The sequence below is a fragment of the Macrotis lagotis genome, chromosome 6 (genome assembly GCF_037893015.1).
Source record: "Macrotis lagotis isolate mMagLag1 chromosome 6, bilby.v1.9.chrom.fasta, whole genome shotgun sequence".
In the NCBI taxonomy this organism is placed as follows: Eukaryota; Metazoa; Chordata; class Mammalia; order Peramelemorphia; family Peramelidae; genus Macrotis; species Macrotis lagotis.
Window position 1 is genome coordinate 233,302,302 of NC_133663.1, and position 263,848 is coordinate 233,566,149.

The 263,848-nt window shown below is 35.8% G+C and overlaps 3 protein-coding genes and 1 non-coding gene across 11 annotated transcripts in view; all 4 read right to left on the reverse strand.

The window, feature by feature from the left end:
* Positions 1 to 17,063: 17,063 nt before the first annotated feature.
* Positions 17,064 to 17,365, reverse strand: LOC141492068 (short coiled-coil protein). The gene has a single exon (XM_074192708.1). It carries the CDS (start codon positions 17,307 to 17,309, stop codon positions 17,064 to 17,066), a length of 246 nt encoding a protein of 81 aa, XP_074048809.1. The 5' UTR covers positions 17,310 to 17,365.
* A 94,293-nt stretch (positions 17,366 to 111,658) lies between these two features.
* Positions 111,659 to 111,767, reverse strand: LOC141492459 (U6 spliceosomal RNA). Its single transcript, XR_012469925.1, has one exon. It is a non-coding gene; the product is annotated as a U6 spliceosomal RNA (small nuclear RNA).
* Positions 111,768 to 127,551: 15,784 nt separating this feature from the next.
* On the reverse strand, positions 127,552 to 243,194 carry CLCN4 (chloride voltage-gated channel 4). 5 transcript variants are annotated; one of them, XM_074192475.1, is made up of 14 exons: positions 240,057 to 240,128; positions 238,991 to 239,052; positions 236,666 to 236,725; positions 208,987 to 209,141; positions 207,235 to 207,334; positions 202,254 to 202,441; positions 198,665 to 198,787; positions 181,372 to 181,578; positions 181,194 to 181,274; positions 179,495 to 180,040; positions 171,642 to 171,828; positions 166,382 to 166,780; positions 155,326 to 155,542; positions 127,552 to 139,613 (listed from the first exon to the last, which is right to left on the reverse strand). In XM_074192475.1, the coding sequence occupies exons 1-14, from the start codon at positions 240,068 to 240,070 to the stop codon at positions 139,523 to 139,525; spliced, it is 2,430 nt and encodes an 809-aa protein (XP_074048576.1). In that variant the 5' UTR covers positions 240,071 to 240,128; the 3' UTR covers positions 127,552 to 139,522. The 5 variants fall into 5 exon arrangements, with proteins under 5 accessions (XP_074048576.1, XP_074048577.1, XP_074048579.1 ...); XM_074192476.1 differs by lacking the exon at positions 238,991 to 239,052 and having other exon boundaries at positions 240,057 to 240,156; XM_074192478.1 differs by lacking the exons at positions 236,666 to 236,725; positions 238,991 to 239,052; positions 240,057 to 240,128 and adding an exon at positions 243,057 to 243,194.
* Positions 243,195 to 257,740: 14,546 nt separating this feature from the next.
* WWC3 (WWC family member 3) overlaps positions 257,741 to 263,848 on the reverse strand; it is a 232,391-nt gene continuing 226,283 nt past the window's right edge. For 2 of the 4 annotated variants that reach the window (XM_074192479.1, XM_074192482.1), the window contains exons 21-23: positions 263,329 to 263,556; positions 262,585 to 262,712; positions 257,742 to 261,335 (exon numbers count right to left, since the gene is read on the reverse strand). In XM_074192479.1, the coding sequence (XP_074048580.1) occupies positions 261,269 to 261,335; positions 262,585 to 262,712; positions 263,329 to 263,556 (423 nt within the window). In that variant the 3' untranslated portion in view covers positions 257,742 to 261,268. Of the gene's footprint in view, positions 261,336 to 262,584; positions 262,713 to 263,328; positions 263,557 to 263,848 lie in introns of all 4 variants that reach the window. The other 2 variants (XM_074192481.1, XM_074192480.1) reach the window with 2 other exon arrangements.

A 263,848-nucleotide genomic window follows, 5' to 3' on the forward strand; every position in this document is an offset into this window, starting at 1 on the left:
AATCTGGTGGGAGTAGAAGAGCAGGAGGGATGATAATGATTTCCCTTCTCAGGTAAAGATATCAAGAGAAACTCAGCAAGAAAAACTATCCTCAGAATGTCTTTTTTGTTTGTTGAAAGTGAAAAACTAGTAATGGGTACAAAGGAAGTGCCCAAGTCTTAATATACTAAGTAATATACTCCAGAGATGGTTTGTATTCTTTAGACAGTTTGAAATCATTTTTGAGTGCTGATTTAAAAGTCAAAGAATTCCGGTTCAAATATCAACTCTGCCACTTACTGATCTTTGTGACTTGGGAAATCACAGATCTGAGCCTCAGTTTCCTCATCTGTAAAAACAATGGAAATGGACAAAACAATCTCTAGGGATCCTTGAAATTCTATGAACCTTTGTATTTTGTTTGTGTTACATTTAGTCTAGGAGGGAGAGAAAACCTAATTAGGTGTGGAAAGTTAGATTTAGGCAAGATAGGTTCAAATTCTACTTTAGACTTTTATTAATTTGTAACTCTGGACACTAAATCTCTTTTCTTCATCTGGAAAAAAGGATTAATTATAGTATCCATTTCAAAAGATTTGCTGTGGGCTATATCACACTCTGTGTGTGTATGTACACATATACACATCCATTTATAAAAATAGATAGATAGATAGATGATAGATAGATAGATAGATAGATAGATAGATAAATTCTGCCACACTCTCCACTGTCAGCATTCTCTCTCTCTCTCTCTCTCTCTCTCTCTCTCTCTCTCTCTCTCTCTCTCTCTCTCTCTCTCTCTCCCTCCCTCCCTCCCTCCCTCCCTCTCCCTCTCCTAGATAAACACACACATATGTATTGTTTTCTACTAACCCTCCAATATTTTGAAATCAGATAAGGAGTTTGGATCCCAGATTGTCTGGATTCGAGTGCTGCTTCTGACATATTATGTGACCTTGGGCAAGTCATTAACCTCTCAGTGTTCTAGACAATTCTCTAAGACTATTATAAGTTGCAGCAAAGGTACTGAACTGCCTTGGTAGAGGGAGTTTCCTCATCTGAGAGTTCATTCCAATAGTTAAATGTATAAGGCAACTAAATGATGAAATGGATAGATTACTAGACTTGTTTATAGTCAGGAAGACCTGAGTTCAAATCCTTCCTCAGATACTTACTAGCTATGTGATCTTGGGCATTTAACCTCTCTTTACTTCTGTTTCCCCATCTGTAAAATGAGGATAATAACAGCACCTACTTCAAAATATTGTCAGAAGATGAACATATGTGCTGTTAAAGGACTAAGTAAAAAGTAGTTAATATGATGATGGTGAAGATAAAAACACAGTTTTATGATAAATTTATCCTTGTCTCCAAGGCAGGAATGAGATATGGAGATTTATGTGTGGTCATTATAGAAGATACACCAAAAATTGAGAAAGTTGAATAAAATACCTAGTTCAATTCAATAAGCATTTATTAATCACTTGTTTTCTATTGCTTGTATAAAAGTCTTGGAGTACAAGTTATATATTGTGCTAAGTAAGCCCTGAGAATGAAAATCAGGACATGATCCAATCTATCAGACCCACAACTGTTTCAGTTTTTTTGTTGTTTTTTTAATGTAATTACAGGTCATAGGCAATTATGTTGAAGGTCATACAAAAAAAAAAGCTATTGAACAACCAGCAAGGATAGCCTGGAAAGGAATTTCAATGGAACACTGAAGCACAAACACACAAGTCTGTTTATGATAACCTTGGAATGCTTGATAATAAACAGAAGATGTTTTTGCCTTGAGCAAGTGTCCTTGGCCTCCTCACCCAACTCCCCAGCCAACTCCTCACAGTCTCATGCTCCTGCTGTTTCTCTCTACTTCTCTCTCTCTCTCTCTCTCTCTCTCTCTCTCTCTCTCTCTCTCTCTCTCTCTCTCTCTCTCTCTCTCTCTCTCTCTGCCTCTGTCCCCCTCCCTCTTTCCACCACCACCACCACCCTCCCTCATTTCCCAATGGTACAAACAGCTTTTGTGAATAGAAACCAACCACGTCTCTTAATATAATACTCTGAGAGAGTGACCCTAGTACTATTTAAGTTCCTGGGGATTTGAGAGACATTATCACATGCCTCTATCCTTTTGGGGTCTTTTCTTTTTTCATTGCTTCTGAACCACTGTTATCATCATTATTACTATTAATCATCATCATTATTAAACTATCTTTAGGATTAGGACTGAATAAAATCCAAGACCACCAGCTCTGCCACTAACCATAAGATTCACTAGTCATCTACTATCATCCAAGTAGTGTGACCTTTGGAATTTATTCACCTCAAATCAATCATGTTAATAAGAGTTGGTTGCACTGTATTCAGGAAAGGAACTCTTTAATGGGCTGAAAAGTACAAACATTCATCCCCACCATGTGGGGCAGTGACCACTACCTAGAAGAGATGAATGGGAATGGGAAAAAGCAGCCGATTGTAAGGGTACTACACAGAAGTAATGACCATTAAACCATCTAGGCTACATTTCAAAAAGGCTTTTCATCCACACGAGAACTGAGCAGACTCAAAAAAAAAGAAGGGTTGGGGTAGGGGGTGAAGGAAAAGAGAGAAAAGAAGATACAAAAAAATGAAAGACCTTTGAAGTTTTAAAAAATTATGCCATTCTTCCTTCACTTCTCATATTTTTGAAAACCAAATGCATTAAAATCAGATCTTGCACAGTCTTCTGGAAAAATGGGAAAACCAGAAGTCTCCTAACAAATGTAGCTGTCAGCCAAATAAAAGAACTGAGAAATCTTGTAGATTTTCCCCTTGCTACTTTCCCATTACAAAATGAATGACTTTAGAAAGAAGAAAAAACAGAATGTGGTTATCAGACATCACCCTGGTGCCCTTGGAGATACAATTGTTTAGGGAAATAGGATATAAATATTTTCTGACTATTTCTAGGGGAAAAAAAGATAAAATATCCAAGGTAAATTAATGGTAAATAAAGGATGTGTTTATTTCATCATTGCATATATTTCATAGCATAAGTCCTGCATATGAGAACATTAGAAAAAAATAAGATAATTTTGGTGAACCCTGGAAAGCAACTGAATGAAAGAGGAGGAATAACAGATTGAAAAAATATACAACAGGAACAGAATTGTCACTGCTGAGATTTTTCTAGAGCACACTTTTGCAGCATTCACAGGAATTCAATTCTGACCAGTCCTTCAAGGGCCAACTCCATTGTTATTCGATTGTTTTCAGTTGTGTCTGACTCTTCATTGACTCCATTTACTATTGACCCCAGGTCAATAGTAAAGAATCATAACAAAATTAACAAAGCCAAAAAAAAGTTTTGTTCACTCAAAACTCCAAAAAATAATAAATTTTACTTCATTTGCTTATGTTAATTTTTACCAGTACTTTAAAAATATAGATTTAATACCCAAAGCAGAAAATGCTTATGTAGTCAGTTCTTTTTTTTGTTAACTGGAAATCTCCACAAGTCAAAATTGTCATATCTTAACAATGCTATGATGATGGTGAAAGTTCATTAACCCTGGGAGACACTATAAAATCCTGAAATATCTTCAATATCACCAAAGATAAAATTCTAAAATACTGTATTTCCAGGTGCCCAGTTTCTAAGCCTTGGAGTGATCCTCCACTCTTTACTCTCTTCTACGCCCAACCCATATCCAATCAATTGCAAAAGTCTATCAATTTTACCTTCATCATTTCTCTCATCTATGTTTCTTTTTTCCTCTGACATTGCTATCATCGTGATGCAGATCGTCAAAAACTTACCCCTAAGCTATTGCAACAGCCAGTTAGTTGATCTCCCTAGCACAAAGTCTCTTCACTATCTAGTCCATCCTTCTCTCAACTGTCAAATTCTTAAAGCCAGAATCTGGGGAAAATTGGAAAGCAAATTGCCAGAAACTTATGCAAAGACCAACATCTTACACCATATACTAACCTAAAGTCTAAACAGAGAAATGATGTCTACAAAAAGGATAATATCATAAGGAAATTAGGGGAATATGGGAAAATGTACCTGGCAAGTATATAGATATGGTAAGCATTGATAATTAAATGAGGAAGTAAAATGGATAACTTTGTTGAAATTAAAAAGCTTTTGCCCAAACAAAACTAATGCAGCAAAACATTAAAAGGAAAATAGAAAAGTGGGGGTGGTAAATTTAATAGCAACTTTCTCTGATAAAGACTTCATTTCTCTAAGGATCTGAATAGACAGTTTTCAAAAGAAGATATCAAAACTGTCAAGCTACATGAAAAATAGTCTAAATGATTAATGATTAGAGAAATGCAAATTGAAATAATTCTGAGATTCAACCTTATGACCAACAGATTGCCTAACAAGACAGAAACGGAAAATGACAAATACTGGAAGGATTAGAGAAAAAATGGACACTGATGCACTGTTACTGGAGTTGTAAACTAGTCCAACATTCTGGAGAAAAATTTGAAACTATACCCAAAGAGCCTCCAAGCTGTGCATACTCTTTGATCCAGCTACTAATCCAACTGCTAATTCTGTAGTGCAAAGAAATCAAAGAAAAGGGAAAAGGACCTAATTATTACAAAAATAATATTTGAAACTCTTTTTTTTTATAGAGCCAAAGAATTAGAAATAAAGAGTACTCATCACCAGGGGAAAACCTGAAAAAGTGACTGTAAAGGTATACTATTGTGCTACAAAAAGTGACAAATAGTGAGCAAATCAGTGACACAGAAAAGATTTAGAATCCAGGACTGTGTTAATACCCATACAGTCATCTTACCATGTGCCTGATGGCAAACCTTTTCTTTATATATGGAATACTTTTGTACTTAATGACACAGTCTGTGGAATAAAATATGTTGCTTGATACTGGTCTATGCCTTGAATAGAAGTGCCTTCTAGATTGTAGAAGACCCAAAGTCCTACCAGAAAAAAAGAGAAAAAAGAAAAAAGAAATGTAGAGCAGGATGGTTTTAGAAAAACCTGGGAGGACATATAAATTGCTGCAAAATGAAGTGAGCAGAACCAGGAGAACATTGTTCACAGTAATAACAATGTAACTATGATCAACTATGAAAGACTTAGCTACTCTGATCAAGACAACCATTCAAGGCAATACCACAGGACCCATAATGAAAAATGCTATTCACTTCCAAAGAGAGAATGAGTGAACTCTGAATGCAGATTGAAGCATCCTTTTTCAAAATGTTTCTTTATTTTTCTCCCTTTTTTTGTCTATGTTTTCTTTTACAATATGACTAATATGCATACATGCTTTCCATAACTTCACTTGTAAAATCAGTTTCAAAATATTTGCCTTCTAAAGGAGATGTAAGGACAGAAGAGAAGGATATAACTTGGAACTCAATTTTTTTTTAAAAAAAGAGCTTTAAAAATTTATATGTAACAGGAAATATTTAACAAAAGAAATAAAAATAAATTTTTCAAAAGCCCAAATCTGATTGTGTCACCTTCCTACTAAATAATTTCTTTCTTTTTTTTTTTAGTTTTTGCAAGGCAATGGGGTTAAGTGGCTTGCCCAAGGCCACACAGCCACACAGTTATGATTATTAAGTGTCTGAGACCGCATTTGAACTCAGGTACTCCTGACTCCAAGGTCAGTAATCTATCCACTGCGCAACCTAGCCGTCCCTACCTATTGAATAATTTCTAAGGGTTCTCTGTCATCTCTAGGCTCAAATATAAAATCCCTTGACATTCAAAGCTCTTCATAATCTGGTCCAACTTTGCAATCTTTATACATCTTACACACACACACACACACACACACACACACACACACACACACACACACACAAACAACAAATCTCATATTGTACTTAATCCAGTTACTCTGGTCTCCCTGCTATTCTTCAAACAATACGTTTATCTGCCAGCTCCATACTTTTCAATATGTCTGGAATGTTTTCCCTCCTCATCTCCACTTCCTGACTTCCCTGGTTTCATTCAAGATGAAGCTAAAACTCCACCCACTATGGGAAACTTTTCCCAATCTCTCTTAATTCTAGTACTGTCTCTTGGTTGTTTCCAATATAGCATGTATATAGCTTGTACATAGTTATTTGCATCTTGCTTCTCCCTTTAGATTATGACTTATTTGAAGGCAAAGATATGCATACATAGTACAGTACTTGATATATAGTAAGTGGTAGGTACTTCAAAACATGTTTATTGACTCACTATTTGAAAAGAAAATAGGAAAAGAATGGAGCATTCAAAATTTCTTCTTTGAAACAAGTATGATCTTGATACCTAAACCAAAAGAAGAGAGACAGAGACAAAAGAGAGAGAGAGAGAGAGAGAGAGAGAATAAATGAATATATATGTTAAATTATGAAATAAAATGTTAGCAAAGAGGTTATAGAAATATATTAAAAAAGAATCATACATTAAGACCAAGCTGAAAGATAAAAAAAAAAGACCAAGCTGGCTTCATACTAAGTATTCAGGATGGTGATAATGATGTTTGTCCTTTGTTCTCAAAGAAGACCAAGACATCAGGGGAGGTGATGCCATGATAAGCACATGAATTGAATGTGAATGAGGAGTTGCTGCACTAAGTCACCAGTTTCAAATTTTTTGCCTAGCAGTATTTTTATTGCTATTTTATTTTTCCAAAAGACGTTATAAAAATTTTTCAACATTCATTCATGTATGTTTTTAAGTTACAAAATTTCCTTCCCCCCCCCCCTTTCCCACCTCACCTCCCCTCAGCAGCAAACACTCAGGTTAATATTGTACATCCACATTTATGTTAAATACATTTACAGATTAGTCATTTTCAGTATGGGGAATTAGAATTAAGGGAAAGAAATACATAAGATATATTTTTTTTTAAAAAGTGAATATGGTGTCCATCAGATTCTGAAGGATTTTGGGGGGGGGGTTGTTTTGTTTTGATTTTCTTCCTTTGGATGAGGAGAGCTTTATCCATAGCCAGTCTAATATGGTTATCCTAGCTCTCCAAAGTTCTGAGAGCAGCTGCATTCATCAGGATTGATCATCTCACAATGTTGTTATTAATGCATACATTGTTCTCTTGGCTCTACTCCCTTCGTTCAGCATCAGATCCTGAAATTCACTCCATGCTTCTCTAGAGTCTTGCCATTCATGGTTTTTTATAGAACAATAATATTCCATAATATTCATGTGCCATAACTTGTTTAAGCATTCCCCAGTTGATGGGCATCCCCCTCAATTTCCATTGTTTTGCTACTAAGAAAAGAGGAATTATGAATATTTTGGAACATGAGGGACTTTTCCCAATTTTCTGATTTCTTCTAGATATAGGCCTAGAATTGGAATTGCTGGTCAAAGGGTATGATCAGTTTTATTGCTCTGTGGGCACAGTTCCATATTGCTCTCAAGAACGGTTGGATCTGTTCACAACTCTACCAGCAGTGCATCAATGTCCCAACCTCCCACAACCTCTCCAATATTGATCATTTTTCCTTTAAGTCATCTTAGCCAATCTGATGAGTGTGAAGTAATATTTCAGAATTGTTTTAATTTGCATTTCTCTAATCAATAATTATTTGGAGTATTATTTCATGTGATTATATATAGCTTTCATTTCTTCATTGGAAAACTGTCTATTCATATCCTTTGACCATTTTTCAATTGAGGAATAAATTCCAAATCTCATAAATTTGATGCAGTTCTCTATATATTTTAGAAATGGTAACTTTATCAAAGCTCCTAGTGCTGAAGATTGTTTCCCAGCCTTCTGTTTTCCTGGTAATTTTGGCAGCATTGATTTCATTTTGATTGGTATGTCACTGAATAAATAATTTAATTTGGGTAGAATTGTCATTTTTATTATATTAGCTTGACCTAACCATGAGCAATTGACATTTTCCCAATTATTTAGATCTAACTTTATTTGGGTGAGAAGTACTTTATGTGTTCATATAATTCCTGAATATGTCTTGACAGATAGACTCTCAAGTATTTAATGTTGTCTACAGTTATTTTAAATGGAATTTCTCTTTCTTTCTCTTGCTCTTGGGCTTTGTTGTCCATATATAGAAATACTGATAATTTATATGGGTCTATTTTATATACTGCTACTTTTGCTGAATTTGTTAATTGTTTCAAGGAGTTTTTTAGATGACTTTCTCAGGTTCTCAAATTATACAGTCATATCATCTACAAAGAGTGAAAGCTTTGCTTTCATTGCCAATGCTGATTCCTTCAATTTCTTTTTCTTCTCTTATTGCTAAAGTTAGCACTTATAATACAATATTGAATAATAATGGTGATAATGGGCATTCTAGTTTTACCCCTGATATTATTGGAAATACTTTGAGTTTATCCGCATTACACATAATATTTGTGGATGGTTTTAGATAGATACTAATTATTTTAAGGAAAATTCCATTTATTCCTAAACTTTCTAGTGTTTTTGAAAGGAATAGATGTTGTATTCTATCAAATGCTTTTTCAGCATCTATTAAGATAATCATATGATTTCTGTTTGTTTTATTATTGATATGTTCAATTATGTTGAGTGTTTTCCTAAAATCGAACCATTCTTGCCTAAACTAATATAAATCCTACCTGATCATGGTGTATTATCATAGTAATAACTTGCTGTAATCTCATTACTAAAATTTTATTTAAAATTTATGCATCAATGTCCATTAGGGATATTGGTCTATAATTTTGTCGGTTTTGGTTCTTCCTGGTTTAGATATCAGTACCATGTTGGTATCATAAAGGGAATTTGGCAGAACTCCAATTTTTTTTTTAAAATGTGTTTACGTACAATAGGAATTAATTGTTCTTGACATGTTTAGTAGAATTCACTTGTAATCAACTGGACCTGAAGACTTTTTGGGGCGAGTTTATTGGTGGTTTCTTCAATTTCTTTTTCTGAAATCAGGTTATTTAAGTATGTTATTTCCTCTTTTAATCTGGAAAATTTGTATATTTGTAAATATTCATCCATTTAATTCAAGTTATCAAATTTCTAGGCATACAGTTCAGCAAAGTAGCTCTGAATTATCTCTTTAATTTCCTCCTCATTGGTGGTTAGTTCATCCTTTTCATTTTTGATACTGGTTTAATCAAATTAACTAAAGTTATCGATTTTATTGACCTTTTCCATAAAACCAACTCTTGGTTTTATTTATTTATTAGATCAATGGTTTTCTTACTTTAAATTTTATTAATTTCTTCCTTAATTTTCAGAATTTCTAATTTGATATTTAATGAGGGGTTTTTAATTTGTTCTTTTTTTAGTTACATACCCAGTTCATTGATCTCCTCTTTCTCTATTTTATTCATATAAGCATTTAGAGATATAAAGTTTCCCCTCAAAACTACCTTGGCTGCATCCCATAAGTTCTGATATAATGTCTCATTATTATCATTTTCTTGGATATAATTATTGATCATTTCTATGATTTGCTGTTTGATGCACTCATTATTTAAAATTAAGGACTTCTGGCCAAGATGATGGAGAGAAGACAGGCACAGTTCTAAAGTCTCCTGATCTTTCCCCAGCTATCATATTGAACAAACCTCTTAACAGAAATCTGACCCACAAAACCCAGAAAGAAAAGCCAGGAGAAAGAACAACTACCTCAGGATTTATCTCCCACAGCAGCTTTGGGTGAATCCAGGCAGGTGAGTCTGGGTGCAAAGGGCAGATCAGCCCCAAATCAACCAGATTAGTGACTAAATTGGAGCCAGGGAGTCTGAGGGCCCGAGAGATGGACCTGCTGGATCCAATGTGGGGCTAATCCATGGGGGCTTCAGTCAACTAGGGAGCAGAGGCACTGGTGTTGGCACTGACCCTCTGGAGCTTGCCTACAGGGCTGTGGGGAGAGTTCCAGTGCAGGAGAGCTGCAGACACCATCCCTGGGCTCTAGTCTGAGGAACTCTGAGTACATGCCCATGCCTCTAAGGCCCCTTCCCTGAACAAACAATAGCCAACTACTTATGCCTCAGGCACAGGTGTGTGAGCAGAAGAACCAGCCCAGCTGACAATAGGAAGAGGAATGACCTCAACCCAGGGTAAAGTCCACCACTGATTGAAGAGAAAAGGATTCAATAACTTCAATAGCTCCCTTCAAGCTAAGGAAGAAGGCCTCAATCAAAGTCACAGACACTCCAGAGAAAGTTACCAGCACCTCCTACGGGCCAGCCAGAGAAATTGCACTCAGTGGGTAAAGTGTCTAGTGCTCCCAAACCTCTGTGAACTAACCCCTCCCCAACTCAAGGTCTTAGCAAAATGAAGAAAAATCAGCAGAAAGGTGGATCCATAGAAAATTCTTGGAAGGAAAAAACCCTAACTCAGAGAGACCTAGAACCTCTGAGGAAAATATGATCTGGTCTTCAGGACAGAAAGACTTCCTTGAAGAAATAAGGAAGGAGTTTAAAAATCAACTGGAAAATTTGGGAGAGACAATTTAATACCTTGCAACAAGAAAACAAATCCTTAGAAAATACAATTGGACAAATACAAAATGAGAATAAATCTCTCACATCATCAATTGGACAAATACAAAATGAGAAAATTCAGATCCTCAATTGGGTAAATGCAAAAAGAAAATAATTCTCTCAAAACCTCAATTAATCAAATGGAAAGCTCTTTCAAAATTAGAATTGACCAATTGGAAAAGGAGTTGCAAAAGGTTAATGAAGAAAACTCCTCCCTAAAAAAAAGAATAGAGTCTGCAGAAACTAATGACTTCATGAGACAGCAAGAGCCATTTAAACAAAATCAAAAAATAGAAGAAATAGAAGAAAATGTAAAATACCTCATCAGCAAAACCACTGACCTTGAGAATACATTGAGGAGGGGCAACCTGAGAATTACTGGACTTCCTGAAAAACACTAAAGAGAAAAAAAGCCCTGACAATATTTTTTTTTAGGTTTTTGCAAGGCAAACAGGATTCAGTGGCTTGCCCAAGGCCACACAGCTAGGTAATTATTAAGTGTCTGTGACCAGACTTGAACCCAGGTACTCCTGACTCCAAGGCCGGTGCTTTATCCACTACGCCACCTAGCAACACCGTCCGGACTTAATATAACAAGATCTAGTGATGCAAAATTGCCCTGATATCAGGGAACCAGAAGGCAAAGCGATCATTGAAAGAATACATCGATCCCCTCCAGAAAAAGATCCCAAAATGAAAACACCAAGAAATGTTGTGGCCAAATTCCAGAACCATCACATAAAAGAGAAAATCCTGCAAGCAACCAGAAAGAAACAATTTAAATATCAAGGAGCCACAGTAAGGATTACGCAGGACCTGGCTGCATCAACATTAAGGGATCGAAGGGCCTGGAACGAGATATTTTGAAGAGCAAGGGAGCTTGGAATGCAGCCAAGAATCCACTATCCTACAAAGCTGAGCCTTCTCTTCCAGGGAAAAAGATGGACATTTAACGAAAGGGAAGAATTACAAAAATTCCTGATGAAAAGACCAGAGCTAAATAGAAAATTTGAACATCAAACAGGAGATCCAAGAGACACATGAAAAGGTTAAAAGGGGGGGGGGGCAGTACAAGGGGGGAAAAAGCTGCTATCAAATAAGTTGAAACTGGCTATATCCCAGCATGGGGAAAATGATTCTCATAAATCTTGAGAATTGTAACTCTAACAGAGAGAATATACCTAGCCAGAAGTGATGGACATTCATGACCTATCCATGAAACTGCTATCCAATGGGATAAAACTGGCTTTAACCCCACTTGGGAGAAAGACTCTAATAATTCTCAAGAATTTTAACTCTATTAGATAGAATGTACTTAGCTAGAAGTGACAGATCCTCAGAATATTCGATGAATCAGATAGAATGATCTAAAAAACACTACCTCCTTAAAAAGGGGGATAGGAAGGAGACAGGAGGAGGGAGGGGATTGAATGGGGTAAATCTCATTGTACTAACAGGTAGAAAATATCTATGGTAATATTGGAGAAGAAGGGAGGAAATGAGAAACACCTAAATCTTCTTCTGATCAGACTTGGCTTAAAGTCAACTTACACATACTTAGTTAACTTAAAAAACATCTAACCTTTCAAGTATTAAAAGAGGAAAAGGGGAGGGGGAGTGAGGGAAAAAGGGGGAACTAACAAAAGTAAGGGAAGGGAAAAGGGAAAAAGGGAAAGGGGAAAGAAAGAGGAGGGGTGATATAGGAGGGTAAACACACTGAAGTGGGTGATATTCAGAAACAAAATACTAGGGAATATGGATAAAAGGGGGGAAAGGGGGAAAATACAAACAGAGGGAAGATAGCATGGAGGGCAAAAAAGAATTAGTAATCATAACTTTCAATGTGAATGGGATGAATTCTCCCTTAAAACATAAGCGATTAGCAGAGTAGACTAAAAACCAGAATCCTACAATATGCTGCTTACAAAAAACTCATTTGAAGCAGAGAGATACACATAGAGTAAAGGTAAAAGGTTAGAGCAAAATATATTTTGCTTCAGCTGAAGTGAAAAAAGCAGGGGTAGCAATCCTTATCTCAGACAAAGCAGCTGCAAAAATAGATAGCATTGAAAGAGATAAGGAAGGAAACTTTATCCTCCTAAAAGGTACCATAGACAATAAAGTTATTTCAATACTGAATATATATGCACCCAATAGGATAGCATCCAAATTCTTAGAGAAGGAGCTAAAAGAACTACAGGAAGACATAGACAGAAAAACTCTACTAGTGAGAGGCCACAATCTCCTGATCTCAGATCTAGATAAATCAAATCATAAAATAAGCAAGAAAGAAGTTAAGGAGGTAAATAGATTTTTTGAAAAACTAGATATGGTAGACCTATGGAGGAAATTGAATGGGTATAGAAAGGAATATACCTTTTTATCTGCAGTGCACGGAACTTGTACAAAAATGGACCATGTACTAGGACATAAAAATCTAACGATCAACTGCAAAAAGGCAGAAATAGTGAATACATCTTTCTCAGATCACAATGCAATAAAAGTCATATTCAATACTGGGCCAAGGAGATATAGACCCAGAACCAATTGGAAACTGAATAACCTCATTTTAAAGAATGAGTGGACCAAAAAACGAATTATAGAAAGAATTAACCATTTTATCCTAGATAGTGACAATAATGAAACAACATACCAAAACCTATGGGAATCACTCAAAGCTACTCTCAGGGGATATATTATAGCTTTAAATGCTTACATAAATAAATTAGAGAAAGAGGAACTCAATGAACTAAACATGCAACTAAAAAAATTAGAGAAAGAACAAATTAAAAGTCCCCAATTAAATACCAAATTAGAAATTCTAAAAATTAAAGGAGAAATTAATAAAATAAAAAAAATTATGGAATAAATAAAACCAAATGTTCGTATTATGAAAAAAACCAACAAATTGATAAACTTCTGGTCAATTTATTTAAAAAAGAAAGAAGAAAACTAAATTGCTAGTATCATAAAGGAAAAAGGTGAACTCACCACCAATGAGGAGGAAAATAAAGTAATAATTCAAAATTATTTTGTCCAACCCTATGCCAATAAATTTGATAATCTAAGTGAAATGGATGAATATTTACAAAAATATAAGTTGCCCAGGTTAAATGAAGAGGACATTAAATACCTAAACAACCTTTCTCAGAAAAAGAAATTCAACAAGCCATCATTGAACTTCCTAAGAAAAAAATCTCCAGGGCCTGATGGATTCACAAGTGAATTCTGCCAAACATTTAAGGAACAATTGATTCCAATTCTATATAAACTCTTTGGAAAAATAGGGAAAGATGGAACTCTGCCTAATGCTTTCTATAAAATCAATATGGTGCTGATACCAAAACCAGGGAGAGTTAAAACAGAGAAAGCATATTATAGACCTAACTCCCTAATTAATATACATGCAAAAATCTTAAATAAAATCTTAGCAAAATGATTAGAACAAGTTATCACTGGGATAATACATTATGATCAAGTAGGATTTATCCCAAGAATACAGGGTTGGTTCAATATTAGGAAAAATGTTAGTATACTCAATTATATCAACAACAAACCTTTCAGAAATTATATGATCATATCAATAGATGCTGAAAAGGCTTTGGACAAAATACAGCATCCATTCCTACTAAAAACACTAGAGAATGTAGGAATAAATGGACTGTTCCTTAGAATAATTAGCAGTATCTATTTGAAACCATCAACAAGCATTATATTCAATGGGGAGAGGCTAGAGGCATTCCCAATAAGATCAGTGGTGAAACAAGGGTGCCCATTATCACCACTACTATTCAATATTGAATTAGGAAATGTTAGCTTCAGCAATTAGGGAATAAAAAAAAATTGAAAGAATTAGAATTGGGAAGGAAGAGACAAAACTCTCACTCTTTGCAGATGACATGTTGGTCTACCTAGAGAATCCCAAGAAACCATCCAAAAAACTACTGGATTGAATGAAGTGCAAGGACTATTCCCTTTAATTTAGAAAAATAGATACCTTATTGTCTGATCTTGTTACCTCTTAGACCTCTCTTCTCTTCTTTAAGGATATGATTTCTCTCTCATCACACCCAATTTGGATCAAGGTACAACATGGAAACAAAGTAAAGACTGACAGAGTGCTTTCCCTTGGTCGGGGGGGAGCAAGATTGGGGGGAAAATTGTAAAACTCAAATAATATCTTTAATAAAAATAAATTTAAAAAAAAAACAAAAAACTACTGGAAAAATTAGCAATTTTAACAAAAGTTGCAGGTTATAAAATAAACCCTCATGAATCCTCAACTTTTCTATATATGGCTAGCAAGATAAAGCAGGAAGACCTAGAAATAGAAATCCCATTCAAAGTAACCTCAGACAATATAAAATACCTGGGAGTCTATTTGCCAAGACAGACTCAGAAACTTTTTGAAAATAATTATAAAACACTTCTCACACAAATAAAAACAGATTTAAATAACTGGGCAAATATCAACTACTCATGGATAGGTAGAGCTAATATAATAAAAATGACAATTCTACCAAAACTAAAACTACCTGTTTAGTGCCCTACCAATCAAACTTCCAAAAAATTACTTTAATGAGTTAGAAAAATTGTAAGTAAATTCATATGAAGAAATAAAAAGTCAAGAATTTCCAGGAATTTAATGCAAAAAGTACAAAAGAAGGGGGCTTATCCTCACCTTATCTAAAATTATATTATAAAGCATCAGTCATCAAAACTGTTTGGTATTGGCTAAGAAATAGAGTGGTGGACCAGTGGAATAGACTAGGTGCAAAAGCAAAAGACGATTATAGTAATCTGCTGTTTGATAAACCCAAAGAGTCCAGCTATTGGGATAAAAACTCTCTCTTTGATAAAAAAAAAAAACTACTGGGAAAATTGGAAGTTAGTATAGAAAAAACTTAGATTAGACCAACTCCTAATACCCTTTACCAAGATAAGATCCAAATGGTTACAGGATTTAGACATAAAAAACAATAATATAAGTAAATTAGAAGATCAAGGACTAGTTTACCTGTCAGATCTATGGAAACGGGAGCAGTTTATAACTAAGGAAGAGATGGAGAACATCACCAAAACAAACTAGATTATTTCTATTACATTAAATTAAAAAGCCTTTTGCACAGATAAAACCACTAACCAAAATCAAAAGAAATGTAGTAAATTGGGAAACAATCTTTACAACTAATGATTCTGACAAAGGACTCATTTCTAAAATATACAGAGAACTGAGTTATATTTTTTAAAAAGTTGTTATATAACAGAAATTCAGAATTGGCAATACAGTTTAAAGTGTTCATAAATTAGATTAAAAGTTTATAAATGGCATATAAAATATTTACTTTGATGTATATATATATATATATATATCTTTGTATATATACACACACACACACGCACACACTACACACACAGCTAAAATCACTAATTTTTTATCCTTACAAAAAAAACACTCCTAGATTAAAAGTGGCTCTATCTAATCTAATAAAGCCAATATTAAACTGGCAATCATAAGTTCTCCTTCCCTTTGCCATCACTAAAATATCTTTACACTGAATTCTCAGCAGATACTCAGATCCCCTTGCTAAAGTGGAATCTGTACTAGAATTAATATTTTTTAACCAAAACATGCCTGAAACCAAAATGGTTGGGTTTGAAAATAGTTTGAAGTTCAAAATATTAAGCAAAACTTTGCCATTTTAAGCATGTAATACCGATAAATTCTAAAAATTTTTTGCAAATGTGACTTCCTGGATATTGGAATGGACAGTTAGACTTAAACAACTTACTATATACTCCTACTATACTTCCTCTGAAATGACACCTCAACCTGAATCAAAGAGACTAGACTTAGGCAAGGACTGGGATAGATTTGGAGTTAATTTGTTTATAGTTTGCTCATATATTTACTTTTGAGATGTAATCTGGAATTATTTTTGTGAAATGTGTTACTATTATGATTATGAGTAACAAATTTCTCATATCAAATAAAGGTTCTTAATATCATTTGTCTATTTTCTTTAGTCTATTAGAGGCAAGCCAAGAGACCTAACTCATCAAATTTTATATGTCCCAGTTGAAAAAAGTTTTTATTTAGTTCTTCTATCTAAATAGGTATATAGATTAAGTGACTACATGTTAGGGTAAGTGGTGATGAGAAGATGATAATGAAAAGAGGTGATAAGAAGATAATAATGAAAAGATGGTTGGCAAGTTTGATAAAGCTATACATTTTAGAATATGATTTTGGTCACATTTCCACAAAACAGAAGTTATTTTATTAACTTCTAGCTTTAAGTGATTCTGTTATACAAGTTAGCCATTTGTTTAACCCTATAAATTAAATCCAATATTGACAAACATTTATCTTCATATTTTCTTAACAAATATATGCAATTCTAATATTGTCTACAATATATTTACACATTTTGAAGTCTAACATATACATAAACTCACTGGTACCTCCAATTATGTTAGTGGTCTCAACTTGCCTATGCCACAAACTAGTGTTTTTTATTCTGTAGAGAACCTATGCAGATTGAAAAGGAGAAAAGCAAGCCCAGCAGCAATACCAAAAAGTAAACCAGGGACTAACTCTTTACTTCCTTTTGCTTTTTGTGTCAGTTGTCTGGAAAAGACTAGATGCGGTCATAAGGTTTTCTATATATTGTCCAAGAACTTGGTTTTCTGATTTCAGTTTCAGATTCTCTTCCTTGACTGCATCTACTCGTGCAGAAAGATCTTCAAGTGTGTGCTGCAGTTCCAACACCTGATTTGTAAGTCGTGTTTTCTCTTCCAATTCCACCTGATTCTCAGCCTCAACAGCATCCATGACAGCATTCATCCTCTGAGAATGTACACCTTTTCTTGAATATAGGATCTTTGATGAATATTCTGCCGCCGGAGGTGCTAGGGGGAGGTATCAGATGGAGCTGAGGTCCGGAGCTGAGGTCCGGAGCCTGAGCCCGAAGCCCAACCACCAGCGCCACTGGGCCCTATGTTTTTTTTTTTAAAAAAGCCATTCCCCAATTGACAAATGGTCAAAGGATATGCAAAGGCAATTTATGGATGAGGAAATCAAAGCAATCCATAGCCATATGAAAAATTGCTCTAAATCATTAATTATTAGAGAAACACAAATCAAAGCTTCTCTGAGGTACCACCTCACACCTCTCAGACTGGCCAATATGACCAGAAAGGATAATGATCATTGGTGGAAGGGTTGTGGGAAATCTGGGACACTATTACGCTGTTGGTGGTGCTGTGAATTCATTCAACCTTTCTGGAGAGAAATTTGGAACTACGCCCAAAGGGCAACAAAAATGAGCATACCCTTTAATCCAGCAATACCACTACTGGGTCTATACCCTGAAGAGATGACAAAAAAAGGGTAAAAACACCAATTGTACAAAAATATTTATAGAAGCCCTGTTTGTGGTGGCAAAGAATTGGAAATCAAGTTATTGTCCTTCAATTGGGGAATGGCTTAGTAAACTGGTATATGTATGTCATGGAACACTATTGTTCTATTAGAAACCAGGAGGGATGGGAATTCAGGGAAGCCTGGAGGGATTTGCATGAACTGATGCTGAGTGAGATGAGCAGAACCAGAAAAACACTGTACACCCTAACAGAAACATGGGGGTGATGTTCAACCTTGATGGACTTGCTCATTCCATAAATGCAACAACCAGTAACAATTTTGGGCTGTCTGCAATTGAGAATACAATCTGTATCCAGATAAAGAGCCTTGGAGTTTGAACAAATTTCAAGGACTATTCCCTTTAATTTAGAAAAAAACAGATATCTTATTGTCTGATCTTTTTATCTCATACTTTTTGTTTCTTCCTTATTTCTTTCCCATCATGCTCAATTTGGATCATTGTACAACATGAAAATGGAATAAAGACTGACAGATTGCTTTCCATGGTGGGAGGGAGGGTATTGGGAGAAAAATTGTAAAACTCAAAACACAAATAAAATCTTTAAAAAATAAATTAATAAATAAATAAAATTATTTAATTTCCAATTAGTTTTTGATTTATCTTCCCATGATATTTTATTACATGTAATTTTTACTCCATCATGGTCTGAGAAGTATGCATTTATTTTCTCTATTTTATTATAAGGTTTTTATGGCCTAGTATATGGTCAATTTTGATCTAGATTCCATGTACTGCCGAGAAAAAGTACCTTCTTTTCTATCCCCATTAAATTTTCCCCAGAGGTCTATCATATCTAAGTTTCTAAGATTACATTCACTTTCTTAACTTCCTTCTTATTTATTTTGTGTTTAGATTTATCTAAATCTGAGAGAAGGCTGAGTCCCCCATTATTAAAATTTTGCTATCTATGTTTCCTTGTAATTCACTCAGCTTTTCCTCTAGGAATTTGGATGCTATACCACTAGGTGAACACATGTTTAATAATGACATAGTGTCATTACCTATGGTACCTTTTAAGAAGACATAGTTTCCTTCCTTATCCCTTTTAATGAGATCTATTTTTGCTTTTGCTTTATCTGAGATCAGAATCACTACTCCTGATTTTCTTTTCAGCTGAAGCATAATATATTTTGATCCATCCTTTTACCTTTACCCTGAGTGTATCTCTCTGCTTCACATGTATTTCTTGTTAACACCATATTGTAGGATTCTGGTTCTTAATCCATTCTGCTATACACTTCCATTTTATAGGACAATTCATCCCATTCAAATTGACAGTTATGATTGCTAATTCTGTATTTGCCTCTAAGCTATCTTTCCCCATTTATGTTTTTCTCTTTCCTTTCCTCTTATTCCTCCTCACCAAACGTTTACTCCCTTTTCCCTTAAACTTTTCTTTTAAAATTTAACTTTCAGGTTATTTTCACTTATACCTTCACTTTCCCTTTTCTCAGTCCCTTCTTTCCTTATATTTCTCTTCCCCTCCTTCCCTGTGTAGTAGTATAGATTTTTTAAACCAGGTAGGAATGTAACTTATTCCCTCTCCAGGACAAATCTATTCAATAGAATTTACTCAGTGTTCTCACTCTCCCGTGTTTCCCTCTAAAATTATGAATCTTTGTGCCTTTTCACCTGGTGTTATTTATCTCTCAAGTACTATTAATCAGGTATCATCAATCACAGCTTGATTAATTGATTGCTTGATAAACTCAAAAAGTTATCAAAGTACCATCACATATTGATTGATTGTTGGATAAGCTGCATTGTCTCAAAGTCACTTAGTACCATCTCCTCTTCTGTCCCATTAGAAGTAAACTATTTATGAGTCTTGAATTACATCAAATTATAATCATTTTTACCTCATCCCTTTTTAAGTACCCTTTAAGGACATTCAACCCTCATGAGCCAAAGAATCATCCAAAACCAAATCAATATATGAACTATTTGTACTCCTCCCCTCAGCATATTTTCTCCCATACTTGCCCCCCTCTCCCTACCCAGGGTACTTAAACCTTTGTTAAGTAAAGTATGGATAAGTATAGGAATGCCAAAAGGCTCTAAGTACTGGGTTGCTCTTAATATCTCCCTTAAAAATTTTACAACTGATTGTAAGTTATGGGAGACACTTACTTAGGACCACCCAGTTTCTGATGCCCTCATCAGAGAAAGTGTTAAGCTTTGTGATTGCAACAGAATTTGAGTAGGTCAAAGGAAACTGAGACACTTAAATTTAGAGTAAACACCCCTTCTTCTCATCAGGGATTTTTGTCTCAAACATAATGATATCATCTTGAACCTCTTCAATGGAGAGACAAGATCCAACCATACCCATATCTTTAAGTCCAATCTCTTCAACTATATTCAACCCTTTAATTATCCTAAGAGAAGCACAATTATCAAGGGTTATAAGTGTTATATCTTCCCTTTTAGGGTTGTATACAATTTGATGGTCTTCACTAACATTTTTGTTTTGTTTTGCTTTGTCTTTCCCCTTTTCATTTACCTTTTTATGGATCTCTTGATTTGTGTATTTGGCAATTGGATTCTCTATTCAGTTCTGGTCATTTTGTCAGGAAATTTTGGGACCTCTTTATAATTGAACATCCATCTTTCCCCTGAGAGTATATGCTGAATTTTGCAGAGCAGTAAATTCTTGGTTGTAATCCCAGGTCCTTTGCCCTCCAATATATGGTATTCCAGTTCCTCTAGTCCTCTAATGTTTAGGCTGATAGGTCCTGTGTGAGTCTGATTGTGGGGTTTTTTTGGCATTTAAATTGCTTCCCTTTTGCTACTTGCAGAATTTTCTCCTTTATTTGAGAGTTCTGGAATTTGGTTATAACAGCCCTTGGAGTTTTTGTTCTGAAGTCTCTTCTATTCTTTCAATGTCTATGTTGTCTTCTTTTGGACAGTTTTCCCTGATAATTTCCTTAATGATATTTTCCAGGTTATTTTTTAGATCTAGGCTTTCTGGTAGCCTGATGAGTCATATATTATCTCTTCTGGATCTATAGATCATTTGCTTTTCCTAAAAAAGTACTTGATATTTTTCTTCAATTTTTTTCATACTTCTTATTTTGTTTGATGAAATCTTGTAGTCACATAGATCCATTGGTTTCTATTTGTTCAATTCTAATTTTTAGGGTTTTATTTCAATTAGCTTATTTGTTTGCTTTTCCAGTTGGGTATTTTTACTTTTAATGGAGTTGATTTCTCTGGTCAGTTTTTTATAATTTTCCATTTTTCTTCTTCCTCTCTTCTTTGGTTTTTAAATTCTTTTTTTAAGCTCTTCTATGAACTTTTCAATTTGAGTCCAATTTATGGATGCTTTTGAGATTTATCCTGTGACAATTTTTCACTGATTTCTTCAGGCATGACATTGTTATTATCTTTATCTGCAAAGTAGTTTTCTATAGAGAGTGCTCTTTTAGCGTTTTTGTTCATCTTTGTTATTTTAGCTCTGCTGTTGGGGTTTGTGAGTATAGATCCAAGGATTTTATGCTGGAGTGGGATTCTGATTCCTGGCTTGTTGTTGGTTGAGATGTTGCTATGCTGTCTAAGCCTTGCCTTTGCAGACATTTATTTCCTCCTTTATGCTCAGGTTCTGCCTATGCAGTGGTTTGTTCCCAAACCTTTTGTTTTTTGCTCTGGTATTTCCAGGATTCAGAATTTCTTTGGGGTTTGGCACCCTCCCTCCTAGCTTGCTACCTAGTTGCCTTGTCCCATGCTATTGTCAAGCTGAGGGGACCTGGACTGCACAGTGGCTTACTGCTTCATGCTGGCTTTCCCCCTCTCCAGCCTCACTTGGCTTTACTTCCCCTTTTCCCCCAAAGAGACATGCTTTCACTGAAGAATCTCCACGATGTCTACTACTGAAAACTTCTTTAGATCTTCTCTTTTTCTTGATGGGATCTGTAGCTTTAATGTCAGTGCAGAGACTTCATTTATCTTTGATAGGGAAAAGCTCCAGGACCATGCCACCATCTTGGTTCTGCCTCCCCCCACCTCACTTTCTCTTCCACAGTCACCTGGCTCCAGTGGTCAGATATGAATCAAGACAACTGGAGATGACCCTGGATGCCAGGCAATCAGAGTTAAATGATTTGCCCAACATTACACAGCTAACTAAGTGTCAAGTACAGAGCAGCACAGTGAATAGAGCACTGTTCTTGGAGTCAGGAGGACAGGAGTTCAAATCCAGCTGACTGGATTTGAATCAAATCCAAATGACTGCCTCATATCCAGGGTCATCTCCAGTAATTGATTCATATCTGGCCACTGAACTCAGATGGCTCTGAAGGAGAAAGTGGGGCTAGTGACTTAGCACAGCATCCCCTCACTCAAATTCAATTCATGTTCTTGTCATGGCATCCCCCCGCCCCGGTATCATGGTTTTCTTCAAAAATGAAGGACAAGCATTAAGTGTCAAGTGTCTGAGGCTGAATTTGAACTCCAGCCTCCTGACTCCAAAGCTAGTGATTTATCCCCTGAGTCACCTAGCTGCTCTGTATCCACTGCACCACCTAGTTTCCCATTCAGGATGATACAATATTAGGAAAATTAGAAATATAATAGTCTATATTAATCATAAACAATAAAATTATATGATTATATTGATTCAGAAAAGGCTTTTGATTTTAAAATTACTTATGTATGTTTAAAACTTTTTAAAAGATAAATAAATGCAAATCTTCTTAATACAGCCATAGTTATCTAAAATCAAGAATCTCTGTGCTAGAAGTATTCCCAATAAGCCCAGTGATGCAAAAAGAGCATCTATTATTATACCATTACTTAGTAGAGCTCTAGGTATGCTACCTCTAGCAGCTAAGAAAAAGAAATTAGGGAAATAAACATGAGCAAGAAGAAACAAAATATCACCTTTGACAGATGTTATAATGGTTTATTTAAATAATCTCTAAGGTTGAATTAAAGTTAATTGAAATAATAACTTTAACAAAGTAGCAGGATATAAAATAAACTATACCAATCATCAGACATTTAGGAGGATGAAATGCAGAAATTATGTCCAAAATAACTGAAGAATATATAAAATATTTGGGATTCCATCTGCCAAAGACACACACACACACACACACACACACACACAGAAGAACTACATGAATAAAACTATAAAACATTCTTAAAGAGAAAAAAATAATTTGAAACATTATTTTTATGGTTAGAGCATACTAACCAACAAAAATCACAATATTCACTCTAATCTACAAATACAGTATCAATCAATAAATCAAAAGTCTACTTTATAGAACTAAAAAATAATTAAACAGCCTTATACACACACACACATACACACATATGTATGCATATATATGCATATGAACAAGAGGTAAAAAAATCTCCAAGGAAATAAAGGAGGGGTTGCAATATTAGATTTCAAATGATACCACAAAACAGCAATTCATTTCTCTTATTTAAAAAAATTAAAAAGTTTCTCAATAGAACAGATTAGGTACAGATTGAGAAATAAATATATGTATTGCAACATAATGTTTAATAAACCCAAAGACCATAACAAGTTGGGTAAGGACTTTTTATTTGACAAAAACTGCAAGGAAAGCAGCCTGGAAGTAATCATCTCACACCTATAACCCAGTAAGTTCCAAATTTATATGTAACTTAGATATAACATAAACAAATTAGAGAATCATGGAATGAGATGCCTTTCACAACTGAGAATGATGGCAGAAAAAATGACTAAATAAGGAATAAAGAGAATCTATAAGAGATAAAAATTTAAAAGGTTTTGTACAAACAAAATCAATGCTTTTAAAAAACATGAAACAGCTGGGGAAATCTTTACACTGTAAAGCTTCTCTGTTAAAAATCTGATATCAAAGCTATAGGTATATAATTCAAATATATTAAAAGAAGATTAAGTGACCAAAAGATTTGAAAAGGCAGTTATTGAAAGAAGAAAGTCAAGTTGTCAACAACTGTATAAAACATATTCCAAATCATTAATGAGAGTTAAAATATCTCTTACAGTCAGCAGACTGGCAAATAGAATATTTTTTAAAAGGAAAATGATAATTTAGTAGAAGAAATCTGGAAAAATACAGTTACAGTGATGCAATATTGAATTGGTCTAGCCATAAAAGCAATTTGGAACTATATCCAAAATATCTTTCAGTGAGATAAAAGATACCTAAGAATAGAAGTCTAGAGAAAAAAAAGAAAAGAGCATCAATGAGACAACAGAAGGAAGATCAGAGAGATATATACAGAAAAAGCAGGACAGATTTGGGACTAACACGCGATAGTCATTTTTTAAAATTTAAGCTAAACATAATACACACATGGTTTCATATGAAATTCTTTTTTCTTTGTATACAGAAATGTTCATATTTATTATCGTTAAATTCATAATAACATATAATTAAAATCATAATGGGGAGGAAATGAGACTGTTCTCTTCCTTTTCAAGAGCTTATAATATAGTGGGTAGTAAAAATGTGTGTGGTGTGTATATCTATCTATCTATCTGTATATGTACATATATATCTTAAAATTTAGAGTGTATTAATCATAAGAGAAGTGCAAAATATGGTATCAAATATAGGAGAGATACCTTCCAGGAAGAACTTCACAGAAGAGATTTTTAATTAGAGCTATGATTACATGCAGAAATGTTGGCAGAATCTTAAAATAATGTATCCTGCCCCCAATTTTAAAAGATAGTTTGGTTTATTCATGGGTGGTTTGTGGATTTTATCAATAGCTGATGGTTGCTGTTTTTTCTTCAAAAGCATACAGACCTGAGGTATGGTACAAACCACAATTTAACAAAACAAAAACCTGTGGGACAAGTCTCATCCCAAATATCCCAAACCATCCCAAATGGTCCAAATCATATTACTACAAATGATAGTACACAGAATCCTGATTTTCCACATGATTCCTCCTGATCATGGTGGAAGCAAGAAACAGGAAAAAAGAAAGAAGGAAACTTGGCAACACTGATACTGATTATACCATCACAGAATGGTGAATCAGCAAGAGAACTCAGTGAGCATCTAATCCAAATGTTTCCTGAAAAGAAATCCCTTTAAAATGTCTACACACACTATTGGTGAAGTTGTGAACTCATCTAGACATTCTGGAGAAGAATTTGGAACCACATCCAAAGGACTATAAAACTGTACATACCCCTGCTAGATTTATATCCCAAAGACATCCAGAAAAGAAAGGGAGATGACCTATTTGTGCAAAAATATTTATGGTGGTTTTTTTGAAGTGGTTAAGAATTGGAAATGGGGGGTGTGCCCATCAATTGAGGAATAGATAAATAAGCTACAGTATATAATTGTAATAGAATAAAATGGCAAGCCAGATGATTTCAGAAAAACCTGGAAAGACTTGTATCAACTAATCCATAGAGAAATGGATAGAACCAGGAGAATGTTGTACATAGTAATAGAAATACTGTTTGATGAAGAATTGTGAATAACTTAGCTATTCTCAGCAATACAGCAATACAATGATCCAAGACGATCTCAAAGGACTGATAAAACATATTATCTAATTTCATGGAAAGAGTTGATATTTCTTGAATACAAAGTAAAGCATGCTATTTTTCACTTTTCATTTTATTCTTTTATTCAAATTTTCTGGTACAAAATAACTAATTTGGAAAATTTTGCATTACAGAATTGTACATGTATAATATATCTGATTATTTAACGTCACAGGGAAGGATGAGAGGAGGAAGGAAGTGGTATAATTTGGAACTTAAAACTTCAAATAAAAAATGTTAAAACAATTTTAAATATCTTCAAGAAGAAGTTATTGGGTTTTGGTCTTGAAGACCTCCATCAAAAAAGAAACTCACAAGGAAACCCACTACTAGTTCTAATAGTTAGAAAGTTTATCCTTTCACCAAGCATAAATTTCTATAATTTCTATTCTTTTCCTGCTAGTCTCCTAGAATCAAGTAGAAAAGTTTGTTCTCTCTTCCATGTGACATATGTTTAATATTTGAAGATAAGTATTATTATCTCCAGTCAAACTTTTTTTCTTCAGGCTAAACAATGCTAGCTCCTTCAACAGTTTCTGATTTGGCATGATTTCAAGTGACTTAAAATCTTGATTTCTCTAAAAGGGACCATTTCCAGCTTATTAATAAATTTCTTAAGTGACTTAAAGACTTGGATATCATACTTATATATGTAGTCTGATGAAGGAACATTATCATGGAACTAACTTACCTGTACACTATGGCTCTTAATGGAACAGCTAGGTGGTGCAGTGAAATACAGTACAATGCTTAGAGTCAGGAAACTCATTTCTCTGAAGCTCAAATCTGGTTTCAGATATTTACTAGCTATATTACCATGGACAGATCACTTAACCCTGCCATGTATGTAAAAGGATCTGGAGAAGGAATGGCAAACCACTTCAGTATCCTTACCAAGAAAACCCTAAACAGGGTCACAGAGTTGGACATGACTGAAACAACTAAACAAAAATTAGTCAGTAGAATCTAAAAGAGTATTAGTGTTTTGATTTTTTGTGAGACTTTTTTAAAAAAAAACTATGAGCTGTTAACTCATAATGAACTTACCTTACTTGAAATTCCCCAAGGAAGCAAAGTGAAAGAATGATGTCCAGAGAAGTAGGAGCTAAAAACCAAGTTGGAATTGAACATATAAGCCATGGACACTCCCTCCAAGGGAGGTTCTGAGGAGTGACTTAAAAAAGAAGCCCCCAAGGATGGAGGTGGAAGAGTACAGAGAGTCAACATTTGAGCTGCTTCTTTTACAAATTATAATCTAGACCAATGAATGAAGAACCCAGAAATATTTCCAACATTTCTTTTGTAATTCAACTGGGATAACTCTGAGGCAGATGCCTAATCTTGAACAATCAATAAGCATTTAGTTCTACACATGCGAAATATAAAGAAAATACAAAGTAAATAATAATAATAAATAATAATAATAATCACTAATATTCCTATAATTGTACTTTTAAAAACTCTTAAATTAAAAGACATTAAATGATTAGACAAAGAATTCAAAGAGATTTTCTCCACTTGAAGTATTAGTATAGAATATCAGTAGCTGGACAAGAATATGCCCCATGGAATCCCTTTCCCACAAAACATAAGACTTAGTACTTTGGTATAATACAGGACAGTCCCTTGGTCCATCACCCCCAAAATGATGGAAATCAAAAGGAGGCTATATCAAAGAGAAGAGGTCACTACATCAGAAGTGATTCCATTCAATGAATCTTAAAATGGAGTGATCTCGTTGTCTCTTCCCTCCTGCCTCTGAAATATGAGTGGCAGGCAACTCTCTCCTGGTTAAAAAGATGGGGAAATTAAGAAGTGGCAACTCTTCCACCCCACTAGGAATGGTGAACTACTTTCACAAGCCTGCTGGCATATATGCCAATCAATTTAAGTTTAACATTGGATACAAAATCCTAGTTATTTTTTCTGCTTTGTTTTGTAATAACTGAACAGTAGTCCCAAAATAATAATATTTTATCCTTTATTTTCTTTTTTACTATTTTTTAAAGAAAGATTTTATTTATTTTGAGTTTTAAAATTTTTCCCCCATTCTTGCTTCCCTTCCCCCCACCCCCCACAGAAGGCATTCTGTTAGTCTTTACATTGGTTCCATTGATCTCAGTTGAATATGATGACAGAGAAATCATATCCTTAAGGAAGAAGAATAGAGTATGGGATAGTAAAATTACATAATAATATAACGGGTTTTTTCCTAATTTGACAGTCTTTGGTCTTTGTTCAAAGTCCATAATTCTTTCTCTGGATACAGATGGTATTCTCCATTGCAGATAGCCCAAAATTGTCCCTGGTTGTTGCACTGAAGGGATGAGCAAGTCCATCAAGGTTGATCATCACACCCATGTTGCTGTTAGGCTGTACAATGTTTTTCTGATTCTGCTCATCTCATTCAGAATCAATTCATGCAAATCCTTCCAGGCTTCCCTGAATTCCCATCCCACCTGATTTCTAATAGAACAAGAGTGTTCCATAACAAACTTATCCTGCATTTTCAAAGAAGACCATGACATCAGGGAGCTAATATCATGTCAAGCAAATGAATTGAATTTGAGTGAGAGAGTGCTGTGCTAAGTCACCAGTCTCGATTTCTCTTCCAGAGCCATCTGCGTCCAGTGGCCAGATATGAATCAGGACGACTGGAGATGGTGAGGCAATCAAGATTAAATGACTTGCCCAAGGTCACACAGCTAGAGAGTACCAAGTATCTGAGTCTGGATTATCTCCAGTCTTGGAGGCAACTCTGTGTTCAAGAGGTTACAAGTGCTTTGGTGAAATGTCATTGCTGACTAAATTTTGGAAAGAGCCCCAGACTTCTGAGATGAGTACCAAGAAGAGGATGGATCCCAATCCCTCCCTAGGCTGATAGAAAATATGAATCTAGAGTTTTCTGTCTTTTATTTCTTTCTTTTATTTAGACAGTGGAGAGCTAATTGCTTTGACTTGGATATTTAAAATATCAATTTCTTGAGAATATAACAGATGTTATAAATTATAACTGGTACATTTTTAAATCTCTTATTTGGTAAACATTTATTTTATGTGAAGAGAATAAATATCTATCCCATATCTGATTTACATTGTACAAAGAGTACTTTTTTAGACATTAGTAAAACTTAAGCTTTAAATGATTCTCCCAGGGTCCAGGGTTTGATGGGAAAAGAGTTAAGAGAGTGTGGGAAGAAACCTAATCAAGGAACTACAGTCAGTGCATGTATAGGTCAAAGCGGAGGGTGCCTCAGTGGAAAGGGAGAATAAACACTTCAGCATCCCTGCAATCAGCTATGGGTTAATATTGTTACCACAGAATCATAAATTTATGATCTTGTCTCCTCCTGGAAGGGTTTGGAGATCATCTAGACCAACTCACTCATATTTTTAAACTGAGAAGAATAATTCCCAGTGAGCTTAAATGTCTTACCCAAAGTCACATATGTAATAAGTAGCATGCATATCCAAGATTCAGATTCAGTTTACAGAATCATGGATTTTTAAAGCAGGAATGGACTTTAGAAGTCATCTAATACAATTCTTTATTGTTATATATTATCACAAAGGGATGCTATGATTATAAACCAGGTTGCTTGTTTCCCCTCAGAATTATGATGGTAACTGGTCATCTGTCATCCACCATTGACTCTTCTCCTTGAGTTACCTTATATCACATTCTAGTAATATATAATTTAGATATAGTTTAATAAACAGAATTTAGATCAACTATATCTGCTTTTTCCCCCATAGTACCCCTAATAGCCACTTTTCCCTCTAGTAGTCAGTTCCATTACCAATGATTATAAATGCTTATTAACTGACTCCCTTCTTCCCTTTACAGATGCAAATCAAATGCATTTATACTCAGGGCATTATTTTAGTAAATAATTAAATTGTACTTAACTAAAAAGGTAATAAAATGTCAAAATATTACCCATATGTAACATAGACTTTATTTAAAAAAAAACCCTGGAGCTGAATACCGATAATTAATTCATAGTTCATTCACTGTTAATGTTGTTATTAAGAGAGCACTGTGAATACTTTCAGTGATTCCTATAATCATGGATTATAAATTACTGTGATTCAGTGACCCTAAGATCCCTAACTTCTCTAATTAACTTGATTTCCTCCTCCCATATAATCTGAATAGTCCCAGTTTTCCTGACCCAGCTTCCTGACTTGGGTTCCAATCTCTCAATCACTGCCACTTAGACTTGGCAATTGCCTAATTGCCATGTGAGTAGTCATTCCCAGATGAAGACAAAGAAGGCTGCATCCTAAGAAGTAAACTGTATCCTTACTGGATACCCTTATTCTGTTTAAACAAATAAACCCCCCTGGCTCAATGACTATTGAGTGCCTCCTTTCATCTAAAATTGAACCTGCACTAAGGAGAGTATTGATTTCTAAAACCTTACCTATAATCCAAGTTCATGAACACAAAGGATAACAGGATGACAGAAGCAGGATCTCATGATCTCTGAGAAAGTTTCAATTACTGGTTAGATGACAGGAATTTTCTCACCCCCATGATGACCACTGCTGCAAATACTCACTTGTTTCTACTGCTGCTAAAATAGGAAGTGTATATGCTGAAGATTTTAGGACAAGACTGGAGAGAGAGCTGCCCTAAGGCTGCTTCAGCTCGCCTTACTTTTATCATGAAGCTACCTTTATCACAGTTCCCATCAGTCTCTAAATTTAGAGACCATTTTGGCAGCATCATCAGCTTTTTTTGTCCCTCAGCATCACTGTCCAGTTGAGAAGTATAGTCATACAACCTCTATATCCTGCATCCTCCTATAAAGAATATGCAATACCTACAAAGGGAGTCACTGAGATATCTGTAAACATATATTCTAAACATACATAAATTAACAAATAGCATGATTGCATATAACTATCCCAGCTCACAGGACAGAGTGTGTATTCATATCAAAACTGTAGGTAACAAGCATGAGCATAAGCAACAACACAAAGCATAGCATATTGTAAATATATATAATGTATATGTACACACATATACATAGATAATATAAAAGGAAACATTACATACTTTTGACTAAGAACCCAAGTAGAATGTAAAATATTACAGAGTTATATGTAGAAACCAAACACACAGACCTTATACAAAATAGATGCTCTACTGATATTTTTTACAAGTAATCTCAATTAAATACTTCCCCAAGATCACACAGCTGATGTCAAGTATCTGAGACTGAAATTGAATACAGGTCCTGACTCCTGGGCTGGTGCCGTATTCACTGTGCCAACCGGCTTCTCATCCCCCATTTTTTTGATTATTTCAAATTTATCTTGCTTGAAATATAGTTTACCTGTTGTCTCCCCCATTAAACTGTGAACTCCTTGAGAGCAAGAGTTGTCTTTTACTCTTCTTTGTATCTCCAGAGATTAAGGTTAGATTAGAAATGAAGCAAAGAATGGCCTCTTTTACTTGGTCAAAAAAAAAAATCAACCCAGGATGGCAAGGGTTTCTGCCCAAAATAGAAACAATTACTATTTGCATCAGTTCTGAGAATTTGGCTCTTGAGGAGAAAGTGAGGCTGGTAACTTTGCACAGCCCTCCCTCACTTAAATGCAATTCAATTATATTTCATGGTATCACCTCCCTGATGTCATGGTCCTCTTTGAAAATGAAGGACAAACAGCATTGACAGCAGTTAGCATTAGTGGGTATGTAATAAATGGTTATTGACCTGAAGCAATAATATAACCATAGCCAAGAAGTATAACATGCATGAAAATAATATTGCATGGGCAACAAATATTTCATAAACCACACATAATATTGTGTATTATGGTTATGTAAAAAACAACATTACCTGCACTCCATCAATGAACATCATCTGGCTTTATCAGTCCCACTGTTCCAGTTGCCCTTGCTAAGAAATTGATTTGCTTAGTGTCACATAGCTATTAAGTGATAGCTCCTCTCCTTTTTCCTTTGACCAAGTCTAACACTTCTTCCATTGCCCAAATTCCAAATAGTTCAGAACATGAAACCACCTATTCAGTAGCTTCTATCTATTCTGTCTCTGACCAATCCCCTATTTTACTCTTTATTTTGAATTTAATTTGCAAAGACTGTCTTTGGAGCCTATTAAGAGTCTAAAGGAAATCCTGCTCAGTGCTTTGAATAGCACTTAGTCTATTTATTTTTGGTAAACATGAGACTAAGAAAAAATTTCCCCAGATTTTCCTGGGAGGTTTCATGAAACCATTTCTGACATAAAGTAAATTTATGGATTCCAGGCACTTCTGTAGTATCTTTGATCAAGGATTACTCCAGAAACTGCATTTCAATGCATTATGCATGTTCTGACTTTCTTTCACCTGGTCCATTTCCTTAAATTCTACATGCATACACATTCTCTCTAACCTGACATTAACTCTCTGATTAACCTTCTTCAGCTTTGCTTTTAATCAGATTCTTTGAAGCTATTTTTTAACCTCTTTTAAGTGGCAGAGATTTGTTAGTACTACTATAATAGTCTGTAAGTCATTTTTCCAGGGGCACATAAAAGGTCATAAGTGTTGGTAGTTTTTCAAAACCCCCTAGAGAATTTTTAACAGACTCCATATTCTGTATTAGCCATTACTGGGTTAATGGCATAGTGTATTAAGAATGAAAACAGATATGGCTGTAGGATATTAACATTCCCATTAACATCACAGATTAGCCTATAGGTAAGATATCACTAAATCTTGTCAGAGAAAATAAATTATTAATTATCAAGTCATCATAGTTCTGGAATGTCATCTTGAAATAAACTTTTAGCAAGATCATCATAAAAGCAGATTATGCAGAAAAAGTCAACAGTCAATTGACCAGATTCTCATAAAGTAAAGGAAATTTAAGTAGATATTAAAATATGTAATTTCAGAAATATCAACCAAATTGTGAATTTTATGTTGCTAGAACTATGAGTATTGCATATTCAATTTTAGAGTTAGGAATTAAGGGAGCATTGATTTCATTGGTGTGAAGGACTCCCAGGATTGAAATTCCCTCCACCAATGCAGATGAACAACTCATATGAAACATGTAGTCAAAGAGAGTTGCCCAAGATGCTGAGAACTTGGGACTTATCCATGGTCTCAGGCAGTATATGTCAAAGATAAGACTTAAAAGTGGGAAATTTTGACTATTTCTCTGTGTGGTCTCTCACAAGGGTATATGTTTATATGAAAATTCCTATGAAGAATGAAGATTTATCTTAGATATCAAACCCCATTGATATATCTAGGTTTAATGGAATGATAAGGCCTAAACTGAGATAATTCAATGGATCTATGGTCTTATGGATGCAAATATTCCCTCAAGTGTTACAGACCAGTGTGGTATCAAACTCAAATAGAAATTGGTACATTATCTATATTGTAATGCATTTTTTTATTTTATTAAATATTGCCTTATTACTTTTTTAATTTGGTTATCCTAAATTTGGCACCCCTTTTGTAGATCAATCAATCCCCCACTCTTCATCTTGTCTGATTATTTTTATAAATTTAAAAAAATATTTTTTATCCTGTCTGATTCTCATCCTTGCTGTCCAATAAATCCTCCAGGGACATACTGGATACAATGGACACAACACACTAGAGACCTAGAGTTCTTCCTCTAGATCTCTAAATAATGTGTGGGCAACACTATAAGTTATTCCTTACTCCCAGCATATGACTACTCCCTCTTTTCTGAGCAAGAATTTCTTTAATGATGTCCCTAATATTCTCATGTGCAAGTTGGTTAATATGTTGTAGTCTACTTATACCTTGTCCCTTTCCCATAGTTCTTTCCCTTGCCTTTTAGTTCTCCCAAATTTAATTCTTTATATATATACATACATATGTGTGTGTGTGTGTGTGTGTGTGTGTATCTTGGTCTAATTCATGTTGCATCACAAAAGCATGAAAAGATGAACTTTTATAGCAAAGAACAATTTGGAATTATTGAAAAAACAGTTCAATTTCCCAAATATAATTGAACCTGTGTTCCTAATCCTGTTCAATTTTGGGCCTACCTCATTGAATTGTTGTCCAAAATATGTGCACTGGTGATTGAAACAATTGATTGACTTTACAAATATTCAATTTGACAAATTTTTATTAAATACCTACATCATGCTAGTGATAAAGATGCAAAGACAGAAAACGAAACAGTTCCTGCCCTTAACATGCTACTGAAGGGAAACAATATACACATAAATAAATAGATAGACAGACAGACAGACAGATAGATAGACAGATGAAGAGATAGAACAGGATTCTTTTTAAAAACACACAGAGATAAGTTAAGGAACCATCTTTAGGCAAATGAATTTATGGCAAGGAGTGGTCAGGTGAAAGAAGCATTTAACAAGTTTGAAAATGTATAGGTAGACTACTGGGTCTATACCCTGAAGAGATGATGAAAAAGGGTAAAAACATCACTTTTACAAAAATATGCATAGCAGCCCTGTTTGTGGTGGCAAAGAATTGGAAATCAAGTAATTGTCCTTCAGTTGGGGAATGGCTTAGCAAACTGTGGTATATGTATGTCATGGAACACTATTGTTCTATTAGAAACCACGAGGGATGGGAATTCAGGGAAGCCTAGAGGGATTTGCATGAACTAGTGCTGATTGAGATGAGCAGAACCAGAAAAACACTGTACACCCTAACAGCAACATGGGGGTGATGATCAAACTTAATGGACTTGCTCATTCCATCAGTGAACAATAAGCGACAATTTTGGTCTGTCTGCAATGGAAAATACCATCTGTATCCAGATAAAGAACCGTGGAGTTTGAACAAAGTTCAAGGACTATTGCCTTTAATGTAGAAAAAACTGATATCTTATTGTCGGATCTTGTTATCAATTATATTTTATGTTTCTTCTTTAAGGATATGATTTCTCCTCATCACATTCAATTTGGATCAATGTACAACACAGAAACAATGTAAAGACTGACAAATTGCTTTCTGTAGGGGGTGGGGGGAGGGAAGTGAGATTAGGGGGAAAACTGTAAAACTCAAAATAAATAAAATCTTTAATTAAAATTTTTTTAAATATATAGGTAGAAGTTATTTTCAGCAGTGATCCAACAATGATCCAAGACAATCCCAGAGGACTAATGATGAAGCAAATTATTCATCTCCAGAGAAAAAACTGATAGTGTCTGAATACAGACTGAAGCATGATGTCTTTTCACTTTCTTTCATTCTTTTTCTTTTAGTCGAGTCTTCTTGTACCAAAAATGACAAACAGAAATGTTTTACAGGATTGCAGATGTATAACCTATATCTGATTACTTACTGTCTCAGGAAGCAGCAAGGGGAGGGGTGGAACGAAGAGTAGAATTTGAAATTCAAAATGTTAAAAATTGTTTAAACATGAAATTAGGGTAAAATTATATATATATATATATATATATATGCACACATATATATAATAAGCTGCTTTAAAAAAAGAAAGTATATAAGTAGAAATTAACACATAATCAAAAATAGAACAATGAAGGCTCTATCTCTACCAGAAACTGAGGTTAAATTGATGCTTTAAACGAAATTGGATGACCCAAGTATTTGCAAGGAAAGCATAAATATTAAAAACTATGAATTTATTTTTGTTTGTTTTTATCTTTATTTATTTTCCAATTATATGCAAAGATAATTTTCAACATTCATCCTTTTGCAGGCTTTTGATTTTCACATTTTCCCCACACCCCCTCCTACCTCTCCCCATGGCAACAAACAATCTGATACAAGTTGTACATGTAAAATCTCATTAGTCAAGCTGTGAAAGAACAACTAGAACTAAGGAGACAAAAGGAAAATCTAAAGAAATAATAAAATATAAATTTAAAGCAACAAAAGTTCAGAAAGAAAAGCATAGATTTATTTAGTTTACATTTTGTAATTTAAACAAGCTGTAATTGTATTGATTATCTCAATGAAATGATTTCTGAAAAAGATGAAATGTTATTCCTTCCCACAATAATTTTTTTAAATGTAAGATCATCACTACTGCAAATACTTGTGTTCAATCAGATATAAGATTATGGAAATTTTATTACATGTGGGTGTGGGAAAATAACCCCTCACTTGTTGGGTAAAGTCCTCAGTTTGACATAATGCAAGTACTTAAAAAATGCTTGTTGATTTTATTAATGGATATTTAAAATATTGTTGAAAAGTTGACAGTGGATTCTAGAAAGTCCTATTCTCTTAGCAGGGAAAAGAGGAAATCATCTGAGAGCTGTCACTAAAAGATAACAAGGGGAAAAAATGGAACTGATAGCTGAACAATTCTTTTTGCTCAAGACCTATCCATCATCTCAGCCATCACTGAATTGAGAAAAAGATATCCAATCAATAATTGCCCCTTTTCAAGTACCACCCATTGCTCTACCTATGTCTCTGGAATTGAACAGACCAAATCTAATCACTCATCTGAAAGACACTCTTCAAATGCTGGGGAAGAACTATCATTTCCATCCACCCTCCTAGCTAAATACACCCAATGTCCCTTATTTTAGTTATCTAGTTAGTTAAATGTATTATAACTTTGTTTCATATATATATATATATATATATATATATATATATATATATATGAAGGAAATAAATAAATAAATATTTAGTTAGTTAAATGTATGATAACTTTATTATATATTTGAGGGGAATAGCAAGTTGTACATAATGAATTTGGAATTTCATGTGCAATCTTTTTTGTAGTGTTATTGGAATGCTTGTTTTATTCCACAAATAAAAAAAGTTAAAATTAAATTTTAAAAATTATCAATGTCCTTTGATATCAAGGTATGCAGAACTGAACACAGTACTCCAGATGAGGACCTAAAAGGGCAGAGGACAGTGGGCCCATCACTTTCCTATTTCTGAAAGCTATATACCTCTTTTTTTGTTTTTTTTTCTTTTTTTTTGGTTTATTTTATTTTATTACAATAATCTTGTTATGAGAGTAAACATAAACCCCCTCCCCCCACCAAGAAAATGGGAAACCTCAAAAATAGTGAGAGAGAAAAAAATGTACTTCAGTCTGTGTTCAGATTCCAATGGCTCTGTCTCTGGGATGAGTTGCCTTCTTTATCATAAGGCCACCAAAGCAATTGCTTCAATATTTTTCTCATAGTTGCTATCACTAGCTGTATTTCCCTCCACTGTATTCCTTCCCATTCTCATTTATTCTATTCTCTCTCTCTCTCTCTCTCTCTCTCTCTCTCTCTCTCTCTCTCTCTCTCTCTCTCTCCTTTCACCCTGTCCCTGGTTCAAAATTCTGTTGTATCTGAGTACCCTCTCCCACAATCTTCCCTCTCTTCTATCACTTATTCCCCCCTTCCCTCCCACCATTCCCCTTTATCCCATCCCTTTCCTCTCATTTTTCTTAAGGGTAAGATAGATTTCTATATCCTATTAAATGTGTATGTTATTTTCTCTCTGAGCCATTTCTGATGAGAATGTATAGGCATTATTATTATGTATATTCCCCCCCTTCCCTCCCATTCATTCCCCCTTGCCTTCCCCTGTTCACTCCATTGAAAAAGTTTTTCCTTGACTCTTTTTTTAGGGTTTTTTTGCAAGGCAATGGGGTTAAGTGACTTGCCCAAGGCCACAAAGCTAGGTGATTTTTAAGTGTCTGAGGCCAGATTTGAACTCAGTTACTCCTGACTCCAGGGCTGGTGCTCTATCCACTGTGTCAACTAGCCACCCCTTTCTTGACTCTTACGTGAAATATCTTAGCCCCTTCTTTCTCACCTTTCTCTTCCTCCCAGTACTTTCCTTTATCACACATTGAATCCATCTTTTTACTATATTATACCATTATATTCAGCCCCTTCTTGTGCCTTGTCTATATATGCTCTTCCTACCTGCTCTTATAAATGAGAACATTCATATGAGTTATCAGTATCTTTGTCCCATTCAGGAATACAAACAGTTCAACATCATTAAGTTCCTCATAATTAGTGCTTCTTGTTCACCCCATCTATGGTTCACCTGAGTCCTGTACTTGGAGATCAAATTTTCTGTTCAGTTCTGGTTGTTTCAATAGGAAAGTTGGAAAGTCCCCTGTTTCATTAAAAGTCCATCTTTTCCCCTGAAAGAGGATGCTCAGTTTTGCTGGGTAGTTGATTCTCAGTTGTAAACCAAGATCTTTTGCCTTCCAGAATAACATATTCCAATCCCTACAAACCCTTAATGTAGATGATGCCAGATTCTGTGTAATCCTGACTATGGAGCCTTGGTAGTTGAATTGTTTGCTTCCAGCAGCTTTTAGTATTTTCTCTTTGACTTGGGAGTTTTGGAATTTGGCTATAATATTCCTGGAAGTTTTTCTTTTGGGATCTCTTTCAGGAGGTGACTGATGAATTCCCTCAATTTCTATTTTGCCCTCTGCTTCTAGGATCTCAGGGCAATTTTGCTGTATTATTTCTTGAAAAATGAAGTCTAGGCTCTTTTCTTGGTCATGACTTTCAAGTAGCCCAGTAATTATTTTAAATTATCTCTCCTGAATCTGCTTTTGAGGTCAGTTGTTTTTCCAATGAAATAGTTCACATTTTCTTCTAATTTTTGTGTTTTTTGAAATAGTTTTATTTCTTCCTGATTTCTTGAAAAGTTATCAGCTTCCTTTAGTTCCATTCTGCATTTGAAGGAGTTATTTGCTTCAAGGAGCTTTTATTCTCTCCTTTTGCAGGTGACCAATTCTGCTTTTTAAGGCATTCTTCTCATTTGTCTTTTGTGTTGCTTTTTTCCATTTGGCCTAAACTGGTTTTTAACATTATTTTCTTCAGTTTTTTATATTTCTTTCACTAAGTTACTGATTTGGTTTTCATGATTTATCTGCATCATTCTCATTTTCCTCTACCTCCCTTAATTGCTTTTCAAAGTCTTTTTTAAGCTCATTCATAGCCTAAGCCAATTTTCTATTTCTCTTGGGGGTTTTGGATACAGAAGCTTCAATTCTGTCATCTTCTGAATCTTCCATAAGACCAAAGTAATTTTCTATGGTCAAATTCTTCTTTTTCTTTTGTTTGCTCATTTCCTCAATCTATGACTGATTTACCACACTTCTAAGACTTTGGGGAGATTTGGGGACAACCCACAGGGACCTTCATTCCTCCAAGGTCTTATGAGAGGTTCTGATTGCTCCCTTGCCTGTGCCTTGATATGTGGATGACCATAGTGCTCCCCTTTGCCCTAGAACTTTGAGGAAAGGCCCTGCTCAGCTATGGTAGTATGGAAGCTCAAACTGCAACCTGTATCTGAGTGTGGGAAAACAGCAAGAGTCCTGCCCCAGGGAGAGCTGAGAGATCTCTGCAGTCTCGCCTGACCCTGTTACTGTCTGTGGGCTGAGAGCTCTGGAAGTTCTGGGTGACTCTGCCAACTCCCTCTCACCACAGGGCTGCTCTAAGGCCAGTACTCACTCCTTACTCACTCTTGTGCAGCAGAGTTCTCTCACCACTCCTTCAAGCTGTTCCCAGTAATCCCTGGGCTGAGACTGTGGCTTTTTCCAACCCTGGGTCCTGGTGAAACAGACCGTTCAGGTGGATCTTCTAAGTTGTCTTGGACTAGGAAATTGCATCACTCAGTCTTTCTGTGGGTTCTGCCCCCTCTAAATTTTCATTAGAGGTATAATTTACTGGCTTTTGGAGTTTTGAGTTTTGGGGGGAACAAATTTCTGGAAATTCCTGCCTTCACACTGCCATCTTGGTTCTGTCCTGCTATTCCCCTCTTAATGTAGCCCAAGATTGAATTAGCTTTTTGGGGTAACATGTTGTACTACAGATTAATATTAATTTTGGAGTCCACTAAAATGCCCAGATCTTTTTGAGAATAACTTCTTTTTACCACATCCCCCAATGTTATATTTATGAAGTTGATTTCTACAAGAAGAGCTTCTTTTGAGGAGGGATTTGTTTCATTTGCTGTATTTGTATCCCCAGTACCTACCACATGGACTGACACATAATAGATATTTTTAAAATGCTTACCCACTATAAAATTCATCCCAATGCTCCATGCTACAGACAACAAAAATCCTTTTTTTTGCATACTTGCTCCATCTTTCAATGTGTTGGCTATCCTTCCTGTCATTGTGCCATCTATACATTTCATGAGTTCATTGTCTATATCTTGCTCTAAGTCATTTTTTAAAATGTCATTTTTAAAAATATTAGCAGAGGTAATCTACTGGAGACTCCATGGATGTGTTTCCATCACTAGTACATCCTAGATTTTCATGATTGATAGCTAGAATAATAAAGAACAAAAACATGCCTTAGTAAATAGAGAAGAAAATGGAAATACAGGAAGACCTAGATTCAAGTCTTATACCTGAAAGACAATGACTGTATGATCCTGGCCAAGTCATTTAACTCCCCCTGCCCCTAGGTTAAAACTCTAAGACAATAAATGGCTAAGTCAGTACTAATCTACACTGGTAGAAGTTTTCTCATCACCAGTAAAATTACAAATCCAGTCCACTTCCTCCCATAATAAAGAATCTAGAGAAAAAAATGGCAGGGATGCTCCAAATGAAAACAATCAGAAAATTATGTTTTATAACCATGTCAGAAGGAGCTAGGTTATACACAAAACTCACCATCTTACATAAACATCTCTGCATTCTCATTCTAGACAGCTAGGTAATACAGTAGATAGAGTAGTAGGCTTAGCATCAAGCAAGCTAAGTTCAAATTCAGTCTCAGACATTTGCTGTCTATATGACCCTGGGCAAATTCTTCTCTGTCACAGTTTCTTCATCTGCAAAATGGGGACAATGGTGGCTTGTATTACTCACCTAGAATTGTTGAGAGAATCAAATGAGATGATATTTGTAAATTATTTAACACAGAATTGGCACACAGAAGGTATTTTAATAAATATTTCTTTCCTTCTTTCTTTCTCTTTTCATTTCCAAAAGCAGATGTGATCTTCTCATGGGGGGGGGGGGGGGAAGAGCTATTCTTTTTGTTTTTACAACTGACAAATAGAGGTCACATCCAGGAATGTAAAAGTCTCATTTTAAATACAGTATTTTGAATATAGACTGAATAATAATGAATTTGTGTAAACCCTTTTGAGGCTAAAAAAATTATTGAAAGGGAAAAATCCTTTTTGATGATATTAAGAGCACTCCACTGCTATGTCAATGGGCAATCATGATAAACATAACAAAATCAGCAGCCTACATTGTTGCTTAGCATAAGAATTCTTTTTCCAGGCTTTTATCACATTCTCTATCTTTTTTTTCTTTCTGGTTCAGTCAAGGAATCTTTAGTAAATTCTTCTCTTGTCCCTCTTTCAGCCTAAAAATAATGCCACACAATTATTAACCACATGAGAGAGGTAAAGAATGTTGCAGATTTGCCTGTTGCACACATTTGTTCAGGAGCAAGATTTTGTAATGCATGAAATTCTGGATACTTATACATTTCCTCAAGAATAAACAGCATGCAGAATTCCACCCCTCCTCTACTAGAGATTCAATGGGGGAATTGTCAACAAGGTCTCTGTTCCTATTGCCTATTCTGCCTCAATTTAAAAAGCTAGACTAACCCTGTCCATTCTGGGACTAAGTGTAAGAGGTATGAATCTTAGTAGAGCCTCTCCTGAAAACCTTTTAAAAAAAAAACAAGGATCTTCAAATATACTCGAATAGATTGTGCTCTTCAGGTGATTATTCCTTCTAATAATGCTGATCATAAACCTTACCGATCTATCCACCATTTTGTGACTTTCTTGGCTATGCCTTCCTGTAAATTTGCCATATGATGTCTGCCAAAAATTCTGGGGGCTTTCTCACTTTCTTTTGATATCAATAAAATTCAAACAGAACACATTAGTTGCCCATCTGTCATCTCTTGCTAACCACTTAACCAGACCAAATTATTGCCCCTGAACCCATAATATCCTTCCATATGCACTACCCACCAATCTGGACCCTCCATGATTCCATGAGGGTCCCAGCTGACCCTAGTATCCATCAATATGTCAGAGGACTAAGAATAAATAGCCAGTCCTCCTTCTTCTGGATACATCACATTCACTTGTCCACAACACTTCACCTTATAATAGTTGTTAAATCTTTCCCTGCTTCATGAGAAGATGTGGTCATCGTGCTCATTTTCCATTACCAGTTCATCCTCTGGTCTCTTCCCCTGATACTTTGGTACCCAAGGGACTGCATACATATACAGCTCAGAGGCTCCTAACACCAATATCAGAAGGTTCTCATTGTGTGGTTCCTGAGGGAACAGGAGGCATTGTAGGTACTGATAGAGGCCTAGCAGTTGCTTCTGTTCCTCCTCACTTGCATATGGATCTTCAATCACTAGGCTAGTGAAGAGCTTCTTTTTTTCTTTTTTTTTCCCAAGCAATATTCTTCACCTTATAATAGCTGTTAAATCTCTCCTTGCTTCATGAGAAGATGTGGTCATGCTGCTCATTTTCCACTACCAGTTTATTCTCTGGTCATTTCCCCTTCCACATCTCTAAATTTCATCAACTCACTCACCTCCTTATTGATAACATCTTTTGGCTCTCTTTTTCCTACATTAAGTGAAAGATAGCTAGGTGGTACAGGAAACTACAAAATAAAAATAATATTAACACCTACCTTAGAGTGACTTAGTTATTCTAATTAAGACAATGATCCAATGTTGGAAGGGATGTGGGAAATCTGGGACACTAATGAATTGTTGGTGGAGCTGTGAATTCATCCAACCTTTCTGGAGAGCATTTTGGAATTATGCCCAAAGGGCAATGAAAATGTGCATACCCTTTGATCTAGCAATACCATTACTGGGTCTATACCCTTAAGAGATCATTTAAAAAGGGTAAAAACATCACTTGTACAAAAATATTCATAGCAGCCCTGTTTGTGATGGCAAAGAATTGGAAATTGAGTGAATGTCCATCAACTCGGGAATGGCTGAACAAATTTTGGTATATGTATGTTATGGAACACTGTTGTTCTATTAGAAACCAGGAGATTTGGGAAGTCAGAGAAACCTGGAAGGATTTGCATGAACTGATGCTGAGTGAGATGAGCAGAACCAGAAGAACACTGTACACCCTAACAACATGGGGGTAATGATCAACCCTGATGGACTTGCTCATTTCATCAGTGCAATAATCAGGAAAAATGTTAGGGTTCCTGTGATGGAGAATACCATCTATTTCCAAAGAAAGAATTGTGGAGTTTAAACAAAGACCAGAGACTTATTACCTTTATTTTTTTTAAAAAAGGGTATCTTATTATGTACTTTTGCTATCTCTTATATTTTTTTCCTTAAGGATATGATTTCTCTCTCAATACATTCAATTTTGATTAATGTATAGCACGGAAACAATGTAAAGACTATCATGGGAGGTTGGGGAGGGAAGCGAGATTGGGAAAAAAATTGTAAAATTCAAAAAACAATTTAAAAAAAGACAATGATCCAAGAAATTTTAAAGTACACATGATTAAACATGCCCTCCATATCCAGAGGGAAATAACTCTTGAATATAGATTAAAGCACACTTTTTTAACTTATATATTTCTTGATTTGTGTGTGTTTTCTTCTGCAACATTATTAATTTTGAAAATACATTTTGCATGACTTCACATTTATAATTGATATATTAGTTGACTTCTCAATGGATGTGGGAAGTTAGGAGGGAGGGGGAAATTTGGAACTCAAAGAATTTTTAAAATAAATGTTCAATATAAATAAAAAAATTAAAAAATAATTAAACATATTTCCATTTTTACCTTATTCATTCACACAGAACCATCATCACTTGATATAGTGAATGCCAAGACTCAAAACATCAGAACCAAAAATTTCATTCTTTGATCCAAATAAATAGACAATCTGTTCATACAATGTTGTAAGCCCCTTAAATTTTGACTGCCAAAATTTATTTACTAGTGTATAGTTTGTGGTTTCATTGATCTTATATTTATGGCAACAGGATTGCTCCTTTGCATTATAAACATTGTCTGTTCTCTGACAAATGAATTGATATTGTCCTCTACAAATGTATACATATACATATACATATACATATACATATACATATACATATACATATACATATACATATACATATACATATACATATACATATACATATATATATATAAAACCATGCGTGCATGCATGTACATATTAATATACATTTTCAGGGATTTTTAATCTTTTCTTTATCATGAATTCTTTTAGAAGACTGGTAAAACCTATGGATCCTTTCTCAAGATGATGTTCTTAAATGTATATATATATATATATGGATTCATGGACCATAGAATAAAAACTTCTGATTTATAGCTATTTTTAATCTTTTTGTTTATTTGATATTTTATTTTCCCCCCAGATACAAGTAAAACAATTTTAGCATTTATTTCTTGAAACTTTGCTTTGATTCTCAAATTCTTACCCTCCATCCCTCCCCTAGTCCCCTCATTGAGAAGGCAAGCAATTTGACATATATTATATGTATTCAATCATGCAAAACTTATTTCAATAAAAGTAATGTTGTGAAAGAATTCCCCCCACCCCCAGAACATAAAGATCCATAACCATCCATAGCCCAAAGAAGCATAACAACCATACCCCAGGAAGGGTTCTGTTGGGGAGGTAATGGAGAAAGGACCCTTCCCCTTCAAATGATGAGATAACCTAGTACAGGTTCTTGGTATCCAATTGTCCAGAAGTGATAGACCCTCTGGAATGAATCTCCTAAGTGGGATGAAGAAGTATATTCATTCCTTTGAACCTAAAGGCATAATTTGATAGAAACAGAAGGAAAATGATAAGTAGAAACCACAAGAAAGATCTTCCCCAACTGCTTTTCTGGATAATATAAAAACTAAATTGGCAACAAATAGCTCAATTCCAAGAAGAGATAAAAAAGAACAAGAGGAGTTGGTCTCTTAGGATGAAAAAATATTCTCAAAAATTGATGAAATAAGAACTAGTTAAGTAAGAATCTGCAGGTAGGCAAGTTCTTGGGAAGGATAGTTGGTTTCTGGGGGGGGGGGGTTGGCAGAAATTCTTGGAAATTCTCTATTCCATTATAGGTTAATTTTTTCAGCTGTAGGATTATATACTTAGTTTTGCTGGATAGGTTATCCTTGGTTGTAATACCCTGTCTTTTACCTTTTAAAGTATCATATTCCAGGCACTCCTCTTTTTTAAAATTGTAGCTTCTAATCATTTGATTTTTATTTTTTCTGATCATGATATTCAGTTAGTCTAATAATTCTTAGATTCTCTCTCCTTGGCCTATTTTCTAGGTTGTTTTTTACATTATATTTCTTAAAGTTTCTTCTTTTTTTTTTAATCTTTTGTTATTTTTTAAAATAAAAATTTATGAATATTTTCTCTCTTACACCACCATGGTCATTCTAATTATCTCTACAGAAGGAGTCAGTCCATATGAAAAATGGTAATTTTTAGAAAGGAAAAAGAAATCAGGACAACTAATTGATATATTAAAATAGTGTGAAAACATAAATGTGTATGTGAACCTCTCACCTCCAGATAAGCTTAAATTAAGGATATCTTTTCATATTGCTTCATTCAAGTCCTATTTGATCTTTATAATTTTGTTACAGGTTTTTTTTTTATTTTTTGGTGTACCATCGAATTTTTTTCATTTACATTACTGTTGCTACTGTTTATATTGTTTCCTTGGTTTTGCTTACATCATTTTGCATTAATTCATACAGATTTTTCCTTCTTCTCTATTTGCATCATACCTATCTTTTCTTACAGCATATTAATATTCCATTACATTCACATACCACAATTTGTTTAATCTTTTCCCACTTGAGGGGCATTTATTTTGTGTTAACTTCTTAGCTATCAATATAAATATTGAAATTTATCAAATTGGTATTTATCAATAAATAAACTGTAAATATTTTAGAGTACATGGATACTTTTTTTCTTCTCAATGGCTTTCTAGGGGCATAAATTCAATGACCGAACATCTGATTCAAAATAAATAAATAATCAATCTCTTTATTTGAAAAATTCCAAACTGTTCTCCAAAATGGTTGTGACATTTCATAACTCTACCAATAACATATTAGTGTGTCTAGGGCAACTAAGTGGTGCAGTGAATAGAGCACTGGCCTTGAAGTCAGGAGCATGAGAGTTCAAATCCCACCTCAGATATTTGACACTTAATAGCTTGTGACCTTGGACAAGTTACTTAACCCTGTTTACCTCACATGCAGGGTCATCTATGGTCATCCTGATTTATATCTGGCTACTAGTCCCAGATGGCTCTGGGGGAAAAAGTGAGGCTGGTGACTTAGCACAGCACCCTCTCACTCAAATCCAAACCATGTGCTTGTCATGGATTCATTTGTTGTCATTGTCTTCTTCAAGATTGAAGGACAAACACCTTCATCAGTAATTAGTGTGTCTACTCTTCCACAGCCCTTAAACATTAAATGTTGTCAATTTTGGTCATTTTTGCCAGGTTCAGGCTGTGAGATGAAACCTCAGGATTGTTTTGATTTGATTCTATTATTGGTTATTTGGAGCATTTTATAGTATGCTTTTTAATATTAAGGTCATATATATATATATATATATATATATATATATATATATATGCATTTATAATATATTGCTTCTGTTTACTGTTTACTATTGATTTTTTACTCATTTTTTTTATCTGGCCCATTCCAGTTTTCTAGGTTTTTCATACCACATGTTCTAAGGTGTCAATTTTCCTTGCTAGTCTTTCCTTTCTAACTTTTCCATTTTGTATCTCTTCTTTTATTTCTTTCAAGTATTCCTGGAGTTCCTGTGGCTAGGAAATATTTTTGTTTGAGGTTTTATCAGAATTTTCAGTGTGATGGTTAGTAATTCCTTCAGGGTTTATCTCCTGAGCATTTGTCAAACCAAGAAATTGTCTCATGGTGTGGATTGCCTTGAATTGCTCCTGTCTTTGAACTTAGTATCTGGATTGAAAGGGTTTATTTTGGGTTAAGTCCTGCAACTGAGAGATATGGGCAGCATCTGCCTATTTCTGAATAGAGTGGGACAGACCAGATCCCCCTTCCAAAGGACTCTAGAATTATTCAAATGGGCTCTGTCTTTCTCCTTCTCTTGTTGCTCAGTCAATTCTGCATTCCCACCGTAGGCTTCAGAGACTGCCAAGATAGGAATTTTCCTGTGGTCTTTCTCCCACAGCTGGAAGCAGGTCACTCATGTCCATATGTTCCCCACCTGCTATCTCTAGACAGGCTCAGGCTGGTCTCCTGCTCTTTTATTCTCTATTCAAAAGTGCTATTATATATATCCCAAAGGTTCAAAAGCTACTTTCTCAGCCTGGACTCCTACAAATTTTGGTAAAGATTTGACTGAGTTCCAGTCATGTGGGAACTACACTGTTGGCAGACAAGAATGTCTTGCTGGAACAACCCAGAGTACTTTGAATTGGCTTTCTAGTTTTAGATATCTGCAGTTGGAGACCTTAGTAAGGGCTCTGGTTGAGATCTAATACTATAGACTCTATGTAGTGGGGATAATGGAGGTAATGATTTGTTGAGTATTAGCTCCATTAGAGGCCTAGGGTGAGAGTAGGAGGATGGAGGTGGAGGAAGGACACCTGCATTCCCTCTGTGCTCTACATTTGTAGAGTATATCTATCCCAGAATCTCCACCAGATTCCAAGGAGTCCTTCTATGAATTTCTGAGTTGAGTGGGAATAGTACAGAGAGAGAATCTAGACAGAGTCTATCTCCTAGTGAAGTAGCATTTTTTTTTGTTTTTGCAAGGTGATGGGGTTAAATGACTTGTCCAAGGTCACACAGTTAATTATTAAGTGTCTGAGGTGGGATTTAAACTCAGATCTTCCTGACTCCAGGGCTGGTACTCTATTCACTATGCCACCTAACTGTCCCAAAATGGAACTTCTTTAAAAAATGATCAAGGGGATCTAAGCAGGATCTGGGACTATTAAAATACACTCCAATCAGTTTCCCTTAATAAAGAGTGTCCCAAGCTATAACCAAAGGCTTTATTCTTTTCCTTCTACATATAAAGTAACAAAAATCATCAAAAATATTGAATAACAAATAAACCCATTTATCCAAGCTAATAGCAAATAGAAATTAAAGAAGATAAACAGATTAGAATAGGTTTGTCCTTTGTTCTCAGAGAACACTATATCATCAGGGAGGTGATGCCAAGACATGCAGTTGAATTGATTTGAGTGAAAGATGCTGTACTAAGATGCTGTACTAACTCACCAGCCTCACTTTCTCCTCCAAAGCCATCTGGGTCCAGTGGGCAGATATGAATCAAGATGACTGGAGATGGTACTGATTATGAGACAACTGCCCAAGGTTTCACAGCTAGTGAGTGTCTGGGATCATATTTGAAACTCAGATCCTCCTGATTTAGAGGCCAGAGGTCTACCCACAGCTGAGATTGAGATACCTCAAACAAAAGAGTTGCTGATCTCATTCAATGAGTAATTCCCCAAATTCTCTAGAGCAGCAAGTTGGAAATAGGGGTAAGCTTGAGATTCTTTATATATTCCCATTGTCTTTCCTTCTAAGGTTCTTTCTGTCTCTGAAGAGACCCTGGAACTAAATATGACAGTAGAGATGGACAATGAGGTGGTCCTGAATTGAAGAGGAGGAAGGCAGAATGGATTGCCTTTAGAAAATCACACAATTCCTTTAATGACTTCAATTTCCATAAATGAAAAGGTTCTTTTTAAAACAAAAAATATTAACATTCTAAAAACGTTCTAATTCTAATACAACTAAGTCAAGTTGAAAAATACTGGACTGGGCAGCTAGGTGGCACAGTGGATAAAGCACCGGCTCTGGAGTCAGGAGTACCTGGGTTCAAATCCGGTCTCAGACACTTATATAATTACCTAGCTGTGTGGCCTTGGGCAAGCCACTTAACCCCATTTGCCTTGCAAAAACCTAAAAAAAACTGTACTTTGAATCAAATCCAGCCTTTGTCATAAAACTGTCTGTGCCCCCAAGTCACTTGTCTTCTGCCTGCCTCAGTTCCCTCAACTATTAAAAGAGGATAATAAAAGCACTTACCTCACAGGGTTGCTATGAGGATCAAATGAGATGTTTTGTAAAGCACTTAGATCAGAAACTGGCACATAGTAGATGATTAATAAATAAATGCTTGTTTCTTCCTCCTTCCCTCCTTCCCATATGACTTCAGAGAAAGCAATCTTTGAAGAATTAAAAATGAATATCACATGGAGAGCAATGGAGAGGTACATGGTAGTTATAAGTAAACTCAAACATACAACCAATGAGAAACTTATAGAGAAATAGTGGAGGAAAATATATCATCAAGAAATTAAATGATAGGAAGAGAAAATGGGTTGACTTTACAGCAATGACAGACACAAGACTAGTTTACCAGTATTCTATTGACATCAAATTACAAATCACTTTTCAGTTATAAAACACTTTCCCCTATGATCTCATTTGCTAATTGATCTCTGTTGTTCAGTTACCAGTTTATCCAAGCTTTTATGATTATCTGATTATCATGCTTAAACCATGAGATTATGCCTATAGAGATTCATGCCTATTCATGAATGTGATCTTGAACAGATATAGAGACAAAGTATCATCTGGCATTTAAAAGTTACATTGGCCACTTACCTTGTGGCCTCACCTAGTTGTAACTACTTTCATTCACTGCCAAAAATGCAGAGTTCTATTTGCAGGGTTTTTTCCTTAAGAAAATTAACTATGATTTTCATAAAGAAAAAATGCAAATGGAAGAGTCCAATTTATTCAATTTCTCATTAATTCCACTATCTAATTTTCATTAGGAACTAGTCAAATGTACTTGAGCATATTTTCATTGATAGACAGGACTGAATCAGACAAATGGAGTTCTCATCCCACTTCTGTTACTAATATTTAGTGTGACCTTGTTCTTGACCTGAAATCACCATGGACTTCAATTCTATGTCATGTCAATTTTTCTACACATTCTTGATTAAGAAAACAATACTACTGCCTCATCTTCAGTAGAGAATGTCTCCTGATTTGCTTTTGCATAAGTAATAATAGATAGGCACTGATTTATCCATTCTGTCCAATAGTTGACCTTGAGTCAAGGAAATACAGTTACAAATTGACTGGCTGAAGTTAGAAGGGTCTGTTCAGTCTGGAGCCAGGGGATGTGCTGGTAAATATTTAAACAACAGTTAGGGGAGGAGGACAGAGGGAAATGCCACTTTTGAGTCTAATCTATATTATTAATGTTTTCTTAAGTCTAGACAACCAACAAAACAATAAATCAAATCCTGAATTGTAGGTTTTGGAAATCTTATATTGAAAATTTAATTGTAAACTTAACACTTAACTCTACCTGAGTCAGTTCAAGTTACAGTCACTATACATGCCCTCTTACTAGAGTCAAGAAACAGGGCAGAGCTAAGTGACCTCACCAGAACTTGAGTCTATGACTTTCAACAATTTAATTCACCAAGTATTTATTAAGGGTTTGGTGTTAAGTATACTATTATTGAGATGATATGCTAGGTACTGGGGACAGAGAAACAAAAATGAATCTTTCTTACAATGAAGGAGCCAATTTTCCATTGATTTTAACCTCATTAGCACAGTATTCCAAACAGGTGATCCAACCATTAGTAATAACAGAGAAGTGCTGGGATGGATACTAACTAGCTAGTGTACTAGTATATTAGCTGACATTTGACTTCAAGCATCCCGTTCCTCAATGTCTCAGAAATGTTTTCCAAGGATTACACACAAAAAGAAATGGCATACAAATCTGAACACAACAGGGATAGAGACTAGATTTGTGATTTCATGGAAATAGGGAACTCCAGGGTGATAAAACTCCTCATCAGTGCATCTAAGCACCTCTATCTAGAGCACCTCCATGTCAAACTCAAACAGAAACAGACATAAATATCCTTGCCAGTGATACAGTTATAACATAATTATGCTTATAATTATTAGTTAACTAATTAATCTTAGTTAATCATAGCATATTTATTTAGAAAAATACATATTAACATTATCAACATTTTGCTATTTTTATTTTGCTAAATATTTTCCAGTTATATTTTAATATAGTTCAAGTTTCATTCAGGGTTGCTGTGGACCCATATGGCCTCTAGCTGCCTCTTATGTAGACAGTAAGAAGTTAAGTGACTTGCTCAGGATCACATAGTCCATATGTTTTCAGAAGAACTAGGTCTTCCTGGCCTCAAGACTATCTCTAGCCACTAACTGACTAAGCCATATGATGTTGCAAAGGATATAATGACTTAAGAATATTTAAAACTTTTTTCCACTATTATCATAAAGTTGATACTAACAGACCAAAAATAAGATCAATGTATAGCAATTAGATGAATATTCATTTTTAAATAAAAGGAAATTATTAAAAGAAAAGAGTTTGTTAGTAGAAAAATAAAATGATTTGATTTAATTTAAGTCACTGCAAATATTTATTATGCAAAATCTAGATATAGTTTTGTGCAAGGAACTAGGGATAAAAATACAAAAATAAGATTTTCAAGGATATCATAGTTTAAGGTGGATAAAACAAGTACACAGATGCATCTTAAACAAGATAGAATGTGATCTATGGAAAAGAACAGCACAGAAAAAATACAATGAGAATTTTCAACAGTTCAGTTCAGTTCAGTCATATTTCAGTCATATTGGACTCTTATTGGCTCCATTTAGGGTTTTCTTGGCAAAGATACTAGAGAGGTTCATCATGTCCTTCTCTAGCTCATTTTATAGCTAAGGAAACTAAATTTAAAAGAGTTAAGTGACTTGCCCAAGGTCATACAGCTATTAAGTGTATGAGGTCACATTTGAACTCAGAGGTGACCATTCTATCCACAGCATCCCCTAGCTGCCACAATAATTTCAACAGTAGGAGATAATTTTCATCTGATGGAAAATGAGGGGGAAATTCCACAGAGGAGGTGAAATATAAACAAAGTCTTGAAGTAAAATTAGAATTTCAACAAATTGTTCTTGACTTCTACTCACAGTTATTTGACTGTCACATCTAGTCCTCTGGATCACCTTGTGATCACTAGGTAGAAGTCACTCCAACTCTATTTGCTGCTATCAACTCCCTGTTATATTATACTCGACTTCAGGTCCCTCCTTGCACACTATACATAAGGGCATCACTAGAAACTCCTGAGATAGAAGGTTGGAGTTAACAGCATCTGTGGCAGTAAATCTATCAGGGTGGGGGAAAGGGAAAAAGAAAATATTGTGAGAGAAAGATAATCCTAATATAAATTTATAGAATTCAACATTAATTATAATGAGAACTTCCTAAAGTAAAAGAATATCATAGCCACAAGCACTCCAAGAATGGTTAAAATGATAAATAAAAGAATTAAAAGTAGAAATAAGGAGTCAATAAATGATTTAGGACAAAAGCTAGTTTTTTGGCAAAGGATCTGACACACTGAGAAAAAAAGAATGGAGGAAAGAACTAAAAAAAATATTATGACAATAAATATAAAAAATACAGTTAAAGGCTAGAGAACTGAAATAACTAATGAGACAACTCTGTAAAATAGGGCAGAGATTAAAAAAAATCTAACACTCAATGGCTCCCAAAAAGCATGACCAAAAACAAAAAAAAACTTCAAATACTACAATTCAATAAATCATTAAAGACAATTTCTAAGAATATGGTAAGTAGAAAGCCAAATGTAAATAAATAAAATCTTCATACTACTACTAACTAGAAGTCCCAGGTTTAATGTACTCTGAAATGTTATTGCAAAATTCTTATCTGAGACACCCAGGTAAAGGAAAAAATATGGTAACCAGCTAACAAAAGATAAATTAATTGCCAAAAATCTTAAAAGAATTATATTGGATGACATATTAGATATAAAAAATAAGGTAAATTTATGATGTTATGAATTTTAAAATAAAGAAAAATTCACAAGAATATCATAAAATGTCAAGTATATTCTTGGAGTAAAGTGAGGATGAGGGAAGATGAAATTTTAAAAAATTTATGACTTTCAAGAATTTATATTGAGAAATCATATTTGAACTAATTATTGAGAAAAATAAAATTAAGGAAGATATTATGAAAAGGAAAGAAGAGACCATTACCCCTTCAGTTTCATCATATTTAGAGGATCACTGAATTGGTGAAAAAAAAGCAATAAACTATGATCTTAGGTGTTCAAAAAGGTAGAAGAAGAAGAAAAGATATGTCCAAAGGGAATTAAAAACCATGCTATATCTTATAATTGGAGCTTTAGTAGGATAGTACCACAGAGTTAGATCTGGAGAGCATTTTTGAGTCTATTTGACATAAATGTCCTCTTTTTAAAAATAAGAAACTAGGGCCCAAAATGATTAAATAACTTGCAATGAAAGAAACAGGTAGCAGAAGCAGGATCCAAATCCATTTCTTCTGACTCCAAACTCAGAATGCTATCCAAATATTTAATATTTGACTACTAAGCTTATCCAAACAGACATAGACAGTAAAGTGAGAAGATAATCATACAAAACTTCACTTTCCTTTTGATTAGAGAAAGGAAGTTTTAAAATTAGCAATAGAAATAAACAAGAGAGTAGGCTGAAGTGGTTTAGAGTAGGGATGAATCAAGGAAAGGACAACTTAAGCTAAACAGACTATGGCTGTGTAGATCTGCTTACAAAATTAAAAAAAAAGTACAAGATTCACCATTTTGGTTCTGGGCTAGAAAGAAATGAGAGGGAAAAGGATGGAACTTTTCCAGCAATATAATTCTTCTTTTTTTTACATTTTTTCTCATTCAAGGGGGGGAAAGGGATATGTGTGTGTGTGTGTGTGTGTGTGTGTGTGTGTGTATGCATATATATATATATATACTTTTAAGTAAATTTTTTTCAATCAATGAAACTCTGTCTTATGTCCCTCCTATCTCCATCACCATATGAGAAAGGAAGGGAAAACAATATCCCTGATACAAATATATATAGACAAACAACAACAATCCTTCATTATACATGCCTAAATGTATGTGTATGTATATATGTGTGTGTGTGTACATATATAATACAGAATATCTGTATTTATGTAAATATGTCTCAGTATGTATGTGTAAACATATTGTGTGTGTGTGTATGTGTGTATACAGCATGTCTGTCTGTGACTGTATGCTTCAACCTGCACACTGAGGCTAGTACTTGTCAGGAGTTGGGTAGCATATTTCATGATTGAATCATAACTGGTCATTATGTTGATTGGAAATATAAAGTCTTCCAAAGCTGTTTGTTCCTTATAATAATGTTATTATTACATAAATTATTCTCCTGATTCTTCTCACTTGACTCCATCTCAGTTTATAAAAGTTTTCTCAAGTTTCTCTGAAACCATCCCCTTCAATCATTTCTTTTTGCATAACACAATTAGATTATTTTCATATCCTATGACTTGTTCAGCTGTTCCCCACTTGATAAGCTCTCAGTTTCCAATGCTTTGTTCTCTCCTTCCTCCAGAAAAAGAGAACTATGGTGAATATTTTTATATTTATATATTCATTGTATAATGGATAGAGCACTGGGCCTGAAGTCAGGAAGATTAGTCTTCTTGAATTTAAATCTGGTCTCAGACACTACCAGTTATGGGACTCTGGGCAAGTCACTTAGCTCTGTTTGCCTCAATTTCTTCATCTGTAAAATGAGCTAGAGAAAAAAACAATGACAAACCCCTCCAGTATCTTTGGCTAAGAAAATTCCAAATGGGGTCACAAAGAGTCAGGCATGACTGAAAGAACTGAATAAATGAATATTTTTGTACAAATAGGTTCTTTTCTTTTTTAATTTTTTTTGGTGGGTAGAGACTTAGTAGTGGTATTACTGGATCAAGGAATACACACAGTTTAATTACTTGGTAGGAGATCCAAAAAATCTGAGCCAGATCACAGTTCTTTCAACAATACATTAACATACTTGTTTTTTACCTTAGGAAGACCTATATCATAATGGGATTGATGGAGCAAAAAACAAAAGTAACAATCATAATTCTTAATGTAAATGGAATGAACTCACCCATAAATTAGATGATTTTTATGAAATGGATTAGAAAGCAAAAGCCTAAAATTTTCCATACCAAAGCCCATTTAAACATTAACATTTGTATAAAATTAAAATGATAGGTTGGAGGAAATTTTATTATGCTTTGAACGAATCCAAAAAAACTCAAGGATGACAATCATTATCTCAGGGCAATAACGAAAATAAATATAGCTTAGAGAAATGAGCAAGGAAACTTCATACTTAAGCCCTTTAGAAAGAATAGTTGAACTAGATAGAGAAAAGGAATAAGGAATTAGATGAAAACTAAATATCATGCTTTGAAATAGGAGTTTCCTAGACTTAGTTAATCTTTATCTTTTTAAGTTGATAATTTGTGGCTATTTAAAGACTTTGCTAGGCATGCCAAGTTCACCTAAGATGTAGTCAACTTAGGGATAAGAAAGAATCTGTTTATGCAAAAAGACATCCTGTGTTTTCCTACCTCATAGGTGGGAACAGTCTTTTTCCATTTGCATCATAGCTGAAACAGTCTGTACCTATAAAAACAGACTGCACTAGACTGGAGCAATCTCTCTCTCCAGTAGCATCCAGGGAGTGAAAGTCTTTGACTACCTTTGCAATTAATAGCCTTTGCCAAAGTTAATCTAACTTTTTAAGTGTTATAACAGAGAACCCTAAAATTAGGGGAAAACAGTTTCCTCATCTATAAAATGAATTGGAGAAGGAAATAGCCAAATCATTTCACTATCTTTGCCAAGAAAACCCCAAATGCAGTCACAAAGAGTCAGACACAAATGAATGAAAATTATGAGGCAGACACTGTACTAAGGACTTGTATAAATATTATTTCATTTGATCCTCACAACAATTTTAGGAGGAGGGAGCTATTCTTATCTCCATTTTGCTTTTGAATAAACTTGAGCAAGCAGTAGTTAATGATTTGCCCAGGATCATACAGACAGAAAATGTCTGAAGTCAGATTTGAAATCATCCTCCTGATTCCAGGTCTAGCAAGCTATCCACCATTCCATCAGCTGCCTCTTATTTAACTGAATCATAAAAATGGTAAGGAATTCTGTGAAGCAAAGGTAAGGAGGAAGATTATTCCAAGAATGAAGAATGACCAGGGCAAGATACAGAAACAGGAGATATAATGCTATATTGTGAGGAACATCAAGATGGACCATTTGATTAGCAATTGATGGAGGACAAGTACAATGAGTCTGAAAAAGTAGATTGGGTCCAGATTGTACAGAACTTTTAAAATCAGAGTATTTTGTACATTATTCTGGAGGCAAAATACCCTGGTTTTTGAGTAGGGGAATAGTATGGTCAGACTAATGTTTAAGGAAAAATCATTTTGGCAACTGGGTGAAGGATGGATTGGAACAGGGAGAGTCATGAGTCAGTTTTGAGGCCATTGCCACAGTCCAAACAAGAGATAATGAGAACTTGTGTAAAGAAGGCATTTGTGTGAATAAAGCAGAGATGGATGCAAGACATGATGAAGAGACAGAAATGGCAAGATTTGGCAACTGTTATATATTTAATGACTTGACAAGTAAGACAATGTGGTACAAAAGAAAGAAGCTTGAATTTGGAATCAAAATATCTTGATTTTAACTTGGCTCTGCTTCTTACTAGTGATTCTGACCAAGTTGCTTTTTTTACTTCTCCTGGTTTCCTCTCTTTAAAATGAGAGGCATAGACCAGAAGACCTCTAAGCAAATCATTACCACCATCAATTTTTGCACCTTGGAAAAGTAGAGTAAGGGGCAGGTCTGTGTTTGAGCATACACTCATGAAGTGGTAGAGGTTTAGTAGTTTACCAAGACAGGATTATCTTACCACTGGGAAAAAGCATGGCAAAACTCCTGAAGGAGGAAGAAAACTGCCTGTTACAAAGCATAGCTGTTTTTGTAGCTATCAAGGAAGCAAAGTAAGAAGAGGGGGAAGCATGCTCAGATGGAAGTTATAAGACCTCTCTCAATCAATGTAATCACCCTGGACCCAAGTCTCTTTCACCTTCTTGTAGTTATTTCTCTTTTTCAAGGTCATTTTCAGCTCTAAATTTACAATCCTATTATGACATACAAAGCATAGTTCAGCGTCCTTAACTATTTCCCTTTCTGGAGCTTCATAATGTACCAGAAAAGCAAGATTAAGGTGATAGTGAAAAGGTGATGTTCAAGACATCTCCTTTAGTCCCATTTCTCTGCTTCCATCAAAGACATGGTACTTTCATAGGAAGGTATAGCAATTAAAGTTGACTTCTGAAATGTACTTTTATTCCCATCCAGGAAAATGGTTTACCAATAAAGACAGCATGTGCCTCAAAGGCACAATTAGTTTGTTTTTATGATAGAACTTAAGAAAAATGTTCCAGAAACATCCATTGGTAGTCTAGGGTTAGACCTCCCATAGTTTCTTTTAAATATAAGGAAATAAAACCATGAGAAAATTTCAAAATAAATCCATTCTTGGAATGGAATGATCTTTCATTTGATGCCCATATTTAAGCTATCAAAATTAAGCGTATCACAAGGTAAAAAAGAACCCTTCCCCCCAACCAAAAAAAGTCTTCTCTAAACTATTAGAGTTTTGTCATCCTTATTCATTTTATCATTTTATGAGAAAATAAAATAGAAACTATATTGTGATTTATCTTTGTGATCCTGATTAAAAATAAACCAATGGGGAATAGGGGAATGAGTATTATTTAAATCTTATCTTTGTTATTTCCTGGTTTGAGACTAACAATAAGCCATCTCAGTTGATTGTTTGAAATTGTACATTTCTAGAAATGTGGAGTAGAGGCACATTAATTTTAGTAACTCCCTATTACTTCTAGGATAAAACAAATTCCACCTATTTTAAAACCCTTTGCAGTTTGGTTCTAGCCTATCTTTCAAGGTTGATTACATGTAACATTCCCTCATACATGCCATGTGCTGGTCACACTGGCCTGCCTGCCATCCCCAATATATATTTAATTTAATCTCTGTCTCTGTCTTTGATCAAGTTGTCTCTTATGTCTGAAGCATTGTCTTTCCTGACTTCTACCCACTTTGGAACTTTTAGCTCCCTTCAAACGCTGAGACTCCTCTCAAGTATAAATTCCTTCAATAGAGTTTTCCTGATATTCCCAGTTGTTAGTACCCACCAAAAAATTGATTTTTTTCTGCATATATTTCATCTTCTTATCTATGCTCAAATGTAAGGACAGGGACTATCCCAAATTTTTTATTTGTATGTCCAACATCTAGTACAGTTACTGGTGTACAGCACTTAATAAATGCTTCTTGATCAGTTGGTTGATTTTGTTTTAATAATGCTCCCATTTTCTAAACATATCCAAGTTCAAATACTGACAGTGTCCCACCTTGCGTGCACTAGGTCAAGGAAGAATATAACTGATGTTTTAGAAAACTTTGCTGTAACTAACACCTACAAGTTAATGAATGGTAGGGATGTTAGGGTAAATCCCACCCAAGAAATAAAACTGGTACTGACCTTTTAATGAAAAACAAGAATACAATATACATGTATCAAAGAATCAGCTTCAGTCTTAAATATTTCTGTGGTGCTCATCTGAAAAAAATTGAAAGTATTTAAGGCTTTAAATATCACATAGATATGTATTTGATACTTACTAACAATGTGATTCTGGGCCAGTAAATTGACCCTATTTGCCTTGGTTTCCTTATTTATAAAATGAGCTGGAGCAGAAAGTGGCAAATTTCTCCAGTATCTTTGTCAAGAAAATCCCAAACGGTATCACAAGGAATTGAATAACTGAAGATGACAGAACAACCACAAAAGGCATTAGATGCCTTTCATTGGTGATCAAAATAGATTTTATAGATAAATATGAGTTTTATCTGAACTAAGCAGTATTATTGCCGAATGAAAACTATCCAGTATATAATCATTTTGTGCCCAATTATCATTATTTACTGGAGAGACCCGTCATACTTTTCCCATACCTGAGTATTGGTTTTCTTGCCATGTCACAAATAGACTTTGATATGCTGTACCCTGGGGCAGCTTCTTAGCAGAAGTCTCAGAGGTAACATAATGATATGGAAAATACCCCCAGGACTGGAAAACAGAGCCCTTGAATGCTACCTCAGACTCTTAATATTCTCTTTTCATCTCTTTCTTTCCTTGTCAAAGAGTTTTGAGTATTAAACAAGTTAATATCAATTAGCAGCACATTTTGCAAAATCAATAGAACCATTTACAAACTTAATAACTTTGGTTCTAATATTCTTTGATCTTAGGATCCATTTACACTCTTAAAAATTATGGAGGATCCCATAAGAGTTTTTATTTCTGTGGGTTAAAGCTATCAATAATTACTATATTAGAAATTTAAACTGATAAAAATTTTAAAATATTTATTACCTCATTTAAAATAGTAAGCCCATTATATGTTGACATAAATAACATTTTATGTATTACAAAACAAAAAATTAATCATAAGAACGGCATTGTTTTACATTTTTTTGCAAATCTCTGTAATGTCCCACTTAATAGTAGACAGCTGGATTCCAAATTGGTTTCTGCATTCAATCTGTTAACAATATGTTGTTTTGGTTGAAGGACATGAAGAAAATCTGGCCTCACACAGATATATAGTTGGAAAAAGGAGTACTTAATAGGCAGGTAACAGCTTAGTATTATTACAAAAGTAGTTTTGACCCTAAGGATCTCTGGATTTCTAGAATGCATTTCTGCTACCTTAAAGCACTCTGTGTGTGTGTGTGTGTGTGTGTGTGTGTGTGTGTGTAAAGTAAATCTGTGATTTCTTTGGCATTAGGATGATTCTAGGGAGAAATTCCCCCTACAAATATATCCTTCAGACATTTGCTGAGGCACAAAGAGTTAAGGTCTTTTTCCCAGTGCATAAAACACACACACACAAACAAACATAAACATACACACACAGACACACACACACACACACACACAAACGTAGACATACACACACAGACACACACACACAGACACACACACACACACACACACACACACACACAGAGTATGAGTCAAAAGTAGAAGCTGAACTCAGCCCTTTCTGACTCAGAATCTTTCAACCCCTATACATTGTTTCCTCTTCTACTATATAACTATTATTTTTCTCCATTAATGGCCAATTTAAAGCTACATAATGTCAATGGATCCCAAAGGCTATAATTTCTTTCATTCTCATGGGCAGAAGTATCAAACTCTGGCCCAAGAACAGCCTTCAAAACCCCCAGATGAGGACAGAATCAAATTAAAATGCAATTGGGAAAGTTTAACAAAATAAACAAAAATACACTACAACAAAGATAATGTTCATTTGTGGTTTTCTAAGTAAATATGCAGACATAGCCAGACCTGTTTCCATTTGAATTCTGTGGAAACATATCGTTTTTGGAGTATCTAAGACAGTATAAGATCAGAGATAATTCTCTCACACAGGCCAGAGCTTTAATACAACTCACAACAGCTTTAAGAAGTCTCTGTCTCAACTTCTGGCCAAGATGGCAGAGAGAAGACAGGCACAGTTCTAAAGTCTCCTGATCTCTTCCCCATCTATCACATGAAACAAGCCTCTTAAAAGAAATCTGACCCACAAAACCCAGAAAGAAAAGCCAGGAGAAAGAACATCTACCTCAGGATTTGTCTCCTGCAGCAGCTGTGGCTGAATTCAGGTGGGTGAGTCTGGGCTCAGAGGGAGGATCAGCCCTGGATCAACCAGACTAGCAGCTGAATTGGAACCAGGAGTCTGAGGACCCGAGAGCCGGACCTGCTGGATCAGAGGTGGGGCTGGACCCCAGGGTCATGAGTCTGCAGGGAAGCAGAGGCACTGGTGTTGGAGCTGTCCCCCTGAAGATCCCGGACAGGGCTGGGGTGAGAATTCTGGAGCAGGAGAGTTGCAGACACCATCCCTGGGCTCCTCTGGTCTGAGCCCCATTACAACTCAGACTTCTTCCCTAACAAATAAATGCAAACTACTTCTGCCTCAGACCCAGGTGTGTGAGCAGAAGAACCAGCCCAGCTGAGGAATGACCTCAGGCCAGGGTAAAGCCCATTATTGATTGAAGGCAAAAGAATTCAATACCTCCAACTCCTCCCTTCAAGGAAAGGGAGAGGGCCTCAAGCAAGGTCACAGACACTCCAGAGAAAGCAACTAGCACCTCCTACTGGCCAGCCAGAGAAACCGTATTCCGTGAGTAAATACTTTAGCGATCACAAGCCCCTGTGAACCAGCCCCTCCCCAACTCAGGTCTTAGCAAAAATGAAGAAGGGTCAGCAGAAAGGTGGATCCATAGAAAAATTCTTGGAAGGGAAAGACCCTAACTCAGAGAGACCTGGAACCTCTGAGGAGAACACAATCTGGTCTTCAGCACAGAAAGACTTCCTTGAAGAAATAAGGAAGGAGTTTAAAAATCAACTAGAAAATTTGGGGGAGACAATTAATACCTTGCACCAAGAAAACAAATCTCTCAGATCTTCAAATGGGCAAATGCAAAAAGAAACTAATTCTCTCAAAACCACAATTGGTCAAATGGAAAGCTCTTTCAAAAGTAGAATTGACCAATTGGAAAAGGAGTTGCAAAAGGTTAATGAAGAAAACTCCTCCCCCCCCAAAAAATGGAGTCTACAGAAACTAATGACTCCATGAGACAGCAAGAGTCAGTTAAAAAAAATCAAAAAATAGAAAAAAATAGAAGCAAATGTAAAATACCTCATCAACAAAACCACTGACCTCGAATATATTGAGGAGGGGCAACCTGAAAATTGTAGGGCTTCCTGAAAACATTGAAGAGAAAAAAATCCTGGACTTAATATTACAGGATCTAGTGATGGAAAACTGCCCTGATATCATGGAATCGGAGGGCAAAGTAGTTATTGAAAGAGTACATCGATCCCCACCAGAAAAAGATCCTAAAATGAAAACACCAAGGAATGTTGTGGCCAAACTCCAGAACTATCAGATAAAAGAGAAAATCCTGCAAGCAGCCAGAAAGAAACAATTTAAATATCAAGGAGCCACAGTAAGGATCACCCAGGACCTGGCTGCATCAACATTAAGGGATCAAAGGGCCTGGAATAAGATATTTCAAAGAGCAAGGGAGCTTGGAATGCAGCCAAGAATCTACTTTCCCACAAAGCTGAGCCTTCTCTTCCAGTGAAGAAGATGGACATTTAATGAAATGGAAGAATTCCAAAAAATTCTGATGAAAAGACCAGAGCTAAACAGAAAATTTGGACATCAAACAGGAGGTTCAAGAGACACATGAAAAGGTAAAATAAATGGTGGCAGTAAAAGGAAAAAAAATGCAATCCAGTAAGTTGAAACTGGTGATATCCTAGCATGGGCGGGGGGAGATTCTCATAAATCTTGAGAATTGTAACTCTAACAGAGAGAATATACCTTGCCAAAAATGCTGGACATTCATGACCTATCCATGAGACTGAGATCCAAAGAGATGTAACTGGCTTTAACCCCACTTGGGAGAAAGACCCTAATAACTCTTGGGTATTTTGAATCTATTCAATAGAATATACTGAATTAGAAGGGACTGACACTCAGAACTTTCTATGACTTAGATAGAATGATCTAAAAAACACTACCTCCTTAAAAAAAGGGGGATAGGAAAGAGACTGGAGGAGGGAGGGGATTGAATGGGGTAAATCTCATTATACTAAGAGGTACAAAAATATCTATGTTAATAGAGGGGAAGAAGGGAGCAGAGGAGAAACACCTGAATCTTCTTCTCCTCAGACTTGGCTTAAAGTCAACCTACACATACTCAGGTAACTTATAAAACATCTAACCTTTCAAGTATTAAAAGGGGAAAGGGGGAGGGGGGATGGAGAAAGGGAAAGGGAGTGGGGGGAAAAGGGGAAATAACAAAAGTAAGGGAAGGGAAAAGGGAAAAAGGGAAAGGGGAAAGGGGAAAGAAAGGGGAGGGTGTGATATAGGAGGGCAAACACACTGAAGCGGGTGGTATTCAGAAACAAAATACTGGGGAATATGGATAAAGGCAGGAGAAAGGGAGAAAAATACAAACGGAGGAAAGATAGCATGGAGGGCAATAAAGAATTAGTAATCATAACCTTGAATGTGAATGGGATGAACTCTCCGTTAAAACATAAGCAAATAGCAGAGTGCATTAAAAACCAGAATCTAACAACATGCTGCTTACAAGAAACTCATTTGAAGCAGAGAGATACATATAGAGTAAATGTAAAAGGTTGGAGCAAAATATATTTTGCTTCAGCTGAAGTAAAAAAGCAGGGGTAGCAATCCTTATCTCAGACAGAGCAGCAACAAAAATAGATAGTGTTAAAAGAGATAAGGAAGGAAACTTTATCCTCCTAAAAGGTACCATAGACAATAAAGTCATTTCAATATTGAATATATATGCACCTAGTGGGACAGCACCCAAATTCTTAGAGGAGAAGCTGAAAGAACTACAGGAAGACATAGACAGCAAGACTCTACTAGTGTGAGACCTCAACCTCCCACTATCAGATCTAGATAAATCGAATCATAAAATAAACAAGAAAGAAGTTAAGGAGGTAAATAGATTGTTAGAAAAATTACATATGGTAGACTTATGGAGGAAAGTGAACAGGGATAGAAAGGAATATACACTTTTCTCTGCAGTACATGGAACTTATATAAAATTTGACCATGTACTAGGACATAAAAACCTAATGATCAACTGCAGAAAGGCAGAAATAGTGAATATATCTTTCTCAGATCACAATGCAATAAAAGTCATATGCAATAATGAGTCAAGGAGATATAGACCCAGAACAAATTGGAAACTGAATAACCACATTTTAAAAAATGAGTGGACCAAAAAACAAATTATAGAAAGAATTAACCATTTTATCCTAGATAATGATAATAATGAAACAACATACCAAAACCTATGGGATTCATTCAAAGCAACTCTCAGGGGATATATTATAGCTCGAAATGCTTATATGAATAAATTGGAGAAAGAGGAAATCAATGAACTAAAAATGCAACTAAAAAAAATTAGAGAAAGAACAAATCAAAAATCCCCAATTAAGTACCAAATTAGAAATTCTAAAAATTAAAGGAGAAATTAATAAAATTGAAAGCAAAAAAACTATTGAATTAATAAATAAAACCAAAAGTTGGTACTATGAAAAAACCAATAACATTGATAAATCTCTGGTCAATTTGATTAAAAAAAGAAAGAAGAAAACCAAATTGCTAGTATCATAAATGAAAAAAGGTGAACTCACCACCAATGAGGAGGAAATTAAAGTAATAATTCAAAATTATTTTGCCCAACTCTATGCCAATAAATTTGATAATGTAAGTGAAATGGGTGAATATTAACAAAAATATAAGTTGCCTAGGTCAAATGAAGAAGAGATTAAACACCTAAACAACCCTATCTCAAAAAAAGAAATTCAACAAGCCATTGTTGAACTCCCTAAAAAAAAATCTCCAGGGCCTGATGGATTCACAAGTGAATTCTACCAAACATTGATTCCAATCCTATGTAAACTCTTTGGAAAAATAGGGAAAGATGGAACTCTGCCTAACTCTTTCTATGAAACCAATATGGTACTGTTACCTAAACCAGGAAGAGTTAAAACAGAGAAAGAAAATTATAGACCTATTTCCCTGAAGAATATAGATGCAAAAAATCCTAAATAAAATCTTAGCAAAACGATTACAGCAAGTTATCACTAAGATAATACATTATGATCAAGTAGGATTTATTCCAGGAATGCAGGGTTGGTTCAATATTAGGAAAACTATTAGTATACTCAGTTATATCAACAACAAACCCATCAGAAATCATATGATCATATCAATAGATGCTGAAAAAGCTTTTGACAAAATTCAGCATCCATTCCTATTAAAAACACTAGAGAGTGTAGGAATAAATGGACTGTTGCTTAAAATAATTAGCAGTATCTATCTGAAACCATCAACAAGCATTATATTCAATGGGGAGAGGCTAGAGGCATTCCCAATAAGATCAGGTGCCCATTATCACCACTACTATTCAATATTGTATTAGAAATGTTAGCATCAGCAATTAGAGAAGAAAAAGAAATTGAAGGAATTTGAATTGGGAAGGAAAAGACAAAACTCTCACTCTTTGCAGATGACATGATGGTGTACCTAGAGAATCCCAAGAAATCATCCGAAAAACTACTGGAAAAAATTAGCAATTTTAGCAAAGTTGCAGGTTATAAAATAAACCCTCATAAATCCTCAACTTTTCTATATATCTCTAGCAAGATACAGCAAGAAGAGCTAGAAAGAGAAATCCCATTCAAAGTAAACTCAGACAATATAAAATACTTGGGAGTCTATTTGCCAAGACAGACTCAGAATCTTTTTGAAACAATAATAAAACACTTCTCACACAAATTAAATTAGATTTAAATAACTGGGCAAATATCAACTGCTCATGGATAGGTAGAGTTAATATAATAAAAATGACAATTCTACCAAAACTAAACTATCTGTTTAGTGCCCTACCAATCAAAATTCCAAAAAATTACTTTAATGAGTTAGAAAAAATTGTAAGTAAATTCATATGGAGAAATAAAAAAGTCAAGAATTGCCAGGAGCTTAATGAAAAAAAGTGTAAAAGAAGGTGGCTTAGCCCTACCGGATCTAAAATTATATTGTAAAGCATCAGTCATCAAAATTGTTTGGTATTGGCTAAGAAATAGAGTAGTAGACCAGTGGAATAGACTAGGTATAAAAGCAGGAGATGATTACAGTAATCTGCTGTTTGATAAACCCAAAGAGTCCAGCCATTGGGATAAAAACTCCCTCTTTGATAAAAAACTGCTGGGATAATTGGAAGTTAGTATGGAAGAAACTTAGATTAGACCAACACCTCACACCCTTTACCAAGATAAGATCCAAATGGTTACAGGACTTAGACATAAAAAACAATACTATAAGCAAATTAGAAGATCAAGTTGTAGTTTACCTGTCAGATCTATGGAAAGGGGAACAGTTTATGACTAAGGAAGAGTTGGAGAACATCACTAAAAACCAATTAGATGATTTCAATTACATTAAATTAAAAAGCTTTTGCACAGATAAAACCAATGTAACCAAGATCAAAAGAAATGTAGTAAATTGGGAAACAATCTTTACAACTAATGATTCTGACAAAGCACTCATTTCTAAAATATACAGAGAACTGAGTCATATTTTTAAAATAAAAAGCCATTCCCCAATTGACAAATGGTCAAAGGATATGCAAAGGCAATTTAGAGATGAGGATATCAAAGCAATCCATAGCCATATGAAAAATTGCTCTAAATCATTAATTATTAGAGAAATGCAAATTAAAGCTTCTCTGAGGTACCACCTCACACCTCTCAGATTGACCAATATGACCAGGAAGGATAATGATCATTGTTGGAAGGGTTGTGGGAAATCTGGGACACTATTACACTGTTAGTGGAGCTGTGAACTCATCCAACCCTTCTGGAGAGCTATTTGGAACTATGCCCAAAGGGCAACAAAAATGTGCATACCTTTTGACCCAGCAATACCACTACTGGGTCTATACCCTGAAGAGATGATGAAAAAGGGTAAAAACATTACCTATACACAAATATTTATAGCAGCCCTGTTTGTGGTGGCAAAGAATTGGAAATCAAGTAAATGTCCTTCAATTGGGGAATGGCTTAGCAAACTGTGGTATATGTATGTCATGGAACACTATTGTTCTATTAGAAACCAGGAGGGACGGGATTTCAGGGAAACCTGGAGGGATTTGCATGAACTGATGCTGAGTGAGATGAGCACAACCAGAAAAACACTGTACACCCTAACAGCAACATGGGAGTGATGTTCAACCTTGATGGACTTGTTCATTACATCAGTGCAACAACCAGGGACAGTTTGGGGCTGTCTGCAAAGGAGAATACCATCTGTATCCAGATAAGGAGCTGTGGAGTTTGAACAAAGTGCAAGGACTATTCCCTTTAATTTAGAAAGAAACAGATATCTTATTGTCTGATCTTGTCACCTCTTAGTCTTCTCTTCTTTAAGGATATGATTTCTCTCTCATCACACCCAATTTGGATCAAGGTACAACATGGAAACAAAGTAAAGACTGACAGAGTGCTTTCTGTGGGGGGGGAGCAAGATGGGGGGAATTGTAAAACTCAAATAATATCTTTAATAAAATTAATTTTTAAAAAAAGAGAAAAAAAAGAAGTCTCTGTCTCTGGAGAACAATTCACAGGAAGTCCAAGTTCTAAGGACAAAAAACTTGAAAATATTCACTTTAGTAAAACTCCAGGACAGAGGTGGAACTTTAGTGAATTAATAATCTCTAGATGATATCAAATGAAGCCTTTCAAAGATATACTCTACTATCATTCCCATCCCACCATGGATATAGACTTCATTCACATAAAAACCAGGGTAAAGTCTCACCTCATCATTCCTATTTAACCATAGTCTGCCTTATTTTTTAGGAACCCAAGGTCCTTTCAGAGTATGAGAAGATCAATTTTTCACTGAGCATTTTTTCCTCAAATCTTCATGTAAAAGGTGAAAATCTTGATTCCTTAAATTTTGTCATACTTCATATTTAAAAAAGTTACAGAAGAGAGTAAAGGCATGAAACAACTCAGAAATGAATATGTTTCTTCACCCCTATATTTTGTTCATTCAAAAGAATTTCAAAAGAGCATCCCAAAATGAACATAAATGGCTGTTTAAGTTTTTCTTTGCAAAAAAGGAAAATGTAATATTATAGCATTGGCTAATCCATATTAAAATACAGAAATTATAGGTAGCATTTATATAGAAATTCAAAGTTTGCAAAGTACTTTGCCTAAGGTAATTCATTTATTATTGTTTATTCTTTGTATTTGAAGAGAACCAATAGCCTCACTGTCTTGACTTGAAAGTGAATTGGATTTAAGTGGTACAGCGGTACGTACACAAAGTTGTCAGCCTCTTTCTGTCTTCCAGAGTCATTGAAGTCCAATGGAAAGACAAATGTCAAGTCTACTGTTGATGACTCCTTGATGTAGTGAATGACCTTAGTGTCTGATCAAGTTATAAGTGCTCCAGAGTACTGAGAGAATAAGTGAATTGCCTAGGGTCACACAATATCTTTAAGAGGCAAACTCTGAACCCAGTTTGTATGCATTCTGAGACCATATCCTTTTACCAATCTGCCATTCCTAATTAATAAAATATAAATGCATTCAATGTATTTCTCTTCTTTTGTATTTTTTAAACAATAGATGCCCATAGTTCTACTACAATGAACTTTTTTCCACTTTAATTTTTTTTCATTTTTGAGAAGGTCCAAATCAATCATAGTCAATCAGTTTGGGGGAAGATAATTAAACTGAAGGGAGATTTCAGTTAAGAGAAGCTAATTTATTTGAATCTTACAACCATACTGAGAGGTAAATGCTACAGATGTTTTCATGCCCATTTTACATATGAAAAGAAACTAAGTAAAGAAACATAGAGGTTAACAGACTAGTCCCAGGTCACCCAGCTAGTAATGTTGGAGAAAGATAGAAAGGTAGCTAGATGGCACAGTGGATAGAGCACTGGCCTTGGAGTTAGGAGGACAGAAATTCTAATCCAGCCATGGATTAGATTTACTAGCTTGACATTTACTATCTGTGAGATTTTGGATAAATCACTTAACCCCGATTGACTCACATTCAGGGTTATCTCTAGTTATTCTGATCCATATTTGTCTACTGGATCCAGAATGGGTCCAGAGGAGAAAGTGAGGCTGGTGACTTAGCACAGCATCCCTTCACTCAGATCCAATTTACATGCTTGTCTTGGAATCACTTCCCTGATACCATGGTCTTCTTCAAGAATGGACAAACTGGGAGCAGTGGATAGAACACTGGCCCTGGAGTCAGGAGGACCTGAATTAAAATCCAACCTCAGACATTTAATAATTACATAGCTGTGTGGCCTTGGGCAAACATCATTTTCTGTGTTGGAGAGAGCATTTAAATTGAAGTCATCCTGACTCCAAGTCTAGCCCTCTATCCACTGTTTTCCTTTATTTTCTTTGACAAAATAAATTATAAACCCCTACCCTGGTTAGTTATCTGAATTTCAGCTAAAAGATAGAGGTTACATCATCTGGTTTATTCTTAAAGTTTCTCCATCTTGTAAGTCAGTGTTTGTTCTGATCTCTCAACTATTTTTTTCCTCTTCCACCAAATCTAGGGTACCACCATATTTAAGGAAGGACACTAATTAACTATAGTGTCTCCCCAGCTGGGTGACCAGGATGGTCAGTGGTTTCATGATCATGTCATGTGAGGACTAAATAAGGGAACTTGAAGATCTGCTTCCTGGAAAAGACATTCAATTTCTTTTATTTGGGGTCTAGGAAACAGAAGTAGAAATATGGTATGAAAGTCAAAAAGGCAGTTTTGGACTTTGTGCTAAAAAAAAAATCTTTCCTAACAAGTTTTTCAAAAGTGTAATGGGATGGGATAGGGGAATGAATTTCCTCTTACTAGAAGCATTCAAGAAAAATGCTAAGTCCAGAGTGGCTTACCCAAATGCATATAATAAATAAATGACAGAGCCACATTCCACTTACCCAGATGCCCCTCTGTCATAAACAGATGAGAATTCTGCCTATTTTTAAATAATTCAGTTGAAGAGGATTTCACAACATTCCTCAATAATCCATTCCAGTTTAACTAACTTAATAATTGGAAAATACTGCCAACATAAGATATACTTTATGGCACAAACTATACCTCCATGTTGAGGGAACCCCATTATATTCTGTCCTGACCTCAGTAAATAATATATTCTGAAAAAAATCACATCAAATAACCAAATACATCCATCACTTAGACACTTTGTTTTGCAGATTCAATAAAACCCTATTTTTTGATTTAGTAAACAATTCTCTCAGTCTAAAAGCACCTTCATTTTTTTTTCTCCAGGGCATGTATGTTTCATAAAGAACAACCCAACTGAAAATCAGTCTCTCGTGTGAACTCATTCTGTTTGAGATGTAAATGAATACATTATGTCTGATTTGAATATATATTCTTTTTATGTGTGTACATGTGTCTGTCTGTGTATATATACATATACATACACACATATACATATATATACACACATTAAAAAGTCATTCAGAGCTAACTGAATGCTTTGTACACTCTCCCATCAATGCAAACCTACCTTAAATAACAAAGCAAAGTGGATCCCTGATTATTACCTACACATGAAGCTTGTCAGTTTCCTCAGAACTAAATAGAGCCCCAGCTTTTTTTCTTGCTCAGAACTTGCAAATCCTGGGATGGAAAATACCCCGCCATATGTTTCTCCTTTGAAATTGCTCTGTATTATAATATACAATCACATGTGATAAAAGAAAATGTAGGAAACATATGGTGTGAGGGTCCAGAGGTATTTGGATGATTGCACTAAGCATGGCTTTTAGCTGGTTCCATAGAAGGACACTGGAAAAGTCTCCTGAAAAGACATTTTGAGGGGGAATATTCTCATGATTGTATTTGTAATCCATTCTTTTGATGTTGAAGCAGAAAGTGACAGTCTAGCAGACCTACCCATAAATCAACAGTTTGCTCTGGAGATGTCTGGAACCTTCCTCTAGACTGTTGATCCTTTGCACCAAGAATGCCCTGTCAACTTGTACGTGTTGGGACACGCCTATAAATCTGGTTATCTTTGGGGGTCGGTGATAGAAAGGACAATCAGAAAGAATGGGTGAGAGGGGAGGACTGAGAGCAAATGGAACACAGTGAATTAGGAAAACTCTAAAGTGTGATTTAGGCTCAAAAATCTTTGCCAAACTCAGTGTGTTAGCTCCACTTCTGCAGGCACCATCTTTGTCTTTGCCTTGCCAAGTCTTTCCAGAACTCCCAAACAACATATTCCCCTCCAACTATCTTTTATTTAACTACTTTGTTTGTATTTGTATTTATTCTCTTCATATATATATATATATATATATATATATATATATATATATATATATATATCAACCCTACCTTTGAGACTCATAGGGAGCTGGACATGAAAACTACAGAAATGGCAACTATAATTACTGAACTTTACTGACCACCATTACCATAGAGCAAATGTACTTTGTTCCTTCTTTTTTCTCTCCTTTCTCCCCCAATATTACTTTTTTAAAAATACTCTTATTATTGTTCTTAGAATTCTTAAGAGCCTCAGGTTATTCTATGCTTTAACATTCCACATATTATTCTTACAGAAATATGCCATATTCTTGTATTGTATCCCATTTTTTGGCATTGTATACATTTTTTAAAAAAATCTAAATTGGATTATTAGTTAGTTCTCTGTATGTCCACAAAGGTCTCATTAATTATCCTTCCCTTTTTTCTCACTGAAATGGCTCTCTTTGTTTCTTCAGAACTTCTTTTTAAGCTTCCCATTGATACTGAGATGGATAATAATGTTGAGAGTTTTTGTATTATAAAATAAAGGAAATCAGAAAGTTCACCAGGGATGACTTAAATTTTCTCAATAAAATAAAACTAAGACGAATTGTTGAAAGAGAAAGAAGACTACTGAGGTAGGATTGGGACCTTGAGGAGAAGGACAAAAGATTACTTCAAATGTTTAGCAGTCATTTTTATCCTTTCTGCTCTTCTCTCTCTCACTGACTTCAACAACTGCCATGAGTTTAGTTATCATTTCTATGCTCATGGTTCCCAGACTTCAATAGGCAGCCCCAGTTTCTCTCCTCACCTTCAATCTCTATCACTAATTGTCTATTGGGCATTTCTAACCCAATATTCTAACTCAATATTGTTTTGGATGCATCACTCTTTGAACTGACTGATATTTGAGGAGGACAAGGTACTATGGGCCTCATACCTCCTCTCACCTTGTACTGGCTTTGAAGATGAATGTATTGCCCTACTGTCTTTCCTGATGTTAGGTGAGACTGGAAATAGCTGTAATTTTGTATGCTTTAAAAGCTCAGAAGAGTGAGCCAACAGGCGGTAAGATGGAGGAAGGAAGGGGGAATAATACATCCCCAAGTGTGGCAAGAACCCCAAATGTCAGCTTGTGGTTATCTAGTTAGAAATATTTAATTTTGAAAAATGCTCAAAATTATAACCAAATAGTTAGCTTTCATAAGAGTTCAAAACAGTAGGTGAATACCCTCTCCCCCCCAAAAGAAAAAGTACAAAATGATTGATAAAAATCTGAAAAGTTTTAAGAACAGTCACATTTACATTTCTTAAAAGGCATTTTTTTCTGAAACAAAAGATTGAGTTGAAATTGAGAGAAAGACTTTATTCTTTACATCATTTTTACAATTTGTTTTTTTACAGTTTGTACTGTATTTTTTCCTCCCTCCCACTGATTTACATGTATGGGAAAATAAAAAATAATGCCAAGGTCGAAAAACTCGGTAGACCTTTGACTCAAGCAACTAAGGAAACTTATCAGTGGGGCAAGCCACTAAAATGATGTTGAATGATTGCAGTTTGGAATTAGAAATTAAGCATGGACTTACAAAAAGCTACTGACCCAAGTCAGATTTCCAGAGAAAGATATGCCAGATATTCCTGGTAAGTAGATAGTTGAAGTTAAAATATAGATGGGACCTGAAAGCTTAACTTACCAGACCAGTCATTGTTTTTCAGAAGACCTCATTGGTCCAACAGTACAGAGATGATCCTCTGTTCATGTATCCCAGTTATATATATTCCTTACAAATGTGCGATCTTATCAATGATGATGTATATATTTATGGAAGAGATTGTCCCAGATTTAAGAGGGAAACATTTTAATTCTACTTTTCTGACCATGCTATTTAATTGTGTCTTTGATTTGAACTATTGTTTAACTAGAAAAAAGAAAATCACATCGTCAGGAAAATGTGACTTGTGGCTGAGCTAAGGACCCACAGGAGTCCTTACATGAGGAATGAGATATGTAGGGAAGGGAGATTGAAGGTGAGACCCCTGAGGTCCATATGAGAACTAGTCCTACACAAGTGCAGAGTAGACACCAATTTAGGCAGTATGATTTTTTTTTATCATGTTCTTAGGTGGGATATTTCAATGGGATATTCTTCAAGACAATGGTTCCACTTTAGAACTCTTGAGGAAGAGGAAGAACAGGAAGGAGTCAACTCAGAAATTGAGACAAGGGATATGACAATGAAAGATTTTACATACTTCACAACATTGTGTAGGTAGATCCAATACTATGGAAATGTACTGCATACACAGGCACAAAAAGTTTGACTAAAGATGCTATGTAGAATGAGGTTAGAGAAGTAGTTCTATATGTGAAGTCAGATTATCTGAGTGCAAGTTCCAATTGTGCCATCAGCTAGATGACCTTTGGGCTTCAATTTCCTCTTCTGTGAAATGGAGATGAAAGGTCACATGTTATAGTAAATAGAGCTCTAGTGAAGACTATCTCTGGCACATAATTGTCTAAGGCTCTAATTTGCAGATGAGTTTACTGATATATATATATCAGTCTAGGGGGCTTTCATATTATAGGTCTCGTAGACCAACAAACAAGGAGAATAATTTTTTTTCTTTGTTGTGAAGCAAGTCCTGCATAAACTATAAAGGGCTATGTCAATATGAGTGATGAAAAATTGAAATCTGAATGCCCCAGTTTATATACTAAACAATAAAAGTTATTTTTTAAAAAAAAAACTCACTAATAAAAAGACAGCCAATACTTAGTCTAGGTCCCCAGTTCCCTCCATCCTTTCTACCTCATGTTGAAGGCCTTTTGGTCACTTTCTCAAGACTAAAATAAGTATCAGGTGAATGAAATACAAATAAATTACTTCTGCCACTTAGCAGCTCTGACAGGAGTTTGATATAGAAGGAGGTTGATGATTTTGGTCAAAATGAGAGACTCAAGGGAACATATTTCATAACTTTCTCCCTCCACTTTGCCAAGGATAATTAGACTTGGCTGTACAAAATCTTGTTGAAGTTGGAACACTGAGGGCTGACATCATAGACTAGGAAATCATGTTTTGCTCAGATCATTAGACAGTGGACTTCTATAACAATTGTGTTTAATTTACCCCTGATGAAAAGAATGTCTGCCTCCCACAGGGGGCGGTTGCTGAAAACAAGATTTAAAAAAAAAAAATAGGAGTACATATCTCTGTCTTTAGACGTCAAACTGAAGACAGCAAATTGACATAAAATGATGCCTGAGGCCAGATGGACAGGAAAAAACCACTATCCACACAATGGAAGAAGCCACCATTAGGAGCAGATGTTTATAGAATACAAGTCTGCTAGAAGGAAGAAGAGGGTATTGGCTGTAAGCCGGATGGGTTTAATTCTCTTCCCAGGAGAAATGCATGCCGGGTATCAGTAAGAGGAAAGGAATTACTATTCTTTTTCTTTCCCTTAAACAATAAAATTCTGGAAGACATGAATTCCATATCCATAATGGCCCTTGGGTCTTTTCCTTTCCAGCCTTCTAAAGTGTGAAAGTTCACTGCACTATATTAGAAATAGAGAAGGAAAATCCATGAATGGAAAAATGAACAGATGGCAATCATCAGTATTTTCCCTAGCCTTCAAAATGGAAAATATTTTAACACAGCTGACAGTAATGGAAAATTATAACTGCAGATACAATCAGTGAATGATGCAAGAGAAACACTGTATAGCAATCTGAAGAGGCCAAGATCAAGGTGGTATCAAGAAAGACATGTCCACATAAGACAGAAGATCAAGAAGATACAGTATTTGTAACTATCAAGTCAATCTTGTTAGAAACAGGTTTGTTTAAATCGTGTCTTTTCCCGTTTTGACAATGTCCAGTGATTCCCTATTGTCTCAAGGATAAAATAGAAACGTTTTGGTCTAACATTTATATCCTTGACAACCTCCTAGTTCCCACATACTTTTTCAAATTTATTTCCTATTACTCCCCTCATGATCTCTATGTTCCAGCCAAACTGTCCTTATGAACTATTCCATAAACCCTAGAAATTCCAATGTTTCTCCCCCATGTCTTTATATAGACTTTCTCCTCTGCCCAAAATGCAATTCCTCCTCACCTCCTCATCTTAGAACTCTTGGTTTCTTTGAAGGTTCAGTTTGAGTCTACCTTCTCCAATTGGATTCATTTCAATTAAATACAGTCATAATTTAATACGTGCCTACTATGTGCTGCCAAGCCCTATGCTAAGTGTTGGATATAGAAATTAGACAGTGTCTCTGCCCTCAAGAGGCTTAAAATGTAATGAGGGAAGTTAATGCACAAAAGAGATGGAAAGAGAGAGAGAGGAGGGACTAGAAAGTACTAGAAAGAAGGGAAGCAGCATGTTCCTTGGAATACAAATAAAGTAGAGCTACAGATGGAAAGTAGAGGGTTAATGGTGAGTCCAGATTCCAACCCTTTGACAGGCATTTGTTGTTCCACTCTCTAGCCTTCTAATTAGCAGGGAGAGGAAGTTGGGGAAGTTGAGAAGGTACTGAATATCTAAAATTTAGTTTAGCAGTACACTGATCAGTCTATTCTGGGTAGGGCATCATCAAGTCCAAACCAAACAGATCTTAATTCCCCAACCTGGTTGGTAAGAATTCTCTTAGACAAAACTCTCACTCTTTGCAAGTGACATAATGGTATACCTAGAGAACCCTAAAAAATCATCTAAAAAAAATCAACAACTCTAGCAAAGTGACAGGATATAAAATAAAGCCACATAAATCCTCAGCATTTCTATATATTACTAGCAAGATACAGCAGTAAGAGCTAGAAAGAGAAATCCCATTTAAGGTAACTTCAGACAATATAAAATACTTGAGAGTCTATCTGCCAAGGCAGACTCAGAAACTCTATGAAAACAACTATAAAACACTTTTCACAAAATAAAAAATCATATTGAATAACTGGGCAACTATCAACTGCTCATAGATAGGCCGAGTTAACATAATTAAAATGATAATTCTACCTAAATTAAACTATTTATTTATTTAGTGAGCTAGAAAACTACTTATTTATTTAATGAGCTAGAAAAAATGTAACTATATTCATATAGAGAAACAAAAAGTCAAGAATATCAAGGGATTTAATGAAAAAAGTACAAAAGAAGGTAGCTTAGCCTTACCAGATCTAAAATTATATTATAAAGCATCAGTCATCAAAATTGTCTGGTACTGGTTAAGAAAAAGAGTGGTAGGTGCAGCAGTGGATAAAGCACCAGCCCTGGAGTCAGGAGTACCTGAGTTCAAATCTGGTCTCAACATTTAATAATTACCTAGCTGTGTGGCCTTGGGCAAGCCACTTAACCCCATTTGCCTTGCAAAAACCTAAAAAAAAAAGACCAAAAAAAAAAAAAGACCAAGAAATAGAGTGGTAGATCAGTGAAATAGACTAAGTGCAAAAGAGACAGCAGGAAATGATTATAGTAATCCATTATTTGATAAACCCAAAGAGCCTAGCTTCTAGGATAAGAGCTCTCTCTTAGATAAAAACTGTTGGGAAAATTGTAAGTTAGTATGGCAAAAACTTGGATTAGACCAACATCTCACACCCTATACCCAGATAAGATTAAAATGGGTACAGGATTTAGACATAAAAGACAATATTATAGGAAAACAAGCATATCAAGGAAGTTTACCTGTCAGATTTATGGAAGCAGTTTATGACCAAGGTAGAGATGGAGAACATCATTAAAAACAAACTAGATTATTTTGATTACATTAAATTAAAAACTTTTTGCACAAACAAAACCACTATAACCAAGATCAAAAGAAATGTAGTAAATTGGGAAACAATTTTTACAACTAGTATTTCTGACAAAGGACTTATTTCTAAAATATATAGAGAACTGAGTCAAATTTAAAAAAAAATAAACCATTCCCCAATTGATAAATGGTCAAAGGACATGCAAAGGCAATTTGCAGATGAGGAAATCAAAGATATCTATAGTCATATAAAAATGCTCCAAATCATTACTAATTAGAAAGATGCAAATTAAAACATCTCTGAGGTACCACCTCATAACTTTCAAACTGGCCATTATGACCAGAAAGGACAATGATCAATGTTGGAAGGAATATGGGAAATCTGGGACATTAATACATTGTTGGTGGAGCTGTGAAATGATCCAACCTTTCAGGAGAGCAATTTGGAATTACCACAAAGGGCAATAAATATGTGAATACCCTTTGATTTAGTAATACCTCTACTGGGTCTCTACCCTGAAGAGATCATGAAAAAGGGTAAAAATATCACTTGTACAAAAATATTTAGAGCAGTTCTGTTTGTGGTGGCAAAGAATTGGAAATCAAGTTAATGTCCATCAATTGGGGAATGGCTGAACAAATTGTGATATTTGTATATTATGAAACATTATTGTTCTATTAGAAAACAGGAGGGATGGGATTTCAGAGAAGCCTGGAAAGACATGCATGAACTGATGCTGAGTGAGCTGAGTAGAACCAAAAGAACATTGTACACCCTAACAGCAACATGGGGGTGATAATCAACCTTAATGGACTTGCTCATTCCATCAGTGCAATAATCAGGGACATGTCATCTTATACTTTATGTTTCTTCCTTAAAGATATGATTTTTCTCTCATCACATTCAACTTAGATCAATGTATACCATGGAAACAATGTAAAGACTGACAGACTGCTTTCTATGGGGGGGGGAGGGGGAGGGAAGCAAGATTAGGGGAAAAATTGTAAAACTAAAAATAAAATCTTTCTAAAAAATTATATTTAACTGGAAAAACTTAATTCAGAATGATGTGTTTCAAACCCATTCAAACTCAGTAGAGGGGACTAGTGATTTCATAAATTCTACAGATAAGTTATCTATTTGTCCAGAAAATATAAATTTAAGTGAAATGTTTTAAATAAGCAATTTTCACTTTTACTTCTAGATATTCTCTTAATAAAAACTACACTTTTATGTCAATATGGCTGAAGAAAAAAATAGTGAATTCACCCCCAAATGAATGAGAATATGTGAATCCTCTAAAAATGTTTATCCATTCATTCGAAATCCAATTGTTAAATAGGTATACCCATTAGGTGTAAGGCACACTGCCAGATGAAAAATAACCCAGTCCTTACGTTTAGGATCATCATTATCTATTCTTGCTTTGATTTTCTGTTCGTAGGCATCTACATTAATATCTCTAGGCAAATTCATCTTTTTCTTCTCATTAGACATGCTTCTATTGGCATTTGATCATTGACATTGATTTTCATACCCATTCTCAGGTGAAGAAGTTAGAGAAAACAGAGGGCAAATAAGAAAGGTAACAATGTATTCCTCTGTTAACAAGGTGCTAATAACCTATTATCCCTTTTAAGGGCAGCTAGATGGGCAGTGGATAGAGCTCCCAGTCAGGAGTCAGGAATATTTGAGTTCAAATTTGAACTCAGACATTTACTAGCTGTGTCCCATTAGCCTCATTTCTTCATTTCCCAAATGAATGGAAGAAGGAAACAGCAAATCACTCCAGTATCTTTGCCCAGAAAATCCCAGAGGTTGAACTTGAACATGACTGAAACAACTCAACAAATGCTCTTCCATGGTATGCTGACATATGGTACTCCCTTTATGTGTGTTTAAGACCTAATATATATATATATATTAAGTCTGCTCTATCTCTGCTATACCTGTATTTTAAGTAATAGTCAAGAAATCCAAATTTCATTCTCAAATACTACTTTCTCAAATTTATCTTTCTCTTCTGAGAAGTGAAATGTTCATGTTTGTATCCTATTCTAGAACTGTAATAAATTTAGGTAATTCTTATGAGTCATAAAAATTATGAAGAAAATAAAGAAAAGAAAATGAAATCTTCATCAATATCAATAAGGGACATTTAGTGAAGAGTCACAAAATGAATATAGAGAACATTCTATACCCATTGGAAGGTTATAGCCAATAGCTACACAAAAAAGGGAAACAAGATACACTCTTTACCCATGGGAAGTTTATAGTCTATAGCTATACAAAAATATGCAAAACAAGCTACAAAGAGACACATATAAAGATAACTTTGTTGAGCAGGAAAAAAATCAACATACATCTATGAAGAGTTTTGAGCTGCAGAAAGCTTGAATATTTCACTCTTGTATAGGGTTTAGAATTGTGAAGTCACTGCTGTTTTAGACTGGTAAGACTTTAAGGCAGTTTTAAAAGGAGGGAAAGAATGGAGTATGATAGTTGTAGAGATTGTAGAAAGGGTGATAATGGAAGAATACAAGAAAGGTATAGAGATGAAATAGGAAACAGAACACATCAGAAGAGAATAAGGTTTGAGGTCAATATGAAAGGGCTATCATAGTAGTCAGGCATCATCAGACCTACTCTGAATCTCACTTTCTATAACTCTGTACTCTTTTCTTGTGAGATTTGTCCACCTGGGATGATGCCAGTTTTGCTGCTTCCTTTTAAATCATTGCTATTTCTCTACTTCCAAGTTAAGTTGCAAAATAGCAGTCATGTTTGGAAGAGGTTCCTGTTCTAGTTGTTGGAAAATGGAACAGAAAAATGTCAAGATTGTGACTTGAGTAGAATTAAATTTCCTTTTCTAAGGACTATTTCATCCTTGTCATTGTATTTCTGGTATTTACCACAATCAAAGAGACATATTTGGTGTTTAATAAATTATTTTTAAATGAATTGTCTCCCATAGATATCCTCGCTCTAAATACTTTTGTGGAAGAATAGGAGGGGGAAAACCTTGCTTAGGAAAAAAATTCATTCATCATGAACCATATATTTATTGAACAACTGTCATGTTCAAAGTGCTACAGTAGAGTTAAGGATTGGAATGACGAAAAATGGAATGCAACTGTTTTCAAAAACTTGTAAGGGTAAGATATGGACATAATATTAAAATACAATAATATTATAGGATGAGTATAAGGAAAGTACTAACAAAATTTTATCAGAGTTTAAAAAGAGAGGGGAGGAGCCAAAGATGGCTGAGTAAAGGCAGGGACTCACTTGAGTTCTCCCCCAAACCACTCCAAATCCCTTTAAATAATGATTCTAACCAAATTCTAAAGTGGCAGAATGCATTAAAAAAAAATTGAGTGAACCAATTTCCCATTCAAAACAACCTGGAAAATCCACTGGAAGGGTCATTACAATACCATTACAATGGTCATTACAAAGGCCTACATAAACATTCAGAACACAACAAAGTCAAAGTTTGTGAATCCAAAGCCTCCAAGAAAAATATGAATTGCTTTCAGGCTATGGAAGAGTTTAGACCCAAAGGCAGGATTTGAAGTAAGAAGACTTGGTTAGAATCCTAAACTGCTTCTACTTACTTCTTATGAAAACTTGAACAAGTTTCTTAAATTCTTTAGGCCTCAGTTTTAAGGGGTTGGACTAGATAACATCTAAGATCCCTAAAAACTATAAATCTATGATTGCTTCTCAGAAGAAGTTCATGAAAGGTGTATATTTAAATTTTATTTTGAAGGGAAGCATAGGTAGTATTGCATAAGGTAGAAATGAAGGTCTAGAGCATAGTCAAATAGTAGACAAATGGAACAGTATGAAGGCAAGAAATTTAAACATATGTTCAGGGACTGGTAAATAGTCCTGTTTGGTTGGAGAGAAGGGTAGGATACTTGTAGTAATGGCAGATAAAGTCAGAAAGACAGTTTGGGCAGAACATCATAGAAGACTTGAGGACATTGAACTTTATCCTTTGCAGGGCTGTCCAAAATTTGGCTCACCGGCCACATGTGGAGATTTTATGGGGCCCACCAGTGGGTTTACTAAATACTTTAGTTAAATGAGGCTGGCAAATCAAAATATATTGTCTATTATTTCAATAAAAACGTTTAAAAGTAAGGTTCGACAGTCCTGGTAGACAACTAGGGAATCACTGAAGGTTTTTCAAGAAAGCAACCCAAGAAGAACTGTGGTTTTAGAAATTTAATGTGATGAGTGATGCAGGACAGATCAGAGATGGGCAAATATAGAGACATGGAAACTAATTAGAAGATAATTTCCATAGTCTAGAAATGAAAAGGCCCTGAACCAGAATAGTGAAAGTGTTAATTAAAAGAAAACAATGGATTTGAGAGAGATTGCAAAGGAAAAATAAATTTAAAATTGATAATTGATTTTAAAAAAGTTAAAAAAAGACAAGAAGTCAAAGATAACTGAGTTTTCAAGCCTGAGGAAACAAAGGGACCATTTAGGAAAAACAAGATAACAAGGAAGACAAACTAATTTGGGCAGAGGGAGGGGAAAGATGAAAAATTCAGTGTCAGAAATGTTGTTAGAGGTCAAGAGAATATTGAGGTAGATATGTGGATTACAATTTGAGGGGAAAAAGTCACAGTTGAAGATACACTTCTGGGAAATATTCTAAAACAGGTTAAAACCATGGGAGTTCATGAGGTTCACAACAGAAAGAGTTGAGAGAAAAAAAAGTTCCAAATTTAGAATTTGGGGGAATGTCTAGATTTGGGAGGGGGGAAGGAAACAGAAAAGGAGTGATCAAAAATATAACAGAGGAATGAAAATAACTCTATAATCCATAATCTAAAGGAAGAGAGATATATCAAAGATAATAAATGTGCAGAAGGTCAGCAACAATGACTGAGAAAGAAGAAAGAAAGAAAGAAAGAAAGAAAGAAAGAAAGAAAGAAAGAAAGAAAGAAAGAAAGAAAAGAGGAAGAAAGAAAGAAAGAAAGAAAGAAAGAAAGAAAGGAAGGAAGGAAGGAAGGAAGGAAGGAAGGAAGGAAGGAAGGAAGGAAGAAAAGAAAGAAAGAAAAATAAAGAAAGAAAAATAAAGAAAGAAGGAAAGAAAGAAAGAAAGAAAGAAAGAAAGAAAGAAAGAAAGAAAGAAAAAGGAAAATAAATGGTGATCCTCATGAGCAAGGGTTCTTAATTTGGGATCTTAGGAGTTTATTGGTAGATTTCATAGAGCTCAGAAACTTGATTGGGGAAAAAATTAAATCTGTATTTTCAATATAATTGGTTTCCTTTGTAATTCTGTGCATTTTATTGTATGCATTTAAAAACATTATTCTGAAAAGGTGTCTATAACCTTCATTAGACTGCCAAAGAGGACCATGATACAAAAAACAATTTTAAAAAAACTGGTAAGTCAGATGAAAGAGGGTGAGGGAGGAAGTGGATGATCAGGGAAGTGACCTTGAATTCTTAAAGGGTATTTATCCTCCAAGAGCACAGCCTCTAAAGTTCCCTCTAAACTATAAAAGCTTCAAATAGGGACCTGGTGATGGATATGGTCAGTCAAATGACCTAAATTTTTTCTAGAGGTCAGCCACCTTGCTAGGTCCTTTTACTTTATTTGTGTGCTTTCTTTTTTAACATAGATGAAATATTTCACATTTATTTTAATCAAATTTTAACCTAATTAATTTGGCTTTATGACTAACCTTCCAAGATCATTATGGATCCTAATTCTGTTACCTAGCATATGAGTGAATTAGCAGGACTAAAGGAAGATGGGTTGTTTCTGAGGGCGTGGGGGAAAGGAGGACATAGGGGTAGCATATTTTTGGTTTTTCAGTTTGTTTTTAAGTTTCAGAAAACCTTAGCATGTTTGTGGTCAATAGTAGAAGAAATAAAAAAGATGCAAAAAAAGGAAGCATAATTGATGGACCAAAGTCCCAGAGGAAACAGAAGGGAATAAATCCAATAAAAAGGAAGAAAGATACTCTTTCCTCTGAGTGGAGGGAATGGAGAAGAGAAGCAAAGATACAGACAAATTTAGAAATAGAAAGGGAAAATTAAAGATGCTCATGTCAGACAACTTCAATCTTTTCAGCTAAGTAGAAGTTCTTCTTTTTAGAAGAAAAAAATTGCCATGGGGAAAAATAGGAAGGATTCTTAATTACATGTTCCTCCTTTTTCATTGTCAAAACACAAGGCATCTACAACCAGAATGAGATGAGTAGTCTTTAATGAAGAGCAGTGGGAATTTACACTGTAAATTAGCTCAAGGCTAGTGCCCATATCTTCCCTCACATGTCTTAAGCATGTATAATGATAATTATTAAGAAGCAATGACTGTAAGAACTTAGAATTCAGATTGTTGATTGCCAACATAGAAATAAAAATTTTGGAAGCTTTGTTTGATGTCCCAGGGGGAAGGAGAGGGGGAGCATGGAAGGGAGAAAGGGTTGGAGCTGCTAGTTCAGTTTTTCTTTTTTTTTTTTTGAAAGTTAATCTCAGTAAAATTTCCTTTCTGTGAAATGAGAAGTTTTAATTATTGCTAAGGTACTCTTAATTTTGACATTCTATAAATTCATAGGTTCAAGATATTCTTCTCACTAGAAGGGGACCCTAATATAATTGTCTCATATGACTAGCATCAAACATTTAGAACTAGAAAAATCTTTAGAGGTTATCAAATTAGATAAAGAAATTAAGACCCAGGGAGATAAAACATCTTGTTGAGGGCATACATTCAGTAAGTGGCAGAGACAACATTTGAATCCAGGTTCATTGACACTAAAACCTATACCCTTTCCTTTTGTTACATAATGGGTATGTGAATAGAAAAGTGATGAGATTGCCAGAGACCCTCTCTAGGAACTATATGAAAGTTGGATGCTAGTGATGATGCAAGTTTGTAAGATCAGATTGTGTTTTGCAAGGTATTTCTATATTCCACAGCCTCTAAGCTCTTAATTTAAATTTGGGAGGGAGGTGAGTGGCTCTCTGAAAGGGATCCAAATGTGGATTCTACTTTCTTTCCAGGAAACATAAACTTAATAGCAAAAGATCATTTTAATCAATCTTGGAAGAAAGTAGTATGCTCAAGAAGGCAAAGATAAAGTAGGTAATAATCACATTTCACTATTTTAAGTGGATGCTTTTCTAGCAAGGATTAATAACTGGAACAAGATACCTAAAAGTAGTAGAAAACTTATGTCTGTTTTAAGTGCTTTTGCTGCTGTGTTTGTCCTTCATTTTCAAAGAGGAAGACTGTGCATGAATTGGATTTAAGAGAGGCAAAGTTAAACAAAGTCATCAGCCTCACCTCTTTATTGCTGAGTCATTGAATTCCAAAGATTCAACAAAAGTCAAAGAGATAAAACAGGAAGCAATGGATGACCTTAATATCTTCAAAGTTTGACTGAGTACACTACCTCATCTAATTCAGTCACCTTTTTGATCTTTGGAACAAATGGTTCTCATCTACCCATTCTCCTGTATTAAGTAATTACCCCCAAAGAGTCATGATACTATCAAGTTCAATATTTTCACAGTCATTAGCTATTTAGCTATATCTTCCTATACATGTTAGACCTAGTCCAAGTTTTTATTGTTTCCTCAGAAGGAGAAGGCTGAGAATTATAGAGACAGAAAACTGCTTAGTTTTTTCAGATATTCCAATAGCTTCATGTATTTTGTACATAAAGTTGCCTTAATCCATTTTATCTCCCAGTAATGCAACTGACACATTTTAACCAAGTCAAAGAATATAGGCCTTATTCTACTTAAAATAGTTGACAGAAGAGACCATAGTACCCATCAATTCCAACCATTTACAAATCATCAATTCAAATTAATTTACAGTTTAGGAAACTGACCCCAGAGAAAATGATTTGTTATACAAGCAATAAGTTGCAGAAACAGGATTTGAACCCAAATTCTTTGAGGACTTCTCACTACAATATTCTATGGTCATTTCCTAGAAGTCATATTTGACCTAATCATTCAGTTTGAATCTTTGTTCTTTATCCATGCTGCTCACTAATCACAACAAAGAGTTGTTGATCCCCATCTAACAGCTTTTGAAATATAAAGGAAAAAAATAAAAAGGGGGAACTACATTTAAAAAACATATTCACTATCTACAAATATCTTTGTGAAGTAATCACTCAAGGGGGCAAAATCAAGGTGGCAGATGAGAAACAATATAATTGCACTCTCTCTTCATTTCCCTCAAACAAATTTGAAGCAATGCTTCAAATAAAATGTTAAGGTAGCAGAGCAGAGCGGAGCTCTGTCCCAGTTCCAGGGCAAAATAGAGATCTAGAACTTGTGACTATAGGAGACCAAAGGCACTTCCTGGGTAAAGACCAGAGCACAGATCAAAAGAACAATGACCACAACTCTCCTCAGATCACACCATCTTAAAAGTATCCAAAACTCCTGGAGTCCCAGAATTAGTTCTGAAAACAGCATCAGGAAAAAGCCTGAAGCTTGTCACAGTGCCTCCCCACCTCCCAGTGAATAAAGCCCAAGTTTAACATAAAATTCAAATAGACAGAAAACATAGGCAAACAAAAACAACAACAAAAGAATTTGACCATAAAGAACTACTATGCTGGCATGGAAATACAAGACATAAACTCAGAAGAAGAAAACAATTTGAAAACAACTAAAAAGCCTCAAAGAAAAATGCTAATTGAACCCAAGCCTAACAAGAATTCATAGAAGAGTTAAAGAAAGAGATTAAGAATGTTAAAGGAAAAAAATGAGAAAAAAATAATAGTGATGCATGAAAATTATGAAAAGAAAATTAACAGCTTGGTTAAAAAAAGTATGAAAAATGCTGAAGAAAATAACATCTTAAAAAAACAGAATTGGCAAAAAGGTAAAAGAGGCACAAAAATTCACTGAGGCAAAGAATTCCTTAAAAAGCAAATTGGAACAACCAGAATAAGGTTAAAAAAACTCAGTGAAGAAAATAATTCCTTAAAAATTGGAACTGGGCAAATAGAAGCTAAGGACTCCATGAAACATCAAGAAACAAACAAAGCCAAAAGAATGAAAAAATAGAAGAAAATGTGAACTATCTCATCAGAAAGCAACTGGGAAATAGATCAAGGGGCTTTGATTTAAGAATTATTGGTCTATGGGGTGGCTAGGTGGCACAGTGGATAAAGCACTGGCCCTGGAGTCAGGAGTACCTGGGTTCAAATCCGGTCTCAGACACTTAATAATTACCTAGCTGTGTGGCCTTGGGCAAGCCACTTTACCCCATTTTCCTTGCAAAAAAAAAAAAATCTAAAAAAAAAAAAGAAACAATTATTGATCTGGGGCAGCTAGATGGTGAAGTGGATAAAAGCACTGGCCCTAGAATCAGGAGAACCTGAGTTCAAATCCAGCCTCAGACACATAATAATTGCATAGCTATGTGACTTTGGGCAAGTCATTTAATCCAATTGCCTTAAATTTAAAAAAATTTTAATAAAAAAAGAATTTATTGGACTAACTCAATCAAAGCAAAAACAGTAGACATCATATTTCAAGAAATTATCAAGGAACTAGACCCAAAGTGCTATAAAATCACACATATTCTTTGATTCAGAGAACAAATTTAAAAAAGGACCTATAAGTACAAAAAATATATATAGTAGTTTTTTATGGTGGCAAAGAATTAGAAATTGAGGTAAAGGTTATCAATTGGGTAATGACTAAATAAGTTATTGCATATTATCGCAATGTGGAAAATGATGAGGGAGGTAGTTCAGAAAAACATGGCAAGACCAAATGAACAAATGTAAAGTGAAGTGAGAAGAACTGGAAAATCATCATGTATAATAACAGCAATGTTCTAACAATGCTCAATCATGAAAGACCCTTGGCTACTCTAATCAATACCATGATCTGAGACATCCAAAGGACTCTTGATGAAAAATGCTTTCCATCACCAGAAGTGATGAACTCTGAGTGCATATAAAAATATAATTTCCTCATTTTGTCTTTCTTGCTTTTAAAAAATGTCAAGATTTTTGGGGGCCAAGATGGCGGAGAGAAGACAGGCACAGTTCTAAAGTCTCCTGATCTCTTCCCCATCTATCACATGAAACAAACCTCTTAAAAGAAATCCGAACCAGGAAACCCAGAAAGAAAAGCCAGGAGAGGAAAATCTACCTCAGGATTTGTCTCCCGCAACAGCCTGGGCTGAGTACTGTCAGGTGAGTCTGAGCTCCCAGGGAAGATCAGCCAGACCAACAGCTGAATCGGAACTGGGAGTCTGAGGACCCAAGAGCCCGACCTGCTGGATCAGCGGTGGGGCTGGATGAAGGGGGCTTGGGTCCACGGGGAAGCAGAGGCACTGGCGTTGGGGCTGTGCCCCTGGAGCTTGGGGAAGGGGCTGCGGGGAGAGGTCTGGTGCAGGACAGCTACGGACACCATCCCTGGGCTCCTCAGGTCTGAGAAACTCTGAGCCCATGCCTCCATTGCACTGAGGTCTCCTCCCAAACAAATGCAAATTATTTCTGCCTCAGGCCCAGGTGTGTGAGCAAAAGAACCAGCCCAGCTGAGGAATGACCTCAGGCCAGGGTAAAGCCCACCATTGATTGAAGACAAAAGAATTCAATAGCTCCAATTCCCTCCCTCAAGCAAAGGGAGAAGGCCTCACAACCAAGGTCACAGACACCCCAGAGAGGGCAACCAGCTCCTCCTACTGGCCAGCCAGATAAACTGCACTCAGTAAAGCATTTAGAGATCCCAAGCCCAGGTGAACCAGCCCCACCCAACTCAAGGTCTTAGCATAATGAACAAGGGTCAGCAGAAAGGTGGATCCATAGAAAAATTCCTGGAAGGGAAAGACCCCAACCCAGAGAGACCTGGAACCTCTGAGGAGAATACAATCTGGTCTCCAGCACAGAAAGACTTCCTTGAAGAAATAAGGAAGGAGTTTAAAAATCAACTGGAAAATTTGGGGGAGACAATTAATACCTTGAAAAATAAGAATAATTCTATCAGATCCTCAAATGAGCAAATGCAAAAAGAAATTAATTCTCTCAAAACCTCAATTGGTCAAATGGAAATCTCTTTCAAAAGTAGAATCGACCAATTGGAAAAGGTTAATGAAGAAAACTCCTCCCCCCAAGAAATAATGGAGTCTACAGAAACTAATGACTCCATGAGACAGCAAGAGTCAGTTAAACAAAATCAAAAAAATAGAAAAAATAGAAGCAAATGTGAAATACCTCATCAACAAAACCACTGACCTCGAGAATAGATCGAGGAGGGGCAACCTGAAAATTATAGGACTTCCTGAAAACATTGAAGAGAAAAAAAGCCTGGACTTAATATTACAGGATCTAGTGATGGAAAAATGCCCTGACATCATGGAATCGGAGGGCAAAGTAGTTATTGAAAGAGTACATCGATCCCCACCAGAAAAAGATCCTAAAATGAAAACACCAAGGAATGTTGTGGCCAAACTCCAGAACTATCAGATAAAAGAGAAAATCCTGCAAGCAGCCAGAAAGAAACAATTTAAATATCAAGGAGCCACAGTAAGGATCACCCAGGACCTGGCTGCATCAACTTTAAGGGATCGAAGGGCCTGGAACGAGATATTTCGAAGAGCACGGGAGCTTGGAATGCAGCCAAGAATCTACTTTCCTGCAAAGCTGAGCCTTCTCTTCCAGGGAAAAAGATGGACATTTAACAAAATGGAAGAATTCCAAAAATTTCTGATGAAAAGACCAGAGCTAAACAGAAAATTTGGATATCAAACAGGAGGTTCAAGAGACACATGAAAAGGTTAAAAAAAGGGGGGGGGGGGGGAGCGGTAAAAGGAAAAAAATGCAATCCAGCAAGTTGAAACTGGCTATATCCCAGCATGGGGGGGGGGGGGGGTAGAGACTCTCATAAATTCTGAGAATCCTGAGAAATGTAACTCTAACAGAGAGAATATACCTAGCCAAAAATGCTGGACATCCATGACCTATCCATGAGACTGATATCTAATGGGATGTAACTGGCTTTAACTCCACCGGGGAGAAAGACTCTAATAACTCTCAGGAATTTGGACTCTATTCAACAGAATATACTGAACTAGAAGGGTCAGACACTCAGAATTTTCTATGACTTAGATAGAATGATCTAAAAAAAGATACACTACCTCCCTAAAAAGGGGGAACAGGAAAGAGACGGGAAGAAGGAGGGGACTGAATGGGACAAATCTCATTACACTAAGAGGTACAAAAAACCTATGGTAATAGAGGGGGAAGAAGGGAGTAGAAGAGAAACACCTGAATCTTCTTCTCATCAGACTTGGCTTAAAGTCAACCTACACATACTCAGTTAACTTATAAAACATCTAACCTTTCAAGAAGTAAAAGGGGAAAAGGGGAGGGGGGACAGAGAAAGGGAAGGGGAGTGAAGGAAATAAAGGGAAATAACAAAAGGAAGGGAAGGGAACAGGTAAAGGGGAAAGAAAGGGGAGGGAGTGATATAGGAGGACAAACACACTGAAGGGGGTGGTATTCAAAAACAAAATACTGGGGAATATGGATAAAAGGGGGGGAAAGGGGGGAAAAATGCAAACAGAGGGAAGATAGCACAGAGGGCAATAAAGAATTAGTAATCATAACCTTAAATGTGAATGGGATGAATCTCCCTTAAAACGTAAGCAAATAGCAGAGTGGATTAAAAACCAGAATCCAACAATATGCTGCTTACAAGAAACTCATTTGAAGCAGAGAGATACATATAGAGTAAAGGTAAAAGGTTGGAGCAAAATATATTTTACTTCAGCTGAAGTAAAAAAGCAGGGGTAGCAATCCTTATCTCAGACAAAGCAGCAGCAAAAATAGATAGCGTTAAAAGAGATAAGGAAGGAAACTTTATCCTCCTAAAAGGTACCATAGACAATAAAGTCATTTCAATATTGAATATATATGCACCCAGTGGGACAGCACCCAAATTCGTAGAGGAGAAGCTGAAAGAATTACAGGAAGACATAGACAGCAAAACTCTACTAGTAGGAGACCTCAACCTCCCACTATCAGATCTAGATAAATCAAATCATAAAACAAACAAGAAAGAAATTAGGGAGGTAAATAGATTGTTAGAAAAATTAGATATGGTAGACTTATGGAGGAAACTGAATGGGGATAGGAAGGAATATACCTTTTTCTCTGCAGTACATGGAACTTATACAAAAATTGACCATGTACTAGGACATAAAAACCTAATGATCAACTGCAGAAAGGCAGAAATAGTGAATATATCTTTCTCAGATCACAATGCAATAAAAGCCTTATGCAATACTGGGCCAAGGAGATATAGACCCAGAGCAAATTGGAAACTGAATAACCTCATCTTAAAAAATGAGTGGACCAAAAAACAAATTATAGAAAGAATTAACCATTTTATCCTAGATAATGATAATAATGAAACAACATACCAAAACCTATGGGATTCATTCAAAGCAACTCTCAGGGGATATATTATAGCTCGAAATGCTTATATGAATAAATTGGAGAAAGAGGAAATCAATGAATTAAACATGCAACTAAAAAAATTAGAAAAAGAACAAATCAAAAATCCCCAAATACCAAATTAGAAATTTTAAAAATCAAAGGAGAAATTAATAAAATTGAAAGCAAAAAACTATTGAATTAATAAATAAAACCAAAAGTTGGTATTATGAAAAAACCAATAAAATTGATAAACCTCTGGTCAATTTGATTAAAAAAAAGAAAGAAGAAAACCAAATTGATAGTATTATAAATGAAAAAGGTGAACTCACCACCAATGAGGAGGAAAATAAAGTAATAATTCGAAATTATTTGCCCAACTCTATGCCAATAAATTTGATAATCTAAGTGAAATGGATGAATATTTACAAAAATATAAGTTGCCCAGGTTAAATGAAGAAGAGATTAAATACATGAACAACCCTATCTCAGAAAAAGAAATTCAACAAGCCATTAGTGAACTCCCTAAAAAAAAATCTCCAGGGCCTGATGGATTCACAAGTGAATTCTACCAAACATTTAAGGAACAATTGGTTCCAATCCTATATAAACTCTTTGGAAAAATAGGGAAAGATGGAACTCTGCCTAACTCTTTCTATGAAACCAATATGGTACTGCTATCTAAACCAGGAAGAGTTAAAACAGAGAAAGAAAATTATAGACTTATTTCCCTGAAGAATATAGATGCAAAAATCCTAAATAAAATCTTAGCAAAACGACTACAACAAGTCATCACTAGGATAATACATTATGATCAGGTAGGATTTATTCCAGGAATGCAGGGTTGGTTCAATATTAGGAAAACTGTTAGTATACTCAATTATATCAATAACAAACCTATCAGAAACCATATGATCATATCAATAGATGCTGAAAAAGCTTTTGACAAAATTCAGCATCCATTCCTACTAAACACACTAAAGAGTGTAGGAATAAATGGAATGTTCCTTAAAATAATGAGCAGTATCTATCTGAAACCATCAACAAGCATTATACTCAATAGGGAGAGGCTAGAGGCATTCCCAATAAGATCAGGGGTTAAACAAGGGTGCCCATTATCACCACTACTATTCAATATTGTATTAGAAATGTTAGCATCAGCAATTAGAGAAGAAAAAGAAATTAAAGGAATTAGAATTGGGAAGGAAGAGACAAAACTCTCACTATTCACAGGTGACATGATGGTCTATCTAGAGAATCCCAAGAAATCATCTAAAAAACTACTGGAAACAATTAGCAATTTTAGCAAAGTTGCAGGTTATAAAATAAACCCCCATAAATCCTCAACTTTCCTATATATGACTAGCAAGAAACAGCAGGAAGAGCTAGAAAGAGAAATTCCATTCAAAGTAACCTCAGACAGTGTAAAATACTTGGGAGTCTATTTGCCAAGACAAATCAGAAACTTTTTGAAAACAATTATAAAACACTTCTCACACAAATTAAATCAGATTTAAATAACTGGGCAAATATCAACTGCCCATGGATAGGGACAGCTAATATAATAAAAATGACAATTCTACCAAAACTAAACTATCTGTTTAGTGCCCTACCAATCAAAATTCCAAAAAATTACCTTAATGAGTTAGAAAAAATTGTAAATAAATTCATATGGAGAAATAAAAAGTCAAGAATTGCCAGGAGCTTAATGAAAAAAATGCAAACGAAGGTGGCTTAGCACTACCAGATCTAAAATTATATTACAAAGCATCAGTCATCAAAACTGTTTGGTATTGGCTAAGAAATACAGTGGTGGACCAGTGGAATAGACTAGGTGTAAAAGCAGGAGAGGATTATAGTAATCTGCTGTTTGATAAACCCAAAGAGTCCAGCCATTGGGATAAAAACTCCCTCTTTGATAAAAACTGCTGGGATAATTGGAAGTTAGTATGGAAGAAACTTAGATTAGACCAACACCTCACACCCTTTACCAAGATAAGATCCAAATGGTTACAGGACTTAGACATAAAAAACAATACTATAAGCAAATTAGAAGATCAAGTTGTAGTTTACCTGTCAGATCTATGGAAAGGGGAACAGTTTATGACTAAGGAAGAGTTGGAGAACATCACTAAAAACCAATTAGATGATTTCGATTACATTAAATTAAAAAGCTTTTGCACAGATAAAACCAATGTAATCAAAATCAAAAGAAAAGTAGTAAATTGGGAAATGATCTTTACAACTAATGATTCTGACAAAGGACTCATTTCTAAAATATACAGAGAACTGAGTCATATTTTTAAAACAAAAAGCCATTCCCCAATTGACAAATGGTCAAAGCATATGCAAAGGCAATTTACAGATGAGGAGATCAAAGCAATGCATAGCTATATGAAAAAATGCTCTAAATCATTAATTATTAGAGAAATGCAAATTAAAGCTTCTCTGAGGTACCACCTCACACCTCTCAGACTGGCCAGTATGACCAGGAAGGATAATGATCATTGTTGGAAGGGATGTGGCAAATCTGGGACACTATTACACTGTTGGTGGAGCTGTGAACTCATCCAACCCTTCTGGAGAGCTATTTGGAACTATGCCCAAAGGGCAACAAAAATGTGCATACCCTTTGACCCAGCAATACCACTACTGGGTCTATACCCTGAAGAGATGAGGAAAAAGGGTAAAAACATTACTTGTACAAAAATATTTATAGCAGCCCTGTTTGTGGTGGCAAAGAATTGGAAATCCAGTAAATGTCCTTCAATTGGGGAATGGTTTAGCAAACTCTGGTATATGTATGTCATGGAATACTATTGTTCTATTAGAAATCAGGAGGGACGGGATTTCAGGGAAACCTGGAGGGATTTGCATGAAATGATGCTGAGTGAGATGAGCAGAACCAGAAAAACACTGCACACCCTAACAGCAACATGGGAGTGATGTTCAACCTTGAAGGACTTGCTCATTCCATCAGCGCAACAATTGGGAACAATTTTGGGCTGTCTGCAAAGGAGAGTACCATCTGTATCCAGATAAGGAGCTGTGGAGTTTGGACAAAGTACAAGGACTATTCCCTTTAATTCAGAAAAAAAAAAACCTAGATGTCTTATGGTTTGATCTGGTTACCTCTGAGAATTCTGTTCTCTTTAAGGATATGATTTCTCTCTCATCACACCCAATTTGGATCAAGGTACAACATGGAAACAAAGTAAAGACTGACAGAGTGCTATCTGTGGGGTGGGGGTGGGGGGAGGGAAGCAAGATTGGGGGAAAACTGTAAAACTCAAATAATATCTTTAATAAAAATTTAAAAAATAAAAATAAAAAATGTCAAATATGAAAATGTTTTACATAATTTCATATGCATAATTGATCTCATAATGTTTGCCTTCTCATTGGGTGTGAAAAGTGTAGAAAGGTGGAAGAGAATTTGGAAATCACAATTTAAAAAGAAAAGAATGTTCAAAATCAATAAATAATTTCTTTTAAAAAAGAAATACCCATTCATATTTGCTTTTAATTTTTAAGCCAGCACTCATATTCCTCATATCAGCCCTTGTCTTCAAGATGAAATTTTCAATTCTTTACTGGTTCTTGATCAAATAGAAATCTCTGGTCTTTCTTTGTACTTCAGTCTATTAGCTCACGTTATAACCAGTGATTAGGTCAATGCTTAGAACATAGAAGGCACTTAATATATGTTGACTGATTAATTGATTAATATTCTGTTTAGCCTAAGAAAGTTCAAGTTTCATGATGCCCTGGTATGGTTACTCTCCCTGACAAGATCAAATTGTATCTGCCCAGGAAATAGAATCCATTCATAATACTGTTACTAAGGAAATAACTGCCCCTTGCAATTCTGTTTCAAGTGATGTTGTGTTTTCATGGAATGTGATGTTATGTTTTCATGGAACCAAAAGATGACAATAGTTGAGGTATGTCTGTGAACTTAATGTACTCTCAGAAAAGCAAAAAATTCATGTTCTATCTAAGAGAAAGCAGGAAAAAAAATTTGCTGTCATATTTTTTCCCAAGTAAATTGTATCACTTTTGTCCACAATTAAAAGAATATACTTTTCAAAGTCAATGAATAAAACAATGAATAAAAACTGGTTCTGTCCAGTGGCAGATTTGAAAATGAAGTCAGCCAGTTCTATCAAGCAATGGTGACATACTCAGAATGTTTGTGGAATTCCTGAAAAGAGAACAAATTACATCTAGGAATATATCATGGACAAAAATGAGAGGTAACAATTCTGCCTCTCCTACCTCTCCTGTCAGTAACCTTCTCCCCTTTTCTAGTGCTTTGCTCCTCATAACACTATCATCCCTCCCTATTCTGGATGACATTCCCATAGCACCTTTGTTTCTTAGATATCAAACACATTTGGGAAAAAATACAACAGGAATAAAAACCAGAAGTATTTGCACATTAATAAGTAGCCATTGAAAATGGCAGTCTTTGGTTGAGTTAGGTAAGTAGCCATCCTTAAGATGGGGAAGACACATGTGATGAAGTTCAGAGCTCAGTGTTTCACATCTAAGTCAACATGATTGTTGATCAGAGTTGGCACAGATGTTGAAAAGAAAAAGGTGAGGTGAAATACACATAAGGCCACGAAAAAGTTAGTAGTACAGACATATTATATTGGAAATCTTGGAATTAGAAAGAGCTAAGTTTATTAATGATGTTGAACTGTTTGTATTCCTGCATGGGAAGAAGATATTGTTAACTCATATGAACTTTTTCATTTATAAGAGTTGTTAGAAGGAGCATATATAGACAGCTCATAGGAAGAAGATGAATATAATGGTATAATATAGTAAAAAGATGGAGTAAATGGGTGATAAAGGGAAGTACTGGGAGGAAGGGAAAGGAGAGGAAGATAAGAGTCAAAATAAGAGTCACATAGTCAAGAAACAGCTTTTTCAATGGAGTGAAAAGGGGAGAAGGCAGGGGGGAATGAGTGAGCTTTCATTCTCATCAGAAATGGCTCAAAGAGGAAATAACATGCATACTTAATGGGTATAGAAATCTATCTTACCCTAGAGAAAAATGAGAAGAAAGGGATGGGATATGGGGGGAATGGGGGAAGGGAAGGGGGAATAAGTGATAGAAGAGAGGGAAGATTATGAGAGAGAGTACTCAGATACAACACACTTTTGGACAGGGACAGGGTGAAAGGAGAGAGAGAATAGAATAAATGAGAGTGGGGAGAAATAGAGTGGAGGGAAATACAGCTAGTAATAACAACTGTGGGAAAAATACTGAAGCAACTTCTTTGGTGGACTTATGATAAAGAAAACAACTCACCCCAGAGACAGAGCCATTGGAATCTGAACATAGACTGAAGTACATTTTTTTCTCTCTCACTATTCTTGAGGTTTTTCATCTTCTTGGGAGGGGGTTATATTTAGTCTTATAAAAAATTATTGTAATAATATAAAATAAATACATCTTTTAAATTTTATTTTTAAAATTTTAATTTAATTTAAATTCATTTTTTAATCTAAAAAAATATTTAAAAAAAAAAAAGCAGAATTCAAATCCAACCTCAGACACATACTACCCTTGGGACACTAAGCAAGGCACTTAATTCTATTTGCCTTATTCCACCGGAGAAGGAAATAGCAAACCACTCCATGGGGTGGTTGCAAGAAACCCCCATAGACATTGGGCCACTGGACCAGGAAGAGTTGGACATGACTAAACAATAACAAAATGTAAAACAACTGTTTCTGGAACTATACTCAAAGAACAATCTGGTACTTTGCCCAATAAGCAAAAATACCCTTTGATTCAGCAATACCAATACTAGGCCTATTTCCAAAAGAAATCATAAAAAATGGAAAAGTCTCACATGTTCAAAAATTTTTATAGCAGCTCTTTTTGTAGTGGCAAAGAACTGGAAATTGAGGGGATGCCCATCAGCTGGAGAAATGGCTAAACAAGTTATGGTATATGAATGTTATTAAGTACTATTATTCTATAATATAATATAATGAATGGTCAGACATTAGCGAAACATGGAAAGAATTATATGAACTTCTATTGAGCAAAGGGAACAAAACCAAGAGAACATTGTACACATTAACAATACTGTGAGTTGATCAACCAAGATAGATGCAGCTCCTCTCAGCATGTCAGAGATCTAGGACAACCTGGGAGACCTGCTATAGACAATGACATCCACGTGGGGGTGGAGGGTGGGGTAGAGAACCACACTGTTCACTTTTTAAAAGTTTCTCTAATGTTTTTCCTTCCTAGCCCATGTTTTTTTTCTCTTCCCTTTAGTCCTAATTCCTTATACACAAAATTACTAATATGTAAATATGTTAAACACGAAAGTATATGTACATCTTTTACCATACTGTTCACCGCTGGGGCCAGGGGGATGGGGAATCATATAGGTAGTCTCTTGGGCAGCTAGATGGTGCAAAGGATAGATTGCTAGACCTGAAGTCAGGAAGATGCATCTTCCTGAATTCAAACCTGGGCCTACTCACTTATTGTGTGGGCAAGACACTTAACTCTATTTGCCTCAGTTTCCTCATCTGGAAAATGACCTAAAGAAGGAAATGGCAAATTACTTCAATATCTTTGCCAAGAAAATTTCAAATGGGATTACAAAGAATAAGACTTTATAAAAATGTCTAAATAATATAGGTGGTCTCTTACTCCATTTACTCATAAATGTACCTCTGAAAACATCAAATATAAAGCATCTATATAAAATTTTCTAATCTTGAGCCTCAGTTATCTCCTATATAAAAATGAGTGTGTCAGACTAGATGACCTATAAAGTTTCTTCTGTTGCAAAATTATAGGATATAAAATTTTCTAAACCCATATCTCAGGTACCCTAAAAGCAGTAAAAATTTAAAAGTCATCATAACAATGTTAGATGCATGCCTCCTGCAAGGGAACACCTGGCCAGAACTCAGGAGATTCATTCAGATCCTACAAATAACCTTTGGCAAGTGATTTAACATATCTGGTCTCACTTATCTTTAAATGAGCAAGTTGAACTAGGCAATACTGATCATTAGAGTTCTTTCTGAATCTCCTAATTCTATGCCCAACTTTTGTTTGGAATCATATTTGTCAAATATTAGTAAGTAACCATCTCTACATCATTGTATGTAAAATGATGGTCTCTTGTAATTAATATATTTAGTGATGTTTCACAGTCCCAAATTTATTCCTCATAAATGGAATATAATGTGAAGAAATATAGCCAATCTTTTACCTTCAGGAATAATAATAGGATTTTTGTCAGGGGTTTTTGTTGTGTTTTTTAATATTTTGCTTTTCTCTAGGGTCTGGAAATTTATCAGTGCGCAGCTGGCCTCTTAATGCACATGACAGTTTTATGACAATTACAATATCATTGCAAGAAGGTTTTTTCCTCCATTTGACAGATTTTACTGGGCTAGTATAAGTTAATGAAGCAGAATAAAACCATGCAGCTAATATTACATTTTAAATGTAATTAAATTTTTTATTGTAAGTTAAGTTCCAAATGGAGAATGTCCTGGGCTTTGGTGTCATCCAAACAAAAATGAGACATATTGAGTTTAAAATATCATTATATGAAATTTGCTCTAAAACTGTTTCCTGATTTCACTTAATATTTCATTCCCTAAGACAATGTAGATTTCAATTGCCACTAAAAGCCCATATCTTTGTTTAGTCAAGTGAAGCAGTTCTAGACCATAGGGTATTTCTTAGTATTGTCAAAGCAACATTACATTTCTTTTTCTTACTGATCAATTGTTTTTGTCCTTTCTTTTATGAAGCTGCACTCATTTTGCATTCCTGTGCCCCCCAGCCAACCTTGGCTTTTATCATATTGGTTAAATTGTCAGTTACAATTGACAAATGACCTTTTAAGTCCACCCTAAAGAACTACTGTTTACTTTGTCATAGTGTATATAAATAGAGTTTATAACCCATGTTATAATCCCTGAGCTTGCTTTTGTTTTTTATTCAGAGATTATTCATGGTGAAGAATTTGAACTTTCTTTTTCAAAAACTCAAATAAACTAAGAAAATACAAGAATGCTATCATCACTGGGGGCTAGGTGGCGCAGTGGATAAAGCACTGGCCCTGGAGTCAGGAGTACCTGGGTTCAAATCCAGTCTCAGACACTTAATAATTACAAGCCACTTAATCCCGTTTGCCTTGCAAAAACCTTAAAAAAAAAAAAGAATGTTGTTATCCAATACTGAGGGAAAGGAATTGCTTAAATTCTGTAAACCCCTGCCCATTATCATATTTACTTCCTGCTGGTATTTTCAAATGCAGTACAGACATGACAAATCAATACAAGCTAGGGAAATCAAATAGCAATATTTTTCAAAATCTCATCAAAATTGGTCATACAAGCTTAGTTGTTAATGTCATTGACATCAGTTAGATCCAGTGATTCTAGTTCCATTCAATTATTCCTTTTTAGAAAATAATTATTTTATGGTTATTACTTTTGTCAAAAATTCATCCCTACTGTTTTTTTCAAGCAGTAGGTGTCTGGAAGGAAGAAAGAAAGGTGGGGAGTGGGGAGGGGGAAGGGAGAAGGAAGAAATGAAAGGAAGGAGAGAAGAAGGGAGGGAGAAGGGAGGGAAGGAAAAGAAGGAAAGAGAGAAAGAAGGAAGGGAAAGAAAGAAGGGGAAAAGGAAGGTAGGAAGGAGGATAGGAAGAGAAGGAGGGAGGGAAGGAAGGAGGGAGGGAGAGAAAGAAGGAAAGGAAGATCAGGAAGGAAGGAAGCAAATAAGCAAAAGAAATCAGATTTCCAATGTGTTTCACCCTAAACCATGCTGACACTCTAATTTGGTCCATATATTAAAAAGCTAGTGTTGAAGCTTCCTACCTACAAATGAAATCTAATAAGTAAGCAGTGGTATACCCCACAAAACAGCATGGTATAAGGCAAAGGGAAAATCCATTGCCCTCATGAAGTTCATAATACTTCTGAGTATAATAGAGCCAGATTTTAAAATAATCATAAATATTTAACGAAATAAATAAAAATGAGGTAGAACATAGAAAACAATAATATGTGATTTTCTAGATCAATATTCAGTGGCTATGGTTAGTGACTCCAGTTTCTATCTGAGTTTTACATGATTTCCTTGTGTATTTCAGGTATTTAATCTTTTGGTGCCCCAGGCAAATCTCTAAGATTTTAAAATATTATGAATGAGTTGTCATTCTTCATCAGTGGTAGGAGCTTGTACAGTAGAAATTTCCTACATTAATGCAGCCACTAGATCCAGATCACCTAGTACAAAAAATAGTTTTAAAAAACTTAAAAGGCAGCAATCTGGTAGGTAGAGAAATCCTAAATGTTACATACACTGGAGCATTAGTTTCAGAATGAGATATACTTTTTAAAGTATGAGCTTAGGGTATATTAGCTGGGGGAAAAGTATTTTATTATAGAATTTTATGTCTGTGTTTTGTCATTTTTTATCTCATTTACAAGAATTCATGTTTTAGGGACTTAGATTTTATTTTTTAGACAGAAAGTAGTTATTTTGATACATACTATAAAAATTCTATGATATTTTGAGGAAAATGGAGTTATTGTTATCACAATTGACTATAACAGGCAATTCACTCTTTAATGTCAGACATCAGAAAAGCAAATTAGTTTCAAAAGAAAGAATTTAGATGAGATACTATTGCTATAAGGCATGAAGTATTTTCATGTTTGAAGATCTGGGACTGGAGTAAATAATAACCTGGGATTCGGATGATCTGTGATCTATAAAGAATAAGGAGTATGGAGGAAGAGATAACTTTTTAACAACCGTGTTTGCCAAGCTCAGTTTGGCAAGACTGAAACATCTTAGATCACTCTGTAAATTGGGTCAAGTTGTCCTCAATTTATCACTAACAAAGTATGTGATAAAGCTGTTTGGTATCATAGTGCATAAATTCCACACTTGTTCCTTAAAGGAAGTGTAAGCTTTCTCAACTATTGGGAAAAGGTGTTAACATTTCTCTTCATGGCAGCCTATCAGAATGGGCAAAAGGCATTCCTTAGGCACTGTCAGAGGCCAACAGATGGTGATGTATATAATGCAGCAGCTGTACATACCAGTAACTAGGTGTTATTTCCTATAGGAAAAAATAATGGATCATTATTCCTCAGCAGGCACAAACCCATTACCTGAAATTTATGGAATTGATTTTTCTATTTATCCTAAGTGAATGGTGATGTGATATATTCCCACCCAGAAAGAAGGTTTCTTTTTCTCAAGATTTTCAAGTATATTCTGCAAAGGTATGTTTTGATTTAAGAGTCAATGCAGGGGTGGCTAGGTGGCACAGTGAATAAAGCACCGGCTCTGGAGTCAGGAGTACCTGGATTCAAATCCGGTCTCAGACACTTAATAATTACCTAGCTGTGTGGCCCTCAGCAAGCCACTTAACCCCATTTGCCTTGCAAAAACCTAAAAAAAAAAATAAAATAAAAAGAGTCAATGCAAAAGTGTAGCTATCCTTATCTTTTTCATCTACAGGTCTCACTATATACAATGAATGTGTTCCTGAAATATGTATAAATGTAATTTCTGTAAATTAAATCATAAATGAAAAAATATCATTTGTAAAGGAAAGAACATGGAGGTTAGAGGCAATCTTAATACACTAATGTATCTTTTTTAACATTTGGATTGCTTTTAGCAGTGAATATATTATCTGGTATGTTGAGGGAGAAAAGGGGATGGGGACAATTAGTGGAGCATTCCACATTATCAATTTTTTTCTATCAAATAAAAACATTTATTAAGTAAGCACTTATTCCATGTGAGGCATTGTGATAGGGGATAGGGGTACAAAAACGAAAATGAAGAAGTCCCTGGCTTCAGGAAGTTTGTATTCTGCCATGATAAACAAAAAATACACATATAGTTATATTCAAAATATAAACAATATAAATGTAATATAAACTTTTGGACAGGGGCACTAGTACCTGGAGTCAATCCAAAATGACCTCACATTTTCAGTGGCCCCTTTCTGAGGCTTCAGACTATAGATCAACTGCATAAACAACATCTGAAAGGCCAAGATCTAAAAGACCATTGTATCTAGTCCAATACTAGTCATCCTGTTCTTACTGTATCAGGTCACTGGGTTCAGATGGTTCTGGAAGAGGTAGTGAGAATGGTGTCTTTGTACAACTCAAATCTAAAATTATGTGCATGGTCATGACATTGTGCTTATGTGGGTCAATGTTTTATCCTGGATGAACATGTCTTCCCTATTCCCTATTTGGAATATCTTCCTTTGTTATAGTTCAGTAAATCTCCTTTGGTTAACTCTTAGATATCCATTAGTGCCTCATCTCATTCCAATTTTGGACCTAAATTACCAGGAGACCAGTCTGAGTCAGGATAGACAATTATAGAAGTAATGTATAATTACCAATTTGGAAATGTAAGGGGTACAGGTTGATTTTAAATGCCAAGGAGGGGTTGGCATTTGATAATAGTAGTAATACATTTTCTGAGCAGAAGGGTAATAAGATCCAACTGAAGCTTTAGGAAAATCACTTTAAAAGCTTAGTGTAGGATGAACTGGAGAAAGAAGAAGCTTAAGAGAGAGGAAGGGCAATTAAGAGATCATCACATAGTGTTCAGAGAACTGGGTCTGAAGTCAGGAAAGACTTAAACCTATTTGCTTCAGTTTCCTCATCTGGAAAATAAGTTGAAGAAGGAAACGACAAACCACTCCAAGAAAACACTAAATGACATCCTGAAGTGTTGGACACAACTGAAAAACAACTAAACAAATAAGAATAGTCCAAATGTCAGTTAAGAAAGACCTGAATTAGGGTAGTGGCCATTGGATAAAGAGAAGGACAGAAGGGTGATAGATATTATAGCTGTACAATCAATAAGAATTGATGTTTTATTAAATATGCAGATTTGGGGGGATCAATGATATCTCCAAATTTGAGTTTTGGGTGACTAGAAGGATTGTGGCACTCTCAAAAAAAGTAGAGGAATTCAGAAGAGAAGTAGATTTATGGAAGAAAGATGAGTTCTATTTCGAACATATTATATTATCAGAAATTATTAATATGTTAATGATTATACTTCTGTATCATTGGTTTCTTTTGTAAAACTATGTATTTTTGTCTTCTTCTTTTAAAGGGATTATTCTATCCCAATCTTTCTTTCAAACTACTTTAGTAATTATGACCATTTTAAGAATAATGATAAACCAAGAGAATATAAACCAGGAGAAACTGCAACACTGTTTTAAGAATAATTTTGAGCAACTAAGTCATTTAGACTAATATAGATAGACTAATTAAAAATAGAGGACATATAAAGAGACTATCTGCATCTAGAGAACGAACTAATAAACCTGATAATCTATTAAACTTTTTTCTATTTTTCAAATTATTTATATTATTTCTTTGATAATTTAGTTGGTATAGCATTAAAATTATAAATTAACTTACATAGTACTTCATTTTTATTAAACTGGGGCCCCCAACCATGAGCATTGAATATTCCTCTGACTAAATATTTCTATGCTTTTCTGGTAGATTGCTTCCTAGATATTTTAGGTAATTTTTAAGTTATATAGAATGGGATTTCTTTCTGTTATTATCTCTTGGAGTTTAATATTATATTGACTATTTTTTATAAATGTTATTGTTTTGGGAGGGTTTATTTTGTAGCCTGCAACTTTGCTGAAGTTATTATCTCAATTAATATTTGCTGATTCTCTAGGATTTTCCTAACTAATCATCATATTGTCAGCAAATAGGAACAGTTTTATTTTCTCTACTTGTATTTATATTCTTTCTCTTTTTTCATTGCCATTGCTAGTATTCCCAAAACTATATTGTTGTAGTGGGGAGGATGAGAATTCATCCTTTACTCCTATATTTATTGGAAAATGTATCCTCATTGCATATAATCTGTAGGTCTATTTGAAATTTAAATTCTTACTCCTATGGAATAACTCTCATAGTAAAAAACAAACAAACAAAAAAAAAATCCTTGTTCTAGGGTGGGGAAACTTTTTCTGCCAAGGGACATTTGAATATTTATAACATCATTTGCAGGCTATATTTTCTTAAACATTTAATTAATTTGTCCCTCAAAAGCTACCAGATTTATTACATTTTTAGTTCTTGGTAACACCAGACCAATACTGTGGACCTGTCAGAGGAAGGACTTGTCTATATGGTCACTGGAAAAATTATGGAATAATAAAATAAAAAATTCCTACAGATTGGTTACAACCTGAATAAAAAAGGGAATGCTCACCTTAATGAAATCACAAATCTATCTAATTTGTATATCAAAGTAAAGTTTCTGAGGAGGCAAGATATGGAGAAATAATGGAATTATAAAATAAAAAAATCTCATGGATTAGTTACCACCTGAATAAAAAAGGGAATGCTCATCTTAATGAAATCACGAATCTATCCAATTTGTATATCAAAGTAAAGTTTCTGAGGAGGCAGGATATATGATACTAGTTCCAAGAAAATAAATTGCAGCTTCCAAGTTATATAGGGCTTCCAGAAAATTATCTAAATACTATTCTGTTCTCTCCCATTCCCACAGGAACTTTCATAAAAGTAAGCCCTACTATGACTTTTACCCAAGCGAGCCCCTCCTTCCTACAGTCAGTTTATTGGACACAGGATTCCTTCATTCCATCCTGGTCTTGCCAAGGAATATAACACTTCACTCTCTTCCCATCTCAGTTTGCAACTAAAAGTTAGTCTTAATCACAACTGCCCTGAATTCGACTTTCAGAGATAATGGTGGAATAGGCTATTGTGCATACTGGTACCTTCCTTGGAGGAAGGTGATACACAAAGTTGGCACTACTAAAGCTCTCATAAAATTTCAGGATTAAGAGTTCAAAAGTATTTGGTTCTTCTTGTCTGTTGCCTTGAAGCTGAGGCAAAGCGCATGCAGTTGGTTTTCCTCAACCTCAAATGAATGAGGATTTTGTTTAAGTCTGTTTGACTTCCAGATTCAAAAACATCTATTTCAACTCATGCAAAGTCTCTTTATTTGGCTGAATTTGAAATTTATGCCTTTACATTGGCTAGACAGGAAAATCATTAGTGGATCCCATAATTTCATATCCTGCCTTTAACATAAACTAGAAATTTATGTTAAAAATGCAAAGTCATTGATGTTTGAGTCTGCCCTAGCACACCCTCCTCCCAACTACTTCCAGTACAGTTGGCATGGCAGCTTCACATTTTTGACAGAACATTTTCCTTATTCGCTGGGGCTATTCATTTGCATCTTTACTATTTTGGTATAACTTGGATTTCCAGCTTTTCAACAAGTTAATGCCTGCCCCAAACCAAGTGAGGATGTACCTTTTCTTTATGAGCCAAAAGGCAGGTGATAACTTGGAGGGTGGAGAGTATCAAATGTCCTTAGTCACTCCTCAGTTCATGAGGCAAAGGATTAAAACTAAGGAATATTGGGGGTGGGGGGAAGAGTGCTGTGGGAGGACAGGAATATAAAGGTTTGATTTGGGAGGACATCAGAAGAACCCACCTCTGTATCTCAAAATCAGGAGAGGAAGGGAAGTTCAGAAAACCATATGATGTGGAGGAATTGATGAAATTTTTGAGAGCAGTAAGAAAGAGGAGAGAGTAAGATGTAGGGATGTAAAATTCTCTAAACTAAGAATTATACTGAACAAAAGGTTGAGTTCCCTAGAGTCCTTTAAAAAGCAATAAGCAGGGGCAGCTAGGTTGTGTAGTGAATAAAGCACTGGCCTTGGAGTCAGGAGTACTTGGGTTCAAATCCAGTCTCAGACACTTCATAATGACCTAGCTGTGTGGCCTTGGGCAAGCCACTTAACCCCATTTGCCTTGCAAAAAACTAAAAAAAAAAGTAATAAGCAACTAATAAACCAGAATTATTTAAGTGCCTCCATGCTTTTTCCATCTCAGAGTGGTTCTCTTTGTTCTACCATTGTCTGTTTTACCTATCTATCCTAATCAAATAACTTTAATCATTAAAAATCCTTAATTGATTTGGTGTTGTTGGCATAAGAGCAGATATACATTTGAGGAAGATGAAGCAATGGATAGAGTACTAGATCCAGAGTCACAAAGATTCATCTTTGTAGGTTCAAATCCAACCTCAGACTTTTACTAGGTCTATAATCCTGGGCAAGTCACTTAAATGGATTTGCCTCAGTTTCCTCATTTGTCAAATGAGCTGAAGAAGGAAATGGCAAACCACTATATTACACTTGCCAAAAAAAAACCCCAAATGGCATCACAAAGAATTGGTCACAACTAAAATGACTAAACAAAAACAATAAGAAAAACTAGCAAGCAAATAAATATCTACTTATTTTAAGAACCAGGACAAATCAATATAGCACCATTCTTGGAATCAGGAGGAGCTGAGTACAAATCTGGTCTCAGACCTTTGACAGTGGTTGTGTGAGCTTGGGCAAGTCACCTAAATCTTGATTGCATCATATCCAAGGCAAAGTCCACTCATCCTAATTTCACATCTGGTCACTGGACCCAGATGGCACCAGTGGAAAAAGTGAAGCTGGTGATTAAGCACTCAAATCCAATTCACTTGCAAGTCATAGTATCATTTCCCTGATGTCATGGTCTTCTTCAAGAACAAAGGACAAACAAACAATATGCCTAAACATATCTAAAATGTGTTTGCTACAAATGGTCTAATGACTTAAAGATTTCCTCATCTGATTATAAACAATTCCTAGAAACATTTTGTTTTTCCTATCATTCTCAAAACAGGTCTGTGTGACTGCCTAGTACTTATCCCACTAAGATGTAAATAGTCAATAAATATTTTCTAATTTGTATGAATGACTGATATATACTGACTGACATGAGAAACTATATATTGACTTTAAGGTTCTAAATTTCAGACCTATCTGACCAAATTTTTGGTTCTGCTTATTGCTATAAAAATGTGAAAATGTTTGTCAGTTCTTAATTTTTGTGATCCTATCTTGAGGTTTGTTTGGCAAAGATACCGGAATATTTTGTCATTTCCCATTCCAACTTATTTTCTTTTTTAAAATGTTATTTATTTTTAAGTGACTTGCCCAAGGTCACACAACTAAGCAATTTTTAAATGTCTGAGGCCAAACCTAAACTCAGGTCCTCTTGACTCCAGAGCCAGTGCTCTACCCACTACACCACTTAACCCTCCAACTCATTTTCCAGATGAGGAAACTGAGGCAAGCAGGTTAAGAAACTTCCCTAGATTTACACAGGTAGTAAGTATCTGAGGTCAGATTTGACCTCAGGGAGAGGAATCTTGCTGCCTCTCAGAAATGGTGCTCAAGTGACTTGCCTAAGGTCGTAAAGATAAGAGAAAGTGCCAGCATTTTAACCCAAATTCTCTTGATTCCAAATCCAGTGTTCTTTCCACTTCACCAAAAAGTCTTCTTAAGGTACTTTCCAGGCCCCACCCTTTTTGCCTGTCTACATTATGATATACTTGTCTTGTTTTGTTTTTTTTTTACTTTTTCCCCTGGCTCTGGTAACTCTTGAGATCATGCAACTTGAATATATTAAAAACAGAAGAAAAAGAAGCCATCTACCCTTAAAGTGATCAGAAGATATTGCGTCATTCCTAGAGAGTCAGGCAAAATTGGGAAGTCTGTAGTATGTTCTCAGCACTTACAACCAGACTCACGCCCTGGGTATGATGAATCACAATAACTCAGCCCCCAAATCTGGGGGATCTTGCAAGGGCAAGCCCTGACTCATGTAGACACCTGGTGGGGGAAAAGGAAATGCTTCCCACTCTGGGGTAATAAAAGATCTGAAGTTTAAATAAATCCAATCCCACTATTATAGTCCCCAAATAAAAGGAAAAGAGGCTGAGGGAATAGGGAGAAAAAGTACCTTTAATTAACCTATGAAAACTCCCCTTACACACACACACACACACACACACACACACACACACACAGACACCCCTCTGTCTTCTGTCTCTCTCTCTCTCCCTCTCTCTCTCTCTCTCTCTCTCCCACACACACTTTACTTTTGTGACTTATGTTACCATTCAGGCTGTCCCCTGATTTTAAAATCTTTGGTCAATTTAATATGTTGTTTTCCATTTAGTCTTTCATTCAAATGAAATTACTTTGACCAGACCACCCTGCTAGTTCTTAGGGAGATACAGCATTTAGATAAGGCATGTCCCTGACTTCAGGGAACTTTTACAAACCAGTAGGATCTTAAACACTTATGACTGTGATTCAAATAGAAACTAAATGCACTAAGGAGGACAAAATAAAATATTAAATGATGTGAGGAATGAGAGGGAGAAGATAATTACCAAAAGACAGAACTGGAAAGGCTTCAGAGAGGAGGTAGCATTTGAATTAGATTTGAAATGATAGGTAGTTATTCAACAAACAAAAGAGAAGGGGGTGAGGGACTGTGGCATTCTCAGGGAAGAAAGTATCAATTTAGCTGAAGTATATAATGTATAGAGAAGAGTAATATGCAATAAAGTTGGAAAGGCTAGGTAACACCAGATGATGGGATACATTGAAATGCAATGAAACAAGTTCAAACTATATTCCAAAGGTAATAGGGAACCTTTAAAGATTTTTGAGCAAGAAATGTGACAAATAGATTCACAAGAAAAATCATCCTGGCAGCAAGAAAAAGATCACATTGGAGGAGGGAGAAAGAAAGTCAACATGATGTAGTGAAGACATGGTTTCATATCCTGCCTCAGATATCTACTAGCTGTGTGACCCTGGAAAAATCAATTAACCCTACTTACCTCAGTTTCCTCATCTGTCAAATGAGCTGGGGAAGGAAACAGCAAACCACTCCATTTCCTTATCTAGAAACTTCCAAATGAGTTTAGGAAGAGTCGGATACAACAGAACAACAATAGTGGAAACAGAAAGGTGAGGATTTCTGTTATAGAAATATAATTGACAGGACTGGGTAACTGATAAGAGAGAGTGAAGAACAAAAAATAACTACCACAGTTTTTGACAGGGGAATAGAGAGAAATAAGAGACAGGCACAATAACCAATGGTAAAACTAATATCAAAATGATAAAAAGTTCATTTTGAGACATGTTGAGTTTGAGGTGCTGGTGACATATGGAGTAGAGATGTTCTGTAGAAAGTTGGATATCTGGGTCAGGAACCAAAAAGAGGGCAAGCCTGGAAGAAAAGATTTTTAAAACCATCTATTTGGAGGTAGTAGGTGAAGCCATGTATGTGAATGAAGTTGCCAAGGGAAAGACTATATATAAAAAGAGAAGGACTGAAGACAGACCACTGACAAGCACCCATCCAAAATGATCTATCTGGAAGAGACTGAAACAAACATAAAGAGAACCAGAAGAGCCAAGGAAGTATGATGTTTTAAAAACAAAGCAAGGGGAAAAATACAGTTATTCCTTCCAATCATTGTTTCGATATATTGCAGGTGAGCATAAAAAATTAAATAGGAATTTTGGGGAGTTTTATGGAAGCCACAGACTGTAGAGGGCCAGTCCCTGGGAGTGATATTCACTTATCCTTGGTGACTTTTTCCATCAAAGATATGTGTGGATTATTGTTCATTGTATGGATCTATTGGTTCATCAGTGAACCCTGACCTGGGATAATCTGTGGCTCTGGGGGTGGTTGTAAAAGGTTTTTCTGATAGAGAAGTATGCAGATTTCTAAGAACAAATACTGTAAATTTACCCAGGAAATTGTGAAACCATGTCTCCTTTAACCAGTCCTTCTTGAGATAAGGTTTTGCTATAAAAAGTCTGAGTTTCCAAAAATAAAGTTGGTAGATTTTCACTTCCCAACCTTTTGTGTTTGGGTATGTTTTTCTATCCAACCTGACTCTCAGAAATTCATATCCAAACCCACACTAGAGCTATTGCGGGCAATAACAGACAACATGCAAAAACCAGTAGACAACACAGAAAAAAAGTTTAGAAACTCAGAAATGCATAAAATATAAAAATAGTATTGCATAATATCAACAAATTTTTCTCTTTTAATATCATAATAATTCAGATTTCTATGGTACAAAGAAAGGATCAAAAACTTTTAAGCTGATTTTCCAGACTGCTGGGGAGGAGTGGAAGCCCCTAAGGTCCATGATATTGAAGGGAATAATTGTAACCAATAGAATGGAGCTGGCAACAGTATCAAAATAAGCTGAGATATGTCAAGGCCTGGAAAAGGGGAACATGAAAACTTCCTTTTCAATTTAAGTATACTTGACTAAGCTTTATTGTTTCTCTACTGGTGAAAAATGCTAAGTATTGTGAGTGCCCTCTAAATTAGGTGTCCTAGAGCAATCCATAATTATTAAATCAACAAATATATATGAGTCTATGTGCCAGGCTCTCTGGAAATAAAATCATAAAAAATAGATGGTTCTCACCCTTAAGGAGATTACATATTACTGAGAGGGAGTATGCAAGTATTCAAATAGAAAGTAAAATAATTGGGAATTGGAGCTCCAACAACAGAGATAGTCTCTAAAAGAAGCTGGAATTGGTCCTTACCCTTGAATGATAATGAAAATGATGATAGCAAGCATTTACAAACCACTCTAGAAATATTATCTCATTTGATCTTCACAACCACCCTTGGAGGTAGATTATTTTTACCTAGGTTATTATTATCTCCATTTTACAGGTGAGGAAACTGAGGTTCAGAATCACCGTTTAATTGCCCAGAGCTGCACAATGATTAAGCATTGGAGGCAGGAGTCAACTCCCAGGGTCTCCTAACTGCAGTCATCTTTCATTCTGAGACAAAAGAAGCAGAGATAGGTAGAAGGTTAGTGAAGTTTGGGACTGGTAGTGTATATATCTTAAAAGTCAAGGTCTTTTTTGTTACCAGCAGATATACATAATAAAGGCCTGATTGCAAACCCTGAGGATGGAAGGTGAGGACTTTGCTTTCTTCCCTCAGTTTTTGTTCTCTAGAAACCACATTTGCATGTCTATCAAAGAGGATTCAGAGAGTAAAGGGAGTATTGTTTATTTCCCCTCTCTGTCCCATACACCCCCTTTTATACAGCCCCCATGGAGTAAGTTTTTTTGTTGTTGACAAAAGTCTTTTTTGATTTTGAGAAGCAATGGAATCCCCATAAAGGATTAAATAGGAACTATAATAAATTTCTTTTTTTATCAGATTTTTTATTTCATTGATAATAGGGAACTCCCAGCAACAAAACTCTGTCAATAACTCTGTCAATGTCCTGTATTTCCCCATGTATAAGATGCACTCTTTTTTGAAAAATTTGGGGTCTAAAAACTGGGAGCATCTTATACAGTGATTGTAGTTTTTTTTTTAGCTTGTATTCCCCATGTTTTCACTTTTGTTGTCATTGTGCTCGTTGTTCTGCATTTGTTACTGGTATATTAAGGTTACTTTTTGCCACATTCTGACCAGAAATGGCTCAGAAAAGATTTTCGTCCAGTGTTGAATGTGATCCAGTTTGCAAAAGTGAATGGAAATCATGCTGCTAGTTTGATCCTTCTCCAACTGAGAAAACAATCCAAAACTGGCTATGGGAGGAAGAAACCCTACCAAAAACGCCCAGGCAGAAGTAGGCTGTGAGAGAGGCAAGGCAGCAAAATGGCCTAAGTTAGAGAGAGAATGGAAAAGATAGGTTGAAGAGCAAAGGGCAAATGGAATTCCTGTGTCCACAAAGATGGTTCATCATGAGGCAAGAAGAATTATTAATGAAAAAGAAGTGACTGATTTCAAAGGAGATCACAATTAGTGCTTCAGGTTCATGAAACAGAATGGACTAAGCATGCATCCACACACCAGACTTGCCCAAGTAGTGCTTGTGGTCAGCCACAGACCAGAGCCCAGGCAGGAGAGCAGTCGGAACCTCTCCTAAGACAGTGATTCATCATCAAACACAGATGAGGACAAGCTAATGGATGGGAGTTTTGACAGTGATGAGTTGTATGAATTTTATGATGAATAAAACTTGAGTTCAATAACTTTATGTAATATAGTTTTTCCAAATTTTAGACCCTAAAATGAAGGTGTGTATTATACATGGGGCAATATGGTACCTGTTCTGCAAATAAGAGTCATGGAGGATAACTTGAACCTTAGAGAGTTTAAGTGATTTACTAGAGACCACAAAGCTAGGAAGGGTCAGAGCAAGGACTTAAACCTGTCTTCCTGATTTCAAAGACAACTCTCTCCAGTTTAGTCTGGCCCACTGGCTAGATTTGGTGGCTCTTTGAGAAGAGCTGTTGACCTACTCTTGTTAGGAAGAATGTTTTAAATCATTGTACCTTAGTAAATGTAAATATGTAAATAGTAAATATGGATAGTGTGCAGAGCCTGGAGTCAAGTAGATTCATCTTCCCAAATTCATATCTGACTTCAGTTACTTAACTGGTGCTTGTGTGATCCTTAATCAGGTTTGCTTCACTTTCCCCATCTGGAAAATGAGCTGGAGAAGGAAATGGCAAACCACTTCAGTATCTCTGACAAGAAAATCCCAAATAGGGTCATGAAGAGTCAAACTTAACTGAAAACAACTGAACCTTAGTAAATGGGAGCAGAAAGTCATAAGAAGACTGAGGAGCTGAAGCCCAGTTCAATGATAAAAGATTCCCATAAAATAATATATGGAAATATATTTTACATGACCTCACAAATTGCTTGTCTTCACAAAGTGGAGAGAGGGGCAGAAAGAAGGAAGAGAATTTAGAACTCAAAATTTTTACAAATGAAGTTTAAATTTTTTCATATGCAATTGGTAAATATTTAATGAAAGAAATAAAAATATTTGGGCGGAAAAGTACCCATATGTACTCATGCAAAAAAAAAAAAACTTGTAATGCCCAATTCATTAAACCTACTAAAAAAATTGTGTTATAGCAGCCAGCCATATCCCTAAGTAGGTGCCCTCCACTTAACGAATTTGCGTGTCATCCTTGCCCAGGAGCCATGCTAATCTTCTCTGTATCGTTCCAATTTTAGTATATGTGCTACCGAAGTGAGCACAAGTAGGGGCCCTCCATAGGTGTTTCCTGGATACATGCTTTATCTTTACACCAACACGTTTATCTTTTTGGAAAAAAAATTTAATCACAAATCAAATTTACATAGTGTTTCATGGTCAATAAAATCACTGAAAGTTTCACAAAGAAAACTCTTGAATGCCAGGGACATCTCAGAAATTCCACAGAACTGTTCTTAGATACTCCCCCTTGACCATTGGGCAAGGATGTTCAGATACATTGGAGAGGGGGTCAACATGTTTATCTTAATACATGTTCATGTATATGTTTGTCTTTACACATGTTCACTGATCATATATATTTCTTATGTGGAAGGAATCTTCTTTGTGAGATCTCTGTTTAGTCAGTCAATAAATAATCAGCAATTAAGAACCTATTATATTCCAGGTTTAAATGAAAGTCCTTCTCTCAAGAATTTCACAGTCTAATGGTGGGAATAGGGCTGGAGTGGATAAGGGGAGTGGAAACAACTATGAAAAAACAAGTTTTATATACATATATACATACAATACACACGAAATATTTATATCAATTCAGGGAAAATACTATAATTAAAAGGCATTGAGAAAAGCTTCCTAGAGAAGATGGAAGTTAAGCTGGGACATGAAAAAAAACCAGAGAATGCACATTTGGAGAAAGGAACATCTTTATGGGAGGACATCTTATCTTTTCCTATTATTTATTTAATTGTCTTATTGTTCTGAATTAATGCATGCACTGGTTAAATCACAAAAGCAAGCATAGTAGAGATTCACAAATTATGGTTTTGAGCTAGTGCTGACTGTCAGAGTGCCTGAAACTTATGATCATTTTTTAAGACAGTGTGGTGTGGGTGTCTGTGTGTGTGTGTGTGTGTGTGTGTGTGTGTGTGTAAGGAGGTGTGATGGCCCAGAATGTCTACAGAAGGACTCTCTACTGAGGCACAAGTAATTTTTTTTGACATTTCTAGTCTGCCTAAAATTATAGTTTATAGGCAGCCTATTTCTAACTCCAACTTTGAATCTGATGGAGAAGGTAAACCAATTAGAAACCATCAATATTGCTTCTTTATAATGTCAAGCTTTTCCCTGAGGATTTTCCCCTGTAAATATCAATCACACCACTAAACTGTTCTTATCTGAGTCAATAACAGTATGTGAAGTCTACCTTGAAGGTCTAAATGCTAATTTCCTTTCTTTTTTAATAGACCCAGAAGGGCCTCATTTATAATCCTGGGGTTTTTTCCCTTCCTCCATATAAATAGTTTCAGCACTGTTGTCTGTCTGTTGTAGATTCCTTATCTGGCAGTGAATTGGAGTTTAAAAATATTTACTTTTTAAAAACCCCAACAACAAAAAAAAAAACCCTTAGGACACTGTGCAACTGACTTTAAAAACCGCATCCAAAAGAAACAAGCAGTTTTGCAAATAGGTAGGAAAAGAAAATGCCACTCAAAGGCAACACAGTTAACAGAACAGCTCCCTAGAACAGTTTGGTAAAAGATCTTCCCAAACCAGTAGGAGACAGGAAGACTGGCTAAAGAAGAAGGAAGTGATAGGAAGTTTTAGAGGAGGGATGGACATAGAGAGCACTTTGCTAAGTAAAAGAGAGGAGTTGCTGACAGGATGCAGTAGCTGCTGAGGTGGAGGATCATTTTCTGTGGTTGTGTCCAAGGAGACATGGGCATTTTTTGCTAACCAATGTGTCCCATATTTCAAATGCCAGACTGTTGGCACTTGGTGAAATTCTGTATATAATGATATTTGAAACTTCAAATGTGAGTGTTCTCAACCCTTTGGCTTTCTTTTTCTAACTGGTTCAAATCTTTTTCTTCTAGGATAGTTATATAGACATATTCTTTAGTCAACATTTACAAAATGTTATTGCTTGGAAAAATTGATTCTATACACAAAGCTAATAAGCAAAATTGATTTCTGGCTCTGACATTTTATCTGGGTTATAAACTCCTGTAATCTATAGCCCAAGGATGAAAGGAAGGCAGACCTTGGAATGCTGAAAGTTTTCCGCTTCATCAGCCTGGGCATCTCTCTGACCTGACATTGAAATGACAAAAGAAATGCTTCAGAGGGTCTATTTCCCTGAGTCTGACTGTACTACTGATGAAAATAAATTAGACTATAGCAAAATCTTTCAAGAAAGAGGAGGCAGATTGCTTCCCCTTCTTTTTTCACTAAATTTGCACACATGGAAGGGGCAGTTCAAGAAGCCTCAAGCAGTTTAGCCAAAACCCTACCAGAATTGCAGACAAGCCTGGCGAGTGATAAGCAGATGACCCAAGTGGGTAAAACTATGTCCTTAAAATTGCAATGGAAGCTTCTTTTGCAAGTGAAAACCACTTTGATTCATTTAGTTTCCCTGCCTTTCTAATATCATGCCTAGTTTATTGAGTATTTGAATGCCACCTACTGGGTACAAAGAGTTCCTCTGAATTGGAACAATATAGTTAATTCATGCCCAGCAAACTGGCACCAATTATCAATATCCTCCTGGCAGCTGAGCATTCTTTGGAGCCCAATGTACTTCATGGAGTGTTGAGTGATGGATGGACAAAGAAAGCATTCTTTGTCATTGTTGATTTCCCTATTCATGTTTGAGTTATGCCCACTCATCCGAAAGGAATAAATTCTACAGTATTATAACTGCTACCTGATAGTTAATCAAGAAGGATTACAGGTTAATGTTATTGAAGTTTTGGACAAATTGGAAAATGCCACTAAACTTTTTATTGAAATGCAGATCATAGCCACTAATGATTTCTCTGCTAATTTGACTCTCCCCTGAATAATCATTCAGCACAGGTTGGACCGCTTTTTTAATATATAATATATAATATAATATAACATTGAGAGGCAATGTGGCATAGTAGGGATAAGGAAAGAGAAGCATGTTTTGGGGAATCAGGAAAAAACCTGAGTTCAAAGAGTTCCGTCACTTACTGTGTAACCATGGTCAAATTATTTAAACTCTGAACCTTAGATTCCTCCTTTATAAAAACAGATATAATGTAATGGAAATATAGGCCACACAGAGTCCTAAAAATATTGGAAATTAACAAACCTTGGTTTGATTCCTGGCTCTGTCTTTTACCCCTGCATGACCTTGGGTATATCACTTAAACTCTGTGGCTTCACTTTCCTCAGTTGTAAAAGAATTCAGATGTGCTGTTTCTCAAGGTCCCTTCAAGCTCTAAATTCTATGATCTATTCCAATCCAGGGCAAGAAAATGGTAGATATTCAGTGAATAACCAAATTAAAATTCAAACTAATAAATGAAAGAAAAAATGAGTTGTTGGTCTGGAGGACATTAAGAGCATTTCCATCTAGGTACCATATTTAGAAGGACAGTTAGCTGGCACTCCAGGGCTGGTATCAGGAGGACTTGAGTTCAAATGTGACCTCAGGTACTTAATAGATGAGTAACCCAGGGCAAGTCATTTCACCCTGTTTGCCTCAGTTCTTCATTGGTAAAAAGAGCTAGAGAAGGAAATGGCTAACCCAGTATTTTAGTCAAGAAAACCAAAGAGTCCACAAAAAAGTTATATAATAACTTAGAACAACAATAATATCTTGGAGATGCATTTACTAGTGTTTGATCTCCAACAGATGGTATTTGTTTTCATGTGCCTTCATATTTCCTTTCTCATTCCTTCCTTTCTCAAATGAATAATTCCTGTGTGGGATCAGGAAGAGTGGAACATGCCTGAAATGAATGGACAACAATAAAAAAGAAGTGCTATTTGATATTAAAATAACCACCTTACTGTTCTTCAAAAGCTTTTTTATTTTACCTTTTTAACCTTAGTCCTAGTCTTACCCACTTCCAGTGAAGCATAGAAGGCAACACTAGGAACCCTCTGGTATTGGTGAGAGTAAGACTAGCCACAATTGTTCTATGAAGGGCCAAATCATACTAGTGCTTTTTAAGAGATGTAATCTGGGGGTGGCTAGATGCCACAGTGGATAGAGCACCAGCCCTGGAGTCAGGAGGACCTGAGTTCAAAGCTGGATTTAGAACACTTAATAATTAACTAGCTGTATGACCTTGGGCAAGTCACTTAATCTCATTGCCTTGCAAAAACAAGAAGAGAACAAAACAAAAAAAAAGAGACAATTTGGAACATGGGGCAGGGCTCAGAATTTGTGACTTCAGATCATGCTGCTACTAGGTTCTGTTCCCTTAAGGTTTATGTGACTCTGAAGGCTTTTTCCTAAGATCTTAAAATGATGGAGGGCTTAGAGAAGGGAGATAGGGAAGAGTCCTGAATTCTCCTTGGAGAAGGAATTTCCTCTTAGTGTTTTCCCTGTGTATTACTTGAGTACACTACTCAGAAAACTACCTATTCATAGATCAACCCCAGGCACACACTTCCTAAATTTCTGCTAAAGTATTTCCCTCTCAAAGGAATGACTCAGATAAGAGACTAGAGAAGGAAGGGAAGGGAGAATAGTATTTAAGAAATGGAAATTATAGGAAACAAATACTAACTAGGCACAGAGATTCTGAAACCTATTTTTATAGGTGAAATGTTTCCCAGTACTGGACATAAAATGAGACCATATTAGTTAATTTTAAGTTGATACATACACATTGACACTAAGTAATCTCATTCTAATTCTAAACTCAGCACATTCTAATCATTACCTGATACTTCTACATACTGAACACACAAAACACACACAAAACTATTCACACTTCATGGCAATAGTTGACATTAGAGTTGGCAATTAACTTTAAGGAAATCGTCTGTTTTCATTCTCTTCCTTTAATTTCTCCAGCTTTGAATGTGGGTACTAGTCAATTATTGCTAAGAAAGCATATTTCTAAAACTATCTGAATTTCCTTTACTAAAAGATTTTAAATTTCCTCTTCATAAATGTATTTTTAAAAAAAGGAAAAGAATTTCTGGGGGGATTTTCAAAGTGAATGTTCATTCATGAATGAACTTTTTTTGATTTGCATGTTGGATGAATAATATTTTTCTTTACAAATTTTAATCATATCCTCAGTCATATTAATTAACATTTTTCCATTTTATTATGTTCAAATATTTTGTCCTCAAAACTGGTTACCTATATTAAAACTTATAATAGTATATGAATCCAAGAAAATGAGTGAGACCTTTAAGATTTAATTCCAGGTCATGTTTCAGTTCAGGGCAGCTAGGTGCCATCATGAATAAAGCACTGAATTTAGCATCAGGAAGCCCATTTACCTCAGTTTCTGCATCTATAAAAATGAGCTGGAGAAGGAAATAGCAAACCATTCTAGCATCTTCGCCAAGAAAACCCCAAAAGGGATCACAAAGAGTTGGACATGAATGAACAACAACAACATCCTTCATTTCAGAATTTTTTGGTAGAGGGTCCCTGCTTCACCCACAATGAAAAATACATGAGATTTAGAATCAGAGGATCTACATTTGAATCCTACCCCCCCCCCACTATTGTTATTTGCTACCTTTCCTTTCTTCTTTCCCACTCTCCTTCATTGCTTTCTTCCCTTCCCTTTTGTCTACATGGGGAATCATACTTTTACATGTGGGTGCTCTGCCAAAGGAAAATTTTGATGGTTGAAGCCTTGCAAGATTATCTTAAATTTGGGGGTCAAGATGTTTTTAGTTTTTTTCTTCTCCTTCCTACATATTTATTATATCATCTTTTAGAAACAGAGTTAATTAATTCTTTTGTCCTATGTAATTTCACTTATTATTTCTTTTCTTTTTTTTTCTTTTTAGGGTTTTTTTTGCAAGGGAAACGGGATTAAGTGGCTTGCCCAAGGCCACACAGCTAGGTAATTAGTAAGTGTCTGAGACCGGATTTGAACCCAGGTACTCCTGACTCCATGGTCGGTGCTTTATCCACTACACCAACTAGCCTCCCTCACTTGTTATTTCTTGAAAAGAAGCTCTGGAAACCAGGATTTGATATAACCCACTGAGATTCAGATGGAGCTACCTGAGCATGCTTAAATTCAAATCACTCTAGTTCTCTGTAATTGGCCAATAATAGAACCCAATCCAAGCCTCATTTGGTCATAGTTTGAATTTTGATGGCTCAGAGTGTAAATAACAATTGTTTATGATCTGCTCAGGAAGTCTAAGGGTCTTCCATCCCAGTTTGACTTATTTTTGGAGTAGGCAAACTAAACTATCTTTTATTTCAATTCTTTCCTAACCTTAAATCACAGAAAGAATGTTGCCACAGATAAATGAAGACTTCCTTAAAAAGGAAAAAAGTCAGGCACTGTCTTAAGTTCTCTTGGCTTTCCCTCAGAACTAAGATAAACCAAACCTCTTAATAGAATTTAGACCCACAGAACCCAGAGAAGAACCTAGGAGAACATCTACCAACAAGGTGAGTTTCAAGGGATCGAGATGGGGGGAAGGGGAGCCCACGGTAGAAAGCAGAGAGCCAGGGGTGGCAGGATGAGGCCCAGGGACTAGTATGAGAATAGCGGTGGAAGCCTTTACTGTGTGGAGCAGGAGAGCTCCAGGGCTATGGCTAGACATCAATCTGGTCAGCTCATGTTTCCATGTTGAGTCTCCTCCTCCCCATTCCTGTGGCCCAGTGGATTGAGTACCAGCCCTGGAGTCAGCAGTATTTGAGTTCAAATACGGTCTCAGACACTTAATAATTGCCTAGCTATTTGATCTTGGGCAAGTCACTTAACCCCATTGCCTTAAATAAATAAAAATTTAAAAAAAAACTGTTAAACAAAACTAAAAAAATGAAAAATAGAAGAAAATGTATTATTATTTGGTGGGGGGGTGCAGGGCAAATGGGGCTGGGTGACCTGCCTAGGGCCACACAGCTGGGTGATTGCTGGGTTTCTGAGGCTGGATTTGGACCCGGGTGCTCCTGGCTCAAGGGCCAGTGTTCTGTCTGCCACCCAGTCACCCCTACTACTTATTATTATTACTATTTTATTTTAGTTTGGGTCTTTTTTTTTTGGTTTGGTGCAGGGCAATGGGGTTGGGGTGGCTTGCACAGGGTCACACAACTGGGTGATTATTGGGTGTCTTGGGCCAGATTTGGGCTTGGGTGCTCCTGGCTCCAGGGTCAGTGCTCTGTCTACTGTGCCACCTGGCCATACCTACAATTATTGTTATTATTATTAATTTTAATTTTTTCTCTCCCCTTTATTTTATCGCTCATGTGGGTCTATATTTTTGCAGGGGAGAGGGTATTATGTTTACTCTTAAACAAGAATATTTTAGTAATGTATACAAAAACATTATTTGTACAAAATAAGAATAAATAAATAAATAAATAGGTCTGTCCCTTTTTCTAGGTATTGCCATTCCTGTGTCCAATTTTTTCTTCTAATCTGCTTATCAGATTCATAGTGGAGATTTTCCCACCAAATATAAAGAATAAGACAAATTCCTTATAATAGGATGCACTTTGCATGAGGTTAAAAAAAGGGCACATCCTCCTCATTTCTCTTCTCAAAATTCAACACCAAAAGATTCTCCCCATCTGAGATATTTTTCCACTATTTTGTCGCTTAAATTGATGTTTCTACTACAAATTCACTGAGTGATTGTGAACCAAGGTATTTAAAATTTGTTGTTTGTCCCTTCATTCTGGAAGACCTCCATCATGGAGGTGATGCCATGACATGCAAGTGAATTGGATTTGAATGAGGGGGTGTTGTGCAAAGTCACTAGCCTCACTTTTTCCTCTAAAGCCACCTGGATCCAATGGCCAGATATAGATTAAGATAACAACTTAAATTTTACTACATTTCTAGGGTGGTTCAAGATAATTAGAAGATAAGTAGAGACAGTCTAATACTGAGACAATCAACTTGACTTTGAAATTCACCCATCACAAGGCATTTCTAAAAAAGAAAAAAAAATGGCCAATTTTAGTGATCTCAAGGGACTCCTCCAGTTCATAATTTTCCATGATACAATCTCCCGAGACACAAAGGTAAAACTGACATGTTTTGGTTTAAGGAAAGAAAACCTTCAAGTTGCCAGATAAGTTTTTCCAATATCAATTTTTCTACTTTTAGAGTAGAATGATGGGAAGCACACCATACTGAGTCAAATCTAGTTTCCAGATCAGTCCTATTACTAACTCTGACTTTGACCTAATTATTTAACCTACTCCAAGGTAGTACTAGATGATCTTTAAAGTATCTTCTTGCTGCCACTCTATGTGGTTTATTCTGAAAGATCATGGTAGAAACAAAATGCTTTCATCCTGCCTCCTCCTTTTGGTCCCTAATTTATAAACCAGAAAACTCTTTTTTAAAGAACTAATTCTCTATATAAAAAGTCACATGTTAAAATCCCAGAGGGGCAAAGTTGTATTGTGGTTATAAGAGTACTGGGCTTAGAATCTGTTTTCATCCTATCCCAGGCAATTAATCTCTATGTGACTAGGAGTAATTCACATAATTTTTCTGAGCCTCAGGGCTATAAAATAGAGTTAATAATACCAGAACAACTATCCCCATGGGACTGCTGTGAAGCAAAGATGAAATAATGTATGCAAACCTTAAAGCACTCTGTGATGTGAGCAGCTATTATAATCTAAAAATAAGATCTTTGTTGGGTGAAGAAGAAAACAACAGGCAACTAGGTGGCCTAGTGTGGGTAGAGCACTGGTCCTGGATTCAGGAAGACCGGAGCTCAAATCCATCCTTAGACATTTGGCACTAGCTATGCAACCTTGGACAATTCACTTAAGCCTGATTGCCATGCCCATGTGAGGTTTGAATTTTAGTCCTATGTATCTCTGTCACTCAGGACAAATTACTTCCCCTTCCCTAAACCTCATCTATAATAATAGCTGCCATTTCTATAGCACTTAGGGTTTAAAGAGAGTTTTAACTTGATTTTATTAAATTTTCTATTCACTACAAGCCTGTGGGGGATAGATAGAGCAAATGTCATCATCCCCATTTTGCTGATGGAGAAACTGAGGCTCAGAGGTTCTCTGACATATAAGGGGTCACATAGCTAGCAAGTAACAGTTACAGATTTCAAACTCAATCTTTTGGGTTTGAATCTTTTGCTTCCAATCAGAGTATTCTTTCCACTATAACTTCAAACAACTTCAAGGGTTCCTTCCAGATCTAAAATGCCATGACACCCTCAGCATCTATACTTTGAAATCTTAGCACCAAAAGCATGATGTCAAGCACATGCCACTATCATTAGAGAATGAGAAATTGCAAAAAAGTGTAAATGCTAACAGCCACAATCTTACACATTCTCATGAATCTGGCAACAACCCATGTTTTTCAGTTCCTCTCTCCAACTCTAGTAATTATAAAACCAAACTAAAATCAAGTGACATGATTTCACCCCCAGAGCAACCCTTCCTAGGCGACTGTAATCACTGTTTGTATTTTCACATGTCAATCTATGGGAAGCCCTGATCCCTGTTTTCTTTCCCACCTCCCTCAGCAGCTGTCACAGTAGAAGTTTGGTAGAAACAAAAGTTCCTTCCTGTAGCAATCCCTGCCCCAGTCTCCCTTGTGCTGAATATTCATGGATAAACCTGAATTATTGATAGTTCTGTATACATTTCAGATTGGAAACGACAATGTTTTGCAGAAGAATCGTTCTCATTGGACTCACAGCCAGGCCTGGCTTCTTTCATCGTTTCACCATGTCTAGATGGCCCTTCTCCCTTGATGTGCCACATCATGGGTAAAGCTGCAACTCTCTATATTCAGGCTCATGGACAATTTTGAGCTCAGATTACAATATTATTTTTGTGCGTGGTTCTTTGAAGTCCCAGCTGGAGGAGAGAGCATTGTAGTGATTAGGGGGCCAAGCTTCTCTGGGAAGGATGTGAGCACAGATGAATAGTAAATGTAATTACAAAGGAGCACCTGGATAGAAATAGAAGAATTTGGCTGGTTCCAGAGAGAATAGCTTTTATTTAGTCAAATAAGAATTCTCATACTCAATAAGTGCTTAATTCAGAAGGAAACTATTTTCTGCAAGAGAAAAGTATGAAGTTTCTTCTAACACTTCCAAAATATGTCTTTGGGACTGGTCCTAGACAAAATCAGAAAGGAAGCAAAGTGTTGCTTTAAGAGTTCTTCCAGGGCGGCTAGGTGGCACAGTGGATAAAGCATCGGCCCTGGAGTCAGGAGTACCTGAGTTCAAATCTTGCCTCAGACACTTAATAATGACCTAGCTGTGTGGCCTTGGGCAAGTCACTTAACACCATTTGACTTGCAAAAACCTAAAAAAAAAAAACAAAGAAAACCAAGAGTTCTTCCAATCTTCCTTTGGGACCTTCTTCCTCTTGATGATTCAATAAATCAAGAGACAGGCATTTATCAAACACCTTCTATATGCCAAACACTTTACTAGGTGCTAGTTGCAAATAAAATAGATGTATAGAATAATCTTACACACACACACACACACACACACACACACACACACACACACACATTTGTGTCTAATAGTAGCCATCTCTAGGGCAAGGGTGGAGAGAGTGAGTAGAAAGAAAAAAGGAATAAGAAAGTTATACAATTAATATATTGTATATTTAAAAGGAATAGCAAGTTGTACACAAGAGATTTGCAATTTCATATTCAATCTGTTTTTGTACTGTTATAAAAATGCTTATTTAATTGCATAAATTAAAAATAAAAATAATTTTTTTAAAGTGAAGTAGTCCTTGATATCAAGAAGTTTACATTCTACTACAGTATTAAAATGTGTTCACACATAAATAAATTCATGATATATAGAGAATAAATAAATTGCAATGGAGGCAACTAAGTGGTACAGTGGATGGAGTGATGAGCCTGGAGTCAGGAAGATTCATCTTTCTGAGTTCAAATCTAACCTTTACAAGCTCTGTGACCCTGGGCAAGTCACTTAACCCTGTTTGCCTTAATTTCTTCATCTGTAAAATGAGTCAAACCACTCCAGGATATTTGCCAAGGGAGAAAAAATGGGGTCATGAAGAGTCAGAAAATGGGGTCATGAAGAGTCAGATGGGATTTAAATGACCAAACATCAACAAAATAGCAAAGGGGGGTTGCAGGGATAGAGGCATTAACAATTTGTGGAAATCAGGAAATAACTACACAGTACATAAGTTGAACCTGGCAGAAAGCTAAGGTTACCAAAAGGTGGAAGAGGGAGCACAATCTAATCATTTAGGATAGCCAGGGTGAAAATCCAGAGGAAGGAGACAGAATGTGTTATACAAGGTACAAGTAGGATGATTTTTCTAGAAACGGTTCAGTAAACTACAACGCATTTCTATTCTTTTAAAAGTCAAGGAGCTAAGAATGGTTTTTACATTTTAAAATAAGGTTTTATTATAAGTTGATTGGTCTATGAATAATCCAGAGTTGAGAAGATGCAGCAAAGACTATATATATGGCATTCTCATTTCTATTGTTATTTTTAGGTTTTTGCAAGGCAAATGAGGTTAAGTGGCTTGCCCAAGGCCACACAGCTAGGTAATTATTAAGTGTCTGAGGCCATATTTGAACTCAGATACTCTTGACTCCAGGGCTGTAGATCTATCCACTGCGCCACCTAGCCACCCCAATGGTAGTCTCATTTCTCACTGCACCACAAATCTCAATGATGCAGTTATAACTCAGTAGCATTTCAAATGTTACACGTCATTGTACTGTGACATTTACTTATTATTTACTTTTAATTATCAGGGCATATCCACCACATCAAAGCCAGAAGAAAAAAAAAAGTTTTGTTGTGATTTTTTGAGCTCAAAGCCAAGACTGACATTTTTCTGAATGAGAAGAATCACCTTTAATCACCTTAACTACTATAATAGAATATTGAATGGCTTTGGAAATTAGCTTTTGTTGTATATTTGATATCTCTTAAATAATTCCACCTAGAATCAACAAAAAAGTTGTAAAAGTTTGATATTTTTCATTAAGTACCTACATTCTATTTTGCCTCTTGGCCCACAAAGCCTAAAGTATTTATTTTTTGGTTTTGTTATTCACTCTTCTTCATTCATGTCTGACTCTAAATTGGAGGTTTGCTTGGCAAAGACATTGGAGTGGTTTGTCATTTCCTTCTCCAGTTTATTACAGATGAGGCAACAGAAGAAAACAGGGTTAAGTACTTGCCCAGGATCCTAGGAGGTCAGGATATAAACTCAGATCTTCCTAATTTAGGCCCAGCATTCCATCCACTGTACCATTTTGCCACCCAAAATATTAATTTATTACCTAATCCTTTAGAAAAAGGTTTACAGATCAGACCTCTGACCAAGAACACAAAGTAAAGGAGAAAGAGAAATATGTAATCAGACTGGAGAAATAGCTTAGACTTGGGTGTTTGTGATGTGTGCACAGAGTGTGTGTGTGTGTGTGTGTGTGTGTGTGTGTGTGTGTGTGTGAGAGAGAGAGAGAGAGAGAGAGAGAGAGAGAGAGAAAGTGCTCCTTGATATTTCCTCTACATGGTGATAATCCATGTACTCTTTTCAAAATCCTAAATTTTCTTCTCCCTCCTAGTGATGTTATCAGTTCCCACATGGGTCAACAATCACTTCTATGCAGATAGGTCACAAACCTACATATAAAGCCCTCCTTTCTCTCCTGAGCTCTAGTCCTTCATTAACAACTTTCCCTTGGCTTTTATCTGTCTGTTTGTGACATATTGGTCTCAAATTCAACAGGTCAAAACACAACTCACCTCTCACCTTCCTCTTAACTTTTCCAGATCAATAGAGGATGCAGGTTCTCCCAACCGCCTAATCATTCACCTCTCCTCCTCCTCCCAAGTTCAATTAGTAGTGAAGTCTTGCTGAATTTACCTCCCTAATATTTCTTATTTCTGTTCCCTTCTCTGCACTCAGAAAGGCATGGCCATAGTCCTATTATCTAATAAGATTTCTTTAAAGCTCTTGGCAAACTTTAAAGTGCAGAGTAAATGCAAACTATTATTAGTAGCAGTTTACAACCTTAACACCTTAGCATTGGACATTACACTAATCTCCTATGTGGTCTCCTAGTATCTAGTCTGTCTCCATTCTAATTCACCTTCCACACAGCTGAAAATTTTGTATTCCTAAAAAGCATAGACTTGACCAAGTCATCCCCTGGGATGGAGCTTAATAGCTCCCTACTGTTGCCATAACATTTTTGTTAATTAAAAACCACCATTTGGTTCCAATTGATCTTTCCAAACTGATTACATTTTGTTGTCATTGTGCAATTATTTTTCAGTGATATCTGAGCATTCATGACTTTTGGAGAGTTTTTCTTGGCAAAGATACAAGAGTGATTTACCATTTCCTTCTCCAGCACATTTTACAGATGAGGAAATTGAGGCATACTGGTTAAGTGACTTACCCAAGGTCACATAGTGTCCAAAAACCAAATTTGAACTCAGGAAAATGTCTTCCTAACTCCAGACTCTAGTACTCTATCACTGTACCACCTAGCTGTCCTTACATTTGTTATCCTATAAATACCCTACATTATAGCTAAACTGGGCAATAATGATGATGATGTGTAACTAGTATTTTAGATCTGCAAAGCACTTTATAAATATATCTCCATCATTAAAACAACTCTGGAAGGTGGGGCTACTATTATCATCCTCATATTAGAGATGAAGAAACTTAGGCAGAGTTTAAGTGACTTGTCTAGGGTCATACAGCAAATAAATTATCAAAGGAAGAATTTGAATATGGGTCTCCCTAATTCTAGGTCTACCACTCTATTCACTAGACCAGTCTACATTTCCTGTGCACAACCTTCTCCTTTTCTGATTCTTCAAGACCCAAGTGCAGAAGCACTCATTTCTTTTTCTGGAAAGGCAGTGGGGTTAAAAGACTTGCCCAAGGTCACTCAGCTAGGTAATTGAGTGTCTGAGGTCGAATTTGAACTCAGGTCTTACTGACTTGAGTCAGTGCTCTATCCATTGTACCACCTAGCTGCTATATTTTTAACTGCACCACTGGAAAGGCACAGCTCTCTTACCAAGGCTCAGCTCAAGTAACACATTTCCTGGTCCCCCACCCCCTACCCCTACCCCACCTTCATAAAGGTTCTCCCCCACTTCCCCAAAATATTACAAATAATACAAAATAATACATTTGTATTTATCTAGTATTTATTTCGCAGTACTTATCTATCTTCTGTTCTTCCCTCTTTTCCCCTCTCTAAGATAAACTTCATAAGGGTGGGGAATCAATTCATTCATATTCAGCTTATGAAATACCTTTTTCAATTGAATTAAAAACTGATTCATTCTTGGTTCCCATCCTATGGTTTGATCCCCATAAGTCATTCTCAGCTCTCATGATTATACTTGAGACAACAGTCTGGGAATTTTTCTGATTCAGAACATGGTGAATAAAGAAAGACTTACGTTCTTGTTTATACATGTGGCCTGAAAATGTGAAATAATGTAAGGAGGAGAGAAAATGTAAATTGCATAAAGGTAGTAATATGAAACTATGCATTCTAGAAACTTGGTTCAATTTGTGTGATAAATGCAAGTAAATTGACTATACCCTAAATTTTCTTATCCTCCTTGCTCCTGGGCAGAAAGCTTAAAAACACTTAATTCTCAAGTCTTGGCTAAAAGATATGGGATATTACAAGTCTACAATGACATACAAAACTTAGTGGGAACCTAGGAAAAATTCTGCCTTTTCCCTAATCAGATCTATTAATTTCTTTTTTTTAATTTTTTTATTTTTATTAAAGATATTATTTGAGTTTTACAATTTTCCTCCAATCTTGCTTCCCTCCCCCCACCCCCACCCCACAGATACCACTCGGTCAGTCTTTACTTTGTTTCCATGTTGTACCTTGATCCAAATTGGGTGTGATGAGAGAGAAATCATATCCTTAAAGAGAACAGAATTCTCAGAGGTAACCAGATCAGACAATAAGATATGTTTTTTTTTCCAAATTAAAGGGAATAGTCCTTGTACTTTGTTCAAACTCCACAGCTCTTTATCTGGATACAGATGGTACTCCCCTTTGCAGACAGCCCAAAATTATTCCCAATTGTTGCACTCATGGAATGTGCAAGTCCATCAAGGTTGAACATCACTCCCATGTTGCTGTTAGGCTGTACAGTGTTTTTCTGGTTCTGCTCATCTCACTCAGCATCAGTTCATGCAAATCCCTCCAGGTTTCCCTGAAATCCCATCCCTCCTGGTTTCTAATAGAACAATAGTGTTCCATGACATACATATACCACAGTTTGCTAAGCCATTCCCCAATTGAAGGACATTTACTGGATTTCCAATTCTTTGCCACCACAAACAGGGCTGCTATAAATATTTTTATACAAGTAATGTTTTTACCCTTTTTCCTCATCTCTTCAGGGTATAGACCCAGTAGTGCTATTGCTGGGTCAAAGGGTATGCACATTTTTGTTGCCCTTTGGGCATAGTTCCAAATAGCTCTCCAGAAGGGTTGGATGAATTCACAGCTCCACCAACAGTGTAATAGTGTCCCAGATTTGCCACATCCCTTCCAACAATGATCATTATCCTTCCTGGTCATACTGGCCAGTCTGAGAGGCGTGAGGTGGTACCTCAGAGAAGCTTTAATTTGCATTTCTCTAATAATTAATGATTTAGAGCATTTTTTCATATAGCTATGCATTGCTTTGATCTCCTCATCTGTAAATTGCCTTTGCATATGCTTTGACCATTTGTCAATTGGGGAATGGCTTTTTGTTTTAAAAATATGACTCAGTTCTCTGTATATTTTAGAAATGAGTCCTTTGTCAGAATCATTAGTTGTAAAGATCGTTTCCCAATTTACTACATTTCTTTTGATCTTGATTACATTGGTTTTATCTGTGCAAAAGCTTTTTAATTTAATGTAATCGAAATCTAATTGGTTTTTAGTGATGTTCTCCAACTCTTCCTTAGTCATAAACTGTTCCCCTTTCCATAGATATGACAGGTAGACTAGTCCTTGATCTTCTAATTTGCTTATAGTATTGTTTTTTATGTCTATGTCCTGTAACCATTTGGATCTTATCTTGGTAAAGCGTGTGAGGTGTTGGCCCAATCTAAGTTTCTTCCATACTGACTTCCAATTATCCAGCTCTATTAATTTCTGTGATTGCTAGGTCAGAACAAATTGCCTAAAATATATCAAAATTTAACCACTGTTCCTCATACTTCATAAAATTACAAGGCTCCATTCAGGACATTTAGAGCATCATTTAGAAATATTTTCCTCTTATGGCTAAAAAATTAGAGAATGGTTGACCTCATAAACATGAAATTATAGGTCTTGTAAGTCAAAATCTTCCCTCCAACCTAATTATTCAGGCTATACTCTCATTCCGTGACCTAAGCACCACATTCACCCTACTCCCTTCCTTTGAAATCATTAGAACTTTTGTCTTAGAGCAATAAAAGGCCTCAAAGAAGTCACTGGGTTCGGCTCTTTGATGGGGAAGTTATTATTCACATTTTGCAAATGAGGAACTAAAGGTCCTAGGAGGTTACATGATATAAGAGTACTCAGATCAAATGCGATGGAGGGTGAACTGTAATGTGGACCTACAGTACTGGCTCAATGGGCCCTCTCCATAATTCAAGCCAAGTATCTTGGATTTTCTCTCCACAACTCCTCATTACTTCAAGGAAACTAATAGAACAGCTCAGTTTAATATATATTTTTGTAGAAATACATGGCACATTCAAAACAATGTTGAGTTTGCAGTCAAAAAGGAACTAAATTCAAATCCTGGACTACCCACATGACCTTGGGCAAGTTAATCTTTCTAGATTTCCTCAAATGAAGGGATTAGACTTGTTTTTTGTATGTGTGGGAGATTAGAAGATTTTGTGCCTGACCCTTAATTGCTTTGTTAATTATTTAATCCAAAGGAGCAACCATATTTGGCAATTAATCTCAATGGAAACATAATAAAATTTAGGAAGTGATCAAGAAGAAAATCTAGCAAGAGAAGGGGACAGGGCCAGGAAACAGGCAATTTCGAATTTCCTTTCAGGTGGAAAACATAACCCATTACAATCAAGTTATATATTGGACATGGACAGGTGAAAAGCCTCTCTGTGTGCGAGTATACCAACAACATGCAAGCCCCCGGAATTGTTGTCCTTCTTTTCTTCCCTCAAGCTGTCCACTGGGTCTAAACTGTTAAGTAGTCTGAGGGAACAGAATTTATGTGTGTGTTTTCAATTCCTCTTGTAGAGTCTGTTTGGGCTGGGAGAAGCCGTTTAATCTTTGAAATATGTGTTCCCATAACAAAGGCTGGACTCACATATAAATTGCTCACATCATCTTGAGAGCCAGAAACTGACTGAAGGAGGTTTTTTGGAAATCCCCACAAGGTGCTTGTACTTACTGTTCATTCTGCAAAACCATTTCTTTAATGATATACAATGTTGAAGATTTGCCAAAAATAGATGCTCCCCTATCTGCCTGGAACATATGGTAGTTCCTTTCTAGCCAATTAACTACCAATGAACTGGGAAGGGATTGTAACAACATGCATTCTGAATCCTCTTTTGTACTCAGCCCCTCCAAAGTGTTATCTCAGCATTAGCTTCCTCCATTAGATCAAAAAAAGTGGAAGCTTGTGGACTTGTTTCAACTTGGAAAAACTCAGGGGAAGTGGGTTATAAGAATTCAGCTGTATATTTGTTAGGTCATCCTCAGACTGATCTAACCTTTTCAAATAAAAACTGAGAGGGGGTTGTGCTCTTTGGGTGAAACCATTAACCACCTTTTTTTTTCCCCCCAAACTATTGTTCATAGAAGGATTGGCCGGCTTCAGAAGGCACAGCATTCCCAGGGTTCACCAACAAGAATTACTGCCATGTTAACCTTGCACTGGGGAGGTTTTCCTCCATCAGGAAGTGTGGTTTATGTTCAGTTTTACGTTGTCTGAAAAGTGGCAAGTTACACACACTCCTGTGTTTCCTGAACTCTTGCTCCACACGTCAAACTATTAAGGTGTCTCAGCAACCACACAATATATTTAGGATTTTTTTTCCATCCTCAAAGGCAACAGACAAGTGTAGCCTGGTAATATTTGCTTGTTAAAAAAAATTCCCATTACTTTGGAGTTAAGGTGATACTTTAAATTTGTTAAAGGGTCCTGGTTTTTCAATGTTATATATTCTGGGGGAAGGTATTCAAGGAAGGAGGAAATTGAATGGTGTTTGGCTGAACTATTCTGCATCTATTTCCTAGAATTCCATAATTAATCATTTGTAAAAATCTAAAAAGGAAAATTTCCTTCAACTGCCAGTTTTCCATGTAGCTGTCCAAATAAGCTCTACCCAAAGGGATCTGGGAAACTTCAGGATGATAGAAGATCCAATTACATACCATGGAATTCTATTGGAACATTTCTTTTCTGAAATGGCTAAACATTTATTTATTTGCTTGCTTGCTTATTTATTTTTCCAACTACATGTAATGGTAGTTTTCAGGGACATTTCTTTTAATAATTATAGAGTCCTCACAAAGTCTTTTGTCTTGGTCAGATGATATCAGAGGACAGACCCCCAGAGCTTAAAAGGGGTTAATAATCTCAGGTCAACCTGAAGTAGACAAAACTCAATAGGAGGAGTAAGAGAAATGCCATGATATCAAGAGACCTAACAATCACAAAGGTTATCTTCAGTGCTTAAGATACAGAGCAGACAAAGCCCAGATCATTCCAGGCAAGGCCCAAGCTGGTTACTTATCTCTGTTCCCTGGGCTTAAGGGATATCTTTAAGCCTAGCTAATTCATTGGTCACAGGGGAGGAGGGATAAGAAAGTGGGGAGGAGGGATAAGAAAGTGAGAGACAAGAAATCCAAATCATCACTGCTAATGGAGAAATGACCTGGAAGTCTGGTTCTACAGTTTGGGGGTTAACAATATTTCCTTTATATACCAGTCACAACTTCCCACCCAAACTGTTTCTTCTTTGCTACATTTGTGATGATAGTGAACTATCAACCAAGTATAAAATATGTATGGTTTTATTCACCAGAAACTATACTGACACTGTCTAAGTAGCCAGTCTGGTCTTTCCAGGATTTCTTCAAATTGCTCAGTCATTTAGACTGTTTGTTGCCAAAATAGGCTAAATAAAATTTTCAATAGTATTTTCTTCAGCAGAGTTCAGCCTAGGGGTAGGCAAAGTAAAGATTCTACCAAGGTGTTACCTGCAGAGAAGTTCAACAAAGGCCTCTTCTTAAAATTATTTTTTAAATACACACATAATCTGACCCTGGGTAAGTCAATTAACCCTATTTGCCTCAGTTTCCTCATCTGTAAAAATGAGAAAGAAATGACAAACTACAACAGTTATCTTTGCCAAGAAAACCCTAAATGAGGTCATGAAGAATCAGATAGAATTGAAACATAACTAAACAACAATATTTTAGTGCCAGAAAATTCTCTTCATTGAATGGAGATTTATAGTCTGTGTTAAGTTAAATTACATGTGATAAAGTGAAGGTACAAAGATTCTGGGGGAGAATAACAAATAAGAAGCACAATTTTCAAATGTATTAAGGTAAAAATTTGGAAGCTTGCCAAGCATGTACAAATGGTTCATCCTATCTCAGCTCTTCCATCATTGTGAAAGACCTATATGTAATTTGGGCTACTCTTAGTCTATCTCATACCATAACATTCTTTAAGCTAACCCAATCAACTTAAAGGTGAATTATCAACATCTTCTTAAAATCAATCAAACCACTTAGCAATAAAGACAGTCTCTGGTGAATCAGGTGCTCCACATTTTATAGTACTATAATAATTTAGCAAAGAAAATAAACATAATTTGCTGTTCTTTATATACAGAGGTATTACAATTTACTTTTTTTTTTCTCTACATTCTCTCCCTTTATATCTTCTCCCATCACCAACTTTTAGATACTTTTAAGATGCCCAGCAAGGCAGATGAGTTAAATCAGGTTGATGGTATCCAACAGGTGTCAAAACCATTGTTGAGTTAGGGAGATGTCTACGCCAAGCATGCAAAGACATCCCCCGTGGATGGGCTGATGAGACCAGTTTGTATCAATGATTATGAAAGTGCCTGAAGCTGTGGAGCACTTTAGATCTTGGTTAGACATTGAAGACACCAAGCTCAACCATTGCATCCCAAGTTATCAACAGCTGGTTTGACTTTAATGATTATGGAAGAGAAAATATGATCGATAATTTTGTGTAACTCTGCCTCACTTAAATCTAGTTTACACATAAATCAGGATAGCACCCTGTGATGTTACTGGTCTTCTTCAAAAAAGGTCAAACAACAATATACAAAATTTGAATCTCTACTTCTAATCTCTATATTACTACTTCCAAATGCCAAATAGCTATATCTACCTAAGGACATCCCTTAGGCCCTTAGTAACTGTGTATCCCTGGGAAGTCATTGAACCTTGCTTGCCTCAGTTTCCTCACCTGCAAGAGCAGGAAATGGCAAACCCCTCTAGTACCTTTGCCAAGAAACCCCAGAGTCAGCCATGATTAGCAAATGCCTGAACAATAAAAAAGACATCCTACTAATATCTGAACCTTTACAAGTCCAATACTAAGTTTCTCATTCATTCTCTACCCCAAATCCTCCCCACCTCTTATAAATCTTCGGTCTCTATCAATGATATTAACATTCTCTCAATCTCTTAGATTCTTTCTCCTTTCCAAATCCAAATACTCAAAGTCCTACAATTTTACCCAGGGGGCAGCTAGGTGGCACAGTGGAAAAAGCACTGGCCCTAGAGTCATGAAGATTTGAGTTCAAATCCAGCCTGACACACTTAATGATTATCTAGCTGTGACCTTGGGCAGGTCACTTCAAAAAACACAAAAACAAAAAACAAAAAACCCCCTTGATTCAAGACTCAATTTTACCTAGGCAATATCTCATCTGTCCTCTTTAATATTCTTATTCCCATTATGCTAAGAACAACATTCAACATAGCAAGTATTTATTAAATAACTTTTGTTGTTCAGTTGATCCCTTTTGAGATTTTCTTGCCAAAAATACTAGAGTAGCTTGCCATTTCCTTCTCTAGTTGATTTTGAGATGAGTAACCTGAGGAAAAGAAACTTAAATGACTTTGCCAGGATCATATAGCTAGTGTCCAAGGCTAGATTTGAACTCAGATCTTCCTGACTCCAGGTCTAGTACTCTATTCACTGTACCACCTAACAGTCCCATTAAAAAACCATCAAACTCTTCAGCTTGGGGTTCAAGGGCCTTATATAATCTATTTCCATCTTGTGTTTATATTCTTGCCTTATAATATTGTACACTCTTTATTTACTCTATACTGAAGATTAGGGGCATTCCCTCTGCTTGAAATACTCTTCCTTTCTTTCAGTATCTACTGACATCCTCCTCAAAAACCAAGTTCAAATACCACTTCTTCCATGAAACTTTTATGATGCTCTAAGCTGAAAGTGATTTTCCCTTCATTTGATCTCAAGGCACTTACATTGCATGTTTTTTTGTGTAGGTTTTTGCAAGGCAATGAGGTTAAGTGTCTTGCCCAAGGCTGCACACAGCTAGGTAATTATTAAGCGTCTGAGGCTGGATTTGAACTCAGGTACTCCTGACTCCAGGGCTGGTGTTCTGTCCACTGTGCCACCTAGCCGCCCCTACTTACATTGCTTCTTTACATCTTTAAATTCAATTTGCATGTAAAAAGTTAATCTTAATTATACATATAAGCATATGTATTCAAACAAAAAATGAATATCAACACATCTGTAAGGCTATTGCCTCTTTTGGACATTTTTGGTAGCTAAAATGGACCAAAAAAAGGTCATTTTTGGAAGGAAAAAAAAATCCACTTAGATGAAATGCTGAGGAGAGATACAAACTATACTAAGAATCTGCTCAGAGGGAAGGGAGAGAACTTACCTTATTTTACAGGTAAGGAAACTGAGGCTGAAAGAGGTTAAGTGAATTGCCCCAGGTCAGACAGCAAGTAGAGGTCTAAGACAGAATTCATACTCAGGCCTTCCTGAGTCCAAGTTCTATATTCTAGCCATTGTGCCACTTACCTGTCTCAGAAGAGGCAAAAAGGAGAAAGGAAGAAATGGAAGCTGATCAAAAGATGTATTGGTGGCAGGAGGCAATAAGAAAAATTGTGCAAGAACAAAAAAAACTTCTAGGAGCTACACTGACAAGGAGACTCAACAGCTGTTTTACTAAGAAGTACAATGATTAAAATAGAGACACTGTTTTTTTTTTTTGAAAAAGAATTTGTTATTGGGAGGGGGAGCTCTAAGGGGGAAACATGAGTTATCTGAGAGCTGACTAAAATGTCCTGAAAGGTCATTTGAAGATAGCCAAGTCCTGCTGCTGAGTGGAGAGCTGTGTAAACTCATTGCTACATCTTCACTTGAGAATTGGACAAAGTAGAAAAATTAAAACAAAAATACAATACTGAACTCTTGTCACAATTCATGCTATTTGAGGAGTTAGCTACATGGCTTTGTCGCTATCTACAGATGAAGAGTAATTCTTTAGGGCCTAGGACACATTTGAGAGCTTGGCAGTAGAACTGCTTGTCCCTGAAAAAGTTGAACTCTTCCTCAATACCCTACAAAGGGTTGCTGTGTGATAAAAAGAGCTTGTTCCCATTTCACGGCCTGAGATTAAAAAAAAAATAACTTTGTCAAGAGAAGAGCTGATCAACTACTTCAAAGAATCTGTAACTGACTATTTTCTGGAGACCGAGGACATCAAGTCTTCTATCTAAAATTACAAACTGCTCTGGCATAGATTTCTCCAAACGAGTCCCTTGGAAGGCATGTGCTTGACAAGACAGAATAAATGTTAATGTTTTGCCCTATCATTTTGTAAATGTTTCATGTTTAACTGCCAATGGTGTTATTTGGACTGGGTTACATAAGTGGAGCTCAGGAGTTACAGTGGCAAGGTTTGAATTCTTGCCCACATACCCCTGAGAGCATGAGAGTGAACTGTAGGCAAAAGGTTATGCCTCTGGCTGAGAGCTATATTGGCAAGAGTGTATTCTCCCACCAACACTACCCACAAACTATTGATATATCTTGAGAGAATTTAAGTGGTAATTAATAGGGTCACAGCTTTGGCTGGCACCTATTCAAAGAAAGTCACCTAGATTGCGAGTGAACCACCCAGAAAGGATAATGGCTATCCCTTTGATATAAACTCATATGCTATATTGACCATAATGGTTTTAAGATAAAGCTAAATGTGCGTGTGTATATATATAAAGTGTATGTGTGTGTGTATAAAAACATATGTATGTTTTATTTCCTTACCAAATTAAGTGGTTATACACAATACAGCCAAGGAATATACAATATAAAAGATGCCAAAGAGAAATAAAATGGACTGGTCACATGGAAAGAGAGATAACTGATGGACAGCATAGGCATTCCATTGATAGCCTTGAGATAAAAGAAAATTTAAGGAAGGTTCACAGATTCACTAAACAATTAAGAATAATGCTACATTATAAGTTCCATGAGAAAAGAGATTCTGTTTTACTTGCCTTTTACTGTTTACTTTTTCTTTTCAGTGTAACAAAACGTTGCTATTTTATTACTCAATTAGCATTTGTTGAAAGAAAGTTGAATCCCTAAATTTTAAGCAATTCTCCCTGGATTAAATATCCTGAAGCTATCTTGTATTTAATCTCATAGCCTAAATATGTTAAGAAACAAGCATCTATCCAATTCACAACTCTGTTCTAGTAGATTTGTTTTATTTGAAAAATAGAGTTCAAACATTAATTTCCAGTAAGGTGCCAACATTTACACAATGTGCTACATTTTTTTTAAGTTGACATTGTTATTCTGTCATTTCAAAACCAAATGAAAATAGATCTCATATACTGTTCACATGGGTTCATTTCCAGCAAATCTAGGGCATAAAATGAACTGTATTCCAATGGTAGTTAGTTTTGGATCTGGTTAATGTCAACCCAGGGTGGGTAACATTAGCTAGTCTTTTAGAATAAATGTTGGAAGCTGAATCTAACAAAATACTGTTCATGCAAAATTAAAACAAAAATATAATACTGAACTCATGTCATGATTCAAGATTTCTCATCCATTTAGTTTCTCACCTTTTCCAGTCTAGTACCTTGATATTAAGTAGTAAGTGGAATTTTCATGTTAAAGTGAGATACTGAAGTAATCATTACTAAACTTTTACCTTTTTCTAACCTTTATGAATGTTAAGAATAAAATACACTGATAACTTCTCTTCTGGCAGGTACAACTTTGTTTCCTGTGCTGCCATGGTCAGAAAATTATTGAATATCTGGTGGCAAGTCTAGCAGTGAGGAATCTCTTTGTATTTGGCTTGTCCAAGATGGAAGGACCTGCCAGAGTTCATGGTTTATAGTTCACTGGCATAGTCTTCAATGCCTGATGGTCAACCTAATATCAGGAAAAGGAATTAGAACAAAATATGAGATTTCTTCTAGAACCAAAGTTGAACATCACAGCAGGTGTCAAATATAATGTTAATTGTTTTGAGAAATTTTATTTAAAAAAAAAAGAAATTTTATTTCACTATCATATGGTACACATCTTCATTTCCAGAGAATCCATTTATTTGAGAATTTATTCATCAGCCTTTGATTTACCATTTGTTTATTTGTGAATGGACTTCTTTAGCTGCAGAAGAATAAGGATGGAATTGACCATGGAAAAAATAATTTAGTCCAAGCCCTTTATTTTATGGTTGAAGAAAATGAGGATCAGTGAGGACAGTTGACTTGTCTAAGGTCACACAAGTAGCAAGTGGTAATGCCAAACTCTAATCCCAAATCTACTGACTCCAAACCCAGCATACTCTATTTTGCACCATGGAAAAAGGTAAAAAATCTAAACTGGAGGAAATTGCTGCTAGTATGTTTATTGCAAAATTCGTTGGCAAAACAATCAGATCACCTTTGTAAACAAATCTATAAGCCTTTGGTCCGGCAAAATGCACCAGTCTGAAAAATATACATTTCCCTTATATACAATTATAAATACCATGAACTCACCTCCTATAACTGCTCTTTATATCTCTAGGCAAATGGGATTAAAATATCCTAATTGAAGGCTAAATTATCAATGAACATTTTCAAAAAACAGGAATGCAGAGAAGCTAAATTGTTTTTAGATGGTACATAGAGGCAATTATGTTCCCCCTTATTATTTACTTTAACTCAATTTTTCTGATCCTGGGTTTGTTTCAAAGGGCAATTATGAATCACAGTTTAAAGGTATGGCTAAAGAACAGTGAAGTCACAGGTCTAGTTCCCATATTTATTTTACTGGATTAGAATTAAAGAGAATTTAATCAGTCTTTCTAACCTGAGTCATGGTAGGGCACAGACCTAATCTCCTAAAAAAGCTTAGGTTATAATGGAATACACTTTTATTGGAGCTTCTTTAAGCTGGAATGAAAGTAAATCTTGTAGATTTAATGATATTGGCATTGTTAAAATTCAATCTTTTAAAAACTATAGTATACTAAGAAGGCTTTAGCTAAAAATGGATCTAGATTTCAGAAAATCAAAACTATTATTATTAGAGTCATGTACATAACAATAAATCAACTCAATCAGCTAAGGACTTTCTGTCATTAACATTACTTCTTCCTCCATGTTTTTAGATACTTTGGTTTGCCAACTCTAGGACTTAAGTCAACATGACAAAAGCCTTTATTGTTGCTGTTGTTCATTTGTTTCATTCATATCCAACTCTTTGTGATCCAATTTGGAGTTTTCTTAGTAAAGGTATTGGGAGTGAAGATGAGTCTTCCTGATTTCAGGTCCAGCACTCTATTACTGAGTCACCTAGTTGATCTTCAAACAAGTTTACTAAACTTGTTTTACTAAAACAATTTATTTATTTATTTGTTTATTTTTACAAGGCAATGGTGTTAAGTGGCTTGCCCAAGGCCACACAGCTAGGCAATTATTAAGTGTCTGACTAAACTACAATTTAGACAAGACAGTTGATATGATTAAAGGTTATTGAGAGTCAAAAAAATGGACCTTCATTTTCATGCAAAAATTTTTAAAATTTATTATATCTTTTTCTTTAATGAATAACTTTCTATACTATTTGTGAAGGGTAGTTTAAGGAAAAACCATAACTGACTTATATGTTCAATGTGAAATGGCTTGAACTGACAACTGACAGCAGAAACTCTTAATGTTCTTAACCCTTAGAAACTTATAAAATTCATAAAAATGCTCTTACATCTAAAAAACAATCTGAAACACCAATATTGGAGATTCTGTGTCTTGGAACTTAAGGCAAAGGGAGGAAGATGTAGGTAGTAGGGATAATGGGAAGTATCTTCTTCAGAAAGACTGAATCAGAAAAAGAGTAGCAATGGATCCAGAAAAAGAAAAGCCAGAGGGAAAATAAAAGAGGCAACTGACAGGTTCCACCTAAAATGATTGTACCACTGTTTAATCCCTAAGACACCTTAACCTTTTCTCCCAAATTGTAGCCCTAAATGGGAAAGAAAAAGTATACTTACATTCCACTACAAAAACATCCACCCTAGGAAAAGAGGCATCAGAAGGCTAAAATGAGACCAACATTTCTGAGATTTTGGTGGTCAGTTTGAAAGAACACAGTAAAACTACTGGACCATGATACAAACCAGAGAGAACAAAATGAGAAAGATTTAGTATCTATTTAGTGTTTTTTTTTGTTTTGATTTGAGCAGATTTAGAGTGGCTTTCCATTATGAACCTTTTTACTCTATTTAACTAAGGTAATTAAAAAGATCTGGTAATAAAAGGTACTAACAATGGCTAATCTATTATGACTGTTATATGCCCCCTTGGAACTTAGAACAAGTTTTTATTGCATGCAAGTTTTATTGCACACCCCAAAAAAGCATTTCTATTGTCCCATGCTGAACTGAGTAGTATTTAAGAAGACTTAATCAAGAGGAATGGAGAAATTAGGCTAATGCAAATACATTAATATATCAGATACAAATAAATCATCTATGCTGGATGCCTTCAAAATAAGAATATGTTTCTTTATAGAAAGGTTAATGGAATCCAGAACCAAACTCAAGAACACTTTCATAGTGCATTTTTAAGACATAAGATTTGCATAGGGAAGAGATTCACTCTCCCAAATCTTTAATTTTAACACACAGAAGCCATGGTGATTGTGAAGCTACAACTGGGTGACCAAAATAACTGAGAAGAGAGCAAGAAAAAGCCTTTCCATGAGTGAATTTCTTTCAATACTTACAGCTTTAAGTCTCTTAAAATTTAATTTTAAAAACAAAATAGGTGACAAATGTCTTTTTATGATTCAGTAACAAAGAAACAAAATTTCAGTTACAAATAAATAGTTTACATACTTATTCTCTATGCTTATGAATCTGAAGCTTCACATTTTTTTCCCAAGTCAAGGCCTCCCACATGGTCCTCTAGACAACGAACTAGTTTTGTTTTTCCTTCCTTTCCATGCATAGGCCACACTATTTAAACTTACCTGGGTACCAGTTGAGTTGTTAGTAAACACTTTAGGGAAACACAGTTTGAAACTTGAAGAGAATTAAAGTGCTAACCTATTTATCCAATGACTTAATAAATGTCTCATCTTTCTTCAATTCCTTTCAAAGTTTTTTTGTTTCGCACTGCTCCCTGTATAAAGTTTTTCATTTTGGTTTGGTGGCATATTGTTGTTTCTTTTAAAAAAAAAGATGATACAATCATTTTTGCTTTTCTCCAAAGTAATATTCACATGCCTTAGAAGTATGAGTGGTCTAATTAAACATGATGGATTCAGGGTCCTGATTTGCCATCTGGGCCATATGTCTTAGCACATCCTTTTTTGTTATGATGCCCAGCAGTCTCCTGAAACAGGGAAAAAAAAGGAAAGAAACAAGAAGTTAATTAACAACCTTGTAAAATCAACTGACAAAAACCAAAATTATCAGGACACAGGAGTTGAAAGCTAAAAGTATTTTGGTTCTATTTTCTGTTTTATAGAAAATACCAAGTTTAGTACTGACATCAGAACAAATCACTAAATGAACCTAAGTTTTTATAAAAATTGAAGAAAACTGGAAACACTTCTTCCTAGCTTTTCCATTAAAAAATCAAATAAATTCCAGAGAATCATCAATGAAACTAAATAATAAAATTCACACAGTTTAAGTAAAGTTTCAAGCTACAAAATAAACTTTCAAAATCAATAACATTTTATAGAGCAATAACAAAATTCAGAAGTAGCAACAGAAAGGGAAATCCATTAAAAATAAATAAAAAAATACCTGGGAGTCAATCTACCAAAGTACAGTCAATGAATGAAATGAAATGAAAATGAAATGAAAACCTTCCTTCATCGAATAAAAAGGAAGGTTATTTGAGTGCTATTTGATGCTAGTAGCTGCTAGGGACAATACTACAAAAGTTAATTTACAGATTTAGTGTTGTGCCAAATCAAAACTAACAAAAGGAATCCTTTATAGACCTAAACAAAATAAATCAAAATTCATTTGAAAGAATGAATGAACTAGAATATCATGGGAAATATAAGGAAAGGTAGCAATGAGGGAGTAATAGTTCTTTCAGACTACAAACTATATTATAAAGTAGTTATCAAAACCATTAATAGTTGTTAAAAATAACAAAGTAGATCAATAAAACAAAGGGAGAATTACTGTAAAATTCAATAGTCTAGTATCTAACAAATCCAAAAACACTAATTACCTAAGGGAAAAACACTACTACACAATAAGTGCAAGGAAAACTAGAAAGGAGAGAGAGAGAGAGAGAGAGAGAGAGAGAGAGAGAGAGAGAGAGAGAGAGAGAGAGAGAGAGAGAGAAAATTAGGTTTAGATCAAATAATAGCATAAACTAAAACACATATGTGGACAGACACATAAACACACACACACATGCTGTGTTATTAAGTCATATCCAGCTCCTCAGGACTCCATTTGGAGTTTTTTTGGCACAGATACTAGACTGGCTTGCTACTTCCTTCTCCAGTTCATTTGACAGATGAGGAAACTGAGTCATACAGGGTTAAGTACCTTGCTCAGGATCACATAGCTAGTAAGTTTCTAAGGCCAGATTTGAACTCTGAAAGATGAATCTTCCTGACTCCAGACCCAACACTTCATCTTCTAATAGATAAATGTGTGTTTGTGTATTTTTGTATGTTTGTATATAAACACACATATACATTTTTTCACAGCTAAGGATAAAGGATAAATTCTTAAACAAGGGATAGGGGTGATTATAGAAAACGATATAAGAGCTAATTCTGATTACAAGAAATTGAAAAGCTTTTGCATGAACAGAATAAGAGAAACTATATTAAGAAGGGAAGTGGCTGATGTGGAAACAAATTTTTGCATCAAATATCACGGATATAGGCATCACACTCAAAATAGTTAGCAGTAAATGAAATGCTTAAGAACAGAAGCCATCACCAAAATCATCAAAGGATATTATGAAATAGTGTACAAAAGAATTACAAAACTTATTAATGACTATTTGAAACAATGTTCAAATCACTAATAAGAAAAATGTAATTCAGAACTACCCTGCAGTTTTTTTTTATATACCCAGCAGCTTAACAAAGATGGAAAACAACATTGTCAATGTTGGAGGATCTGTGAAAAGATGGAAATATTAGTGTATTTTGAAGTAATTTGGACCTGTGTAAAGAAAATGAGTAAAACATCAATAATTAGGTACAAACCTGAAAAGGAAAATAACCAAAAATAAAGATCCTTTTATGCACTAAAACATTATTGCAGTATTTTTTACATGTGATACAAAGAGTAGAGAAAGACTGCAATGAATGGATGCAGAATAAAAGTATGCCAAAGAAGGAAAACAGTAAACATATTCAGATTCCCAGACTCCATGTAAATATAAAGAACAAACAACTAAGCTTGTGTCGTTATAATGATTAAGCAATGGCTCTGAAGAAGAAATGAAGAAATTCCCCCTTTTCTCTTGTTTTTAGAAGCTGGAGACTGAGTGAGAAATACTGACTACATACTGTCAGACTTGGCTGGTGTGCTGAATTGTTTTTGTTGTTCAGTGTGTCCAACTCTCCATGACCCCCTTTGGGTTTTCATGATAAAGACAGTGGAGAGGTTTGCCATTTTCTTCTCTAGTTCGATTTGTTAGGGGAACTGAGGCAAAGTTAAGTGACTTGCCCAGGGACAAAGAGTGTCTGAGGCCAAATTTGAACTCATGATCATGAATTTCCTGATTCCAAGCCTAGGGCTCTATCCACTGTACCACCTCCCTGTCCCTTAATATGCTGAATAGTTTTGTTGAACTGGTCTTACATAATAAAACAGTCTTACTGGGGAAGACAAAATGAGACATATCAAAAGAAATTAAATTATGTAAAAATAAAAGATATTAAAAATTTTAAATGGGGGGGCAGCTAGGTGGCACAGTGAATACAGCATCGACCCTGAGTCAGCAGAAACTGAGTTCAAATATGACCTCAGACACTTAATAATTACCTAGTTGTGTGACTTTGGGCAAGTCACTTAACCTCACTGCCTTGCAAAAATAAATTTAAAAAAATTTAAAATAAAAAAAAGAAAAAGCAAGAATACCTGCTTGCAGAAACTATAGCCTATGAGGAAAAATAATAGGTTTGAGATAAGAGTACCATTTTCATGGAGATAAGGAAACTGTAGTAAAGAACTCCAAGCAAGCAAACTATTTATCAATGCAGATCAATATCTTTTCTCTAACCTACAGTTTTAATCATTACCTATAAGAACACAAAAATTAAACATTCTGCACACTGCCAGTGTGTCAGAGGTAAGATTTGCCCCTAGTTTAGGGGTAACTAAATGGTGTACTGGATAGAACACCAGTCTTAGAATCAGAAGGACCTGAGTTCAAATCAGACAGACACTTGGGTAAGTCACTTAACTCCATTGCCTTGCAAAAAAAAAAAAGACAACCATGTGAGGTAGGGAGGGGACTATAATTCCTAATTCCTGATTTAAGCTTAAAGTATATAGAAAACAAAAGGGAAAAAAAAAAATATATATATATATATAAACATACAAATACAGTGACAAGTACAAGAATTTCTAGAGTCTTTTGGTATCCAATAAATGTTTCTGGCAGTTCTGAAAATTTCTCCATTTCATTCTCCTTTCCAGAGCTCTTTATACCTTTCTTCCTAATTTTGATTTGCTAGGATTGGGCCTGAGATAATAATTTTCTTGAGATGATTACTAAAAGTGGATAGAAAAATAACAGAAAAAGATAAATCCCCTAAAGGTTAACAGAACAATATTAACTTGACAACAATCTTTGCAAAAATGTTTGTAATACTTAACATCTTTGGAAAGAACTATACTGGAGAATATATTTAATTATTTAATTGAAAAGTTTAAAGCTATAGTATCATTAGAGGATTTAAATTAAAAAAAATAATAATGATAATACGAGTTAATCATTTCATGATTCTTTTAAGTAAATCATTTTCATACACATCAGTTCATTTGAACAGTCCTATGTGGTCAGAACCCACATTTTCATGAAGGGTCAATAATTCTTTACTCTCCAGATTCTTCTACCATGTTTTGTTTTGTTTTGTTTTGAAAATTATTTATTTTAAGGCAATGGGATTAAGTGACTTGCCCAAAGTCACACAGACAATCATTTAAGTGTCCCAGGATAGATTTGAACTCAGGTACTCCTGACTCCAGGGTCAGTGCTCTATCCACTGTGCCACCTACCCGCCCGCACTGTTTCAGTACATTAAACCCTTTATGTCTACAGATTAGGATTCCACTGGAAAACTAGCTTGGAAAAAACAAAAACAAACAAACAAAAAAAAACAATGAAAAGCAATTTGGAAACATGATGACACAGGATTATATTCCCTGCTCTGGGGAAGGGTCAAGATTCCTGGATCATCTAAGTTTAGGAGTTCTGAGTTGCAAAAGAGTTAGATTATTGAATGAGTGACCAAATCAATGCAGCACAAAGATAATGGGCTGCAAGGAACAAAGGTTGACTGGACTGCCACAAGAGAGATGAACAAGTCCAGTCAGAAAAAGGGAGCATATTAAACCTCCAAGCTGATCAAGAGTGAAAACAAATCATGAAAAGCTGCTGTATTCCCAGCCTGGGTGAGATAGGAAGACCTCTAAAAGAAGAAAAGGAGGAGAAATAGGAGAAGGAAGAAGGAGAACAATAACAAGAAATGGACTTTCATCTCAGACCAAGTTTCAGCCCCATTGGGGATCAAGTGATTTAATATAATTCCACATAAGTCACTACTTTCCGAGTCAATTTTCCAATCTGTAGTATAGGATAGAAAATGGATTAGATCCTTAATTGAACAGAAAAAAGACAACAGAACTGAGTCATAACATGGAGTTAGTGTGGTTTACTCTATTCTCACAATTTCATCGATGTCCAAGGAACTCAACAATCTCTCCCTCTAGTTAACCAGTACACTTTTCAACTTGAGCAACCCCAACCACCACAGGGGAAGCTGGATGGATAGACTTTCAGGTCTGACAAGAAGACTTATCTTCCCCAGTTCAAATCCAGCCTCAGACACTAGCTGTGTGACCCTGGGCAAGTCACTTAACCCCATTTATCTCAGTTTCCTCATCTGTAAAATGAGCTGGAAAAGGAAATGGCAAACCACTTCAGCATCTTTACCAAGAAAACCCCAAATAGGATCACAGATTGTTCTACATAACTAAAACAAATGAACCACAAAAAGGGCCCATACTTGATATTTTAAAATTAGGCTTGCCAAGAATACTCCAAATACCCAGACAGGACTGAAACACAACTGAACAAGAAAACATAAGGATAAATGATGCCTGCCCTGCATTGCTCTAAGAGAGTACCATCAGGATAAAAGACAAAACTAAAAACACAACCTAGAAAAAATGGAGCTATAGAAATACATCAAGTAGTAGTAGTAGTAGATCAAACACAGTGACAAAAATAGGTCAAACCAGCACCAAATTTCCCCACAGAATGTTCATCATTGCTAAGTGCTACAACCTAGACTTTATGCATAAACTATTTAGGGAAAACTTTCACATCTGGAATGAATGTCTCACTTTTCAACCTGGGGGACTAAAAAAAAAAAACTGGCACAAAAAACATAGGCCTGATTCAAGTAAACAAAACCAGTTCCAAAAATGTTTGTCAAAATATTGAAACAAGACACACCTAAGGCAAACAAGAAGCTCTTGATCTTTTTACTCATCCTTTTCAGTCTCCAAGATCTATTACTGCTGTTGAGAGACAACTCATCCTCCCCTACTTTCCCACCCCTCACCCCCATTTCAGGCCAAGAATGAATGTAATACTTGGACACAATAAGGCTCTAAACTCCAAAGGTTTATTACCTAGTTCAGTTTGTTTCTCAAGGTAACCCTTTTCTCTCCTCATCATCATCTTTTTCTTTGATTTAATCACTCTAGAAGTTCAATTTCCATTATAATGTCACCATTCCATTCATTTAAATGGAAGTGAAAACACACTAGATCTAGCCACTACCCAGAACCTTACTAAATAAGAGTAACTCTATAGACTTCAAAAGCTTCCGGCAGGCTTCCAACTATCTGTGGTTAGTTCTTATACTTCTTTAGTGGCCATATTTGAGTTACTGAATACTCAACTTAACTTGAAAGTCAAAGTACTCTGGAGAATTAGGTATTCCAATCTGTAATTGAGGGAGCTTGTGTCAGCTTTAGTAACAATTCACAAATAACCCCTAAAGATCTTCCTTGGGTCAACTCAAAAGCCTATATGGGTCTCAAATAATAATTTCCTTGTTTATTTGACTGTAGATACCCTTCCACAAGACAAGATGTGGCCTCTATCAGGTGATTCTCTTCTTACACATACAACCCTCAGGATAGCTTTAAGTTTTATCCACCACCTGAATTAAGGAGATGTTTCTAAGGTCCCAGAGTTTGGGAGTTTGCTCTTCAGGACAGTGTATAACATAACTCACTTGTACAAGCTTTTGGGGACTGACTGTAGAATCAGTGGGAAGATCTAAGTCACTATCATGGGAAAGGTACTGACCGGAATTGGGTCCCTACAAGATCTTGGAGCCCACAGGAGGATAGACATCTTGGCTATATTACTAAATTATGATGTGACCTTTCTGGTCTGCAGTCTCTTCCTACATAAAAAATAATTTTTTTCTGTGATTTCTTCTAATGGAGAGGTATTATTATAAATATCAACACTTGCCATAAGAATATTTTTTAATGTCTCTTCTTTGTTCTTCTGTATGGACTCAGTGACAGATTACGTTTGCCATTTGATAATCAGCCCATCTAAATACAAACAGACTAATCACCAGCAGGTTAAACATTATGTGAGGAATTCTTTGTTCATGCCAACCCCAAAATAAACACATAAAAAATTAATAGCTAGCATTATTATATGGTCCATGGCAACTCTCCTTGTGAAAATTACAAAATACTAAAAGGAAGTAGGGTGCTATGAACCACTGTTTAAAGATCATCTATAAATATTAATTTAACCTGTGTTCTCTAAGTCTGAAACCATTGTCCAAAGACCAATGATACACTTCTAGAGGAACAGAATCATGACATTCTATGTGAAATCATAAGATAGAGAAATTAGTTGATTATAGAATGACTTGCAACTATCCTCAAAAAGATGAAAGATGGTAAGGAAATTGTTTTTTTTTTTATGTACCCAAGGGCAACAAGAAATATCATGTCATGGTGCATTTGAATATTTTGCCATACAGTGCTCATGATAAACAGACAGAAAGACCACCATGAGATAGCTGTTTATGCAACAACCTCTTCTGAAGATGAAAAAGCAAAGAATTTCTAGGAAAAAACTGGATAAGATTCTCCAAACTAAGTCAATACTCATATAAGTCCTGGTAATTTCAATGGAAAAGTAAGCACAGGGAAAGAATGAAAAGTAGGTGGGAAAATATGGTTCACAATTTTAAGAGTCAGCATGACAGGGACAGAAAGCTAGTTTCAAAGCCAGAAATATGTAGGTTCAAGTCCTGTGACACATACTGACTGAATGAATCATTTAAGTTTCAATACTATAGATAATTTACTTACTACCAGCTGTAATAAAGTTTAAACTTCCATTGCTACAAAGGTTTCCAAGTACTAATAAAATCAGGGATGCCCCTTCTTTAAGCTGTTGTGTCACCACGATTTATAATTAAATAAAAGGCCAAAGGCTCACAGTTCATTCATACTCACACTGGCATATCATGAATATTTTCATTATATTATGAATAGGAATGGAAACAAAATATGAATTGGCATGGAAACCAAACTTTCTTTTTAAGGATTTGTTTTTAATATAAACATTTTATAATCAGTTATTTGTATATAGACAGCTCAACGACTAGTAGTTTGACCAATGACCAAAATCAAAGAAAACACAAAGATGAGGAACTCACCCTCCCCCATTCAATCAAAACAATTCCAACTTGACCTATTTAGGCAAGCACTATACTTTAAAATATGGGAAATGAATAAAAGTAAAAACATTGACATCTCAAATTATCCAATATAAAATTCACCAAAGGGAAGGAAAAAAGAGCCTAAAGACTACTTCAACAAAGAAAAAATTAGTCTGGGAGACAGAGACATGGCAGTCTAGCAGAAAAAAAATTTTTTAGGGAACAAACAATTCAAAAATCAATACAGAGGAAAATGAATGAAGATTGGGAACAGAATCACTTCATAAAGCAACAAAAAACATTGGGGTGAGAGTAAGAGACAACAAAAAAAACTTGATCATTTAGGTCCCAAGTTGGATAGAGGCTTCTCCCAGGGCATATAGATAAATCTGGAAGAAGATAACAAATACATACAAATTAGAACAGATTTGCCAGCATTTCTACAATGATCTCTTCTCATCACAAATCACAGAGAAGCCCACACAGTTAGACTATGGTTTCAGTTCTTAAGGTGCTAAGAAAAAAAAAGAACAAATAGAACTTAGGAAAATGAAGCCAAGAAGAGCATCTGGGTTTGATCAAAGGTATATAGAAGAAAAGTGTGCTGGTAGAGATAGGATTTTAAAAGAACCAAGGAATTAATTTTCCAAGTATGTCAAAGAGTGAAAGATTCCTGAATAATGAAAAACACTACAGATGATATTATTACCAGAGGAGGGAAAAATTGGTTTTGAAAATTATCAATAACTGCTGGTCCAGATACCTATTTTCACATCTTTCACATCTTCACGAGAATGGTTAAAGCACACAACAAGAATCAATGATCAATATATGAAAAGGGAACAAACAATTAGGCTTCTATGGGTGACCTTCCACAACAAAGCACATTTTTAGCCACAAGGCAATTGAAAAGTGAAGAGAATACAAGATCCTGTTATATTAACAGGTTTTAATTAAAAAAGCACTTGATTTGACAGAGTGAAACTTAGTCTAATTTTTAAAATCACCCCTGCAATACTAACTCCCTAGCATTTGTTAAGATCATTTAAGATTTCTTGATGATGCAATCACAGAGAAAACTTTGTTTCATTATCTTTTGGTTATCACTATTAAGGGAGACATTATACTCTCCAAAAGTATCATAGAGGACACTCTGCAGAGAGATCCAAATAGCTCTTTTTTATTGTTCTCTGGATGCTTCTGTTTGTGAGAAACACAGTACTTCATGTTCCAACCCCTACAACACTAATGAGTCTCCTCAATGAAATCCAGGTCCACTCCAATGAAAACAGCTCAACAATTCACACAGGAAAAACCAATTGGATGAAGAACACATACTGCAAAGCCTGGCTGCATAGCCCATGTTAGTCCAAGATTAGCAATATCTTGGATATGCACTATAGATAGATTGACTGTATCCCATAGAAGGGTGGACTAGATTGTATTTAGAAAACTGTTCAGCATTTTCAATGATCCCCGGTTACTCCTTGAAACAAAAAAACCTCGTCTTTACATCCCCAGTATTCTTTCAATAATGCAATATAGCTGCAAATAATGGAATATCATGATCTTCAAAGAATCAAATTTGGGAAGACCCAAAAGGAAATGACAAAATGTAAGAAGGTTTCAAAAAGGCTACAGAAACAATGACTTGCATGCAAAATGACGATATACATAATTAGCTATTTATTGTCATTTTATAATGGAGATTCACAGTTACATAGATAACTCTCTTCTAAACTATAATCTACTTGAAAATACTCATGTTATTTGTTATTTTCAGAATATAAAAGGCAAGATATACTTGACTAGAAATAGAGATGGACCAGTCATGGCAAAAACAAAGGATATGTGTTGTACTTCTTAGTCACAATATATTAAAAAATCCAGAGAAGCCTCTATTATGTTGGATAATTCAACCATGAAAGATACATGGAAATACACTTATGGAAATTACACAGAATAGAAAGGCATGAATGGGATAGAATGTGTGCTTGTGGGGAAGTATGGGGGAGAAGGGAAGGGAAAATGAGAAAAAGTAGATCATCATTTATTTAATTATGGATCTATTCAAACACAGAAACATGATTATGTATTTAAGGTCTAAATTTTGGATTACCGCACACAAAGAATGAAGATGTACATCAATTCTTCAACTTTTTTTTATATGAGTTTTTAATATGAAGCTTGGTTTTATAGAAAAAACTCTGGTCTGGTCATCAGGAAACCTAAATTCTATTCCTAGTAACTAGATGCATAATATTAGGTTAAGTCATTTTCCCTTTCTATGGTCTTGGTTTATCCAACTGTAAAATTATGAAATTGGGAAGGAAGGTAAGAGGAAAGAGGAGAGTTGGGATAGAGTTCCAAAAATTTAAAAAGGAAAACCAGAAGGAATCACGAACAGAAAGGATATCTCTGAAAGATACAAATTTAACCATATATACTTAGTCACTTAACCCTGTTTGCCTCAGTTTGCTCATCTATAAGATGAGCTGGAGAAGGAAATGGCAAACCACTCTACCAAAAAAATCCAAATGGGGTCACAAGGAGTAGAACATAAATGAACAAACACTGAACAATGATAAGATTAGAGGTGATAAGCTTAAACTGGGAGATATATCTCATTCCAAGAAGAGCAGCAAATGCAAAATGAAGTGTTTAGACCTGTGATTTCATTAGTAAAGAGAACTTCAAGGCAAGGGAAACATTGAACAATTTAAGTCAGGACCTTTTCTGAAATTTATAGTCTTTGAGTCTACAAAGAAAAGTTTCTCTCAAGAACTAAGGAGTTAGTAAGGTGACTGGGCAGGTTCACACAAGTCTTCTTGGCTTTGAGGCTAGCACTGTATTATGTAATTCTACTTCTTCCTCAAGTTACATAGTGAAATCACAACATTAGAGACATTGTCAATAGCTGATGTTAAAAAAGTCCTTAAGTGCTAATGAAGATTTAGGGAAGGACAATGAAAAAGTTGGAGGTTGCTATGAGATTAAACAGCAGTCCCCTAAACAAAAAAAGGTCTGATGCCAAAAAAAATTTCTTTCATCCCTCCCAGTCCTATTCACCACCAATGCAAGGGCTACCATTACAAGATTTTGCTGTTTTGCTTTTTTTTTAAAGGCAAGCATAAGCTTCACTGATGAAATATCAAACTAATAAGGGCTCCTTCACTTCAAAACTCTGATGTTGTTTCTTCCCTCCTTCAAGGAAGCCTTCCTTAATTATTGCATTTAACTGAATCTATCTCTTTAATGCTTCTCATTCTCCTTTAATTTGTCTCTTTTTCTGGGCTTTCTTTGTACCACTCTTTCCCAGAGCACTGTTCAATGAGTGTTGAAAAGATCTAAGGCAAATTTGTTTTGATAAGCCACTGCTGACCACTGTTTGCCAGTGGAAAAAAAAAACACCTATGACCCACAAACCAGTTCCTACAAAGCAAATGTGAATCAGCTTTTGACCCCCTTCTTCCCCAAAATAACATCAAAGAAGCAGTCATGTGTCTGAACCTATTTTTAAAATGTCTCTTTGAAAATGTTGCCTCAGTGCCACAAAAAGAAAGAGATATCCAAGACTGCAAAATCATTTCAGTGATTTATCTGTCCACAGCAGTGTGAGTCCAAGCTCGAAAAGGAAAGTCCATCTCAAAGAAAGAAGGCTGTTCATTTCTGCTCTTTGGGTAAAGAGGATGGCAAGCCCACTCTGGCAAGAGACAGGATACCCTAGTTGGTTTAAATTGAGAGTCAGCAGGCTCAATCCTTCCCAACTATCAATTCAAGTAAATGGAGCACAGTCTAGTTAACAGGTTCTACTCCACTAAGAATAGTTTATCTTTGGATTTGCCTGAAAAGGTTAAATGGAATCACACAGCCATTTCACCTCCTGCCAAGAGCCTTGGGGAATTACCTTTCTCTCATTTTAGCTTTCTCAATTTTCTTCAGGGAAACCTAACACCACTCACCTCTTTTGCTATAGACAGGCTCCCAGGCTGTGGAGTTTGGAGGGCAAAAGGCCACAGTCTTCACACCCGTACCAGCTTGTGTCTATGGTGGGTCTGCTAATTCTATTTGTGTCTTTCCCTAATGACTCTGGGTATTTGAAGACACAGCTGAAGGCCCCTTTTCAGCCTTGCTCCCCATCTTCCAGCTGCCTGCACTCCCTCTCCCCATCATATCACAAACTAGGTGATTCTGACATTTGAAGATCGTTAGCAATTTTCAGCAGGGAAGGCACAAAGGGAAGGAATGAATATGAAGAGTGAGCATGTTTGAGACATGCCTAACCTGGCTGGAAGCCCAAGGAGATGAAAGTCCCTAGCAAATAAGGATATCTTGCCAGCACTAACATATCAGCATCTGTGTTTGTTTAAAAAATACAAGAGAGAGTGTGCTTTTGTTTTCTCACAGAACATTCGGAGCCAATTTGTGTCCCTAGATCTTCACATGAAACACTCTTGGGAGCCAATGAGTTGTGAGAGAGTATTAAGGGCAGAATTTCCTGACTAAATTGGAAATTCCAATGATAACTGACATCTAGTTTTTTATGTATTTTTTTTAAATGGCTAAACTGCTATAAACTTGAAATGCTATGGGTGACCACATTGGTATTTATTCTGCATAGTATTCCAGAGCATTGGAAATTCAAGTAGGGGAAATCTACTTTAGATACTGTCTTGGGAAATGGACTCCAGAATCAAGGTCAAGTACTTGCATTCATTAAACATTTATTGCATATCCTTGATATGAAAGACATACATAGTATGGTATATGAATATTACTAAGACACACAGTCCCTGCCTTCAAAGAACTTACAGTCTAACAGAGTTCATCATTTACTATAGGAAAGGACTGACAAGTAATGAATTATCAGTTCAATACTTATCCAGGCCTAGTAACAGAAGCTTCCAATTCATTCTGGTCAATACTGGGCTCTGGGGTCCTTTTAGCTTCCTCAACTATTCTTTTTAATCTGCCTTTCTAATAGGACCCAGAAGAATACAGGGTCAACAATGGATCATCAAGAGAACAAATAACTTTAATGTCCATCTCAATCTTTACCCTAAAAGCAAAAATACCATCTGGCAATTTTTACAATCAAAGACACCAGATTGTTTGGTGGGTCCAGCGGGTTAGCATTTGGAAAAGTTGGGTAGTTTCTAAGCAGCTTGAATCCACAGCTGCTTAGGAGAGAGAGAGAGAGAGAGAGAGAGAGAGAGAGAGAGAGAGAGAGAGAGAGAGAGAGAGAGAGAGAGAGAGAGAGAGAAAGAGAGAGAGAATGAATATATATACTTTACCCACCATCAAAGAATACCTGATTTCCCAGAAATCGAAAAACCTTCACAATACCTTTATCAAGGACAGCACAAGATGACCTCAGAGGTCCTTCCAAATTTGACAGTTATGACCCTAAACTCTCCCCATATCCAATCTATCATCAGTGTCTACCATGATATATTTCATAATGACTTTCCTCTATTTTCCTCTGCAAAAACCATAATCCAAAGGATTCTGTTCTCATCCTTGAAAAAATACAATTGTCTCTTAGTTAACAAGGTAGGCAATATCTTTCCACCCTACGTACAAACTTCCAGAAGAATTTTTCTCTAACACAATTACTTTGCTTTTCAAGAACCTATAATAGTCCCTTATTCTTTTAACTTTCACTTTATCTTATATCTGCCATTAATTTGGTATCTGTCACTTAATGAACATGTTCCCTCATTTTCTTCATCTGTCAGAGAAAGATAATAGCTTTCTTTCTGTTTCATAGTGTTATCATAAGGATGAAATGAGCTAATTATGTGTGAAAGTGCTTTCAAAAAAGTAGCAATAATAATAGCTGACATTTGCATAGCACTTTAAGATTTGCAAAATGCTTCACATTAAAAATGAAGTGCCATGTAATATGTTACTATCATCATTATCACCATTATTATTCTAGGAGGCTTTGCCTCCAGTCTCCCTCCCCACATTTCATTTTATGCATACCACATAGAATTATGAAAAGTAGTTGGTATGGCCGATACCAGCTTTGGAGTCAGGAAGAAATGGGGTTCAAGTCCTTTTCAATATATTCACTGTATGCCTGCAAACTACCCTCTAACTACAAGTTACATATCAATTTTTGATTTTGCATAAGTTGTGCAATTCATAGGATCACAGTACCACACTCAAGAGTTTTCAGACTCTGAATTCTCTATTCCAGTGAAATCATAGATCTAGAAAAAAAATTCATGCTTATAGAATGACATTGTAATAGCTGCATGATATTCCATAAAATGATCTATCAGCTACTAGAATAATACAAAAGGTAGTCCTTTGTTAATTACCCTAATTTAAAATGTGGTTTCTAAAATCATAGCAATTTTTCCATTATGTTTAATAATGCACAAATAAGGATAGCTAGAGAACTGAGTTTATGGTTGTTTTGGGAGTGGGCAGAGCACAGCTGATTCCTCTTTGGACTCAAATTCTTATGAAATAAAATCTTTCAGATATCTCCTACTTTCAGAACACAGTAGGGATGAGTGAAGGAAAAAGTATCCTTTTCAAAGCTGGTTTATTTCAGGACTTATGAGATATTATTTATAGTCTGTTGTTGAGTATATTTTCATTAATTGCTCAAGTAGTTGCATTCACATCCAAACCACCCATAGAAAGAAAAAATAACACTTGTGAGAAGACACGCTCACTGCTCAAAGTAGGATGCCAAGTGATTATTCTTCCTCTGCCCCTGACCACAGTCAAATGCAGTACAAATCATGTAAGTCTCTGTCTCACATTTCTCAGTTCTTAAAAAGGACTGTTATGTGAACAGAGCCCTTAGAAACTGTCTCTTCCATCACACTGGAACAGTTCCCATCACCACCCCCACCCCTTCCTTTCTACTCTCACCCCCATTGTTTTTTGTTTTTGTGTCTCTTGATTATATTTTCAAACTGGCACCACCAGATGTCTTCCAGACATCTCTCGATACATGTCCTATAAGTATCTTAAACTCAATATGACCTAATCAGATCTCTCTTCTGACTCTAAATCATCCCTCCCTACAGACTTGCCGGCTTCTGTTTGGGGTGTCACCCTTTTGCCAGCTACCCATTTTCACAACTTCAACTCTTCCCTCTCCCTCCATAGCTAATCAATTGCCCAATCTTGTTGATTCAACTTCCATGGCATCTCCTGCCTCTCACTCCACTCACTCCCTCATCACCGCTTATCTGAACTGTTGAAATAAAAAATAAACAAGTATTTATTGCAGACCTATTATGTGTCTGACCCCATGCTAAATGCTTTATAAATTATCTCATTTGATTCTCACAACAAAGGAGGTACTCTTATATTATATTCATTTATTGAAGGAAACAGGCAGACTAAGGTTAAGTGACTTGCCCAGGATCACACTGCTAGTAAGTGTCTTGAGACCCAATTTGAAATCAGGTCTTCCTGGCTTCAGGCCCAGATTCCATCCACTGTAGCAGATTAGACAGGATACTAGTAATAGACTATCTCTATAAGACTCCAAGCTTTTATCATTACTATCCTCCAACATATTTTTCCATACAATTCTAAAATTCATCTTCCTAAAGGAAAAGTCTGACAGCATCATGCTCCAGTTCAAGTATCTTTGTGGCTTTCTAAGATAAAAGTACAAATTCCTCAATTAGGTATTTAAATTCCTCCAATAATCTGGTCTCTGTCCATTTTTCCAGACTTTTTTTTTGTTTTTACTTCCCTTCTTATACCTCTACATCCGAGTCAAATTGGTCTATCCTTTATTCCCTCAACTAATTGTATCTCCTCCCTCTGTCTTTGCTTGATCTGCCTCACATGCTTTAAATGTATTTCCTTCTCATCTCCACTTCTTAGAATCCTCAGACTAGATGCCTCCTCCCATGTCCTGATCTCCCTAGTTATTATTGCTCCCTGCCTCCTCAATTTTTTTGTATGCAATTAACTGTTGTATATAAGGCTCCTCAGTGGAATGCTAAAATTCTTCAAGGTAAGGTATGTTTTTCAGTTTTGCCTTTGTATTATATCAGTGCTGAGCACAATGTCTTATACATAGGTAGGCTTTTAAATACTAATTAAAATTGAAGTCAAGCCTATTGTTCTACTTACCCACTACGAGTTACCAGGCATTGCCGGAGCCCCAGTTTCCGAAAGATGTCCACCACTGTCTCCATGGGGGTGTGATCAGTGACCGTGAAAGGGCTCAGGTTGAGAATGCGCCTCAGTTTCAAGGGATGAGGGCTATTTGCAGGCAGTTCAGGGGGCTCTTCAGTGAAATACATGATGGAATTACTCACGATACCATCCTGCCGCTGCCTGGCGTTTTCTAGGCAATGAGAACAGAAGGCCAGTTAGAATAAACAGCAAAAGGAAAAGAACCTATATGTTTTAAAAATTATTAGAACAAGGATGGCACTGTGGATAGAGCACTGGCCATGGAGTCAGGAACATCTGAGTTCAAATTTGGTCTCAGACAATAGTTACCTAGCTGTGTTGTGTGACTGGGCAAGTCACTTAAACTCACTGGCTTAAATAAATAAAATTTTTAAAATATTTAAAAATTTATTAGAGCAGCTCTCTTTGTGATGGTAAAAAACTGGAAATTGCAGAGAGACCCATCGTCAATTGCAGAATGGCTCAACAAGTTGTGGTATATCATTGCGATAGGATACTATTGTGCTATAAGAAATGATAAATTCAATGATTTTAGGGAAAACATGGAAAGATTTACATGAAATAATGAAGAGTGAAAAGAGCAGAACCAACAGAATGTTGCATATGGTAATAGTAATTTTTTAAAGAACAACTTTAAATAATTCATTTTGATTATTATAAATACCCAAATTAACTATTCATATGAAAGATGCGATTTGCATCCAGAAAAAGAACTGATAAATAGAAGTATGAATAGAATAATTTTACATATTTGTATCTATCTCTCTATCTATATAGATACATACACAGATTTGTGTCTAATGGTAGGTTATCTGTAGGGCAGGGGGTGGGGAGGAAGAAAGGAATAAAAGGGGCAGGGAAAAGAAATTTACATGGTAAATTTATTGGATATTTTAAAAAATAACCAATGGTACATAACAGATTTGCAATTTCATGTGCAATCATCTTTTCTATTAAACTAAGTTATGGAAATGCTCATTTTATTCTATAAATTAAAAATAAGATGCATTTAAAAAAAGAATAAACAGCTACTCTGCCAGTCTAGCAATTATAACAATCAGAATTATATACCAGGAGCTTCCTATCTTTCATAAATTAACATATACAAATTCCTTTACTATAAATACAGGCCTCAAAAATATCCTTGAGAACTCAACAAATAAACTGCACTGAGAGCAGAACATTATTGTAGACAAATTTCTGTTTAAGGTGTCACAATTTTAATAATCACCTAGATTTATAGCTCCAGAGATGTATTTAGCTCTTCCCTCTCCACCCATATTTGGCTTTTTAAAAATATTTTACTTATTTTGAGTTTTACAATTTTCCCCCTAATCCTACTTCCCCCCCACCCCCCACAGAAGGCAATTTGCCAGTCTTTACATTGTTTCCATGGTATACATTGATCCAAATTGAATGTCTACACCCATATTTGATCAGTTGCCTAGGCTTACTGATTCTGTTTCCATGACATCTTTTGCCTCTATCCCCTTCTTTCCACTCACAAGGCTACCCCCTCTATTTGGGTTCTCATTGCCTCTTACCTGGACTATTGAACCAGTTAGATAGGAAAGTAGAAAGAGCCAGGAAGGGTTGGAGTTCAAATCCAGTCTATGATACTTACTAGTTATGTGATACTGGGCAAATCATTTGATCAATTTGTCTCAGCTTCCTCAATTGTTAAATGATAGTAATAATAGCATCTACCTCACAGGATTACTCTTCCTACTTCCCTCCTTCCACAATGATCCCACTAATAAAACTATGCTCCATAAATATTTAAGAATAACATTGTAATAAATGCAGCCAATCTAAATTCTAGTAATCTCCAAATTACATGGAATTAAAGGCTTTCAAAATACTGTATAGAGCCCGAGTAGAAAAAAATCAAAACCACATGTGCCTGGGATGAAATACATATCTCCAGTCCTCCCATGATGTTAGAATTGTCCCAGAGATGCTTTCAGTGCACCTAGAAAAGATGACACTTGATTCCAATATTTTATTCAATTGCAAAAAAAAAGCAATCTTTTTTATGTACCTGCATAATAAATAATATGTCAAATATTAAATAGAAGAGACTAATAACAGGATAGCCAAGATTATTTTAACTACACTGAAAAGGAGAGGGGAGGGGGAATAGCAGTAAGAATAATATTTTAAGGTTTGCAAAGTACTTTTCATATATTACCTCATTTTAACTTCTCAAAATAGGGAGAAAGGTACAATTATTTTCCCCATTTTATACAAGATGAAACAGAGTTTCTTGCCCAATTAGTCAGTATCTGAGGCTGGGCTTGACCTAATTTTTCCTAACATCAAGTCCATCACTCTATACTCTACGTTTCTTTCCCCAGAATCTTATTGCACAAAGATGTGCAATAAGAACAAACTGAACATTTTTTTAAAAAGTTTTTTGGGTTTTTTTTTTACAAGGCAATGGGGTTAAGTGGCTTGCCCAAGGCCACACAGCTGGATAATTATTAAGTGTCTGAGGTCGGATTTGAACTCAGGTACTCCTGACTCCAGGGTCAGTGCTCTATCCACTGCGCCACCTAGCCACTCCCAAATTGAACATTCTTAATGAGGCAGGCTCCACGACACAAGTGCCACCACAGATTCAGAATGCAGATTGGCCTTTCAAAGGTTCTAATACATGTCACTGCTCCTTTGTGTGGGGCAGGGTAAACCTAGGCTTCCTAACAGAGACAGAGGATTGGTTCAAAAGTACCCAGTTACTATTAATTTTAAAATGATACCTGTCAATTACAAATGAATTTGCATTTTCACAATGCTGAATGAGAAGGCCGAAACCAAACTTGCCTCTATGTACAGAACTCTTAAGTCTAAAAACCATTATCTCCAAAGGGGAAGATGTCTCAGAAAAGACAACATTTTTCTCTTTTGTTTTGGGTTTTTCCTATTTTTTAAAATGAGTCAATTCTTCGATTTAAGTAAAATAATAGTCGTAATAATTAAAAATACCCTACTTTTTCCTCTGCTGAGAACTCAGAGCTCATTAGATACAACTTAATACAAAACACAATACGTGGGCTGAAAACTTTAAGTGAAAAAAAAATATGAAAAACTCTATTGGTCTCAACAGTGAATAGGAAAAGGTTAGAAAAGATGTATGATGAGATTTGCCCTAAGAATGGTTCCAGATCTGTTATAAATCTCTTCTCTTCTCACACACTATTATTCACCTATATTTGTGTTTGAAAGAATAAGACTACAATAATGTCCTCTGTGGCCTTTCACTGCAATACACTACTCTAATGGAAAACTAGTAGCATTTGGGATCACACTGAGATGGGGGTGGAGGGAAGAAGCCCTAGTTAAAATAGAAACAGAAGGCTGGCCTGCAGAGCAAACGCCTTCAGATGATGGGGCCCACTCTGGTAACATCAAAAAGGATGAGATTCAATCAGAAATACACTGACTGAGGTCTATCTTTTCAAAGATCTATATTGTATTGAGAGCTTCTTTGCTGAATCAAGACTTTTCTCTTTTTTTAGTGATTTTACAAAAATTTTCAATGCACTTCTCTATGCTCTTGTCTTCAAGCTGATGATTCTTCCAACATAACATTGCATGTTTCTAGCATTTTAATACTTTACTATATATTTTAATCAGAAGCTTCAAATACACACCAAATGCCAATCCAGAATTATGTATACTAATTTATCCAATTGCATATTGGATGTAAATATAGATGAATAAGAAAACTAATAAACACATTTAAACTAGAACTGAATCAATATACATAAAACTAGTGAATAAGAACCTCTAAATATTTTCCAAAATGAATGTGGACAGAACTGGATGTGAAAACCTAGTCTAATATTGAGTAAATCATATCTACCAATATTTGGATAAGTTAGCTCTCAATTTTCATGTTGAATAATATCCTGGAAGGAACTCAACCAAAGATCCCTGAGTGCTCACTGCCAATAGTAATTATAGACAATATGGAATTGAGACACAGTGGCAATCATATAGATTTTTGTATGGATACCTGACATAGAGCAATAAAGGTTAATCCTGCCATTACAAACTGTTATCCAGAGCTGTTGAAGACCAAGGATGTTTGAACTGGAGAATAGGAAAGGAGGCAAGTTAAAAAAAAAGTCTTATTTCCCAGGTGCACCAGGGAAAGCTCAGTGTTAGAAGCTTCTTAATTCACATGGTCTAACAATTACTTTAGAAATGTACTAGAAAGAGCTAAAAAAAAAAAGATTAAAAAAGACAGTTTTTGGTTTTTGTGTTGTTTTAACATAAATATGGGAAAGCCTCCATCAAAGTCTTACTCTATAGCTTCACCAGAGTAAAGATGATGTTAGTTTCTTGAAAATTATGCTAGCAGAGTCAACTGGAATAATCTACCTAACTGGAAAGGCAAGTTCAGGACTGGTGATGCTGGAGACAATTATATTTTTGTTACACAAGGACCAGTCTAACTGAGTTTGGGGAATTCATCTCTAGGTTGACTCTAGAAAGTCAGCTATAATGTACAGAATTTTTCTAGTCATTGGAAATCTTACAGACCATTTTCTGCTTACAAAGAGTTTGTGATCTGCATGAGAGAAAGCCCCTATATCAACCATACGACATGTCACTGAGGTACGAAAGAGGATAGAATTGTTTATCCCTGGAACTCAGCTTTGGGGTTAAAATCATTGTCAGTCTCATTTTTATCATGGCCATTCAGGAAGAAAGGAAATGAGAGTAAACTTAAACTTCAGGGTTCAGAGTTTATAGAAGAAAATATGCTGTGGGTTTTCCTCCTCAAAGCATTGGCTAATAAATATACAATATGTGCATCTTCCATGTGAAAAAACAAACAGCAACCTTGTCTCTTGTACACACTGAAGTCATCTGTTTAAATGGATAGTGAAGATGCATGCATTGGCTTGAATAAACTTGAATAAGCTTGAATAAGACTTTATTAATATCTGACCCACAAACACTAAACAGGTGGCAAGAAGCTGCAATGTACAGTTTATACACAGTGTGCTGTACATCACAGAGCCAGAGAGCGCACGCGTACACGTGCGCACACACACACACACACACAGCACCCTGAAAATTATCACTGGATGGCATTTAAGGGTATGCAGAATGAATAATGTTGTATTATTAGTCTTTCTTGTTTGTTAATTTAATTTTTTCCAGAATGCTGGACTGGTCTCAGGCAGTTTATTTAAAAGGGTCCAGACCTATACAAGATCCAAGAAGGAAGGAGTTGACATTGTGGCTTTGTCAACTCTCCTCTCTATTCTCATTTTTGTTTACTTCATCTGAAAAACAGATGTGCCTAGCAGACAGAGTAGAGGGCCTGGAAACCAGAAGATCTGAAATACAATCCTGAGTCTACCAGGGAACTTTTTAAGTGATCTGTTAGTTACAATATTTGTAAAGAGAGCACCATTGTTTAAAAAAATGTCATTATTTTTTCTTTATTATATATACCACCACAAATAATGATAATAATGCTAATGTGGCTTTCATGTATACCATAAAGATGAAAATTAGCAAACTCATTGAACATCATCCTATTTAATTTTCAAAGATTTAAATTTATTTAAAGAATGTTTTATGTTTCCATAATTGACTGAATCTGTGTGTATAAACTGTAGGACTTTTGAAATTTGCCTATGTTGCAAATCCAAGTACAATTTATTCTACTAATTGCTAATTGTGACTTGTAATATCAGTTGCTATAACTAATTAGGCAAATAATTATCTTGAATATTTAAAATATAAACAGAATAATTCATGAAATTGTTAATTGTTCTTCCCTGATTCCCTAGGGGGATCTTAACTAGAAAGAATCATTTGTCGTAACCCTATCTAAAAATTTATGAGGATTTCCCATAGAATTCAAGGTATAGTTCAATAAATGGAAAAAGTATGCTATAATTATAATAGAGATCTAGTGCATATACAGACCTTATCAGTTTGCTCAGATAGTATGTCTTCTTGAAGAAAACACAAGAGGGCTGTTTTTGGAAGAATTATTATGACATCTGAGGGAAGTCCTCTAAGAAGACTGTGGGACAAGTGTGGAATTCTATAATTGGATTTGGTGGGCTCATCACATGGTTGGGAAGTTTTTTTTTTGATTGACTAAATATACAAAATTATCAGCATCTTCAAAAGAGACTGGTGTTCATTGTGGTCACAATCTCTTTTTTGTTGCAATGGGGTCTGGGGGAACTAGGTGACCCTTTCTATGGGACAGACTATATGGAAAGGGGAAGGGCCTTAGAGTCTTTTCCCTTTGAGACAGTATGGTCCTCAAGAAATGGAGCCAGCTTGACCTTTTTTTTCATTCTTTTCTATTCTAAGTATAGGAAGCAGAGTCTCTAACAACAGGAGACAGAGGCTGGAGAAATCCAAAAGATGGGATCTAAGCCAGGTTTTATAGAAAATCCAACATCTATTTGCCAGTCAAGAAAACGCTCATCAAAAATGACCTCCTTGGGGTGGCTAGGTGGTGCAGTGGATATGAGCACTGGCCCTGGAGTCAGGAGTACCTGAGTTCAAATTTGATCTCAGGCACTTAATAATTACCTAGCTGTGTGGCCTTGGGCAAGCCACTTAACCCCATCGCCTTGCAAAAACAAAAAAACAAACAAAAAAAAAAAACCCAAAACAAAAGGACAACCTTGTATAAAACCTAAAAAAAAAAGGGGGGGGGTGGCTAGGTGGCCCAGTGGATAAAGCATCAGCCTTGGAGTCAGGAGTACCTGGGTTCAAATCCGGTCTCAGACACTTAATAATTACCTAGCTGTGTGGCCTTGGGCAAGCCATTTAACCCCATTTGCCTTGCAAAAACCTAAAAAAAAAAATGACCTCCTGGCCCCATGCAGATGACTGAGAACTCATCCAGTAGTGATGCAATCTTTGGATGTGAAATTGGTGAGAACAATGCTATGATCGATCTAAGCTAAGTTTTGGGTTTATTCCATCAAAAAAAAGTGAGCTGGTGTAGGGAGGGATATGCCTTGCAGATTTTATTGGAAATACTTCCAAGTTTGTTCTTGCTGATTTTGAAGTAAATATCCCTTTGGAAAAGTTACATAGTGAGAAGCAGTTAATGGAAACTGGGCTACTAGTCAATGGCTCCCTGATAAAGGGAGAAGGACTAGCTAGTAAGAAGAGGGATACCCCATAAACTCTTCAGGGTACCTGAGAACTGTGAGGAAACTATAGCTGTCCTGCCCTGAGAATGCAATCAGAATAAATAAATAAATGTGTGTGTGTGTGTGTGTGTGTGTGTGTGTGTGTGTGTGTGTGTATACACATAACAAAGACAGAACATTCACACTTAATCAGAAGACATGAAATCCAATCATGACTTTGCTACTCATTACCCATTTGTCTTTGGGCACTTTTATTTTATCTTCCCTGAGGCTCAAATCCTTCATTTGTAAAATGGGAATACTCAAGATCTTTTCCATTCTAAATCCAATGACACTCTAATTTTATAAACAGGACAGTCTGAACCTATATTGATAAGATGAAAACCCTAAGCCCTATAAACCCCAAGTCATATGAACCCACAAAGGAAAAGAAATAAAACCGTATCTTGAATTAGTTATAAAAATGCTTCAGAGACTTTTCAAGAGACTGGCCTTGAAAACTATTTATAATGGAGACCAATATGTACAAAAATATTTCTAAGTATGGCAAAGAATTGGAAATTATGAGGAGTGCCCATCAAATGGTAAATGGCTAAACAAGTCATGGTATAGAATTATAACGAAATACTGTTTTGCTGTAATAAGCAAAATGCTCTCAGAGAAATCTGGAAAGACATGAACTGATGCAAAGTGAAATGAACAGAACAAGGAGATTGTTGTACCTGCATACAACAAAACTGCAAGACTGTAACTGTATTAAATATTCTCAGCAATGCAATGATCCAAGACAACTCTGAAGGACTTATGATTAAAAAAAATGCTATCTACCCCAAAAGAAAGAACTGATGGAATCTGAATATAAAATATTTTTAGCTTTATTTTTCTTGGGTTTTTATTTGGTCTATGTATTCTTTTACAACATGGCTAATATGGAAATTTGCTTTGCATAACTATGTTGTAAAATGGGAATACTCAAGATCTTTTCCATTCTAAATCCAATGACACTAATTTTATAAAAAGGACAGTCTGAACCTATATTGATAAGATGAAAACCCTAAGTCCCATAAACCCCAGCATCTTCAAAAGAGACTGGAGTTCATTCTGGTCACAATCTCTTTTTTGTTGCAATAGGGTCTGGGGGAACTAGGTGACCCTTTTTATGGAACAGACTATATGGAAAGGGGAAGGGTCTTAAAGTCTTTTCCCTTTGAGACAATATGGTTCTCCACATTGCCTTCTCAATGAGGGGGGTTGGGGAGAAAGGAGAAAATGTGGAATTCAATTTTAGTGCTAAATTAATGCTAAAAATTGTTGTTACATATAACTGAGGAAAAATAAAATACTAAAAACAAGAAAAAAGAAAAAACCATAATTTTTTTAAAAAGTCTTTATACTATAGGAGGAGAGACAGAATCCTGGTCCTTTGCATATCATGCATGATTGTGCTAAAATTGGTGTGAGGAAAACCTAGATCTGAATCCCAATTCTATCACTAAAATAGAAACCACTTAACCAAAATGTCAGTTCTCTCATCTGTAAAATGGGTCAAATCATATGTTTAAAACTTTTCTCATATACTAGTAAAATGAGAGATTTCTCAATATTTCCTAGTTGTGTTGAAGCCCTTAAGTTTTTTAAATAATATTTTATTTTTCCCCAATTGGATGTTAACATAATTTTTTTAACATTTGTTTTTTTTAAGATTTTCTTTTAATGAGTTACTCTTACTGGAGAGGTAACTCCAATAATTGTTAAATGACCACTTAGCATGGATATTCTAAATATGAGATCCTTTTTTTTTCTGATGTGGGTTTGACAAGATATCTGAAGTCCCTCCAAAATCTAAAATACCTATACTCAAAAAGATATCCACAATTGTAGGATATTAACTTTCTCCTTTATACCTGAGCAGGTAGACTTTTTCCTGTCTATCTCTACAGTTTAAGAAGACAAGCATTTATGATTGCTTAGGTAAATACTACTACTCCCTTCTTCTAGGTTATTACCTGTCTGACTGAAAGCATAAAAACACTGTTTACATTTACTTTTGTTATCTACGGACATTCCAGACATTGCTACCTAGAGAGCAATCAGTTCATGAACCTGAATTGCTTCTCTAACAATTTGATGACAATTACTATTTACCATTTGATTACAGGAATGTTTTTCAACAATAATTAGACAGTAGTTTCTATGCAGGTGCCTGTTCAGCTAGACAATGGGAAGCTGATTCATTGATATTTATTACTTTAGTTAGATTTTTTTCAAATTGTACCTTCTGCTTAAAAGTTCTTAGAGAGGCTTAATGTTTAAAAAGGACATATGATTAAAATATTTATGAACAAACACAGGCTCCATTTAAAGAGAACAGAATTATAATGCAATTCTATACTTATCCCTACCATATAAAAAGGATTTCTTTGGTCAGAAAAGGAGAATAGTAGAATCAAATAGGGATGATCTGGGACTGGTATATCATACCAAAGGGAGAATATATAGAATTATACAAAGATGCAGATGATACTAACCTTTCACACATAGTGAAGTTCTAAGCAGACAAGAATAAAATGATAGAATGATCTTATAAAATGCTAAATGAACTAAGAAAATGGCAAATCCAACTTAATAAATTCACGCTAATGAAGGAATGAATATTATAGTGCTCTATGCATATTTGTATTATCAAAAGGACATTTGTTATGGCTTAGCAAACTGTGGTATATGTATGTCATGGAACACTATTGTTCTATTTAGAAACCAGGAGGAATGGGAATTCAGGGAAGCCTGGAGGGATTTGCATGAACTGATGCTGACTGAGATGAGCAGAACCAGAAAAACACTGTACACCTTAACAGCAACATGGGAGTGATGTTCAACCTTGATGGACTTATTCATTACATCAGTGCAACAACCAGGGACAGTTTGGGGCTGTCTGCAAAGGAGAATACCATCTGTATCCAGATAAGGAGCTGTGGAGTTTGAACAAAGTGCAAGGGCTATTCCCTTTAATTTAGAAAAAAAAACAGATATCTTATTGTCTGATCTTGTTACCTCTTAGACTTCTCTTCTTTAAGGATATGATTTCTCTCTCATCACACCCAATTTAGATCAAGGTACAACATGGAAATAAAGTAAAGACTGACAGAGTGCTTTCCATGGGGGGGGTGGAGGTGGGGGAAGGGAAGCAAGATTGGGGGGAAAATTGTAAAACTCAAATAATATCTTTAATAAAAATAAATTTAAAAAAGACATTTCTTAACACAGAAAAACCTCTATTTTTTTTTAAAAATCTGAGATTATGAAATAAAGTAATAATATTGAGGAAAAGTGGGGGATAAAGGAAAGAGATCATCCTATTTAAGGGTAAGCAGTCCATGATTTTTTTTTCCCTTCCTCCACTTACAGACTAATCTGATGGGGGCTTTAAGTCAGAGTCCAGAATAGGAGAAGGATTCACAGCAGAGAATTAATGCATGGGTCATTTGTAAATTGGATTTTTATAAATCAGCAACTACATAAATTAGGGGAGCAGCTAGATGGCACAATGGATAGAGCACCAGTTCTGGAGTCAGGAGGACCTGAGTTCAAATTTGACCTCAGACATTTAATAATGACCTGGCTGTGGGACCTTGGGCAAGTCACTTAACCCTACTGCTTTAAATAAATAAAAATTTTTAAAAATTTAAAACCTAAATGAATTTGGTCTTGCTTCACTTGAGCAAGTTTCTCGAAGTCTTGGTTTATCATTCTTCACTATTTATAAATTACTTATTTTTCAATTTTCATTTGATGCTAACACTATTATTAGCTTAGTAAATATTAGGTTCATTTTCTTTACTCACTTATGGCAAGAATGAGCTCTCTCCTCTGGGCAAAACCAATGAGACGCTCTGAGTCTTTGGAAACCACCACAGGGAAGCCATTATAATCTGTCTCTTTAATCAGCGTTTCCACATCTTCCACCGTCATGCTATCTTGTGTGAGCACAGAAAGTGGCGGCTCCCCGCGCCTGGGCCTCATGACATCAGTCGCCAGTGTCCTGTGAGTGAACTCATCCTTCACATCTAGAAATGGATAACCATTTAAGTGGATGTGTGCCTCATAGATTCCTTCTTTTCCAAATGCATCTGCTACCCACTTGCTTGTTACAGCTGCTGCCATTAGTGGTACAATATACTCCAGACCCCCTGTTAACTCAAACATGATCACCACCAATGAAACAGTCATTCGGGTAACTCCACCTGCAAAGAAAAGAAAATCTAATCAGGTTCCAAGGATTTGTAGCCAAAATAGACTTGGGCTTTTCTAGACAGACTCCTTTGTTTTGTATATGAGAAGAATAAGAACGTAAAAGGTTGTGATAGTTCCCAGTATCACATAGGTAAAAATAAATGAGACAGGATTCAAATGCAAGTTTCTCTGACTCCACACAACACTCTTTCCACCATATGATGTTGTGCCAACCACAAGGAGTCGGTTCCAATATTAACAGAATGGTATGGATTGTACAGCAATCTACCAAAAAAAATTATGTATACTAGAAGGCAGTGTAATATAGAAGACAGAATAATGGAAGACTCAGATTTAAATCCTTCTTTACTTTATTTTCTCCTTTGTAAATCAGAAATAATAGCATTTTAATTGATACTTCATGGGATTATCTGTGAACTTGAAATGAAATCATCTATAGAGCTTTGCAAATGAAAATGCAATATTGATGTTCTTCAGTCATTTCAGTTGTGTCCAACTCTTCATGACCCCATTTGGGGTTTTCTTGGCAAAGTGGTTTTGCTATTTCCTTCTACAGTTCATTTTACAGATGAGGAAACTAAGGTAAACAGGTTTAAATGGGGTCATATAGCTACTTAGTGTCTGAAGTCAGATTTGAACTCAGGAAACAGGGTCTTCCTGACTCCAGGACTGGCCCTCTCATGTACCACCTACTAGTCTGAAAATGCAATATAAAAACCAGTCATTTCTGCAACATATAACAAAAAAAAGATTACTTATTCTAGTAAAATCCTGCCCTATTCTCTGATCCAGGCTTTTCAATATGGGGGAGAAATAAGTTATCTTAAATTGAGATGCTCAACTTGCACTTCACCCATCATTTATAGGTCATGTGTGCTGTACTAGATCTGAGAAACCATCCTCAAGGACCAGTTTCACTTTCTGATTAGTGTTTTTGATGGATAAATTATAAAAGTTTCTAATTTAACAAGTTGGAGCTTATTCCCTCATACTTGGAATAAATTGAGTAATGTCAATGATCAGTATGTATAATTATCCACTCCCATCCACCTAATCTATCCCATCCCCATGGGAGTTTTCTTGGCATCTCTAAGGAAATTGAGATCATTAGTCATTTAATGTAAGGATACTGATAAATCCTTAATATAATTCACTGCCACCATAGATTCTCTCTCCTAAGAATCTATAGTATATTAATAAACTTGGGGGGGTGGCTAGGTGGCACAGTGGATAGAACACCGGCCCTGGACTCAGGAGGACCTAAGTTCAAATCCGACCTCAGACACTTAATTACCTAGCTGTGTGGCCTTGGGCAAGCCACTTAACCCCACTGCCTTGCAAAAAATGGATTAACTACAAGCAGTATTATTAACCAGGATAGCCATGGTCATAGCAGTAACAATAATAATAAACCATAATTATCAAACACCTTAATATAACTTTCAATAAATGGATGAAAAAGATTAAGAACTTTTTTTAGGTTTTTGCAAGGCAAATGGGGTTAAGTGGCTTGCCCAAGGCCACACAGCTAGGTAATTATTAAGTGTCTGAGATCGGATTTGAACCCAGGTCCTCCTGACTCCAGGGCCAGTGCTTTATCCACTACGCCACCTAGCCACCCCAATATTAAGATGTTCAATACTGCCACAGTTGGCATACTAGAAAACAAATTCTTGTCTTGTATCTCCAGCTGTTGTTATCAGAAAAGGTATTTCCCATCTATAGTCAGTCAGAAGAATGATCAATCTGCCCACAGGTAAATGAGACCTTTCTCCATAACTGGCTTCAAGACAAAAAAAAATTGAGAGTTAATGAAAAATGTCTAAATTTACTTTAAAATGGTGTTATACAATGTTAGTCTTGTTTTCATTAAGAGGATTTCGCAAAGGAATTCATTTATTACTCATCCTTCATTTTCAAATTCACTTATCCTAAAGCTATAAGCCCATTAAGTTCATAGGTAGAATATGAAATAGTATATTATACTAATTATATCAATACTTCTTGCCTTTCAATTCTATTTTGTACATACATATTGAAACATCACTACTGGGTCATGATTTTATAACTGGAAGGGACTTTAGAGACCATCTAGTCTAATCTTTTATTTTAAAGATGAGACTATCGAGTCTTTATTTTATAGATAAGGAAAATTAAGACACACAGAGGGTAGTTTCTTGTTCAAATGCACCCAGGTACCAAGTGGCAAAGCCAAGATCTGAAACCAGTTCCTTTGACTCTAAATTGAGCTTTCTTTTTACTTGTACCATACTTTCCTATTGGATTTGCTTTTATGCAAAGTATTAAACTCAGTACTAGAAATACAAAAATTAAATGACAAGCTCTGTCTTAAAGCATTTATAATCTAATTGGGAAGAGAAAAGTTAAGACATATTCACAATTATCTATTAAGAGAAATCAGAATATGGCAGAGTATACAAAAGATGCCAGAGTGGCAGGAGAGATTCAAGAAGGAAAGCTTGACTTTCAGCAGAGGGAAGGAGAGGAGGAAATCAGGGAGTATTTCATGAAGTAGATAAATGTGAACTGTACCTTGAAGGAAAAATGGGATTTCAATAGATGATATGAAGAAGGTTCAGTGCTTAAAAATGCAAAGAGGTACAAGATATCAAGACAACATTTTGTTCTTTTATTGTTTTTCAAAGACTCTTCATAACCCCATTTAGGATTTTCTTGGCATATGTACTGGAATGAGTGGTCATTTCCTTCTTTGACTAGTCTATTTTATAAATAAGAAAAGTGAGGCAAACAGGGTTAAGTGGCTTGCTCAGGGTCACACATCTGCTAAGTGTCTGAGGACCTGATTTAAACTCAGGGAGATGAGCCTTCCTGATGCCAGACCAAGCACTCTCTCCATTATACTACCTTGCTGTCCCAAGTCAAAATTATAAAATGTCAAAAAGTCCAATTTAGCTGGTGCATGGACTACATGGAATAGAATATGAAATAAGTATAGAAAGGCAGGTTGGAGCTATGGAGAGTTTTGAGCATTAAGCTAATAAATTTATAATTTATCACTTAGGCAGTGGGAAAGTAGTGCAAAATGGACTAGAGAAAGGAAAGAGGGTCGAGGCAAGAGACCAATTAGCATGGTATTTCAATTTTGCAGGTTAGAAGTCATGAGGGTCCTTACTAAAAATGGTGAGTAAAAAGGAGAGCAACAATCTTCAAGACTCACATGGAAAATGTGGAAAAGAATCAAAGTTGACTAAGGTTTATGGTTTGAGCAACTAGGAGGATGATGGTGCAGCAACAAAAATAAAGGGGTGGCTAGGTGGCTAGAGCAACAATGGATAGAGCACTGGTCCTTGTCCTGAGTTCAAATCCAGCCTCAGACAATTGATGCTTATTTGGCTGTGTGACCTTAAGCAAGTCACTTAACTCCATTACCTTGCAAAAAAATAAAGAAATAAATAAGAAGCAGAATTGATGGGGAGGATAATCTTGGTCACTTATATCGTGGGCTTATTATCAGCACTCAGTATATCCACATGAAGATGTTATATGGTCAATTGGAAGTTTGGGACTAGACTTCAGAGGAGAGAAGAGAATTAAATATAGAGCTTTGGGAGTCATGTATGTTATTATTATTATTTAGTCATTTTTCAATCATGTCCACTCTTCCTGAACACTTTTAGGATTCTTTTGGCAAAGATACTAGAGTAGTTTGCAATTCCCTTTACCAGTTCATTTTACAGATGAGGAAACTGAAGCAAATAGGATTAAGTAACTTGTCCAGAGTCTTATAGTTAACTATCTGAGACTGGATTTGAAGTCACTTGACTCAGGATCTATCTACTGGGTACCTAGCTCCCCCTGAGAGTGCTTGTATGGTCAATAATTGCAGCAAGTATAGATAGAAAAGAGGCACTAATGAATAATTTGTTTTAAATACATAAACTTTTATGTGGTTTGCCAAATCTGAAAATCAGAGAAAACATTGCCCAGGGTGAAAAATACCACAACAATGAAGATTGAGATGTTAACAAGTTGGCATCCAAACAAGAAGTACTATCCTTTATCTACAGCTAGAAAAAAACAATTTAGATAAGACTCCTTTCACCTCAACCTATCTCTGATCAAAAAAATAAAAGGTACAAAACATTATTCCATTGAAGGATTGCTATAACTTCACTTTAGCTCTCTAAAGAGATTACAAAATCAAATACAGAGTGAAGATTAAAGCCCTCCTGTCCTCATTTTCAGATCAGTTAAAAAATGTTTAAGAAGATTATACTCTGTTCCAGACTGGCATTAATATTTTCTACTTAATCTGACTGTATCTTATGTCAAAATTGGAACTTTTAGGGAAGTCTCTGGAAAACTCATGGTTTGAAAATTTCTTAAGAATAGCCTATTTTGGGGGCAGCTAGGTGGCGCAGTGGATAAAGCACCGGCCCTGGAGTCAGGAGTAACTGGGTTCAAATCCGGTCTCAGATACTTAATAATTACCTAGCCGTGTGGTCTTGGGCAAGCCACTTAACCCCATTGCCTTGCAAAAACCTTAAAAAAAAAGAATAGCCCATTTTTATATTTAGTGAAATAAAAAGATTAAAAATGCTAAGCAACTTTCTTTTGTTAAAAATGTTTTGTTAAAAGGCAATGGGGTAAATGACTTGTCCAAAGTCACATAGGTAATTATTAAAAGTCTGAGGCCAAATTTGAACTCAGGTCCTCCTGAATCCAGGACCAGTGCTCTATCCGCTGGGCCTCCTAGCTGGCACTCTCCCCCCACCTCGACTTTCATTTTTAAATAAAGCGCATAAGATCAATATGAGTGTAAAGAAGGATCCAGTCCCATTCCTACCCCCCACCCCACAAGGAGCATACCTAAGCAGGCTGCTGCTCCCACCATTGCATAAAGTCCAGGGGTGACACAGTCAGCTCCAGGTCGGCACCAGTTCCTGAAGATGATCCAGTCGTGGTGATGGTAAGCCAGCTGTTCTACTCCTATTCCCACCATTCTGCCTGCCATGGCCCCCACGGCCATGCTGGGAATGAAAAGGCCTGAAGGGATCTCCAATGAAACAGAGAAAACAAGGCATTATGGCAGAAGGGCTGAACCACCATCATAACCTAGAGATTTTGTAATAATGGGGAGGGTTGAAGTCAGTTTCAACCAGTTCAAGCTATAAATCATAGTTTGATTTATTGTTTTATTGGCTATCTGGATTTAAGAAAGTGATAGAAAAAATGTAAATAATGTCCATTAAACCTAAAAGTGTATCCTACACATCCTCCCCAATCCCTCACCCTCAATCTGGTTGTTAAACATTTAGGAGTTCCTTTGGAACTACCAAACTATCAGAAGGTTATAATTAGGAGAAAACATAATTCTAACTTTCTTCTTTTTAATTTTAGGCAGTTCCTTTTTTGTTTAATATTTTATTTTTTCCAATTACATGTTATGAAAGATTTTCAACATTCAACCATTTGCATATTTATAAGTAACACAATTTTCTTCCACCCTCCCTTTTCATCTCCTTCTCCTCAGTGGTGAACAGTTTTGAGAATGTTGTACATGTTTAACATCTTTACATATTAGTCATTTTTGTGTATGAGGAATTAGGACTAAGGGAAAGCAAAGAAAACCAGGGGACAGGAAGGAACGAATTTTTTTTTAAAAAGTGAACAGAGTGTTCATTCAGATTCTGTGGTTTTTTGGGTTTTCTTTTTCTTCTGGATGTGGATGGCATTATCCAGAACAGGTCTCCCAGAGATGTTCTAGCTCTCTGAACTGCCAAAAGCAGCTATATCCATCATAGCTGATCAACTCACAATATTGTTGGGTTTTTTAGTACTTTTCTTTTGGTTTTTTGATTTTTGTAGGGCAATGGGGTTAAATAACTTGCCCAAGATCACACGGCTAGGCAATTAAGTGTCTGAGGCCAAATCTGAACTCAGGTCTTCCTGACTCCAGGGTCAGTGCTCTCTATCCACTTTGCCACCTATCTGTCCCTACAGTGTTGTTGGGTTTTTTCTTTAGAAAGATTTTATTAATTTTGAGTTTTACAATCCCCCCCCCCATTCTTGCTTCCCTCTCCCCCACCCCCCACAGAAGGCATTTTGTTAGTCTTTACATTGTTTCCATCCTATACACTGACCTCAGTTAATGTGATAAGAAACCATATCCTTAAGGAAGAAAAGTAAAGTATGAGATAGCAAAATTACATAATAAGGTAAGTTTTTTTTTTCCCTTAATTTAAAGGTAATGTCTTTGGTCTTTGTTCAAACTCCACAATTCTTTCTCTGGATACAGATGGTATTCTCCATTGCAGACAGCCCAAAATTGTCCCTGGTTATTGCACTGATGGAATGATCAAGTCCATCAAGGTTGAACATCACCCCCCTGTTGCTGTTAGGGTATACAGTGTTCTTCTGGTTCTGCTCATCTCACTCAGCATCAGTTCATGCAAATCCTTCCAGGCTTCTCTGAATTCCCATCCCTCCTGGTTTCTAACAGAACAATAGTGTTCCATCACATATATAGACCACAGTTTGTTAAGCTAATCCCCAATTGAAGGACATTCACTTAATTCCCAATTCTTTGCCACCACAAACAGGGCTGCTATGAATCCTTTTGTACAAGTGATGTTTTTACCCTTTTTCTTCATCTCTTCAGGGTATAGACCCAGTAGTGGTTTTGCTGGATCAAAGGGCAAGCACATTTTTATTGCCCTTTGGGCATAATTCCAAATTGCTCTCCAGAAAGGTTGGATAAGTTCACAGCTCCACCAACAATGTCATAGTGTCCCAGATTTCCCACAACCCTTTCAACATTAATCATTGCCCTTTCTGGTCATACTGGACATTCTGAGAGGCGTGAGGTGGTACCTCAGAGATGCTTTAATTTGCATTTCTCTACTAAGTGAGGATTTGGAGCAATTTTTCATATGACTATGGATTGCTTTGATTTCCTCAATAGTGTTGTTGTTAATGTGTATATTGTTCTCTTGGTTCTGCTCTCTTCGCTCTGCATCAGATCCTGTAATTCTTTCTATGCTATATATACTATATATATATGCCATATATATATACCATATACCATATAAGTTATATACCATAACTTGCTTAGCCATTCCCCAATTGATAGGTATCCCTTCAATTTCCAATTTTTTGCCACTACAAAAGAGCCACTGTGAATATTTTGAAACATGTAGAACTTTTCACATTTTTCATAATTTCTTCTAGATATAAGCCTGATTTTGCTGGGTCAATGGGTATGATCAGTTTTATTTAAGCAGTTCCTTCTTACAAAAGACAGAGACAGAGATAAACACACAAAGAAAGACACAAGAGAGACAAAGAGGCAAAGAGATACAGAGATAAGCAGAAGAACAGAAAGAGAGAAAAAGAATACACAAGTGAGGGAGAGAAAAAGAAAAGAGACAAGAAAATCTTTTGTGAATCAATTTAAAAAATTAAAATTTGAAAAATTTTTAAAAATCCAAAAACTCAAATAAAAATTTAAAAAGATAATTAAAAAATAAAAAGATAATTTTCAGCTAGTTGAATAAATTGTGTAATCTTAACCACAATTTCCATTTATGAACTAAATGACATCTGGAATCCTATTCAGCTCTAAATCTAAAAGATAATAATACCAGTAATAATACAAACAAGTATTCATTTAATGCCTACCATCTGCCAGGCCCTGGGTTAGCTGTTAAAGATACACAGATAAAATGGAAACAGTTCCTATCCTCAAGGAGCTTATAGATGTATACAAAATATACTCAAAGTAAAAATAAAGTGATTTCAGAGGAAAGTCAAGAATGTCCTCATTGTAGAAATTGACCTTTTAGTTGAGCTTTGAAGGAAGCTAGGGATTCTAAGAGGAGGAGATGAGGAAAAATGTATCCCAGGTTTAAAGAATGTGCTTTAAAGGTATGTCAAGAATTTTCCTAGAAATAACCATGTGAAATAGGTTTGTATATATGTGCATAGATATGTGTATGAATATCTACACACATACACACACATATATACTTGGTATATATTTATGTGTGGTATGTTTTTATATATGCACATATTTTATATACTATATATTAAATGTATTTATATAGTATATGTAAATATATTTATATAGAAGATTTTCTGTGTTTCATAACTGAAGAACAATGGTTCAAAGAGTGTCTCCTTCAATGTCATCCAACTAGTGACTGGCAGAGCCAGGTCTTAGTCAGTTTTTTAGATTCCAAGTCCAATGCTCTTTCCTTTAATAACAATAATACTTTCAAAATTACTACATAGTCCACTGTTACCTTGAAAGTAGAGATTTTCCCTTTCAATTCCTCTTCTTTGATATCTCTGATTTGTTTGTTAGAGATTACAGAAATGATAAACCCAACTGCAAATAATATGTAGAAATGGGTCTCTGCCATAAAAGATTTTCTTCTGCTTTCTGTCTTTCCTCTCTGTGTATTTAGATTGGATTTTAAAATTAAATGTCAACCACAGCATGAAAAGGAAAGGGGGGGATGGGTATTGACTGCTCATAAGTGAAGTAAAGAAACTCAACCCTTCCATCTTCCAAAATGCTTTAAAATAGTAATTCTCTTTAAGACATAGTCATTTAGCCTTAATTTTTTTAAAAAAAGACTTGATGGCTCCAACCTGTTAATTTTTCTTGAAATATTCTGATGATTTTAGAGATGGTGTTACAAGAAAGAGATATACAAGCAAAAAAGAATTGTAGGAATTTTTTTTTATTACTTGTAGGAAGGGGAAGCAAAATTCCAATTATCATTGTACTCGAATATTTTGGTTTCTTTATATATTTAAAAAAATATTCATTAAAATGTATCTTGATATTTTTGAGTATTGTAAAATATACAGAATCTAGGCTCAGTTGTTTTTCTTTAAATTTTGAGACTGCTTTTGAACTTTGTTCACAAAGCATCTTTTTCATTATTCCTGTCCCTGATCTTGAACAGTACAATACAAAAGTAAACAGGTCTTACAGCTAAGAGCTATCAGTGACCCCTTATTTCTGATCCCGAAAGCTGGGGGCACTTTGAGGGAAATGACACCCTTTACATGGGTTCACCTTGCTCTGTGTTCATTTTATTCCAGGCAAGTCAAAAAGAAGACTAAAAGAATCCTCTCTTGGGGAGCCTCTCTTCAAAAAAACATGCTATCATTCTTATATAGAAGTGTAAGAAATGAATCCCTTGGCTATGAGATGATCAATCCTCTGAAACCTTCAATCAGTCATTTAATCAAACATACCAGCCTTCAAAAAGAAATAGGTTTCTTGTTGGACTTTCACACACACACACACACACACACACACACACACACTCAGATAAATTTGATTTTTTTTTGCCAAAAAGAAACAATGAATTAAAATGGACTTGAAAAGGAGTGTTAAAATTTAATTCCCATTATCTGAGAGAGAGAAAATAAAGTCCTTTTACTAAGCCAGTCTCTATGGAATTATTGTTAGAAGTTCACTCTGGGCAGATCTTTAACAAAAGGGCTCTGAAAAACAGAAAGCTACTTTCTTTGGTTTTGTTTAACAGGAAAAACTAAAATGATTTTCTGGAGATAGTTGATGCAAATCTAGTGCTCTCTAGGGATTTCCATCTAACAGGGAGTAACTTGGACCAAGCTCCCTGAATACAGCCCTAACCTACATTATGAGTACATTAGTACATTAGCTTTCGGCTGTGGCAAGGCATGGAAAAATAAGGACATATGGGGGGAAGCACCCTAAACTTATATCCTAAAGAAATGAAAGATGGAAGAGGAGGAACTATATGCTCAAAAAAAACTATAGCAATATTTATAATGGCAAAGAAAAAGTGGAAACTTAAGGGAGTATCCCTTAATTAGACTTGCTGAACAAATTATGGTATATAAGAGTAAAAGAATAAGAAATAACAAAATGAATAGTTTTAAGGAAAACTGAGAAGACATATCAATCAATTCAGGGTGAAATGAACATAAGCAGGAAAACACTACATACTATAGGAGCAACATTATAAAAACTGTGAAAGACTTAAGAACTCTAATAAATACAGCAGTAACCATTCTTTATTCCAAAGTACTTATGATGAAACATGATGATACCCCAACTCCTTTCAGAGATGTGACAGACTCAGGGTACAGAAAGAAACAACTATTTCTTGGATATTGCCATTGCAAAAATTTGTTTTACTTGGTTATAAGTATTTGTTACATGGGCTTTTTCTTCTCCCTCTTCCCCCCAAACAAAGAGGGCATGCCTTGTTTCCCCCAAGGTTTTTATTCCTGTAAGTCTTTCTATTTTGAAAGTTTTTTCATTCTTTGTAGTTTGAAAATAATCATTATTCAATATGGCAAAATCCATTAAAATATTCTTAAGTTTTTAGGGGTCAATATTATATCTAGGTGACTATGGACAACAATTAATTACTGTGATGCTGTTGCTGCTAAGACTGCCCTCAGGAGTTTATCTGCTCAAATCTGGCTCTCTATCCTAGGCCTGAGCTATTCTGTTTGGATGGTTAGATGAGCAAAAACTTACCCAACTATAGCCAACCTACCAACCCATTCATCACAGCCCATCTAATCATTCACCAGGAAAATTCACCAGTCCTAACTAGTAAGAGTATCTTACCAGCCCTGTCATTACAGAGATTTTGAGAGTTTATAATCCCCATATTTCAGTAAAATATAAATTACTTGAGAGTAGGGAATTGTTTCTTCTTTGTTTTTATATCAATAACATAGCATAATGCCTGGAAAACAGCAAGCACTTAATTAAAAGCTTTTTGAATTGGATGGAATTTAACTATGTCAGCACTGACCTTTTGCTAAGCACTAGCTGACTGTGGTGACTTCATATTTGATTGCTTATATTCTGGGACCTCCCTATATTCTGAGAAGTTCCTAGGCACCCAGAAACTCACTGGTTCAGCTACATTTAGAGTTAGGAATGCAAGGTTGGTAAACTATCAGCTCAGTTTAGTTAGCAAATTTCATCTCAAGGTTGGTAAACTATCAGCTCAGTTTAGTTAGCAAATTTCATCTAAGTCAGTTGTGTAAGAGAGAAAACTTTACTAATCAGTGTCCTGATCCCCCACTAATTCATCATGCCCACAGTCCCTGTGAATCTGCCCCAAAACAACAATCAGAAGAAATCCAGGCGATCTGGGCCCACAGTACACTTGAACCACTACAGTCACTGTGTGCCCTCTGGGAGGACCTTAGACATAATCAATTTACTTTTAATCATCAAAATGCCTTACTTGTGATCATTTGTGATCACTGCCTTACTTGAGTCATTTCTTCACTCAGCTGAGCTCTTTTTGTTCTTTCTCGTAGCTCTTTATCACAAACCAAGAAATCTTGCAGTGTTTTAGAGCTGGGAAAGGTTTGAAAGAGCAATTCCATCATCTTTATAAAAAAAAGTAAACCAGGACCCTGAAAGGTTAAATGACCTTGACTAAGGAAAAAGACTTAATGAAGAGTTTTTACAGAAGTCAGTATTTTCTTCATCTGAAACACAGAAAAATTATTATTTGAGGTTATCCTTATAGCAGGTAAAGAGAATACACTTAATGCCTTCCAAGTTTCCCTAAGACTCTAAGATTCTATTATTCTATGACTCTGATTGCTGCCTACGTTACTGGGAGTTTGGGGAAAACTTTTGAGAGTTTTCCTCAATGGGCAGACTTCAGAAAAGCCTGGAAAGACTCACATGAACTGATGCTGAGTGATGTGTGCAGAACCAAGAAAACATTATACACATTAAACAGGAACATTGTCAGATTGATCAACTATGATGGACTTCAAGCCTTTCAACAGTTCAGTGGATCAAGCACAATTCTTTTTTTTTTTTAGGTTTTTGTAAGGCAAACGGGGCTAAGTGGCTTGCCCAAGGCCACACAGCTAGGTAATTATTAAGTGTCTGAGACTGGATTTGAACCCAGGTACTCCTGACTCCAGGGCTGGTACTTTATCCACTGAGCCACCTAGCTACCCCTGATCAAGCACAATTCTAAAAGACTTGTGATGGAAAATGCCATCTACATTCAGAAAAAAAAAAAAACTGTGGAAAATAGCATATTATTTTCACTTTTTAAAACTTTTTTTCCTTTCTCATGTTTTTTCCCCTTTAGTTCTGATTTTTCTTTCACAAATGTCTAAAAATCAAAATATGTTAAACATGATTGTATAATGTATAACATCAGATTACTCTTTCATGGGGAGGGGAGAAGGAAGGGAAGGAGTTAGAAAACCATAAAACTCAAAATCTTACAAATAGATGGATATTGAATCTTTGTAATTGGAAAAATAAAATAAAATAAACATAATAAAATAACATTTTTTAGAAAAAGTTTTCTCAAGTTATAGACTGTATGATGGGGAATAGATTTTTTGTTTCCTTTTTTAACCAAGATTTCACATATTTTTCTCCAATTGTGACCATAAGCCATTAAGACTATCATTCTAAATTGTGTATAATTTGGGCTTTCCTCTCACAAAATATATCTATGTGGTTTTTTGAAAGAAGAGATCAGCAGCTAATGATGATAAAAGATAAGCTAAGATAAATACACAGTCTAATTCCTTCTACCTGGTACCATGTAAATCCGTGACTATACCAGTTTCTAATTATATTTTTCCCCCTCACAAATTTGACATTTAACCTAGACATTTCAGGTTGGTTACTACTTCGTTTCTTTCCTCCTTACCTTCATGCCAAAGGTAAATATTGTAATAATGATTTTGAAGATGAGGGCTAGAGCCAGCTGCCACATTGCAGTATAAACCCCAGGCCCAGCTGGTCTATCAGGAATGTCATCAACAGGCCTGGTCATATTGGGGTCATTGATGTAATCACAGAGCTGAGAGGACTCCAAGGCTCCACAATCATTGAACAGCTCAGAGATGAGCTCACTGGTGCTCTGGCGAGTATATGGATTAGGGTAGGCAATTATGGCAGTGATGGCTGTCACCACAATGACCTCCAACACAGGATACTTTCCAAGCTGTGTGGTCTTCCGTCTTCTACACCAGGCAATATTACAGCGAATAAAAAGGGTCCCCCAGAGACCTCCAAAGACACCAAGAAGGATGAAGGGGAAAAGTTCAGCCATGTACCAGGGTGTGTGGTATTCCACATAAAAGAGAACCAAACGGCTGTTCCCAAAGGGATTGATGGACCTCAGTGTAAAAGCAGCCACTAGGGCAGCAAAAAATGACCTCCAGAGAGTTTTTAAGGGAAAGTAGTAACTGACCTGAAACAAATAAACAGAGATAATTAGAGGTTACATAGGAGAGAGGTAAAATTTGTATCTCAGGCCAAAATGCATGATGATATTAAGGCAGAAAGGATGCTAGTTCAGGATCATGACAAGTAAATTCTAGGCTAATATCTTTTACAAAGTGGCTATGCTACAATAAGCAAAAAATTATTATAATTATAGGTAATAATAACTTAAATGTATTCAGTTTTTGTTTTGTTTAGTCATTCAGTAATGTCTAACTCTGTGACTTCATTTGAAGTTTTCTTGGCAAAGGTATTAGAATGGTTTGTTATTTTCTTCTCCCTCATTTTATAGATGAGGAAACTGAGGCAAACAGGGTTAAGTGCCTTGCTCAGAATCACACAGATGGTAAATGATTAAGGTCACATTTGAACTCAAACCTTCCTGACTCCAGACTCCACATTAAGTCACCTAGCTACCCAAATTTTTTCAGTACTTTAAGCAAATAACTTAATTTGTCTTAGACTCAGCTTCATCATAAGAAAGGTTAATAGGGTGGACCAAGTGATCACTGGGGTTTCCCAAATTCTAATATCTTGTAGTTTATTTTATTTACAATCAGGTGTTTATCACTCAAAAAGCTATTATAAGCCCCAAACACAACAGTTAACTCACTCATTTAATTTTAGATATGAGTAAGAAACATCAACAAAAACACAAAAATAAACTGAATCAAATCTAATATTTATAATAGTAAGTTTTATCAAGTTTTTAAGTTCTGTTTTATTTTTAATTTGATTTACTATACTTTTGAAAAGACAGGAAAATTAAAAAGGAAAGCTGAAACTACTGTTTAGTTATGGGGTGACATGGCCTCCAATATGAAAACAATCACCAGGACTTATTCTAAGAGTAAGAAAAAGAAGACTTAAATCGTTGGGGATTTATTTTATTTTTTTCCTCATATGAACAAGATCTTATACAATAGTAAAAAGTAATTTTTAAAACAAAAAGATATAAGCTGGTTGATGATCTACAACCAGCCTTTCCATAACTTTCCTTAAATTTAAGCCGAAGAAATTTAGAAGTATATTCTATTCTTCAATAATCATCAAAACTTTTCTTGATACATTCACCTCACCCTTACCCAAAACCATTAGTCCTCTAAATTGTTTGTTCTCACCTCTTCAAGACTGAAAAGTACACCCCCAATGGGGGCACCGAAGGCAACAGAGACCCCAGCAGCAGCTGCCGCTGAAAGGACCTACAATACAAATGTTTACATATGAGTGCCAAGTTCATCAGTGAAAGAGAATGGAAGAGGAAGAGTGAACTACCAAGGAAAGCTGATTTCCACTTACCTCTCTCCTCTTTCCCTCATTCTTGCTATACTTGGAAAACAGGCTACTGAAAAAGTTACCACAGCAACAAGCCACGTGTACTAAAGGACCTTCCTTTCCAAGGCTGAGGCCAGAAGATACCACCAGGACTAGGGTAACAGTTTTGATTAAGAGTGTCCACTTCCCCAAATAACCTCTTATAATAAAGCCACTTAAGATAGTCTTTATCTGAAAGACAAAAAGGAGGAGGGGTTGAAAAATAAGGCAATAAAATTCCAAGATTAGGGGAAAAAAACCGAATATGAATTTATCAGATAAACAGGTACAGAATTATTGAATCACAGGGAGTTACCTATAGAAATTGTTTGGAACTTATAAAAATACAGTTTTTTTCACATAGCGGTTTTTATATATCATAATAAACAATGAATATAAAAATCTATGCTGCTTCCTATTTTTACTTGTGTTGAATAATATGGTACAATATTAAAGTACCAATATAATGACAGGGTTAGGAATTGGACCAGCCTGTGATTTGTCACTGGGAAAGTCCTTTATCAATATAAATCTATACCTTCACTGAAACTTAAAGTCTCAGAGAAGTGCCCAGAACAAAAAGAAGGTATGATCTGAACAGGGTCAGTATCTGTCAGAGACATGGCTTGAACTCAGATCTTTCTGGCTTTGAGGCTAGTTCTCTAGTTACTACTTCATGCTGCCTCATATAATGAAATAAAAATGTAAATGTAATAATACTAAAATCAATACTTCACTCATGTCACCTTCAATGTAATTTCTAGGACATGACTGCTTTAAAAACACTGTGGACTTGAATAATTATTATTTTCTTATCAATAAAATATAGTTTACCTAGTAAGGTCCTCATGGCAACTTTTTGTAGCGTATGGAAATATCTCAATGTTTTGCACCAATAACCCTAACCCTGGCAAAATCTTTTTTGAATAAGGCTTTGATGGTGAGTAGATTCTTCTTACTTCACTGTTTTGCCATGCTGGCCCAAATTACTAAGAGCAAAGTAATAAGCTCTTTCCTTTAAATTTAACATGTCTTTCCTTTACAGATTTAATAGTATTTCAACTGAAACTAAAATTTTATCCCCATTTTAGGGGATAAGCTTTACATAACTGAAATACTCAGTCCCCAAACCTAATTATCTTTGAGCACAGTCACTAAAAATAAACAAATGAACTTCTTTAATAATAACCATATTTATGAAGTACATTAAGGTTTGCAAAACACTTTATAGGTTATCTCATTTGATCCTCACAATGACTTTGTGAAGTAGGTGCTTTTCTTATCCTCATTTCACTAATGAAACTAGAACTAGAGAGAAAATAAATTACTTGCTCAGAGTCACACAGATAGTATCCATGTCAGTTATTTCTAGTTCAAATTTTAGCACTTACCCACAATACAGCATAGCTGCCTCAAGTGTCATTGTCTTTCTCAGCTATTTGTTGAGAAAAAGAAGTTTATAAGGAGTAGGCTTCCTTGAATATTAGATATCCTGACTAATAATTTAAAGGCTAACTCTTTCACATTAAAAGATAAATTTAGCCTGGGTATCAGTAAGCCAAGGCTGTGATCAATATCTCTGCAATTTTATAAAATGTTAATGCAGAACTTCATCATCATTGTAGGGAACTATTTTCATGATATAAAAAAATCTTTTGGATTCTCCATCCCATCAATTTTCTTCTGTCCTACTCTTAAACTTCTTGCTATTACTAGATTAAGTTAAATAGGCTCATCATAAATGCATGCTATCTAACCTCACCACTACATAGAAACACTTTTTATTCATTGATGGACTCCCTATCTCAATCCCCATGTAGTCATCTCAAAACTTTTCTCCTCTTTTTAAGACTCAATTCCCCATTTCTCACCATCTACTTTCCTGTGAAGACAGAGTATATTCCATGATTTCCCTATGTTCTTGAGTACCCTTCTCCTTCCATCCTGTTAAAGAATAAGATGACCTTTCTCTTTGTGAAGGCAAAATCTTTCAATCAGGCCCTTGATCTCATTCTTTTACCTTCTACAAAAACCTGGCTTCAATATATCTCCATCTTATAACTAAGGTCTTCCCCTCTCTCTCATCACCTCCCTTTTGAATAAACAGTTTCAGTTTACCCTTAATTCTTTCTCCTCCATCAAAAAAAAAATGTCCCTTCCCTCAAGCTTCTATACTATCTTAAATATCTCGTCCCTTTTCTGCTAAACACCTAGAAAAAAACATTCAATCATAATGTCTCCTTATTACCTTACAGTGTGTCTTCTATCCCCACCACTATACTGAAACAGCTCTTTCCAAAGTAATCAACATTCCAATTCCCAAATTTCATGACCAGTTATTCTCAGTTGTCACCTTATTTTGGAAAGCAGCATAAATTCAATAGAAAGAATGGAATATTGGAATACCAAATCATTTTAGGCAAGTCACTTAACTTCTCTGAAATTCAGTTTACCCACTTATAACATGAAGAAATTGGACTTGATCAGCCGTAAAGTACTTTTCATCATTAAGTCTATGATTCTTTTATTCCTGCAGGTTTTCACAACACTGGACAATCCTCCTTTGGACACTACAACTCTTCTTGCCTTCTCTGACATTATAATTTATTGGTTCTCCTCTTATCTGTCTTACTGTTTAGTTTCCAATAGTTGTTTGAATAACTCTTCCTGACTCCATGAGTGGGAGTCCATCCCATAGCTGTCTGACTTGAGTCCTTCTCTCTCCTCTCTTTACACTCCCCTGGTAATCTTTTCCACTCCCATGTTTTCAATTGCAATTTCTACACAAATGACTCTCAAATTAATATATTCAATCTCAATCTGTTTTATTAACTCCAGTTTCTTACCACCAATGATGAGACAACTCTACCTAAAAGGAATCCAAAGTTTAACTCATCTTCTCCACCCCCTAAACTCATCCTTTCTCCTAATTTTCCTCTTTCCATTGAGAGTACCACTATCAAATACCTTTATCACTTCTCTTTTCCTTACCCCCATAGTCCTTTCTAAAATATCTCTCACCATCTTCCCCTTCCTTTCCACTCAAATTGACCCCACTCCAATTCAAGTCTTTATTATCCCATGCCTGAATTATTATAGTAAAAGTTCACTTATGGTTCTCCCCTCTCCAAGCCACAAATTCCAAAAAATTCCCACATAATTTATTATGCTGACCCATATGTCAAAACCACAATGGTGTAAGTTGTCATAAGGAGGAGATAACTGTACACATATGCATGCATGTATATATATGTATACATATATACATGTATGTGACAGGGGTCTGGTATAAACATAGAGTGTCTTAGACAGCCTCTCTACATTTACAAGTATGTCATCTTTCACATTAGAAGTCAAAAGTCCAACAGAGAGTAGAAGTGAAAGAGAAATTCTCTAAAAGTAGTCAGATCCTCCAGGTAAGCCACTTTGCAAATAATATTGTGTTGATTGCATCAAGTCCCATAATAATATGGTGCCTCCTAAATGCAATTCCTAGTCATTCAAAAGATTTGGGAAGTATGTATGGAATAAGGAATAAACTACTGAACTTGGAGTTGGGAAAACCTGGATTCATATTTTCCTTTAGACCACAGGTGTGTGATTCTGGAAAAGATAATAGTCTCAATTATCTTATCTGTAAAATAGGCCTACCTAAAAGAAATGGTATGAACATCAAATGAGATAATGTGCAAGATTTTACTTTCATATATGCTATTATCTTAACAGCATTACAAATTCACATAGAAAAAAAATACATGGATAGGGACTATCTATTGTCAAACTTATTATAGATGGACAGTCCATTCAGCTGGTCTATTAGTTTATATAACTAGGACAGGCATTGCAAACACCTGACAAGCATCTTTCAAGACATAATATAGAAGGGATTATTTCCTGGGAGAAATAATTCAACCAAATGTCCTCAACAGAATTTCCAATTAAATGACTATATTGTATTTTAAGGATCTCACTAATTCTAATGGCATAGTTTGAAAGCAAAATCTAATTTGGGGTAATATCATCATTTTAATTATTTGATACATGACATTAAGAGAGTTGACCATATTTTTAAAATTTTCATAAAATAATTTATTATAGCTATCTAATTATACTAGAGAAAATGACATTACTGCCAGAAGTCACCAAGAGCCTGTCACTGCCTAACTGAATTAAGCATAGAATCAAATTCTGATTTTTGTATAATTAATTTTGAAGCCCTTCTAATTTGGAGAATATTTGACAAAGTTTTTATTTCTTTCAACTGGACTGAGGACATCATCTATGAATATCTAATATTATATAAAGTACTATTAAAAGGCATGCTTTGTAATTTGAGATGATTTCTCACCAGCAACTGCTAGAGGACAGACCAATAAGGAAAAAAGATATTAGATATCTCTGCATCACTCCTTTGATTAATAAGTCTAAAGACTTAAGATAATTTGCTCTTGAGTATGTCTTATGCTATTTATAAAGAGAATTAATTACCTTATTAATATAGTTTTATTAACAACATGATTAACCATACCATAATAGTATAACAATATAATAATAGTAATCATTTGCATAGCACTTTGAAGTATGCAAAAGACTTCAATTTTGATAACTGCATAGAAATATTTAGTTTCCTTTACAATACTATGTATCTTATTTTATGCATTTAAAAATATGATTCAGAAAAGAGTTCCACAGGTTCCAAAAGACTATCAATAGGATTTTTGAGAGAACTAGAGAGGAGTTATAGAATGTAAGTTCTTTAACAGAATTTTCTTTGAGAGCAGGAACTAGATAACACATAGCTGGTATTTTCCCAGTTCTTGATTTTAAGATACTTAGGTTTTGATGGGATTCTGTTAAAATGGAAAAAAACAAACAAACAAAAAAACCTATGACATCTAGCTTTATCCATGACTTGGGTGTTTTCCAAATCAATGAAATACCATCATATACTTCTGTAAAATAATTTGTTAATTATTCCTCAGAATTATTTGTATAAGATTTTGTGGTAAATCCCTCTCTTTATTGTTAACAATGGTTTTATGGACTGTAACTCATTTTCTTTTTTTCCATTTTAAGTTTCAACTTCTCTCTCTCTCTCTCTCTCTCTCTCTCTCTCTCTCTCTCTCTCTCTCTCTCTCTCTCCTATGTGCTAGAGAATGGCCACCATTTTTCTTTGGAAGTGAATAGCATCTTCCTTCATAGGTTCTTTAGAGTTATGAGTTTGTGTTTTTTTTCTCAGACATACACACTAAGAAACTATAAGGGTTCAATGATTTTTCACATAAGTAAGAGTTTAAGAATTTACAAATTTCAAATGACTGAGATCTCAGAAATAGAGAGCATTTTGCAAACTCTGATGATAAATAAATCTTTAGTCATGGGAATAGAACTGCTTCCAGCCCATGGCCTGCAATTATCATCCTGGGAAGCAGCCCCTGGAACAATCCAGTTTGGTAAAAGTTCTTTCATGTACTATAGCTGCAGCTACTGAAGACTCAGGGGGAAAAGTTCTTGCCACCAAAGTCCCTGGTACTATCAACTGGTTCAAGATCCAAAACTGGGGGCAGTTAGGTGGCGCAGTGGATAGAGCACCCACCTTGGAGTCAGGAGTACCTGGGTTCAAATCTGACCTCAGACACTTAATAATTACCTAGCTGTGTGGCCTTGGGCAAGCCACTTAACCCCATTGCCTTGAAAAAAATTAAAAAAAAAAATCTGAAACTGATATCACATAGTCAGTGGAAATGACTTAAAAGAAGAGGCATTAACATCTGTATTGCTATTGTTCCTAAGGACAACAGAAGCTTTACATCTGATTTGCAGTCAAAATATTGTATGTGTATTTTCTCCCTGATAAAATGTGAAAGGACAGATTGTCTTACTTTCCTTTTCATACATCCAAGAGTTATGCACATAGTCAGTAAAACATTTATATACTTACTATGTGCCCGTCACTATGGTCTCAAAGAAAGGGAAAATAGAGTCCCTTCTCTCAAGATGCTCAGAGACTAATTTGGAGAGGAAAAAGACCAGCCATCTACAAACAAGTTATATGCAGGAGAAATAGGCAATAATCAACTGGGGAAAGATATTATAATTATTAATTGGGATTGGAAAAGGCTGCCTGTAGAAGGTAAGATCTTAGCTGGGATTTGAAGGAAGGGAAGAAAACCAGGTGGAGAAGAAGAGGAAGAACATTCAGGATGTCAGGGACAGTCAGAGAAAACCCCCTAGAACAGAGAGAAAAGAAGAAGCCTTATTCAAAGAAGAGCAAAGAAGCCAGTGTCACTGAATTGAAGAGTATGTGGTGGGGGGAAGGTATAAGGTGTAAGAAGAATGAAAAAGTGGGAGTAGGTAGGTTACAAAAGGCTTCAAAGAGGATTTTATATTTGATCTTGGAATTGATACAGAGCTACTGGAATTTAATGAGAAAGGGGGTGATATGGTCAGAGTTGTATTTTTAGGAAGAACAATGACAGCTGAGGAGAGGACGAACTGGCCTTGTGGCTGGGAGACCATCTAGAGACTATTGCTATCATCTGAGTATTAGGGTGGTGGACATGTGACTGAAGAAAAGGGGGCATATTTGAGAGATGTTTTGAAGGCAGATTTAGTAATACTTGGGGGAATATGGAGTAAGGAGTCAAAGATAAGATTCAGGTTGCAAGCCCATGGGTACCCGCAACACTAATATGAAAATTTGAAACAGGGAAGAGTTTTAAGGAAAAGATAATGAATTCAGTTTTGGATATGATGATTTTAAGATGTTGGAGATGTGAGCCAAGGTCAACAGAGAGGTTAGGGCTGGATAAATAGAAGCAAGAATCAATCATCTGCAGAGATAATAACTGAATCCATAGAAACTGATGATATCACCAAGTAAAATAACATAAAGAGGAAAGAGAGAAGGGTCCAGGACAGAATCATGTGGGACACTCATAATTAGCGAGGTAACCTAGACAAAAATTCAGCAAAATTTAGACTGAGAAAGAGTGGTCAGATAGGTAGAAGGAATATACCAAATAATATACCAAAGACCTAAAAAGAAAAGGAGAAGATAGTGGTCAGAGAAGAAGGGACAAGAGGAAAGGGGATTCCAAGTAGTAAGAAATGAAAGGGGAATTTCTCTGGGCACTCTGGGAATAGTTTGTATATAAAGTATAGAGGTAGGCTGGGCATTTGCAACTTATAAATTCAATGCATACCTATAGTTTGAATTACATAATATTTCTTTGTACCTCATTTCATGAATATTATGAAAGAACCTTGAGTAAGAAACTCGATCCTTGGATTCCACATCTTCCTCACCTGTGAGGCTATTTTTTAAATGCCAGGAAAAGTGCTGGTAGTGGTCTTTGGGCAATAGCAATGGGAGGTTACTTTAAATAACCATTCTGGTTCAGAAGTTTAGCCTCTAACATTTTGATTCTAAAGACAGAACTACACCTGAGGGCAATCAAATAATTTTACTACAAAAAGTTTTATTTATAATTATACAGGACAAAAATTCCTGCAAGCATCAATTATAATGAAGGACATTTAATAAAAAAAAAAGGAATAGATGGAAAAAAAATCATCATGAAAAGAAAGACTTAATGCAAACAGGTCAAGAGACTAAACTGAATCAACTCATAGTTGATTCTTTCAGTTTAAGTATCAATTCCTTGTTACAAGGGCCTAAAGCAAGATATATTATCATAGTTGTTGCTAAAAATTTCCCATTTGATGTTCAAGGGACTGAAACAGAGGTCCTAACAGCATCATTTCTTTGTTAAAGGCAATGAACTAGGGGTAGCTAGGTGGCGCAGTGGATAGAGCACCGGCCCTGGAGTCAGGAGTACCTGAGTTCAAATCCAGTCTCAGGCACTTCATAATTACTAGCTGTGTGGCCTTGGGCAAGCCACTTAACCCCATTTACCTTGCAAAAACCAAAAAAAGAAAAAAAAGATATAAAGGCAATGAACTAGATGAGACCATCCTAAGCTCAATAATGGTTTCCAGGATTCAATAAGGGACAAAGATACATTAAACTTTTGGGAAAAATCTACATGTTTCGGGATAAAAAGTGAGAGAAGACTTCAGTGAAGTAATGAATACAAAGATGGATAAGCCTTTCATATTCTTAACTGCAAAGGAACTAGCAGCTCAAAGATGCTGTAATCTCAAAGACGGCCGGGGCTGCAAAATCCATCTATAAAGGATAATACTTTTTTATTCATCAGACTTAGAATTAACTTTAGACTGGCTTATATTTTAATTTTATCATTTTGAAAAAATGTGATTATATCAGCTAAGATGGGAGCATAAGAGTCTTCAAAATTAAAAGGTTGATAAGGGTCCAGATTTGAGGCTTAACAATTCAATTTTAATATATGACTTAGTTATAGAAAGACCTTCAACTATAATTATTAAATAATTTCCTTACTACTATTCCCCTACATGATCTAGAAAGACATTGCTGGAAGGGGATATTATAGTAAGAAATAGGTTCTGATTAGTGTGAATAAGGAAGATCCCTAAGTGGTTGTATCATTTGAATTCTCACAGCATACTTTCATTGGACGGTTACCAAATTTACATCGTATTAATTTGAGAATGTGACCAATTCACAGCCAATCAAGACCTAGATGTACATCAATATCTCCTATCTTAAAAAAGGAAAAAAAAGAAAATTGTAATTCTAGGAAAGGTATGGACACTAGAATACCAACCCCAAAGTACCTTTAGATTAGGTCTATGGAAAAAGGAGTGAAATTTGTTGAGTTAAATGTTCCAGAGGAGCTACATCAATATTTCCAGTAGAGTTTTCATGAAAGGAGAGGAAGATCAAATAAACTACAAACCACAGTTGGCTTTCTATAAAACTAAACCAAAATGCAAGAGATGAATTTAAATTAAATCCAGAAAATGCCCTATAAAATAATACAAATAAATGAATCATAACACTCTCACTTATCTTCATTCTCTCACTGTCTACTGGCTCTTTCCCTATTGTCTTCAAACATGCTTGTCTCTTCGATCCTCAAAAAACTCTCATTTGTTTCATGTATCCTTGCTAGCCACTCTTCCCTATCTTTCTACCTTTTTGAGGCTAAAATCCACTATCTTTCATATTATTCTCTTCATATCTCTATATAGTGTGAGCTCTGACTTAACTCAATACAAACTGCTCTCTCCAAAGTTACTATGTTCTTTTGATGGCCAAATTTAATGGCCATTTCTCACTTCTCATCCTTCTTGACTATCTGTATGCTAAGCAGAATGACCCTCCCAAACTTCATACTGCACCTCAATTGCAGGACTGATAATAAAAAAAGAGGAAGAAAACAAATTAATTCCTGAAATTATTCCTTCCTCTGAACCCTACCTCCTATTACTGCTACTACCCAGTCCTGGTATTATTCTTCTTTCCCTCCAACTTCAAAATTCTTTATTCTCCTCTCTTCCCCAAGCAGTGGGTTCCATTATTCTCCTTACTTTATAATCCATGGTCTACATACTTCTGTTTCAATTTTGTTGTTTTTTTATTGTTTTAAAAGTCTGGGTCTACTCAAATTTGCTTTTCCCTTTCAAATCAAGTTGATGCTTACTTTGATCCTTGCTTACCCAAAGACATCTATAGTCTTTGTGCAACTTTCCCTACTGAATCCAGGAGTAAAAAAAAGAAAAAAAAAGATGGCAATGGAGCATAAGAAAAAGCCTATGAATCCCTTGTTTCCCTTTTCAACTTTTTATCCCCATCTTATCAGAAAGTCTGCTTCATCTCCCATTGTTTCTATCCCAGTTTCACAACCCTAACTCTCAAAAGAAGCATGTGCCTGTTACAGAACCACTAACAATAACTACTGGAGTCTCTATTTAGAAGAGAACAAATATTTATTACTACTACAGAGATTGTGAGTCACACAATCCTTGCCTTCTAGAATCAACTTATTGTTATACATAGGATTTGGGTTCTTTAATATTTTTAGAACAGAACTATATATTCAGATTCATACAATATCAGATTTGGTACATAATTTGGAAAGAAGATTTGGTACAACTTTTACAAGACCCAGATCTATTCTTCAACATACACAACAACAAAAGGCCATTGACTTTTTGCATGAAAATCTCCAATATGTTCCTCAATCAATGAACTAAACATGCAACTAAAATAATTAGAGAAAGAACAAATTAAAAATCCCCAATTAAATATCAAATTATAAATTCTAAAAATTAAAGGAGAATTTAATAAAAGCAAAAGCAAAAAAAACTACTGAATTAATAAATAAAACCAAAAGTTGGTATTATGAAAAAAAACCAATAAAATCAAAAAACCTCTGGTCAATTTGATTAAAAAAAAGAAGAAAACCAAATTGCTAGCATCATAAATGAAAAAGGTGAACTCACCACCAATGAGGAGGAAATTAAAGTAATAATTCGATATTATTTTGCCCAACTCTATGCCAATAAATTTGGTAATCTAAGTGAAACAGATGAATATTTACAAAAATATAAATTGCCCAGGTTAAATGAAGAGGAGATTAAATACCTAAACAACCCTTCTCAGAAAAAAAAATTCAACAAGCCATCATTGAACTCCCTAAAGAAAAAATCTCCAGGGGCTGATGGATTCACAAGTGAATTCTACCAAACATTTAAGGAACGATTGGTTCCAATTCTATATAAACTCTTCAGAAAAACAGGGAAAGATGGAACTCTGCCTAACACTTTCTATGAAACCAATATGGTGCGGATACCTAAACCAGGAAGAGTTAAAACAGAAAAAGAAAATTATAGACCTATCTCCCTGATGAATACAGATGCAAAAATCTTACATAAAATCTTAGCAAAACGATTACAAGTTATCACTGGGATAATACATTATGTCCAAGTAGGATTTATCCCAGGAATGCAGGGTTGGTTCAATATTAGGAAAACTGTTAGTACACTCAATTAGATCAGCAACAAACCTATCAGAAATTATGTGATCACATCAATAGATGCTGAGAAACCTTTTGACAAAATACAGCACCCATTCCTACTAAAAACACTAGAGAATGTAGGAATACATGGACTGTTCCTTAGAATAATTAGCAGTATCTATCTGACCATCAACAAGCATTATATTCAATGGGGAGAGGCTAGAGGCATTCCCAATAAGATCGGGGTGAAACAAGGATACCTGTTATCACCACTACTATTCAATATCATATTAGAAATGTTAGCTTCACCATCTGTATCCAGATAAGGAGCTGTGGAGTTTGAACGAAGTTCAGGGTCTATCCCATTCAATTTAGAAAAAACACAGATATCTTATTGTCTGATCTTGTTAGCTCTTAGACTTCTTGTCTCTTCTCTAACAATATGATTTCTCTCTCATCACACCCAATTTGGATCAAGGTACAACATGGAAACAAAGTAAAGACTGACAGATTGCTTTCCGTGGGGGGAGTTGGGGGGAGGGAAGTAAGACTGGGGGGAAAATTGTAAAACTCAAATAATATCTTTAATAAAAATTAATTTTAAAAAAAGAAATGTTGGCTTCAGCAATTAGAGAAGAAAAAGAAATTGAAGGAATTAGAATTGGGAAGGAAGAGACAAAACTCTCACTCTTTGCAGATGACACAATGGTATACCTAGAGAATCCCAAGAAATCATCCAAAAAACTACTGGAAACAATTAGCAATTTTAGCAAAGTTGCAGGTTATAAAATAAACCCTCATAAATCCTCAACTTTTCTAGCAAGATACAGCAGAAAGAGCTAGAAAGAGAAATCCCATTCAAAGTAACCTCAGATAATATAAAATACCTGGGAGTCTATTTGCCAAGACAAATCAGAAACTTTTTGAAAACAATTATAAAACACTTCTCACACAAATTAAATCAGATTTAAATAACTGGACAAATATCAACTGCTCATGGATAGGTAGAGCTAATATAATAAAAATGACAATTCTACCAAAACTAAACTGTTTAGTGCCCTACCAATCAAAATTCCAAAAAATTACTTTAATGAGTTAGAAAAAGTTGTAAGTAAATTCATATGGAGAAATAAAAAGTCAAGAATTTCCAGGAATTTAATGAAAAACAAAGTGCAAAAGAAGGGGGCTTAGCTTACTTGATCTAAAATTATATTATAAAGCATCAGTCATCAAAACTGTCTGGTATTGGCTAAGAAATAGAGTGGTGGACCAGTGGAATAGACTATGAGCAACAGCAGGAAATGATTATAGTAATCTGCTGTTTGATAAACCCAAAGAGTCCAGCTATTGGGATAAAAACTCTCTCTTTGATAAAAACTGCTGGGAAAATTGAAAGTTAGTATGGAAGAAACTTAGATTAGACCAATACCTCACACCCTTTACCAAAATAAGATCCAAATGGTTACAGGATTTAGACATAAAAAACAATACTCTAAGCAAATTAGAAGATCAAGGACTAGTTTACCTGTCAGATCTATGGAAAGGGGAGCAGTTTATGACTAAGGAAGAAATGGAGAACATCACCAAAAACAAAGTATTGGGTCTCTACCCTGGAGAGATGATGAAAAAGGGTAAAAACATCACTTGTACAAAAATATTCATAGAAGTCCTGTTTATGGTGGCAAAGAATTGGAAATCAAGAAAATGTCCTTCAATTGGGGAATGGCTTAGCAAACTGTGGTATGTGTATGTCATGGAACACTATTGTTCTATTAGAAACCAGGAAGGAGGGGAATTCAGGAAAGCCTGGAGGGATTTGCATGAAGTGATGCTGAGTGAGATGAGCTGAACAAGAAAAACACTGTACACCCTAACATCAACATGGGGGGTGATGTTCAATCTTTTTTTTTTTTAGCTTTTCAAGGTAATGGGGTTAAGTGACTTGCCCAAGGCCACACGACTAGGTAATTATTAAGTGTCGAGGTAGGATTTGAACCCAGGTACTCCTGACTCCAAGGCCAGCGCTCTATTCACTGTGCCACCTAGCCACCCCCGTGATGTTCAATCTTAATGGACTTGCTCATACCTTCAGTGCGACAACCAAGGACAATTTTGGGCTGTCTGCAATGGAGAATACCACCTATATTCAGACAAAGAGCTGTGGAGTATGAACAAAGTTCGAGGACTATTCCCTTTAATTTAGGAAAAAAACAACATATCTTATTGTCTGATCTTGTTATCTCTTATACTTTTTTGTTTCTTTCTTAAGGATGTGATTTCTCTCTCATCACACTGAAGTTGGTTCAATGTACAACACAGAAAGAAAATAAAGAGTGACAGATTGCTTTCTGTGGGGGGGTGGGGGGGAGGGAAGTAAGACTGAGAGAAAAATTGTAAAACTCAAAATCTTAAATAAAATAATCATAACAAAAAAATATATGTTCCTCAAAAGCAGGGACTGTCTGCAGTTTTTCATTGTATCCTCAGCTCCAGTTTCTGGCATAAAATGTTAGAATTGAAGTAAATTGAATTTAACCCTTCCTTTTGACTACTTCCAATTAAAAAGTAGAAAAATATAAGCCTTCGTCCTTTCAATCCATACCCTTTACCCTGATCCTTCTCTCTGAGACCAAGTAGAACAAGTTCTGATTGTTATGTTTTTTTTCCCCTACATAAATGAGTTAAACATTTCTAGTTTCTTCAATCAATGCCAATGTGATCTGTAGACCCCTCATTACCTTGACCTCCCTCTTCATATTGCATGCAGTTTGTTACTGTCTTCCCAAAAACATGGCAACAAGCACAATATTGTGAATTTGGGGAAAGGAGAGCTCTTTCAGCAATACTCCTTCATCTATGGGATCTCTGCTTATTAAAACTGTCTTTTGTTTAAATTACACACCTGAAAAGGAAAGCCTCAGTGAACCCACCTTTTGTAAAAAACCAAGATTTCTGTTACACTTTTATTCTGTGGTCCCTTTCTCAATTGCCTCCCTTCTATGGCTTGAAATAGCATAATATGCTGATTCTTAGATTCCAATGACTTTCTATGACTCGTTTCTTTTAATAGTTTATCTTTGATCCTTGTATCTATAAACACGGCTATTTTGATTATTATTATTGGCTACTATTCCTTTCACATGCATTGAAAATTGATAACAAAACCCCATGTATGTATGCATGTATTTACTATTACAGAAAATTCTCAACCTCTGCATGACATGTTAACTTGATGGCAAATAAATAGCCTACACAAAGTTGCTTACTGTCTTAGGGAGGGGAAAGAGAAGTAATGAGGGAGAAAATTTGGAACTCAAAATTTTTCAGGCTTTTTTTAAGTTTATTTATTTTATTTTTAAATTTTTTTCCACCAGCTACATGCAAAAGCAAGTTTCAACACTTACTTTCAAAGCCTTGAGTTTCAAATTCTCTCCCTTCCTCCCACCCCACTCAATTCATTAAGAAAGCAGATTACTTGGTGAAGGTTAAAAATGTATAGCCATGAAAAACATTACTACAGTCAATATCATGTTGTAAAAGTAAATTGTAAAATTGTAAAAATTGTAAAATTTTGTCTCCCCCCACCAAAGAAAGAGAAACCACAAGAAAAATAAGTTGAGGAAAATAAGTATACTTCAGTCTGTAATCAAACACTTTCAGGTCTTTCACTGGGGTGGATAGCATTCTTTTTTTTTTAAATATAAATATTTTATTTGTTTTCCAATTATACACAATAGTAGTTTCCACCTATCATTTTTTTAAGTGTTTTTTTTTGCAAGGCAAATGGGGTTAAGTGGTTTGTCCAAGGTCACATAGCTAGGTAATTATTAAGTGTCTGAGACCGGATTTGAACCCAGGTACTCCTGACTCCAGGGCCAGTGCTTTATCCACTGCGCCACCTAGCCACTGCCCACCTATCATTTTTTATGATGATTTGAATTTTACAATTTTTCCCCCAATTCCTTCCCTCTCCCCACTCTCCCACAGGAGGCAGTCTGATAATCTTTACATTGTTTCCATGCTATACACTGATCAAAATTGAATGTGTTGAGAGAAAAATCATATCCTTGAGGACAAAATAAAATATAATTGATAGCAAAATTACATAGTACATGACACCTTTTTTTAAAAAATTGAAGTAGTCTTTGGTCTTTGTTTAAACTCCACAATTCTTTCTTTGGATACAGATGGTATTCTCCATCACAGATACCCTAAAATTGTCCTTGATGGAGAGAGCAAGTCCATTAAGGTTGATCAAGTAGATAACATTCTTTAGCATAAGTCCATCAGAAAAATTGCTTCAATATTTTTCCCCCACAGTTGCTATTGCTAGCTGTATTTGCTCCATCCTACTCCCCCCACCCCCATTTACTCTACTCTCTCTCTCTCTTCTCACCATCTCTCCTCCAAAGTTTGTTTTATCCGACTACCATCTCCCACAATCTTCCCCCTCTTCTATTACCTACACCCCCCCCTCCCCTTCCCCTGTCCCTTTTCTCCCATCCCTTTCCTCTCCTATCTTCCTCTAGGGTAAGATAGATTTCTATACCCAATTAAGTGTGTACATTATTCCCTCTCTGAGCTACTTTCAATGAAAGTAAGGCTCACTCACTCCCCGCTTCATCTTCCTCCTTTCCAACCCACTGCAAAAGTTTTTTCTTGCCTCTTTTATGTAAAATAACTTACCCCATTCTACCTCTCCTTTCCCTTTCTCCCAATATATTTCTTTATCCCCCATTGACTCCATCTTTTTACTATATTATGCTTTCAAATTCAATTCCCTCTTGCCCTTTTCTATAAACGATCCTTCTAACTGCCTTAATAAATGAGAAAGTTCATATGAGTTATCAGTATCTTCTTCCGATGCAGAAATACAGGCAGTTCAATATCATTAAATCCCTCATAATTCATCCTTCCCAGCCACCCTCTCTATGCTCACCTGAAGATCAAATTTTCTTTTAAACTTTCTCACTGTTTCATCGGTAAAGTTTGAAAGTTCCCTATTTCATTGAATGTCTGTCTTTTCCCCTGAAAGAGTATGTTCAGTTTTACTGGGTAGCTGATTCTCAGTTTTTATCCAAGCTCTTTTGCCTTCTGGAATACCATAATCCAAGCCCTACAAGCTCTTAATGACTTTGGCTCTATGATATTTGAATTGTTTCTTTCTGGCTGCTTGTAATATTTTTTTCCTCAACTTGGGAGTTCTGAAATTTGGCTATAATATTCCTGGTAGTTTTCATTTTGGCGTCTCTTTGAGAAGGTGATCAGTGAATTCTTTCAATTTCTATTTTACCCTCTGCTTTGAGGATATCAGAGCAGGAATTTCAAAATTTTTCAAAAAATGAATGCTAAAATTTGTACAAGTAATTAGAAAATATAAAATACTATTTTTTTTTAAAAAGATCTATGTAAACTATTTCTGATAAAAATGCCTTGATAATTCCATTTCTTTGATCTTCTAATCTGTGAATAATTAGACACTTCTTGGTTTTTCTTTAGCACAATTTCTTTACTCTTCAGGTTGTAATTGTTGCAGGGATTTTAAGGCAGAACTTGTGCTAATGTGCTCTTTTAGCAACTGACCAGATAGGTATTTGACATTCTTCAACAAACCGGCTGACTTCAATAATTCTTCTAAGGCCAGGAAATTCTCCCTTTACCATTTTTTCAAATTCACTACACTTTTTTTTCCTGCTAACATCAAATGTAAACCTTCCTTTTTTCAATATTTACCCCTGACCCCCATTCTGAAACCAAAGAAAACAAATCTAACATCCCACAGTTTTGCTGACTTGTGTGATTATGGAGAAAATAAGTGTCTTGTTGGGGATTTTAATAAAATTTTTCTTCAAGTATTTTCTTTCTTGATACACTTGTATAGCTTTGTACATGTAAAACTATTTTTATTTATTATTTTGCCACTTTTCTGATTCTGTCGTCACCCTTGGTCTAGGGTTCTGATTTCAGAAATCAACCACTGCCATAATGTCATTACCTCTGAACATGGTCAGATCTAAAACTTTTAGGAATTCAAAATATTTATATATATAGCTATTCAATGTATAGCCTAAATACAGACTTAAAACAAAAAAAGAAAGAAATACTATGATTATCTTTTCATTGACACAGCAAAATATGGAAAATATACTTTGTTACCAGCTAAGATTTCCTAGCAGTAATTTATTTCTTTGGCTTATATGACATCATGGTTTTATTTATGGGTTACTCCTTTGCCATGTGTGTTTTTGTTGTTTATGAGCTCTAGTATCCAAAGGCCATGTGACTTATGTCTGTCTGACAGGCTTTCACTTACCTGTACTAAAAAAAACCCCAAAACTATAAAAAGTATATAAAGTCAAAAAATAACTCACCTCAGGTATACCAGAGCCACAGGCATATGGTGCAAACACCCTGACTAAGGAGACAGCCAAAAATGCAAAAGATAGAGCCCACAGTATATACAGAAAGTAGTTCAAAATGTAGGCACTGGCACCCTAAACAAATGAAAACAAAACCAGAAACATAACATCAGACATTGTAAAGTCTAAAGCAATATATTCTATTATTTACTAAGATCAAAGTCATGGAGAACCTAGCCAGATTCTGTTAACACTCCATGCAAGTGTTTTTAACTTGTTTTATCTCATGGACTTCCTTAGCAATCTGGTGAAACCATCCATGGACCTCTCTTCAAAAAAGAAAAATTTTTAAATAACTGAAGGAAATGCTAAATTTTAGTTAGAAGCTAGTAAAAATAAAGATTTTTTCCCCATTCTTTGACAGACTCCTTAAAATCTGTGGTCTGTGCAAATAAGATTGAGAATTCTTCTATATTCGTTTACTTTTTTCTATATTTATTTTATATATATTATGATGTATTTTATTTTTATTTTTTCTGTATTTATTTACTCTTAATTCTATAGGAAAAAATAGACTAGTATTTATTTTATCCATTATTGCTATTGGTACAGAATATGTGAATATACTGCAAGGCTTCTACATGTGCTGTTTATAGTGGCCTGCTGCTATGCAGGATATCTGGTCACGGAAAGAGTGAATTATACTGTTTGCTCTAATCATAACTTTTACAAATGTTTGTGGAAGGAATAAGCCAGCAAAATTCTGCCTTCCAGTTCACAGCAGATTTGTTTTGTCTACTATGAAATAGATCATTTCTTTCAGCATTGAGGCCACGTCGATGCAATGGCAGGCCACCATTTTGGAAAAGAGGACACCACTGAATCAATGCAGGGCTTTCAGTGTTTTAAGAACTGAATTGGATCTCCAGTTCACTCAACCATTTATTTCAAACCACATGTTCAAATCTATAGAGGGAAAAGTTTATGAGGATAATATTCATTTTTTTCGTCATGGAAACAGCACAAAGGAATCTGTGATCAGAGATTACTTTTATGTGACCCTTCATTTCTCTGATTCTCTGGATAGTTGGTTTGAGAGATGAAAATGAAGTTGGACCACACAAAAGTCCTACTGCACATCTGGCTACATGTGTCCATGTAAACATGCAAAGATGATTGATTAGGTTGTTTAATCAATACAAACACATACAATCAGGCATACACAAACTCAGGCAGAATAATCAGGGTGAATACATATCTTTCACTCTCTTAAAAAATGTCCTTTTTTGAAAGGAAAAATGACCTCATTATTATTAAGATATATCCATAATACTAGTAACATAATCTTTAAAGAAGGTCAAAAAGGTGACCAAGCCACATAAGATTTTTCTCATCAACCCAAATCAAGAATTTATTTTGGGGCTTATAGATGCCTCTGTAGACATACAAGATTTCACAAGGAGTCAATGAATGGATTTAACGAAATCAATACAGAAGACCACAGGGAAAAGAGTTTAGCAAAATGACAAATTACCTTCCAAATGACTTCGGATATGGCAAGTCAATAAGAGAAAGTCTGCATAGATTAAGTATCCCTCCAAGAACAGTTGGATTTTAAGCATTCTTCAAATTCTTTCTTTTTTTTTTTTACAGTTTTTGCAAGGCAATGGGGTTAAGTGACTTGCCCAAGATCATACAGCTAGGTAATTATTTGAACACAGATCTTCCTGATTCCAGGATCTATCCACAACACCACTTAGCTGCCCTTTTTCAAATTATTTCTAATGTAAATGCTGACAATAATCTCTTCTCTGGGTTCCTGATCTCTCAAGGACAGAGGGATGAGTGTGTGTGTGTGTGTGTGTGTGTGTGTGTGTGTGCATACACATTTTGCATTGATGTGTAGCTACTATAGATGTATGTGAGCATGTAAGACTGTACATATATATTTTTTCTTTAATATGTAATGTTTCATAGAGCTTTATATAAGTGTGTATTTATATTGTGTGCATATGCTATACAGAGACATACAGTATATATGAGACTTTAAATGCATATATGTATGTGTGTGACCATGTCAAAACTGTGAATTGAGGGGGTGGCTAGGTGGCACAGTGGATAGAGAGCACTGGCCCTGGAGTCAGGAGTACCTGAGTTCAAATCTGGCCTCAGACCCTTAATAATTGCCTAGCTGTGTGACCTTGGGCAAGCCACTTAACCCCATTGCCTTACAAAGACTAAAAAACTAAATAAATAAAATAAAAAATAAAAAAACTGTGAGTTGAATTAGGAATGAACTCTTATACTGTACAGACAACATACATCTTTTTGTGCTTACCTTTGATAAAGACTATGTAAAGCCTCCCAACTAAAGTTTCAGTTCCCTAATTTCAAAACATATTTTCATAGAATTCATCAGTTTCCTTGCTATCATATATTTTGCAAATCACTCCTTTGCTATGACCATGAAAAAGAGACTAATAAAATTATTGCTATAATTTGTTCCAAGTTAGGATTGTATAAGGCAATGATGGTTCTTCAAAACTAAATGAATGCCCTATGGTAAGAAAATCAAGAAGAAAAATCTACATAATTGTTTATTTTTTTGTAACTGCAATTTCAACAGTATGTAAAACACCCAGTGAAGAAAATTCATATACTTAGAAATATAAATACATATACAAAATATAATACAAATCTCTAATGCAAATGAGCACACACATTATGCACATAAATACAATTATATATATATATATATATATATATATATATATGTGCTTATATGGCTGTCTTCTATGGAAATTATCTATACAGAGCAGAGTATGGCATATTCCTTGAGATGTATACATGATATTCTTGTGTATATACGTTTATTCATACATTATATGTATTTCTATTTATAAACATGTGTTCATATATATATATATATATATATATATATATATATGAATTACATAGATTTATATATGAACCTTCTAAGAAGTTTTACTCCATTGCTTCATTTTGACACAGTTGTGGCCCTTTTGAAGGCTATGAGAGCTAAAGGAAAACTCTATGTGGAACTGGGGAGGGCATGATGTGTCCAACATTCAAGAACCAGCCTATTTAAAGATGAAGGAGGATCACCATAAGGTAATGGTTTTGTTGTAATCAAAGTAGCTTACCATGATAGTTTACTAAAGAATAAAAGAATCACTAAGAAATCAGGAATCCCTTTTACAGGGTGTTTGTGAGAATAGAAACAGATATACTGACAAAAATATATAGAGAAAGAAACAAATTAGTTATCAGAGATACATAAACATATATGAATGTATGTATTAAATATGTAGATCCGATTACATTTTCGCACATGTCCACTTACATAAGGCATTCCTGAAGGCATTTCCAACTAAAATCTGGCTTATATCATCAAAGACATGAACATGGAAAAGAAAAAAAAATGTAGCCTGAGTATTAAACAAGGAAGATCATGGACCAATCTGGAAACAAACACATGAAGGTGATTTTTCTCAGTTTTCTAAAGAAGAAAAATAAATCACAAGAACAGTTCTAAATGGGTCTTCTGGCTTTCAACCAGAAATCTTACCCAGGCACGTACCTCTGATTGATTTACCAGAAGCTCAGACCATTTCTGCCACAACGGACACTTGTCCCTGTCCTCAAAAGTGGTCTCATTGGATGTCCAGCAACACTGTTCGTGGCTGTACCAGAAGGCAGAGAGGCAAACCCCCTCTTTGAGATCCGTCATCCAGTCCACAGCCAAGTCTATGACTCCTGCCAAAGTGCCTGAAGGAAGGAAACCATTAGGTTCACAAGGAGCAGTCTGAGGTCAAGAAAAATGAGTTCCTAGCATCATTGATTAGGAAAGTATACGACCTGGGAGTCAGTCAGACTGCAGCAATCTGAGCATGAGAAGGGAATCAGGAAAGGTGCAAAGGTTCTTTGCTACCCTTCCCAGCCAGAAAGGCATTTCATTTGCAGATATGCATAAAATGCTTTCTAAACTTTAAGTTGCTATAGAAACATCAAATATAAAAACAAAAGCAAAAACAAAACTACTGATGAAGTGTCTAGCCAAGAAAGAGCTGGGAGTACAGGAAGAGGCAAAGTAGCCCCTGCCCTTAATATGTTCACATTATAAAGGGGGGGATAAAATATATATTTATTCCCCCCTTTATAATGTGAGCTTCTTACACACACAAACGATATATACAAAATAAACGTACAAACAACTATTCCCAAAAGGCTCTACAAAGGACAATTTGGAGATAATCGACAGAGGAAGCATTAGCATTCAAGGGAATTGAGAAATGTTTCCTATATAAGCCTTTGTAGAAGGTAGGATTTTAGTTGGGACTTGAAGGAAGTTGGTTTTGTCAATTTAATTCAATCATTCAGATGCTCTTTCCCTAATACATTATCTCAGAAGACAACATATTCCAGGTTCCACACAGGCATCATCGTTCTAACAAGGTTTTTCTGTTTCCATTGTACTTAATGTAAAAATGGGTTTCTGGTCACGTTTTTCAAATATTTGGTACCCGAAGCCAAAATTTCATTGAAATACCTTCCACGCTCTGTTGGGAAAGCACAGCATTGGCTCGTTTGCAACCCAACAGTGACATCTAGTGGTTAGTTTTTCCATAACTTGCTTGAGGATCATGCGGGGGAGGGGGGCCTTTAAATTTTGAATTAAAGATACCCATTTAAAAGTACGCTTGAATAGAAATGCTGTTTGATACATCAACAAGTATTTGTTAAGCTTTGTATCAGAGTACTGTGCCAGATACAAAGACAAAAAGTTATATTCCTCAAGGAAGTTACACTTCACCATTCAGCTTCAAATCTAAGATCAAGTTCCCCCAAAGAACACTAATTGGGGAAAGGATGGAGTTGATGAATTATCCTTCTGGCTTTGCTTCCACACCTGCCTTCAGATTCAGAAGAGGTATGGGGTAAAAATCTTTGCTTTTTTACTTTGCACTGGATTCAACTAAGAAAACACATTTCCAATCACCTTTATTTTCCAAATCACAGGTATCTCTTGTTCTTCTAGATCTACTCCATTTTTTAAAATTTAAAACATTATTGAAATAGTTTAATCATCTTCAACAGGTACTTGCATGGCTCTGACAAGAAGGCAGATACAAAATTCCTTCATATCAAAAAATTGGTTCACACAATGAATCAAGTAACAAAATACTGGATGATGGAAAAACAGGGTCTCAGATTCAGAGCTGTATGGCTGTACCCCCTGGAATACCATAGTTTCAGATAATTAAAATTAAGATTTACCCAAAAGGCAATGAAGAGTAGATTGCAACACACTGAAAAGACTTCTACAGGAGAGACAGCAAAAAGACTATCATCAGATATATTGATGAATGAAAAGGAGGAGGAGGAAGAGAAGAAAAAAGGAAGCGGAGGAGGAGGAGGAAGAAGAGGAGGAAGAGGGGAAAGAAAAGAAAAGAAAGGAAGGATAAGAAGAGGAAGGGAGGAGAAAAAGAAGGAGGAAGAAGAGGAGGAGAAGAAAGAGGAAAAGGAGAAGGAGAAGAAAAAGAAGGAAGAGTAAAGGAAAAAAGAGGAGAAAAGGAAGAAAAAGGAGGAGAAGAGGACAAAAAGAGGGAGGAGGAGGAGGAAAAAAGGAAGACGAAGAAAGAGGACAAGACGAAGAGATCAAGAAGAGGAAGAAGAAAAAGAAGAAATAAGAAGAGGAAGAGGAAGAAAAAAAGAGGAAGGGAGGGAAAAAAGAAGGGAAAGAGGAAAAGAAAAAGGAGAAGAAATTCTAAGCCTTTTGAGAGCAAGGACTGTCTTTTGTCCTTCCTTGTACCCCCAATGCTATGCTTAAATAAATTACTTAAATATTACTCATATAAGAAGAAGGAAGGATAAACAATAGATAGTTTGTGTCTTTGCACTAGTACTTATACAACTTCCAGAGACCTAAAGGATGACCCCTAGCAATTGGGAGGACAATCAGTGGAGAACTTACAGAAACAAAGAGGAAAATTACACAGGCCTGGCATGTGTATAGAGAAGTTTCTCTTTGAACAGACTGCTCCCCTTTCTTAGAGTGATTCCCCTTTGCAACTGAACCTCTTGAAACCCCTTCAAGGACCAGCTCAAGTACCATCTCCTACAAAAAAAAGCTTTTTCTGACTTCCCCACTTAATTTTTGTCTCTCCCCATCCACAATCACTCCACTTTACTCACTATTCATTTTAAAAATACTATTTTTTCCCCCAGCAATTATAAGGTCCTTGAAAGGAGAAGCTGTTTTATATTTGTCTTTCTAGTTCTAATAATTAGCACAGTTCACATTATCCAGCAAAAGCACCTAATAAAGTTTCCCCAGGCTCTAGCACAAATATATAGTGTGTTTGATAAATGTCTACTGAATGAAATCAAAGATAATTGTGGTTGCAAAGTAAGTCAGAGGTCCAGAATCTGGTCAGGTTAAGATCCTGGGAGAACCTAGAATCATCTTTATTAATTTCTCAAATTATTCCTCTCTCTCCTGGGTCAAGAAACATCTTCTATTATATTCTATAAATATATTCTTTAACAAGAACATAAATATGCATATAGATGTTTGTATATGTGTTTATATACATACAGATGCATAAAAGCCAAAATAAAATGATTCCTGCTCTACAGACAACATCAACTAAAGTTTAAAGTTCTTACACTAATCTAACTTCTTTTTCCCAATTTTATAATTGAAAGGTAGGAGAGTGAAAGTCAAGAGACTGGTGTAGTCAATAAACTTAGTCAATAAACATTTATTAAGCATTTACTATGTTTCAGCCATTGTGCTACTTATAGTATGGATACAAAAAGAAGCAAAAGAACTGCAAAGGGACTGGAGGTCACAGGGAGGATAGGGGCTTAGGTAGAGGGGAAGATGGACTGATAAAAGATTAGGATCAGGTGAAGGAATCTCAGAGTTCAAGTTATGGATGTGGACCTTTGGGGTTGATAGCAAGATTAAAAGTGTGTATCTGAGAATAAATGTAGCAATAGGTCATGAGAATTAAAAAAAAATGAAGCAGTGGGAAGTTAGGGTGTTAAAAGATTATCAATATGTATATTGTTTTTATTGTTGTTTGTTCTTCATTTTTGAAGAAGGTGACGTCATGACAAGCACAAGAACTGGATTTGAGGAGTTGCTGTGTTAAGTCACCAGCCTCACCAGTTTCTACAGAGCCATTTAGATCCAGTGGTCAGATATAAAGCAGGACGACTGGAGATGACCCTGGATGTGAGACAATCCAGGGCCAAGTGACTTGCCCAAGATCACACAGCTAGTGAGTGTCTGAGGCTGGATTTGAACTCAGGCCCTCCTGACTCAAGAGCTGGTGCTTTATCCATTGTATCACCTAGTTTTCAATTCACCTAGTTTAAGTCAATATATGGCCTATAAGGATCTCTAGTTTCAATGTATAATATTTAAAGTCTCATGGTAGAAGAGAAGAAATGGAAAGGAGAAAAAGAGCATGAACTTAACTCATTTAGGAAGGAAGAAAAATTTCTTGGGGATCACCAGATTTATAGCTATAAGAATCTGGTTTGGATAATTAATAAGGACTGAATGAATCTCAAAGAAAGAAAAGTTACTGAGTGATTGTGGCAAACAAGAAATGTTTGAATTCTCCCATGACAACCAGTGAATTCAGAGAAGGAGAGAGAGGTTTAAATGAAACTCCAAATGGTACTGTAAAGGATGTCCGGGGAAGCAGTGCCATCGGGGGGAGCCGGGTCTCAGTGAGTGTCAGGAGATGGAAAGAGTGAAATGAAAGCGAGTATGTTAATTACAGAGAAGGAAGTGGAGTGGGATGTTGTGGGAGTAGGGGAAAGGTAGAGTAACAATAATAAGCAATAGGAATTTGTCATTTATACAATAAAAGTCAGGGGTTGAGAATCATTGGCAGGAGAGAATAAGAGTACATAAATGGCAGAACAGCTGTTTATTCAAATTGGTGAGGGTCTTTCCTTAATGGGATCTCCCTAACCAGATGATAAAAATACCTCTCAGAACTCAAAACAAAAGGTACATGGATACTCAACAGGTTATCAAGGATTTGATAAAAAAAAAAAAGCAGATACTGAATCATAATATCAAAGCTCTGTGCCTCTTACAAAATCTTGGATCACGTTCAGTGACTTCCTTATAGTTCCCACTGTGAATGTTCATTGAGAGACTCAAGATGTTTATGTTTTCTTCATGGGCCCATTATAATCAGTAAAAGCCAATCCTAAAAGGTGTTCTATTATTTTGTCTATAATAATGTATGGAAGTATGAAGTATGGAAGGTGAAGTGCATGAACCAAAATAATGACAATATTGAGGAAAGCTATCTAATAGTAAAAAATTCTTATTGATACAAGTTACCCAAGACCTTTTCTAAAACACTACCCTTAGAGTTTGTACTGTGAATCTGAATTACAAGTGAACTACTTAATTCATTCATTTTGTTACTTAAGTAACAAAAATAAAGACATTTCTCCTTTGCCTGAGGTAAATTCCATTCTATGATAAGTGTCTGAAAGCAAGAATTTTTAAATCACCATTAACACACCTGCCAATAGACCAATAAGGAGCATCACAACCCATCCTGACCAAGCATCCAACAAGCTTTTGATAAACTCCCATATGGATTCTCTGCTTTTGCTTGTTATCTGAAAAAAAAGCAGAAATTGTACATTTTGTTAATGATTGCTTTGGGCAAAGCTTAGAATGCTATTTTACTTATTATTTTTTTATTTCACAAAGTGAAAGTATGCTTTGGGTAGGAACCAGACATGTAATTTCATTGATTTGGAGAACTTGCTGGTGAGAAAACTTCCTTTGCCAGAGCAAATTGGCATCTTCTTTTCAATCTATAATTTAGAGTATTCCCTAGAGCAGAAGTGTTGAACATGCAACTCACAGACCTGTGTCCTGAACTAGATTAAATTTTTATTTTAATGTGCTTATTTATTAAAATGATAATGTGTCAATAACACAATTATGCAATTATATATTATATTTACAATATATTACAATTATAGAAAATATTAATAAAAGACATTAATAAACAATAATTTTAAAAGAAAATAAATATATAAATGTGTGTGGTTTTCTAAGTCAATATATGGCCTGTAAGGATCTCTATGTATGGTTTAGGGTCCTCCCCACCTCATTTCTATTTGAATTTGACACCACTGCCCTGGAGTACTGAAGGATTAAACTTTCCCACAGTCATATAGTCAATCTATATCAGAGGTAAGAATTAAACACTAGTCTTCCTGGCTTCAAGGTTGGCCCTCTTTCTTGTATGCCTTGTATTCTACTTCCAAAGACTCAATTACAGTAAATTGTATGTTATCTATCATATTCAGTGAATGCAAGTTTTTTAATCAAACATTTCAGTTAGTAAAATTATTAGAGACATCATGGTACAGAGGAAAAGACTCTGGATTTGGGGTTATTAAGGTTAATATATGTATGTTTGTGATTCCATATATATATGTGTGTGTATACACACACACACACACACACACACACACATACACATATATAAACCATCCACTTTCTTACCTATTGTCCTGGAGCTGCTCCCACCAAGTCTTTGAATCTCCTAAGATTGACTTGACAATTCCCGTATTCCTCCCTCAATGGAGGTAGTCCTGATTGGTAAGTCAACCAAGGCAACTCCATGTGGTCATTTGCCATCCTGCCATGGAGTCTGACCCCTCCCTTTCCACCTCATAGTCTGAGAATAGTATTCCAATCAATGCTACCTGCACTGCTTCCACAGAGATTGCGCCAATCAACTCTCCAAGAGTTCCACACAGTATCCCTATAGCTTCCCAAATCAAAACATCCTCCTTACATTCTTAGAGTGCCACAATACTCTTAGTGCAGTTTTAAACTTTAATAATAAAGTAGTAAGCGATGATATCAGGCAAGCATGGGAGTAAAAGTTAAAAAGCAAGTATTTGTTTTCATTTCCACAAATATACTTTGCAATCTCCTATTAATATATGGTGGAAAAGAAAATCTCTTATGAACTAAATATGTGGAGTTTTAAATCCAGACAAGAGTCAGTGAAACTGCAAAGGATGGCATTTATTAGAAAAATACAAGCAGCACATGGAAAGCTTTAATATCTTAAAATTTTATTAAGACCTTGTATATATCTCCTCCTACTAGAACATAAGCTGCTAGAAGACAGGTACTAACTAGATTTCTCTTGTATTGTATTCACAGTGATTAGATGGCGGACAGATCATTGGGGTATAATAAATGTTTTCCATTTATTCATTCGTTCAGTCATTCACTTACATACCTTCCTATGTCTATCTGTGTCCCGTGATTTTTCCCTTAACCAGTCAATGGTATGGAAGTCCTCATAGGTCCCAACATCAGGGAAAGGTTCATCAAGGAAGTCCATCAGATTACCAGACCCATTCATCTCTCCTGCATTAACCATATTAATAACACCTGGAAGAGAACAAGGATAGTTTCAAAGCTAAATTTTATTTCCAGTCAACCTGACTTCCCAGAAAAATAATACAGATGCACTCTTTTTCCCCTCAAAGAAGGAATGGTTACGGCACAGTTCTCAGCTTTCCCATCATCACATCTAAAGTTGGAAAGGTTTTCATAAACATTGAACATAAAAGACCAAGGCAAAGAGTACAGCAAATTAGAATTACAAATGATGAACCAAAGAAGTGTTTTGGTAGACAATTAAAGAGCTGAAATGGGGTAACAGAAACATTTCTTGGTCTTTTAAGTATTTCTGCATCAGAATGAGCAAATCTCTGGCAGATTAAACTACATTTTAATACAACTGAGAAGAAACTATGATCAACATGGGGTCAGTCACCTTATAAGTCCTAAAGCAGTTCTATTGATTGATTTATTGACCTACAGTGTAATGTAGCCACTTTAAAACTTTAAGAGGCCTTTTACAGTTTGAAGTCTGAATCAAGTGCCAAGTCAAAAATCGCACCCTTTTGTGGGTCCTGAGGGAAGTATCATATAGCCCAAGATGGTAGCAACCAACGATATTAGAGAAACAAAGGAGTAAAAATAAGAAAGCGGGGAGCTTGTTTTCATTTCTATGAGCATGGTATATGATCTCCTATTATTATATGGTGGTGAGGGAAATCTCTTATGAACTAAATAATCAGAGTTTAAACCCAGACAAGAATCAGTTAACCCACAAAGGATAGTATTATTACAAAAGTACAGAAGAATATGGGAAAAGTATAAAGGATGGTGACAAATTGAGACTTAGAGCAAAAGAATTATTCATGTTACTAATATTTAAACAGTGTGTGGCCATTTGGCTACTCCTTATAACCAAGACTAAGAGAAAAGACTTTAATCTCTATTTTGAGTTGGGTAGTTGGGTTTGGTTTTGGTTTTTTTTTTTTAACAGTACTCTGTTGCTATTGTATACTATACAAAAAAGTCCCAAATATGCAAATGGTGGAGGGAAAAAAAAAGACTGATGCAAATATCCTTGATAATTGTAATACAGATTTCATTTTGGCAAGTAGTGTGAAATGATGGGAAAAGACAGTATTAAGAAGGTATACTTGATAGGACAGAAAGCTGGCCTAGACCTCTTCACCTGAGGTCTACAAACTAGATGATGCAGTAGATGAAGCATGGAGCCTGGAGTCAGGAAGTCCTAACACTTACTGGTTCTGTGATTCTGGACAAGTCACTTAACCCTGTCTGCCTCAGTTTCTTCATCTGCAAAATGTTGGAGAAGGAAATGGCAAACCACTGCAGTTTCTTTGCCAAGAAAACCCTAAATGGGGTCATCAAGAATCGGACATGACTTTCTGATTCATATCTGGCTCCAGGATACAAGTGGCTCTGGAAGAGAAAGTGAGGCTGCACAGCACCGCCCCCCCTGCCCCAGCCAACTCAAATCCAAATCATTTTCTTGTCATAGCATTACCTATTTATCCTCAAATAGGATAATTCAGTTTTATAGGGTGATTTTATACAGTCATGAATATTTATTACTTACCATCTTAGATCAGGTAGATAGCAGGTAAAATGAGTGACTGAATTTAAAGCAATGAAAAGGAGAATTTTCATACCTAATGCCATTCACTTTTTATGTGAGTGGGCATATAGATAATTACTACCAGACTTCATTGAACAGACCACGAACTTCATTATGATTATATTCCTTTTTACTTGGGTATACCTTTGGGTCAGAAATGGGATTTGAATAGATAAATCATTTAGACTGATACATAATTGTCTAAAGAGAGCAAATAAATGGAGTGCAGACTTTTTGCTGGTGAGGCTTCACCCTATAAAGTATATGACTTTATAAAAACTGATAATCCAAAAATAAAATAATAAATCCAGAAATAAAACAACCAATTTCTATTTTAGAAAATCTTTAAATAAATGTCAATCATCACGATCCCTCTTATAGAACCTTTCTTTATAAAAATAATCATAGACAAGCAATAAACAGAACTAGCTGTCTGATAGCATGTACCTCGTTTGTACTTGTGAACTATCACCTCTTTGCCAAGAATATTTCATTCTTAATATGCTTCTAAAAATTAAAGACTTGAGTCATGGAACACTATTGTTCTATTAGAGAACAGGAGGCATGGGAATTCAGGGAACCCTGGAAGGATTTGCATGAACTGATGCTGAGCGAGATGAGAACCTGAAAAACATTGTACCCTGAAAGCAACATGGGGGTGATGTTCAATCTTAATGGATTTGCTCATTCCTTCAGTGCAACAACCAGGGACAATTTGGGGATATTTGCAATGGAGAATACCATCTGTATTCAGAGAAAGAATTGTGGGCTTTGAACAAAGAACAAAGACTATCACCTTCAATTTAGGAAAAAAAACTTATTATGTAATTTTGCTATCTCTTATACTTTATGATTTCTCTCTCATCACACTCAATTTGGATCAATGTACAGCATGGAAACAATGTAAAGAGTGACAAATTGCTTTCTGTGGGGAGAGAGGGAAGTAAGATTGGGGGGAAAATTAACTCAAAATAAATAAAATCTTTAATTAAAAAAAGGATACGATTTCTCTCTCATCACATCCAACTGAGATCAATGTACACCATGGAAACAATGTAAAGAGTAACAGACTGCCTTCTGTGGGGGGTGGGGGGGGAAGGGAAGCAAGAATGGGGGGGATTTTAAAACTCAAAATTAATAAAATCTTTCTAAAGAAAAAAAATTAAAATGTTCTTTCAATTAAAAAAAAGAATTGGACATGACTGAAAATGATTGAACAACAACAAAAAAGACTGAGCAAAATCAAGTGACTTGCCCAGAGTCACAAATATCTGAGGCAGGATTTGAACAAAAATTTCGCTGAATTTCAACATTAGTCCATTTACTTTGCTATGGTGTTTTTTTCAAGATCATCTATCGAGTCTCCACCTTAGAGAACATATAGTCTGATCCTCTCATTCACTGAGGAATTAAGACCCTAAGAGTGACTTTCCCAAGGTCATACAAAAAGTTAGTGGAAAAGTCAACACTTGAATCCAGTTCTTTGACAATTCAATATTATTTCTACTTCACAACACTGATCTTTCAGAACCAAAAATTAAAAGTTAAATTATAGTAAATATAATGAAATGTAACCACTAGTGAATAATAACTAAGCAGATAATAAATAAATGAAATTAGACCAATAGCTTAAAGAAGTCTAAAACAAGACTATGCCATCTTTCTGGGTTTCAGAAGAAAAAATTCATAAATCATAAGGTTGTGTTGTAATTACTTTCCAGAAATCCCTCCTTTCATAACCTGCCATGAATTAGGTGAAGATTTGTGTTATATCCACACACAACCATAGATTCTGATCTAATTAGTAAACACTTAAAGGAGAAGATGTATCAATTGACACATTTATTTTTAAAATTTACTATAATTATTCCTACTTGAGCAAGATATAATTTTATTTTGAAATAATTTTCATCCTGCTATCTCTTTCCTTCCTTTGCCTTAAGAAGTTAAAAAAATACACTGTGCCCATTGACACAGCTTGGTCTTTTAAGTCATCAATTTTTGATGGGTGGGAGGCGGGCAAATAAAGTTAAGTGGCATTCCCAGGATCACACAGCTGTAAAGTGTCTGAGGCTAGATTTGAAGCAAAGTTCTTCTATTCCAGAGCTGGAGCTCTATCCACTACACTGCAAGACTAACCCATATTCCAGGGCAATGCGGAGGCAGATAGGGCTCTCTTGTTAAACCTGTCCACACCTGCCCAGCTGGCACATGGTAAGTATCACTTGTCATCCAGGTCGCTCCGGCGCCTATACAGCATTCCCCGGAAGGAGGCTCGCCAAATTGTGCGCTCCTGCACTTCTTGTGCTCCCTTTAGACAAGCCCTCCCCGCGGAGGGGTCTAACCCACGTGGGGACGGCCCCAATGCTCTTTGGCAGATGGACATTACTCACCTGGGTCGTAAGTACATCCATGTCTCGGTGGACACCTTCTCCTCCTTCACCTTCGCCTCTCTACAGCCAGGAGAAGCGGTTAAACACGTTCTCTCACATCTATATGCCCAGATGGCTGTCTTAGGCGTCCCCTCGGCTATCAAAACCGATAATGGGCCCGCCTACACCTCGAGAGCCTTTGCTTCCTTTTGCAAAGAATTTTCCATTTCCCATTCCACCGGGATCCCTTACAATCCCACTGGCCAAGCTTTGGTAGAAAGAGCAAATCGCACACTCAAAACTACGCTTTTTAAACAGAAAGGGGGAGTTGGCAGGTCACTGACCCATTCAGACCTGTCTCAGGTACTATTTACCATGAATTTCCTACAAGTCAGGGATGACGGCACTACAGCCGCCCAGAGATTTTTCTCCCCAAAAGGACATGCTAAGAAAGAACCAACGCTCCTGCCCTCTCCCACCAAGGCCCTACCAGGCTCTAAAGTCATGTGGAGAGATGAAGAGGGAGGTTGGCATGGCCCTGTAATGGTAAAGAACAGAAGACAGGGCCACCTGTCATTTCATCCCGAGGATAAGATAGAAGAGCCAGAAAGATGGCTCCCTGTTTACAAGATAAGAGACCTTGATTAATGCCCAACCCTACGGGGTGAGAGGAATTTCTTCCTTTTTCAGGCCTTCTGATCGTCGTAGGGATCCTTGGAGGTGCTCCATCTGAAGGAAATCCGACATGGGGAATACTCCGAGTTATTCCCTCTCCCCTTCCGGTAGCACGGAACTCCCCGATCTACCCTCGCCTGCTAGTGACCAATACATCGATGGGGCTCCCTTCTGCCTCGGTGGGGCCCCTCATGTGTGGCCACAGGGGAAGACATCGAGGATCCCATACCATGGAGGGATTGCCAGATGGCGGGAGGATACCCCCTTGAGGGTGAACAAGGACGCTGATTCTGGGAATCACCCTACTTGTTGTCTGTTTCTGCCGCCTAGCTAGGCGACAGAGGGGCTATATGCTTCTTACTCAGAAAGCCTTCATGGCCATGGAGACGGGGGAGGATCCCCAAGTCTGGCTAGCCGCCATGCATGACATGTGACACCTAGGGGTAAGACGAGGTAAACCCCAAGACGGGCAACTTCTCCTGACCCAGCCACCTAAGACAGGCCCTGAGGGTGTCGGGCGCCTAGGACGGGCAAGGTCCTGGGTTGAAGGAGATGACCTAAGACAGGGTTCCTCGCCCCCGGCTATCAGAGGTCAGTAGAAATGACACCGCTTAAGGCTAACCTCAGCACCGCTTAAGGTCACACCAAGTGATAACCTTGTAAAACAGAAAGGGGGAGATGTTGGGGGCGGGGGGAAGAGGCTTGGCGGTCGCTTAGCGGGGGAAACATAATCACCTTATAAGGGAATGTTACAGAACTCGGCCCCTCATTGAGTAAGAGTTCATGGGAGGGAGGACAGAGGGGATAAAAGTGTCTGCTGAGAGGTGGGGAAGGAGCGGGAATGTGATCACAGAAGAATAAAGACTCATTATCCACCTCAGGCGCTCTGTCTGGTTCTTCCCCCATCAAAGAGTGGGGGCCGGAGGTACCCCGAAGACTCATCACGTGTTGGACTGGTGAGTAAGAGGACGGACTAGCATAAAGAAGCCGGCGCTGTAAATAAAAACCCGGCAGGCATTAACCCAGTAATCTCCTCTACTCTCATTTGGTATTGAAGTATATTGAATATTACAATAATTATATAATGAATTATGACAGAGTTGCCCAATCTCATTCCATACTTCACCTTGTAGCTGCATCTTTTAACTTATGAAAAATTCTAATCACTGATCCTCAACAGTTGCTTGATATCCTTATAACTAAGGCAACTAGTTTGGAGAAAGGCAAGGGTTGAGATGATAATTTAACACAGCCAATCTCGTCTGCTGGCACCTGGTTCATGTTTCCTTGAGCCACTTGCTTCTCAGCATACACTCTTATTTCACAATCCAATCTTTTACTTGATATTTTTATCAGAGTTAAAAATTTTCATTATACACACACACACACACACACACAAATTCTCAAATTTTAATCTTTTTAAAAGCAAGATATTAAAGGAAGAAACCAGATAGAACTTAAGAAACCTGTGTTCAAATATCAGACCTGTGTGACCCTTGGCAAAGCCTTTCATGTCTGGTCTCAGTAGCATTTATATAGTGTTTTAAGGTTTTCCAAGTTCTTTACATGACATTTTTTTCTGAGATCCTCATCTATAAATTAATTCAGAATTTCCATGCAATACTGAAATTCAAAAATAATGGGAAAAGAAATCTGATAAATGGGGGAACTGGGGAAACTTTGCTATCTGGTACAAGGGTAAATGAGAAAGATATTTGGATGAAGGGAAATTAGGAAAACTTTGGAGAGCATTAAATCTATTTTTAAACTAAAAAATTATCATTTGATAATAAAATACATGTAAAAATTTTATAAAGAAAAAAATCAGCATTTCCCCCAAAAGACTGGAATTCACATCACACAGAAAATCAGGACCCCACCAGACAGTTTGGGAAATGCCAAATTAAACAAGCTTTCATTTTATTTCAATTATAAAATCCAATGACACCTGCTCCCCTTACGTTTTACCAAAAGTAAGGGTATTATATAAAATGCTGTTATGACATCAAAAGGCCACAAGAGGGGGTTAGGTAGTGTCAGATGGTTAGGACAAGTGCATTAAGTCTGACTTCTTTCTTAGATATAGATTCAGGGCAAGAGGTTGAGAGGTTACAAGGATGTCATGCATGGGATTGCCAGTTACTTTTCTATTGGAAAAAAAAGTTTCCCTAGTTCTCTAAATGGAGAAAAGGATAGTGTATAAGAATTAATCAACCTCTTTGGAAATTTTGGGAACCCTACTTTATCCCATAGATCATATTGGACTATTTAATTTTCTTTCTAAAACTCAGTTCTATTCCTCCATTCCTCCTCCTCTGTATCTCCCTCTCCCTGTCTTTGCCTGTTTTTGGTCTAGCAATATACTGGAGAGTGACCTTTGAAGCCTGAAATTACAAAAGAAATTTGTGGTTTTATTCAAATTCTGTGCCAATATACAGAACAATGGCCTTGAAAGATAAAAAAAAAAAAGCAATCTAGTATGAATTTTTTAGGGGGAGTGAATGTTATCTCTTTAGCTTCTTTCCATCTAGAGATATCTAGACCTCCTAAATCTACTTTCATGCAGTCTTACAAGCCCCCCAAATTCAAGAAACTCTTTCCCCAGATCCATTTCCTGCTTATCTTTCTCCTTTTCCCCTATTGCCTCAAATACAACTAATAAAATGACAAGCTCTCTCATCCAAATTAGAGATAAATTTTTTTCCACCTCTAAGAAATCATATATTACATTTTGCACAGCTGATCAGTAAGAAATGTGGTCAGTGACTCAGAGCTTATATTCCACAGGCTAGATTTTTTCTTTTTTTTTTTTTTAAAGACTACATCTCCCTATCTCAGTTCAAACTGAGGTGCCCAATCCCACCAGAGATCATCAGCAGAGTTCTGACCTGCTCTGTTTCCAACTTGGGCTGGCTGGCTCCACAAAGGGGAACCTGCATGAGCACTTTATATTATTTTCCAACAACACAGACATCTCATTAGGAGAATTAAAAAAAAAAACTCCCAAGTATATGAGATCTGCCAGCCTCAGTCTCCCTTGATAATTGATATTATTACAAACCTGAGCTACTATGAAACTAGGCTAGATTTTCATACAATTAAATGTATAATTGGGCTCTGGAAAGGAAAAATAAGAAAGAAAATGCAGAATATGGTATGCTAAGAAAAGCACTGGATAGAGTCAAGAGACCAACCTTACGATTAATTTCCTGCTTCTCTAAAGGATAACCCTTATTTCTCTCATGTGGTAAAATGAGATAAAAGACATGAAGGCTCTTTTAAAATCACAGTATTACTATGCTAATAAACCAATGATCTTTAAATATTTTATAAGATAAAATATTACATAGAAACATGTATAACCACATTCATAATTTTCTAACTCCTAATTTCCTAATGAAGCCATTCTATTTTCAGGGATTGTGAAGGTTTTAGAAGGTTCTGTAGCATTCTAGGGCTCAGAAAATTTGCAGAAAATTAGATCTGAGTTTGATGAAAAGAAACTTTCTAAAATTAGAACTGTCAAAAAAGAGAATAAACTTTCACAGCAAGTAATGATTCTCTTCCTTGGAAACCTTCAGATGAAGGCTAGATTGACAACTTTTCAGAAATGTTACCAATGTTACATGAGATGAACTAGTGATTCTCAACCTGGAGTATATAAATGTTCAAAAGATGTGTGGATAGATTTTAGGTAGCTTATGAAATTAAATAGGAAAAAATCCATCTTTACTTTGAAAAGTTTTCCCATATTGCCAAAGGAGTTCACAACCCGCCCCCCCCCAAAAAAAGCTTGGATTATATGGACTCTTAAGGTTCCTTCCAATGAATGATGCAGTCCTATTAGAGGACAAGAGTTGAATCAAATGTTTTATTATCAACAAAAACAAACAAAAAAAGAACTCATAATCTCTGTCATTGTGTGACTTAGAGAACATAGTCTCCTTCAGAAAATCACCTGAGAATGGTTTTCCTTCATGTTTCTTATCAAATATATTTTTAAAGTTAGCACAATAAGCTTTAATAACTGTAAACTGCACTAAAACTTTTGGGACACCCTCTGTGGCGATAGAAAGTACGGACATGGGCTGATAGAGATGGATAGCTTCAGAACTGCTTTCTGCATGTGATATTTGTGATTTTTCCCATTCTTTTGGGATTTGCCCCCCTTCTAACAGATATTTTTAAAAGTAATCACTAAACTTATTTTACTTGATTATACAGATTTGTAACAGGTTTTCTATTTTTCTTGCTTACTTAATTGGGGGGAGGGGAGAGGATGGGAAGAGAAAATGTAATTCTGAAAATGAAATTTTCTTTTTTATTAAATAGATGTCTAAGTAATATGGCGCTTCCATGCTCATGAAGGCATTTCCCTTGTAATTGATGGGAGCAACCACTCCTCTCATCTTTATCTTTTTTTTTTCCTTTTTTGGACAAGATCTATAATTGCAGTGGTATGAGGAAATTTCTGAAAAGAAATTTTCTTTATCAATCCAGACCAAAAGATTGTTCTGCAATTTAAAGATTGCTTGAGCCACTGAGAGGTTAAGTCAGATAGTCAGTTTGTGTCAGAGACAAAAATTGAGGTCTTCTCAGTTCTAAAGAATCTAGTTTTGTAGATTATGCTACGTTGTAACACTTTAACTTCATCTTCTTAAGGATCTTTCCTTTTGAGGTATTGTATCCAAAATTACTATCAAGGACAATCATAAGAGATTGATAGAAAACTGATGGCTAATTCAGAGTCTATTTGTTGCCCTAGTTTCTCCTCTATAGGCTATCAGAATGAATTTGTTGTTGAGTCATTTCAATCATGTCCAACTCTTTATGACCTCATTTGGAGTTTTCTTGGCCGAGATACTCAAGTGGTTTGCCATTTCCTTCTTTAGCTTCTTTTAAAGATGAGCAAACTGAGGAAATGAGGGTCAAATGACTTGTCCAGGGTCAAACAGCTGGGAAGTATCAGTGGTCAGATATGAACTCAAGTCATTCTGACTCAAGAGTTAATGCTTTCCATTGACTCTCCAAATGACCAGCATTAGCCAAACCTCCTACCAAAGCTCCTATTGATAGCTTTTGCTTTTAGCTATTTTGTGAAGTCATACCATCCTTAATTTTCCATCATCTTCCTCTGAAACATTTTGCCTAAATTTATGTGGCCTTTCAATGTCACATACATTGGTGGATGCTGTCTAGGCCAACTCTTTTACACTGCATAAGAAATGGAGTAATCAAAGATAACTTCTTATTTTATACATTTCCTATTTCTTCAGGCTCAGAGTAAGTGAAGAGGGAGATGTTTTGATTGCACGCAATGCTGAAGATTGTGTTGTTCAGTCATTTTTTTCAGTCGTGACCATCTCTTCATGACCCCATTTGGAATTTTCTTGGCAAAGATACTGGAGTGATTCACATTTCATTCTCTAGCATATTGACACATGAGGAAACTTAGGCTAACTGGATTAAATGACTTACCTAGGGTCATCCAGATAGCAAGTATCTGAGGCCAGGTTTGAACTCAGGAAGATGGGTCTTCCTGCCTGCAAGCCCAGGTCACACCTTCCTGCTCTAATGGTAAGGATATGAAGATAAAATGAAACTGCCTCTGCCTTCAAAGAACTTACATCCAATAAACAGGATACGACATATGAACTAAGATATAAATGGCTTATTGGCAAAAGAGAGGTCCAGATAGAACAATGGAATTCATTTAAGGAGTTATCTATTGGAAATTTATTTTTCTTTCCTAAAAAAAGGATAGCTGATATAGTCTGAATTTTCTTTGCTATTCATTTCAATCTTCAGGAAGGTAGAAAAAGCAATAAAGAGAACTGCTATTTGAAATTTGATTCTGAACAATAAGGAGACCTTAATTACTGAAATAAAATTATAAAAGTCTTAATAAAAGAAAGTGATTTCATAATAAATAAAAAAGGGGAAATCCAGGCTCTGTCTGGTTTATACAAATGACTTTAAAAATAATGAACTTCAAATAATTTGAATTAGAAAAAAAGTCTAAGGGAAGCCACTTCATAAGACTCACAAATAATTCTGAGTATAATGAAAAGAAGAAATTTTCGAGGGATTGATGTCCAAAGAGCACAGTTACCCTTCAATAATCTCCATCTCCCATTCTCTCCTCTTTTACAAGTTTTGATGAAGAGACCCCTAACAAATATGTGCCCCCCACCCCATCTTCAATTTCTCCCTAGTGACTGGCTCATTCCCAGCTGTCTATAATATTCCCATTCCAAGTTTCTAAAATTTGAGAAAAAATGGTACTTTAAATTATATTTAAATATTTTTTAAGTTATGCAAAATTGCAAAAGATCAATATAAAACTACATAGAAAATAAATGAGGGGACAGCTAGGTGGCACAGTAGATGGAGCACCGGCCCTGGAGTCAGGAGGACCTGAGTTCAAATGTGACCTCAGACACTTAATAATTACCTAGCTGTGTGACCTTAGGCAAGTCACTTAACCTCAGTGCCTTAAATAATTAAAAAAAAAGAAATGAAATGAAGCTGTGTCCTGCATATTATTGCTACAGTATCAAAACTAAGAAACCTATTCTAAATTTCACTACTAACTTTATGGATGGATGGCATTGTTCTCAAAATAGGAATTAATGTTAATAGCAAGTTAATTAAAAAAAACTAGCAGCTGGCAGGGGAAAAGGGAGGTGACAATGAGTCTGGAACTGGGACCATATTATATTCAAAAACACATTTGTCCCCCTGAATGTCTCCTCCATACTTTAAAACTACTCTCTCACCTCTTCAAATTCTAGTCCCAAACTTTCCTTTCAAAGTTAAACTCAGAAGAAGCTATCTATACTCATTATCTACACTTTCTCTAAATTTATTCTTCTCCTAACTTCTTGCAAATTGGTTTTGACCTAATCACTGAAGGGAAATTGTTCTTTACAAAGTTATCAGTGATCTCTTAATTGCCTTATCTGATGGTCTTTTTTACTTCCTCATTCTTTTTAGACAATATTTGAGATCCACCCACTTAAACAGTTACTGCTGACTCACATTCTTGGTTTTCCTCCTCTCAGGTCAAGCCTTCTCAGTTGCTTGTTGGTTCTTCATTATTAAGCCCCCAAACTGTGTATGTTGTCCAATATTTTATAGCCAGGCTCTTACATTTGTAGACCTCATTGGCTCTTATGGATTCCATGACCTCTATTCAGATGATTCCAATTCTACATACAATCCTGTTCTCTCCTAAAATCTAAACTTGCATAAGAAACTTCTTATTCAGTCATTTTTCAGTTGTGTTCACCTCTTGATTGACTCCTTTATGGTTTTCTTGGCAAAGATATTGGAGTGGTTTGCCAATTCCTTCTCCAGTTCACTTTATAGATGAGGAAACTGAGGCAGAGTTAAGTGACTTTGTCCAGGGTCACACAGGGAGTAAGTATCTGAGGTCATATTTGAACTCAGGTCTTCCTATCCCCAGGCTTAGCCCTCTATTCACTCTTTGGGTAAAAGCAGATTTTCCATGGACATCTCAAGCTCATCATATCTAAAACTGACCTCATTATCTGTCTTCTCCATCCTAATCTTATCCCTAATCTGAATTTCCCTATTTCTGTAAAGGTCATCGCCATGTTCTCAGTCATCCAAGTTCATAAACTTAAAATCATACTCTTGTCGTCATTCTTACCCTTCATGGTAAAATCTTATCCACTTGACCTCCATAACTCTCACATCTGTCCCCTTCTCTCCAATTACACATTCATTTCACTCTTCAATATTCAGTGCAAGTCCATGTTTTCCTAAGATGATTGCGTTCATCATTTCTTATAGCATAATTGTACTCCATCATCATAAATAGCACAATTTGTTCAGTCATTCCCCAACTGAAGGACTTTCCACTACAAAAAGAGTTACTATAAATATTTTAGAACATAGAGGTTCTTTTCCTTTTTCTATAGTCATCTTTGGAAATAGCCCTAGTAGTTCTACTATTGGGGCAGAGGGTATAGCCAGTTTAATAACTCTTGGGGCATCATTCCAAATTGTTCTCCAAAACAGTTGGGTCAGTTCCAAAGTGAAAATCTAACACACAGGTCTGACCATATGACTCTATTTTCAATATAGACCAGAAGTTAAAGGCCTTCACAACCATGCTCCCATCTAGTCAAAATGGCATCCTTATTGTTCCTCATGCTTTGCATCCTATTTCTCCTCTGTCATTCATGCATGAGAAGCACTTCTTCTTAAATTTCTTAGTTCCTTCAAAGCTCATTCCAACACCACTTTCTACCTGAATCTTTTCCTCATTTCCTCCCCCAGCTGTTAATGGCTTCCTGTGAAGTTATCTTGTATTTGTTTCACATATATTTTCTATATACCTAAATGTATACAGAAAGTTCTCCTGATAGAAGATAAGCACCTTCCTCTTTAATTTCTGCCTTTATATATCTAACATAATAACTGGACAAGTCCTAAAGAAATGCTTCCTGATTGAGTAAACAAGATTTTTGAATGACCTGTACAAAAGGAGGAAGCAAGATGATGATGAACACAAAACAGATGAATGTGGATTCACAGCAATAACCCCCAAACTGGAAAGACCAGAATGAGCCAAAACTTTCAATGAAGTGCCTCACATTGATAAGTCTTGAAGGAAATCCAATCACTGGGGATACCATACAGAGTTTTCTTATTCAGGGAAATTTTGGATCAGTCAGCCAAGGCCCTTCCAACTCTGACATTCTGTGAATCTTATTCTTACTCACTTCAAAACTTCTAATGTGAGATTAAAAGTGATATACACAAGCCCCCAATTTACAAATCGCACTTATGAATGAAAGAGGAAGAAATAGTTTCTCCTCTTTTAACTTCATTTTCCTGTATTATAGGGGTTCTCTGGGATCTAATAGAAAGAGTGACAAGGAATTCTGGCCAAGATGGCAGAGAGAAGAAAGGCACAGTTAGAAACACCTGAATCTTCTTTTCATCAGACTTGGCTTAAAGTCAACCTACACATACTCAGTTAACTTATAAAACATCTAACCTTTCAAGTATTAAAACGGGAAAAGGGGAGGGGGGGGAAGGGGGAAATAACAAAAGGAAGGGAAGGGACAAGTGAAAAAGGGAAAGGGGAAAAAATGGAGGGGGTGATATAGGAGGGCAAACACACTGAAGGGGGTGATATCCAGAAACAAAATACTGGGGAATATGGTTTAAGGGGGGGAGATGGGGAGAAAATACAAACAGAGGGAAGATAGCACAGAGGGCAATAAATAATTAGTAATTGGGGGGAGGCGGCTAGGTGGCTTAGTGGATAAAGCACCAGCCCTTAAGTCAGGAGTACCTGGGTACAAATCTGGTCTCAGACACTTAATAATTACCTAGCTGTGTGGGCTTGGGCAAGCCACTTATCCCTGTTTGCCTTGCAAAAAAAAACTTAAAAAAAAAAAAGAATGCGTAATCATAATCCCATGTGAATGGGATGAACTCTCCCTTAAAACATAAGCAAATAGCAGAGTAGACTAAAAACCAGAATCCTACAATATGCTGTTTACAAGAAACTCATTTGAAGCAGAGAGATACATATAGAGTAAAGGTAAAAGGTTGGAGCAAAATATATTTTGCTTCAGCTAAAGTAAAAAAAGCAGGGATAGCAATCCTTATCTCAGACAAAGCAGCAGCAAAAATAGATAGCCTTAAAAGAGATAAGGAAGGAAACTTTATCCTCCTAAAAGGTACTGTAGACAATAAAGTCATTTCAATGCTGAATATATATGCACCCAGTGGGACAGCACCCAAAATCTCAGAGGAAAAGCTGAAAGCACTACAGGAAGACATAGACAGCAAAACTCTACCAGTGGGAGACCTCAACCTCCCGCTATCAGAGCTAGATAAATCAAATCATAAAATAAACAAGAAAGAAGTTAAGGAGGTAAATAGATTGTTAGAAAAATTAAATATGGTAGACTTATGGAAAAAACTGAACAGGAACAGTAAGGAATATACCTTTTTCTCTGCAATACATGGAACTTATACAAAAATTGACCATGTACTAGGACATGAAAACCTAATGATCAACTGCAGAAAGGCAGAAATAGTGAATACATCTTTCTCAGATCACAATGCAATAAAAGTCATATGCAATACTGGGCCAAGGAGATATAGACCCAGAACAAATTGGAAACTGAATAACCTCATTTTAAAAAATGAGTGGACCAAAAAAACAAATTATAGAAAGAATTAACCATTTTATGCTAGATAATGATAATAATGAAACAACATACCAAAACCTAGGGGATTCATTCAAAGCAACTCTCAGGGGATGGATTATAGCTCTAAATGCTTACATGAATAAATTGGAGAAAGAGGAAATCAATGAACTAAACATGCAACTAAAAAAAATTAGAGAAAGAACAAATCAAAAAATCCCCAATTAAATACCAAATTATAAATTCTAAATATTAAAGGAGAATTTAATAAAAGCAAAAGCAAAAAAAAAAAACTACTGAATTAATAAATAAAACCAAAAGTTGGTTTTATGAAAAAAACCAATAAAATCAAAAAACCTCTGGTCAATTTGATTAAGAAAAAGAAAGAAGAAAACCAAATTGCTAGTATCATAAATGAAAAAGGTGAACTCACCACCAATGAGGAGGAAATTAAAGTAATAATTCGAAATTATTTTGCCCAACTCTATGCTGATAAATCTGATAATCTAAGTGAAATGGATTAATATTTACAAAAATATAAGCTGCCCAGGTTAAATGAAGAAGAGATTAAATACCTAAACAACCCTATCTCAGAAAAAGAAATTCAACAAGCCATCACTGAACTCCCTAAAAAAAAAAATCTCCAGGGCCTGATGGATTCATAAGTGAATTCTACCAAACATTTAAGGAATAATTGGTTCCAATTCTATATAAACCCTTTGGAAAATGCATTCCTAATTCAAAACACTAGAGAGTGTAGGAATAAGTGGACTGTTCCTTAAAATAATTAGAAATATCTATCTGAAACCATCAACAAGCATTATATTCAATGGGCAGAGGCTAGAGGCATTCCTAATAAGATCAGGGGTGAAACAAGGGTGCCCATTATCACCACTACTATTCAATATCGAATTAGAAATGTTAGTGTCAGCAATTAGAGAAGAAAAAGAAATTGAAGGAATTATAATTGGGAAGGAAGAGACAAAACTCTCACTCTTTGCAGATGACATGATGGTCTACCTAGAGAATCCCAAGAAATCATCCAAAAAACTACTGGAAACAATTAGCAATTTTAGCAAAGTTGCAGGTTATAAAATAAACCCTCATAAATCCTTAACTTTTCTAGCAAGATACAGTAGAAAGAGCTAGAAAGAGAAATCCCATTCAAAGTAACCTCAGACAATATAAAATACTTGGGAGTCTATTTGCCAAGACAGACTCAGAATCTTTTTGAAAACAATTATAAAACACTTCTCACACAAATTAAATCAGATTTAAATAACTGGGCAAATGTCAACTGCCCATGGATAGGTAAAGCTAATATAATAAAAATGACAATTCTACCAAAACTAAACTATCTGTTTAGTGCCCTACCAATCAAAATTCCAAAAAAATTACTTTAACGAGTTAGAAAAAATTGTAAGTAAATTCATATGGAGAAATAAAAAGTCAAGAATTTCCAGGAGCTTAATGAAAAAAAAGTACAAAAGAAGGTGGCTTAGCTCTACCTGATCTAAAATTATACTATAAAGCACCAGTCATGAAAACTGTTTGGTATTGGCTAAGAAATAGAGTGGTGGGCCAGTGTAATAGATTAGGTGTAAAAGCAGGAGATGATTATAGTAATCTGCTGTTCAATAAACCCAAAGAGTTCAGCCATTGGGATAAAAACTCCCTCTTTGATAAAAAAACTGCTGGGATAATTGGAAGTTAGTATGGAAGAAACTTAGATTAGACCAACACCTAACACCCTTTACCAAGATGCAAATGGTTACAGGACTTAGACATAAAAAAACAATACTCTAAGCAAATTAGAAGATCAAGGACTAGTTTACCTGTCAGATCTATGGAAAGGGGAGCAGTTTATGACTAAGGAAGAGCTGGAGAACATCACCAAAAACCAATTAGATGATTTCAATTACATTAAATTAAAAAGCTTTTGCACAGATAAAACCATTGTAACAAAGATCAAAAGAAATGTAGTAAATTGGGAAACAATCTTTACAATGGCCTCATTTCTAAAATATACAGAGAACTGAGTCATATTTTTAAGACAAAAAGTCATTCCCCAATTGACAAATGGTCAAAGGCAATTTACAGATGAGATCAAAGCAATTCATAGCCATATGAAAAAATGCTCTAAATCATTAATGATTAGAGAAATGCAAATTAAAGCTTCTCTGAGGTACCACCTCACACCTCTCAGATTGGCCAGTATGACCAGAAAGGAACTCATTCAACCTTTCTGAAGAGCTATTTGGAACTATGCCCAAAGGGCAACAAAAATGTGAATACCCTTTGACCCAGCAGTACCACTACTGGGTCTATATCCTGAAGAGATGAAGAAAAAGGGTAAAAACATTACTTGTACAAAAAAATTTATAGCAGCCCTGTTTGCAGTGGCAAAGAATTGGAAATCAAGTAAATGTCCTTCACTTGGGGAATGGCTTAGCAAACTGTGGTATGTCATGTATGTCATGGAACACTATTGTTCTATTAGAAACCAGGAGGGATGGGATTTCAGGGAAACCTGGAGGGATTTGCATGAAATGATGCTGAGTGAGATGAGCAGAACCAGAAAAACACTGTACACCCTAACAGCAACATGGGAGTGATGTTCAACCTTGAAGGACTTGCTCATTCCATCAGTGCAACAACTGGGAACAATTTTGGTCTGTTTGCAAAGGAGAGTACCATCTGTATCCAGATAAGGAGCTGTGGAGTTTGAACAAAGTACAAGGACTATTCCCTTTAATTTGGAAAAAAAAACAGATATCTTATTGTCTGACCTGGTTACCTCTGAGAATTCTGTTCTCTTTAAGGATATGATTTCTCTCTCATCACACCCAATTTGGATCAAGGTACAACATGGAAACAAAGTAAAGACTGACGGAGTGGTATCTGTGGGGTGGGGGTGGGGGGAGGGAAGCAAGATTGGGAGAAAATTGTAAAACTCAAATAATATCTTTAATAAAAAAAAAAAGAAAGAAAAGAAACCAGAAGGGACGGGATTTCAGGGAAGCCTGGAGGGAGTTGCATGAACTGATGCTGAGTGAGATGAGGAGAACCAGAAAAACACTGTATACCCTAACAGCAACATGGGAGTGATGATCAACCTTCAAGGACTCGCTCATTCCATCAGTGCAACAATCGGGAACAATTTTGGGCTGTCTGCAAAGGAGAGTGCCATCTGTATCCAGATAAGGAGATGTGGAGTTTGAACAAAGTTCAAGGACTATTCCCTTTAATTTAGAAAAAAAGATATCTCATTGTCTGATCTTGTTACCTCTTAGAATTCTTGTCTCATTTCTAAGGATATGATTTCTCTCTCATTACACCCAATTTGGATTAAGGTACAACATGGAAACAAAGTAAAAACTGACAGGTTGCTTTCTGTGGGGGGGGGTGGGGGGAGGGAAGTAAGATGGGGAGGGAATTGTAAAACTCAAATAATATATTTAATTAAAATTAATTTAAAAAAAAGAAAGAGCTACAAGGAAATTTGGGTTCAAATCTGGGCCAAGACATTCAGTGAGAGGCCAGATGATATAGTGGAAAATAAAAAGATTTGATTTGGAATCACAGATTTCACTGTTTTCCAGTCATGTCTAACTCTTCATGACTCCATTTGGGGTTTTCTTGGCAAAGATATACTAGTGGTTTGCCATTTCCTTCTCCAGCTCATTTTACAGATGAGGAAACTGAAGCAAGAGTTAAGTGATTTACCCAGGGTCACACAGTTAGTACATGTCTGAGGTTGGACTCAGACTCATCTTCCTGACTTGCAGACGCAATGCATTATCCACTGCACCATCTTGGTGTCAGAGGACTAGGACTCAAACTTCACCTCATATACATCCTTACCTGTATGGATCCAGGACAAATCATTTAAAATCACCAGCCCCCAGTTTCCTCACCCAGAAAATAAAGGGGTCTGGTTTCCCCCTTGGATGACTTCTAAGGACCGTTCTAGGCTTGTTTTTCCTTTTCTTCCTCCAAATTTATTTTTGAATTTTACAATTTTTCCAATCTTGCTCCCCCCCACACAGAAGGCAGTCTGTTAGTCTTTACATTGTTTCCATGCTATACATTGATATAAGTTGAATGTGTTGAGAGAAAAATCATATTCTTAAGGGAAAAAAAATAAAATATAAGATATAGCAAAATTACATATAAGATTACAGTTTATTTTTAAATTAAAGGTAATAGTCTTTGGTCTTTGTTCAAACTCCACAATTCTTTCTCTGGGATACAGATGGTATTTGCCATCACAGATACCCCAGAATTATCCCTGATTGTTGCACTGATGGAATGATCAAGTCCATCAAGGTTGATCATCACCCCCATGCTGCTGTTACAGTGTACAATGTTCTTCTGGTTCTGCCCATCTCACTCAGCATCAATTCATGCAAAGCCTCCCCAGACTTCCCTGAAACTCCATCCCTCCTGGTTTCTAACAGAACAATAGTGTTCCATAATGTACATTTACCACAATTTGTTCAGCCATTCCTCAAAATGATGGACATTCATTCAATTTCCAATTCTTTGCCACTACAAAAAGAGATACTATGAATATTTTTGTACAAGTGATGTTTTTATCTTTTTTTCATGATCTTTTCAGGGTATAGACCCAGTAGAGGTACTGCTGGATCAAAGGGTATACATATTTTTATTGCCCTTTGGGCATAATTCCAAATTGCTCTCCAGAAAGGTTGGATGAGTTTATAGCTCCACCAACAACGTATTAGTGTCCCAGATTTCCTACGCCCCTTCCAACACTGACCATTTTCTTTTCTGATGATAGGGGCCACTCTGAGAGGCGTGAGGTGGTACCTCAGAGAAGCTTTAATTTTCATTTCTCTAATAATGATTTAGAGAAATTTTTCATATGACCATGGATCGCTTTGATTTTTCTCATCTATAAATTGCTTTTGAATATCCTTTGATCATTTGCCAATTGGGGAATGTCTTGTTTTTTTTATAAATCTAACTCAGTTCTCTCTATATATTTTAGAAATGAGTCCTCTGTCAGAAATATTAATTATAAAAATTGTTTCCCAATTTGCTACATTTCTTTTGATCTTGGTCATGGTGGTTTTGTCTGTGCAAAAGCTTTTTTAATTTAATGCAATCAAAATCATCTAGTTTGTTTTTAATGATGTTCTCCATCTCTTCCTTGGTCATAAACTGCTTCCCTTTCCATAGATTTGACAAACTATTCCTTGATCTCCTAGTTTGTTTATATTGTCTTTTATATTTAAATCCTGTACCCATTTTGATCTTATCTTGGTAGAGGGTGTGAGATGTTGGTCTAATCCAAGTTTCTACCATGCTAACTTCCAATTTTCTCCAACAGTTTTTATCAAAGAGAAAGTTTTTTTTATCCCATAAGCTGCACTCTTTATCAAACAGCAGATTACTATAATCGCTTCCTGCTATTGCACCTAGTCTGTACCACTGATCCACCACTCTATTTCTTAGCCAGTACCAAACAGTTTTGATGACTGATGTTTTATAATATAATTTCAGATCTGGTAGGGCTATCCCTTTTAGTTTTAAAACTTTGATTCAGTATAAGCACCCCAAACTGTAGCTCACAGCATTATCTCTTCAGTTGTTACCACAGGACTTAAATAGTTGTTTGTAGTTGTAGCCATGATAACTTGCCATGATTTTCAAGTTGACTACTCTGTGAAACAAACTAGCTGTTTAATGGGAAAATGAATTCTAAGTTCCAAACAACCAATTTATAAACACACTTTCAGGGAGCAGTTCATTAACCATCTAGGGCTGGTGGATGAGTGGGAGGTAAGAAAAAAAAATTGCGAGAGAGTGGGAGTGAGAGCCTACTTGTACTGGGTGAAAACAACTAGGCTTGAGTCAAAAGAGATTGGATTTAAATTCTGCCTGCAACACTTGATAGTTTTATAATTATGGGCAAGTTATTTAATTTCTCTGAACTTCATTTTCTTCATTTGTCAAATGGGACTAACTGCATCTTATAGAGCTGTTATGGCTTGCAATTTTCTTTAGAGATTTGCAAACCTTGATGTGATTGCATATATATCCATACACACACACATACACATACACACACACACATATATGTATATGAAATGATAGTATGGACACCTTTGGTTACTATTTCCACAATTCCTGAAGATCTTTATTGTCCAGGACTACTGATGTGGACCTTCGCCAATGCCTTGTCTTCTAATAGAGTAATCCTTCATAAGACAGAACTGAGTAGCTACCATTCATTTCCATGCTCAAGCAGCAGCTTCTCCACCCTTTTTACCAATCCAGTTATTATTTATCTGCATTTTCAGGCATCTAGGCGGGATAGGAGTCAGAAAGACCAGAGCTCAAATTTGAACTCAGATAATTACTAGCTATGGGCAAGTCACTTAAGCTCTGTCTACTTAAAACTGGAGAAGAAAATGGCAAAACCACTCCAGCATCTTTGCCAAGAAAATCTCACATCACAGGGTCATGAAGAGTCTGACTAGACACAACAGTAACCAAATCCCATTTTACAGATGAGAAAAGTGATTTTTCCCAAATCATACAGTCAAGGAGAAATGTCAATCTTTTTGACAAATGTCAAATTTAATGCCATTGTTCCTAAGACAGATCTCCTTAATGACTGAGGTAAAAATGTTAATTTTTTTATTCTTAAATTAAAAAAAATATATTTTTATTTTAAAATGTTAGGCTTGAAATAATGATTAAATATACATATCCCAGGATTAAGAGGCAAATTAAAATCATCAGGGCTGGAAAGTATAATGTGTGGTCTACAGAATATTTTAGAACCTCTGAGAGAGAGTTGGGCCCAACTGCCCATCCACACAAGGGTGCCAAATTCTACATTCCATTGAGTAAGTTATTAGACACAAAAACTACTTTGAAAACGCACGTGTGCTCTCTGAAGAAACATACTACTCCATCTACAAACACCAGGATCTAAAAAAGACTAATCCAACCAATTCTTCCTAGAGTTAAAACTAAAGGGAATATGGGTCTTTCGTATTTAGTCAAACAAGTTGAAGAAAATAAAAAAGCCAAAGGGGAAACATAAGCCTCAAAAGTCAATTTCTGAGGAAAATGAGAAAGGGAACTCTTTGTGTGTATATGTGGTGTGTGTATGTGTGTGTGTGTGTGTGTGTGTGTGTGTGCATCAATATTTAAGCACCCATTATGTGCCAGATGCTTTGTTTTTAATTTTTTTCTGCTTTGCCCTGAGGTCTTCTCCCTTCCAAATTACGTTTTTACTTTGGGGGGAGACAGGAAAAAGAAGCCATTCTTTGATTCAATTTTTTTCTTATCTAGTCTAGATCACTAAATGGATTATGTCTCAGTCAAAATGAGACCTGTTAAAGATCTTACCTTAAAAGGGCCAAGGGTTCCCACTGCATCCAGGGCCATCTCCAGTCATCCTGATTTATATCTGGCCACTGGACCCAGATGGCTCCAGAGGAGAAAGAGAGGTTGGTTTGGTACAGCCCCTCTCACTTAAATCTAGTTTACTTGCATGTCATTGCATCACTTTCTTGATGTCATAGTTCTCTCTTCAAGAACAAGGGCAGACAACAACATTCCCTATTTAAACTTGGGACATATCAACTGTATCAGAAAATTAAACTGGTTCCATTTGAATTGTCTTAGGAAGACATTCAAACTCTACTGCAGAGAGCACAACCCCAATGGGCTGACAGTGTTGTTTAAAGTCCAACTATTTAAGGCAGCTAGGTGGCGCAATGGATAGAGTACCGGCCCTGGAGTCAGGAGTACCTGAGTTCAAATCTGACCTCAGACACTTAATAATTACCTAGCTATGTGACCTTGGACACATTACTTAACCCCATTGCCTAGAATAACAAACAAACAAAAAAAAATTGGTATCAGTTGTTACCACAGGACCATCTAATCCTGTACTGGGTGTGTCCACATCATGAAAGGCACTAAGCTCTATGAGCAAAGCAGAATTGCAGTAGCTCAAATGAAGTGTTTGATGTACAAATTTAAAGACAGCTTCACTCCAACTGTTCACATGAATTATTTGTGTCTGACCTGTGGTAGAGCCCTCTGAGCTCCAACTGGTCTAATCAGCTAGTCAAACACACTGTTCATTAAACCCAACATCATGTTGCCACTGATGATCTTCAAAAGTGCTGGGTGGGGGCAGCTAGGTGGCACAGTAGATAAAGCACCAGCCCTGGAGTCAGGAGTACCTGGGTTCAAATCCGGTCTCAGACACTTACTAATTACCTAGCAGTGTGGCCTTGGGCAAGCCACTTTAACCCCATTTGCCTTGCAAAAAAAAAAAACAAACCTAAAAAAAAGTGCCGGGTGAACAATAATTTGCTTTGCATATATTTGTTTCTATGTTGTTTCCCCATTAGACTGTAAACTCCTTGAGGGTAGGAACTGTCTTTCATCTTTTTTGTACCTTCAGTATTTAAGATGGTACCTAGCACAAAGTAGGGGCTTAATAAATGTTTATTGGACAAATGAATAACATTTAAATCTTATTTGCAAAACAAAAAAAAATGATGTATATATTTCACAAAGAGGTGCTGAGCATCATGGGTTGATGATGATGATGTCTGCCCTTCATTCTCAAAGAATACTGTTTCATCAGAGGATAATGCCTTGACAAACATGTGAGTTAAGATTTGAGTGATGGGGTGCTGTACTAAGTTACCACCTGACTTTCTCCTCCAGAGCCATCTGAATCTAATGACCAGATATGAATCAGGATGAATGGAGATGGTCCTGGAGTTAGCCAGGAAAACCTAGATTCAAGTAACGACCTCAGACACAGCCTGCATGTCCTTGGACAAATCATTCATTTACTACTGAAGGCAATTCTCCAAAACTAAGTTGTAGAGGAAGTGCAGAGATGGGGGGAGTTTCCTTTACCATTAAAATCTCAGGCCCTGTCTCTAATTCTATCCCTATGTCATAACTAAAACTCTGCACACCTCTAAACTCCTCATTATTCAAAATCATTCAGGAAGAGACCTTACAAGATCAACTATTCCAACCCCCTTGAGGAAACTGATGCCCTCCAAGATAAACTAACTTGCTCCAGATCCCACAGGTGGCAGAACCAAATCCACATCAGTGCACATGAAAGCTAGCTACTCTCTCCACAAAACTATACTCCTACAATTAACCCTGGAAACCACACAATCAGCCCAAACTACATCATTTTTTTCCTTTTTTTAAACTCATTAGATGGTCTTAAAACTTCCAAATAGTGGGGCGGCTAGGTGGCACAGTGGAAAGAGCACCAGCCCTAGAGTCAGGAGTACCTGAGTTCAAATCCAACCTCTGACACTTAATAAATTATCTAGCTGTGTGGCCTTGGGCAAGCCACTTAACCCCATTGCCTTCAGAAAAACCTAAAAAAAAAACCCTTTCAAATAGTAATGGCTGGGGGGATGTATGACAATGGATATATGTACAACCTAATCTACTGAACAATTATTTAAGTTGGAGAAAAAAAAGCATGAAACCTAGTCAGTCCTGGGTCAGTAGTTAAACAAGCCCTCCCTACTTAAGTCCTCCTCACCTACATGACTAAAAGGGGAACCTGGGTTCTCAAAGGTAAAGACAATGCTACCTATATTCTTGTGAACCTGACAGTAGGTGACAGGTTTGCAGTCTGAAGACCAGCCTAGATAAATTCAGAGAAGTCCAACCCTAACCAGAGTGTTATAGATTTCATCTATAGAAATTCTCAAAAATATTTCACTAAAGAACATCAGAGAAGGGAATGAACTCTGTCAGTGGAAGGATTAGCCCCACTGACAAAAATCATAGATCTTTGAAATACTATGTTATTTAAAACAAAATATCGTTATTATTTAAACCATAAAAGACCTGAAGTAAATTCCAAGTTTTAAAAAAGGATTCTTGGTGGTAAGTAGAGGTGCAACTGTTTCTGCATAAGATTATTAATATATTGATGTCTACAATGATAATATATGGTTAACACTTATATAAGGTCTACTGTGTGCCAAGCAATTATTATCTCTTTTACAATTATTTATCATTACATCATTTGTACAAATATATTCATAGCAGCCCTATTTGTGGTGGCAAAGAATTGGAAATCAAGTAAATGTCCTTCAATTGGGGAATGGCTTAGCAAACTGTGGTATGTGTATGTCATATGTTTATTGGACAAATGAATGGCATTTAAATCTTATTTGCAAAACAAACAAAACTGATGTATATATTTCACAAAGAGGTGCTGAGCATCATGGGTTGATGATGAAAATGTCTGTCCTTCATTCTCAAAGAATACCGTTTTGTTCTATTAGAAACCAGGAGGGATGGGAATTCAGGGAAGCCTGGAGGAATTTGCATGAACTGATGCTGAGTGAGATAAGCAGAACCCTAACAGCAATGTTGAGGTGATGATCAACCATGATGGACTCATTCATTCCATCAATGCAACAATCAGGGACAATTTGGGGCTCTCTGCAATGGAGAATACCATCTGTATCCACAGAAAGAACTGTGGAGTTTGAACAAAATTCAAGGACTATTCCCTTTAATTTAGGGGAAAAAACTGATTATCTTATTATCTGATCTTGCTATCTCTTATACTTTATGTTTCTTCCTTAAGGATGTGATTTCTCTCTCATCCCATTCAATTTGAATCAATGTACACCATAAAACAATGTAAAGACTGACAAATTGCCTTCTATGGGGAGTGGAGGGAGGGAAGTAAGATTAGGGGAAAAATTGTAAAACTCAAAATAAATAAAATCTTTAAATAAACAATAATTATTATTTTATCTTTTACAATTATTATCACTTTTACAATCATAACATTTGAGTTTCACAAAAACCCTGGGAAGTAGGTATTATTATTATTATTATTATCTCCAGTTTCAGATGAGGAAACTGAGCCAGAGGTTAAGTAACTTGCCCAAGCTAACATAGCTAAAAAGAATCTGAGGTTGAACTCAGATCTTCCTGCCTTTATGTGCAGTAGTCTGTCACCTAGCTGCCCATGAATAGTGAAAGCTCCTAGAGAAGAACCATAATCACTAAAAAAGAATATAACTCAAGTAACCACACAGGAAGAGTCAAATGGATGAAAAATGTCAGCTGTCCAGATTAAGATATGCAATTGAACAGACAAGTGAAGACAAGTTTCCTAGGATGAGTTAGAAAAGAGTCACAACAGAAACTTTTTAAAAACAATTACCAAAGACTTCTCACACAAATAAAATCAGATTTAAATAACTGGCCAAATATCAACTGCTCATGGATAGGCTGAGCTAATATAATAAAAATGACAATTCTACCAAAGTTAAACTACTTGTTTAGTGCCCTACCAATCAAAATTCCAAAAAAAAAATCACTTTAATGAGTTACAAAAAGTTGCAAGTAAATTCATATGGAGAAATAAAAAGTCAAGAATTGCCAGGGATTTAATGAAAAAAAGTGCAAAACAAGATGGTTAAGCCCTACCAGAGCTAAAATTATATTAAATTCATCAGTCATCAAAACTGACTGGTATTGGCTAAGAAATAGAGTGGTGGATCAGTGGAATAGACTAGGTGCAATAGCAGGAAACGATTATAGTAATCTGCTGTTTGATAAACCCAAAGAGTCAAGCTAATTGGGATAAAAACTCTCTCTTTGATAAAAACTGTTGGGAAAATGGGTAGTATGGCAGAAACTTGGATCAGATCAATACCTCACACCCTCTACCAAGATAAGATCAAAATGGGTACAGGATTTAGACATAAAAAAACAATACTATAAGCAAATTAGAAGATCAAGGAGTTTACCTGTCAAATCTATGGAAAGGGAAGCAGTTTATGACCAAGGAAGAGATGGAGAACATCAAACAAATTAGATAATTTTGATTACATTTAATTTAAAAGCTTTTGCACAGACAAAACCACTGTAAACCAAGATCAAAAGAAATGTTAGCAAATTGGGAAACAATTTTAACAACTAGTATTTCTGACAAAACACTCATTTCTAAAATATACAGAGAACTGAATCAAATTTTCAAAAAAATATGCCATTCCCCAATTGACAAATGGACAAAGGATATGCAAAGGCAATTTACAGGTGAGGAAATCAAAATGATCCATAGTCATGAAAAATGACTCTAAATCGCTACTTATTAGAGAAATGTAAATTAAAGCATCTCTGGGATACCACCTCACACTTCTCAGACTGGCCAATATGTCCAGAAAGGACAATGATCAATGTTGGAAGGGATGTGGGAAATCTGGGACACATTGTCGGTGGAGCTGTGAACTCATCTAGCATTTCTGGAGAACAATCTGGACCTATGCCCAAGGGGCAACAAAAATGTGTATACCCTTTGATCCAGCAATACCACTACTGGGTCTATACCCTGAAGAGATCATGAAAAAGGGTAAAAATATCACCTGCACAATAGCAGCCCTGTATGTGGTGGTAAAGAATTGGAAATTAAGTGAATGTCCATTAATTGGGGAATGGCTTAACAAAGTGTGGTTTATGTATGTCATGGAACACCACTGCTCTAATTAGAAACCAGGAGGGATGGGGATTCAGGGAAGCTTGGAAGGATTTGAATGAACTGATGCTAAGCAAGATGAGCAGAACCAGAAAAATATTGCACACCCTAACAGCAACAAGAGTGATGATCAAACTTAATGAACTTACTCATTCCATCAATCCAACAATCAGGCACAATTTTGGGGTATCTGCAATGGAGAATGCCATCTGTATCCAGAGAAAGAATCATGGAGTTTGAATAAAGATCAAAGACTATTATCTTTAATATTAAAAAAAAAACACCATTATCTTACTATGTCATTTTGCTATCTTATATTTTATTTTTTTTCTTAAGGATATGATTGTTCTCTCATCACATTCAACTTGGATAAATGTATACCACAGAAACAATGTAAAGACTAACAGACTGCCTTCTTTGGGCGCTGGGGGGAGGAAAGCAAGATTAGGGGGAAAACTGTAAAATTCAAAATAAAATCTTTTTTATAAAAAAAAAGAGTCACAAAAGATGGACAAGCATGTATGGTTTGTGATAAGTATCATTTAATGGATAAAATTAATAATATGGCATGAATTACATAAAATCAATATGGCAAATTCACTGGAGTAGTTGAATAAGCATTGCTACTTAATCATGCAACTAATGAAGTACTTTGATCCACTAATTTGAATTAACCACTTTATCTCAAAGAAGTAATCATGGGAAAATGATTCTTTCCTTTCTCTCAATAAATTTCTCAGTAGTAACCAGAAGAATTCAAAGCCATCCCATTTACTGTTCTTCTGAAAGTCTTTTCAATATGTAGTATCTATTTAATATTTTTCTTTGGAAACCAAATGGTATAAAATGGTGAAAACTTTCTTGAGTTCTGCTGTGTGTGAAATTCTCTTTTTGTTGTTGTTTAAATTGCTTTTGTTTTGTGCTTTTAATTAAAAGGAGTTTTTTTCAACTTCTAAATGCTTAGCATATATCCTAGGATTTAGTTATGATTGTTTGGAAAATAGGCCCATAAGGATTTGCCCAAGATTACATTCCTCATTTATCTAGAATTATCAGGGAATCATAGGAGGGAGTTTCCCCATAATAATGAAACCAAAGGTCCACTTCCTAGCCTCAAGCTAGCAATTGGAAATTCTAGATAAAAGAGTCTTCCACTAAGGATGAACACTACTATTAAACTTTTTGGACAGAAATATTTCATCTTAAAGAGCATTTGCACATAATTTAACTCTCTAAACAACTCATTACTTTCCTTTAAGCATATTAAATTCAGTTAAAATCTGCTTCAGGCACTTGTGACTCTGGGCAAGTCATTAGATTATACTTAGCCTTTTTTGGTTTTGTCTTAACTTTTCATGACTCCATTCAGGGTTTTCTTGGCAAAGATACTGGAGGGGTTTGCCAATTCCTTCTCCAGCTCATTTTACAGACGAGGAAACTGAGGCAAATAAGCATTTAGTGACTTGTCCTCCTGACTCCAGTTCCAGCATCTGTATGCATCAACAGTCAGCTGCCATCCCTCTGACTAAATACTTCTGATTTATTACACTGATCTATTCAGAGTATCTGATGTGTTCTGCCTTCCCCCAGTCTTGCCCTGAAGAACTACTGAACCATGAGGCATAATATTTAAGGACCCATAAGAAAAGCACTATGAATAAAAAAATATTATTGCAGTACTGCACAGTATTATATTGTAAAAAAAATGTCATATTCAAATCCTGGCCTTGACTTTTTTTACCTCTGTGATCTCACTTTTATCTCAGAATCCTGCTTTGTAAAAAGGGATGATTATACTCGTCCTTATTTCCCAGAGTCCTTAGGAGAGACTTTGTAAACCTTTTTTATGTTAACTATGATAACATTGTAATCTCTATGTTCATCTCTTGACACAGATTACTTTAAAAGATAGGTTTGTGTACCAATCAAATTTGTTCAAGCCAATTCCCAAAGAAATTTGGGATCTGTTTATTTAAAGATGACTCCTTTTGCATAGTGAAATTTTATATGTATGTGAAGCCATATTTCCATACAGAGTTTATATCCTGTTTCTCAGGTGGGGGTCAGTCTGGCACTAATGTTGGCCCTTCAGGTTAGTCCAGGCTGGTCTCAAGGTAGGAAATAAAATGTCTCAAATTCAAATTCATTTTACTCCTAAAAAGAAAGAATCTTTCCATTTCAGTAGAACTGAAATGTAAGCAGTCATGGGAGCAAAAATTATTTTTGGTTGTATAGGTTTAGTCATTCCTGTACAAATATTTAAGACTATGGGCATTTCAGAAGGACTACTTTGCTATCCCAGTAAACACATTTCATATTACAATGAATTTACCTAATGAAGACTTTTCACAGGCAAATAGGTATGTTTGAGTGATCCTATTGAAGAAACAGGCAGGGAATTTTAAGCAAAACCTAAAGCTCTTAAGTATATTTTTAAAATCACCCCTGTTTGTGTTAAGAACTAAAAAAATCACCTGATCCCCCTGCCCTTTTGTCAGCAGCTGAGTCAAAGCCCCTTCTTCTCTCAGCACTGGTCCTTTAAAAAAAAATGAAGAGAGCTAGGGTGTTTTTTTTATTAATCAATCTTGATTTTTCTTTCCCTCCCAATAAAAACCAGTTTATTCTTACAAATACTGTCATTGTCCTCCCTTCCACAATCAGGAGCCCAAATATCCTAAAACTTCAGGGATTTCATTATTCCAAAAAATATTAGTAAAAATCAGCTGTTTTGTGAAAAAAAACACAAAACAAACAGGGATCAAAGGAGGAATATTTGTATTGTAAAATAGCTCCCTCTAAACTGAAAAACCCTGAAAAATAAACTAAGAAAAAACCAAGTTTCCAAATAACTCTAAACTGAAAAATCCTGCGAAATCAAACTACAAAAAAACCCAAGTTTCCAATTAATTACTGAATGAAGTGCCAATGGTTAAGGGCTGTAAAGGGTTAAACAACAGGAAGTTCCCGTGTTTCGGCAAATCTTGGGCCTTGACAGAATTTAGGAGCCTAAAGGTAATCTTAAAAAAAAAAATCTTTTTAAAAAGCAAAGGGGTTCTGTCCAATTGCTCGTTATTTGGAAATCTTTCGCTTTTTGGCTCGACTGCCGCAGTCTGGTCCTCGTCATTTCTCAGCGACCGCCCTTTCTTTCACTTCAGCGGAGAGCGAGGCATCAGAGCTCCGAGGGGGCTCTTGCTGCCGGCCGGCCTAGTGCAAGGCTAAGACAAGCGCTTCCAGGCAGGGCCCGGCCGCCCCGCCCCCACGGCTGGCGCGGGCCCCGGGCCGCCCGAACAATGGGCGTTGCCCCCCGCCCCGCCCCCGGCTCCAGCCCGCAGCGCCTCCGCCCGGGGGGCCGGCCGGGAGGGAGAGGCACCCGGCCGGGGCCACCTGCGCTCCCTCCGTTCCGAAAGCCGCCGGCCCCGGACAAAGAGAGGAGACCCAGCTCAATCTGAATGTGCATGGCCGCGCCGAAAGGCAGCGCGGGGAAGCGGGCCGAAAACCAAAGCCAAAGCCCGGGGAGGTCTCGGAGAGAAGGCCTCTTACCTGCGGTGCAACATCGCTCAGCCCAGCCCCGCCGAGCCGGAGAGCATCCTCTCTCTAGGGCTACGGCTGCCAGCGCGCTGACGTCACGGGGAGGGAGCAGGAAGCGTCACGTGGCCGGGCCCTCTCCCCAGAGGCTCCGGCAGAAATGCGGAGGGACGGGCTCCCGGTGCGGCGCGCAGCGGCCAGCCCAGAGCCTCCGAGGCTTTCCCCGCGCCGAGCCTTCTTCGAGCGCTTTGGCTGAAGCCCTCCAGAACGCTCGGCCTTTTCTAAACAGCCCTTCGCTACGATTGACGGAAAAAAGTGGGGGAAAAAAAACTTATTTTTTTTGAGGCGGTAAACTGTAATTTTCAACAAAAAGCAGCACATTTCCTCAGCGTTTACGAAACCACCGGAATTGCAGAGGCGGACATAAGCAAACGAGGTGAAACGCTGGTCTGGGAAAGCAGTGCCTCCACTTAAGCGGAGGCCCTGTACCGGGTGCGTACTCACCTTCACCTTGAAGTGGCGCCAAAGGCGCGGCAGCTGGGCGGGCAGACAGCCCCCTAGAGCGCTGGCAGCCTCCAGAGAACCCTTCATGCTGGAGAGCAGCACCGATGAAACCAGCAGCTGTTCGTCTATGCAAGCACATGATGAATGGATGCGTACAGACAGAAAGTTTCTGATCTTAATTTTAGATCAGAAATCAGAAGTGTAAGGGGTATAAATCTATTACGTGTGTATTATCACGGATATGTTACTATCTCCCATGTATAGGCTAGGCTATATCCTCTATTTAAAGACCTATAGGCTATATCCTCTCTATAATTTCTCCCATACACACACACACACACATATTGTATTTCCCACAAAAAAGGCAGGGACTATATATCACAGATAGGCTATCTCCTATGTATAGGCTAGGTACTATCCTCTCTGTAATTTCTCAAATACATACATAAGTGTATATATATATAGATAGATAGATAGATAGATAGATATAGATATAGATATATTGTATTTCCCATAAAAAGGCAGGGACTATATGTAGATGTCATAGGTTATCTCCTATGTATAAAAGGCAGGGACTATATATAGATGTCATAGATAGGTTATCTCCTATGTATAGGCTAGGTACTATCCCTATCTGTAATTTTTCTCATCCATATATATATATATATATACATATATATATATATATATATACATATACATGATTTGATATATATTGTATTTCCTATAAAAAAAGGCAGGGACTATATACATGTCACAGATAGGTTATCTCCTATGTATAGGTTAGAGATATCTGTGATATCTCTTACATAGAATATGTTATACATATTTCCTACATATAGAAAATGTATTGTAATATCTTCTATGTATAGGACTATATATATGTATATATATATATTACATCTACTATATATAGAATAGGTGTATATATGTATATAAATATATGATATCACATATATGTTCTGTCCTATAAATAAGACAGATACTGTCCTATGATATTGCCCATATATGACATTCTATCTCCTATATATAGGACAGGCTGGGATGTTGCCCATATATGTAGAATATATATGATAATATATATGCATATATATATATATGATGTCTGCCCTGTGTATAGGAAATATCATAAATATGTTATCTCATATTTAGAGTATCTTATCCTATCTGTGATAACTCCCATATTGAGGGTATAATGTATATCTTCTATTTAAAGACATATAAATAGATAGATGAATATTATATGTCATATATAAACACATAACTCATATGTTTATCTCCCATAGGACAGATACTATCCTAATTGTGATAGGAGATATATAAATCACAAATAGTTGTGACAGGAGATATACCTCTCACAGAGATATATCTCATATATAGGAACTAGCAGAGATTTTCACCATTCATACTAACTACTGATTTATAACATAAAAGTAAAAGCTTAAAAAATTTGGTATTTATACATATATGTATATATATATAATCACTTAAATATAAGGGCTTACTGATAAAAAATGATTCTACTGACATAATTACATAGTATTCCAATGAGAATGGGCTTCAAATCAAGTTATTAAAGATCTCAAATGAATGAATATATGCTTGTATACCATATCTCTGGTATCATTTTAATATGAAAATTACAAATATAAGATATCACATATTTATATAACTTATACTTCAATTTATAACAAAAGTAAACAGTGTATGTGCATATGTGTTTAGTTTTAAAGCAATTTTAATATGGTGATTTTTCTAAGAACAAACCTAGCAATTACTGAGATAACTCATACTGTTATAGTTTTATCATGATCTTAAGAAGTGAGTCAACTTGCTTAGACAGAAAATATGTACAACATCAATAGATCTCATTCACCACTGAAATTCAAACTGACTGGGGGGGGGGATCTATTTGTGGTCACAGGTTTACTTGGAACATCTTGAAATAAATTCCTGAAATGCAGTTTATTCTGTAAGTCAGTGGAATTTTTGTACCAGTTCAAATTCATTTTCAGAAAATAAATGTTTTCAAAATATGTTAGTCCAAATGCAGTAGCAGCCTTCTTAGAATATATAGAAGTTTTCATTACTTTCACTTCAGTTTCAACCATAATATATATATATGTAATATATATATATATATATATATATATATATATATATATATATACTATTCCTTTTTAAAAAGTTATTTATTGACTTTCCAAATTTATTGACTTTCCAAATTTTCTCACTCCCTTCATCACCCTCCCCAGTCTATTGAGAAGGTAAAAAATTCTGGCCCCCCTCCTAAAGAACTTTTCTTCCTTATTACCTTCTGGCGCTTTTTTCCAATTCTCTTCAACTCTTTCTCCAAATCAATCCATTTTCTCTTCAGACCACAATGCTCTAATCTCAGAAACTACACTCTGTAATTTACACAGCTATTGCATCTGTGTTTGCAAGGTCAGATTTATACTCCTCCAAAGTTTGCTTCTCTGAATTTTATTGAATATTATTTCAATAACTTACCTTCATGTTTATGATTCCCAGGGCATGATATAAAATTGTTATGGAAATCCACTTCAACTTTGAACTCCCAAGTATGATTGAGAAAGATTAAAACTGCCCCAGTTGTGTTTTCAGAGGCAGAGTTAAATATAGATTGGATCTTTAATGTTCCCAGAAGGCTCTGGAAGGTAAATATCACATGTCCTGGGCTAGCTAGTAATCCCTCTTTCCTCACCCTGCTCAGTCACAGCCTCCTGCAACCACAAGCAGCCCTATGAGAAGGCAGTTCACTCCTTGCATCAACTGTTGTCTCGACTTGGAACTGTTCCTACCAGCTTCTCAGACATAGTAGACCCAGAAACCACAGCCAGTCATAATGATTTTCAGCAATCAATTAGAAGTAAACAGAGCATGTATGTGCACAAAATGCTGCAGCTGATATTCACAGAAGAAAATGTTGATAACACCTCTATGTGCATGGGTAGCTGGAAAAATTAATCAAGTTACAGTTTTCTTTCTGAAGAAGGAAATAGCAAACCACACCAGTGTCTTTGCCAAGAAAATCTCAATTAGAGTCAGACGTGACTGAAATGACTGAACAACCAAAAAAGTATTCATTCACACATTGCAATTATTATCAATGATGCATCTATTTCCTTTCTTTTTTTTCAAAGTTTCTGGGGGAGTTTAGTTGTCCTACCTGAGAAAAACTGAAAAAAACAAAAACCACACATCCCTCTTATGAGTGCAGGATTTTGCATATACTGAAATAGTTATGCTATATAATTACCTTTTTTTGAATCTGTTTTTAAAGTTGTACAATGGGAGGCTGAGATAATATGAAAACAAAAGATATCTTTAGAAAAAAGGTTTTGGGAAAATGTATTATTCTGATCAAGAGTAAAATTATTGATCTTTTAAAAATGCTCTTGTTCATGTCCTTTTGAAAATTCTCAGTGTGTGGGAAAGAATAACCTTGAGACCTTCCTTTAGATTTTTTAATATTGCATGGATACTCTCAATCTGTCTTTTGCACAGGTGGCTCTCCCTTGGACTTCAAACAAAGGAAGAAAAGAGATTTCTTTTCCGTCCTATTTAAAAAACAATGGTGGCTATGACCCAAGATAACTAATACCTTTAAGAAAACGTGCTTATGGGCAGCTAGGTGGTGCAGTGGATAAAGCACCGGCCCTGGAGTCAGGAGTACCTGGGTTCAAATCCGGTCTCAGACACTTATATAATTACCTAGCTGTGTGGCCTTGGGCAAGTCACTTAACGCCATTTGCCTTGCAAAAAAAAAATGTGCTTACCTAAGTGAACTTGTGACTGGATCTCAAATTCCTGGCTGCCTCTTTTGCTATGTGGCTTTTTATGGTTTGGTTTTCTATAAGTTGATTGATTCTTGAAAAGATGGATATTTCCAGCCTAGGTGGTGGCTACTTGTGAGTATGGGAGTTCCTGGGTTCCTAAGACAGAGCTGGTTGCTGAGCCAGAAGAAATAAAACTAGGATTACCATGCTTCCCTATTGGGCAAATAGAGTCAATCACCGCCCCCCAAAAGTCTTTATCTTTGGAAAGAATATTGGCATGTTATCTTCTGCTTTAAGTATCTAATGTATAATTTGAGTTTCATATTTTAAGCCTTTCTTTTGTGGTAACAAAAATAAAGCTATTTATTATAACTTTAAAAAATAACACAAAGCAATGCAAGAAAACACTGCATGGATACCAATGCAGTACACTTCCATATAAAATCTTTATGAAAGAATATGGACATTCTTAACCCAAGAAGGAAAGTGAACAGGTTCTGATTTTCACTATTGAGGATAGTATGCATATCTCTAAGATCATAGATATGAATTATCTTCAAATACAATATAATCTCTTTTTAAATTTGATTTAAATTATTTTGATTAATTTTCTTTTAAGTTTGACCTATAATAAGGTGGGGAAACAAATGGTTATCACCTTACACTAAGTGATTCTTCAGAAACAGTCAGAAATAGTATTCTCCACATCTGATCACTCTATCTCCTTTATCTTTCTTCAGACATCTTATTCTTTATCCTATGAAATATTTTCACCCCACTGCTCTTGATCTCCATCAAAATTTTTCATATTTCTTTTTGCAAGGCAGTGGGGTTAAGTGACTTGCCAAAGGTCACACAGCTAGGCAATTATTATATGTCTGAGACTAGATCTGAACTCAGGTTCTCCTGATTCCAGGGCTGGTGTTCCAAACACTGTGCCACCTAGCTGCCCCCCATATTCTTCTAAAAATGTATAGGTAAAACTTTAATCAATGCAAGTTGTCTTTGTTTTAGGAAGAGTTTATATTATTTTAATTTGAATTTTAAAAATCTGTTCACTATAGATTTTCTTAAAAAAGTGCTTCTGAAGCATGATCCACATGTTGGAAGTTTCCAACATGTTACAAACAGCTTGAGGGGTCTTTGGGGGACCTCTTAGTACATTGCCAGAGACCAGCTGGGAATTTAACTCTGTGACACAAGCTCAGTATGTTGTTATCAATTCCTCTTTTAAGTACACAATTCACAAGGGTTAAAGGTGCAATAGGTCTATGCATGTCAAAGAAAACAAATAGGGAAATTAATGGGAAATAATAACATTCATCTATGAGCTCCTTTCCCAAAAGCCTGGACAGGCCTCAGTCACTCACAGTCTTACTAGGGCCCCTCAGTACATGTTTGGTTTCCTTGATCTTCGATTATCAGTATTCCATTTCATGACTCTTCTTAAACAGCCAGATAAAACAATGGTTAGTGTTAGACTTGGCGTCCAGAAGACGTGAATTTAAATTCTGCCTCAAATATTTCCTAACTGTATTTCTAGGTAAGTTATATAACCTCTCAGCCTCAGTTTCCTCACCCGTAAAATGGAAATAATAATAACATCTGCTGCCTCACAGGGTTGTTGTGTGGATCACAACATATGTCAAGCATTTTGTAATCCTTAAAGTTCTACATAAACACTAGTTATAATGAGTCTATGCACCATATTACAATTCAATTCAGCAAACATTTCCTACTGCTCATTCCTCATTAATCTACCTACAAGTCTCCGAAATTCCCAGGAAATAACATTAATAATTCCCTTTCTTAGAAGGCAGGTTTCCATGATGGGAAAGTGTGTCATGGCTGACTGGGTGAGAAATTAAAATATAGTTCTTATGTAGAATACCTCTTTCTGATCCACCTGCTTGTATTCAAATTAATTGAAGAATTTACCAAATAAGTCATGTAAGCCAAGCACAATGCTAAGCACTAGAAATGCAAAGAATTGAATTAATGAAAATAATTCTTAGCCTCAAAGGGTCTACTTTCTATTGGATTGGTTGATTGTTCTCCTTTTTTAAAAAAATATTTATATACGTCAATGGGGTTAAGTGACTTGCCCAAGGTCACACAGCTAGGCAATTATTAAATATCTGAGGCTGGATTTGAACTCAGGTCCTATTGCCTCCAGGGTCAGTGCTCTATCCACTGTGTCACTTAGCTACCCCATTCTCCTTTGCTCTTGAAGAGAACAAGTTGCACTGTGTCCAGCTGTGGCTAATCAGATCAGCATGAACTCTGAATGTGCTGCCACAGGTTAGGTACAATTAGTTCATGTGGATATTTGACCTGGGTTCTCTAAATGTGCATATTGCCCTTTTCCTTTGAGTTATTTCAATTCTGCTTTGCTCATAGGGCTCAGAACCCTTTGTGATGAGGGCACACCATGTTGGACAGTACTGTGTCAGGGTCTCTCATGTTGCATAATTAATTCCAAAGTTCTTAAGAGAGACTTTGAGAATGTCCTTGTATTACTTTTTCTGCCTAACCCCCCCCACCACCATGAGCACCTGCCCTTTATGAATTCTCCATAAAATAGTCTTTTTGAGAGAAAAAGATCTACATGTACAAAAATGTTTATCGCAGCTCTTCTTGTAATGGCAAAGAATTGGGAAGTGAGAGGATGCCAATCAACTGGAGATTGACTGAACAAATTATAGTATATGAATATTATGGAAAGCTATTGTTCTGTAAGAAATCATGAGCAGGTGAATTTCAGGAAACCTGGAAAGACTTGCATAAACTATGAACTGATGCTGAGTGAAGTGAGCAGAACTAGGAGAATATTGTGCATACTATGGTAGATTTAGCTCTTTTCAGCAGTACAGAGATCAAAGGCAATTTTAAAAGACTTGTGATGGAAAATGCCATCCACATCCAGAGAAAGAAACTATGGAGTCTGAATGCAGACCAAAGTATATTATTTTCACTTTTTAAAATTTGTTTTTTTCTCATAGTTTTTTCCCTTTCATTCTGATTCTTCTTTCACAACACAATTAATATGGAACTATGTTAAACATGAATGTACATGTATAGCCCATATAAGATTACTCACTGTCATGGGGAGGGAAAAGGAAAGTAGAAAAAATATGGAAATTAAAATTTTACAAAAAACGAATCTTGAAAATTATCTTTGCATGTAATTGGAAAGAAAAAAATTAAAAGAAAAAATACTCTTTTTGGCAAAGTATGTTTGGCATTCATCTTTTTTTTTAGGTTTTTTTTTTTTGCAAGGTAAACGGGGTTAAGTGGCTTGCCCAAGGCCACACAGCTAGGCAATTATGAAGTGTCTGAGACCGGATTTGAACCCAGGTACTCCTGACTCCAGGGCTGGTGCTTTATCCACTGTGCCACCTAGCCACCCTAGCATTCAACTTTCTACAAGAATTAACAAGTATACAGATTAGTAAATACAAAAATACACAAGATACATCCAAAGAAATTAGAGGTGGGAAGTTTAGGTATCATCTCATGTAGGGGATGGTACCAGAGCTGAGCCTTGAATAGAGAAAGAGGTTCCAAGAGGCTGAAGTGAGCATTGATACCATTCCAGATAAGAAAGCCTAATGAAGATGAAATTTTATTTCTTCAGACACAAAATCCTTCTAGGGCCAAATAGCAGGTTTATGTAAATAATTTTGGCTCATGTCTTTCATAGCCTTAGAGATGAAAAAGAACTTTATGTCTCAGAATTCACTCAACTCATTTTACAGATAAACAGACTCAGCAGAAATGTCTTACTCAAAGTCATGTAGCATGTGACAGAAACAAGATATAAACTCAAATCTTCTCGCCCCAAAACCAGTGCTCATTCCACATTACCCATAAGCCCTCATCACATAGTATTTTTTTTAATTCTTAGTATTTTATTTCCCCTCAATTACATGTAGAAACAATTTTGAACATTTGTTTTTAAAACTCTGAGTTTCAGATTTTCTCCCTCCCTCCCCAGCCCCTCATTGAGAAGGCAAGCATTAGATTATACATGTGTAGTCATGCAAAACATATTTCCATATTAGTCATGTTGTGAAAGAAAACATAGACCAAAAAACCCCTCAAGAAAAATAAAGTAAAGTAAGTATGCTCCAATCTACATTCAGATATCATCAATTCTTTCTCTGGGGATAGATAGCATTCTTTATCAAGTCCTTCAGAGTTGTCTTGGATCATTGTATTGCTGAGAATAGCTAAGTCATTCACACTTCTCCTCCTACAATATTGCTGTTCCTTTGTACACAGTATAATTCACTTTGCATCAGCTCATGTAACTCTTTCCAGGTTTTTCTGAGAGTATCATGTCCATTATTCCTTATAGCATAATAATAATATTCTATCACAGTCATATAGCACAATTTGTTCAGCCATTCCCCAAATGATGGGCATTTCCTCAATTTCCAACTACAATTTCACAACTTCACCAACATATGTCATTCTTTTCTATCCTTTTAGTCAATCTAATAGGTATGAGGTAGTATTTCAGAATTGTTTCAATTTGCATGCAATTTGCATCCACTCAATAGCAATTTAGAGTTCCTTCTCAAGTCTCATAACTTTGATTACTTTATCTGAAAACTGTTCATATCTCTTGATCATTCATCAATTGAGGAATAACTCCTATTTTTTAAAATAAATTTGCCTCTGTTTTTTCTCTATATTTGAGAAATGAAAATTTCAGAGAAACTTGCTTCAGTTAAATGTAATCACATAGTATTTTCAAAAGAAATGAAAGATTCAAAAGAAGCGTGAGATTCCACACTCAATGTTCATATGGACTATTTGTGTACAACCTGTTCATATTGGTCTGCTCAGAGTTGGACAGAAAGGGGAAACCTTAGGAATCCACTGGCTGTCACACTACTCTCATGTGTAACTTTCAGGTGGGTAGCCTAGTAGACCTGGGATTAGGAAGACATGAATTCAAATCTTTTCTAAGACTTTTATTCACTGCAAAAGTCACTTTAACCTCTGCCTACCTCAGTTTCCTCATTAGGAAAATGGAGATAATAATGGAACCTACCTCCCATGGTTGTTTTGAGGCTCAAACAAGATAATATTTGTAAAGTACTTTGTAAACTTTAAAGCACTAAATAAATCCTAACTATAAATATTAAATAATGATGTCAACGTTCTGTCAAAGAACAGGCATAATCACAAGAGCACAAAGGTAAGAATGATTTTTTCCAGTTGTATATTATTTTTGCACTTCATATTTTGTAAAGCATTTCCTTATTAAAATGTTAAATTGGCCTGTCAAACCAAAAGCTCTGTAAGAGAATCACCATCCCAGTCCTTCACAAGCATGCATGCGTGCGCGCACACACACTCACACACACACACACATACACACACACACACACACACACACATACACACACACACACACACACACACACACACACACACACACACACACTGAATTCCTGGGGAAATAAGCTTTATTTAAAAAAAATAAACTTTGAATTGAGGAGGGAAATTGTCAGGTCACTTTCTAGCCCCTCAAAAAACTGTTGAAAAGCACTTTCCAGGATGATGAAAGATATTAATTTTTCATGACCCAGGTGAACATTAGAGCAATTTAACACCAACATACATCTCAATGCCTACCAAATCCTTCACCCTTATGTCATCTCTCTTATGTTTTCTCTTTTCTCTAGTTCTTACTTCTCTTACTTAATTTGGCATGTCAATTTTAACAGTTCCTTAAATTGTCTCCTTGCCCCATGTCCTTGCCCCTCCAATAATCCTACTTTCCCCAACTACTTTATTTTATCTTTCTTTTTCGGGGGGGGGGGCAACATGACTAATAAGAAAATGTTTTTACTGACTTTACATGTATAATTGATATTATTTTCTTTGCTTTCTCAATGTATGGGGGGGAGTAGGAAATCAATATTTTTAAAATGATTTTAAAATAAAGTATAATTATTTTTTAAAATAACCTTTATCATGTCAAAAATTTTCACAGATTCCTCCTCACCCATTGGATTAAAGTTCATACTCCTCAGTCTGCCATTCAAGATATATTGTTCTATTAGAAACCAGGAGGAACAGGAATTCAAGGAAGCCTGGAGGGATTTGCATGAACTGATGCTGAGTGAGATGTGCAGATGTGCAGAACTGTACACGCTAACATGGGAGTGATGTTCAACCTTGATGGACTTGCTCGTTCCATCAGTGCAACAACCAGGGACGATTTTGGGCTGTCTGCAATGGAGAATACCATCTGTATCCAGATAAAGAGCTGTGGAGTTTGAACAAAGTTTAAGGACTATTCCCTTTAATTTAGAAAAAAAAAGATATCTTATTATCTCTTATACTTTTTGTCTCTTCCTTAAGGATGTGATTTCTCTCTCATCACACTCAATTTGGATCAATGTACAACATGGAAACAAAATAAAGACTGACAGATTGTTTTCTGTGGGGGGGGGGGAGGGAAGTAAGATTGGGAGAAAAATTGTAAAACTCAAAATCTTTAATAAAAAAGGAATTAAAAAAAAGAAATAATGAGCAGGGGGATTTCAGAAAAACCTGCCAAAAATTTGCATGAACTGATACTGTTAACTGAGCAAAACCAAGATAACACTGTACTTATTATCAATAATATCGTTGATGATTAACTATGATGCACTTTGTATCAAAGATGATTCTATAAGACTTTTTTTTTTAGGTTTTTGCAAGGCAATGGAGTTGGGTGGCTTGCTCAAGGTCATACAGCTAGGTAATTGTTGGGTGTCTGAGGCTGGATTTGAGCTCCAGTCCTCCTGACTCCAGGGCCAGTGCTCTATCCATTGCACCACCTAGCAGTCCCTCTAAAAGACTTTTCATGGAAATTACTATCCACATCCAGAGGAGGAAATATGGAATCTGAATGCAGTCCACAGCATGCTATTTTCACTTTTTAAAATTTTTTTTGTTTTTTTACTTTTACTTTTTGTTCTGATTCCTCCTTCACAAAATGTCTAATATGAAATTGTAAAAAAAGATATTCAAAGTTCACTATAATTTCACTCTTCTCCTAACTACTCTATTTTATCCCCAGTCAACTCAGTCTCTTCACTGCTTCCAGAGCCCATTCTCACATATTCACATTTTCATACCTTTATTCCTGATCTCCTAACCTGGATGTCCTTTCAGGATTATTAATGCCTATTTAATTCCAATCCATCCTTCAATCTCTAATTTAGGTTTGTTTAAACTTCCTTACACTGGAATGTAGACATAGGAAGGTGCCTCAGGACAATGGTGCTGAACTCAGAAATGGAGGCACTTAATATGTAAGGCTTCCTTTATATTTTTAATTTTAAAAAAACCCATATTTTAATACTATTTGTGTTTTGTTGTATCTATTTATTTTTGCTAAATAATTTCCCAATTGCATTTTTATCTGGTTCCAGCACTTGAAAATTTTGTTGGCCATGTGTTCAACACCTCTGTTGCAGACAACTTGGAAGCTGAGGATTCAGAAAAGGTCATTATATGTGGCAATTAAGAGAACATCAGTAACTTAGGAGACAGCTGGTTGTTGATGTTGGGTCATTTCAATCAAGTCCAATTCTGAGGTATTTCAGATTTTCTTTGCAAAGATTTTCTTTTCTATATCATTTTACAAGATGAGTAAAGAGTGGAAAACAGTTAGATGGCTTAACTAGGATCACACAATAACTTTCTGAAGCTGAATTTGAACTCAGGAAGATGAGTCTTCCTGACTCCCAGCACTCTATCCACTTTGCTAGATGCTGCAGTTAAATAATGACATCTGAAAGTGTCAGAAGAGAGTTAAGAAGATAACAATAGAAAAGTAAGTGGAATAATTAGGCATAGATAGGCCTATTAAGGAGTTTAACCAGAAAAGGAGGAGGGAGGGAGGGAGGGAGGGAGAGAGAGAGAGAGAGAGAGAGAGAGAGAGAGAGAGAGAGAGAGAGATTCAAAGACAGAAGCAGAGATAGAAAGGGAGAGAGTGAGGACAGCTAGTGGGAATAGATGGATCAGAGTATTTTGAGGATGGTTGGAGATATGGATATGATTATAGACGACAGTAAGACTGCTAGTAGACAGAGGCTGAAAATAAGTGAGACAATGGTGATGCTAGAAGAAGCAATCTATCCGAGGAGAAAGGATGGGATGGTATCACTTGTGCTCAGAGGAGATTGCCTTGGCAAGAGGGAGCATCTCTTCATGTGAGATAGTAGTGAAAACAATAGTGACAAAAGACAACTGAGTAAGGTGAGATGATGGTGAGGATGCATTCAAAGAACAACTTCAATTTTTTTTTTCAGTGAAATAGGAGATAAGGTTATCAGCAGAGAAGCAATAGGGAGGTGGTATAGGTTTGAGGGATAAAAATGTATGAACAAGCTAGAGTGGTGAGTGGGGTAGTGAGGTTTGCTTTGCCACAGTGAGGGCTTGGTTGAGATGATGTAGCATAAAACTGTAGACTCAGCATGGTTTTATAATTTTCTTCCTCTTCTTCAACAGCACAAGAGTAGGTGTGAAGGTTGCTGCTGATGGTGGGAGTAATCTAAGATCAAAGCTTGACAATGCAAGATAAATTGTCATTCCTCTCACTTTGTGTTGGTTATGTTGCTCCTCTAATGACTCTCAGCCCTTCCCACTGGAAGACTAATTTTCCTTTCAAAGTAGTGAGAAAAAAGAAAAAGCTAAACCCTACCTCTCATATCAGTTCCTTATGATTATAGTCTCCCAAACCAAAGCTAAGATCTAGTCAAAGATCTGAAACTATGTTTTTTATTTGCTCAGGGAAGTTGTAAAATTGAATAATTCTCTTGTCTTTGTCCAAATCCCCTTCCTGTAGAAGGTGGGACTTTAGCAGTGACCTGAAGCCAGGAAAATTAGGATGTAAGGTCATTGTGCATAGACAACCCCCCCCCCCCAGTCTTTCTCTGTCTCTCCCTCTGTCAGCAGTCCAAAAGTTAGTTGATCCTATTTAAAAGGCAACAAGAAATCGAAGATAAACAAGCCAATAAAAATGGGAAATAGCACACCTTTCCAGGAAGGGGAAGGAAAAGAGAAAAGAGAGGCATCATTTAATCTTGAATCTGTCTTTCTGGATAAGGTTAGCAAAAATAGGATTCCATTCAGACATGTCTTATGTCTTAGAATCTAAATTGCCAACCTCATTTCTGCAGGGTAACTCATTTCTATGACTTGCTCTCTGAGACTTCTACTTTATCAGACTCTTGCTCCACGAGAATCTCTTCTTCCACCTGCTTCTCCCAACCTGTGCCCTAGATTCAATCTTAGAGTGTTATGCTATAGTTCACTTAGTTTTCTTCACTATGTCTGAGCCATTGTCTGGGATACACAATTTCTATATAATTGTGTTTTTTGCTTAGAGTAAACTAAGTGTCCTTCACTTTCTCACCTGCATATCAAGATGTGCAACTAGCTTTTGTAGTTATTGCTTAGTTCTTTTTTCAATCATGTCTGACATTTTGTGGCCCCTTTTGGGTTTTCTTGGCAAACATACTGGAATGATTTGCTATTTCCTTCTCCAGTTCATATTAGAAATGAAGAAAATAAGGCAAATAGCATTAAGTGACTTGTCCAGGATCACACACACACACACACACACACACACACACACAAAGCTAATTAGGAAGAGAAGTCACATTTGAACTTAGGTCTTACTATCCACACCTGGCACTCTATCTAATGCACAACCTAGCAGCCCCAGCTACTTATTTGTCATTTGTTTTTACAGTCTCCCTAGTCAGTCAATAAACATTTACTAAACACCATGGGGCAGCTATGTGGTGCAACAGATAAAATACCAGCCCCAGAGTCAGGAAGATCTGAGCTCAAATCTGGCCTCCGACAATTGACACTTGCTATCAAGGGCCATCTCCAGTCATCTTGATTCATATCTGGTCACTGGACTCAGTTCCAGAGGGGGAAAATGAGGCTGGTGACTTAGCACAGCCCCCTCCCACTGAAATCCAATTAACTTGCATGCCATGACATCAACTCCCAGATGCCATAACCTTTTTCCAGAACAAAGGAAAAACAAACTGAACTGAGTTAAGGCTTTAACAATGAGCTCAGGTACCAGGCCATCAGTTGTTTTCTATGAAAGTTCTTCTAACTTGACATTGTAGCTAAGTTTCTATTTCTCTGTTTCAGGATAAACTAGTTGAGTCTGATGAAAAGAACAAGTCAAAGGATAAGCATGGCTCTTGTCAGAATCAAAGAATAGAGGAGGGATAGTAAGGAGGTTCTGATCTAATTTGATCCTAACAACCCCCCTCCCCAGATGTGCTCTTCTTAACTTTTACAGTTGAGGAAACCAAGGCAAGCAGGGATTAAAGTGCCTGGCCAGAAGTCATGTAGCTGGCATCTGAGGTTGGATATGAACTCAAGTCTTCCTGACTCTAAGTCAGCAGTATTGTGTGGCTTCCCTTAAAGGTGGCATGGTGACACTTATAGACGCCTTGATGCTAGTCAAAAGTTCAGCAAAGTGCAGCAAAGTGCTTTAAGTTACAATAGGCCCTAAGAAGCATTACCATATACTAAGAAATACTTCTTAAAAATTACAGTCAAAATCTCTAAATTAGATTTAGAGAATTAAGATTAGAGAAATGCAAAACATCTCTGAAGCACCACCTCACACCAATCAAATTGACAAATATTGGAGGGGATGTGGAAAAAGGGACACTAAAGGACAGTTGGTAGAGTTGTAAACTGATCCAACATTCTGGAGAACCATATCCAAAGGGCTATCAAACTGTGTATACAACTTTGACCCAGATATATTAATACTAAGGTCTCCACCCAAAAGAGATCATAGAAAAAGAAAAAAGGACCTATATGTACAAAAATATCTATAGCAGCTCTTTTTGTGGTGGCAAAGAATTGGAAAATAAGGGTATACCTATCAATTGAGGAAAGACTGAGCAAGTTCTGGTAATTGATTGTGGTATTATATAAGAATGCAGGATGCTCTCAGAAAAACCTAGAAAGTCTTATATGAACTGATACAAAGTGAAATGAGCACAACCAGGAGAACAATCTATATACTAACATCAATTTTGCAGTGATTAACCATGAATGACTTAACTTTTCTCAGCAAATTAAGTTGACAAGACAATTTTAAAGGGCTTAAAATGAAAAATGCTATCCCCCTCCAGAGAAAGAACTGATGGAGTATGAATGTAGATTGAAGCATACATTTTCCATGGGTTTTAGGTCTGCATTTTCTTTTGCATCATGACTAATGTTTTACATGATTGAACATATATAATCTTTATGAAATTGCTCGCCTTCTCAAGGGGGGGAGGGAGAGAATATGATACTCAAAAGTATTTTTTAAAATTAAAAATGTTTGCATATAATTGAGAAAAAATTAAATAAATATTGCAAACTTGTAAAAATATGGTTAAAAACTTTCTGGTTGGGTATACCAATACACTCCTTGGGAAATTGTTGGTCACCACCAAAGTTTGCCTTAGAATAGCAAACCACCTCACACTTTAAATTTAAAATGTATCATTTTATGATGTGTGTATTTGTACTTGATTTTCATACAAATCCTGGTAGCTAGATACTGTTGTCAACATCATTTTACAGATGAGAAAATTGAGGCTAATAGATATGGCTTATTAGTGACTGTCTCACACAGTTTAAGTCAACACTGGAACTCAGGCTAACCTGATTCCAGTTCTAGTATTGCAATACATTATCTACTTTCTTCTTAGCTTGGTTATATTCTTACTGACTCTTCTTTTTATCTTTATCATCTTCTTAAATAATTATTTTTCTACAAAGGAAGAGGAGGAGTTGTATGGATTTATGGGAGAAATGATAGTGATATCAAAATGAAAAAAGTTAAGTTTAAAAAATTCACCAAAAAATGCCAAAAGAAAATTAAAGTGTCAGACAAGTAGGGCAGTGCTTTTGTATTCAATTTGTATTAAATTTAACGACACTAAAAACAAAACAAAGAAAAATTAAAATATTCATAATGATTTCACGCACTGCAGGGATTTTTCAGATGAAGAATCATCCCCAACAAAGCAATTATCCCCAGTCCTACCCACTGGGTTGGAGAGGGGAAGATGGTCATTTTACTACCCTTTCCCTGGTCTCTAACCATGGAGCACCAGAGGAAAAAGAAAAATGTTCTTGTGAAAAGGGTGGAGAACTCTGCCTTGTTGTTTTTTGTTGTTTAGTGATTTTTCAGTCCAGTCTCAGATTCTTTGTGTCCCTATTGTTTTCTTGGCAAAGATGCTGGAGTAGTCTGCCAATTCTTTCTCCAGCTCATTTTACAGATGAGAAAACTGAGGCAAACAGTGTGAAATGACCTGCCTAGGATCACACAGTTAGTAAATGTCAGAGATTAAAAATTTTTGCTGTTGTCTGAGTTTCAAAGCACACATTCGATAGCTAACTCTCCACAGGAAAGGTGAGTCAAGTTTTATTTCTTTTGTTTCTTATTTCTCTCTTCATATATTCATGTTAAGAAAAACCTGATATAGCCAAAGAATTGGGGGGGGGTGTGGAATTTATCATGGACTTTTCCCTATGATATTAGAGGACGAGAAAATTTTGATCTATTTTCCTTATGTGATTTTTAGCACCTCTGTATCATCTGTCTGTAAGGAGCCTGTCTTCAGACATCTACCTCTTGCCTAGTGGAACTTACTTTCCTAGTCTGGACATGGCAGATTCCATGATGGTCAGCTCTATATACAGGCAGTGAAGAATAAAGGAAGGAACATTAACCCTTTAAAGTGGTGTGAGCTTTAGCACATGATGGAACAGTTTCCTCCTATAAAATACAGGGTGTCTATAATAAGTTTTGTGGATTCATATAGAATTGGCTTCTTCTGCTCCTTGTTTAGAGAAATATTCATATCTGTTGGTGTTAGTCAAGAACACAGTTTAAAATTAAAAACAAAATATATTTGTTCTATTTACCTTCCAGAACTATATTATGAGGATCAGTACAATACAGTGTAAATCATTCTTTAAACTCTAATAAAAATGAAGGAAACATCACTATGTAGTATAGAGGAAAATTTTTCTGAAAGAAGAGGAAAGTGTCAGATCTTTAAGTTGATTGGCTACTGGTATTTTAAGTATAGTGGGCAAAGGAATTTTTAGTTCACTACAAGTTAAAATAAAAAATTATTTTGTCAAGAAGTTTTTTTTTTCTTGCAGTTGTATTTGGTGTACTTTTGAATGAAAACGCTGGTTTTCTTTTCTTTAAATTTTTTTTTTTAGGTTTTATAAGGCAATGGGGTTAAGTGACTTGCCCAAGGCCACACAGCTAGGTAATTATTAAGTGTCTGAGGCCACATTTGAATCCAGGTACTCCTGACTCCAGGACCGATGCCCTGTCCACTGTGCCACCTAGCCGCCCTGAAAAGGCTGATTTTCAAGAATTCCCTCCCCTACTAAAAAAGAGATTAGAAAAAGAGCAGGTATTGAAGTTTATTTCTAGCCTTAAAGTTAATTGGTAGGCCAGCCTACCCTCAAACCCATGCAGTTTAAAAAACTGTAGCTTGTTTCCATATTACAATTCTCATTTTCATTTCTCCTTACCCAAATAAATGAATGAATGGATAAGTGAGTAAGTGAATGAAAAGTTTCTTTGGCAACTTCACTACCAGTGAAAAATGTTTTTGGTTAGAGTAGTTTGTGATCCAATAGAAAGTCACTTCATCTACCACATTTGTGAGTAAGCAGAGAGGAAGCAAGGTTATCTGAAGTTTACATATGTGTACATAGAATGGGACTGATTCCCACTTTTAAAAATGTATCAGTTGGGGTGGCTAGGTGGCGTAGTGGATAAAGCACTGGCCCTAGAGTCAGGAGTACCTGGGTTCAAATCTGGTCTTGGACACTTAATAATTACTTAGTTGTGTGGCCTTGGGCAAGCCACTTAACCCCATTTGCCTTGCAAAAAGCTAAAAAAAATGTATCAGTAGCTTGTAACCATACATGCTACATTTTCTCAATTAAGTGACAATACTTTTAACATTGTTCTTAATGTAAGTTATTTTTATTTTATAGAAGAAATACCTTCAAAGAATACAAATGACAGAATCATAGAGGACCATGACAAAAAAAAAAACCAACAGAGATGAATACTGATTATAACTTATTACCACAACAGAAGAGTATTCATTTCAATGGTCAGCTTCTTGGGAAGTTAACAATGATTATAGACACAGAAACAAATCCATTATGTTGCAATACACTGAATGAACCAACCTTTTAACTTTTTTTGCTTTTGATTGACATATTCAGGGTGTTTCTTAAATAAGAGTATTAACACTGACACCATTACACTTAATCACTTTCTCCTTAGAATCATAGGGCAGAATATTCTTTGTTAGATAACACAGTGATTGGGAAAATGAAAACTAGTAAAAGGACCATCTTAAGACTTTAGGATTCTATTTTTAGGCTGAGTATTCCTTGTCTGGAACATTTTTAGTGACTATACATTCCATTTAATGAGTGTGAATGAAGTGGCAAGTTTCACTATTTTAGCAATTGAGAAACAATGGTGTTTAACTTCTGAAAAATCATGGCTACCTCCTATCTTGTTTCAGGGATTCTGCTGCCATCACCTTAAAGGTTCCAGCTCTTGGCTTTTTTTTTAATTCTTGAGCTAGGATAGTCAGAGGACAGGATACAGCAGGAGTGAAGGTGGCTCTTCAATATGGTTAATTCCTGCCACAGACGCACAGTACCTGACCTATCTTCCTCACATCCCTGTTTGTCATTTAACTAAATTTCCTCTCCTTGTTATGGTCCCACTGATTTGCAGAATCAACAAAACAGAGAAGGTAGAGGAAGGCAGAACAAAGGAGGGGTGGAAAGCACAAAACAAACTGGGTGAGTGAAGGAGTTAGCTGTATTTTTTTTTTTTATATTTTGAATTATTGAAATGGAGGTCAAGGAAGGGTTCCTGAACTGAAAAAACAAGTTTCTATCTAAATTGGGGCAGTGAAAGGAGTTCTCTGGAAAAATACTGACTTAGTAAATGGTCTACCAGTATATCTGTTTTCCAACATGTGGCAGCTGAGGCCATCACAAAGCCCCTTAGGAGGGCAAATGATATTTGTTTCCTTCTACTGAAAGGGTAAGATTGCTTTCTTGTGACTCAGAAAAGTGTCAAGCTGAATTTTCCATTGCTGCAAGCATGGTACTACAAGAAGTAGAATATACCCACAGCTATAAATCCTCTGTTAACCAAACAAATGTTTTGGCAGCACAGCAAGGGTGCCACATCTGGTGGGGGGAAATGATGTTGGCTTTCATTTGCACAGAAATGTGGAAAATACTTTTATCAGTGGATCAGACATTCTGATTAGTATTAATGTTTTGTGAGTTTGTGAATATGTGTGTATGGATGTGTATGGACACGCATAAATATATCAACAAAGCAAGACCAAAGCCAGAAAACATATAACAAATATAGAGGTTACAAGTAACATAAATATAAATGTCTTACCACCATTAAACAGACTCTTCATGAGTCTGTTTAATAATGCTGCAGAACCCATTCTTAATCCATGTAAAATGGTAGTACATCGATTGGGTATGCAGGGTGGGAGTCTAGAAATTGATGAGATAAGAAAGACTAGTAGGGACTGGAGGGATAAAGCCTCACTTATTAAGAAGATGTCAATGGGTGAGGAAAGAAATAGAAGAAAAAAAGAATTTTTTGTGACATTTTGAGGGATCCATAACATTTTTTTTGCTCTAAAGCTTTGTGAAGTAGGACCTACTTCATAAATGATATGTCTCATGGTTTGAGATTTTTAAAAAAATATCATCATGTATTTACCTAATAACTATATTTATGACATTTCCAAAGATGTCATAGGAACAATGTGTCTCCAGATTTAGGATAATGTTCTTTTACTATATATCAAATACTCTGAGGTAAATGATTTATTGCCAAAATTTCCTAAAGACACATTTCCTAGAGAGGCTATTGTCTCTAACTTGTTTGAACTGGTATGTTCTTCAGTGGTTACATCAGTATGATGATTTCCTATTCACCTATTACTTTATCCCTTGCATATCATTGCTGGATCATGTTAGGTGGTGAGTTGGTTGATATTAATGAATGTAAGCATGGCAGGCAATCAATCTTGACATACCCAGATAATTGAGACTTTGTATACCTGGATTCAGATCACATAATGCATAAAGATACATTAGACAAAATAGAAATGCAAACTTATTAGTGCACAGTAAGACTATGACATTAAGTTCTGCAATGCATAAATGGGATTTTAATCAATATTAAAAACACTGCAGGCTATAATATTTTAATATAACACATAAACAGTGCTAAAGAATACAATACACATAAAATACAAATATTAGAAGCTGATAAAAGTGACAACTTCAGAACATAGTATTTTCATTTTCAGGTATCAGAAACAAAACCAGCCCAATAGTTCCATTCTACTGTATGACAAATACTGAAGAACAAAATTTCAGTCTTAAAATACATCTTAAAGTCAGTATTTTCCTTCAAGGAAAAAAAAGTACTATAAATAAATTACAATACAGTGAATTTGCCTGAACTCACTTTGTTTCTGTCTTCCAGCCTTTAAGTCAAATAAAACAGCATTAAAAACTGTACACTCTCAACAGGATAGTTGATCTTTTATAAAATAAGCTGTCTTCAGAGATGTCAAGTTTACAACAAGGAAAAACCAAGCCTTGCTGTAGTCACTATTATAAAATATATATGTATATATTTATATATGTTTTTGTTTTTTACAAAATGTGTATATTAATAGCTTTGCAAAAATGTTTTTTAAGATAAATTTAGCTAGTCTAATAACTTCATGAAAATAAAAGATAAATACTTCATGTTGACAACACAACCCATCAGACATCATCAGCTGGCAGAGGAGGTATGGTAATCCTTGGTCTTGTAAAAAATGCTATTTTCTCCCTGTTAATGAAGAGAATGACAAAAAAAGATGATAAAAAAAAGTTTTTTGTCATTAGAGACAATAGATATATTAGAATGAAATGTATCTGGCACACAGCAGAAATTTAATAAATACTGATTAACTGATTGATTGACATGAGGTAGGATTTTAAGACAAAAAGCCCTGGTCTAACAGCCTTTAAGCAAGAAACAGTTTATAGAAAAATATTTGAATAGTCTTTCAATTAAACCTCTCATATTTCATGTGGTAGATACAGAGTGTTAAACTCAACTTCAACACCTGCCTCTAACTGCACTGACAGATGTAGTTTCCTCACTTTGAAGTTTCCTGGAACCATAAAATAACAGATCTATTCCCTATCCGTAGTCCACTATATGAGGCAATATATGAGATCTGTATAGCCTGGAGTAGCAGTGGACACACACTGCTGAGCCTGGAGTCAGAAAGACTCCTACTTTTGAGTTCAGACACTTGCTAGCTGTGTGACTCTGGACAAGTCGCTTAACCCTGTTTGCTTTAGTTTTCTCATCTGTAAAATGAGCTGGAGAAGGAAATGGCAAAGAAATCAAGTAACTTTGACAAGAAAACCCCAAATGAAGTTACAAAGAGTTAGACACAACTGAAAAATGATTGGACAACAAATATCAGACATAAGATATCTCATGACCACTACCAAAAACTGTTAATCAATAGAAAAGGTGATGAATTTGGACTGAGAGGACTTTGATTTAAATCTTTTTAATTATTTCCTGTGTATCTGGGGGGAGGAATGAAAGGGAAGTTGGGAGACAATCAGGGTTAAGTGATTTGTCCAGGGCTGGATAGCTAGTCTGAGGCCAAATCTGAACTCAGATCTTACTGACTTCAGGGTCAGCACTCTGTCCACTTTACCACCTAACTGCCCCTATTGCTTGTATATTAGACCAGGCACTTAAACTCTATTAGTTTCCTCATTTGAAAAAAAAAAGATAAAAAAAAAGTTGGTCAAGGGAATTCTGAGGTTCCTTTTTAGTTATGATTCTAAAAATTGTAAGTAACATTTTAAAAAATATAACCATAAAATATTAATAGCTAATGATCTTGTCCAGCCCTCCCCCCACCCTTTTTAAACAGCTGAAACAATTGAAGTTCAAAGGGTTTTTCACTTGAGAATATGAGAATAAAAGAGAAGGAGTGGAATGCATAAATTGCATTCATATTAAGTGACAGTATTAAAACAGTGAGTGGTTCTCATTTTAATTTTCTTACCTAAATGTTTGCACCTGAATGGGTTCCTTCTGGTTTTGCCCACGCAGCTGATATATTTCTTTGGACGCTTTCTTAAGCATTTTCTCAGCTGCCTGTTCTTGATGATGTTCAAGTTTGGTTTGTCTTGTCTGAAGTATAAAATATATTTTTAAAAATAAAAAACAGAAACATTGCAACTAATCAAGTCTTTTGAGTCTAGAAAGAAGTTTGCTATGACCTCGCACAAATACAGAAGAGAAGGTACTTTCTGTACTTTGAGATTTCCACAAAAAAAAAAAAAATCTATGTTATCCCTTGGCAGTTTCAGTTTGGTCAAGACTAAGCATCCCAGCTACATATAATTGAGTTGAAGATGACCAGAGTTTCCAGCTCTATCCAATACTTCCCCCCTACACCAATATACACTCTGTTTAGGGACCTCTGCACTCACATATTTGAAAAAGGTAGTCTCCTAACATTCTCTTTCTCATACACAAACACACACACACACACACACACACACACACACACACACACACACACACGAGTCTTCCTCCCTCTCCTTCCACTTGGAGGAAGAAAACTGGACTCAGCATGTCTTATGAATCTTTAATATATATTTTCATATATAGTATACAGTTATTTATTTTGGAAATAAAATGCTGAAAGTGCAAGTTTTTATAGCATTAAGTTCAAGTTCCTTATATTTTAGGACAGGGGAATGAATGGGAAATATGTAGTTAGAACCCATGCATAGCATCTTACCTGCCTCTCTGCTTCCTTCAGCAAATTTCGGAATCGTTCATCTCGAAGAACCCAGTTGGGAAGGTCAGTTTGCCCTCGGAGTTGGGCATCTTCCAGACGTTGCCTCAGATCTCTCAAAGCACTTATCTCCTCATTCAGCTGTCTCTGTCTCGTTCGTGATGCCTGGAGGTCCAGCTCCAGGTCTAAGGATGTCCGTGCCATAAGTTCAGCCAAAGAAGACCTACAAGACTACAAAATAATAGCAAAAAATCAAAATAGATGCAAGTTAGGAGAGGAACTGAAACTCTGATCCAAGTTTTGGAAATGTTTTAACATACTTATTCATGGTCACAGTATGAAAATTAATTAAGCTATAAAATGTAAAACTACTTTAATTTTTTATGCAAATGTTTTTAAAACAAAAATATTGTTGTCAAATATATTCCTCAAGATACATGTAACCATGTGTCTACAGAATTTACCTTATTTACCAGTCAAATAATCTTGTCAATAAGTCAACAAGAATTTATAATCCACTGCC

Coding starts and splice junctions, on each gene's coding strand:
- LOC141492068 (XM_074192708.1), bottom strand. CDS start 17,309: ATGAATGCTGTCATGGATGCTGTTGAGGCTGAGAATCAGGTGGAATTG.
- CLCN4 (XM_074192474.1), bottom strand. CDS start 240,684: ATGTGCTTGCATAGACGAACAGCTGCTGGTTTCATCGGTGCTGCTCTC. Junction 209,142..240,545: donor GGCGCCACTTCAAGGTGAAG/GTGAGTACGCAC, acceptor GTTCTCTTCCAG/GTGTTATTAATATGGTTAAT. Junction 181,579..198,664: donor GTGGCTCTGGTATACCTGAG/GTGAGTTATTTT, acceptor TTTGTCTTTCAG/ATAAAGACTATCTTAAGTGG.